This window comes from Lagenorhynchus albirostris, chromosome 20 (genome assembly GCF_949774975.1).
Source record: "Lagenorhynchus albirostris chromosome 20, mLagAlb1.1, whole genome shotgun sequence".
Lineage (NCBI taxonomy): Eukaryota > Metazoa > Chordata > Mammalia > Artiodactyla > Delphinidae > Lagenorhynchus > Lagenorhynchus albirostris.
This window is the reverse complement of record NC_083114.1, coordinates 38,526,724-38,787,570: the sequence shown is the minus strand read 5'-3', so window position 1 is coordinate 38,787,570 and position 260,847 is coordinate 38,526,724. Positions and strand designations below refer to the sequence as shown.

The window sequence follows — 260,847 nt, the reverse complement described above, 5'->3', positions numbered from 1 at the left end:
CCCACTTCTCTGAGCCTCTGTGAAATCAGGGGGTGGAGGACTTATTGATCTAAGGAGGGGATGTTTTCCTCTCCTTAGCAAATACGCTCATCTGTTTCTGTTTTGTTTGGTTTTTTCTAGTTCACAAGCAGCTCAGATGGAAGCATCCCTTTCGCTTCCATTATCTTGGTGAAGTGATCAACTTTGTTTGCCCGGGACTTCCCTGGCTCTAACACTGAGAGCCCTGTGTCCCAGGAAACCCCTTAGTCGAGAGCCCGCTGGGACAATTGGTTAGTCTATCCTTGGAGTCTATCCCGACCCCATTGGCTGAAGAGATGTTAACAAGCTCAAGTACTTGTAGAGCATCAGAGTCTTGGACTTACCTATTCAAAGTGTGGTCCACACAGGAATCCCCTGGGGGTCAGCTGGAAATGCAGAACTCAGGCCCACCCAACCCAGACCTACTGAGTCAGAATCTGCATTTGAGCAACTCCCCAGGTGACTGAAGTGAAATGCATGAACATTTGAGAAGCATTTCTAGGCAACAATTTTACTGACATGATCACAGCCTGTCAGGTGTGGGGGGGGCAGAATTATTCCCCCATTTCTCAGATGAGGAAACTGAGGCTCAGGTGGTTTACTTATTTATTTATTCATTTGATCAATACTCATTAAGCACACACTGTGTGCCAGGCATCATTAAGTGACTTGCCCAAGGTCACACGGCTAGTGAGTAGCTGAGACAGTCCCCAAACCCAGGACTTTGGATTCCCATCCGGGGTTGTTCCCCGGGTACTGTGGGGTGACGCCAGAACCACGTGGCCGCAGTGTAACAGGGAAGCTGATTGTAGATTAAACAGAGCCCTTCCAGGCCTGTAGAGAGTCTCAAGAAGATGTAGAACAACGACGTCAAATACATACTCTAGGGACTTTCTTGGCGGTCAAGTGGTTAAGACTTGGCGCTTCCAAAGCAGTGGACACGGGTTCGATCCCTGGTTGGGGAATTAAGATCCTGCATGCCATATGGCACAGTATGTACTTTTGGGTCCTGAAACCATGAGCTTATCATCTATTTATTTACACAGCCCAAGAGCTTAAAAATATCCTCATTTTTACTGCTTCCTTCTCACCCAGATCCCCCACTCCAGTGACCCTCCGACGTGAACATTTGGAAACACTCTCCGTAAGGCTTTACAGAACACCAAGGCACCCCTCGGTGCTTATTTTCTTGAATGGACGGCAACTGATTACTTCATTTTTCCCATGGGGCTGGAGAGAAGGGAGATGGGGAGGGGAGGGAGAATCCTTACTTGAACTGCTAACACCAAAGAGAAATTCTTCTGGGGATGATTTTTCTGATGTTCATAAAACATTTTTACATTTGGTCCCTAGAGATAGCTAAATCATACCCACAGTTTTCCACAAAGCTAAAAGCATGGAAAAAGAAACATCTAAATATAAGCCAATAAAATCTCATCATACACTCCCAGGCTTGGGTGAGAACCTTTCCTTCCAGCTTCAGTGTTTCCTCTTCAAATTTTTCTATTCAGAAACTGACTGTCACCACCGGGGGTTCAGATGGAGTAGCCAAAATGTATGTCTCATCGTGTCCAGCTGAGAAAGTCTGAAAAGCCTCAAAAAATAACAGATCCCCCCAAAATAAATAAATAAAAATAACTGATCCCATCTCTTCTCCACAGATCCGCCTTACATTCCCCTCAGTTTAGACCCCATTTTGAATACACAGTTTTGCTGCTCTCAACAAACTTGGACGCAGTGGGTCCAGTGCCTAATGGTGATTGTTTTGCCTTTACTCCCCTCTCCCAAGGAACAGTAAGTAATTCCAAGAGCCTCCTTCAAGGTCAAAAGGGCAGCCTGCTCCAGGGCCCACAGTCTCCAGTGGCCAGAGCTGCAGACACCCCTCTCTGTTCCTTGGGTTTGGTTGGGTTGCACCCCACAGGCCTACAAGGCGTGTGCTTGCCCAGATTCAAGACCAAAGAAAGAGCCCGGAGTCAGCAACAGAGCCATCAATGGTTTAATGGATGGGGGAGCTTACACATCTGAAGCAGGGTCCTGGAGCGACACCCCACCACGTGCAGCAGACGGGCAGGCCATGGTGGCAGTTTTTGCTCCCAGGGGGAAGGAGTTGCCAGTTACAGGGAAATTGACATCAGGTGGGCTCATTAGTCACCAGGGAAACCAGTAGAAGGGCACGCCCCTCACTGCCCCTTTAACTAGAACAATCACTAGCTGGGGCCTGGGCCAAGTACCTAGGAAGGTCAGTCATGCGTGTAAGATATAGGCGAAGCAGAGGCACTGGTCGGGCTGGGGATGTACAGAGAGCAAGAGAACAGCCATCTTAAGTGGTCCAACCATACAGGGCCCTTCTCCCCCAAGGCCTCTGTGCTCACAACTTTGGGCATTAGCAATGCTTACTTACAAAGGCCCCGATCTACTTATTTTTGTCCTCTGACATGATGATGATGGGGGCGTGGCAGCTTACATTTGCTAAGTGCTGACTGTGTTCCAGGCACTGTTTTATGAGAGTTATTTGTATTATCACCTATGGGGCAGATGCTACTGTTATCTCTTTTACAGAGGAGGCTGCTGAGGCTCAGAGCGAGAGGGAATTTGCTCAAGGTGACCAGCAAGGTCACTCAGGAAATGTAACTAGAACTTGGCAAAGGTAACTAGAAGTCAGATGGACTTTGGCCCTCAGCTTTGGTTCCTGAGGCCAAAGCGTGCCCACTCTCCTACCCTCAACACCTCAACCCGTCTTCTGTCAAAGGCACTATGGACCCTGTCCTCCGTGGAAGACTCACTTCCCAGCCAGGAAGTGAAATTGGGTGGGAAGAGGCATCACTGACCTAGTTTCAAGTAGAAGTTTTAAATCTCTGAGGCCCCACAGATGGGGTGACCTCCAGTTCACTAGGCTTTAGCCCTGTAGGAATGAACCTTCTTGGGGGTGCTCCTCCCATCCTTTGGGCCACACATCTTAAGAGACTCTTACCGGATGTTTTCTCATCTGTAAGAGCCCAGTTTATAAGAATGGCTCTCTTGGGACTTCCCTGGTGGTCAGTGGGTAAGACTCCACGCTCCCTCTTGCTTGCTTCCTCTCCTTCACGAGGGGAGACTGTTGAAGTTCCTGGCAACCCCAGAAGCAGGACAATGGGTCATTGGACATGGAAGCATTTCCCACTCACACAGGCCCCAGGGCTGGGTCTGCCAGTTTCTGGTTATTTGGGGGGAAAAGGCACACATTAACTCTCAGACCTCAGCACCCAAATATATGACTCATAGGCAGCCTGCTGCATAAAGAAAGGACACAAAATGAGGAAATGCAAAGTGTCAGAGACGTTTCTGGAACAAACTCCTTCCTGCCCAGGTCTTCCTAATCCAGATTTTCAATTTCTGGGAAAATCGCTTTCTGCAGTGGAAACCCCCAGCAGAGTGGGAGGCATGGAAGGGTTCATGGCCCCGGGCGGGTCAGAATCAAGTACCAAAGGGCTACAAAGGAATATCCCCTTTTCTGTGTTTATGAAGATTTACTGAAAAGTCCCTTTGAGGAAGTCATTCTGCCTCTCAGAGCTCAGAGAAGCAGAAAAGCTCCCATGGGCCTTCTATAAGTTTTCTCCTAGTTCTTCTACTTGGAAGTGATGGTTGAAGATATATCCACCACAGTGATTTCTGTTAGTTCCATGAGTTCCTTCTTTTCAGGCTGTAGATTTGACAACCAGCAATTACAAGAACCTAAATGAGTACAGCTCTCACAGCACTTGTATTTCCCTATGCTCTAATAAAAGAAAGTTCCTCACCAGTTTGACATACAAGGGGCTCCCTCTCCCGCCTCCACTCTCACTCGTAATGAAAGGATCGCTCCTTTAGGGCTTTACAGCTCTCAAAACACTTTCACTTGTTCAAGTCATGCCACGGGGGGCGTCGGGACCTCCTGATGCCATTCCTACCCCCAGCCCAATGCCAAACAAGATGCCGAGTTCAGTACTAGAATAACCATACTTTATATTAATAGATCTTCTTAGTGTTCAAAACACTTTCTCAATATGGTATCTCATCTGAGCATACTAGTTCTCCTTTGAGATTAACAGGGTGGAAACCTACATCTCATACTAAGGATAAAGGAAACTGAAGCTCAGAGCACTGAATGATTTTCCCAGGCCCCACTGCCTCGGACCAGGAGATCACATCAGAACTTCAACTCCACCCACCACTAATAATATACCAGTGACAGCTGAAGTTTATGGAGCATCTTTCGTAGTCCAAGCAGTACTAAGCATCTCATAGGCATTTCAGCCAGAAAGTGGAAAGGAAGGCAGTGACCTTCACTCACTGCTGGATTCCCAAGGACATCAATCAAAATGCACTTTTTAGGCATCAACCTGGGCCCAGCAAAGCAGGAGCTTTAGAAATACAGAATATAGGGAATTCCCTGGAGGTCCAGTTGTTAGGACTCGGTGCTCTCACTGCCAGGGGCCGGGGTTCAATACCTAGTCAGGGAGCTAAGATCCCACAAGCTGTGTGGTGCAGCCACAAAAAAAAAACCAGAACATAGGAGATAGTTGCCTTTATGGTACTCATGGTAGAGTCAGTGAGACAAGATAAGATCCTTCCAGACAGAAAGCAATACAATCTAATCCATATTTATGGCCTAAATTGGTAAGCTGACTAAACTCTCAAAGTTACAGTAGCTCAAAGGAGAACTAAGATGGAAGATTTAGAGCTGCACTGTTCAGTCTGGTAGCCACTAGCTACATGCTACTATTGAGCACTTAAAATGTAGCTGGTCCAAACTGAGATGTACTATAAATTCAATCTGCACTCTGGATTTTAAAAATTTAGTACCAAAAAAATTATTGTAAATATATCACATTAATAATTTTTAGGATTACACATTAACATTATAATGTTTTGTGTATGTTGGGTTAAATAAATTAGTAAAATTAATTTCACTTTTTAAATGTGACTACTAGAAAATTTTAAATTACATATGAGACATGCATTATATTCTCTTTTTTTAATTCAAGTATAGTTGATTTACAGCATTCTGTTAGTTTCTGGTGTACAGCAAAGTGATTCAGTTATACATTATATATACATATTCTTTTCCATTATAGGTTATTACAAGATATTGAATATAATGCTGTATAGTAAGGCCCTGTTTATCTATTTTATATATAGTAGTTTGTATCTGCTAATCCCAAACTCCAAATTTATCCCTCCCATAAGTTTGTTTTCTAGTCTGTGAGTCTGTTTCTGTTCTGTAACATTGTGTCATATTTTAGATTCCATATATAAGAGATATCATATGATATTTGTCTTTCTCTCTGACTTACTTCACTTAGTATGATCATCTCTAGGTCTATCCATGTTGCTGCAAACGGCATTATTTTATTCTTTTTATGGCTGAGTAGTATTCCATTGTGTGTGTATATCTATATACATACACACACACACACACACGATGGAATATATATATATATATATATATACCACATCTTCTTTATCCACTTATCTAAATGTCAATGACACTTAGGTTCCGTGTCTTGGCTATTGTAAACAATGCTGCTATAAACATTGAGGTGCCTGTATCTTTTTTTAAAATTAATTTATTTATCTTTTATTTATTTATTTTTGGCTGCATTGGGTCTTTGTTGCTGTGTGTGGGCTTTCTCTAGTTGCAGCTAGCAGGGGCTACTCTTCATTGTGATGCGTGTGCTTCTCATTGAGGTAGGTTCTCTTGTTACAGAGCACAGGTTTTAGGCACTTGGGCTTCAGTAGTTGTGGCACGTGGGCTCAGTAGTTGTGGCTCACAGGCTCTAGTGCAGGCTCAGTAGTTGTGGCGCACGGACTTAGTTGCTCCGCAGCATGTGGGATCTTCCCGGACTAGGGATCAAACCCGTGTCCCTTACATTGGCAGGTGGATCCTTAACCACTGTGCCACCACGGAAGTCCTGCCTCTATCTTTTTTTTTTTTAATTTAATTAATTAATTTATTTATTTTTGGCTGTGTTGGGTCTTCGTTTCTGTGCGAGGGCTTTCTCTAGTTGTGGCGAGCGGGAGCCACTCTTCATCGCGGTGCGCGGGCCTCTCACTGACGCGGCCTCTCTTGTTGCGGAGCACAAGCTCCTGATGTGCAGGCTCAGTAGTTGTGGCTCACGGGCCTAGTTGCTCCGTAGCATGTGGGACCTTCCCAGACCAGGGCTCGAACCCGTGTCCCCTGCATTAGCAGGCAGATTCTCAACCACTGCGCCACCAGGGAAGCCCCTGCCTGTATCTTTTTGAATTAGAGTTTTCTCTGGATATATGCCCAGGTCCCATTTGTTTATTTTTGCTTTTATTTCTATTGCCTTGGGAGACTGACCTAAGAAAACATTGCTACAATTTATGTCAGAGAGTGTTTTGCCTGTGTTCTCTTCCAGGAGTTTTATGGTGTTCTGTCTATATTTAAGTCTTTAAGCCATTTTGAGTTTATTTTTGTGTATGGTGTGAGGGAGTGTTTTAACTTCATTGGTTTACATGAGGCTGTCCAGATTTCCCAACACCCCTTGCCAAAGAGACTGTTTTTTCTCCATTGTATTGAATATATTCTTGCCTCCTTTGTTGAAAGTTAATTGACTGTAGGTGTGTGGGTTTACTTCCAAGCTCTCTCTTCTGATCCTTATGTCTGTTTTTGTGCCAATACCACACTGCTTTGATTACTATAGTTTTGTAGTATTGTCTGAAGTCTGGGAGTGTTATGCCTCCAGCTTTGGTTTTTTTTCCTCAGGATCGCTTTGGCAATTCTAGGTCTTTTTTGGTTCCATATACATTTTAGGATTATTTGTTCTAGTTCTGTTGAAAATGTCATGGGTAATTTGATAGGGATCACATTAAATCTGTAGATTGCTTTGGGTAGTATGGCCATTTTAACGATATTAATTCTTCCAATCCAAGAGCATGGTATATCTTTCCATTTCTTTAAATCATCTTCAATTTCCGTTATCAATGTTTTATAGTTCTCAGCATATAAGTCTTTCACCTCCTTGGTCAGGCTTATTCCTAAGTATTGTATCCTTTTTGATGTGATTTAAAAAAGGATTGTTTTTATACTTTCCGTTTCTGATATTTCATTGTTAGTATAAAGAAATGCAACAGATTTCTGTATGCTAATCTTGTATTCTGCTACCTTACTGAATTCGTTTATCAGTTCTACTAGTTTTTGTGTGGAGCTTCACATTATATTCTATGGGACAGTGCTGGTTTCAAATAATGATTAGTCCTCATGTTTTAGATGCCTAACCAAATGCTAAGCACTTTATGTGCATTCCTTATTTAATCTTTTCATCATCTCCACAATTTCATTGTTATTCTATTGAATATTTTACAGATGAGGAAGCCATGGCTTAAAGGAGTTAAGTATATAACTATGAAAAAGGGTAAGTTAAAACTAAATGTGGGACTTCCCTGCTGGTCCAGTGGCTAAGACTCTGTGCTCCCAAAGCAGGGGGCCCAACTTCAATCCCTGGTCAAGAAATTAGATCCCGAAAAAAAAAAAAAGAAATTAGATCCCGCATGCCGCAACTGCTGCAACTAAAGATCCCACATGCCGCAACGAAGATCCTGCGTGCCACAACGAAGACCCAGTGCAGCCAAATAAATAAATTAAATAAATAAATATTAAAAACAACAAAACAAAACAAATAAACTAAATGTATTTCAATGGAAAGTGTCCACAATAAATTGTGTTTGTTTTTTTTTAAACAGTGATCAACCATGATCAGAAAAATAAAATATGCTTATATCATTTATTTTAAATAAGACATTAAGTGACTTGCCCATGGCCATCTAATTGCAGGGCCAGGACTTGAATCCTGGGCCTGGGATGACTCCAAGTTTATGCTCTTATCCCCATGAGAACTCATAGAGGTTAAAAAGGCTTTGGAGGGCAAAGTAGCTAAACTCCCACCCATGACAGGTCTTCTCTCTGTAATATTCCTGGAAAGCAGCTAAGTAGCGCCTGCTTGAATACCTATAGTAATGGGGAGTTCATTACCTTGCTAGGCAGCATGCCCCATTGTTGGCTACATGGTTATTAAGATTTTCCTCCATTAAATGAGGAGGAATCTGTTCATCCTAAGTTCTGTCCTTGAGTTTGGGATCCTCTTAGTGGAGGTGGCCTCCTTGAGCTAGGCTGAAAGGATGGGCTGGTTTGCACTGGTCTCTAAGGAGAGACCTCAGGAAAGGGTCCAGCAGGTTACCCACTGCTTCACAGGGAAGGGAGCCCAAACCTGGCTACACCCCTCCTCGCACCTCCGAGGCCCAGCACTTCCTGCAGACTGACCCAGGTAAAACTTGCCTGCTTGGTGTGCACCGCCTCCCTGATGTGGGACCACAGATGCAGCGAACACCTGAATGTCCATTCACGGTAGAGCCTCCCTCCGCTGAAAGGACAATCATCTGCCTGCTGCTCTGACAGGTTCTCATCGGGTGAGGGCTGAATGCTGGGTCTTTAGAAAAGACACAAGAAACGGCAAGCTCCTGTCCTGGCTTTGGCAGCTTCCCTCAGCTACTCTAAAGGGAAGAAAAGAAATTGCTGGGGTTGTTGGGGGTGGGAGTAGGCACAGAGAGGGAAGAAGAAGAAGAATTTGGGATGCTAATGAATTCCTTGTGATCTCACTTTTCTTCTTCCAGCGCAGGTCCCTCTGCAAAAATTGATGGGGCTGCTTTGCCAGCCAGAGCCTGAAAATGTGCCCAGGTAGAGAGAACCCCAAGTCCCAGGACAGCCTGTGAAATGCTGGCTGCCTACAAACATATAAAAGGGCAGGACAGGGCTTCCCTGGTGGCGCAGTGGTTGAGAGTCCGCCTGCCGATGCAGGGGACACGGGTTCGTGCCCCGGTCCGGGAAGATCCCACATGCCACGGAGCAACTGGGCCCGTGAGCCATGGCCGCTGAGCCTGCGCGTCCGGAGCCTGTGCTCCGCAACGGGAGAGGCCACAACAGTGAGAGGCCTGCATACCGCAAAAAAAAAAAAAAAAAAAAATCCGCCTGCCAATTCAGGATACACGTGTTCAAGCCCTTGGGAAGATCCCACATGCCGCGGAGCAACTAAGGCTGCGAGCCACAACTACTGAGCCCGCATGCCACAACTACTGAAGCCCGCACACCTAGAGCCCATGCTCCGCAACAAGAGAAGCTACCACAATGCAAAGCCCGGGTACCGCAACGAAGAGTAGCCCTAGCTTGCCGCAACTAGAGAAAGCCTGTGTGCAGCAATGAAGACCCAACGCAGCCAAAAATCAATAAATTTATATTTAAAAAAGAGAAAATTTAGCAAGCAAGTGTATTAGAAACAAAATCAATAAATGAAAATCAAGCGCATTTCTATACACCAGCTACTAATAGATTAAAAATATGAAATACCCAGGAATAAATCTAGCAAAGGGTGCACCAGATCTCTATCGGGAAAAATTATAAAGCTTTATTAAGAGATATTAAAGAATACCAAAATAAACAGAGGGCTTTGCTATGTTCATAGACTGTAAGATTTGCATTAATAAAAACGTCAGATGTCCTCAAATAGATCTATAGATTCAATGCAATCCCATTCCACAGATGAATTTAAACCTTTTTTTAAGAGGAAGGAAATTGTAACATATGTTACAACATGGATGAAGCTCAAAGACTTTATGTTAAATTAAATAAGCCAGACACAAAAGGACAAATAATGTATGATTCCACTTACATAAGGCACTAGAGTAGTAAAATTCTCAGAGGAAGTGGAATCATGGCTTCCAGGATCTGCGGGGGAGGAGGGAATGAAGAGTTAGTATTAATGAGTACAGAGTTTCAGTTGGAAGATAAAAAAGTTCTGGAGATGGATGGTGGTGATGTTGCACAACAACATTAACGCACTTGATGCCACTGCACCGTACACATAAAGATAGTTAAAATGGTACATATCGTGTGTATTTTACCACAACAAAAAATGGTTAATCTAAAATTCAGATAATATTCATCTCTGGGAGGAAGAGAGGAGATGCAGTTGGAGAGAAGTAGGCATGGGTCTTGACAGTGTTCTATCTTGGCCTGCTAATAGATTCACAGGTATTCATTGTTGTTGTTTAAACTAAACATATATATTTTCACACCTGATTTTGTATGCATGCCATATTTCTCTTAAAATTTGAAGCACATATATACATATAAATATGAGGAAAATAAATGTATGTGGTAAACCTGTAATGAAAAGCAAGGGAATTTATAAACACCAATTCAAGACAATGGTTCCCTCTGAGGGAGAGGGAAGGACAGGGATCTGGGAGGGGACCCTAGGGGACTTCAGAGGTCATGATGATGTTTTGTTTTGTTTCCTAAAACTGAGTGGTGAGGTATACACAGGAGTCTGTTGCATCACGATTCTTCTATCCTCACACATATTTTTCAAATATTCTTTTAAATTTATTCAGTGTTTAATAAATGTAATTTTTACTGAGATCCCTAACAATATATATTTTAGAGTTTTGGCTTTATTTGTAAGTTTGGCACAGTGTCAAACACTGAGGCCAGCTACTTAACTAGATTTGTCTAGGCTACTTCTTTCCCAATACGTTTGTGGTTCCGTGGTCTAAAGAAGTACTTGTGATGTGATGAACAGACAACTTTAGTATATAATAAACCATAACTCTCCTTTATGCAAGTGGTTAAAAGGAGAACATGCCCTCCTTTGGGGTATATTAAAGTTTTGCTGCAGCTCCTCCAGTTCCTTGCAGGGTAGAAATTGGGCCACTATGTCCCTTGGCTGCATTCATCCCATTAGCTTTCTCTGCCTTTTCCCCAACATCAACAAAGGAATAATACATAAAATACAACCACATAAAAGATCCTGTCATTTTTGACAAAGGAAACATTTTTCCAGGATAAAGTACCAAGCATCTCTACTATTATATTAGAAAGTGAGTAAGGCTAATTATGGGGGTGCAGAGGGCTGTTTGGCAGAGCCCTCATAGCCACAAAGAACCCCAAATTTAGATCTTTGACCTCATCTCCAAATGAGATTACAATACAGTCACAAAGGCACAAAAAAAGATTTTTTAAAGACATTTATTATGTAGTTTGAAGTGCATGTCCCAATATCAGACCATGATTCCTGTAGTGCCCTGTGAGTTGATATTTATTATAAGTCCCACCATTATCTTCTGACTAGCAGTTATATTGCAATATATTTCTTGGTTTGGCATTCTAACTTATTAAATGTAAATATGTTAAAATTTACCACTAATTGTATAACACTGCTTTGGTGTTTCTTCATTTTGTAATAAATCAGGAGCCTTTAAAAATTAGGGCTGCCAGGTTTAGCAAAGAAAAATACAGGATACCCAGTTTAATTTTAATTTCAGATAAACAACAAGTAATTTTTAGTATGAGTATGTCACATGCAAAAACGAACACTTTTTTAGTGTATGTACGTCCCAGATTTTGCATGGGACATACACATACTAAAAAATTACTTGTCATTTACCTGAAATTAAAATTTAACTGGGTGTCCTGTATTTTACCTGGCAGCCCCGTTAATGGAAGTACCCAGCTTCTCCACCTCTGAGTGCCCTGGAGTGGGTAGAAAAAGGAGGTAATATTTACTGAGTGTCATATGTTATGAGCCAAGCGCATTGCAAGTGTGATCTCATTTAAACCTTGCAACAACCCTATGGGATACTTATTATCACTCCATTTAAAAGTGAACAGTATAGCACAGGGAACTATACTCAATATTTTGTAATAACCTAGAAGGGAAAAGAATCTGAAGAAAAGTAGATATATATGTAGGTATAACTGAATCACTTTGCTGTACACCTGCAACTAATACAACATTGTAAATCAACTATACTTCAATTAAAAATTTGTTTAAATATACAAAATAATTTTTTAAAGGAAATTTTAAAAAAGTGAACACAAAGTTTGAATAATTTATTCAAAGTGAGACACGAAATGAGATGGATGAAGAATCAAATTCAGGTTTGCTTCCCAAATCTGTACTTTTTCCCTGTCAGTGCACCTCCCATCAGAAAGCTTTCAGATTGCCCCTCTTTTTTTTTTAAGGTTTAATCAAAAAGGGAAATACTCCAAAAGCTTTTCTATCACACCTTAATATTTCACGTGAAATATTATATTTTTCATATCTAATTAAATTTGTTTGCTTTGAGTATAATGTAATTATAAGTGAAATTTGCATAGCCTGATGTGTTTCGAGGAATTTATGTTAGCGAAGAGTTTTGCCTTAGGAAGGTCAGGTAATCTTTTGTAGCTCAGTTTCTTCATCTATAAACTGAAGGTGTTCTGTGACAACTAAAGCTCTTTCTAATTCCCCACCTTGAGGATTTCCACTCCTCATTTAAGAAAACATTAAATTTTACACAGCTCTCTGCTGTCACCTGCTGGAAAATTACAGAACCTATTTCTACTTGAAATGCACTCTATTCAGTAGCCAGTGAGCTCTCTAGATCCTGTGGCTTGTTCACTTAGTAATTTCAGTCATTAATGAGAATTATAGATTTCTGAGTTTCCCCAATTTCAGTGTTTTCAATTTCTAAAACATTCCAAATGAATCAAGCCATCTGAGTTGACCATCTTGAAATTAATTTTTTAGCAGTATTTTTTCCCCACAGGGGAGTATTTTCCATACTTGTCCCATGTTTGTAATGACTTTCCCCCCAAAACTACGCACACAAAATTTGCTTTAATAATCGCTGTTAGTGTCGCATTCATGAGATCTGATACGAAGTACTTAATAGAACAGAAAAAAAATTTTTTCTTAAAGTATCTTTTAAAGATTTCTGGAACATTTAATTTTTGTCTTCTAAAAGACAAGGGTACAAATGCTCATCTACTTTCACACCCTCACACACAACCTGGAATGCATGTATATATTTTTTTTACCTGACTGCTTTATATCTGGAAAGTCTAGTTTTTTAACTGGGAAAGTGTTCCTGAATTAAAGACTAAGTGCTGGCCTTAACTTTTTAATTTGTTTAGAGCAGTTTTAGGTTCACAGTAAAATTGAATGGAAGGTACAGAGATTTTCCATCTGCCCCCACACCAACTCCCAGCATCAACATCCTGCACCAGAATGTTGCATTTGTTAAACTTGATAGACACAGTATTGTCACCCAAAGTCCAAAGTACATTAGGTTTCACTTTTGGTGTTGTACATTCTAAGGGTTTTGACAACATATAATGACATGTATCCAGTATTACGGTATCATACAGAATAGTTTCCCTGCCCTAAAAATCCTCTGTGCTCTGCCCGTCCATTCCTCCCTCCTCTCTAGCCCCTGGCAACCATTGCTCTTTTTACTGTCCCCATAGTTTTGCCTTTTCCACATGTCATATAGTTGGAATTACACAGTATGTAGCCTTTTCAGATTGGCTTCTTTCACGTAGCAATATGCGTTTAAGGTTCCTCCATGTCTTTTTGTAGCTTGATAGCTCATTTCTTTTTAACACTGAATATTCCATTGTCTGGATATACCACAGTTTATTTATCTATCACCTACTGAAGGACTTGGTTGCTTCCAAGTTTTGGCAGTTATGAATAAAGCTGCTATAAACATCCATGTGCAGGTTTTTGTGTGGACATAAGTTTTCAACTCCTTTGGGTAAATACCAAGAAGCATGATTGCTGGATCATATGGTAAGAATATGTTCAGTTTTGTAAGGAATTGCCAAACTGTCTCCCAAAGTGGCTGTACCATTTTGTGTTCCCACCAGCAATAAATGACAGTCCCTATTACTCCACATCCTCCCCAGCATGTGGTGTTGTCAGTGTTTTGGAATTTGGCCATTCTGATAGGTGTGTAACGGGATCTGAATGTTGTTTAAATTTGCAGTTCCCTGAAGACATATGATGCATGGCATCTTTCATATGTTTATTTTCCATTTGTGTATCTTCTTGGGTATCTGTTCAGCTCGTTGTTTAATTGGGTTGTTCATTTTCTTACAATTTTAAGAGTTTTTCGTATATTTGGGGTAACAATCCTTTATCAGACATGTCTTTTGCAAATATCTGCTCCCAGTTTGTGACTTATTGGCCTTAATTTTTTTTTTTTGCGGTACGCGGGCCTCTCACTGTTGTGGCCTCTTCCGTTGCGGAGCGCAGGCTCAGCGGCCATAGCTCATGGGCCCAGCCGCTCCGCGGCATGTGGGATCCTCCTGGACCGGGGCACGAACCCGTGTCCCCTGCCTCGGCAGGCGGACTCTCAACCACTGCGCCACCAGGGAAGCCCGGCCTTAATTTTTAAAACAAAACCATTTTCCAGAATTCTCAACACAATGCTAAAAGTACAGCCCAAATAATTCAATTATAAAATATAAAATATGGGATTAAATTTATTGCCAGTTGGACATGAAAAGATGCTCAACATTGCTAATTATTAGAGAAACACAAGTCAAAATCACAGTGAGATATCACTTCACACAGAATGGCTTCACACAGATAGCCAGAATGGCTATCATCAGAAAGTCTACAAATAATAAATGCTGGAGAGGGTGTGGAGAAAAGGGAACCCTCCTACACTGTTGGTGGGAATGTAAATTGGTGCAGCCACTATGGAGAACAGTATGGAGGTTCCTCAAAAAACTTAAAAATATAGCTACCATATGATCCAGCGATCCTTCTCCTGGGCATATATCTGGAAAAGATGAAAACTCTAATTCAGGGAATTCCCTGCCTGTCCAGTGGTTAGGACTCCATTCTTCCACTGCAGGGGACACGGGTTTGAGATCTCTGGTCCGGGAATTAAGATCCCACAAGTCATGCGGCCAAACAACGACAAAAAAACAACCTCTAATTCAAAAAGATACATGCACCCCAATGTTTACAGTAGCACTATTTACAATAGCCAAGACATGAAAGCAACCTAAGTGTCCATCAACAGATAAATGGATAAGAAGATGTGCTTCATATACACAATGGAATATTAGCCATAAAAAGAATGAAATAATGCCATTTGCAGCAACATGGATGGATCTAGAGATTATCATACTAAGTGAAGTCAGACAGAGAAAGACAAATATTATATGTCATTTATATGTGGAATCTAAAAAATAATACAAATGAATTTATTTACAAAACGGAAACAGATTCACAGACATAGAGAACAAACTTATGGTTACCAAAGGGGAAAGCCGGGGGAGGGATAAATTAGGAGTATGGGATTAACAGATACACACCACTATATATAAAATAGATAAGCAACAAGGATTTACTGTATAGCACAGCGAGCTATATTCAATATCTTTTAATAACATATAATGGAAAATAATCTGAAAAAAATATATAATTGAATCACTTAGCTGTACACCTGAAACTAACACAATATTGTAAATCAACTATACTTCAATTTTTTAAAAATGTATTGCCATTGGGGTTGAGTTGGTTTCTGAGAGTGGGAGCCAATAGCTAGTCCCTTCCTATCTGAATTCTCACTATCTCAGGGTTTTTTTTGTATAGCTGCCTGGAGCTTGATGCAATCTAAGGGGTAATAAAATCAGAGTCCTGGGGAATTCCCTGGTGGTCCAGTGTTTAGGACTCCGTGCTCTCACTGCCCAGACTAATATCCCACCAGCCATTAGGCCAAAAAAAAAAAAAAATTCAGAATCCTACACCTTTCTAAAAACTAATCTTGAGGGAGGGCTCCTTTTGAAAGGAGATCAGAAAAAGATTTTGGGAAAAGGGCATAGTGCCCACTAACTGCTATGCTATTTGTTCCTCGGCCTCATAATTTCCCAGACAGAGCTATCAACTGGCTTAAATATTTGAGTACATTTATTTATTGCTATAGTTCAGTTTATGACAATACTCGTTTAAAAATATCCAAAACACCTTTTCAACCCTTCTCCATCTCTTCCATTTGTGCTACAGTAATATACAACAGTGTACATTTTAAATATTTTTTCTAATAATGCAAATAATATGGACTCAATACAGAGAACTTGGAAAACCCCGAAATGCACAAAACAAAAAAGAACTTACTTAAATCTCCCTTCATATTGCCATGCAAAAATAACTACTGCTGGGCTTCCCTGGTGGCGCAGTGGTTGGGAGTCCGCCTGCCGATGCAGGGGACACGGGTTCGTGCTCCGGTCCCGGAAGATCCCACGTGCCGCGGAGCGGCTGGGCCTGTGAGCCATGGCCGTGGAGCCTGTGAGTCCGGAGCCTGTGTTCCGCAACGGGAGAGGCCACGGCAGTGAGAGGCCTGTGTACCGCAAAAAAAACCAAAAAACTACTGCAGACATATTACTAGTGTCATTCCTCCTGTTACCTGAAAACTGGGTTCGCCTCTTAGTGGGTGTTGAGCCAAAAGACACACCCAGGCCAAAGATAGGGAGAAAGAGGGATTTATTACTTGCAGCAAGTGGAGAGCACTAGGGATCTTTCCCAAAGCAGTATCTCCCCAAACAGCAAAATTGGGTAAGAGTTTAAGCTAAGGGTACATGCATATTCATGAAGGGGTCTGAGCAGAGAAGTCAGCATAGAATTGGGACAAAGGTCAACAGAGTTCAAGCTTTAGTTGATTAAAGCCAAGAGGGTCAGAAGATGTCAACATCATCATCCCTTAAGATTCCAGTTGATCTGATGAGCGCTTGATGGGGGAGGGTGGGGGTGGTGGGCGTGGTTTGAATTCTGCAAAACAGCTCAAGAAAGTGCTTCAGGCCAATCTTTACCTTTGAAACAGAACCTGGAGTATTTACAACTGATTTATTATCTTTAATATTGCTACTTATCTTGCCTGATAACAGTTTGTTCTTTTGTTCCCTTAAGATCATTATTACCGAGACCTGTTCAAGGGCAAGCACTGTGACCAGACTTAGATCGCAAAATGACTTAAGCCTCAAATGGCTTCTCATGTCAAAAGGCTGTATCTGGTTCTCTTTCTCTGGGGACCCCCCTACCCTATCAGCTTACACTTTCAGTATTTTATATACTTATATATACGTTTTTTTCATTTTAAAATAGTATAATACCACACACATTACTTTAAAATAGACTTTTCCTCTCTCTCTTTTTTTTTCCTTCTTTTTATATAGTGGACTTTTTAACATAGCATTTTTCCAGGCAAAATTATACATGACCCAAACGTAATCACTAAAACTGGCTTCATGCCGGGAAGGACACTGGAGTTGAAAATCTTGGGAAAGACACAACTTGTTGGGCCTTGGTGTCCTTGTCTGAAAAGTGAAGAATTTCTTGCTATTCTCCTGTCAAAGCCTTTTATTGGATGAAATGTTGTCACCATGTTATATCCTAAGGACTCTATGTAACAGTCCCTGGTTCCACATGCCCTTAGCTTATACATCTTTTTATTCTCGTTTGTATATTTTTCTCTGACTGCCCTATACAATCACTTGAATCTGCCTTATTATTTTTGCTTGCAATTTTTGTGATTCAGCTGACTAGTCTTTAAACATGAAGAGTCAAAAAAGAAAATACCCATCTTTTCCATAAAAAAAAAAATGAGGACAAAAGAGAAGATAAAAAGTCCTCAGTCTGTGGGCTTTACTCTTAGTATTTAAAGAAATAAATGCACAAAAGTAAAGGACAAATAACTGTTTCAATTCAATTCAACCAATTATGATTTAGTCAGAAGAAAAGGTAACAGACTTAGGGACCAAAATAAAGCAACATCAAGAGAAGATGAGAAATATATCAGAAGGATGGAATAGGATTTGGAAATGCCAAGGAAATCAAATTAGAAAGGAAATTACTTTGTCTAAAGAAGGGAATTTAGAAGTAGCTTTAGTTATTTTCAATTATATAAAAGATATAAGCCAACTATGTGTTTTCTCTGTCAAGAACCAACAGGAAATTGATTTAGCCTCTTAGATTCATTTGGACATTAAAAAACCGTTCACTAAGGGTTGGGAAATCAGAAAGTAAAATGTGGAAAATGTGCTTACTTTTTGTACAGGGACTGCTGTTTTACTCTGATATCTGCTCTTCCCTTCTTATATAGTAATAGAATCCCCTATTTTTAAGCTGGGCACAGGGCCCTCCAAAATATTTCTCAGTTAGGACTGACTATGTTACTAAATTCTGGCCAAATCCATGTCAATGGAAGAGTCTTTGAAGTGTCAGGGAGAAGTCCCTTCTTCCCCCTTTCCTCCTTCCTGCTGACTGGAATGTGAATATGATAGCTTGAACTCAAGCAGCCATCTTGGGCCATGAGGTGGGAGCCACAGGTTGAGGATGTGGAGCAACAAGATAGAAGGAGCCTGGGTTCCAGATGATTGTGGAGCTGCCACACCAGTCCTGATTACTTATCTCAAAACGTTGTTTATATAAGAAAAATAAACTTCTATCTTGTTTAAGCTACTGTAGTTTGGAGTTTTCTATCACTTGAAGCTTATCCTAATTTTAAGTGCTATCTTCTTAAAACCAGAATTTGAGAAAGTTTATCCTCAGATGAATATACAAAGTGCTCCTTGCAGCACTGTTTAATATTAAAAAATTGGAAACAAACTAGTGATGCTGAACCAATTAAACAAATGTACGATATATCTTTATAGTGAAATACCATGTAACTAGTAAAAGGGGTGATATAGATCTATACTTATTGGCCAGGAAAGATTCCAACAGGAAGGAGATGTACCAAAGTGATATCAGTGGTTATCTCCAGGTAGAAAGGTTAGGTTGATTTTTGGGGGGTGGGGGGGAAATATGTATATTTTTACATTTTTCTGCAATAAACATTGATTTCTTGTAGGAATTTAAAATTAATATTTTTAAGGAAAAGAAACATGTATATTGTTTTAATCAAAGAAATTTGTGGAATTTCGTTACCTAAAATTTTTGTGTAATGTTACAAGTAACGAGCTGTTTTTGAATAATTTATATCAGCTCTCCTCCTACTCTGGAATTCAGGGATTAAGATATAATTTGATCACTCAGCAGCAGTCAAAGGTAAAGGGAATGATATTTTAGGCTTTCATAACATAAAATAATAGTTAAATGCTCATTTTATTAAGTAAAAATAATTGCAACAGATTTTCCCTCCCACACATGGCACATTTGAGAGTCAATTTACATATGGATCCTTGCAAAATTCTGAGAAACAACTAAAACAGCACTAGCACCACCTAGGCTTGGGTAGGTTTACACGTGTATATGGGGATGTAGAAGGGCAGCGAGAGAAAGACCAAGTCAACTAACTCATCCCTAAATTGAGTTCCACTGTTACAGCCTTCAGAGAGCTCACAATCTAACAGGAAAACTAAGAGTTGTACATAATTAACCATGATTCAAGGCCGAATGAAGTGACCATAGAGAAGTACCAGCAAAGAATGAAGAAGGTTCAAAAGAGGAAAAACATTTCTCACTTTAGGGATTTTAAAGGGTTGAAAAGGAGGAGGTGGCCTTCGAAATGGCCTAAGTCGGTATATCTCAACCTTGACTGTGGATTTTGTTAAAATACAGTTTCTGATTCAGTAGGTCTGGGGCTGCATTTGAGTTTCTGCATTTCTAACAAGCTCTCGGGTCACTTGGTTCATCTAGGGACCTCTCTTCCAGGGGCAAGGGCCTAAAGGCTATCTTAGGAAGTCAAAAGGTAGAGTTGGAAGAGACCTTTCCGAGCAGAGAAATCAGTATGAAAAACAATACCAAGGTGACAGCGAGGGGTTCAGTTTGGGGGAAATAAGGCTGGAGACATAGAATTTGGCCACATGTAAGCAGTCCTTGAAGGCCAGGTTGGGAAACTTTGATTTAATTAAAGGCAGTAAGGAGCCACTGAAGGCTTTTGTGCAAGGGAATTCTATAAGCAGTAACTACAATTCTCATATAGAGTCCTATAAATAAAACAAGCTTAATAAATCAACAAATATTTGAAGTTAGTAAATTCAGAGACCATCAGCAAATATGTCTTCAATTTTCACCTACTGTTTATGAATACAAAATTAAGTATGGGGCCTTGGAAGGGACCTATGCAAGTAGGAGGCTCTGAAGCTTAATTTTCCAAAGGCCCGTGGTAGCTCCATCTCTGTGTCTGTTGTTCTTTCATCTGTGAAGGATACAAAAGAGATACACGGCATCTCAAGAAGTTTACAGCCTGGTTTAGGAGAGAAAGCATACTTATTGAAGAAACAAGCTTTATGCAGGGTGTCAATCTTAAAGTGGGTCCTGGAGGAAGATTTAGAAAGAAAGGAAGTCATTTTTGATGGAAGGTTCAGCACAAAGAGTGGGGGTGAATCTGCTGAAGAAGAGACACCTCCTCCCATCCCTCTCCCCCTTCCCCCCCCATCCTCGCTGAAATAGCAGATTTGATTCCTGCTACATGTTACTCCAGGATGGGTGCTTGTGACCATGAGCCACAAGAAGACAGAATCCATACTTACCCTGCAATTAACACGGGGCTTGGCAGAAAATGAGCATGGATCATAAATAATGAATGAACCAATAGAGGAGGAATAGATTATAGAGGACATTGAAGAAATGGCAGAGGGATTTGAGTTTGATGTGGCTGACAAGGCAAAGTCACCATAGGTTCCTGAGATGGGGAATGACAAGGTGGACACACAGTACTTCTACTAAATTAGATTGCTAATCCAGCGGACACCTGGCTGAAATCAGCAGCACTGGGCCCAGCTGACCACTCTCGTTCTTGAAGCATTCCCTTTCAAGCCTTCTCTGTGACTACGTTCTCTCCTGGTTTTTCCAGTTTACTCCACTAGATACTCCTTTTCAATCTCCTTGGAGAACTTGTCTTCCTTTTCCCAATCTCTGAAGGTCACTATTCTTCTATTGCAGAAAACTCTTAAATTTATATATCCAGCCCAGATTTTTTTCCTCCAACCTCCAGATGTAGTTCAACTGCCTCCTTGACATCTCGCTTGGATGTCTCATAGACATATCAAATTTACCATCTGCAAAATTAAACTTTTAATTTTCGGCTAGAAAATCTCCTCCCCACTGGCATATCACAGTAAATGAGATTACCATCCACTCACTTATTAAAGTTAGAAGCCTGGGAATCATCCCTATCTCCTTCCTTCCCCTCCCTCCCATATCCAATACATCAGCAAATTCAGTTAGTTTTATCCCCAAAATATATCTCAAACCTGTCTCTCCAAGGCCACCACTCCAGCCCTGCACAACATCCTAACATATCTTACCTCTTCTGCTCTCACCCACCTCGTTCATTCTCCACATAAAAGCCAGAGCAATCTTTAAGTGATGTAAATCAGATTGTATCACTGCTTAAAACTCCTCCATGACTTTCCATGACACTTTGAATAAAATCCAAACTTCTCATCACTCTGTACCTTGGTATCCACTAGGCACTCATAGCCCACAGCATAGGGGCTGAGACCTTGTCACAGACCTAATAAAAAATGCTTGAGACGGGAGAAAAAAAGGAATTGGCTCCAAAAAAACTTTGTAAGTCAAAATTAATGAATATTTGTAACTGCATGATATATGTCAATTGATCCTAAATTTCATCTCAACCTTTATGAAGTTATTTATATATTTTATTTTACTGAGGGATGTGGGTACATATTAATTTCTTGGATACAATGTGGAGTGGGTCCCCAAAAGCAGGAGTATAGAGAGCCTTCCAGAGGTCGAAAATGGCCCTCATTTAAGGTCCTGCACATCCCCGTCTATGCTGCCTTCTCCACGGTCCCCATGAGGCCACTCCTAATTGCTCACTAAACTCAACCAGCCAGTCTTGCAAATGCCTAGAACATACCAAGATCTTTCCTGCTGTTCCATTTTCTCCCAGCCCTTCTCCTGACTGGCTCCTTCTCCTCCATTAGTTCTCAAATTAAATGTAACCTCCTGAAAGGGACTTTTCTGACCAGTCCATCTAACATAGGTGCACACTCCCTACCCCCAACCTTCTCATTTTCTGTTGCCTTATTTCCTCCAAAACACTGCTCTCCATCTGCAGTTTATTTTGCCTGTTTATTCTATATTTCCCATTAGATTAATGAGCTCCATCAAGGCAGGAAACTTATATATCTTGTTCTCTGTTGTATCTTTAGGGCCTACTCCAGTGACTGACCCAGAGCAGGTTTCAACAAATAGCTACTGAATAAATAAATGATTGAGAACTTAATCTTTAAGGGAGGAGGACCATGGGAGGAAGATTTGTCTTGGACCCCATCTTGAGATGCCAGAGGCACTCACCCTCCTTTGATTCTAGGCACCCAGATAGGTTTAAAAAGGAACGTTTGGAGGTTTTCCCAACAGAAGTTTTCATGAAAGCTCTTGTAACCTACCCTCTTCTGGGTCGGGCGGGTCGGGGTGGGGGGAGGAATTAAATACCGGCGAAAAACTAGGTTAAAGGGAAAGGAAGTGGTTTGGAGCAGATGTGTGCTGCGCCAGGTTGGGGCTCTTCGTTTTGCACCCTCCCCTCCGCGTCTCTAACGGCACCAACCCTTACTCTCATCAGCCTGAAGCAAAGGGTGGCTTTGGGCTAAGCTCAGGCTCCCAAGGCCTCGTTCTCGTTAATTATTCATGGTGTAGGCGGGCACTGTGGGCGGTGTTCTTTTAAATATTCATGAGAGGCGGGGCCTCCCTGCCGCTGTGGCTCCTGGGAGGGTTCTAAAATATCCCTGAGGAAGGAGGGTACTATGGGAGCCGAGGTTCTTGCTATTCATGAGGGGGCGGGGCCTCCTTCCCGAAGGGGCTCCTGGGAGGATTCTAAAATATTCTCGAGGCCAAGGGGGCGCCTGAGAGGCTGGAGCTGACACGAGCCGGAACTTCCCTCTTCACGGCGGCAAAACCTTGAGGAAATATTTTTTTTAAACATTAAGAAATTTGAGGATGGTAGGGCAAAACGATTAAGTCCCATTTTCCTGTGACCCTTTAGCCGGAAAACTGTCAAAATCTGTAGTAAAAAGAGATTTTTTTCCCCCAATGCTTTCTGGAGATAGTTTCATCTTTACATGGGCTGAAGAGGGTCAAAAATGCACCACAGTGTGGTTTGACTCTTATATTGACCAGTTTCTCTTTTATGGCCTCCCTAGTTTACCTCTTTGGAGATGTTTTGGGCTACTTCCCGAGCAGATGGGGGTGGGTCTCTTCAAAGGATTTTCTTAGGTTAAAACAAAGTAGAAATCCTAGTGAATTGCTGTTGGACGGTTTTCTCTGGAAAAGGGGGGGAAAAGTTCATCCAAGAGGGCCCTCAAAGCCTTTCATACGTGGACAAGAGTGAGTGGCGTGGAGTAGAAACATCATCTTTTTTTTTTTTTTTTAAAGCAGAGGTCTTAGAATCCCATATGATTTAAATTTACTTACTTATGGCTGTGTTGGGTCTTCGTTTCTGTGCGAGGGCTTTCTCTAGTTGTGGTGAGCGGGGGCCACTCTTAATCGCGGTGCGGGTGCCTCTCTCTATCGCGGCCTCTCGTTGCGGAGCACAGGCTCCAGACGCGCGGGCTCAGCGGCCATGGCTCTCAGGGCCCAGTTGCTCCACGGCATGTGGGATACCCCCAGACCAAGGCTCGAACCCGTGTCGCCTGCACTGGCAGGCAGATTCTCAACCACTGCGCCACCGGGGAAACCTGGAACATCATCTTATTAGGATTATTTGGGCTCGTGATTCTCATTCTCTAGAGGGCTGAGAGGAAACCAGAAATAATTTGGAATTACACCTTTAGGGTTTTCAGAAAAGCCTGCTATCTCCCCCAAAACGTTCAGATCTGAGGAAAATAAAGAATTGTAAGAGGAGAGTTCAGTTTTAGAAGAATTTGGGTTTTGTGTTTTAATCCTCTCAGAGGTTTAAAAATATATATAGTGTGTAGTTGACACACTAAAGTCCCCTGGGTATTGGATGTCAGTGAGTCTCTGAAGAGCCCACAGGCCACCACCCAAGTCCCAGGTTACCTGGTCCTCAGAGAAACAGAACAAATCCTAGGCCAGATGTATATTTTCCTATAATGAAAATGATTTAAAATGCCTACTGTGAAAAGTTAAAAACAATCTTATGGATTAAATAAATTAAAATTCTTCCATTTGATGGAATCCCATGCAGTTCTTAAAATATCAGTACATGTACTTGCAGAAGTGTATCTATTGGCATGGAAGGAAATTACAATTCTAATTACAGTTAAAACTGAAAAAGCAGATTACAAAATAGTGTGAACAGAGATTCCCTCTTTTTTTGTAAAAATGAAATGTATATGTAAAATTCTGAATGATAAACCAAAGTGCTTAATTTTAAATGTTAAAAACCAAATGAATTTAATTTTCTTCTTTTTGTTTTGCTGTATTTTGTAAAATTTTGACAATGCACATGTTACTTGTGTAATTTTAATGATTATTTTAAAATATCTGCTAAATTCAATGCTCATTGAATGCTGAAGCAGAGTGCTATGTATAGTATGGTTTTAAAGGAGGTTCACAGTATGCTTTTCACTAAGCACTAAGTTTCTTGGCCACATTTTCAAATATATAGCTGATTTTAAATTGATATAAGTTGACAGGTAACCTTTTAGATGAATAAGTAACAATGTGATTTTTAGAAATTTTCTGACAAAAGGAGAAAATGCATTTTCATCAGATATATTGTAACTCTTTGATGAGCTGTCTTAGTGGTTCCTTCAGAAACAAGGAGCCTTAGATTGGAGTTGTACTTATGCATATGTACCTATACATGTATATATACAAAGGACAGTGTTTTCCGAATTGTAGGAGGAGTGACACAAAGTCACTGTGTGTGATGAATAACATTTTTTAAAAGAATTATTGTTTCGTGTAAGTAAATTATCAGTAATTTTAACAAAGTTCCTTCTAGGAAATATTCATTTTGAAATAAGTCGTGTAGGCCCTTCCTAAGACTTATTTAGTATCTACTATTAACCAAAAGTGGAATTGAAGGAGCAATTATTAATTTATTCTAGTCTTATTAGTTTTACAAAACTTTGATTTCATTGCACATAATTGGTAATCATAATGCAATCATCTTAATCTGTTAGAGCTAGTAAATTTTAAAAGCTGTAAACTAAAATCTCTATTTTTTAATCTCTTTTGTCTTTATTGTTTTAACAAAACATGTCAGTACTCAGTTTTAAAGAAATAGAGAAACATTACTACAAATTTTTAATATTACAGTAATACTTAGATTTTTTTAAGAATGTAAAGATTGTAAAAGCAACATACTAATTGACAAATATTGAATATTAAATTTGTTATTTTTTTGTGTTAAATCTTTTACTTTTTAAAAATATCACATTTCTATTTTTTAATTTAATTTAATTTTATTTATTTATTTATTTTTGGCTGCATTGGATCCTCGTTGCTGCGCGCGGGCTTTCTCTAGTTGCGGCGAGCTGGGGCTACTCTTTGTTGCGGTGCTCGGTCTTCTCATTGCGGTGGCTTCTCTTGTTGCAGAACAAGGGCTCTAGGCGCGTGGGCTTCAGTAGTTGTAGCATGCAGGCTCAGTAGTTGTGGCACACGGGCTTAGTTGCTCTGGGCATAGGGGGTCCTCCCAGACCAGGGCTCAAACCCATGTCCCCTGCATTGGAAGGCGGATTCTTAACCACTGTGCCACCAGGGAAGCCCCTTTAAAAATGTCACATAAAAATGTCACATTTCTTTTCTTAGAATATATCTCATCCAAATACACATCTCATTTTCTGCTAAAGCTCTATCTAAAATATTTGGCTAAGAGGGAAAAGATTTTTAAGTATTTCATATCATGCTGAGATGAATAAATAGACTCTACTGGTTGGAACTCCATAAATTGGACATCACATTAAAAGTTTTGTAAATACAAAGAGACAGCTGTTGCCCTTCAATGTATGAACCTCTCCATTTTAAAAAACAACAGCTCTTCACCGTTTTGATTTCCTTTCTTCGTTGTCTCTTTTACTTTGTTTTTCTAATCAGGATAAATTCATGAGATAAGAAAAAAAATGGCATCTAGAGTAAATACCAGTTTCACTTTGATTCCCAACCAGAAATACAGACGTCGTAATCATCGATCCAACCGTTTTTCCAACATCCTTGACCCAGATTCTCAGCCCTTATCAACGCTTGGAAATTTTAAAGCCTTGCCATTGGAAATATTCCAAATAATCTTAAGATGTTTGTCAGGTGAGGTTTGGGGACTATGAGTAGGCCACATGGACAATTGAATGTTTTATTTTCCCCAAGAACTAGTTTGTCATCTTAGGCCCTGCTAGAATGTTAATGGTGTTCACATTGTTTATTTTTAAAATTTCATCAGTGTTAGGTAAGTGCTACTTAAAAAAAATATGATACTCAAATGCTTTAAAACATGCTTCTAATTATAATGACATGGTAATTTGACTGTTACATCCCCAATGTTTCTAATTCATTGAGAACTAGATTTAAAACAATTTTAAGATTTTCCTTTTCCCCCACTTTTATTATTTATTTATTATTTATTATTAATATTATTGTTATTAATCTATTATAAATTAATAGATTGTGCTAATAGTGATGTTCTTGTATTTAAGCCGTTCATATATGTGTGTGTGTGTGTGTGTATATATATATATACATATATATATATATATATATGTTTCTTTTGATAGTGAAGGATATCAGCGTGCTAAGCATGGTGTCCAAAACAGTCAGCCAGCACATTATTAGTTATATCTCAACCTCATCAGGAAGCAAAAGACTTTTACTACAGGACTTTCATAACCTTGAGCTGCCTGACAGGAGACAAAACTCCACTATATTGGAACACTACAGATCTCTAGGTAATTTATGTAATGTAATGAGAATTGTAACAAGTAAAGAGCTATACTTAATTAAGGGGATTTTATTGTACAATTCTGTAAGGCCTGTGCGAAATGGAATACTTCCTATTTCTATGATGCTTTTACTCTTCAGTGTAAGGACTTTCCCTTAATAACAGTCCCTTACACTTATATTTAAAGATGAGAGAATGCACTTTAAAGTGTCAGTCCTTGTGATTTCATGTGGATACAATGTCACCTGTGCTTATTGTCTAGGTGGCTTGCCAGTTTAGGAAATTGATGTATTTTCTATGCTTTACTTCCTGTGAATCTAATGAGTTTTATCTCTGTACTGCTTTTCCCTTTCAACCATAATCTAGTTCTTAAAATAGAAATTTAAGCATATTATTGTGAAAAATCACTTATTCTCTTATCAGAAACAGTGGTTTTCTTTTTTTTTTAAAGCACTGTGCATATTTACTAATAAATCATAATGCTATTATTAAATTAACCTTATCAAAAGAAATTCTGGACAATTTCTTCCCTTGATTTGTAATCATTTATGTCTTTTACCCCATTCATTGATTTCATTCTCCCTAAGAGTGCTGAAAATAAATTCTAATTTTGACTTGACTAATGACACCAGTTTAATTATGAAGCTACTTATAATTAACCAAAACATGGCAATAAAATTAAATATCAGAGTGATGTTGAGATGTAAATAAAGGCATAAGAGTAAGTTACCTTTTAGTAGCCCAAGGATGCCTAGCTTTAAGATAATAAAATAAGACTATATAGATATGTAAATACACCAAAGTGTATTTGACAGGTATACTTAGTAAGGCTAAATGAAAGGTCTGTAATCTGGTTACAATGTTATTGGTTTCAGTATTTATGATTAGGCTTTGTGAAGCCTGTAACAGAATACGGCAATTACTTTTTGCTTCTTGTTATTATGAATATCTTTTTTTCCAATATCATCGGATGCTGAGGAAGGCTACTTGGGAAAAACTTATTCTTTAGTTTTAATTTGAAAGAATTTTTTCTCCCTGACCAGATTCAATTGCATAAACAAACAAAATAGCATTAAGACAATTATGTGGATAATTCAGTTAAAAATACAAATATGTATTGATCTCAAAAGCTTGCTTTTAAAAATGGTTTTACTCATGTAATGATTTCAACCTTCCATTTAAATTTTGTGCAGACACCTAGCTTATGACTAATTCTTTAGACAAATGTTTGATGTACTTACCATTTCCTCATGTTGCCATTCCTATCTGATCTGTTCTTGTTTTCCGACATTAAAATAACATTTTCAGAATTCTCCATTCTAAGGATTATAAATTTTAATTTGCTTCTTCATACAAAACAGAGCAGATGGCCAGTGTGGAAAGAACATTACATCTGACTCTATTTTAGTGGGAAGAAATTAAAGAAGTTAGTCTCTAAAGGGTATAGCAGAGCACCTGTGTTAAAAGAATAAATAAGTCAGCCAGTATTGTTTTTTGGGGTTTTTTTTTTTGCCGTACACGGGCCTCTCACTTTTGTGGCCTCTCCCGTTTCGGAGCACAGGCTCCGGACACGCAGGCTCATTGGCCATGGCTCATGGGCCTAACTGCTCCGCGGCATGTGAGATCTTTTCGGAGAGATCTTTTCGGACAGGGGCACGAACCTGCATCCCCTGCATCGGCAGGCGGACTCTCAACCACCGTGCCACCAGGGAAGCCCAGCCAGAATTGGTTTTTATGGTAAATTGAAACCCTTAAAAATAGGCGTTCTACATTAGAAAAAGCAACCAACATACAATTATAGCTTACAATTCCCCAGCTATGATATGCCATGGGACTGGATGCCAAAACATGAAAGGAAGAGAACTCAGCCTGAAAACTAAACACTGAAAATGTCTTTTTATGTACAATAATAAGGAGGGCTTATGTTTAAAACTCAATTCTGGTCATGTGTTGCCCAAACATAGCAACTTCTAAAAATAGATTCAATTCCCATAGAGTCTACAGAATTATATATAAAGTAGTTATTATTATATTATGTAAAAAAGTAAATGCAGAGAAGATGAAAACTGAAGAAAGTCATGATATTCAGATATATATTTTCCTACCATGTATCTTATTTTTAGTTTGAGGACATTTGGCCTTATAGGAATGTTAACAATGTATTGCCATTTTAGGAAAACAGAACACTTAGAGGAAATAAATCATAACCATACACTTCCTGTCACTGTAGTTCAAGTTACATATCTCACTGGGAAATTGAAGGTTTTTTTTTCTTTTTTAAATATCTAAACACAAAATTCTATACATTCTTAACATGCAAGCCCCATAAAAGGATATCTCTGAAGGAAGAGATAAATATTTCATCCAAACTGGATACTTTCTGTGAGAGAAAAACCGACTTCTAATCTCTGAAATTTTAAATACTTATGACTTCAAGTTTTTGTATTTGGAGAAAGGAGTACAAAAATCTCTTTTCTCATTCTTTCCATTAGCAACTCTTAAAACATTTTTCATGATGGACATGAGCTTAATTTTAAGAGGTATTGGAATATGTTTTCTATGGAATAAAGACAGCAGAGTTTCCCTGTTTTGTTTTGTGTTTGGTTATTGTATCTTTTAAAATCTGAACACTTTCTCATATCTGTACTATACCATCAATTTCACAATTTTTTTTAAGATTTTATGCCATAGCCTCTTAGGTGGACACCAGAGTCACTTGGTAAACACCATATATGTGTTTTGCACCCTTCCTCCCAAACTTCCTCTTAAAAACTCTATCAGCTCACAATCCACTATCATATACTTGACTTTCAGGAAACATTATGCTGTGAGTTATAGATATTCTTAAGTTAATTACATTGTTGTCATTTTTTCATATGTCTCTTTACTTTCTCAGGTCTACTGTTTAAAAGATGTACATTGCTGCTACCCACAAAGGAAAGACTGAAGTACATTCACAAGATACTCGCAGAAGTAAGATCATACTTCTGAATTAGCTCACAGTCTTGATTTCCAGTAAATATATTTTATTATTAATGTCTTATACTCATTTTAAATCTATCTTTAATTCGTGGAATTTCATGAATTGGTACTAAAAAGTTGGTTGATGATAATCTAATACTTTACCAAGTGCTCAGAGATTATAAAACACCAAAATGTAGTATAGGAGTATTTTACTTATTATAAAATAATTTTTACATATAACTAAGTACATCATTCAAGTTTATTAGGTTTATCGGAGTAATAAAAGTATTTTTACCTCGTGGGAATTCTGAGGTTGTTTTAAAGTGGTGATTTAGATATTTTATTAAAATGAAAATTATTTCCAAATGTTAACATTTTACTATTTAAATATTTGTGTTAAAACTATTTTTAATACATAAAATGACAAACCTTTTATGATAATTTATGACTTGGAAATGTGTATCAATATGTTTGGGCATAATCTCTCTTAGACATTGAGTTTTACTATATAAACCCAATATATATCTAATACTGCTGATTCAGTTTTACACTCAATAGTATGCAAATTGTTTCTGATCCATTGGCTTTTTTCATGTCAGTGTTTGCATTGAGTTCAGCTGTATGTTATTGCAGCAGCTTCCAAGATGACCTTTGTGCCATTCACTTCTTCACTTCCCAAGACATTCTAAATGCTGAATCACTTACATCAAATTAATTTTCTTGCTTTTAAAAATATTTCCGTGGCTACTCAATTTCATCAAGATAAGGTCCAAAGTCCACAGGTGGTATTTAGGGGGTTCCCCATGACAGTGCAGCCTTACTTTCTACTACTTTGAGCCTAATTAAGCTGCTCATATCTTTCTGTCCAAATGAATATTTAAAATTTTTACCTCTATACCATTTTGCCCTATTGTTTCCCTCACCAATACTATCTATTGATTATATTTGAATCCTACTTAAAGACATTGCTTGTTTCACATCCTTCATAAGCTTTTTTAATCATTCTCAAAATTATCCTTTCCCTGCTTTCATTGTATCTGATATGTTTATTTGGTCATTTTAGCATTTATACATACTTTATCCTGAAATATAAAATTAATTTCATGTATGTATATCTTATTGTTCTAAATAAAGTGTGAGCTCCTTGAGGCAAAGACTTTGTTTTATATTTCATAATCCCCACCTATATAACATGTGACTAATCAGTTATTTAGTGTTTTAGTTATTTTCAGTTTAGACTGAAAACAATCCTTGCGTATTTCTATTAAATTTGAATGTCAAATCATTGCACAGTTGCAGTGAAAAGGAGGAATTAACAGTTGTTCTCTTTACAGGTTTCCTGTTTTAAATTTAACGGCTGTGTAACTCCATTGCAATGTTTAGGATTACCATGTTACGGCATGTTTTTACAGGTACATTTTTTTTTTAGTGAAAGAAGAAAAGGAATTCTTTTTGAACTGTTATCAAGTAGAGGATGTAATCTGTCTTTCTATAGGATAATAAAAGTAATAATGATCTAAAAAGAAAACAAAATAACATTGTAAATGTTTGAGAATGTGTTAATCCAATAATATGTTTGCCACCTCAGATTTTCTTCTTGGATTTCTCACTGGTAAGAAATGTTTAACACTTATTTGCTCTATACCCATGTCCTTGAAGTTTGCAGCCAACTGTAATGACTAGAAATATTGTGGGGTAGAGGGTGTGTGTGTGCAATGAGTTTTAAGTCTTGGGCTAGTTATTTAAGATGTGATCTTAGAAATGAACTGTATAAAAAAATAGTAACTATAGGAAATGATAGGGATAACTAACCTTTTTGTGGTAATTATCTTGCTATATATATATAATTACTATGTTATATGTCTTTAACTTATACAATGTTATACATCAGTTATATCTCAGTAAACCTGGGGGGGGGAAGAAATCAACTGCATGATTTGAAGAACATTTTTTACTATTTTATTATAAACATTATAATAATAACATTATTATTAATGCTGTTCAATATATTATTAATATATTGCACTGTTCTAAGCAGTTTACATGTATTAACTTACTTAAATATTACAGCAACCTTATGAGATTTACAACAATCTTACAACAGTCTTGCTTATAACCCATCCTGCCAGCCAGCCACCATCTGCATGTACAGATTCCAGGGGCATAGGCCCTCCTTCTAGCCCTCTTCCAAGATAGATAGATTTCTGCTTTTTCTTTTTCCCTTTGGAACAGGTAATATGAGCCCATGTATTCATATAAAATTCAAAAGGTACAAAATGGTATAAAGTGAATATTAAGTCTCCTCCCAGGCCTGTTCCTTGTTCACAGAGTTCCCTTCAACAGAAGTAACCACTGTTAGCAGTTTCTATTATGTCCTTCCAAAGATAATAAGATTCATTTTTAAACTACTGAAATATAGCTCAACTATTTTAAGAAAAATTGATATGATTAATCAACTTTTTCAAAATCTACATATAGTTGAATACCATTTGAATTTTTCATATATGTTTAACTGTACATTCTGGTCTCCTCAAAGATAATTACTATATTTGGTCCTAATAAAAATTGTTTTTTGTTCACACCCAAATGTCGTAAATAAATGCTCATGATTGTCACATTAAACTGAGGTCATTATCATTTGTAAGCAATATCATAACTGATAGCTAGAGGGGACCAAAAGGGTTCTACTGTAGTCTAAAACTAAGCCACAGTATGGTTGTGAGTCAGATGTCTAAAGTTGTATCTATACTGTCAGAGTTCAGGATTCAGTACCATTTAGTTCCCTGAAAAGATACTCCCTATGCAACCAAAAAGAAACTGGATTTTGGAGCATTTCTATGTTTTGTTTATATAAAATTTCCTACGAATTTGAACAGTTCCATAGTGGATAAAAATTGCACATTGCCTCGATTTTATACTACAGCAGTTATGGTCATAAGGCAATAGTGACTTATGTTTTGATTTGATGGTTTGAACATCTGAAATGTTTCCTTTATCATCCTCAGACCTTAACAGCAGGATGGGATGAACTTGAGTGCCATCGTGTTTATAACTTCTTATGTGAGCTGACTAATCTCTCCCGCAACATGCAGACAGTTGTCTGCAGCAAACCAGGTAAAGAACTAAAATTCAGAGATAACCTTATACAGAGATTAAAATAGAAAAAAAAAAGTAAAGTTCTAAAGTGTATTTCAAAATAAATTGTGGCATTCGCTTGTAGTAAAAAGACAAAGAGATGTAAGGGAATGATAAACACTGAATCAGATAGTGAGGCAGAAGTGGCCTGTGATTAGAGAAAGAGAAGCTCTCAGAGGGCTTCAACCACATTAATAATATTTTATTCCTTAAGCTGGTGGAGGATACAAAGGTGTTCATTATAGTATTTTTTAAACTACTATATATACCTGAAATAGTTCATATTTTAAAAATTATAAGAGGGACTTTCCTGGCAGTCCAGTGGTTAGGACTCCATGCTTCCACTGTGTGTGATCCCTGGTCGGGGAACTAAGATCCTGCATGCCGCACGGTGCAGCCAAAAAAAAAAATTAAAAGAACCCTACAATTTAGCAATTTCACTCTGAGAAACTCCCACAGTATGCACAAGGAGACGTATAAGAATGAGCATTGCAGCATGTAACCAGGGAAAGCTGCAAACAAAGTAATGCCTGTTGTCAGGAGAATGGATAAATGAATTATGGCATATTTATACAATTAAAACCATTAGTAGTGGGCTTCCCTGGTGGTGCAGTGGTTGAGAATCTGCCTGCCAATGCAGGGGACATGGGTTCGAGCCCTGGTCCCGGAAGGTCCCACACGCCACGGAGTAACTAAGCTCGTGTGCCACAACTATTGAGCCTGCGCTCTAGAGCCTGCGAGCCACAACTACTGAGCCCACGTGCCACAACTGCTGAAGCCCACGCGCCTAGAGCCTGTGCTCCGCAACAAGAGAAGCCACCAAAATGAGAAGCCTGCGCACCACAACAAAGGGTAGCCCCCGCTCACTGCAACTAGAGAGAAGCCCATGCACAGCAACGAAGACCCAATGCAGCCAAAAATAAAAATTAAAAAAAAATTTATTTAAAAAAAAAACATTAGTAGTTAAAATGAATTAACTAGAGCCATGTGTCTTACTATGGATAAATCTCAAAATATAATTTGAGAAAAAAAGGTTACCAAACAATGCTTTTAATATGATACCATTTATATACATATTAAAAACATGCAAAACAATTCTATATATTCTTTATGGTTATATACATATGTTAAAAAGTATAAAAACATAGTTGGGAGGTATGATAGTTAATTTTGGGTGTCAACTTGGGTAGGCCACAGTACCCAGATATTTGGTCAAACATTATTCTAGATGTTTCTTTGAAGTTATTTTTTAGATGAGATTAACATTTAACTCAGTAGATTTTGAGTAAAGTAGATTACCCTCCATAATGTGAGTGGGCCTCATCCAATCACTTGAAGGCCTTAACAGAAAAAGACTCCCCTCCCCAAACAAGAAAGAATTCTACCAGCAGACTGCCTTTGGACTTGAACTAGAACTCTTCTCTTGTCTGCAGCCTCCCACCCTACCCTGCAGATTATGGACTTGCCAAGCTTCCAGAATCCTCATGAGCAAATTCCTCAAAATAAATCCTTCTCTATGTATATACACACATCCTGTTAGTTTTGTTTCTCTAGAGAAAGCTGACTAATACAGGAGGGATAAAACCCAATTCAAGATGGTGATTACCTCTGGGGAGGAAGGTGATTGGGACTGATACACAAGAAGTTTTAACTATATCAGAATGTTTTATTTATTTTTAAAAATCTGAAGCAAATATAGCAAAAAAATAAAGATTTGACAAAGCTAACTGATCAGTACACAGTGTTTGTTATAGTATCTCTGCTTTTCTGTCAGCTTGAAATATTTCATTATGAAACAAATCATGGCAGATTTTTATTTTAAAGGCAGACATAGAAGCCCAATGAAACAATAAAAAATTAATTTATCATGTCTCTCTCTTGATCAAAAAGTTTTATTAGCTTCCTTATATCTTCAAAATAAAGCCCAAACTGTTTATATTGGCCTTCATATTCTAATCCTAACTTACTTTTTCAAAATTATTGCCCACTACCTCTGTATCAGTTTGACATAGGCATATTGCTCTACTCACTGTATCTCAGATGTCTTACACATTTCTACCTCATACCTTTTATTCATTCTCTCTTTTTCCTGAAATACCATCTCTCCTTTTTACCCTTTAAGACCCAATTTACCTGACCTCCTCTGTAAAGCCTTTCCTGATGTTCCCAGACCTGCAATAATCTCTCTCCTCTAAACTTCTGTGTTACTTGACTTAACACATCAGGAGACACTTACATATGGCCTTAGTGCATTGGCAGACTTTCCATTTACACTTGTCTTATCTACAAGTAAGTAGAACATAAATGGTATAAAAATATAAAATGTAAAATGGTACCACCACCAGGGAAAACAATTTGGACATTCCTCAAAAAGCTAAAGGTGGAGTTATCATATGACTCAGCAATTGCACTCCTAGGTACATAACTAAGGAAATTGAGAGCAGGAATAAGGACAAATACTTGTACACCAGGGTTCACTGAAGCATTATTTTCAGTAGCCAAAAACTGGAAACAACCCAAGTGTTCATAATAGATGAATGAATAGACAAAATGTGGCATATACATACAATGGAATATTATTCACTCATAAAATGGGGTGAAGTTTTGATACAGGCCACAACATGGATGAACACTGAAAATATATGCTAAGGGGCTTACCTGGTGGCACAGTGGTTAAGAGTACGCCTGCCAGTGCAGGGGACACAGGTTTGAGCCCTGGTCCGGGAAGATCCCACATGCCATGGAACAGCTAAGCCTGTGTCCCACAACTACTGAGCCTGTGCTCTAGATCCTGCGAGCCACAACTGCTGAGCCCAAGTACCACAGCTACTGAAGTCCGTGCGCTTAGAGCCCGTGCTCCACAGCAAGAGAAGCCACTGCAATGAGAAGCCTGCGCACCGCAACGAAGAGTAGCCCCCACTCGCTGCAACTAGAGAAAGCCCATGCGCGGCAACGAAGACCCAACGCAGCCAAAAGTAAAATAAAATACACTAATTAATTTAAAAAAGAAAATATATGCTAAGTGAAATAAGTCAGACACAAAAGACAAATATTGTATGATTCCACTTATGTGAGGTACCTAGAACAGGCAAATTCATAAAAACAGAAAGTAGATTAGAGGTTACCAGGATGTGGGAAGATGGGGAATGCAGAGTTATTGCTTAATGGTTACAGTGTTTCTGTTTGAGATGAAAAATTTTAGTGTAAGACAGTGGTGATGGTTGAACAACACTGTGACTGTAATTGATGCCACTGCATTGTATAGTTTAAAAATGGTTAAAATAGCAAATTTTATATCATATGTATTTACCACAATTTAGGAAAATAATGTAATATATCAAAAACTGTTGAATTATATACATTAAAGGGTAAGGTATACAGTATGTAAATTATATATATTTCAATAAAGCTGTTTAAAAAAAAACGTGAGATACCACTTCATACCCACTAGGATGGCTAGAACCAAAAAGTCAGATAACAAGCGTTGGTGAGAATGTGGGGAATTTGGAGCCCTCATGCATTGCTGGTGGGAATGCAAAATGGTGCAGTCACTTTGGAAACAATCTGGTAGTTATTCAATAATTAAATATAGAGTTACCATATGACCCAACAATCCCATTCCTAGGTATATCCTCAAGAGAAACAAAAACATATGTCCATACAGAAACTTGTACATGAATGTTAATAGCAACATTTTTCATAATAGCCAAAAGGTGAGACTACCCAAATATCCATCGATGGGTGAATCGATAAAAAATGTGGTATATCTATACAATGGAATATTATTTGGCCATAAAAAGGAATGAAGTATTGATACTTGCCATAACATGGATATACCTTGAAAACATACTAAGGGGACTTCCCTGGTGGTCCAGTGGTTAAGAATCCGCCTTCCAATGCAGGCAACGTGGGTTCCATCCCTGGTCGGGGAACTAAGATCTCACATGCCACGGGGCAACTAAGCCCACAACTACTGAACCCACGCACTCTGGAACACACGCACCGCAACTAGAGAAGCTCATGCACTGCAATGAAAAGATCCCGCATGCCACAACTAAGACGCAACACAGCCAAATAAATAAATAGAAAATAAGTATTAAAAAAAAACATGCTAAGGAAAGAAGTCAGTCACAAAAAACCACCTACTACGTGACTTCATTCATATGAAGAATAGGAAAATCTATAGAGACGGCAAGTAGTGCTTAGTGCTGGGTGTGGTAAAGGGCAGAAGGATAGGAGAGTGATAGCTAAAAGAGCAGGGTTTCTTTTTGAGGTAATCAAGATGTTCTAAAATTTACTTGGTAATGGGCGCATATATCTGTAAATATACTAAAAAAAACGTTGAATTGTACACTTTAAATTGGTAAATTTTATGGGGTGTAAATTGTATCCCAATAAAGTTGTTTTAAAAAAAGTAGTTCCTTGATAATCTCAAATTTTTACAGAGTAAAATGAAGTAACACTCTCAGTACAAAGCATTTAATGATGTATGTCTTGACCTATCCAATATGCATATCAATCTTTCTAGGAAGAATTGTTTACAGTGCTTTTGTCTTCATAGGAATTGCCACAAAACTGGAGTTATGGATCAGACTGTTCTGTAGGAACGTTTTTCTTGATCCTTGGACCCGTCGAAGTGATTCTGCATTTTGGTTGACGTGCATATTAAAACCATGGCCAATGGTGAATCAGGCAAGATTACTGTATATCATCTTCGGACCAGTAGCTCCTCAAGATGGTGAGCATCCATTTCTTTGGGATGTATGTTACAAAACTGGTTAATTACTTTCACTTTAGGAAACATATCTTTTTGTACCTGCTTAGTTTCATCATTCCTAATAAGTAAACCATGTTTCATAAATGTATATACTACATTGACTTGTATATAACTTAAGCATCAAGACAGAAATTGTTCTGCTGCAGGCCATTTCCAAATATATTCTCATCATCTCTGATTTACCCAAAATAACTGCATTTCGGGCTTCCTTGGTGGCGCAGTGGTTGAGAGTCCGCCTGCCGATGCAGGGGACTCGGGTTCGTGCCCCGGTCCGGGAAGATCTCACATGCCACGGAGCGGCTAGGCCCATGAGCCATGGCCGCTGAGCCTGCGCGTCTGGAGCCTGTGCTCCACAACGGGAGAGGCCACAACAGTGAGAGGCCCGCGTACCGCAAACAAACAAACAAACATTATTATTATTTTTTAAAATATATTGATTTATTTATTTTGTCTGTGTTGGGTCTTCGTTGATGCACACGGGCTTTCTTTAGTTGCAGTGAGCAGGGGCTACTCTTCCTTGCGGTGCAGGCTTCTCATTGCGGTGGCTTCTCTTGTTGCGGAGCACAGGCTCTAGGCGCACAGGCTTCAGTAGTTGTGGCACGTAGGCTCAGTAGTTGTGGCTCACGGGCTCTAGAGCTCAGGCTCAGTAGTTGTGGTGCATGGGTTTAGTTGCTTTGAGGCATGTGGGATCTTCCTGGGCCAGGGCTCAAACCTGTGTCTTCTGCATTGGCAGGTGGATTCCCAACCACTGTGCCACCAGTGAAACCCTTTAAACATTATCTTAACTCAAGATTATATTTGCTGCTGTAGGGGACTAATAATGCAAGGGAAGCAATGTGGTAGTCAGAATTGATGTTTTACTTAATTTGGGGTGCATCATATTATTTTTTGCAATTTTTTGGCCTTTCTAATTAAGTTTTGCTTGGATGAATGTTAAAATTAGCATGTATTTAGTTCACACTGCCTTATATCAGGAATTAACTAGTTTAAAGTGTGTTGAGTAGCAGCAGGAAGCCAATCTGGGATCAAATTTTGTTTGTGTGTGTAATTCACAAAGAGAAATTGGTCAGAGGTAAATAATAAAAAATTGACTGGATTACTCTGTTTTGATATAAATGTCTGGAAAATTCTTAGATACAGCATGCTCTCTTTTTGGAAGTCTATCACTAGGTTTTATTTCATTTTAGTAAGATTACATCAATTGTTTATTTTAATTTCTGTTATGGGGTAGCATTATCTTTGAACCAGAAACAGTGTTTTGCTTGGTGAAACTACCTTTTCTTTTCCTCATTTAGCTATTGTTGATGTGCTTCATCACATCAGTCAGAGACATTAAAATTTATACTGTTATCAGAATTGATCTTTCATTATGAAAGTTAAAATGAAAGTAGCATATATAAGTAATGGATTCCGTTATGCAATCCAATTTCCTTTTTAAACAATCTGTGTAGTCTTTATCACAAAGCCAACTATTCTGTCATAGCCTAGCTTTTGTTTCAATTATCATTCAGGACAGGTGGTTTGGCAGAAAATGATAGAAGGACCTGCAGATGAACCCAGTCTGAAAGGTTTGGCTGATGCCATTAAATTACTGTATGATACAGGCACCAAAGAATGGACAGCAGATGATGTTATCAGTCTTGTAGATGAACTATCAGGTAAAAGGAATTATTTACCACATACAGTAATAGAAATTTGTTATTAGAATACAGTTATAAAATTGTAAGGACAACTCTATAGGTAACAAAAGAACTGCCTATTAGAAATCACTAAATGCTTTAAAATATTTAAAGTTTGTCTTTATGTTTGAAGAGAATGCATATAATCAACTTACTTTCCTTCCATTTTCCTTGCCAATTTTATAAATATGTATTTATTGCTATTATTTGAAAGCTTCATAATTTAATTAGCTTAATTATTCCCATTTTTAAGTTCTCAGAAACACGTCCGAATGTTGGGTAAGAAGAAGGCCCTTTCCTGTTGGTACTGGCGAGATGAAACAATGTTTCCCATTCCTGCATAATCCTTTAGATTCTAAAGTTTACAAGATTTCTTTCTTTAGCAGGATTACACCACCTTGTCTGTTGACCTATGTGTAGCAGAAATGCGTTGACTGTATTACTAGTATATTTGTGAGAGTCGCTGTGACTTGGCAATAAATAATCTCTGTCCCCGGTTGAATGCTGTAATCGGAAAACTAAAGCATTTTTTCTGAGATTCTCCCTCGGCACTGATTGTATTTCCAATAAAGTAATATAATATTGCATGTATTTAATGATGTTTACTATAGCTGTTGTGTAATTTCTCATTAAATAACTGTTCTTTCTTTAATAAAAGTGGTTCCCCGTGAGTGGCTTCTAGAGAATAATGCACATCTCCTAATCCTAAGTGGGAACAGCGTCTGTTTCACTTTCATGGCTAGTAAAGCTATGAATGGACGGGCCATTGAACTGGCAAGGCTGATAGTCTTTTTGGCTTTGGTAAGTATAAAATAAGTTTTTTCTAGCAAATTGTTTAACATGATAGTTGACCTACTAGGGAGCTGCCCTGAAGGAACTGAAATATGTACGAAACATTTTGAAAGAATAAGTATTTAAGTATATATTTTTATATATACTTTATATATTTAAAAAATTTTTAAATTTATATAATAAACTATTATATCTGGAATCATTCCTTGTGTTAACCTCTCCCCACTTCATATCTGGATTGTCATTATACAGCTCTGCCAAGTTATATTCTTTTTTTTCCCTTAAATTCCATTTAGAAATAAAGCATCCGTTATGATTTGCTCCAGGATAATCCCTGGGCAGCAGGGAGAGAAGGTGTAAGTGAGTGGTGGTAGAAGTGAAACAAGATTAGTAATTGTTGAAGCTAGGGAATGGATACTAGGGGTTCATAATACTACTCTCTTTACTTTTATATAGTTAAAATGTTTTTCAAAATAAAAACATTTAAAAATGTATTTAACACAAATTGAGTGTTTACTATGGGCCATACCTGTGAGAGATTTTAGGACTGTGGAAATTAATAGAACAAATCCCTGACCAAAAGCTGCTTACAGTCTTCTAAGCAATATCAAAGTATATATAAATAAATTCAGTGTGATAAGTGCAAAAATATGTAAAAAAAGATACAAAGGTATCAGAGAGGAGTCAATATTGGGTGGGCATAGAGTACAGAGAGGGCTTCCCCAATTCCAGTAGATATAAGTTTTTTAAATGAATAGGAAGTGTTCACCAGACAGAGGGGTTCAATTATTCAAGCATGTACCTGCATGTGTTGCATAGATATCTCATTTATTTGGCTTCCATCACAGATGCCAGCCCAACCAGTGCTTCAAAAGCAATGGAATAATCTTCAGTTGGCTGTTGTGAGGAATAATTGAATGTAATCCATTTTCTACAAAATGGAGACAGGATCTTCACCAACTCAACTGCTTAAAACATGAATGAAATCTCTGTGGCTCTTTTAAAATGTGAAGAAAGCTACTAAGTTAATTGTATTCTAAATGTAAATGTTTATTTTAATAAGCAGAGGCCCTCAAAACAAAACAAAAAAAAAGGAAAGAGAGAATTGGAACTGCATGACTATATCAGGGAACTATAAGCAGTTCAGTATTATTTCTGAAGGGAAAAATGTGCAGAAGAGGAGGAGATGGTAAGTTTAGATAGGAAGGGAGAGGCTAGGTAAGGCAGGGCCTGGTAGACCATTCTGTGGAGCCTGAACCACAGGAGCCACACTGCTGACAAGTTTTAGGAAGCAGGGAGACATTGTCAGTTTTACGTTTTTGGAAGGTGAGTTTGGCCACACTGTAGTGAAAGGAATGGAGAGGAAACCGCTAGGGGTGGAGAAACCTTCTCCGGAAAGCCTTCTCTGTTTAACATCTCAACTCTGGTCATTAATTTTCTCTAAATGGCCTCAGATTTGTCTTCTCTTTATCTTCATTTACCAGTGGTGTTCTAAGGCCACTGTATGTGTGGGGTAAGTCATCTCCCAAAATAGATTGCAAGCTCTTTGAAATCCAGGACTATGCCACTTATTTCTTTCATAGTGCCTTGTGCAGTGCTTTACACATAATAAGTAGGCAATATATCTTTCTTGTCAGGTTAACATTATTTAGTTACAGTACTATATAGTTTATTTTCATGCTCTATGTTATTTGGCTATGTGAGTTAAATTGACCATTTAAGATATTAGTAAATAAACCTTTTTCCTTTCAGTCAGTTTTACCTATAAACATGTAATTTTCACTTTATCTATCTTTTAAATAATAGAGAAATATTCCCTACTACTCTCAAGATGGAAAGTTGGTGTCACCATAGGGCTCTCTTGCCTGCTGAAATTGTTTGTCTGTCACCCTCATTGGACTCCTTGAAAATAGAGGCCATGTCTTTATGGCTTACCATTGTATCCCCAGCTCTTAGCATGTGCTCAATAAACACTTATTGAATGAATGAGCAGGAGCCTTATTTTTCATATGTTTAACAATTGTTTTCAATATTATTTCTTACATTAATAAACAAATATTCTATGATAATCTTTTTTTCTATGATAATCTTGAACCAGGCTTTTTTTACTTCACACTTTTCCCCACTAAATTTATACCATTTGAAAGCAAAGAAGTATTAGATATAAGAGCATTTCCCATTTATAGACTCAACATGATGTTATATGTATTAAATTCTGTAAAGTTATAAACGGTCATTGTTAATACCATTTTCAAATTCTATCGCTTTCTTCAAATAAAGATTTACCATAATGCTTTGTATGTCTAAATCAGGTATGTGAGAAAGAACTATACTGCATGGATTGGGCAGTTAAAATGATGCAAAAAGTCTGTAAAGTCTTTAGCACTCCAGTGGAAAGAAATAACTTCCTCCAGAGTGTGGCAAATGCATTTGCGTATGTGATAATGGAAATGCTACAATCAGTTCTGTCTGGTGAGTATGCATGTAGATGGTGCTCAGTTGTGAGTAAAGTGCATTCTAGTCTCCCCTTAAGATATAGATAATTCTGTGTAGACTTTTATATCCAAGCTAAAAATAGAAAAATCAGACATTGTTTTTCCATGAGATATATTTAGTTCCTGGTTTCGTCACTTTTTAAATCTGGTATTAGTTTTAATGGAAAATGTAAAGTTGAAGAGTCTGCTCTGAAAGGAACTAATTTCAATTCTGCACACCAAAAAATTTTAACTTGCTTACTTAACCAACTATCATAATCATCATAATATTCTTTATTTGTATAGTTTACACATATAAATTTTTATAGTTTTATTAGGTGCCCAACAGGATAATTAACCCTATTTTACAGATGGGAAAACTAAGGCTTAGAGAAATTACCTGACTTGCCCAAGGTCATGAAGTTAGAAGCAATAAAGCATGGACCAGCATCTTTTTCTTCTGATTTCTAATTCAGAGCTCTAAATATAATTCCATGATTTCAATGGTTAACGTCTGACTTAGGGAAAATCACTAACTAGTCTTCTGTTACATATTATTAGGGAAATTGGAACATCTTATGTTTCAAATAAATCATATATTTAGAAACTTAACTGTCATTTTCTTTTCCCTACTGTCTATTCCTGTGTATGGCATATGGAAGACCATGACGAAGACAACAGAAGCTTTCTGAATTTGTTCCATCTTGTGCATGCTCAGGCTAACTTCCATAAGGAGGTCCTGTGTTTGACCATGAATACTCTCTCTACCTAAATACTCAGAAAGCCTTGCATTTAGAGAATAACTCAGTGAACTAACTATTAGAAGAGTGCTAATTTTCCACACTCAGAGAATAGCATCCATGGGACTTTTTATCACCTAAGTAACCTAAGAATTCAAAAGCTGCATAAAAATTTAGAAGCAACTGCTTATACCATTATTAATATAAAACTTTCAGGCAAACCCAAGAATGTATTAAGATTTCTCTAGAAAACAAGCTGCTCTAGATTTTGGTAAACCTAACACCAAGCTAAAATGGAACATTAGTGTTCAAGAATCTGGGGTCAGCCAACCTGTATGTGTGGGTCTTCAAAGCAAGAGAAAATTCTGATGCATAGTTAGAACAGACCCAAATTCACTAAATGGTGTGTATCTGTTCACTTTGCTTAGGTTGTGTAAACATAGCTTAGAATGTTTTGTGAAGATTTGCAGTATGATGTTTTGGAATGTGCAGATATAAATCACATTTTTTTTACCACCTTCTTGTCATATGATTACAAAGAACATTTTATTTGCTTCATGTTTTGCAGATCAAAAACGAAAGGAAGTATGTGTGTGTGTACGTATATATCCATACGTGTATATATATATATATATATATACACACACATACATGCACACACACATATATTTCCTTCTCTAAGACAATCTAAAAAGTATATAAATAGAGGAAGGCATATATTGTCTTAATACAATCAAATCATCTTTTATTCTTTCCTGGGGATTAGAGTAAAATGTTGCAAGTAAGGAGAAATATAAAATGAAAGAAAGTAGCTATTCTGCTCCTAAAGCTTTTCTCCCTATCCTAAAAAATAGGACTTGAAGGAAACTGAAAGCACGGATGGTTCGAGCAGCCCATGAGAGAATGGGGTTTATCTTCCTTCAAGTAAATGGATTCCAAGAAGCTCCAGGACTATTTCAGTTTGACTAGCTTCTGCCACTGCCACTCTTACTATTAAAATAGAAAAAATAGTGCCTAACAAGCTGAAATAATGCTGGAGCCCTCCTGGATCTCCTATTTTCTTCTCCTTGGGTTTAATCACTTTACTTCTGCTGAAGACACACCCCTTCCCACTGGACTTCTCAGAGGCTGACTTTTTGTTTTCCTAAGCCCTTGACTTAACTCACCTCTGTAATTGAGGAAGGGAAGAAGAACTAGAAGATATAGAAATTACCCACAGGAGTAGGGTACAAATTGTGGGAAATTCTCAAGTTTGGCAAAAAGATGATTTTTACTTCCACTAATAACAATCTAATGACACACCTTAATAGGATTGAGAAAGAGTAAAAATTATGGAGAAGATATGAATTGTAATAACAAGGTTTTACTATATTTTACTAGCAAAAGGACTTACCTCTATTTTTGGAGGGTCAGAAATTAACTGTCTTTCTTTGATGGATTGTCCAACTGTAATTCCATCAGTGGCAGGAATTTTTTCTCCAGAGTTTAGTATTTACATATTTATGTACAAAATTCTTGCTTTTATCCTAGTTTCATTTTCTTCTTTTCAATTTAAGGATTCACCCACAACTAAATTATAAAGATTAAAAGTTGGCAGATACCAGAATACAAAAATAACACTTTAATTAGCTTTTTCTTTTCCCTCTTTCACCTTTTTTCCATATGTGCTTTGGAAAGCCTAATCCATTTCTTTGTCAAAACACTGGTGACTCCAAATTGAGAATATTATATGGGGGAGAATAGAAAAATAAAGGAAAGAAGTAAAAATTTTCATATAAATAGTGAATATTTAAAATATTTTGCTAAATAAATGTTAAGTTTCATTCCCTTAGAGAAAGAAATTTGGCATTGTGAAATCTCCTTGAACCTTGAACTACCCAAGTCTCCACACCAGTTATTTTCAGCAGGTTTACAAAAGAAGCATGGTTTAAATTTAAAACATTGATTTAAAACATTGATTATCTGGATTGATTATCTGGATTGTGAATCACATCACACACTTCAATTGACATGACTGCTGCTGTAAATTTTTTTAAAACTCGCCTTATTTCATTATTCTTAATAATTGTGAGATTATTATCTCACCCTCCCCAGAAATTTGGAACATAAGAAAATCTGATTCATTCTTTGGGTACAGTAGATAAATGATATCATCTTGCTACCACTAAAAACTAAACTGACAAATTCTTCATTCAATTATTAATAGATAAAATAACCTTGGAGACCAAATTGGAAGTTTCCTCAGTTTGGCAGTTTTTTGCTGAATACATTTGTCATCAGGAACAAAGTGTGAATCAATTTTTAAGGTGGGAAATTAACTTGCACAAGTATATACTATCATTAGTATTGATGTTTAAGTGATGGTAGAGGCAGTCATATTGCCACAAAAAAGGGAGCGTTTGCAAAATAAATAGGCTAAAAACACTGGGAGACTGTCCACTTCTAATTCATTCTAGAACAGTCATAAAATAACGATGTAAACTACCAACAGGTCAGATAATTTATCTCACCTGTACGTCTTTCTAAACTAGGAGATTAACCTGAGCTTCTAGCTTTTCTCCCCTTTTGATAATGATATCATCAGTCTCTTTTGACCTTGATTTGTAGGATGATTTTTACTTCCACTAGAAGCAAGCTCAACAGCACATCATAATATTTATTTTTACTATTGTTTCGAAATACACACACCACACCACAACAGCACTAATAACAATCTAATGACACGCCTTAGAAACTGAAGTTTATATATTGTGATAAATACTCTATACCTTATGAAACTACAGAATGTGTATCGTTAATACTTTTTTGGATAATTCCTTCTCATGCCCTGCTGACCCCTCAACTATATCATCTTCATGATGCAGGCAGTACATTACTGTACTTGGGAAGCCATTCAAGCATTCAGGAGGCTCAAGCAGTTGTTTATCAGGCCCGCTTCCCATAGCATTAACAATAGGCACCTTATTTCACTTTTATCCATCCCTTCATGGCTTAGTTGGTGCTTCCAGTTCTTCTGTTAATAACAAAGATTTTATTGCCAGGATAATTATTCACCTTTGCAGATTAGAGCAAGCATGAGGAATCCATCAAAAAAGTGCAACGGAAGAACCACCTTATATCAGTAAAAAGCAAACGTGAGCCTCTTTGTGTGATGATTCCTCAAGAGTTAACCCCTTTAAGTGAATAGTACTCAATTATATGATTACAGATTTTCATGTCAATAAATATTGTGAAGGGTAAGAACACAAGGCTACCACAAAAACCTCTTTGGTTATTGGACACCTTACTAGCAATGTGACTTCTTTACCAATTCCACTAGCAGGTAGCTCTGAAACCTGTAAGAAATCAGGCGATGGAAATATGCTCCTTGGCTTATTGAGACATCACTAAGGTAGGAAAGATGACCTGAAAGACAGCTGTATTGGACAGTCTTCTCTAGGTTAAAAAAAAAAAAATGCCAAAGGACTAAGAACATATATATTTTTTCATCAAGAAAGCAAATACAACTCCAGAAAATTCCTCAAGTAACTAGACTTAAAAACAAAAACTTAAGTTAGCCCTTGAAAGGCTTTTAAATTTTTAAAAATTAATAATTGTACAATTCTAAGATCACTGCTTTCTTAAAGGTGCACAAAACTGAAAAGTATTCATTGTTATTTTTAAAGAATTGTATTTCTGGTGAACTGTCTTTGATACCTAAATATTTAAAATATTTGCTAATTTTATTTGTTATTTATTCATATTAATAAAATAAAATTAAAATTGGAAACATTGCTAACTTGTTCAGAGCTTGTCATGATGCAAATCATTGAGCATGTAATTCTTTTAAATTTTTTTGTATTTTTAAAAATTAAATGTTTAAAATTGAAGTATAGTTGATGTATAATATTATATAAATTACAGATTCACAATTTTTAAAGGTTATACTCCATTTATAGTTATTATAAAATATTTGCTATGTAATTCCTTTAAATTATTTCTTGTGGAAGAACTTATTTTTATTTAAGCTGTTAATTATAGCCCTACCATGATCAAAAAACTAAATGTCTTAATACAAAATAATGTTTCAATTAGCTATATATTTATGTATATTTTTATGCTTAATATTTTAGTGTATAAATAAATAATTTCATTTACTAGCAACAACTGTTAAATTGAACAATAAATCTATAAGCAGAACAGTATTCTATACTATTCTGTTATTTAATTCAGAGACCAAACTCCCAAGCAATTAATATTCCGATTGCTGCTAATATACTACAATTGTCATAGTTTAACACCAGTTTCAAAAAACAAAATATGTGATTAAGTATTGTGGATTACCTGCAATTTCCCATGACTACAAGATCTTACAGTGTAGTTCTATGAACAGAGTTCTTAAATATTTCTAAAAAATGTCTGCCTTAGCAGATTTTTTTTTTAGTTTATAATGGAAGTTGTGTCAGTGATTTTTTCTGTTTCCCCCTTTATATATGACTTTGCTTTTATTTTTACTTAAAATAGATGGAAGCAAAACTAACTTAGAAGAAGCCGTTCTGGGCTTAGTAAGCATTTGGTCTGTGATAAAGCCAAAGCATGTAATTTACAAAGACAATTTTCCCACTTCAACTATGTTTAAGTCCTTTATTAAGGGACATTTGCATTATTTTTTAATAATTTAAAATTAAAATGATACTGTTAAGGGATTTTGAAGTTTGAACAATGCTAATTTTAAGCCTTTTAAAAGAAAAGAAATTTTCGGAAATTTAATAAATCACGTCATGCCAAGTTTCAAACTCAAAGTTTGGATTTGATTCCATATAAAGTACCCAAACAATGAGTTTTAGGTGGCTCCAACTTAGTAACATTTATCTTCCCATTATTTAACTGTTTCCCAAAATATATTCTTTTTCTCCTAACATAAAATACATCCTTGGGGCTTCCCTGGTGACGCAGTGGTTGAGAGTCTGCCTGCCGATGCAGGGGACACGGGTTCGTGCCCCAGTCCGGGAGGATCCCACATGTGGAGCTGCTGGGCCGCTAAGCCTGCACGTCCGGAGCCTGTGCTCCGCAATGGGAGAGGCCACAACTGTGAGAGGCCCGCATAACGCAAAAAAAAAAAAAAAAAATCCTTTTTCCACCCAAACCCCTTATTTTTTTTAACCAAGAAAGCAGGTATTAATATAATGATTCTTAGCATTATGCCACATTAATTTTTTTCTAAGTAATCTGCAATTATTTAGAGATGTTTTTACTACATTGATGTGGGCCAAGTACAATCCTCATTTTTATAGGACATGATTGCCCTATGACACAGATTTATAAAATTTACACAAAACTATAATATTGATACAAATATTGATATTGTGTGATGGCAATACACAAATAGTTTAAATGTGAAATTTAGAAAATTTTATCGAAATGAACCCAGTAAAACTCTGTTATAAACTGGCATATTGGGACTTCCCTGGTGGTCCAGTGGCTAAGACCCCCATGCTCCCAACGCAGGGGGTCTGGGTTCCCTGGTCGGGGAGCTAGATCCCACGTACCACAACTAAAGATCCTACATTCCGCAACCAAAAGATCCCATAAAAGCAACTAAAAGATTCCGCACGCCACAACTAAAAAAAAAAAAAGAGATCCTGCATGCCGCAGCTAAGACCCAATGCAGCCAAATAAATAAATATTAAAAAAAATTAAAAATAAACTGGCATATTATAGCATGGATAGAGGTACAAAGTCATAAAGTTTCTTCCAAAATGTAACTTTATTTTTTAAAACCATAATATTTCACAAGTAATTGAAAATAAGGGTATCTGTCTTTATATTGTGCCCAGTACCAGTGGTACATATCACTGGTGGATAACTGAAATTGGCTGATTGTTTTCACTGAATTGATTAGTTGTTTCAACTTTGTATGGATACAGACTGAAGAGCCTTGACCTCATAAAAGACTTCAGAGGGAGCTCGGTTAGAGACTATACCACAAAGATCTACACCACCATAATTAACTGTGTAACTTGGATCCCTCCAAAATACTGACACTTGCCCTAATTACCTAGGTAAGGACATAGAGCTGCTCTCTTGACCTGAAGTACAAAATTTTAGTTTGAAACACAAGTTATACCAAAGAGTTAAGAGGACTGTTTCAGTGGGAACTGTTACATCACGGACTCCACAGAAAACAGAAGATCATCCCTGAATGTATTAATGTTCAGAGCCATGCTTCTTGCATTAGTGTATCTGTCAGATTACCCCTTTTTGTTATATACCACCATGTAGTATTGTACTTGTTAATATTCCCTAAGCAGCTTAGACAAATGATCACTGATATATGTTTGGGGTAAATAAATATTTTCATTTTCTCCTCACAATGTGGCGGTTGGTACCCAAAAAGACTTTGAAGTTGAGTTTTCATTATACAGTGTCATTTGGGGAGAGCAGAAAAGGGGACTACTGGTAAACTGTTAAAGAGTTTGTTCCTGGGAATTCTGTTTTCAAAGATGTAGTTTTCATCCTAGAATTATAGAATTTTGAAATGGAAAGAGACATTAACAATTTTCTAGTCCAACCATTACATTTGTCAGAATAAACTGAAGCCCTGAATGTTAAATCACTTATTGAAGGCCACATAATTTGTTGCCTAGACAAGCTCCTAGAACAGTATTTTTTCTTGGCCAGTATTTTAAAATGAAAGTTTTCCATCTTAAGTTTGACATATACTGCCTCAATTTTCTTTCTTTTTAAAACATGGAAATTGCACACAATGTTATAAATAAAAACTATTAAGTTAATCTTTATTTTTAAGCTAGAAATAAAAATCAATGTAGAACAATCAAGACAGACTTTTCAAAGGAATAGATACCACAGATTTGGGGCCCAAGTCTACTCTGGACCCTCAAATATATGGTTTCTTCAACCTACTTGGAGAGAGAAATATGTTGAAAGTTTTTTGTTTTGTTTTGCTTTTAAGAAAAGGAACATATGACCATATAAAAAACATTTATTTGAGGGTAAGAGAGAGATTTTTCCCAAATAACTAGGAAGATAAGTGTAGCCATCTTATTTCAATAATTTATAATTCAGCTATTCAGAAAGAATGAGGACTATATAACTGTTTCTTTCTTTAAATGAGAAGCTGGAGCACAAGGGGTATGGAGTGGGGAACATATGATAAATCTTAAAAACTCAAATGACAACTTCCTTCTAGAGAGTGAGACATGGGAAATCACACAACCCCAGATTGTGCAATCTCTAAAGACAGTGATAAAGTGACTACTTCATAGATGAAGACAGACAACATGCTCTTGGACCTACAAGGGAACCCCCTCATGTGAGAAAGGAAAGAACATACTTTAGCATAATATGCAGTTGCATTTAGACCTAAGGAAAGGCTATCAAATAAATTTTTGAGCAGTTCTCCATAGTAACTTTAATGAGTCTACATTTCAGCTCTCTGTGTTCTCAACACCTCTGTCTACAGCTCAAACGCACGCAGCAGCTGACAGCCATGCCCATGAATTCCTGATGTCCCAGCTGAGTGCCTCTGCCTCTGAGCTCAAAAAGCCCCTTGCTTGACAGGGGTTAACCATATCCGGAAGGCTCTGGAAGAAGTCTGCTGGGCAGCAGGACTGCTGTTGATGAGAGGCTTCTTGTTGGACTTGAGTCCAGGAGCTGTGGGAAACCCAGAAACAGCAAGGCTCAGATGGGAATAGCAGCAAAGGTATCAGCTTCCGATACTGGTCATGGACTAAGACAAGAATTAGGAGTTCTCGCCACTCCGCCAAGCCCCACAGTTGGGAAAGAATTGACATCTCCCGCAAAACCCCACTCCCAAGTAAATTTGATTTGCTATATCATCCTCAAGTTAGAATGAGTCACTAGTTAATTAATTTATGCAAGCATAATTGTAAGCCACCCTGCTGACATATAAAGATGTTTTTTACCTTTAATTACCAGGAGAAAATGGACAAATTGGAGTTTGAGCACCTAACTTGAAGAAAAAACTAGGAAATATAGTCTCTCCCACCATGCACACCACTCCCAACACATTCTACTTAAGAATCCTTCACATTGTGGGCTTTACTTTTCATTTTTAAAATTGTTACTTTAAACTAGGTCTCAAAGAAAGAAGTTGGCATTTCTTATTCTTTTCAGAGTGGTCTGGGAAATGCTACATCAGTGCACCTGAGAAAAAAATAGGAAAACAAGATCTCTTGTAATTTTGTTTTTGAATCAATACCCGGAATAATGGCCAGAAGCAAAAATCCACCGGTGCGTCAGCAAGCAGGATGCTCGGCCAGTCAGCTTCATCCTTCCCCCCTGAGCTGTAGGCTCCACGCCGCCGCTGCGGGCCCCTAGAGCAGATAGATAATGTAGGACAGAATGACCAGACCTATGATGGCAAAGAACATCAGGATGAAAATATCCAGCATTGTGGAGTCCTTGGCCGAGGAGGCCTCTGGGTCCCGGGGAAATGTGAGCTGTGAGCACGGAGGTTGCAGTCAGTGGAGAGAAATGGCTCCCTCTTCCCTCCACTGCTCAGCCCTCCTTTCCCCTCCCCCTCCCAGGGCCTGAGACTAAGGGATGCTGCATCTCCATCAGCAGCTTACTCTCCCCCCTCACCCCACAGCCAACCAATCACAAAGCCCGGGAGCGGGTAACCAAGGAACTGCTCGATTTCGACCAGGCAGAAGTGAAGAGGCTCAATTTCTCCCCAGGAACCCAATCCTACCCCTTTGTATCTAAATGGAGTCTGAATGTTATGGAAGTAGGAAGAGATCTGATCTGTGTCCAGGTGCCCAAGGAATGAATACTCCTGAGTGCCTTTCTTCTCCTTTTTCCCTCCCATCATCCTTGGCAAATAAGCTCAGAAAATAATGGTTGGGAGCTGGGTGGGCCACTGGCACATTGTAAAGTCACGTTATGGAGGGACATGGATGAAGTTCTCATGTGAGTCTCAGATGACATGTCTGGGGATGGAGCTAACACTTATGGGATTTCTATACTGTGTCAGATACTGCACACGTGGTGTAATTTCAACCTCCCTACAAGTCTTTTATAGATGAGGCTCAGAGATGGTCAGGAACTTGCCTAATGTTTCACTGGAAAGGGTAGAGACCAAGATTCAAAACTAGGCTTGTCCACTCCGGAGTCCACGTTCTTCTCTCGCTCCAGACTGGCCCACCCTGTTAGTCTGAAATGCCCCCTCAGCCCCACCTGCACTTCTCAGTTTGCGATGCGTGTTGCTCAGATCCCTCCGATTACAGTGTGAGCCCCAGAGGTCTCTCCTCCATTGATTCCTTATCTCTTCGTGGTCATTTCCCACATCCTTGTCCCTCTTATAACCTCTTCAGAACTCATTGCAGTGTTATACCCAGAGAGGGCACTAAAGAACTCTCGGTTAGGCCCATCCCTCTGCAGTAGGTGTCTAGAAATGCAACTCAAGTGACTTTTTTTTAATTGAAGTATAGTTGATTCACTATGTTGTGTTAATTTCTGCTGTACAGCAATGTGACTCAGTTATACATATATATATATTCTTTTTCCTATTCTTCAAGTGGCTTCTTCTGAGGGGAAAGGAGAATTGGTGTTTTATAGTTTAAGCTGGGTGGCGGGTAGTCAGTTATGTCTTATGTAATTTTTATGCCTTTTGTCTTATTTCCTACTAAAAAAAAAAACAAAACAAAACCTCCCTGTGTCACCTCTGAGGCCTAGTGTCCTTGGCTCCACCCCAGCTAGTTCTTTTGAAGGACCCAGGACGAGGGCATTAGCAACCCCTTCATCGTGCTAAGCCTCAGGAACTTAGGCCATTTCTAGAAGGGGGTTCAGAAACGCCCCGCATGGGTTCCAGCGGGCAGGGAACAGAGCTGTTAGGGAGTGGAGACTTGGCGCTGGTTCCCTCCCAAGCAGACCAGCCCTGAAATCACTCTGGAGGTGATTGAAGCTTCTGGGAAGAAGAGGCTCCACAGACAACAGGGTGCAGGCCAACGGAGGCAAGAGTTGCCAACTCATTCCCCGCTATTGGGGCAATATTAGGCAGCCTGCGCCTTCGGAAGGGGAGCAGGTGTCAGTACTGACTTTAATTATCCTACCCAGTACTGCCTCACCACTCACTACACCGCTGCAGCCTGGCAGCCGCCTCATCCCCTAATTACAAAGGCTTACTCTGGGGAAAGGCCTTTCCTCTCCAGCCTGCTGCTATCCGGAAGCCAGGGAAAGCCTTAATTCTGAGCCCGAGTGGGCAATGCTCCTCTCCACAAAGCCTGACTGGTGGGCCCGCGCTGGGGCTGAAGGATCTGGATTCCTTCTCTACCACTGTCCCTTTCCCAACCCTGCAGAAGAGGGGAAGCTGGCTGCCGTGCCTGGTCAGAGGTCAGACCCAGGTCACCTGGAGCAAAGAATGGAGCAAGGGAGATACTGCCGGGAGAGGGGCAAAGGGCATGTGGCAAGGTCATAGCGGGAGGCTGGGAGCATCACACTGGGGTCCTAACACCTCCAGCCCTGCCACCAGCTGTGTGACTCCCACCAAACATTTCTGCATTTCTGGGCTTCAGTGAACCCCATCTGTAAGATGGACATCACAGTAACTACTTCTCTCACAGAGCTGGTAATAATGTCAAAGGGAAAAAATGTGTGTTTAAGATCCATTCATCAGACATCATGAGTCCTGCTTCGGGTTGCCAGAGCACCTTGTGGACAGCTTCACCCATGTCATCCCACTGCAGACTGTCCCAGGCCATCTGTCATTTCATTCCTCAAACACGTGCTGAGTTCCTCCTTTGTGTCAGGCAGAGGCAAAATTGCCCCCACCTCCAAGCTGAGCTCATTCAATAATTCAGCAAACATTTGCTGAGCAGCTATGTGCCCAGCCCTGGGCAGGCAGCGGGGTTGGAAAGATGCATTAGCCCCATTACCTGCCCTGACAGTGCACTGGCTAGTGGGGAGACAGGTGCGGAACAAAGGAAGTAAGACAGTTAAGACGAGAATATGGGAGCTCAAAGAAACTTCTGGGAGTGTCACCAAGCTGGGCAGAGGGATGTAGCCAGGGGCTAGCCGGTGAGGAGTTCTCCACAAGGAGGAAGTAGGTGCCCAGGCCCCCATCAGAGCAGACACACCACTGCTCCCTTCCTCCCAGGGTGACAGCTTCCAGGCTGGTCATTCTCCCCCTGAAGGGCAGCAGAGCTCCCAGGAGGGTGATGGGCCAATGCCCCCCCAAGCAGACGGGACACACAGACACAGCAGCACCTCAGAGCCAGAGAGATAACCAAGTCTGCAGGTAAAAATTATACTTTTATTTGAGTCACCAGGAGAAAGAGTCACTTGTGGTCCAAGTCAAATGTTCAAAATCATAACAGCCCAGAAAGATTTGATCCCAAGCACAAGCCCACGAGGGAGGGGACCAAAACAGACCAAGGAAAGACAACCACCCCATATAAAAAGATGAACGACGGCTTCACACTCACTCACACACACACACACACACACACACACACACACGGATGAAATGTTTGGACAGAGGCAAATTTCACATGGTCATTTCTGTTTCTTTTTAAATACAGGTCTGTGGGGTGGTATTTTTTTTTTCCAGCTATTAAAAAAAAAAAAGGCCCAGAAGTGCATATGTGAGGGGGAAAAGGCGGAAATTAAGCAACAATTTTCCCTGGAGGGACATGAGAAAGAAAACAGGAAGCAATATTGAGAGAATTCACTTTTCTCACCATTGGGCTTCTTGCATTTCATTATTGGTCCACTAAAGTTATATTCACATTCTAGTTTTGCTTTCCTGGGATTAGATCAGCTAAAAAACCTGTGAAATGTAAAAAAAGACCAGGACTTGGCCCAGCCCTCAGGTTCTGTGCTCTTCTAGGGATGGATGGTTCTGGAAAGGAATAAGGACTCCCAGCAGCCCCTGGGTCCCTCAGCACCAGTGTGACAGTCCCTCCTCTCTCTGGGGGTGTGTAAGAAAAGGTCCCCTATTTTTAGGATGGGAGGAGCAGAGGGCTGGCAGCAAGATTCCAGCGGCTGGCTTGCCTTGTTTTGGAAGGAAATTTAAGCTGAGTGAAAAGAGGCTACTTCTTGCTCCCCCAGGTCCTCCTCCCACCCTCTCACCACCCTGCCAACCGCAGGCTCTCCAACAGGATGTGTCTCTGACCTTTGGTCCCAGAATCCACATTGTGCTTTGAGATCAAGAGGAAACAAAATGGGCCAGCGCCTGCCTCAAGGCTCCCAAAATTGTTCCCTCTCTGCCTCCCTCATCCCCCAAATGGCCCAACATAAGACACTCCACCTGCCTTCACCTTGGTTCTGGCCAAGGGGGAAAGGGATTGGTCAGGCAGGGGCTCAAGCCTCTGATTTGGGGTAAATATTCCCAAGTCAACTCACAAGCAGTGAGGACTTGATGCTAAATATGCCTGCAGGGCACAAGGATGCAAGGATGTCAACCTGTGGCGCCTGAGTCAGCGGACTCGGGGTGAAGATGGGAGGGGTGACCCAGAAGGGTGACAAGAAAGCCCAGAGATGAATAAAGCCAGGCAAGGGTCGTCACAGCCACCAACGAGCAAGAGAAGGGACTTGGAGATAGCACCATCTTTCCCTTCCTCATCCTGGGTCTGTGCTTCCAGTTTTGTAGCCCTGGGACCCTCCCCTCTGCTTCAAGAAGGCTTTAAGTAAATGGGGAGCTAGCCTGGGCAGGGTGGTGGGGGAGACAGTGCGGGTGACACAGGGTCCCCTGGCCCCCTATTCTGCGGCCCAGGACACAGAGATGGGGGAGAGAATATGCCTGGGGCCACAAAGCCTTCCCCCCACCCCTCCCCCACGAAGCACCCCCCCCCCTTACTTCCGCCTGGCACATTGGAAAGGGGGTGGGTGGGCTTCCTCCATTCGGGGATAAAAGGAGGGATTTTTCACTCCAAAGAAAACATAAGGAATTTCTCTCCCCCAGCGTCCGCCCCTCTCACTGTGGGTTTTGAGGAAAATATCAGGGAGGACAGCTCTGCACACACAGCCCGCACCCCGCCCGCTTCTCTCACGCTCACACTCACCCTCGCCTGTCACGGACACCTGCAGACACTCGCTCCTTCCCCTGCAACAAAGTCCTGGAGATACAGAGGGTCCTGTGGTTTCGCACAGTCCACCTGGGGTCGGGCGGGAAGTGGGGAGCGGGGAGGCCATGGAAGGCCTGGAGACACCTTGCCAGGAGGCGCGGCGAGGAGCGGCCTAACTAGATCTCGCGAGAGGCTGGGCTGCATGGGCGAGAGGCCCGAGGCTTCCCTGGTGCACCCTTCACAAGGAGGCAAGCCAGGGACCCTGGAGACCGGGGTGGGAGTGAGGGAAAAGGGCTGCAGAGAGAACACCCCGTTCCCCTCCTTCCTGCAGCTGTCCCTAAAGTAAAGGCGAGAACCGGACCCAAGCCGAGCTTCCTGGGGAGCTGCTCACCCACACCAGGCTCGGGTGGGCAGCTGAGCAAAATCACAGTGTGAAAAGGAACCGTCTCCGGAGGGAAGAATGAATCCCAAAGCAGGAACTTCACCCTCCTCTGTTGCCCTTGAGCTGGGGAGAGAAGGGTGAGGGAGCCCCTTGGAGGGCTGGCAGCCCCATCTTTGAGAAGCAGAGGCAAAGCCCATCTCACTGCACGACGGCAGCACCCCTGTCCCCATCCCAGGGGCAAGGGCGGTGGGTCCCACTCCCGGGAGTGTGTGAAGCAACTCCCAGCCGCCCTGGGAGTCCTGGGGGTCTGGGGCTCACCCCAGCCTGGAATGTTTGGGTGTGTGAGGAGGTGGGCAGGAGGGGCTGAGGGGGAAGAAAAGAGAGAAGGCAGAGGCCTGGGAGCTGACGGGTCGCCCCCCCAGACCAGCCCCACGGGCCTCGGCTTCCCTCAGAAAGGTCCACACCTGTTCCATCCAGAGAGAAAATCAAGGAGTTGGTCAAGGGGAAAACCTGCCAGAGGAAGGAGCCGCGAAAGTGGCAGAACAAGGCTTCGGTTGGCAAAAGAAGCTGGAAGAGGGGGAGAATAAACAAGCTGTTGCAGATTTTAAAAAACAGAGACACCAAAGGGTGGACAGGTCACGCCCAGGACGGATGCGATGCTGTGGAATGCACTGAAGACGGATGGGGCGGGCGGCGCCCGGCGGGCTCAGATGGCCTCCACGTAGTTGGCCGGCAGCATCCCCGTGTCGCCGGTGCGCTCCACGGTCCCGTACATCCAGCCGTCGTCGATCTGCTGCACGTTGACGATGGTGTCCCCGTCCTGGAAGGAGACCTCGTCCTCGTCGGCGGCACTGTAGTCATACACGGCGCGGTACCGCTTCTGCAGGGGTCGGGGCGCGGTTAGTCAGGGGTGCCTAACTCTCTGGGACCCCAGAGCAGAGTGGACCAGGAGCTGGGAGACACGGAAGGGCTGGGCTCTGCCATGAATTTTCTCACCTCTGTGTCTCATTTTCTGAGAGCAACCACCTTTTTAATAATGCATCTGGCGTCTAACAAGGGCCAGGCATAAACAGGGATGGAGGTTACAATAGTTCTGCCCTGTCTCTCGGAACAGGAACGCAGTAATGTCCGGTGGACACCATGCCGGGTAGAGGTTAAAAATATGACATGTGTTCTATTATCTGCATTTTTTTTTTCTTTTGGCCGCCCCGCGTGGCATGCGGCATCTTAGTTCCCCGACTAGAGATCGAACCCGTGTCCCCTGCAGTGGAAGCTCGGAATCTTAACCACTGGACTGCCGGGGAAGTCCCTATCTGTGTTATTATAAGCACCAGTCTTTCTTCTTTTTTTGAAGCTGTTGATGAATCTGGTTCCCAAATTCAGGACAAAGACCAATTCCTGTGAGAAAAACCTCCAGGTGACACAAGACATATCTGTCAGGTCCCACCTTCCAACCTCAGCCAAAGTCTTGTGCTTAAACCCCAGCTCTAGGAAATGTCCAGTAAAAACACATGAACTCTAGCTGTGATCTTGGAAGTAGGCAAGATTCTAACGTCCTCTGACCCTCACTGCCCTTGACATCGACTTGTCTCCGGGGGTCAGCTCAGGCTTTACGGTGCCCCAGGCCAGGCTCTGGGACCAGTGTGGGTCCGGGACGAGCCCATTAGAAACCTCCGGGATCTGCCCCCGCTGCCCCGCCCCACCACCAGGACCCCTGCTCAGACCTTCTGTTTGCAGCCTCTGGTCTGCCTCCTCCAACTGTTCATCCATTGTGATCTTGGGGGAACTTTCCAAAATGCAAACCTGAGGATGTTCCTCCCTGGCTTTAAATCCTTCAGAGGCCCCCTATCCTCTTCAGCATGAAATTTCAAAACCCGCCCCCACCCCCGCAGCAGAAACCAGCTTCATCAGCCCCGAAGGCTATGGAATAAGAGGTCACAACCCTCAAGAAATGACGGAAGTGACCTCGGTCTCTTATCACCAACTCTGCCTTTAATCTCTTGGGCCAAGTCACCACATCTAAGCCCGCATCCTGCAATAGCCGCCTAACTCATCTCCCTGCTTCCGCCCTCAATCTTCTGTTGCTGCTTCTCAACGCAGCTGCTAGAGCCACGTTTTAAAAACACAAGTCAAACCCCTTACTCTGCACAGCTCACCAGTCACAAAGGCCTTCCTATGGCCTACAAGTCCCTGCATGATCAGACCTCATTCCCTGCCCTCTTCCCCTCTCTGGTCACCTTGGCCTTCCCGCTGATCCTTGAACTTTCCTAGAACATTCCTGCCTCAGGACCTTTGCAATTGCTGTTCTCCTCCACCACTCATTCCTTTACTTTACTGAGAATTTTGCTGTTCTCTCCCCTTCTCATTCGGCTGTCTTTTTCTTCACAGCTTCTCTCTGACCTTTCATTACTTACCTACTTATCTCTTGGCTTTCGTGTTTGTCTCCCGACTGGAATGTAAGCTTCAAGAGGGCAGGAAGGTGGACTTTTATTCAGAGCCAAATCCCTTCAGTCCAGAACAGGCTTAGTGAGTATTGGAAGGACTGGCTGGTCTATCTGGAACCTTATCCTTCACACGACCTCTCCGGCCCACCTGACACCCCAGATAGCGCTGACAATCACTCCCTCGTTTGTGTGGCCAGAGCCTGAGGCCCGAGCAAGCCACTTATCTCAAGCTACTTTATTTCTCGGAGTATTGTCCCTCCTGCTTCTACACGAGCTACTTTGAATTCCAAGGCACCCGGCACAGAGGAGCTGAGCTTGGCTGCTCCGTCACTGGGATAAGTAGCAGGACTTACAGACCAAACCTCTAGTCTGAGGGCTGGTAAGCCTGATCCCACCCCACCTCCCACTTTGCTCGTTAATTTATTCACTAAATTGATGACTTCCCGCTTTGAGCCTGGCTCAGAGTAGGTGAACCAAAGAGACACTGCCCTGCCCACATGGAGCATCAAGTCCAGTGGGGGTCACAGTCAGAAGATGACAAACCCAGAGAACTGTTTCAAGGTGGAAAAAGTGCTCTGAAGGAAACCAGTGGGGCGGAAGGACAGACACGTCAGGGAAGACCCACTCGCCACAGGGTGGTTTGGGAGGGTGCCTCAGAGGCAGGGGCAAACTGAGATCTGAAGGACCTGGCAGGTCGTCGTCATGGAGACTGGGGAGCAGGGCGCAGTCTGGAGGGTCCCAAGCAGAAAGGTGCTTTGTGTGCTCCCAGGTAGCTGGAGTAAGGAAACGTGGGCTGGGAGCTGGGTGGACGAGACTCACCCAATGTACAGCTATGGCTGGAACACAGGGTCCCAATCTGCCCCCTACACCACACTTGCTTTCTTCTCGAGAGGCTGAGACCCCTATTATCTGCAGGTGGCAAGGGAGCTGGGGTCAAAGGTCAGGGGAGGCCAGGCCTCCTGGGTGGGTTTTCTAAGGAAAGTGCAAGAATTACATCCAGGACGTCTCCCCGAGGCCCACTCACCTCCCACACCTCCTCTCCCCGCAGCCAGGGCTACTCACCCCGCCCCCGCCTGGGGCACTGCGCTGTATGGAGACCGGGGCTGCAGGCTCCTTGTAGCCACCGTAGGACTGGGCTGCCTGCTGCTGCTGGGGCTGCTGGTAAACTGGAAGCCGGCAGGAGACGGGCTCAGAAACTGTCTTGCCAAAGCCAGCCTGCTCCCTTCTTCCACGAAGCCCATACCAGGTATTTCCACCGCCCATCGCCTCACTCAACCGCCACGCTGCTCAAAGGCTTCTGTCTCTGTGTGCACATTTGCCGGTGCCGCGAATTCTGCAGCAGGGGCTGCATCTCCCCCCATGGCGCTGGGAGCCCAGAACGGGCCCTGACCCTGGTGCTTATGCCCTCGGTAGGGATGAGACCTGGGTGTGTGTGTGTACACGAGGCTTCCTTCTCACCTCCTCCCAACCCTGTAGCCGGTCTGGCCTCAGGTCCTCTGCCCGCACAGGCCTCATGCTCACCTGGGGCGCTGGTTGGGATGTGGTGAGGCTGCTGCTCCTGGGGCCGCCGATAGCCAGTGTCCTGGGGATCTCGGCGCTCTGGCTCCAGGCCCTCACCCCCGCTGGGGCCCATGCGGCTCTTCTCAAACTCTTCGTGGTATTTTATCTGCGGGGGCAGAAAGTGCTGGGTGAAGGACCCACAGCAAACCAGCCAAAGCTCCCCTTCCGCTGCCACTCAAGATCCTGGGACGGGAGAGACTCCTGGAGGTCTCCAGGCAAAGAGAGCTGGGTTCTTGTTGGGGAGGTACCAGCTATGTGCCCCTGAACAAGCACTTAACCTTGCTACACCTCCATTTCCACTTTACAGGGGTTGCTGAAGGATGCAATGAGATAATGGATGTAAAAGGGCCACGTAAACTAAAGCACGAGACAAATGTAAGTGGTCATTTTTCTGTGCCTGTGGCAGGGGCTAGGGCTACCCTGCTTTCACACTGGTCCACAGCAGCAAAAGCAGCAACTCCTGTTTATTGAGCACCTACTAGGTGCCAGGCACTGTGCTAGGTGTTCTGCATCACATGCTCGTTTTACCTTGACAGCACCTACAAGGGGGTACAGTATAGTCACCATTTAACAGACAAGAAGGAAACTAAGGCACCGACAAGCAGCATGAGTTACCCATGCTCACGGAGACTCCAGAGACTGTGCTCTTAACCAGCAGGCGACTCTGCCTCTTGCGGGCATGACCTCGCAGAGTTCTGCTGAGGACCCTAGCCTGCAGGGCAAAGAAATGCCAGGCCCTCCCTTGAGGGTGGGTTGGTATCTAGAAGACGAGTTCCTTCTCTCCGCACGTTCCAAAAATGGACAAAAAGAGGCCTAGAGAAGCCACACACCCCAGGGTCCTCAGCAAGAGCTGGCTGAACTGAACATACCGGGACCCAGAGCTGCGTTCTTAAGATCTGGTCTTCAGACTGTCTGCTCCCAACCAACCTGAGCTGCTTGTTAGAATGCAGGTTCCAGGACCTTCCATAGAATCTACAAAATCAGGGCTAGGGTTTTGGAATATGCACTTTTTTTCTTTCTTTCTCTCTCTCTCCTTCTTTCTTTTTTTTTTTTTTGTGGGGGGGACTATGCATTTTATTTATTTATTTTTTTTTTTGCGGTTCGCGGGCCTCTCACTGCTGTGGCCTCTCCCGTTGCGGAGCACAGGCTCCGGACGCGCAGGCTCAGCGGCCATGGCTCATGGGCCCAGCCGCTCCGCAGCATGTGGGATCTTCCCGGACTGGGGCACGAACCCATGTCCCCTGCATTGGCAGGCGGACTCTCAACCACTGCGCCACCAGGGAAGCCCGGGACTATGCACTTTTAAAAGATTCCCCCAGGTGAGTCTGAAGCAGGCTCAAGTTTGAGAACCAGTGATCTAGAGCAGAGGTTGGCAAACTCTGGTCCACGGGCCTGCTTGCTCACAGCCTGCGAGCTAAGAACGGTTTCTACATTTTGTAATGTTTGGAGGATGGGGATGGGGGAGTGGGGGGAGAATTAAGAGGAATAAGATTGGTAACATGTGAAATTTCTATGACATTCAAATTTCAGTGTCCAGAAATAAAGTTTTACTGGAACACAGTCTCACCATTCATTTCCCATTACCTATGGTTGCTTTCATTGCAGAGCTGAGTAGCTTCGACAGAGGCCCTTCGGCCCATAAAGCCTAAAATATTTACTATCTGGCCCTTTACAGGAAAAATTTGCTGATCCCTGCTTGCCCAAATATGTCGAATGCATATTCCTGTTGGTAAAATCTGTTTTAGCACAATCCTCCCAAACTGCATCTATTTTATCAATTACACACAAGCATCACTTTACAAATATGGAATGTCTCCTGTAAAACTCACACCAAAAATATGAATAAAACAAAGGATGAGATGAAGAAGAACCACCTCCAGGAGTTCTAGGGTTTTCTCCCTGTACTCTCACTGGTATGTAGCCCACACCCCACCTTGAGGACCCCTAGTGGGGTCTATTCACTTTTCAGAGAGGACGCTGGTGGGGAGGAAGCAACCGAGGAGGTGGAAAGCCCGTGGTTTGTGTGTTCCGGGATCGCTGGGCTGGGCTGGGGCTCGGGGAGGAAGTGGGACAGAGAGTGACAGAATAGCTCCCCCTCACCCCCCAGAGGAAACCTGGAAAGCAGGACACAGAAAACTCGTCCTGTCCTGAGCAGACCCGGGCCTGAATTCTCTCCAGGCCTGGGACCAGAAGCCGGTTTTCACTTCCTGTTCACCAGGATCCTGCCCCATGCTTCTCCCAGTGAAAAAGGGGGTGGGGTGAGGGGACAGGGAACGGATGGGGGCAAAGCCTGCCCTGTTTCCCAGAGCAGAAGCAACGAGCGATCCTGTGCCCCGGAAGCCCCTACCAAGGCCTGATCCAGCTGTCCCAGCCGGGACCTCCCGTGGGCCACCCCCTCCCACTTTCTTTGCTGCCTTCTCGTATCCGCTTTGCAAGGAGGGCAAGAGTTAACACTCGGCCAGGCAGGCCTTACACAGGAGTAGCTGGGCTAAAGGTCTGCAGGGGTGGTGGGCTGGGACCACCCACATCGTTCTACCCACGTCGTTCAGCTGCTCTTCCAGCTGTTAACTGACGGTGACCCACTGCAGCCCAGGCTGGGAGAACAGGTGGGGCAGCAGCAAAGCCCAGGATGGGCCCTGTCTGGAGGCAGGGAGGACCAGCCCCCTCCTCCCCCTGCCCCTTCCCTTCACGCCCAAGTAGGGACCCACAACCAAATGGTGAAATAAACTGAGCCCATTCCTGAAGGGGAGGCAGCTGATCCTGGTCAGACTGAAAACTCATCGAATCCCTGAACTCCCAAAAGGAAGAGCACCCAGGGGTGAAGTTCAAAGACACAGGGCCAGGGCCCTGCTCTCAAATTCCTAAGACAAGGGCAAAAGGTGAGTGTCCCTTAGCCCCACTCCCTTGGTGACCCCGTCCTCTGGTGAGCAGTCGGGGGTGGGGACAAGGAGAGGCCTCTAGGCTCCCAAGGCAACTGGCCGTCTGACTTTTGTCCTGGGGGGTGGGAAAGGTCAGCTTCCCTTGTTTACTGTCTGTTAATGAAAAGAGGCCTGACTCTGGGAGCCGATGACTAGGGGAGGGAAAGTGTACATGTGGAGGCCGACAGAGGCCTGCACCGGGCCCTGAGGGAGCCAGGGGGTGGGCTGAGGGGCAGGTGTGTCCCGGCTGACGGCCCACTTCTCTGGGTACGGCTCTGTCTGTATTAGTGAAGGGGTGACTCTCTGAGGAAGGAGGCATGTCTGGGTCCCAGGCCTGGCACCCATCTCCCCTTTTGTGTCCCACAGACTTAGTCCTTCATCGAGAGCTGCAGTGTCCCTCCCACGTCTCATCCCCGGAGTCATGAGCCCTTCACTTGCTCAGTGAGCTTGGAAGAGTCCCGTCCCCTCTGAGCCTGAGTTTCCTCATCTTAAAAAGAGGTTACGGCACCACCTGCTCCCACGTGGTCTGGAGGCTCCCGACTACCTCTAGGAACCTAGCCAAACTCTAGAGCTGAAAGCAAGTATGGACGTGTGTGCGTTTCCACAAGTGGCTGATGGGATCCATCTTGCTCCTTAAAAAGCCACCGCACATGCGTAAATATCTATAAAATTAGGCCCAGCTGATTCAGGCGGACAGAGTCGTGGCAGCCTCCCCACCATCGATGCAGGAACCACCTGTTAATCTAATAGTAATAACCTTGACCTTCGCTCAGCTTTTCACATTGAGTTCTCTGCACATAATCTCCCTTGGCCCTGACAATAATCACCCTTAAAAAATAAGTCAGATAGGTACACTTTAATTCCGATTTTACAGAAGTAAATGAGGCTCAGAAGTTAAATGACTTTCATTAGTCAGGGCTGAGGCTGGGGACACAAGGACAAAGCCACAGCTGGATGGGCCCTTTCCTGGGTCAGGGTGACCACATGCCCAAGTCTGCCCCTAGTACCAGTTCATGTCTTCTGGAATAGATATGAATAGCACTGCCTTTCACTCTCAAAAGGGACGATAATCACAAGGTCACCCTAACTGAGAGAAGGGGTGCCTGGCACTTAAGTCAGGAGTTGCAGCACAGAGGGGAAATGGACTGCAAAAAGTGAGGTTGCAGTTCCCTTCTGCCCAGCCCCACCTGATAAAATTTCAATCCTCTCAACTTCCTCTCCCTCCCCTGCCCAACAAGCGGGGAAACTGTTATTACTATGCTGATCAACCTAATGGTTTGAGAAGCAAAGAGGCACCTTAAAGGGTGTTAGCACATTCAAAAGGAAAATGAACATTTTTCAGAGGCCAAGGCCCTGTCTGATCCCTCCCTGTTCCAAGCTCAGCAAAGTTCTAATCGTCTAAATGCCCTGAAAAGGTGTCACCATAAGCTCAGAAATGTCAGCAGAGCCCTGGTCTAAAAACTGTCCTGGGATCCCATGGAAGGATGCCAGGCTGTAACTGTGCCCATGAGATCCAAGTGCACATGGGTAGAGGGACCCAGGCCTAAGGACCCTCCTCACCCATCCAAGGACCCTGCCAGCCAGGACTCCAGGATGACTAGTGGAGGGTCCATTCCAAACCTAAGAAAAATGCATTTTTTCTGCTAGCTGATGTTCCGTTTTCTGAACCCCTGCTCTCCTGATTGTGGTGGAAAACAAAGGTCTGACTCCACACTTGCTTCCACATGATTCTACATCACGACCAAGAAGGGAACATCAGGCTTTGAATGGAATAGTCAACTCACCAGCCAGGGGCTGTTTTTTTCTAACAGTGTTTCCGTTTGTTGCAGTCCTCTGTGGTGCCCTTATATGTATAACCCATTTCCTTTTCTCAGCCAGTCCAAGAACAATGTATCACTGTCATCCCCATTTTACAGATGGGGAAACCAATGCTCAGGAGGTAGGTAAGGGGTGGGTGAGTCCTAACGTCAGCTCCTAGTTCTCAACCACCAGGTTACGCTGTGCTCCCTGTGAGAGACTAACACGATTTTGTTTTTAAAACAAATGTAAATCTGTGCTGGATTTCATTAGGAATCAGAGAAATGCAAGTTAAAACCATGAGATACCACTACACACAATCAAAATGGCTAAAAGGAACAAGTCTAAGGATGTACAGCCACGGAAACTCTCATCACTGCCGGCGAGAGGGTAAATCAATACCACCGCTCGAAAAGTAGTTCGGTGTTATCTGGTAAGGCTGAAGGAACATACGCTCTGAGATCTGGCAATTCCACTCCACATTATCGACACTAGGAAATATGTATGAAGCTGTCCACAGCCATAGAAGCACTCCAAATGACCATCAACACCAGCATCAATATAAGCATCTTAAATGGAATGCTATACAACAACAAAAAAGAACAAACTGCAGCTGCATGCAAACACGTACATGATTCTTTAAACCCAACGTTGCCCAAAGGAGGCAAGACGCAAAAGAACAGATATGTTCAAAATTGGGAAAAATAAAACTATAGTATTCAGAAATGCATAGTTGCGGGGGAGGGATAAATTAAGAGTCTGAGATACATAGACACACTACTAAATATAAAAGAGATAATCAACAAGGACGTACTGTATAGCACAGGGAAGTATACTCAATATCTTGTAATAAACTATAAGGGAAAAGAATCTGGGGGAAAAATATGTATATATAAAACTGAATCACTTCTCTGTACACCTGAAACTAACACAACATTGTAAACCAAGTATACTTCAATTTAAAAACAAGAAAAAAAATTACATAGTGAAAAAAAGAAAGCATAGCTACATTTTAAAATTGTAAAGAAAAGAACAGCACACGCTTTCAAAAATTAAACTACAGGGTTGTCCAACAAGCCCACCTCTGGGGCATTTGACTCTGGGGCTAGAATTTTCTTTGACTTTACTATTTACTACTGATTAGGCCTGGACTATAAGGAATGAAGCTTATTTAAGGAATATAAGCTACTAATTATTTCTGACCGAAAGAAACGCAAAGGATTTCTGCCTGTAGCAAGGCTATCTCCAAAGCTTATGGTTTTGGGTTTTTATATAAATTAATTAATTAATTAGTCTGTTTTGGCTGTGTTGGGTCTTCGTTGCTGCTCACGGGCTTTCTCTAGTTGAGAAGCGGGGGGCTAACTCTTCGTTGCGGTGCGCAGGCTTCTCATTGTGGCTTCTCTTGCTGTGGAGCACGGGCTCTAGGCGCCCAGGCTTCAGTAGTCGTGGCACGTGGGCTCAGTAGTTGTGGCTTGCGGGCTTAGTTGCCCCGCAGTATGTGGGATCTTCCCGGACCAGGGTTCGAACCCGTGTCCCTTGCATTGGCAGGCAGATTCTTAACCACTGCGCCACCAGGGAAGCCCAAAGCTTATGGTTTTATAGTCCTGGAGGACATTAACTAGTTCTGCAGCTAATGGCAGAACACTAACTAGTTCTGTATCTAATTATATCCAGTGCTTTCTTTCACAGACTAGGCATCACCTCTGCCTGTCAGATGCTCCAGCTGGTTCCTCATAATTAAGGTAATTATATGATAGGTATTCACTGCATGAGAGTTACGTTTTTTGTTGTTGTTTTTTTTAATACTTTGAAAACTCTATTTTGACAGGGGTGCTGTCACGCTCTGCTTCTTGACTTGCATGGTGAGTACACACACAGGTGTTTATGTGTTACACTTCACAGAAAAAGGAAAAGTTAAAAGACCCAAAATTGTACACAGAAAGTCAGTATATAAGTAGATATGTAGATAAATAAAAGCTTTTCTGCTTGAAGGCTGTGGTTCCCATATAGGGACCTCAGCAATTAAAGACTCCCGTCCATTACAGCCATCACAGCTGGTGACCAAAGGCCAGGATAAATTTCAGCTCACAGCCTGCGGTCCTGGCCTCTCACCCCTTCAGGTGCCTTTAATGAAGACACAATTACTAAACAAGGTCCTACTGTATAGCATAAAGAACTATATTCAATACCCTATGATAAATCACAGTGGAAAAGAATATAAAAAAAAGAACGTAGATATATATATATATATGTATAACTGAATCACTTTGCTGTTCAGCAGTAATTAACACAACATTGTAAATCAACTAGACTTCAATTAAAAAAAAAAAGACACAAATACTCACCACAGATGTCTAACTAGCACCTTGCCCCCTCAGTTTTCCAGACATTCTCAGTACTAGACAATGGCCTAACTTTTCAGCCAAACTTTAGTCCATGTCCCTTCTTTAGCCACAGTATAGAAAGCAGAGGAGTCTGCCTTTAAATTAATAGCAACTGACAATATTTATCACATGCTAAGTGCTTGACATTTTCCTCGCAAATGAGGAGCCACCTGACGTTAACCTGGGAAGTGAGTGACAGGCTACATACAGGAACACTATTTTGGATACAAAACAAAAGGTGTGGCTCTAAACACCATCTTTCCCAAAACTCTTCTGGAGGAGGGACAAGTTAACAACATGGTTTAAAGTTCCCGGGGGGGGTTCTGGGATGTGGCCAGGCCTGGCACCTCTGGTGAAACTTTTTCAGGCTCTTGGTGACGATTCTCAAACTTCAGGTAACCCAGGGGATGTGTTAAAAATGCTGGTTCCTGAAAAAGAAATTTTATTTTCTATCTCTTTAATTTTGTATCTCTATGAGATGATGGCCGTCCCCTAAACTTACTGCGACAATCATTTCATGATGTAAGTAAGGCAAATCATCATGTTGGAAAGCTTAAAGGTATACAGTGCAGTATGCCAATTATAGCTCAATAAAAATAAAAAGGAACAACAAAAATAATTTTAAAAATAAAATGCTGGTTCCTAAAAAAGAGAGAAAATGTTGGTTCCTGGGTTCTGCTCCCAGGTGGCCTGGGGAGGAGGCCTGTGAGCCTGCATTTTCAATCAACCTTTGCAAGTGATTCTCGTCCAGCTGTTTGGAGGCCCACAGTTGACAGACTAACTGTACTTGCTAAAACCAAGAGTCTTCCAGCATTGTGGTCACAAGTCACAGGTTCCAGCTAAGGCTGCAAAAGCAGAACCAGGTCAGGCTCGAGTCACCTCCCCCACCTCAGAGCAGAGGACAATCAGCTAATTGCAGCCCTGTGGTTAATGATAAGATGTTATCTCCTCAGGTGTGAGTGTCTTGGCCAGGGTGAGCTCTGTTACCAGGGCTCCTCAGACATTAACACCTCCAATAACCAGTTTGGGGGGAGGGCAGGGGGGAGGGGTGCGTGCAGGTGCAATAGGCTGCGTGTGAAGTATTCTGGAAGGCTCTCCGAAAGGGAGGCAGGGATGACTGGGCTTGTCTCCCTTCTTCTAAAAGCCCCAGGCTGGAAGCAATGCGTGAATGTGCTGGGGATTGGGTTGTAGGCGGGGGTGGGGTGGGGGGGAACAGGTATCCAAGATAAGACAGTCTTCACAGTGAAAAGCCACAGAGGCTAAAGACTCAAGATTCCAGCTTTGGGAGCCCGCTGGGTCTTCCGTCCCTTCCCGTGGCTTCCCCTCCCTCCCGTTTTCCATGTGGAGAGCTGAGACCCACACCTTCTTTCCTCCCGTTTTCCATGTGGAGAGCTGAGGCCCACACCTTCTTTCCTCCGGCTTTACCCTTTGGAGGTCCGGCCACCGATTGGCAGGGAAGCTCTAGGGTGTGAGGTCTGGCCCTGGCTTATGAAGAAGCAACTGAGACAGGCTTTTTTTTCTGGCGGGGGTGGGAGGCAGAGGAGCAGGGGAGCAGGTAGGGATTACAGCCCTCAGAGGCATCCTAGCCCAAGGGAAGCACTCCATTTCCTCAAGCCATGAATTTCAAGCTGCTGGTCAACAACCTAGTTGCGAAACCCATTTAGTTAAGTTGGCAACCAGCGTCTTTCACAAACTAAAATAGAACAGAAGATATCCGAATGCCCTTTAAGCGGTAAAGCCCTCTTTCCTGGAAGCTTTGATTCTGTTTCCCTTAAATAAATCAGCAGGCCTGTTGGGTGGGTCACGATGTGACATGTATTGCATACTGCAGGTTGCTGTCAAAGCTTAAAAGCCATGGTCTGGGGCATGGCAGGTTCTGACGGCTTGGGCCCTGGCTTCTGACATCCACCTGAACCACTGCCGGAGTCCACCCTAAGCACGGTCCAGCCAACTTCTAGAAGGAGTGCCCGACCAAGGAGGCCGGGTGGAGGGCTGAGGGCTGGATGCCGGGTGGACCAGCTAACACCCAGGCCCCCTGCAGCCTCTATCTCCAGTCCCTCAGCCCAGTGACATGGGCAACTTGTCAACCTCTTCCTGTTCCAGACATGAAGACAACCGCTCGCCCGGTCCTTTGTAGGGCCCTGTTCGACACGGGTCTGCGGCCCACGTCCTGTGCTTGGGGCTCACAGTGGTGCTCCCATGACCTCACATTGCCCAAAGCCCCTTAGGCAGCCTTCCCGCAGCCCAGAGCCACTCAGGCTGCTGGCCCATGGCTCCACCAAGCAGGGAACCGAGGCCTGTTCCCTGGCCACAGGCGCCATGGGGCGCATCGATCCACTGCCCACGCTCCACACCCAGCCCTGCCATGGCCAGACGCTGGTCACCGCCCTGGGCCCAGGAGTGCCAGGCCGGGGCCAGCAGGCAAAACCGGCTGGGGTTTTTACACAGGAAGGAAGAGCAAGCCGAGGTGGGGGAGGAGGCAGAGGAGGGGCGGAAATGACTGCAGTATCAGCACCCAGAGGCAGACGAGGGGGAGGCCGGCTCCTCCCCCACCTCTGCCACCCAGTTTTGACCTTTGTGCTCAGACGAAACAGCCAGTCTGGACCCTGGCACTCACCACAGACGGGGGGGGGCGGATTTTCAGAGAGAGTAAGGGGTACGGGGGTGATTTAGCATAAAGGTCCTCCCTGTACACCCCCCAAAAGTCCAGTCCTTTTAAGGCGGAAATACTATGTGGGCAGAGGGTATCAAAGGGGGAATCTGGGGGTGCACAGAGGAAAGGCATCTGGGAACTCCAAACCCTTCCCTTCCCTCTGCTCAAGCAGCCGCCAGCCAGGCCCGCCTAAGAGAGCAGAAGCAGCGGAGAACTGGCCTCATGCATGTCTGCCAGACGGGCGGGGAGGGGACGAGAAGAGAGCGCAGGGCATCAGTATGGTACCCCAGGGAGCAGGGAAGCTTACGTTACTGATCTGGTCCTGGGTCTTCTTGATCCTCTGGAGTTCGGGTGTGTCTGCCACCACACTGAAGCCTTTGCCCTTGTTCTTCTCAAACTCCTCCTTGTAACGCACCTAGAGGACCAAAGGGTGGAGAGGGATTGGAGTCGAGGCACGGGGAGCAGAGAGGGCCCCAGCCTGCAGCCATCTCTAAGGCAGCAACCAGCCAGGAGAGAGACCCTGACCAGAAACCCCCCTGCAGTGACATCCACCTCCACGCCCCAACTCAAAGCACAAGCCTTGGCCAAAAAGTATTAGACTCGTGATAATAAACCATTAATATGTATTCAGTCTATCCTGAGTGCCAAGCGCTCTTCATGAACTATCTCATCTAAGACTTGCTGTATACTATCATTAGCTCCATTTTACAGACAAGGAAACTGAGCCGCAGAGAGGCAAAGTCCCACGCCCAAGGTCATGCAGCTTAGGAGCTCATGTCCAGAGCCACCAGGATGAACCCTCATCTGCCTGACTCCTGCTCCTTCACCACTGGCCCATCTTGCCTGAAAGCTAGAGGAAGAAGGTTCTTTCCAGAGCTCCAATGACGGGCCCAGCCCTCACCCTAGCCAGGATGTGGCTCTACCCGCCGAAAGCCCGAGGGAGTTTCTTTTTTTTTTTTTTTTTTGCCGTACGCGGGCCTCTCACTGTTGTGGCCTCTCCCGTTGCGGAGCACAGGCTCCGGACGCGCAGGCTCAGCGGCCATGGCTTACGGGCCCAGCCGCTCCGCAGCATGTGGGATCTTCCCGGACCGGGGCACGAACCCGTGTCCCCTGCGTCGGCAGGCGGACTCTCAACCACTGCGCCACCAGGGAAGCCCCCGAGGGAGTTTCTAAGTGACCAGCTGAGTGAGGGCTGTACCAAGGGACAAAGTTGGTGCCCAGAAAGGGGGGAGGTAAGACAGCAGCTCGGAAAACTCAATCAATGAGCCTTTGACAGGCCCCGGCGGCTGCCAGGCTGGCTTCTGAGGTCAACGCCACAGGAGGGGATGAAACTGGCGGGGGACAGAGAGCACTTCGGAACGGGTTTCCAAGCGCCGGGGAAGTCCCCTACCACACCTCCACTGCCCCCCTCTTTTCTGAGAATTCCATGGAAACCTGAGTACCAGAGGGACTTGAGTCAGACGTCAGAAAGGACTTCCCAAGCACTAAAAGAATTGAAATATGAAAACTATCCTGTCCTGCCCTGGGGTTTTGAGGAACAGAACGGAGGCTGGAAATGTCCCTGGGGCAGAGAACTGCTCCTTGGCTTTCTGAGTCTTCACCATCCACCTCGGCGCCAGCTGTTCCAAACCCCACCAGCTGCCTGGATTCCCTCCATGGGAGCTGTACTGCCCTAGAGGCAGGTCAGCCCAGGACATGAGGTCCAGGACCTTGGGAATCTCCAGGCAGCTCCCAGGCGTGGAGTCATCTGGCCACAGGGCCAAGCTGCACCCGTGTGACCCGACTGACAATACATACCTGTCAGGTCCTCTGCACATCCCCCAGGGGCTGGGGTCCCTGTTTGTCTCCCGAGCCCCAGCTTACCCATCCATGGGGTTCTTGTGCCTAAAAGGTTTCAGAACCTCTTTTGTTCTGATCCAGACTAAAAACAAAGGCCTGGATGCGCTAGTTCCCATCAGACTGGAAGTTAACACAGTGGGTACAGGTACCAACCCACCCCAAGGGCCCAGAATTGCCCAGCATCAGCTCCTCCAGGAAGGCCTGGGCCAGCACAGCAACTCTTAGTGTTGGGGGTAGCGGGGTGGAGAGAACCCTCTGGGAAGGGGGCATCAGGAAAGGTAAGAAACTTAGAGTCAGAAATGTATAGCTCCATACACTAATATGTATAAAATGGATAACTAGTAAGAACTTGCTGTATAGAAAAATAAATAAAATAAAATTCAAAAATTCCAAAAAAAAAAAATGTGTAGCTCCAGATGCAGAAGCCCAGATCCACAGCCTCTGGCCTTGGTTTCCTCCCCTATAAGAGGACTGTCATAGGAATCAGTTAAAATATGGGGAGGGGGCTTCCTATCACCAAGCATAGGCAAAGAGCCAGGGGGAGCTGGTATGAACATAGGCTGTCTCCCACCTGCTGAGTGATCTTGGGCAACTGACTGAACCTCTCGGGCCTCAGTTTCCACATCTGTAAAATGCGGATCACGATGGACCCAGTCCAATGAACGGTGCGGATTACAGACAGTGGCTCTAAAGCAGCAAACACACTGTGGAGCACACAGCAGGGATCAATGCGTACTGATAAGGGTAGGTGTGAAAGTGCTTTGTCAACCTTAAAGTGCTGAACAAATGCCAGTTCCCCCACTCCTCCTCTACTTCCTGGCCTCGGGAGCTGTCAGGCCCCTAATCCAGGGGAATAATTGTCATGGCAACACTACAATGACATCAGCTGGTTCCCAGGCTCAGGAACTGCCTCTCCCTCCCTGCTGGGGAGGGTAATTCATTTCACTCCTGGCACAGGCGGCCCAGAGAGGGCAGGGCTGGGCGGAGTGGGGGCAAGAAAGGATGGAGGACTGGGCTCACCACTACTTTGCTGTATGTTCCTGGGCTAGTCAGTCCCCCTGTCTGGGTCCCAGCTGATCTCTAAAAGCCCTCCCAGCTCTGGAGTGTGTGACCATATCTATTAAGCACCTGCAGGCCCTGACTATGGAGAATCAAGGGGGGGAAGATTCTCCAGGAGGCTGTTTGGAGGTGGAGTGTGTGGTAGAGGTAAAAGGTGGGGTACCAAGAGCGCGGGGAGGCCCCTGCCTAGAGCCTCGCTCAGCACCGAAGCAGGAGTGTTTGCCCTCATCTGGGATGGCTCACCAGGACAGGACAGGAGGCTCTAGGAGGGAAGTTACCTGCCCAAGGTCACTCAACCTGCTTTGTTGGTAGATTCAGGATACAACTCAGCACTGCAGCTAGATAACTGAAGCCTGGATGCTGCCTGGGCCTCCCATCTTGGAAACTCCCAAGGCAGGGCTGGGAATGATGCCTGAGGCCCCTCAGGCCTGAACAACCACAGCCCCAAGAAACTCTACTTTTTAATATGTAAATTTATTAATTATTCTCTCAGGATCTATCTTGTTCACCACTATTGTAGCAAACAGTAGGTATAAACATGTGTTTGTCGGGTAAATGATGAATGAATTGAATGCAGACGTGAAATCTCCAAACAGGCAGCATAATTTGAAAAATAAAGCAGAAACTAACACACCATTGTAAAGCGATTATACTCCAATAAAGATGTTTAAAAAAAAAAAAAACTGCCCTGCTGACCCAACATAAGAGAAAAGATCACAACTTTAAAAACTTTTATTGAAAAAAACATACCAACAATTTCCAATTATGTGCCTACTGTGAGCTGGACCCACATACTGTGTAACCCATCCCCTTCTAACAAAAAAGAAATCGTTTTAAAATTAAACACACACAGGAACTTCCCTGGTGGTGCAGTGGTTGAGAATCCACCTGCCAGCTCAGGGGACACAGGTTCAGTCCCTGGTCTGGGAAGATCCCACATGCCGCGGAGCAACTAAGCCCGTGCGCCACAACTACTGAGCCCACAAGCCACAACTACTGAGCCCGCAAGCCACAACTACTGAAGCCCGCGCGCACTAGGGCCCATGCTCCTCAACAAGAGAAGCCACCGCGGTGAGAAGCCCGCGCACTGCAACCAAGAGTAGCCCCTGCCCGCCACAACTAGAGAAAGCCCGCGCGCAGCAACAAAGACCCAATGCAGCCAGAAAAGATAATAAATAAAGAAATAAAATACACAACATTAAAAAAAGAGGGATTGTGATGAGTTCATAACATAAATGGAAAAAAACCCCAAAATGTTCCCAGTTCTGGAATGTCAGTTCTGGAAGCAATCATCAGAAGGTCTAGAATTCCTCAGCTTTATCATACCCAAGTTCCATCTCCTCTCCTTTCCAGGAGAATAGTAACAGCGAACATTTATTGAGTGCTGACTGTATGCCAGGAACTCTTTTAAATGCCTAATATATACTAACATCCTCACAATAACCTTTGGAGAGAGGTAGTCCACACTTTACAGATGAAGGCACTAGGGCTCAGAGAGGTAAATAACTTGCCCAAGGGCACACAGCTCGTGATGGCAGATCCAGCATTTGACCCTCAGCCAGCTCAAGTAAGAGTGACACAGGTATGCTGCCTGCCTTGCTGGTCACAAGATTCAAGATAAGAGAGTGGGAACCCTGCCAAGAGCAGGGCAGAGCATGAGGCTCTGCTACACTCTCCTGTGCCCTGCGGCATGTGCCCTGTGGCATATCCCACGCGCAGCACCATGGATGATGTGGGAAAAATGAAAGACCTTTTTCTTGCACTTCTGCCTGGGCTCAGGGGCCCACACCGCCCCAGCTCAGCCCCACCCCAAGGCTGCTGCCTCTCAGCGCAGGGATAGCAGTGGGAGAGCTACCAGGCCCAGCCACCAGTGCCCTGCCTCAGCCAGGCCTGGGCAGGACCACCCAGAAGGTCATTTCTGGTCAGCTCTGTGGCCGCTGCCCCCACAGGGGAGGCTCCAGGTGTCCCAGACACCCAAAGCACCGCTTTGGGAACCAATCTAGAGACAGGAAAACAAAGTTGAAATAGCATGGGCAACTTCCCAGAGACTGAGAAGAGACACACCAACGCAGGCCCAGCAAGGGGCCTGGAAAGAGACCAGCTGACACCCGGGTGAGGTGGGGCAGACGAGGTAGAAGAGGCTCCCACTTCCCTTCCCGTCAGCCACAGGCCACGCCAGCCGGCCCTGCCTCCACAGTGGCCAAGGGAACCAGAACCCATCACCACCCCCAGCCAGGCCTGCTCAGCCCTTCAAGCCTCAGAGCATCGGGCCCAGCCCCCAACCTCTAGGTAACTGGGTTTGCTGTCCCTATTTTACCGGGAAGGAAAAAAAAAAAACAACTGAGAGGCAAGGGGCCAGACTCAGACCACACAGCTGGGGGGAGGTAGGAGACAGAACCAGGCTTGCAAAGAGGGCAGGACCGGGGTCTCCACCCTCCGCCTATCCCAGCCCCAGCCCCCAGGAGCCCAACTGCAGATTGCAGCAGCGGCCTCAATGCAAAGCCCTAACTCACACCCCTCCCAGCAGCTCCTTAGCTCCCTCCCTACCCCACAGCCTGGCTCAGCCTCTCAGAGCATGTCTATGGGACCAAAAGCCCTCATCAGAATCACCAGGGCCGCCAAAATGCAGATTCCTGGACCCGCCCAGAACTGCCAAACAGAAACCCCTTGGGCGGGGCCTAGGACTCTGCATTCTAAAAGGCCCCCTGTCCCCACGGGTGACTGGAGCATCCTGGGCGTTAGCGCACAGGTGCCACAGCAGGCTGCAGAGGGGCTTGACTTCTGCCTCCATCACGGGGCTCTGGCAAGGGGCATGGCCTCTCTCACCTGTGTCCCCATCTGCACCACAGGGACAAGAGTTCCTCGTCATCAGGTGGTTGTGAGGATTAAACGAGGTCCTATGAAGGACGCAGTGAGAACCTATGAAGAGTGACTGCCTTTCTCATGATGTCCCCAGTCGGCCCCAGAGCCAGGAGCCCAGGACCCAGGAGGCGAGCAGTGGGGCCAGGCCCCTGGGGGACAGCGGGGGGACGGGTACAGGTCAGAAGAGCCTTCAGACCCTGGGGTTGAAGGAAGCAGGGGTTGCTTCCTCCCACAGACCCCGCCCCGCAGGGATCAAGTTCCAGGGGCAAAAAGAGCTGCAGCCCAGCTTTTGTGGGACCAACAAAGGCTGAGGGAATTAACAGGGTTTGAATTTCTCCTTCTGAGAGTAGGGGTGTGTGTGTGTGTGTGTGTGTGTGTGTGTCCCTTGCTTCTGCCTGAGTGTGTACACACACTCCCACACTCCTCTCAAGCTGTGGGGTGACTACAGGTCACCCCATGGTGCTCTGGTCTGCCTGCCCCACGTAGCCCCTTCCACCTCTGGCCCCAGTAGGCTCCAGACAGGATGGGGAGTCCAGGGCGGTGGTCAGGGCCTGGCTAGGGTCTTCCCTGTGCAGATCGGGCCCAGGCCCCAGCGCTGTCTCAAGCCTACTTCCTGCCAGCTGGGCTACTCAGCCCTCCTCAGTTGGCAAGGCTCTGGTATCCACACCGGCTCCCCCAGTGACTGTGGCTTTCACACCATAGCGGGGGCAGGGTCTGGGCTGGCAGATGTGAGCTGCTGCTGACATCAGCTTCCCCTACTTGCTCCCCATCACCGTGGGACACACGGGAGGCCTGAACCTCTTCCATAAAGTGAGACCGATTCTGCCAACTGCACAGGGCTCTTGTGAGGATTGAACATTAATACGCCCAGAGCACTGAGCACTCCATACATTAACTATTAATACATTTATTACCTCTATTGCTACATATATGATCTTAGCAAGTCCCTTACTGTCTCTGAGCCTCAGTTTCCTCATCTGTACAATGGGAAAACAGCACCTTCCTCGCAGGACTGCTCGGAAGATTCAACGAGAGAATGCGTGTAGATGGCCCAGGGCTGATTCTCCTTCATGTGACCACAGACGTCACATCGAGATCTGGCAGCAGGAGCCCCACTCTGGAGGGATCAGGAGAGATCCCCCTCCGAGGCCCTGGTGGGTCCTGCAAGACATTTTCCTGGCCCTGGGCACCCTGCCCACTTGGTTACGTTCCCCAAGGGGTCTCTGATGAAGCCCCGCTCTGCCCCGCTCCACCCCACAGTCCAGGCCAGGTTTGTCCCAGAAGCCCTCCCAGACCCCCAGGCAGGGTTAGTCGTTCTGGCCTAAAGGTTCTGGACCTTTTGCTTATTCCTCAGTGTCCCCTGAAGACCGGGTTCTCCCTGGCGCAGGAAGCCCGTCTCCTCCCCTGCTGCGGTGACACGCAGGGCGGCTCCCCACCCAGCAGGCGCTCAGGAAAATCAGGCCCAAGGAGACACAGGCAGGACAGGCCCCCTTCGCAGCCTGCCCTCTGAGGGTGGGTGTGAGTGGAGAGGAGGGGGAGGGGACCAGCTTCCTGGAGGAGGTGGGCTCTAGGGGTCCCCCACAAAATTCCTGAAGCAGAAAAAATCCGACGCCCACACCCCTCCCACCCACTTTAGGTAGGAAGCGGGGTACGCTCTCGCCCACTTCTCTGATCAAGTCAGGAAATGTGAAGTAACTGGGGGCGGGGTGGGGGCAGGGAAATTGGTAACTGCTAGGATTTCAGCGCCTTGGCCTTGCTGAGTAACCACAGAAGGAAGGAGCCCTTGCCAAATCCAGGGGTTGCCCCGCCCCCAAGGGGCAGGCCCCGCCCCCTCACCTGACTCTGGAGCTCACTCTGTTGCTTGAGGCGGAGGTTTTCCGGGGTGTCGGCCACCATGGTGAAGGACTGCTTGGGGTAGTGTCTGCAGGACAGAAAAAAAAAGGGGGGGGTCATTCTGGGGGAAGGGGCGGGAACCTCTGGGCTTCCATTCTCTTATCCTTGGGCAGCCCCTGCCCCTGTCCCAGCATCAGAACCACAATGCCCATTGCCCATGGCCAAGGGGAGGCAAGCGTTTCTCAGACTCAGCCTGGGCTGAACTGGGAAGACACATCAGGCCTGAGTGGCTGGCTGGCCACCAAGAACTCCAAAGGGAGGACATGGGGACACTCTCTAAGGGTTTCAGATCACCCAAGTAATCCATGTCTATTGCACAGGAAGGTCAAGGGGGCCAGGCACCCAGGAGGGCCTAGCCAGGCCGGGAGGAAGATGCTCATGGGGTTAGGACAAAGTTTTCAGCTGAGACCAGAAGTGGAGACCAATGTAGCAGAGGAAGGGCAGGAGGGATACAGAGACAGAAGTAAAGGGGAAAGGGATACACATATCCAGGGGGTCTTCCAGGAAAAGGCAGTGAGACAGAAAAAACACACACATCCAGAGTGGTGTTTCAAACAGCTAACAAGGTCCAACATAATTGGAGGGTAGATGAGAGATCAGCTTGAGGCCGAGAAGAGGTCACCACGGGTGACAGATAAGAACACTGTAACAACAGCTGATGTTTCCCTGTGCTAAGGTTGTACATGCCTTAGTTCATCAACTTCTTAAAACCGCCCTATTTTCCCTCTTTGACAGACTGGAGAACAGCGGCTTGGTAAGGTTAAACAACGTGGCTAAGGCACACGGCCAGTAACTGGAGGCATCCAGATTTGTACCCAAACGGTCTCCCAGGACCCAACACCCTGAACCAAATCCTCTCATCTCCAGACACAGGACAGACCACGGTCCTGTCCCCCAGAAAGAGGGCTGGCTTGGAGGTAGCAGGAACCAGTTCAGCCCTCAGAGCCAAGCCTGCGGGGACCTCCAGGACCATCCGGTCCACCCCTCTCCTTTCTCCCAGAGGAGGAAGTCGTGTGCTGGTGCCAGGCACTTAGCTGACTTCATAATTATTTATCACATCGGTTTACTGTCTTCTCTCTCCACTGGGTCTCTATGAGGTGAGGGGATTCTTGGTCTTTCCTTCATTGGTTTATTCCAAGCTCCCCAAATAATACCCGGTGTTCAATAAATGTTTGTTGAATAAACGAATGTCCTACCAGGTGTTGAAGCTGAGCCAGGACTAGAACTCGGGTCTCCTCCGTTCCCCTGGGTCATCACAAAGGCCCCCAGCAAACCAGCTAGAGGAGAGGCAGCCCTGAGTCACTGTGGTCTGTGTGTAGATGCTGGTGTGTGAAAGGGCTGGGGGGCTACATAGGCCCCAGTGACTTCAGGGACTGGTAGGGGGCTTCTCTGAGCAGAAGCCAGCCATTCTGAGCTCTGGCTGGCCACACCCCACCACAACCATGACCACTAGCCGATGCCAGACGCACAGCCTGTCCCCAGGTAAGAGCTGGATCGCCATCTTCCAGCCAGCCAGGTCGGCTGATGTGCCCCAGAACTGGATACCAGCAGCCCTCCACCTCTGTGTCTCACCAAGTCTGGCGTGTTCTCCAGCTGCCCGGCCCATCCTGAGCGAGAGCTATTGGTAATCACACATAGACTTCCCCGTGTCAAGGGCAGGACTCGGGGGCTGGAGAACTCAACTAAATGGTGGGGGGGGAGGGTGGGGGTGGCTAGAAGGAGCACAGTGCTGGGTGCTGGCCCTGCCACTGTCTCACAGGGTGATTGGCAAATCGTTTTTCCCTCTGAGCTAACTTCATCATCTTGGACCTAGAAGCACAAAAGGTGATTCTAGCTGTGTCCCAACTCGTAGCCTGCACTGCCCCACCCGAGTCCTGCCTCCCAGATCAGTCCAGGCCCACGGCTCCCCGAGCAGAGGGAAGAGCAAGGCAAGAGACTAAAAAGCAAATACAGGGCTTCCCTGGTGGCGCAGTGGTTGGGAGTCTGCCTGCCGATGCAGGGGATGCGGATTTGTGCCCCGGTCCGGGAAGATCCCACGTGCCGTGGAGCGACTGGGCCTGTGAGCCGTGGCCGCTGGGCCTGCGCGTCTGGAGCCTGTGCTCCGCAGCGGGAGAGGCCATGGCGGTGAGAGGCCCGCATACCGCAAAAAAAAAAAAAAAAAAAAAAAAAGCAAATACAGGTGCCTGCGGCCGTCAACAGAAATGTCCCATAGATGAACGTGGGGCTAAGGCTGTGGGTCCAGTCCCAGGCTTGGCCCAGCTCCGCAAAGCCAGGGCCACCTATAGCTGAGGTGCGCCATTCAAAATCCCTGAGCAGTTAAAGGAAAAGGGAGGATCAACTGGGAGTCTGTTCCTGGAGACTAGAAAGAGAACAGCAGGAGGGATCTAAGTAAGATCTCTAGAAGAACTGGCGGGCCCTGAGGTCCTAGGAGGGAGGGCTTTGGAGATGACCCTCCCACCGAATCAGAGCCATTATGAAGGTGTCAAGGGGTGGGCAGTGTGGTGAGGAGAGCGTCTGTAAGTAGGGGCTCATGAGCACAGGAGGGAGGTTAGGTTCTGAAGCAGGGGGATGGAGAAGACCTTCAGGGCAGCTCTGACCCAGAGCCTGAAGGGTCAGTTCTGAGATGGTGGCTCTGGTTAGCACTTGGTGGGGAAGGGTGCCTGGCAGGCTCGGAAAACACATATGCACAGGAGCCAGTCTGCAAACCCGTGGTTTCCCATTTGCCTGAATGTACAGGGTTAAAACGGAATGCCAGGTCCCGTGGCCCAAGGTCAGCCAGACGCAACCCCACTCTGCAATTCCGAGGCTCCTGTGCACTCTGCGTTATTCCTCACACACGATGAATATCTAGACGAGCCCTCTGCAGCAATGCACTTCTCCGAGACACTGACGCCAGCAGGTCCACGTTCACATACCTCCTACACGCCACCAGAAGGGTCTCAGGAGACCCCCCCCCAACATGCAGTGGGTGCCTCTGGATGGGGCTGGCGGGTCTTTCATCCTCTCTTTGGAGCCATCATGACCCCCAGATCTCAGTCCCCCACAGCCAGAACACTAATTCCATCAGAAGGGAAGGGGGGGACCAGCCTAGATGTCGTCGACTCAGATTAATCTGGTGGGAGGAGGAGGGGGATTTTAAGCCTGCATCAGATTAAGACAGATTAAAGAGGGGCTCTGAAGCCTCCAGTCTCTTACCCTTGCCTCCTAACCCCCAACCCCAGGCCAAAAAAGGCAGGCAGCCATGAGCACGGGCTATATTCCTCCTGCTGGGTCAACCTTGTCCCCTACCCACAGCCCCCAGCCCTGGTGAGACAACTCTGCCTTTCCCGTCCCCTGCTCACTGCGCTTCGAGTTCCCATGGCAACCTCATCCTCGGCTCAAGGCAGGAGAGCTGTGAGAGCAGGCAGAGAGAGTCTATGGGGGTGGGGGAAGAGACACAGACAGCCAGGGTCCTCAACCTCAGAGGAACCCACGAAGGCAAAACTAGGAGGCTGTGTCTGCAGGATCCTTGTAGACAATTTAGTTGAGGAAGACAGGTGCCACGGGTTTGTTTTTAGAAGGGAGGATATGCCAGAACGCCAGTGCTGTGCCCCTCCCCCATCCACATGACTGCCTTCCAAGAGGGCTACAATCGATTTGACCTCCTTCCAGAAACAACTGCTGGGAATTCTACCTTTTCCCTCCCTCTCTATCCTCAGGTTGAAGTGCCCCCGCAACCCATTACCCTCAGATCCCAGTTGAGATGAATGGATATATGCGTATCCCAGTGCAGGCGCAAAGGCAGAAGAGGGGTCCCCCCGCCCCCAGCTAGTGACCCCACTGGAACCCCAGCCCCACCAACAGACTGGGCCATGGTGAGGGAACGAGGGACCAGGGTGGGGAGAACTGGGTGTCCCAACCCTGGGCTGGAGCCGCGTCCAGAGCACAGCTCTTCTTTGTCCCTTCTGTGGGCCAGCCTGCACCCGGCCCCTTGTTAATCATTCCAAGCGGTGGGCCCTCTGCCGATGCCCCTCCCCACCCTCGATGGCAGTATCAGCTGCTCTGGGAAAGAGAGAGGCATGGAGAGAGCCCACTAGGACAGGAAGTCTGGGGGACAGGACAATCAGGCAGCTGCTGGCAGCAGCCCAGGCCTCTAGGAAAACTGAGGGTCACATAAAGTGACGTCTGGATACACCGTATCCTGTGCACATTCTCTCCTGAAACCTGCCACAAGGCTTTGGGCTAAAAAAGGCAGGCGTTATCACTGTGCCCATTTTACAGATAAAGAAACTGAGGCTCAGTGTCAAGGACAGAGATCTGGCCCAATGCACTCTCCCCTATACCACACCTGCCCAGCCAGCTAAGCGCAGGCTGACATCCCTCCCCCACCAGGTGAACGCCTGCCCACTCCCAGCTCTGCGGAAAGATATGCTTGGTTGGGTCAGTAGAGAACTTCCTCTTCTAAACCCAACCAGTTTCCAAGCTTGGCTATTATGAGAGAACCCTCTGGGGTCTCTCAGCCACCCCCAGTCAGAAGCCACCTACTCCTTAAGACATTTCTAACGCAGGTGTCTCAAGAGTCCAGACATGACCTGCGGGAATGCAGGAGAAGGGGGGCTTGCCCCAGAGGGCCTCTGAGTCACCTTCCTGCTTGGAGGGGCAATGAGGACAGGGAGGATGCTGAGAAGCTGCAGGGCTCCTGCTATGGGCTTACTGGGGACAGAGATCACTTGTAGGAAGCCCCACTCCCAGTCCCGCCATCAGCTGTGTTCCAGAGGCAGAACAAGAACAGACCAGATACCCTGGAAGCCCAGCTCCCCCTTTCTACAGGCAACCTCGCCTCTTCCAGCCCTGGATCCCTTCAAAAACCACAGCTTTTTGTTCAAGGAGGAACAAAAATACATCAACAAAAGCAACAAGGAGCCTTTGGTTTCACCAAAAGGGGGAGGAAAAAAACCCACAGCCCCTACATCCTGCCTCTGGAAGGAGCTGCTGATTCCCCTGCTGGGAACACTGCCCACGGGCAGGCGGGCAGAGAGGGCTCCCTTCTCACCCAGTTTCTCACCAGTTCCCCAGGCCAAAGGGGCTGAAATGGTGGGGATAGGAAGCAACAAGGAGGCATTGTTTGACCAGAGGGAAAAAAATGAGCAGCCAAAAAGATCAAGGCTAGACATGAAGAAGAACTTACCAGCCCTCAGTGGTCGTAGACAAAATGAAAAAGGGCAATACACAAACAGAAATGATTCTGCCAAGTCAGGAAACGCATGGAAACACTGCGCCTCAGTTTCCTCATCTATAAAATGGGCTGTTAGGAAGCAAAGTGATCCCTGAAGTTCCTTGAGGCCCTGACATCTGAGTATAAGGATCTGGGGGTGAGAGAGAGGTAGGGGCTGCCCAGAGGCCACACTGCTCACTGTGGATACCCCTTTGGACTCCCCGCTCCCAAACACAGCACACACACCCATCCCACGCCCTCTCCTGGTGCCACCCCCAGCTCCCCAAGACATCTGATCCCATTTTTCCCAGTCAGAGGCAGAGAACTCTGTGGAGGTGGGAAAGCCCCAGTCCCTATTCCTGGATTTGCCCACTGCTGCCCCATCCCCTAAGAGCAGCTGGGATTCAAGAGAGTTTGCTAGAACCCAGAGATACTTCAAGCCCCACCAGCACAGGCCCCACTCCACTCTCTGAGGCCTGGGGAAGGAGTAGGACCCCAGTCCCTTGTTCCCCAGAACCAGGGACACCTCCACCCTCCTCAGCCCCTAAACCCACAGCTCAAGGCAACTGAAGGACAGACCCCTACCACTGCAGTCAGTGAGGAGGAGAAAGCTACAATTGAGCATCCCCCACTTTCTTCCCCAGCGCATGTCCACCCACTACTTGACACCCTAAAAGCTGGTTCCCCTGGCCTGCAACTCTGCCTCAGGTCTGCAGCCGCTACAGACTCATGGCCCCCAAGGAGAAAGGAACAGGCACGTGTCCCCCTGACCCCCACCCCCACCCCCCTGTCCTCCAGGCTCCTCAACTGTTTGCATGCAGACGAAGGACCAGGTTTGTTCGTGGACCCATCTGCCCCACTTTCAGAAAGAATAGTTTACAAAACAGATCATCGAGGGCATAAATATTCCTATAACAACTGGAATAGGCTCACCCCACCTACCCAGAAGCTTCAAGGGAGAATTCGATTAACAGTGGGCTCTTCCCCCACTGGCTATTATGCAAAAGCAGGCATGCTCCCCTCTACCTTGTCATAGCAAGGCTGAGTGCCTATGGCCTGGGAAGTGTGAACACAAACACAGCCTATACAAGTCCGACACCCTGGCGTTTCTCCCTGGCCCCACAGCTGGCGGCAGCGTGTGTGTCTGGATATGCACAGGCACGTGTGTAAATGTACGTCCTTGGGGGTCCACTACCACCCAGAAGGCCGGCTGTGGGCTCTGGCCTATGTTCTCTCCCCGGCCTCACCCCAGATAAGTCTGGTGCAAAGAGAGAAATAGAAGAGGCCTTTTTTGCTGCTTTCAGTCACTTTCCAGAACTTAAATCTCAATCTTGGGAAGCCACTGGAGAGAGACAGACAGCTTTCTTCTTTCTCTTGCCCACCCTTCCTGCAAGACTCTGGCTCAGGGACTAACCAGAGATCGGCAGAACGTAGAGGTCCCCCTGCACACCAAACCTGCACACTCCCGCCCTGGGTGGGCTCAACTCCCTGGCAAAGGGCCGGGGGCCGGGGGCCGGGAGCGATCACCTGTCCCTCTGGGTCCTGAGCGGGACGTGCTGAAAAGCCAGGCCTGAGCTTCACAAAGGAAGGCCAGGCTGGCCTTATCCTGGAAACTCCAGGATTCAGGAACTGGAATGTCACTGGGGGATGGAGCCAAAGGCAGGAAGAAAACAGGAAGGGATGAGAGTGAACACTCAACTCCCGTGCCTGGCACATCGCAGGTGCACAAAACTTTTTGGTCTAGGCTCCAGCATCGCTGGGTAGGAATTTTTAACCACGGGAAAACTGAGGCCCGGACAGGTCCGCAGGGCGCCCCGAGCAAGCCGGGCCTGCCTCTGGGTTATCCCGGAATCCCCACGTCTGGCTCGCTGGCAAGGACCTGCAGCTCAGCAGACTCCAGCTGAGGGAGTGTGGCTGCCTCGGGCCAGGTGCTACCACAGCGCGAGTGAAACACAGCTGGGCCACAAATCCCCCAAGTGTTTGGCCCCTCAACCAGGGTCCTTCCCAGGTAACATCCCAGCTGGGCCAAAGGTCAGCTAGGCGGGGAAGAATAAGGACTGTAAAGGCTCAGGGAACAGAGAGGGGTCAACCTGCTTCTCTGGCTGGAGGCCAGGAGAGAGACGGGGGCATCTCACCCTCGGCAGGTTGGAAGCAGCATCCCGGGAGGGGTGTTTCACCTTCTGCCTTCCCTGGAGCCCCCCCACCCCCTGCAGGAGCTACCCACCCCTACTTGCTGCAGCCTCCCTAGAAGAGGGTGAGAAAAGTAAGCTGGGACTTTGGCACTAGACTGAGAACAGGCAGAGAAAACAAGGACAAGCCTCCGATTTCTTTCTTCCAACTCCCAGTGCTTGCTGCATTCTAGGCTACCGGAGTCTTAGGAAGAGACGTGAAGAAGCCTTAGTCCCTGCCATCCACTGGGCTCCAGGCTCAGCCAGACTTCTGCCTGGAGGGCCCGAGGCGCAGAAGCTGCCCCCAAAGGAGCCTAGGTGCCCAGAATCTAGCCTGAAGTGGGCCGGCAATCAAGGGGTTAACTGCCCCAGCCTCTGGCTTTGCTGAACCCCACCCTACTCCCCAACAGAGGGAGGAAGTTGCAGAGAATCAGGGCTTGTGTGAGCCTTTAAGAATTTGAAGAATGTCCCATTTCCCTTGGGGGGGGGTGGGAGGGGTCGGTAGGGGGAAGGAGACCAGTGGAAGCTAATAGAGGAGAAGGGGCAGCTGAAGGAGAAGCCAGGACAGAGCTGTGACCCTCCCTCTACCCCAGGCAGTCTTCCCAGTGTCCCAATCCCTCCCAGAAGGGAGGTGATGATTCATGGTGCTTCTTGGGCTTGAGATTTTATCAGAAAATCTGTTTTCCCAGCACCTGGCACAGGTTGGCATCTAGCAGGCGGCAGGGCAGGCAGTAAGCGCCAGCCCCAAGGAGATGAGGCTGTGGTATGTGCAGGGGAGGGGAGGGCAGCAAGGGGGAAGACAGCCTTTCACAGGGGTTTAAAGCCCCAACTCCTTTTAGACAGGTCCCAACGTTCCCCTCCCAGGTGAACTTCAGCTGCAGAAAACCTCCTGACTGAGAATTTAAAAAGAAAAAGAAAAAGGACTCAAGTCAGATCTTGAATCTTTCTGAACACTGATCTTGCCGCCTACTTGCAGTGACTTGACCTTCTGAAGCCCCGCCTAGTAGCGTGGCTGTGAGGTCCTACGTGAGCCCTGAGCTTAACGCAATCAACCTGAAACTGCACGGGATGGGATGGGGGTGTCCCCCTGGAATGGGGGAACCCACCTCTACCCACCTCCGCGCAGTAGACCAGAGCAAACTCCACTGGAAAAGACATGAAGGTCTCCACCTCCCACCAGGCAGGGAATAGATCTGCCTGGGGCCAGGCCGCTCCCTTCATGCTGCCCCCACTTCTCAAGAAATGACTACTGGGAAGGGCCGTGGCCAGGAACCCCCAGGCCTAGTGCCCAGACCGGCTGGTAGGGGGCAGGGGAGAGGAAACAGTCAGGTGCTGTCATGGGGAAAGAAATGTGGAAGGCGAAGTAGAGAACACAACTGGGCAGAAACAGGACTTTTTCTTGAAAGACCATGCTGGATCCCTCTCTCACAGCAGAGTGCGGTGGAAGGAACAAGCTTGCTCTACGGGGTTTGAACTGGCCTGTCACTAGTCATTCATCTTGGGAAAGCCCCTTCCCTTCCTGAAGCTTCAGTTTCCTTCGCTGTAAAATGGGCATATTAACAGCCCTAACTTCATCCAGCTGTGGTGAGGAGGACTCAACATGGTTAAAACATATGGAGCAGAGTGTGGAAATGCTGGGCCATGTCAAGGAAGCACTAGGAGGGAGCCCAATGCCCGCCCAGGCCCCGCCCAAGGCAGGACTCACGCGTTGCAGTAGGGCTTCTTCTCATAGCCCTTGTAGTTCTTCATGTTGAGTGTCATCTTGCAGGTCTCGCAGTGGAAGCATGCTTTATGCCAGAACTGGGGACAGAGGCAGAGGGAGGACACCCGTCAGACACCAGGATTCAGGAAAGGGGCTCAGGCCCCAGGAAGGAGCACTCCATCCACGGACTGGAACACACCCACACCCCAGGTGAGCTGGGGCCATCTCAGGTCACAGGCTCTGGCCGCTGATGACACCACCCTCCCCTGTCCCATTGGAGCTATCCGGAGGGGGACAAGGGCACACGCAAGGTTGAGTGGGGAAGAAGCCAGTTATAATAGTGGCGAGCAGCCCCCAGAAGGTCTGCGCCACTTCCCCCAGACCACTCCCTCTGACCAAGCAGGAGAAGCCTCATTGCTTATGCAAAGCTGCGCCAGGGTTGCTAAGAAGCCGGTGCTGAACGTGAGGGGCAGCTCCTCAGCCTTGACAGAGGAGGAGGGCCCAGCCCCCATGCACCCAGTCCCTCCTAGCTCCCACACCAGGGCCTCCAGACACACCTGGGCCTCCAGACACACCTGGACCTGGGCAATGCGCCAGCCCCAATGCCTCCCCGCTTCCTGAGCGACCCCTGCCCAGACTGGGTGTGGGTGCCCCAGGCTGTAGCCACCACACCCACACCCTTCCCCCATCCCTCAGCTGGTCTTCCTCTGAGGCACCGCCCTCCTCTGCTTGGAGGTGGACACCCCCCACCCCGCAATAGTGGACATCAAAGCCCCACCCTGACTAGCTGTGAGACCTTGGTCAGGACCTACTCTGAGCCATTTCTGCGTCTGTAGAATGGAAATCATAATACCCATCTCTCTTGGGATTGTTGAGGTTTAAAGGAGAAATCACCTACAGAGCCCTCAGCGTAGCACGTGGCATCCCTACTTACTCGGGTGTCAGGTGCTGGGCGGGGCGTGGCAGCTTGGCGGGAGATGGGTGTGTCTTGGGGTACAGGTGGGGCTCTGCCGTGCCCAACCACAGCTACAATGCGTGTGAGTGAGAATGCGTGACAGGGAAGACTCCAGTGAAGCCCAGGGACCCAGAACAGAACAAGGATCCAACCAGGGTGGCTGAGGGAGGGGAAGAGAGTCAAAGACTGTAAGGGCAGGGGAACTGATGCAACAGAGGTGAGCCCACCCTGAGAAACACTGATGCTCACGCGAACCCAAGCAAATGAGAGAAATCTGCCCCTGGCAGCCCAGGACGAGGCCCCCGGATCAGCACCCACCAGGAGTCCCGCTTCCAGGACCCCAGAATCCGGGCTGCTGGGGTGACCCAGCTGGCCCGTCCCTGCCCCACTTCCCAGCAGCCAAGGGAGACACTCCTGACCCCTCAAAGAAAGAGGCCAGAAGCCAGGGAAGGGCACAGGGAGACTTTCAAGGTGCCCAGCACACGCCCAGTTCTTGGCCACCTGTCAGGAAATTCCCCCAAGGAGGTGCTTTTCAAAATGTGTTTCCCAACCAAGGGGTGCTTCTAGGACACTTCGGAGAAGGGGACAGAAAAAAGGAAGCTGAGACGTTGGCATACTACCTCCCTCACCCTGGCCCACTTCAACCAGAGACGACGGGGTAATTTGGGGGATAATCACCTTCTAACAGGGTACTTTCCCCATCAAGGAGGCCCAAAGGACTCTCCAGTGGTGGAACAGTAAACAAAGTGACAGGAGAACTGCTCTTTGGGAAGAAGGTCAGCAGGAAATCTGGAAGCAAGGGATGGCTGGTGTAAGCTGGACCTCCACCCCAACCGGGGCCTATCCCTGAGTCCAGCCCACACTCCTCCCGGTGCAAAACCCCAGCACAGACGACCCACCTGAAAGCTAGAATGGGGTAGTCCCTGCCCCCACCAGCCCGCGAAGCGAAAGCCCCTCTCCCTCCCCAATGCCTGGGAGGCACTGGCAGAGTGCCCCAGCCCTGTCACCACCCAGTCTGCTGGCCTCTGCCTGCTTAGCTGCACATGTCCCTGCCTGGGCCCCTACCCCTGCAGGGGCCTGCCAGGAAAAACATTCTCTGGAATCCAGACCATGACCCACTTTCACACACACGTAGGCAGGAATCCGCACTGTCCTAGGCCTGGGGACCTCCGAAGCTGTCCCCTGATTGACTTGGGGGAGAGAAGGAGAGAGACACAGACACTTCCACCCTAGCCGACAGCCAGGTCCCCCCCTCCGGAGCCAAGTCCCTTTGGAAGGGGGCAGAGTATACTGGCCAGGCTGGGGTACAGGGCCAACAGCCAATTCCGGGGGTTCCACAAGACACACACACACACACACACACACACACACACACACACACACACACACACACACACACACACACACACACACACACACACACACGCCAGCTGCCACTGGGAGGAAGGGGAGCCCCCGTACAAGGGAACGGTGCCCATTTCCATCGGTAGCTCCTCCCCACCTCACCCCCACCCGCCTTGCTCTCAGCTACACATATTAGAGGCTGAGGCAGTGGTCCTCTGTTCTCTTACAGGGGGTCCAAGAACAGAAAAATGAAAACAAGAGTGGACTGAGTACCTTCAGGGTAACTACAAGAGTGGACTGAGTACCTTCAGGGTAACTACGGAACTCGGTCTCTGCAACTGTAAAGAGGAACTAAAACTCCTGGTCCCAAAGAGGTGCTGGGAGATGACACAGGCTCCAAGCCTGGCACACTAGCTGCTTCTCATCACTTCCCTCCCCTCTCTGGAGGAGGGCTCCAAGGTTCAAGAAAGTCCAGCAGCTCCTGCCACTGTGTCCTTTTGGGGTAGGAAAGCGAGGGGAGCAGGGGCAGAAAATGACAAGTCATTCAACAGCCCCTTTGGGCCAAGCCTGGGCTGGGAACTCTGAGGGGACCCCAAATGAAAAAAACCCATCCCTGTCTCAGTTGGGTCTAGGGAAATAAGTCAATACAACCCCACAATGAGCCTCTGTCTGCCTCTTTCCCCGGCCCCACGAGCCCTGTCTCAGAGCAAGAGTCCCCTCTTTCTTTTCAATTTTTTTTAAAAAATCTTTTTTGTATTTTTTGGCTGCACCATGCGGCATGTGGGAATCTTAGTTCCCTGACCAGGGATCGAACCCCCGCCCCCTGCCTTGGAAGCACAGAGGCTTAATCACTGGACCACCAGGGAAGTTCAAGAGTCCCCTCTTTCTTGGAGGCCACAGGTAAGAAGATTTCAGAGAAGCATCCCGGGACTCAGGGAGCAAAGTTACCTCTAGGCATGCAACTTGAATCCTCCCTGCTGCCCCAGAAGTCCACTGTTTCCCTATTCACCAAAAACCAGACCTCTGGTGCCTGTGAGAAGCCTCTCAGCCCATCTCCTAGGCTCCAGCATCGCCCTCAACTCTCCCTTGCCTGCAGCTCCAAAGCTGCCACCAACTCCACAGAAAGGCAAACAAAGGCTGATGGGACAGAAGCAAGATCCCCTGCACTTGGGTGAGGCCAGCCCTGTCTCTCTGGAATCGCCATGGAGGTGCGGAAGCGGCTGCTCACAGCTCTGGGTGAGGGGGATGCGTGAAGTTCGGGTCGCTGTGCCTGCAGCCTGGTACCTTGCCCTCTGCACCCGGGCTGCCTATGACTCAGGGTTGGAGTATGAGACCTCTCCCTCCCTTCCTGTCACCCAGGGTTACAGTTTCTCACTCCTCCAGGGGCAACCCTAGCCCCACCCTGGCCAGGTCACCAGCCTAGCTCAGTTGGCCACCTGGGAGGCTGGCTCAAAGGCATAGACCGTGGCTGCACCACCCCAGATTCCTGGTTCAAGAGCCCAGGCCCAGAGCATTCCTCAGGCCAGGGTCAGGAAGGGGAGGGACCACTATTAATGAGATAGTGTAAATAAAAGTACTTTTTGCAAACACAACAGGCAGAAGAGCTGAGCACGAAGAACTTTAGATTTGAATTCCAGCTCTGGCAGAAAGGGGAGTGAGCTGCATGACCTGTCTGAGCCTCTGATTATGGGGTTCTTAATTTACAGGAGCGATCACATCTGCTTGGTAAGGCTCCAGCGAAGACTGAGCCGGGCACATTCCAATGAGTCGTAGCTATTATGAATGGATGGTCACGGGATGATCGTGGGGTGCTCTCAGCTAGGAAATGAGGCACCAGGGCTGCAAGGCCTTTTCTCCTTTTTTGTGTCCAGCCCAGCTTCCCTCTACCTTGCTGCCACCTGTGGGGGCTGAGAGGAGGGTGGTTCAGACAGCCAGAGGCAGAGAACTCTCCCAATGGGGGAGTCCGGGGAACTAGCAGCTCACCAATCCTCAACCCTTCCCAAATGCCTCCACCTGTGTTCAGGAGCCCGGCGAAAGCAAGCCAGGGCAGACGGACATGGCAAGACTCTTGACAATGCAGGTCCCCAGATACGACTGCTTCCTCACAGGGTCTAGGACAAAACTCCATCTCCCTCAAAATGTAGAGGACGTTGTGAGACACAGCCCCTCTCCCTCCCCAAAGGCCCTGCAGCAGCCCCTGAGAGTGCCTGGCACAAAGTAAATGCTCAATAAATATTTGTTGAATGAATGAGTGATGTCACCCTGTTTCTCCCCCAACTCTGATCCCATAAGTCCTCTGGGGAAGCAAATCTCGACCTCAAACACCAGCAATACATATTTATTCAGCACACAGAGCACACTAGGTATGGCAGGTTGAGGGCAGGGTGGCCATCAGAGGTGACATAGCTTTTAACCCAGCTAAGTCTTTCAGGGAGGAGAAAAGGCTAACACCAAGGACGTAGCTTGTACTCTGGGTCATGTCGTGTCGTAGGGAAATTGCAGTGAAACAGGCAAGTCTAATTTGACTCTCTCCTGTTGTAAAGGGGAAGCCTTGCGAAGTTGGTTAGCAACTGTATCTATGGGACCGAAGGTTCCCCCTCAGGTCTCAGTCCTCCAGGCACCAGGTCCCCATTCCAAGTGCCTGCCCTTACTACCTGAAGGGGGTTGGGAGGAATAGGTCTGATACCTGGATATTCCAGGCCTCCTGCTCAGTGCAGGGGTGAGGTGTCCCCACGGCCACCTCCTGTAAGGAGAGTTCTAAAAAGAGAGAGGAATCACGAACTCTCACTTCCCAGGGCAACCTCCACCTGAATGTCCTCTTTCTGCGAGGGCAAGAGAACAGCTGGGGAGGGCACCTTGAAGGATCCCTGCACCACTCCGCTCTGACTCCAAAGGTGTGGGGCTGGAGAGAGTACCCTAGCAAGGTAGGCAGGGTACAGCCTATACCACATCCCCTTCCGGGCACTTTAGTGCACTTCCCCACCTTCAAGGAAAAGACATTACCATACCCATTTGATAGATGGTGAACACTGAGGCCTAGAGCCATTCGTAGAGCTGGCAGGAGCAGACCTGGAACCAGGACCAAGTCTCCCAACTCCCAGGCTAGCAATCCCTCCATCATATATTGCTTCTGCCTTATGTGGGTGGAAAGTGGTCATAGCCTCTTCCCAGTTCATAACCGTGCAGAAGAAGGAGCGCACAGGGAACTCAAGATGCAGAGACCAAAATCCCTATCACCGGGGAAGGGCAAAAACCCCAGTGTGCAAGGACAGAGAGCTCTCAGGTCCTGCCTGCAAGCTCAAATCCTGCCTTCCGGCATGGTCATTGGGAGCAAGGTCAGTACCCACATCCCTTGTACCCATAACATGGCCTTCCTCTCCACCTGCCCAGCCAGGCCCAGGACTGTGAAACAGCAGCAGCCCCATATGCCCCTTTCCTCCAAGAGCAATTTCAAATGCATCTCAGAACCTTAGAACCCCACCCCCTCACCCTGACTCAGAGACCAAAGGTCACTGAGGAAGCACCAACCCCAAGGTGGAGGGGAAAGACAAAAGTATCCAACGAACTACCCTTTCCCAAACAAAACCTGGCTCCAGGTGGGCTCTGCACCCCTCTTCCATCCCATGCCCCCCAGCCCCTGCCGGTCCAGACAGGAAGGAGGGAATCTTTGGACTTGGAACAGGCTTTAGGAGGTGGATGACAGGCACGATGAGGAGGGGGACAAAATCACACAGGCTTCTCCTCCAGACTGGGGAGGGGATGCAGAGAGGAGGTGGATTTGGCCTTAGGGTCTTCGGGAGACTAAAAGAGGCCAGGATCCTACCCCAAACTGCCGGAAATACCCAGTTCTACTCTCCGCCCCCCTCCAAAAGTATAATGGCAACCAGATGAACGAGTCCAGCATGATTGGGGCGGGGGGAGGAGGAAGACGCGTAAGGGCCCCCAGGGGACAGTGAATTTCCAGAAGGCCACCTTCCCATCCCCCTAACACCTCCCCCTTTTCTTGGCTTCCCCTGAACTCAGCCAACCCCACCCTCCACTGGGGAAACCTGCTTTGAAAAGTTAGCTCTTTGTTCTACAAGCTGGACTCAGCCTCTGAGCACAATTTCAGGAGATTTCTGTGAAGCGACCCCCACCCACCCTACTCCAGCACGCGACCCCTCCCCGGTCCGGCTGGGCGGACCAGCACTGGGAGTTGGCTTCCAATTTGAGGTGGGGGCTGGGAAGGTACGGAGGACGTCTGCTAGTCCATTAACCGCTCACCCACCAAGAGAACTGCAGGTCGTGCAAAAAAGGGGTCTCGCAGTGGGGCTTGGGGCCTTATCCGAACGCCAGTTCACCAGATGCAACACTCGCCGGCTGATAGCCCCCGCCCTCCAGTCTCCAGGCCAGGAAGCCCGGCCATTCGCCGCCGGAGCGGACGGTTTCGCTGGGGCCCCCAACCTCTGCCCCGCCCCCCCGCCGCCCCCTCCCCCAGCGCCCAGCGCTTCCGCCTACTTGGCGCTAGGCGAGGCGAGGAGAGGGAGCGGCCGTCTCCTCTCACTCTCCCGGCCCTAGGGGGCGGGACTGCACCCCTAACCTTCCCTCACTCCCCACCCCCACTCCGGGGCCTGGCTTCCCTACTCCACTCGCGTCCTCCCAACCCCTGGGCACAGAGCCCACTCTTCTCCAGTAGTGGCTGCCCGCCACGCGTGGACTCCTTGCCTTGCCCCGATCTCCTGGTTTCCAGACTGGGGTCTGTCCCCACACCCCACGACACCGCCCTCCCTCCCTCCCTCCTCCCAGGATCGCGGGGATGAGGCGGCATAGACCCAGCCCCGCTCTCCTCCCCCGATCTGGAGCACTGTTCGGGGATTGCAAAGACGCGCCTCCGGGTCCCGCGTCTCACCTTATCCAGACAGTTCACCTTCTCCGTAGGGTACACGATCTTGCCGCACCGGGCGCAGTTGGGATTCATGGCTCCGGGAAAGGCTAGGGCGGGGACGCCGGAGCTCGCGCACGTTCTTTCCCTGGAGCGAGCTGGCGGGAGACGGCTGCGGCTGCAACTGCACAGGAGACGGCGACGGCGGCTGGAGCTAGGGAACTGGCCTCCGCCTCCGCCCTCCTTCCCCTAATAAACACAGCGGGGAGGAGGGGCTGTACCGGGGCGGGGACGCGCCGCGGGCGCGGGCAGGGGCGCGCGCGGCGAGGCGCGCTCCCCGGGCGACCCGGGGCTGCGCGGGGGCGGGTTCCGGGGACGACTGCGGGCCCGGGGGTACGCGCCTAGGTGAGCTCCCAAGCAGAAGGAGCCCTGGAGAGATAGGCCCGGAGGCTAGGCGCGGACAGACGACCTTGCCCAGGGTACTTCCGGCGGGGCGGAGCCGATCTGGCTGCACATCTGGGCGTCTGGGCTGCAGGGGGCGGGCAAACCCCTCGCACCCCTCCAGGGTGGGGTTTGAGCCCACCCGAACACCAAATCAGATTCTCCAGATTTGGAGACTTCCTTTGTACCCGTTGGTACCCGGCGAGAACCTGCGGACCGAACGGGAAGCCCCTGCTCCGCCCCCATTAGCCTTCCCCTGCAACATCCTTTCCCACATTTGTAGGGCGGAACCAGTCTCTCCCGCCGGGACTCAGCGCCTCGCAGCTTGAGTTAGGTTTTCCTTCCCCGCGCCTCTGCCGTGCAGCTTTCCTGTGGTTCCCCGGATCCGGGGGCCTTCTGCTTTCTGCTTGGCCCGTTTTCCTCTTTCGTTCCTTTCTCTATATCCTTACTCTCCACCTTTGGTGTAGCGTTCACTTAACGCCCAAAAGAGCAGTATCCAAGCCCAGGGACGGTGTGGGGGTATAGCTCAGTGGTAGAGCATTTGACTGCAGATCAAGAGGTCCCTGGTTCAAATCCGGGTGCCCCCTCGTAGTTTTTTCCTAAACTTATGTAACTAATATAATTCATTCTTGACTCATATTTTAACCTTGGGTTCTAGGTTAAAGAAAGCACTGAAAAGCTATTTAAAAAATCCTTCCTCATTTTCCAGCCGTAACGGAAAGCTTTCGGCTTTATTTCGTACTCCGCAGGAGGAGGGGGTGGGTACAGGCACAAATCAGGTACAAAAGCTGCAGGTCGCCACTACCCACGCCAGCGGTATCAGGATTTCTGCGGTCACCGCTGGCAGCCTCAGGGGTGTCAGGCAGTTCCAGGAGCTGGTTCAAGAGACAAGACTCCCCCAAATTCGTGTTCAGTTTTGGATGGGGCTGGGTCAAGGGAAGGAAACCCACAGACACAGACTTTCTCCAACTTAAACTTTCTTTATTACAGGTGACAGGCGCATGCCGTGTTCACCTTTCCCTATTGCTCATGCCACCGGCAGAGTGAAAGCACTTCGAGAACGTGGAAATGGCCAATGCCGACCCAAAAGTTCATTTACAAAAATAAAGTTACATCCGGATGTAAACTGATATAAACTAATGTAGTGGTTCTCAAACTTGAGCTTGCATCAGAATTACCTGGAGAGTTTGTTAAAGCACCTCCCGGTTTCTGATTCGCTTGGCCTGGAGTGGGACCCCGAGAATGTGCATTTTTAACAAGTTCCCAGGGAATGCTGATGCTGCTGGACCACACTTTGAGAACCACTGAACAAATAATAAAAGGCCATCAAGTTTCATAACCTAAAGACGGGGACAGATATCTATTGGCCGCGTGACTGACAGTATCACTGTTGGATCCGAGGAAAACGAGAAGGGAGCAAGGCCTCTCGACTAGGTTTTGCCCAAAAAAAGGAAAAAGAAAGGATAGTGGGAGAGGCATGCTTCTTCAGACAGGGGGCAGTTGTGATATTTTAAACTCGGAATTTGGTTGTGTCAGCCCTCGGGGCCCCGGGGGAATACTACTCGAATGCATTTTTTCCCCACGGCTCCCATTACTGTGCGATGCGTCGCGAAGCTGGACATGGCGATTAAACAGATCTGCTGTGCGGTGCAAAGCCCAGACCCGAGAAATAACTAATTTTCACCCCTTTCCTGGACACCAGGCCTCAATCTCACCACCTGTAGGTGTAACGGGCCAAAGCCCTGCCTTTGAACTCATATAAAGAAGGAGAAAGCTGTCCACTTTTCACCCTCCTTCTTACATCTATGCTGTGTCCCGTTAAACTTCGCCACTATATAAACCTTCTGAACTTGGATTCTCTTCTAATCTGCCTGGTCAGAGTATGAACTAGGCAAAATAATATTGCCCCGCCCCAACATTCCATCACCCACCCACCCCGCAAAGAAACTGTAATTAACATTAAACCAATAAGTCTTGAAGGGTCTCAGGGACTGGAATGGTCTCAGCCTTCTTTCTGCCTGCTCAGGCTTCTTGCCACTGAGTGGGGGTATTCAGTTGAAACATGGTAGAGTCACCCCGTGCGACTCCCGTGCGACTTCTGGGGAGAGAAAATATTCACCAGGTGCAAGAGGATCTCCAGGATCCTTTTTGGATCCTGGATTCAGAAACCTCAGACTCCTGCGTTATTCGGGGTTAACCTGAGTGGCTGTGAAAAACAGACAGGTAGACAAGGGGGCACCCGGATTTGAACCGGGGACCTCTTGATCTGCAGTCAAATGCTCTACCACTGAGCTATACCCCCTCTACAGACAGAATGTTGGTAAATTCTTTTTAAATCCATTCCAAATTTTTCCTTCTGAAAACATCCAAAATTAGTTTCTTCTTGTTACATGATACTGAATTTAGTAATAACGAGTTTAAAAAGACTAACTAAAAACATGGAATTTTGAAAACATGTGAACTTAGGTACCAATCAGCCTTTTCTAGGTTCAATTCTTTATCCACAATCCCACTCATCTCTTCACCCTAAGAAGTCAGAGAAGAGCTTCTTGCAAAACTGAATAGAGAATCCTTTCCCCTGGTCTCTCTAAACAGAATGCAAACACCAGCTGAACAGACATCTCCACTGAGAGGCTTTCCCGGGCTGTATTCTCTAGTGGTCCCTCTCTCTTTTTATGGAGCAACTGCTATGTGCCCCACTCTAAGTGCAGAACATACTTTCAAATAGAAAGACACACAGGTTCTCAGTCTCACTGAGTTTAAAATCTAGTGGAGTCAGAATAGAAACAAATGAACAAACAAGGAAATGCCCAGTAGTAATAAGGGAAGTGACTAAAATGAAAAACAAGACGGTGTCTTAGGGAGGTCCAGGGGGGTATTTCAAGGTGGATAGTCATGGAAAACTTTTCTTTGCAGGTGAGTTTGGAGTTAAGATGTGAATGATATGAAAGTGACAGCCATTTGCCCAGCCCATCTGTCAGGGGCAGGCATTCCAGCTAAAGGAAATGGCCACTGCAAAGGCCCTAGGGCCAGAGTAGCTGGAGGAACAGGAAACAGGGGAGAGTGATTCAAGAGAGCTGGAGAAGTAGCCAGAGAGCCTTATAGGCCCAAGTAAGGAGTTTGGATTTTATTCCAAATGGATGAAAAGCCAGCCGTTGGACAGTTTTGAGCAGAGGGACTGGAAATCATCATTCACGCTATTGTGGGGGAGATTTACAGGGAATGAAGAATAGAAACAGAGAATACATACAATGGAATACTATTCAGCCTTAAAAAGAAGGAAATTTTGCAATATGCAACAACAGGGGACATTATGCTAAGTGAAATAAGCCAATCATAGAAGGGCAAATACTGCATGATTCTACTTACATGAGGTACCTAAAACAATCAAACTTATAGAAGCAGAGAGTAGAATGGTGGTTGCCAGGGATGAGGAGAGAGAAATTGGGAGTTGCTAATCAATGCGTACACAGTTTCAGTTATACAACATGAATACGTCTTAGAGAGCTGCTGTTGAACATTGTGCCTATAGTTAACAGCATTGTATTGTGCACTTAAAAATCTGTTAAGAGGGTAGATCTCATGTTAAGTGTTCTTACCACAATAAAGGAAAAGAAGAAAAGTGGACACAATAAAATTTTTAAAAAGAGAGAGAGAGAGGTTAGGTAGGATTCTATTGCAACAGTGCAAGTGAGAGATGGTAGCGATGTCTGAGACGACAGTGACGTATTAGTTTCCTGTTGCTGCTGTAACAAATCACCACATACTTATTTGCTTAAAACAACACAAATGTATTATTACCTTACGGTTCCGGAGGTCAGAATTCCAAAATCAATTTTACTGGACTAAAATTGAGGTGCTGGTATGCCCGCATTTCTTCTGGAGGCTTTAGAGTAGAAACAGTTTCCTTGACTTTTGTAGGTTGGAGAGTCTGCCAGCATTTCTTGGCTCATGGCCCCTTCCTCCATCTTCATAGCCAGGGTTGCATCTCCTTACCTTCTGATCTCTGCTCCTGTCCTCACGTCTCTCCCTCTCTGACTCTGATCCTCCTGCCTCCCTCTTATAAGGACTCTTCTGATTACTCAGATAATCCAGGATAATGTCCCCACCCCAAGACCCTTAATCACATCTAGAAAGTCCCTTTTATTATGTAAGGTAACATATTCACAAGGGCCTTGGGATGTGGACATATTTGGAGGCCCATTTTTTAGCTTATCACAGGGGTAACAGCAGAACTAGAGAGGACAGCAGGCATCCAGATTGACCATGGCAGGGGAGCCATGTCCTTCCTGTACACTGGATGGCTTGAGAAAGATGAGGGAAAGAGAAGAATCAAGAATGACTCTACTTTAGAGTCACTGTTGGTGGGAAAGTAAATTGCTGCAGCCACTATGAAAAACAGTATGGAGGTGCCTCAAAAAACTAAAAATAGAGTTGCCATATGATCCAGCAATCCCACTCCTAGGCATATATCTGGACAAAGCTATAATCCAAAAAGATACATGCACCCCCGCGTTCATAGCAGCACTATTCACAATAGCCAAGACATGGAAACAACCTAAATGTCCATCGACAGATGACTGGATAAAGAAGATGTGGTACATATATACGATGGAATACTACTCAGCCATAAAAAAGAATGAAATAATGCCATTTACAGCAACATGGATGGACCTAGAGATTACCATACTAAGTAAAATCAGAAACAGAAAGACAAATACCATATGATATCACTTATTTGTGGAATCTAAAATATGACACAAATGAACTTACCTAGGAAACAGAAGCAGACTCACAGACATAGAGAACAGACTTGTGGTTGCCCAAGGGGCGGGGGAGGGATGGCTTGGGAGTTTAGGATTAGCAGATGCAAACTATTATATATAGAATGGATAAACAACAAGGTCCTACTGTATAGCACAGGGAACTATAGTCAGTATCCTGTAATAAACCATAATGGAAAAGAATATGAAAAAATATATGTATAACTGGATCACTTTGCTGTACACCTGAAACTAACACAAAATTGTACATCAACTATATTTATTTATTTATTGATTGATCAATATATAGTTTTACCAAGTGAATCTCTATGTTGAAGGTATCTAGTCAAATCTTGCCAATAGTAGACATTATTTTAAAGAAATACACTAATACGCTGGCCCCCCAAAAAAACATGTTGTTATTTTACTTATTAGACATTACAATGTCTTCCTTTGTTATATTACAAAGCTCTTAGGCTCTAAATTAATTAAAGTATGAGATGGGCAGAAAAATAATTGGAATGGGTAAAAAAATTTAATGTAGCATATTACAGACATGGCATTTCAAGTCATTTATGAGGAGAATTTTTCCAATGGTTTTCAAAGTACTCCCTGGAGCCTCTCCTGTAGGGAGGGGGAGAATGGGGGTAGGGAGTGTTGCCAGGTTGGAATAACTCTCATCCTTCCCCATTTGAACCAAATTTAACTGTTTTACATAGTGAACTTATTGGTAAGCTGATCTGAAGGGTTCTGGACCTAGGATCCTGTGCTGCCAGCAGACTGGTCACTAAGCCCTTCCTCTCCCTAGACATTCCAGAGCTGTCACTGCTGCTCTCTGGAAAGAGTCACGCTGTCATCAGGATAGAAAGACTCTGAGGAGTCCTTCTTCACCGAGAGCCTTTCATTCCCCTTCCCTTCTAGGAGTCGTGAACTTCAGAACCTCTGCCTCCGACACCCACTCCCTTTAATTCTCCAACTATATTTTAATAAAATAAATTTTTTTAAAAAGAATAACTCTTCTTTTTTGTCTTCACTATCTGGGTGGATGTGGTTTCCTGAGATAAAGAACTGAGAAAGGAGTAAGTTTAGGAAAAACAAAAACTAAAACAAAAAAACCCCTCAAGAGTTTCTTTTTAAAGCTCTGAAACAGAATGTAATAAAGTACAACCTCCTATCCTCATAGACTTCACATTCTAGTATGAGGTCAATATGCTAAGTTTGAGGTGCCCTGTAGACATTTAAGTGGAGATGTTAAGTGTGCAGGTGGAGATCCAGTTAATTCTGAAGTTCAGGGAAATGTCTAGGTTGGAAACATAATTTGGGGAGTTGTCAGTGTATAATTGGTAGCTGGTGAAAGGGAGTCAATCCCAAAAGCGTGCTAGATTCGACTCATACTGCCTTGTGAGAACCAATTGTTAAATTTTCAGGAATTTTTAAAGCCAGTTAACTTCGCTGGAAATTGACAGGTGGGCGAATTTGCACTATGGGAATTGGCAAATGCTAAAAATCAGGTCCCCTGGAGCCAGTCGTCAGCCATTTATCAGCACAACCCTGCTCCTGACAGCTTCTGACTTTCTCCAGAAAGGAAGAGGCCAGCTCTTCAGCACTCTCTGAGGAGGAAAGATAAGGTGTAGAAGGTTTGAGACTGGAGAACGTATGTGAAATAGTCATTTTAGAGAGTGAGAAAGTGAAACTAGTCAGTCAGTGGTGGAAGAGTAATAAACGGGGAGACTGTCTGAGATTGGCGGAGCGACCCAGACTTCTGAGCTCTCCCCTAACAACATTTTGCTGCTTGGGTGCAAGCTGGGTAGAATGCCACAGTTGAGTTTAATTAGGTTTGGCTGATAGGTACCACCCAGGGCTTATAGTGAACCAGGCACTGTGCCACTGTGGGGAATACAAAAAGAAATGCAGCATGATCCCTGCCCTCAAGGAACTTACAGTCTAGTTGGAGAAACAAGATACATACTCCAAGGGGAAAAAAATACCTGACAGTCGAGAGAGTAAATGTAGAGAGTAACAGAACTATGGAGACAGGTTATTGATAAATGAAGTCACAGACTTTCTTAAAAATTGGTAGTGAGAAAGAAGAAATGGACAGGCGATAACAGCTAAAGGGAAGATTTTCCAGTCTAGGGAAAGCCTGTTGATGTTTGAAGGAGCCAAGCGAGTGGAAGAGACTGAAGATACTGGAGAGAATGGAGATACTGCGGGCACGTCTGGTACAAAAGCAGGGGTGTCTTGGGAAGGACAAGGGAAGCACTTCCTCTCCTGTGCAAAGCACAGGCTGGGGATCCAGTGCAGCTCGGGGTGCAGGCAGGGAGTATGGAAATTAGACTTAAAGAATTCCAAGATGCCAGAGGTACAAGAGGTGGTTGTTGCTGAAGGAGAGAAATCCCATCGCACACCCCACAGGACCTTCAAGCCCAGCTCAGACTGGACTTCGCCCTCCCCTTCTACCACCTGGGTGCGAATTGCCTTTTCTCTTCGTTCTTTAGCATCACCCCAGGAAACCTGAAGCAATTGGTCACACATATCAAACTACTGTTAATCACCAATGCACTGTCTGGTCAGTAAACACTACAAATAAGCTGTAATCTCCTATTTGCCAGTAGAGGGGGTATAGCTCAGGGGTAGAGCATTTGACTGCAGATCAAGAGGTCCCCGGTTCAAATCCGGGTGCCCCCTTGTGCTTCCCTTTTAAACCTTAAATCATCCCAAAGATGGTACAAAAGAAAGGTGGTACTAACCAAGCGAATATTTGGTCATTCTTGAGTGTTTTCTGGGAATACAAAAAGTAATAAACGACAGCATCGTAGATTTTATATTCCAATGAGGTCAACGCGCAAAGGAATTTTCTGTGTTCTCTATCTCTACGTCAATGGTTCCCAGTCTGTGGTTTGGGAGTTGAATTCTTGGAGGTCTGCCTGTGAGACACTTTCTACATAGGAAAAAAGAATTTATTTCATACTTGGTTACTTACCTGTTTCATTCTTATCCATTCATGAGTACAGTACAGGAGCTTTCCAGAGGCTACATGATGTCACAACAGACTAAATGTGGAAACATGAAAATCCAGCTGTCTTTCATTAAGCCAGATATTAAAGGGATTTCTAAAAGAACGTAAAGCAAAGCTACTCTTCTCATTATTTTTAAAATTTAAATACAGTTCTTTTTCATTTTAAAATGTTATGTCTTTTAACAGGCAGTGGATTCATTACCTTAAACATTTCACAATTTAAATTTCTAATCTGGTAAATGTCAATAGATATAACTGTATAAACAAAACCTCTTTGGAGTTCTCAATAACTTAAGAATGTAAAGAATATTCAGACAAAGATATTTGAGAATGACTGCTCTAAGTAAAGAGGTGGTTTGGGGAAGAGCATGCTGGGGTTGTGAAATGGCACAGGGAAGAGATGGCTTGTTCAAAAATACATGACATCGAAAAGAGTTTTGAAGAACATGTAGTGGGTAAAGCAAGAAAGAGTCCTGAAATCCTAAGCAGTTTGGTGTTTCTGGAGTGTGAAGTGTAAGAGGCGAGGTGATGGGAGATAAGTCCAGGGAGAAGGTAAGCCATTTCGGGAAGAGATTCCAATGCCATGCTAAGGAGCTTGGACTTTATTCCATAGGCACTAGAGGGCCAGTACAGGCTTTTAAGCAACCAGAGGTTATGGTCAGACCATTTGGAGGCTGTTGCAATAGCTTTGAACCAAGGGCAGACTTTTAGATGCGCGGACAGAAAAATTAGTAGCACCAACCAAGACAACTAATATAGGCAGAAAAGCAAAATTTCTGGGAAAATCATGATTTTGGCTTTGGACGTCAGGTTGGAAGTGCCTGTGGGGTGGAGGTGTCCCAGTCATTGGTTCCATACATTGGCTAGAGCTAAGCAGAAATGTCTGGGCTGGAGATACAGACTTGGGAGTTCTCAGCATATTGATGGTAATGGAAGCTACTGGGTGGTGTGATCACTCAGGGAAATACACTGAGAAGGGACAATGAGTAAGGAGGAGAGAGCAATACAACAGAGTGGCTTAGAGTCTGTGCTTTGGAATCAGCCAGACTCAGGGTGCCATTCCATCTCTACCTTTCATGATCTGTGTGATCTTGGACACATGGCTTAACTTTTCTATTTCTCAGTTTTCTCATCTGAAAAATGAGAAGAATAATACCTAAATCACAGGGTTGTGGGGAGGATTCAAAAAGCCACATTCCTGTAAAATGCTTAACTCAATGACTGGTACTTAGTAGCACTCCAAAAACAGTAATTTCTGGGCTTCCCTGGTGGCGCAGTGGTTGAGAGTCCGCCTGCCAATGCAGGGGACACGGGTTCGTGCCTCGGTCCGGGAAGATCCCACATGCTGCGGAGCCTGCACGTCTGGAGCCTGATCCCACATGCTGCGGAGCCTGCACGTCTGGAGCTTGTGCTCCGCATACGGGAGAGGCCAAAACAGTGAGAGGCCCGCGTACTACAAAAAAAAAAAAAAAAAAAGTAATTTCTATTATTATTAGCATCATGGAAACCATGGGTGAAGAGTGTCAAGAAGATGGGAAGGGCCCCAGTGTGAAACGTGAGGTCAAGTAAGATGAAGACTGAGGAGGGTCCTTGGATTTTGGAAAAAGTAGGTCATGGTGACCTTTCTAGTATAATTTTTCAGTATATATAATTTCTAGTATAATTTCAGTCATGTAGTGAGGACACAAACTACACTACAGGGGTTCAAGGAACATGTGCATGCAGGAAGTAAGGAGATAGAGACAGATCATTCCCAGACCTTTGGTTTTCACGGACCACTGAAATTACAAAGAGAAAATAAAGGGCAGTGTTGGGATGGTAGAAAGTTGACAGTTGACATAGGAACATTTTTTAATTTTTTTTTTTTGCGGTACGCAGGCCTCTCACTGTTGTGGCCTCTCCCGTTGCGGAGCACAGGCTCCGGACGCGCAGGCTCAGCGGCCATGGCTCATGGGCCCAGCCGCTCCGCGGCACGTGGGATCTTCCCGGACCGGGGCACAAATCCGTGTCCCCTACATCGGAAGGTGGACCCTCAACCACTGCGCCACCAGGGAAGCCCGAAAGGAACATTTTTAACAAGAAAGATGAAAGAAGATAATCCCAGAATAATAGGCAGTCCTTTAAATTGAGCAAACGGAGCTTTATAAGAAACACTGTGTTTTCCAAATATTTCTAATTTTGCCATAGATGAATAAAAATTCCTTCACACAAGGATGCTGACGTATGGAGACCATAGAGGTAGACTTCTTCATTTGTTCAGCAATCATTCAGCATGTATTTACTGAGCCAGGCCCTATGCTGAATGCTGGGGATATACCACTGAACACAAAGGAGAACATGGACTCAGCCTTTCATGGAGCATATAGACTAGTTGGGGGAGATCGTTATTCAACAAAGTCATCAAATATATATTGAAGAATTGAAATAAATAGTAAGAAGGAAAAATACTATGTAAGAGAGGTCAGGGTAGAATTTCCCTAAGGAAAAGATATTTAAGCTGAGATCTGAAAAATCAGTACACGTGAAATACATGATACAGGTGGGCAGGGTAGAGTGTTCCAAGCATGTGTGAGGCCTATGGGTATTCAGGAGCATGGATGGTATCTGGCACCAAAACATCAACCCTGCAGAGCAAGACAGAGCACAGTGCAAGATGAAGTTAAGAGGATCAGGGCCTAGTAGGATCATTGGATCAGGGCCTAGTAGGCTGTGATATGGATTTTAACTTTGATTCTAAGAGTACAGAAACCATTGGAGGATTTTCAGGAGAGTGACATAGTAATGTTTATGTTTCTGAAAAATTATTTCTGGCCATTGCATGAAGAGTGAGTGGATGGAGGGGGGAGAAATAGAGGTCAAGAGACATGTTAGGAAGCTTCAGAAATAGTTTAGGCAAGAGATGGAGGTGACTAGGTCCAGAGCATTAGCAGAGGAGATGGAGAGAAGTGGATATATTTGAGAGACATTGAGAAGGCAGACTGAAGAGAAATGAACAGGAATCCCAGAGGGACACCTGGATGGATGCTAGTTTCATTTATCAACAGAGACAAATATGATAATGAAATCATATATTCAGAAACACATGGAATTTGGCTGAGAAGTGAAGGAGAGAGAAAAACTGGTAACTAGAGAAACTGGCAGGAGCAAGTGAAGGATTTAAGAGTGATAAGAGAAATTTATAAATGTATAGATTTATAGACCTCTTAACGTTGAAGTACCCCAGAGCTTAGCCCATGGTCTTTTTAATTTACCCTTGCTTCTTTGTGAACTCATCCACTATCATGTCTTTAAATATACTTATATGCTGACGACTGCCAAATTTATATCTCCCTCTTTCTGGAACTCCAGGCTAATACGTCCAACTTGCTATTTAAATCTCTTTTGGTTGTCTAACAGACATCTAACTCAACATATCCAAAACTGAACTCATACTCTTACCACCAAACCTGTTCCTCCCATTGCTTTCCCCATCTCAGTTGATGGCAATGCCATCTTCCACTTGCTCAGAACTAAAGCCTTGGAAACATTTTCTTCTCTTTCTTTTGCACCCCACATTTTGTTGGCTCTACCTCCAAAACATATCCAGAATCTGATCACATCACATTACTTCTATTGCTACCTCTTTAGTCTAAACCACCATCATTTCTCTCCTGAGTTACTGCAAGAGATTCCCAATAGATCGCCTTATTGTATCTTTGTGTTCCCTCCCACAGCCTAGTCTCAAATAGAGTGATCCTTCTGACACGTCAGATCATGTCCCTCCTCTGCTTATGGCTCATTGTTTTCCTATTTCAGTCTGTAAATGTCAAAGTCCATAGCAGTGTACAAAGCTCTAATGATCCAATTCCATTACTTCTGACCTTCTGTCCTACTACTCTTCCCTTCACTTACTCTGTCCAGTCACTCCTGGCTTCCTTGCTGGTCCTCACATTGTTCAGGCACAATCCCACCTTAGGGTCTTAAAATGGTTGATGACTCTATCTGGACTGCTCTTCCCTAGACAGTCATATTGCTAGCTCCCTCACCTTAAAAATCTTTGCACTAATGTCAACTTCTTCCATGAGGCCCACACTGATCATTCTATTTTGAAATGCAATCTGCCTCTCCTCCCACTTCCAGATCCCTCTTACTTTTTTCTACTTTTGTTTTCATAGTACTTATCACCATCTAACATACTATATACTGCAATTACTATGTCTATGGCTTAGCATCTAATACCCACCTTCACCACCACCCTGGCTGAATGTAAGCTCCACAGGGCATGAATGTTGATCTGTTTTGTTCTCTCATGTAGTCTAGCGTATGCCCAGAACAGGATCTGGCATAAAGTGGTCGTTTAATAAATATCTGAATGAATATATCGACAGAAAGAAGTCCGAAGAATGGGAGAAGTTGAAGCAGTGAAAGGAGTAATGAATAAAGATATCTAAAATACAGATGGGTATGGGACCAAGCACACACATATGGAATTATCTGTAGCGCTATAATGGTACTTCTCAGTTATATCACAACCTAATGAAACCGTTTCGAACTCTTTCCCTCTAGCCCCCGACGCCGTGTGTTCTTTGGAGGCCCCTATACAGCACAGACCGTTTAATCATTTCTGAACCTCTAGCGTCCATCCAAGTCCCTGGCACATACTTATTGCTCAGAGAGGTTTTCCGATAAATTAAACCAATGTTTCTGTGTCCCAAACAACTACTTTCGAGTTCGTATTCGGCGTACTGGGTACTACGGACACTCCTGCAGCCCTCAACCACTCCTCCGCCCACTTCACAGCAAGAGTTCTACGCTATGTCCAGGATTTGTGACGTAATAAGACCGCGCCCTGGGGAAGAGAGGCGGATTGAACGAGCACCGGGTCACGTGACCATGTTGGGCGGGGCGTTGGGTTGAGATCTCTGTGGCCTTTATCCCCACTTCCTTTTTGTCACTTTCCGGCGTTCAAGATGTCGAAGCGAGGTAATTTTTGGCCTTGGGAGATCCTTCGCCATCTGTCGCGAGGTGGCTGCTGGCCTCGCCGGGAACGGCGGCCATGGACAGCTGGGACGTTTTGCTCTGCTCCGGGCCGGAGAGGGAGGGGAGGGACACCGCGAGAGCACCGGGAGAGCCCCCGAAAGTGACGGGAGGGCCTGGAGGGTTGAGTTCGCAGGATCCAGTCGTGATTCTTGGCTGAATCCCGCGGGTTCACTCCGCGCCTAGCGCTTCAGTAATGGGGTTGGAGTTAGACTGGCTTAATCCCCAGAGTGGGCGATTTGTGCGGTCTCCCGCCTTGTAGGAAGAACTACGTGGTGCAAAAGTTGGATCGAGAATTGAGTCGTCCAGGTCCCTTAATCTCAATGTAACGTGCTAAGAGTGAGGAATTGGCTATTTGCCTTGAGAACTGGGTGGCACATGGGGAGCGGATAAGGAGTCCTAGAAAGAGCGAAACTACGGTGTACCGCTCCCCGAAGCACATGCGAATGATTATATAGCTTAAGAATGTGAAGGGACCTCTCCTGATTCCCTTCTTACTTACAGGACGTGGTGGGTCCTCTGGTGCGAAATTCCGGATTTCCTTGGGTCTTCCGGTTGGAGCCGTGATCAACTGTGCTGACAACACAGGTGAAACCTTCGGCTGCACTCTGCCAAACTGCCCCTTTTAAAAGCACTCAGTGGGCCTTTTGCTAATGACCCACTGAGCCGTCAAGAAAGGGCAGAGTGAAAACACCGCTTTTGGGTGAAGCGGCAGCGTGTTGTGTTGTTTTGCTTCAATCGGTGGTGTGACAAGGTGTTCCACCTGGGGGAGGACTAACTTCTTGGGAGTGTGTGTGGAGGGGGAGGCCTTGGAGGTGTTGGAGAAATGCAGAACTGCCTAACAGGCTCTCAAGAAAAACGTTTTGTTGTTGTTTACTTCCTTGTATAGGAGCCAAAAATCTGTATATCATCTCTGTGAAGGGGATCAAGGGACGACTGAATAGACTTCCTGCTGCTGGTGTGGGTGACATGGTGATGGCCACAGTCAAGAAAGGCAAACCAGAGCTCAGAAAGAAGGGTCAGTAGAGAGACCAAATCCTCCTTTTGGTCTGTGGACAGTTGAAGGACTTCTCCCTCTATTGGAAAATAGAACAGTAGTTTTACCATTCTCAGGGCCTCTTAAAGCTTGATTTTCTTTGAGAGGCAGTGTGAGTTAATCTGCAGTTGAAGTTCTATTCTTGCTGTCTTAAAGACCATTCTTTTATTTTTATTGGCATATAGTTGCTTTATTTACAATGTTGTGTTAGTTTTTACTGCACAGCAAAGTGAATCAGCTATACGTATACATATATCCCCTCTTTTTTGGATTTCCTTCCAATTTAGGTCACCGCAGAGCATTGAGTGGAGTTCCCTGTGCTGTACAGTTCATTAGTTATTCTCATTAGTTATATATTTTTCACATAGTATTGATAGTATATGTATGTCAATCCCCATGTCCCAATTCATCCACCACCACCACCCCACCCCCAGTTAAGTTCTTAGTTGGCTTCCATCGTAAGCTAGGGTCTTTTCATATTTACCCTGCCATTTCTCCCAGCAAGTTCAGCCAATAGTTAACAGACCACCTCACATATTTATACCTATAGAAACAAAAGCTCTGTCCTTCTGGGATTTACAGTCCATCCATGTAGTTCTTTCCCCAGCTCTCCTTTTAGTTCTTGGTTTTTTTGTTCCAACTTAAATCCCTTCCTTTGTGCCTCAGATTTTTGCTGTGCCCCCTACTAGGGTTGTCTCTTCTATGAGAGCAGGTCTTTAATTAATTGCTGACTCCTTGGCTACAAATGAACATGGTGGTTCCAGGTGAGATCACAGCCTTAAGACTTAAGTCACCTCAGGCAAGTTTCCTTTTCAGGAACTACTAATTTGAAAAGGAATAATTATACATAGATGAGATTAACTCAGGGTTGTGACTTGTCAAAAGTTTGGCATGGTTGCTTCTAAATGTCTTCTGGTAGAAAGTAAAACAGGGAGCTGCTCATTGCTTAATCGTGGACAACCCCCGAAAGTTTTCCTACTAGATGTATGGGTTAGAGGGGGGGCCTCAGACACTTCTGACTTGACTGACTTTAGAGCTTCTGATACTCAGTGTACTTGAGTTTCCAGCTCCTGAACTTTTCTCCTGTGCCTGCTTAGTTTGTCTCTGGCCTGGGATGTTTTGCTTTTCCTGAGAAGTCCTCTTAATGCACAGTACACGTGTGACAGGTCTCAGCCATGTATCACAGTTACTCTTTGAAGGTCTGTATCCTACTCTATCCCCAGGTGTTTAGCCTTTGGGTCAGAAATCGTACTTTGTTGACCTCTAATATTCACTTGGCTTGGTAGGCAAGGAATAAGCATTGTGCCTAAGCATTGATAAATCAATGTGTTGATTGGGATCAGCATGCAACTAGACAGGCTTTCCTCTTAGAACACTTGCTGGGTCTGGTGTGTGGCCTGGGGAGCTGTCAGGGAAGGGCAGAACAATTGTCCATCACTATGGGTGAGGTGGCAGCAGGGTGTGCTGTCTCTCTCAGTCAGTTGTGGGACAGACCAGAGGACACTCATGGTTTTAAAAATAGTTCTGACTTTCCAACTCTTAATTTTTTCTTTGGTCCTTGTTTCTTCTAAATGAATACAGTTGACCCTTGAACAACGAGCAACGTGAGTTTGGACTGCATGCGTCCATTTACAGATTTTTTTTTCCCCCCACAATATATTACTGTACTACGCTATCCGAGATTGGTTGAATCAGTGGATACAGAGGGTCAACTATAAGTTACACATGGATCTTAGACTGCACAGGGCTGGCACCCCTAACCCTTCATTTTTCAAGGATCAGCTACATCTCCTGGCCTTAGACTTAATTATAACATACAGAAATGTGGAAAGGAGTAGGACTGCAGGACTGGAAATCCAGAGTCCTGTATTTGTGTGGCCTTATTTGCTGGATGCATTTGTGAGAATTTAACTAAGTAGATGAGAATCCAACGGAGGAGGGTCTCAGCCAATATTATCTGTCCCTCAGTGTGTTTCCCATTGTTAAAAAACTCAGAGACCATCTATGTACATAGATAGTACTTGCTTCAAGGATAGCCAGGATCTCTGTCCTTAGAAGATCCTGCATTTCTAGTGTCTGATATTAAATATGGAAATGTAACTATTATCCCTACTTTAGAAGAGGAAAACTTGAACTCCAGAAGATTAAGTAACTTGTTCAAGGTCTCCAGGTTACTGTCAGTCAGGATTTGAATCCATGTTTTCTTTTAAGTGCAGTAGATGCTTTGAATGTCTGGAAAAATGTTCACTTTAGGAGCAGGTAGCGTTTTTTGTTTGTTTGGTTTTTAAAATTTATTTTATTTTTACTTATTTATTTTTGGCTGTGTTGGGTCTTTGTCACTGCGCGCAGGCTTTCTCTAGTTGCGGCGAGCGGGGGGGGGGGGGGCTGCTCATTGTGGTGGCTTACTTTGTTGCGGAGCACGGGCTCTGGAGCGCATGGGCTCAGTAGTTGTGGCGCACGGGCTTAGTTGCTCCACAGCATGTGGGATCTTCCCGGACCAGAACCCATGTCGCCTGCATTGGCAGGCGGATTCTTAACCACTGTACCACCAGGGAAGCCCTGGAGCAGGTAGGATTTAAAAGTTACTTATGACCCTGGAAAACATTTCCTCAAAAAGTTAAACCTAGAGTTAATTAAATAAGAAATAGAAGTTGAATTTCAGTTACCCAGCTCTTAGACCTCCAGGGGATGATCGTTTTTAATATTTTATGTCCTACTTTCCAATGTAAATGGGACCATTACCTTCCCATAACCCATTTTTGCTTCACAAATGATTGTCTTGCATATTAAAAAATTACAGAAGTACATAATCATTTAAAATGGTTCTGTTCTGTGCATGTGTCCTGAGATATTTAGGTTAATTCCAGGTTTTGCTCTTAAAACAACATGTGCCCTGCAGTTAGGCATAAACTGCTAATTTTTAGGTTAAGGTTTGTTCTTGGAAGTTTTGATATAAATTGGGATGGAATATTGCATAATGAGTTAATAGCTTGGCCTCTCCACTCATTCAGTGTGAGGAGGGTCCCATTCCCAATTCTATGGCATTAGGATCTTTTAAAAATTTATTTGGCTGTGCCCGGTCTTAATTGTGGCACATGGGATCTCTATTTGCGGCATGCAGGATCTAGGTCCCTGACCAGGGATCGAACCCAGTCCCCCTGCATTGGGAGCAGAGTCTTAACCACTGGACCACCAGGGAAGTCCTGACATTAGGATCTTAAACAGTACCCACCTCTTGGGTGAAGTGAGGAAAAGTATAGAAAGTGCTTAGCAAGTTTCCTGCTGGTGTGTTGCTAATCATCCTCCCAAAGTACAGATTCACACCTGCAAGGAAATGCAGGCAGTTTGGACTTGAAATGAGTAAGGTCTTTCCTTAAGGGGTGATTGGTGTTTGCACTGTCTTTCACACTTGATTTTAGGAAATGAAAAGCTAATGAGTATACATTCTGTCCAAATGGGAAATGTTGGAGAGCTAGCCAAGGTGTAAGTTGCTTTCTCGTGGTGGCACTGGAACTTGGCAGGTTAAATGACAGCTGCTTCTTTTCCCCCCCTCAGTACATCCAGCGGTGGTAATTCGACAACGAAAGTCATACCGGAGAAAAGATGGTGTGTTTCTTTATTTTGAAGATAACGCAGGGGTCATAGTAAACAATAAAGGCGAGATGAAAGGTAATAAAGAATGCACAGCATTGTTAGGCTTTTGAGATTGGATGATTTAACTTGAGTACAAGGAAAGGGCCCTTTGAGCTTATGTGTCACATCATTCTTTTATGCAGGTTCTGCCATCACAGGACCAGTTGCAAAGGAATGTGCAGACTTGTGGCCCAGGATTGCATCCAATGCTGGCAGCATTGCATGATTCTTCGGTGTATTTGTAAAAGAAAACAATGATAATAAAAATTATTTGCTCCATGTCACTCTTCTTGACACCACCTAACCCTTACCCCCTCTGTAAAATAAAACTACCCAGTGCAGACTTTCTGTGGGCATGTGTAAAAAAAGATAAACAGTCTTTGCACTTCTGTCAGCGTGCAGACTTTGGGGACTTTGCAATTTCTGCTGTAAAAACTTGAGTTTTTTAGTTCTTAAAATAAATTTCAGGTGGTAGATACCGCTTGGTGACAGGTTATCCCAGGTGACTGCTTACAGTTAGAAAGGTGTTTGAGATAAGGTAGCGTATGGTCAGATCCTGAACACTTATGGAGTTCAAGGAGTGATGTGAGTAGGAACCAGGTATACGCGTATATATGTGCACTTCTGCAGTTAACAGGTTTCCTTTGGGTAAGTTGGCACATAAATGAGTTTATATTTATAAAACCTGCCACATAATAATTGCTCTCATGGAAGATGACTAAGTTGTTAATATCTGCAAGTTTTTTGCTATCAAAAGTATTTTGACACGATGGTCTTATATCTGCCAAACCCTAGCTTGAGAATAAAAGATAATAGAATGCCAGCACGACAGGCATGAGCCCTGGCAAATTCTGCCTGAAGGTATTGAGCATTGTAGCTTTTTTTCTTCCAATCCATGACAGTTGATTTAGGTGACATTCAGGGTCTGGGGAAAATGAGCACTCCAGTCTGGCCTAAAGATGTTGGAAGAGGATTTTTACGCTAAGTTTGTGTCCACGTATCTAGTATCTGGAAATTGTTTTATCTGTAAGACTGGGTACGATGAAAGGCTGAGGATTAGAGTGTATGTGAAGACCCTAGCACAGAGTCACTTGGTGAGATGACTTCTCTTGTACTTCAGATTGATGTCCTTCAGATGTACCAGAACTAGAAAGCAGTGATATAAATTTATTCATTTATTTTATTAATTTTTGGCTGCATTGGGTCTTTGTTGCTGCGCGCAGGCTCTCTGTTGCGGGGAGCGGGGGCCACTCGTTGCAGTGCGCGGGCCTCTCACTGTGGCTTCTCTGGTTGCGGAGCTTGGGCTCTAGGCGTGTGGGCTCCAGAGCACAGGTCCAGCAGCTATGGCGCACACAGCATGTGGGATCCCCCCAGACCAGGGCTCGAACCCATGTCCCCTGCATCGGCAGGTGGACTCCTAACCACTGCGCCACCAGGGAAGCTTGGTATCAAGACTTTTTAAAGGTCCCTAAGAGATTCTGAAGTGCAGCCAAGATTAAGGACCAGTCCTCTGTCTAGACTGAGTCAGTCTTGGTTTTAGGAATATTAAATTCCAAAGTCTAAAATAGACCGGTCTTCCTCCCCTACCCCATCCTCCAGGCAGGTGAATTTCAAGTCTTTAATGTGACATAAAGTCCCCAGGTACTCCATTTAAAATGAATCTTTTTTTATCCCATTGCATAATATGAAATTTCTCACCTGCCTTCCTCAAATGTGAGGTGAGAGTTGGGCCTGTCATTTTTTCCCCCTCGTCCTCTCATGTTCTTTCCAGGTTCTCTTCACGTTTTAATAGAATGGGCTCAAATTATAGACTTCCTATAATTTCAAATTTGATTGCTAGGAGCTCGCCTGTCATAGTGTAGAAAAATTACATATGCTGAGTATTGAGATGCTGGGATTGGTGATTATTACGTGTAGGTATAATGCAACCTTTTTCTAATTAATACATGTGCCTTTGTATTATATATAATGTTTATGTTACTAGTATTATAATAACATAAAAGAATTCCTGGATTTATTGCTTCATCTGTAAAATGATAATAGCACCTCAGAGTTGGTGTGAGGAGCAGAATAATTTGTATAAGCCACTTTGATATGTAAAGCATCCATGAGTTTATTCAAGGGGGAAATTTGGGAAGTAAAAAATATAAAGGAAGGAAAAATCACTTGTAACAACAATAGGGAAGATCACCGTTCATGTTTTGCTGTATCCTGTCATACATACATAATATTAGAGGGAAGTATGGTACTTACTGTTTTATTGATAAGTATACAACTTTTACTGTTGGTTTTTTAAATTTTAACGGGTGGAGGAATAGCTGATGAAAAGAATTGGGTGGGGAGGGGAGAAGTGCTTTAAGTGGGTTTACTGGAAATCAGGAGATCTGAATTCTGGTTCTGGATCTGCCACTAAATGGATTTAGGGAATATTCCAACATTCTGAGCTTCAACTTCCAGTTCTGTACAACGAGAGTTGGACGTAGATGCTCTCTGAGCTCTTTCTGATCCTTTGTGGGTACAAGCTTTTCAAGGGAACTGGGTTTGGGAAATGTATATAATAAAGTGGGAGCAGAGAACCTTGCTCTTAAAAAGGAAAACAGGGAGCTGGGCCCGACTGCGTTAACACTGCGCACATTCAGTAACCCACCTTCTCTTCAATCTCTTGATTCCTCTTGCATGGTTCCCTCCTAGACATCCCTCACCTCTGGACCATTTAAGCAACTTCCCCCGTAGCCCCGAGAGCCTACCTCGTAGGATGGGGACAGTACGGTTTGTGTCACAGGGGTCTTTGACATAACGTAACAATGCGCAGGGGAGCCCCCACCTAGGACCCTCCGCTCCCTCTAGAAAAGTCCTCGGAGGCTGCGGTGGTTAGGATGGGGCATTTTTGCGCGTGTCCCCTGTGGCTGGAGAAGCGCTTCATCTTGGATGGAGTGGCCGTGAGCACCATGGCCCGCACCTATGAGCACTTGAGGCCTAAGCTCTGGTCGGCGATTCCACCCTACAACGCGCAGCAGGACTACCACGCCCACCGGTACTTCCGGAGCCGCGTGGTTCCGCCCATCTTGCGGAAAACCGATCAGGTACAGGAGCGCCGTGGAGGACCCCAGCGTTTGTGCCCGCAGAGCTTGGCCCTCGTGGCGGGGCCGACTTCCCAGATCCGGGCGTCTCATGGCAGCGCCCTAACCACCAGGGAGGCTCCCCGACTCGCACCCTCTCAGTTTTCTTAATGAAACCCGGGAACTGGCGGAGGCGGGAGACAGGTGTTGAGCGCGAGCTCACTGAGCTCACAGAACCACCTTCCACGCCTGAACTTGAGAATGATTTCATTTTGGATTTCTGCAAGCCTCTGCCAAACAAATGGGTTTCGTTGTCGTTTTTGGCATCACGGATCCACCCTTTGGGGTGACCTCCCGCCGCAAATTCTCAAAAAGCCCGACAATCGGTAAAAAGACAAAGAACTGCCTAGGTGAGGCGCCCTCGGTCCGGTGACGTCATAGTTCAAGAGGGCTCGCTCGCTGCGACCTTCTGTGAGCTGACTGGAAGGAAACCTCCCGAAGTTCTGCAGCCCTCGCTTCTCCCCAGGCCTTTTCCCTCGTGGATGTTGCCCCTCCCCCGCAGAGTACTTCCCCTGGATCAAAGATTCTGAGGCTATTATAGGCTCAGCTCCAATGTTTTTCAACACTTTTGCTTCCAATATTTGTGTCTATAATACATGTCAGTGACTTAGGGAGAGGAGGACTTAATGCGGGTTATTCTATGAACAAATCTTGGGAGTTTTTGTGGTCCCGGGTGTTCGTGTGTGCACATGTGTGTTCAGTACATGCATATGGACACACACATCTGTGTGTGCCATGTTTGTGTTTGCTGTCTACTCGTGATTTTTATAGCAGAAGGAGCCAGAATCTTGGGGAAAACTCGAGAGTTTAAAAGCTTGAAAAATAATATGGTGTACACACTTGAATTTTTCTATGTTCCATTTTGTAAGTATTCTTTAATTGTCACAGACACCATTTGTGGTAGGTATTATTTTCATTTAAATGAAGATCATGTTTATTGAAACTTTAATATGCCAGGCCCTTTATTTGAAGGCCCTTTATATCTCACTTAAATTTCAAAGCAACCCACCATTTTACTGATGAGGAAATTGAGGTCCAAAAAAGCTGTGTCATTGTCCTAAGGTCACACAGCTTGTTAGGGGTAGAGCTGGAATTAGAACCAGTCTCTCTGGTGTTAGACATTGAGCCCTTAACTGCCAAGCTACACTGCCTCTCCCTGAAAGGCAATAAGTCACTAAGTATATTTAATCTGTCTGGCCCTGTTACCCCTGGCTGTGACCTCTCCCTCCCTCCAGCAAGCCCAGAGGCAGGGGTTGGACTGTGCATCTCTCTGCATCATGACTGATATAGTCTGCATTTTCTCCCTCATTCTCAGGATCATGGCGGTACAGGAAGGGATGGCTGGATAGTGGATTATTTCCATATCTTCGGGCAAGGACAGAGATACCTCAACAGGAGAAACTGGTCAGGGGCAGGCAAGTGCGACACCTCCCTTTCCAGTCTCACCATGGTCCCACCTAGGAAGAGTGGTGTGCATTCCATAGAGAGAGAAACTGGGCCATAAAGAGACCTGGTTGGGGGAAGAGACCCAGGGTCTGACTGCATCCTCTAGCTCTTCTTCTCATACATGAGCAGATGGTGTCACAGTGCTCCCTATTAGTTATGGAACATCCGCTGTATGTCAGGTGCTTTTTACCCTCAGAGTATCCCCAGGTTACAGCCAGGGAAATTGAGGTTTAGGGAGTTAAAATGATTTGCTAAGAAGGGCTGAGCTGGGGTTGGAATTCTCCTCTTTCCAACGAAAGCCTGTGTTCTTCTCACTGCTCCCAGGGCAGGCTGTGTCCTGCTCACTCTCTAGGCCCCATTTAGCAGCAACAGGAAAAGGGAGAGTTGAGACCTGTTTTTCTGGCAGGGTGAACCCTCCTCCCACCCCAACTCCACCACCCTTTGGCCACATTCTAGTCACATGTCCCCTGGCACCATTGGCCAAATTGAGCTCATCCATTTTCTCCAGCTGGGTCAGATGCAAGGGGGAAATTTTCTCTGTTCTCCTGGCAGCAAAGCAAGTTCAGCCAAGCCCAGAAGTTTCTGGCCCTTCCTGTCCCAGCATGTACCATTCACGCTCCCCTGCATGCTAGTCCTAGGATGAGGCTTGGTTTCTAGGATGCCATCTGCCTCCTCCACCTCACCAACCCTTGGCTTTTCAGGATTGAGGGTTCAGCTGGGACATGGGAGCACAGTGACTACACCTGGATTGGCCTCCTATACCAGCCCAATGGGAGTGGGGAAAGCAAGAGGGGGCTGAATACAGGCTCAGGCCTCTCTCTCTGTCCCGCAAGGGCATTCCCTCCAGCAGGTGACCGGACATGACAACTATAATGCCAATCTGAATGCGACCCAGGGGTTCAATGGTCGGTTTGGCTATCGCCGGAACACCCCAGCCCTCCGCCAGCGCCCATCTGTCTTTGGAGAGGTCACCCAATTCCCTCTCTTCTAACAGCAGCTCTTCTCTTCACACTCCTCGACCTGAATTTCTGAGATGTGTATATGAACTCTCAGTGTTATTTGATATTAAAACTTTTGTGTGTGTGTCTCCAAGTGTGCCGTTTCTTCTTTGAGGCTGGTGGAGGGGGCAAGCTAGTTTCTCCATCCTCGGCTTCCCTACCCTATGGAGGAGGTGAGAGGAGAAAGGGCATCTCAGGCTGTGCCTTAAACTCCATGCAAACGGAGTGCCAGGCTTGAAAGGAGAGGCCTCAGGTCTCCCCTGCCGCTGCGATAAGGAGGAACGACACTACTTAAGCCCACATCCAAGCTCTTCCCCAGGCATCGGGACGGCCCAGGTCAGAAGCTGGCTACCGTTTCCATCAAGAACGGAGCAGGCAGTGCGGCCACAGGGATTGGCGTTGGTTGCCCTGAGAAGGAGTTCCTGATTTTCCTGAGTCATCCCATCCGAAAGAACTGACATCTTCCTTCTCCTTCCCACCCTCAACTCATCAAGAGGCAGGGGACGACCAGAGTGTATCTGGGGCCGAGGATTCTGACACAGTAATACCGTGTATACGGACGCTTTCTCTACTAATGCTATGTCAGCTTCCTTTTCAGCTAGTTTCCAGCATGTCATTTTTCAAGTGCCCCACCCAGTTTATTGGTTGCCAAGAGGAAAACCAGAGCAGATGATGGATAGAAAAGGAGGTGGAGCTTTAGAATACAAAGCTTGCCGGAATTCCAGAGTGGGTGGAACCTGTTCGTATTGAATCACCATAAGTGGACAAGAAAGAGAGTCCCAGGAGGCCATGGGGTTATAGCTCAGAGATAGAGCATTTGACTGCAAATCAAGAGGTCTCTGGTTCAATCCTGGTTGCCCCCTTCCTCCTTTATCCTTTTACTTCCATTAAGTGGAAGTGAGTAAATATTTCTTCACTCCCAGCCACAGGGTCACTAGAGGAGGAAGACAAGAATTCTCAATGGATTCTTGTTCAGAATTACTAGTTACTCTCACATTCTAAATGACCACTGAGAACAGATCCCTGGAGGACTCCGTTGGGCTTCAGTTAAGACAAAGTCCATGAGGAAATTCTTAGTCTGAGATTAGATCTGAGCGTGGTGAACACAATTTAGCAATATGATGTATGACAGAGTAAAGATAAAGACATTTGTACAACATGTATTGTTGAGAGCTTACTACACACAAGGCTGCAGTGAATTAAAAGATGAAAGAGGGCAGCTGTCCTCAGGGAGCTTTCAGTCTAGTGGAAGTTGACACATTCACACACAGCCATCAGAGGAAGAGCACTCTGTAGCTCAAGAAAGAGATACCTTTTAAAAAGACCTATTCAGGGACTCTCACCTTTTAAAAAGGCCTATTCAGGGACTCTCCTGGTGGTTCAGTGGTTAAGGCTCAGTGCTTCCAATGCAGGGAGTGTGTGTTCAATCTCTAGTCGGGGGAACTAAGACCCCACAGGTGCTGTGTGGCTAAGAAACTTTAAAAAAGACCTACCCACTTTTTCTAGATATAATTTAGAGATCCAGCTCAGTCTTGTCCCTGGAAGTGTCCACTGCTTGTGCCAAGAACCCTAGGCACATATTCAGGACGATACCTCAAGTTTGAAAATGCCAAGTGGAAGCATTTGATTGGCCGAGCCGTGGTCAGACATGCATGTCGTTTTCCTCCAGGAAGGGGACAAGGTTGGCCTTGCCTCACCAGGTTTGACAACACGAGATATTACCCCAGAATTGGAGGGGTGGGTGTTTGGATGTAAAAATGAATGCATCACCACTACACCTTTTTTCCTCCTTGAAGAAACTACTGTAAGGAGAGAGCATGATAAGTTATAAATTTCAGTCCTGGCAGTCAAAGGTTTGCTTTCTCATACCCCTTTATTTCCCATTTGCTAAAATTAATTAAATCAAAAGTTTGTATTAAATCGTGTTCACATTTTATCATGATCATGTAAATACTATTTATTATTGAGTCTATCCATATATACTGTGATAGTATTTCCTTTCTTGAAAACTTTTCTGAAGAAAATTACCTCATTTTCTATTTGTGTATTTTTCTTTGTGCCTATTGGTAATTTGAACTTCAACAGCCTCACAGTACAATTATTCACCTACTCCAAACCTACCAAATTAATTTTTCAAGGCAGTCCTCCTGACACCCTCTATCCTTCTGTTTCAGGCTGTTTAGACCCGCCACCCAGTTTGGGGTGCCTTGGGAATTCCCATTCTGTCTCCTCTGTGTTGGATTCTCTCTGTTTCCTGGGCAATGTCTTCCTTTTTCTTAGTTTCCTTCTTTATATGGTGGAGAATAATCCGCAGGAGCTTCTTGAGAAAGAATATATGGGCGGCAAAATTCTTGAGTCCTGGCATGTCTGAGAATATTTTTATTTTACCCAAACACTTGAGAGATAGTTTGTCTGGGAATAAAATTATTGTTGAGAATTTTTTTTTCAGAAGTTTGAAAATCATTGTCTTCTAGCTTCTCTTGGTAGGTTTGATGTCATTCTTATTTCCATATGTGACCTGCTTCTCTCTGTAAAATCTTAGAATCTTTGTTCCTGATGTTCTGAAGTTTTTCAATGATGTACATGGTGATCCTTTTCAATCTAGAGATTCAAATCCTATCTTAAGTTTTATTTTTCTTTTATACTTTGTTCTCCATTGTTTGCTCTTCTGGGGACTTACCTTTTCTCCCCTACTGTTCCTTTGTCTTTTTGTTCCCCCCTACTCTTCATTTGTCTTTTTGTCGTACTTTCTAGGAGATTTGCTCATTTGATCTTCCGACTTCTTTGTTAGCTTTTTGATTTCAGTTTTCTCATAGTTCCAACTGCTCCTTTGCTATTACATTCTGTTCTAGTTTTATGGATACAGGTTATTCTCTGGTTTCTTTAAAATTATGGTTGTTTCTGAAGTATTCTTCTCCAAGTACTGTCTGTTTTTCCTCAGTGTCCTTTTTGCTGCTGTTTCCTTTGGTTTTAGATTCTTGTGTTGAGAGCATTCACCAAATAACTGGCACTCCATAGGGTAAAGGCCATTGGAAGCTCTATAGTCTTCAGTAGGCTTGCTGACTGATGGATTTCCTTGTGGGGAGTCCAACGGTGAGCCAGCCTTTTCATTTGGGAACTTCCAAATGTCTGTATCTGTGGACCACCATGCCCCTATTCCTTGGGTCATTTAGTTTCTCCATAGAAAAATTCTGAGATCTCCTGCCTGGGGAGTAGAACAAGGAGGAGGAAGGGAATTAGTGATGCCATTTTTTAATAAGCAGACTTTCGCTTAATCCCTACAGCCATTCTGAAAGCCCTTGGCCATGCAGTTGGAAGTGGAGGGGTCTCACAGGTTCAGTCTCCCCAACAGATCTTTCACCCTTGGGACTGGGGAGGGAGATTAAGGATCTTAACTGCTCCTTATATAGACTTTCACCAAAATTCCCTATTTGCAGCCCACCTGGCGGTGCCAAGTTCCCAGCTTTTCTGGAATTCCTCACGTATCAATCAGTTCTCTTCTCTATTCCTCTCCACAGTTCTCACTCTTGGAAAGCACCATTCCATTTTCTGTCTGTATGAATTTGACTACTGTAGTACCTCATATAAGTGCAATCACACCGTGTTTGTCTTTTGTGTCTGGTTTATTTTACTTAGCATGAAGTCTTCAAGATTCCTCCATGTTGTAGCAGGTGTCAGAATTTCATTCCTTTCTAAGGCTGCATTTTATATATATACAAACATATATATATAAACACTTTGTTTATCCATTCGTCAGTGGACACTTGCATTGCTTCCATCTTTTGCTTACTGTGTATAATGCTACTATGAACAGTATGAACAGAATATACAAATATCTGTTTGAGTGCCTACTTCAGATTCTTTGGAGTGTGTACTCAGAAGCGGAATTGTTGGATCATACAGTAATTCTATGTTTGATTTTTTGAGGAACTGCCATATACCCAGAGATATTTTAAAATTTGATGCCTAGTGGGACCCAGGTCTCCAGATTTGTTTCTTTATCTCCCAGGTCCTTTTAATGTGCACTCAAGATGAAGAACCACTGTCAGCGCCAATACTTAGGTTTCAGCTTCCTCTTCTCAGCTAAATCACACCCCCCCACACTGCTTTCCACCTTCAAAAACTGTTTGACACAGCTCTTCTGTTCCCTCTCCAGTTCTCTTTGTCCTTGTCAAGTTATATATGCTATTGTTTTAGAAGAGTTTTGGGAGGGGATGGAGCTATTGATAAATACACGTTCCATGTTTTTTTCTCTATGATAATTATTTTTATATGGATTTTAAAGTGTGCATACATGTGGCCTATCTCTTGAGTTGGAATTCCTTAAGAGCGACTGCTTTGCTGTGCTTGCTCTTTCTTTACAGTGGCCAGGAAACAGTTTTCTTGCATTCTCCCATTCATTCATTCACTCATTTGTTCATGTAGCCACAGTACAGAACACCTACCACGTGCTGGGCACACAGCGTATGCCCCACATAGGGGCAGTTTTTGGCCAAACAACAGATATAACTCTACCAACATACACATTTGGTCAAATGAAAGCTGTCTTCAGTTCCTTGCCCTTTTTGTTGTGTCTTTGTTTTGATAGACACATGCCAGGATGATATTTGAAGTTGCTTTCAACACACTGAGCCACGTCCACCTTTTAACCCTAGTAATTAAAAGGTCACCTTTCTGTTTATTTATTTTTAATTAATTAATTTATTTTTTGGCTGCACTGGGTCCTCGTTGCTGTGCGCGGGCTTTCTCTAGTTGTGGCGAGCAGGGGCTGTATCAGTTGCAGGGTGCGGGCTTCTCATTTCGGTGGCTTGTTCCCAAGCACAAGCTCTAGGTGTGTGGGCTTAGTTGCTCCGTGGCATGTGGGATCTTCCCGGACCAGGGCTCGAACCTGTGTCCCCTGCATTGGCAGGCGGATTCTTAACCACTGTGCCACCAGGGGAGTCCCCCACCCTTTTAATTAAGTGTTGCAACACTTAACAGAATTTGGGCTTATTACAGCAGGACTAGAATCTTTCATTATCCAGCAGGAGTCCCAACCTCAAGTCCTACTGTTCCCTTTGCAATCACTACACCTTTTCTGTCTCTTAGTAGTTTCCAAGAAACCTGGGGGCTTTGGGTCCAATTCTACCCAGTGTTGCTGAGAAAGTGTTTGAGAAAGGTCAGCTGAAACTGCCTTCATTAATTAATTAATCATCAAAGTGTGGAAGAAGGGACTTGCTGTCCCTTCCTTTTGCTCTCACAGGGCCCCAGCTGGGGAGAGAGTACTTCCTTACAGTATTCAGAAGGAATGTCTATTACTGGATGATGGCAATGCGCTGGTGGAGGTCAGAACTCTGTGGTGGAATAGTTCATCGCAAGGCAGCTGGTCCCTATTTCAATTCAGTTTTCTTTCCCAGAAATTCCCCCTCTATTTCTAAGAGACAGCTTAAACCCAATTGGCATCACTTTTAGAAGCCTGTTTGTACATTGATAGCTGAAATGCTTTTATGTCCCTTCCTTTGCCATTTAGTAAGAATTGCTTAAGTGGATGGAGTACATGCCACACACTCGGTGCTGTACTTTGGCTTCACATCTTGTACCTCAGTCTGTCCCAAGGGTGGGATGGGTATGCAGCTACGTGCAATTTGACAGCAGCTAGCCAACAGGTCACAAAAAACACTGAACCACAGAGTGAAAAAATGATTCTTTTTTCAATTCTTTTTTGTTCCTGAGTAACTTAAGGGAAAGTTTTCTTTGGTGTCAACTGTCTAACACTTCTGAATCCTCTCTTTTTTTAAATCAGAGAGTAAATGTAACTATCTTGCTAGTGTTTTTTTTTTTTTTGCGGTACGCAGGCCTCTCACCGCTGTGGCCTCTCCCGCTGCGGAGCACAGGCTCCAGACCCGCAGGCCCAGCCGCTCTGCGGTATGTGGGATCCTCCCGGACCGGGGCATGAACCCGCGTTGCCTGCATCGGCAGACGGACTGCCAACTACTGCGCCACCAGGGTAGCCCGCTAGTGCTTTTTATTTGTTTGTTTTTGCTGTGTCACGCAGCGGGCCCTGGGCAGTGAAAGCATGACGTCCTAACCACTGGACCGCCATGGAATTCCCTAGCTAGTGTTTAATAATTTGTATTTGATTTTCCATTCTATTTATGGCAAGTGATACTGGTTTTCCTTTTTCAATGACAACTTTATTGATATAATTCGTATTTGATAAATTTACCTATCAAACATGTACAATTCAATTGTTTTTAGTATATTTACAGAGTTGTGAAATGGTCACCACAATCAATTGTAGAACACTTTCATCAACCCCAAAAGAAACCCCATACCCATTGGCAATTACTCCCCATTCCCTCCAACCTATCCATCTCTAGGCAACCACTAATCTACTTTTTGTCTCTATAGATTTGCCTATTCTAGACATTTCATATACATTGAATCATATAACATGTGGTCTTTTGTGACTGGCTTCTTTCACTCAGCATACTGGTTTTCAAAGTTCATCCATGTTGTAGCATGTATCAGGACTTCGCTCCTTTTTATGGCCATATAATATTCCATTGTGTGGATATACCACTTTTATCTGGCCATTCATCAGTCGATGGGTATTTGAGCTGTTTCCATGTGTTGGCTCTTATGCTGCTATCATCAAAGAAAAACAATAGTTGATCTAAGAAAGAAATGGAAAATTTTATTCAAGCCAAATGGAGAATTATAACCCAGGAACAGTCTCTCAGAAAGCTCTGAGAACTGTTCTGCCCATTAGAGGTCAAAGCACAGTTATATATGGTTTTGAGGACTGTACATTAAATGACAGTTTACACAATCCAGGTCTACAGGTACAAAGCAAGTAGTGGGTGGGTCACGGGTCACAAGATTAAGAAGGAAGGTTATCTCCTAAGGAGTTCTGACCCTTGATGAGATTAAGAAGGAATGTTATCTCTAAAGAGATCTGGTTAATGCAGATGCACACTAAAGGGGAGGGGGAGGAGGCTCAAATGGGCAAAGACAAATTTTCTGTTTAAATTTTTCTTGCTATAAAATATGAGTTTCATTTCATCACTATGGATATTCATGTACAAGTTTTTGTATGGATATATGTTATCATTTAGCCTACATATATACTGAGGAGTGGACTTGCTGGGTCATTTGGTAATGTTACTGAAAGTGGGGTCCGGCTGCTCACCGCTCAAAAGACAATAAAGAGGCAAGGTTGGTGGAAAGGAAAATTTGCTTTATTTTGAATGCTGGCAACCGGGGGGAGGGCAGACTCCTGTCCAAAGGCTGACTCCCCACCACTGACAATCAGTGGGCAAGAGCCTTTATAGATGGAGGGAGGGGGCTACATGCAGAAAGCTCTGACAGTTATCTTAAAATTGGTCATGCGGTGGTCTGACCAGCATCATCTTGATTGTTGTAAGTACAGTTAATCTTCAGTTCCAGGGTCAATTTGTTCCCATTTCCTTGAAGCCGGTTCTCGGAATTGTAGCAGCTTATGTCATGGCTACAGTCTGGTCATCACGTAGTTAACTTCTTGTGGGGGGGGTCCTGTATCTACAAGACAGCTCACAGGACATGGCTCAGAATATTATCTATAGCCCTTGAGAAGGAACTAAAGGTCCTTGACTATGCTTAATGACTAAACTATCTTATTTCTCTGATTAAACTTATTCTTTGGCTAAAGCTTTTTCACAGACAAAAGGCAGGAGGAGGTTATGGCGGGGAAGGACCACAGGGTCCTGCTCTGCTTCAGTAATTATGTTTAACCTTTTGAGGAACTGCTAGACTTTTTTCCAAAGGGTTGCTTTTCTGTTAAAGTTTCTTTTTCAAATAAATTTAAGTAAATATTGACTCCGTATACAACAGCTACAAGAACTAATTAGTGGGGAATTCCCTGGTAGTCCAGTGGTTAGGACTCAGCACTTTCACTACCAGGGCCCAGGTTTGATCCCAGGTGGGGGAATTAAATTCCATGAGCGTGTGGTGCGGACAAAAGAAATAATAATAAAATAGCTTCACAGTGGTGATCATTTTGAAATGTATAGAAATATTGAATCACTATATTGTGCACCAGCAAATTACATAGTGTTGTAGGTCAATTATTCTTCAAAAACAAACAGGGACTTCCCTGGTGGTGCAGTGGTTAAGAATCCACCTGCCAATGCAGGAGACGCGGGTTTGAGCCCTGGTCCGGGAAGATCCCACATGCCGTGGAGCAACTAAGTCCATGCACCACAACTGCTGAGCCTGCGCTCTAGAGCCCACAAGCCACAACTACTGAGCCCGTGTACCACAACTACTGAAGCCCGTGCACCTAGAGCCCGTGCTCTGCAGCAAGAGAAGCCGCTGCAATGAGAAACCTGCACACTGCAACGAAGAGTAGCCCCCGCTCGCCGCAAATAGAGAAAGCCCGTGCGCAGCAACAAAGACCCAATGCAGCCAAAAATAAATATTTTTAAAAAGCTGCTGGATTCTGAAAAATAATGTAGTTATTAAAAACAAACAAACTCATAAAGAAGGAGATCAAATTTGGGGTTACCACAGGCGGGGTGTGGGGAGAATTGGACAAAGGTAGTCAAAGGTACAATCTTCCCGTTATAAGATAAATAAGTCCTAGGGATGTAATGTACAACATGAGTAATATAATTAACACTGTTGTGTATTGTATATGAAATTCGTTAAAAGTGTAAATCCTAAGAGTTCTCATCATAGGGAAAAATTCTTCTATTTCTTTTATTTTGTATCTATATAAGACGATGGATGTTTGCAAGAAAAGAATATAGGTGAAAGAATACATCCATGAGAAGGCAAATTCTGCTCAGGGAAGGAAGGATATAGAGACAAATACATCGAATAAATATTTGTTGTGTGTTTACTACATGCCTGCAGTGAGATCACACCCTAGTTGGGGAGACAGAAAATAAACAAATGCATAAATAATCCAATGTTAGGTACTGATATGGGCATAACCCAGGCAAAGGCATCCCCAAGCAAACAGCTGCATTTAGTGCTCAGCCACAGCAACAGAGAGGTTCTCATTCAAGTTCTGTGCCAGGTTTGGGAAGCATGCTTGGACCTACAGCCCCAACCCTGCTTCTTGAGCACTTAGGGGTGACATTTTGCCTTACCGAGTAGCTCTGTGTTGATTTCTTTTTGTGTGACTTTCGTTGATGCATACACAGAAAAGAGCACATATCAAGCGTGCAACTCAATGAACATCCCACCCCAAGCACACCTGGGTAACCAGCATGCAGCATCCCTCACCAGGTGCCCTTGCAGTCCCTCTGCCACTAACGGTTACCAGTGTCTTGACACGAACACCATAGATCTGTTTTGCATGGTTCTGAACTTTATATAAGTGGAATTAACAGCACATGCTCAGTGCATACTCTCTGGTTCTTTAACTCAAGATTAGGTCTGTGAGATATATTCATGTTGTTGTCTCTATCAGTGGTTTGTTTTTTTCATTGTCATCTTTCATTGTCTGACTCTCACAGTTTACTTACACATTCTATTAATGGACATATGAGTCACTTCCACTATTCTCTCTCTCTTAAAATTTTATTGGAGTATAGTTGATTTACAATGTTGTATTCGTTTCAGATGTACAGCAAAGTGACTCAGTTTTATATATGTATATATATATATTCATTCTTTTTTTGATTCTTTTCTCATATAGGTTATCACAGAATATTGAGTAGAGTTCCCTGTGCTATACAGTAGGTTCTTATTAGTTATGTATTTTATATATAGTAGTGTGTATATGTTAATCTCAATCTCCCAGTTTATCCCTTCCCCCCACGTTTCCCCTTTAGTGTCCATAAGTTTATTTTCAATATCTGTAAGTTTTCCACTATTCTTTTTTTTTTTTTTTTTTTTTGGCCAAGCCACGCCAAGTCCTAACCACTGGACCGCCAGGGAATTCCTTCACTATTCTTTTAATAATTTTTTTTCTTGCTAAAAAAAATCTATCAAAAATAAAATAGCGTCACACACACACACACACACAGATACTGGGACTTCCCTGGTGGTCCAGTGGCCAAGACTGCGCTCCCAATGCAGGGGGCCCAGGTTCGATCCCTGGTCAGGGAACTAGATCCCACATGCACACTGCAACCAAGAGCCTGCATGCCGCAACTAAAAGATCCCTCATGGACTTCCCTGGTGGCCAATGCAGGGCACACAGGTTCGAGCCCTGGTCCGGGAAGATCCCACATGCCGCAGAGCAAATAAGCCCGTGCACCACAGCTACTGAGCCTGCACACTAGAGCCCGCGAACTACAACTACTGAGCCCAAGTGCCACAATTACGGAAGCCCGCGTGCCTAGAGTCGGTGCACCACAACAAAGAGTAGCCCCTGCTCGCTGGTACTAGAGAAAGCCTGTGCGCAGCAACGAAGACCCAGTGCAGCCAAAAATAAATAAATTAAATAAACTAAAAAAAGAAGATTCCCTCATGCCGCAGCGAAGATTCCACGTGCCGCAACCAAGACCCGGTGCAACCAAATAAATAAATAAATATTTAAAAAATACTTAGGGGGGGCTTCCCTGGTGGCGCAGTGGTTGAGAGTCCACCTGCCGATGCAGGGGACACGGGTTCGTGCCCCGGTCTGGGAAGATCCCACATGCCGTGGAGCGGCTGGGCCCGTGAGCCATGGCCACTGAGCCTGCGCGTCCGGAGCCTGTGCTCCGCAGCGGGAGAGGCCACAACAGTGAGGCCCGCGTACCGCACAAAAACAAAACAACAACAACAAAAACTTAGGAATGAACTTAACAAAAGATGGGCAAGACCTCTATTCTGAAAATTACAAAACACTGCTGAAATTAAAGAACACTCAAATAAATAAAAGAATATACCATGTTCACATATAGAAGACTCAGCAATGATAGGGGATGTCAGTTCTCCAGACCCATAGAAACAGCACAATCCCAATCAAATTCCAGCATTTTTAAGTTGTCAAGCTGATTCTCAAATTTATACGGAAATACAAAACTCCTAGAATATCCAAAGTCATCCTCAAAGAAAGGAACAAAATTGAGCGACTTAACACTGCCTGTTCTCCATACTTTATATAAAGCTATGGTAATCAAGACAGATGGTACTGGCATAAGGATCGACAAATAGATCAGTGGTGGAGAATTGAAAGCCCAGAAATAGATCCCACTTATGTGGTCATTTGATTTTTAACAAGGCACCAAAATAATTCAATGGGGATAAGAAGTCTTTTCAAAAATTGGTGCTAGAATAACTGGATATCCATATGGAAGAAGATGAATCTCATACCATACACAAAAATAAATTCCAGAGATGGCTCATCACTACCTAGGGTAGACCCAAAATGTAGTGATGTGAGCTAGTTAAGCCTAGAGTTGACTATGATTTCAGTGACATCCAGAAGTGTGTACTCTTCAAGGCTCTCTAGAATACAGGAAGTCTCCTTCTTAATAACCACAACACCAGGCAAATGCTATGGGCTAATGACCCAGCCACAGAAAATGCAGATTGGTGAACTGGAGACTATTATTATGCTCTGTGACTCCTATTAAAAAGCAAAATTCAACTGAATAAATTAGAAGATCTAGTTGGTTTTATATAACAGTTCATAAGGAGCTCTGAGGAGCTGTACAAAAATGGAAAACTTTTATCAGCGGAAGGGGGCAGAGCAAGGAAGTTATTCTAGCAAAGAATGGATTGTTTCAGGCAAGGTCACCTTTCTTTGGGGATAGTTGGGGGGGGGTCTATCAAGTAGATTACCTCGCTAGTGTTGACCAGGTAATTCCAGATTGGTCACATTCCTGGGAGAAGCTGAAACTGCAGTTACGTTAGGTATTAAGTCTTGGTTTGCTGATGTGAGACTTAGCACAAGTGACTCCATTTGGGGGCCTGTTGTTTACTTTTTTTTTTTTTTTTTGCGGTACGCGGGCCTCTCACTGTTGTGGCCTCTCCCGTTGTGGAGCACAGGCTCCAGATGTGCAGGCTCAGCGGCCATGGCTCACAGGCCCAGCCTCTCCATGGCATGTGGGATCTTCCCGGACCGGGGCACGAACCCGTGTGCCCTGCATCGGCAGGCGGACTCTCAACCACTGCGCCACCAGGGAAGCCCTGTTGTTTACTTTTTTAACACTCTCTAATAGTTTCCTAAGCATTGTGGCTTGGTTTTGAGGGCATGTCAATACCTTCCTGGTTGTATGTGGCCTCTTTCCATTGGAGTTGTGAGCATTGATGCTTGCAACCCCAGGCTGAACACATTTTTATGATGTCCCCCTGTTTAAATGACCTTGTCCTGTGTAATAAATAAATGATTGTCTCCAAAAAAATTAATTCTAGAAGAATCATAGACCTAAAGATGTTAAAGGAAAACATAGGAAAATATCTCTCTGACTTTAGGCTAGGCAAAGGTTTCTTAGTGCATGACTAGGAGTCTCTCCATGAGCAAACTTAGGCATGCACACTCTTCTGAGTTCTCTCCAAACTAAGCCTTGACTTTTGGACTTCCGTGTTCCTCTCTGCATTGTCCAATTTTAGCAAGAATCTTGCAAAGTCAGTTTAGTTAGAATCAGAATCCTCCCTCCGCCATATCTGACCTGGTCCTTCATCCCCCATCATCCTGCAGGTGATGTGTGATCATTCTGGCCTGCCTTTAGTTTGGTTTAGCCAGAATTCTATCCCTACCCCTGATGTTTTTTCTTAGTGATTTTTCATCCACTAACCCCTGCACTGCTGCTTGGCTGTAAATTCCCACTTGTCCATGTTTCATTCAGAGTCGAGCCCAATCTCTTTCCCACTACAAGACCCCATTGCAGTGGTCTCTATTGGCCCTAATCTTAAATAACATTATTCTTTAACAAGTGTCATGAATAATTTTTCCTTTACCAAGAGGACACAAGAAGCATAAAAGAAAATATTGATAAATTAGACTTCATCAAAATTTAAAGTGTCTGCCTATCAAAAGAAAATGAATGGGCAAGTCTAGACTAGGAGAAATTATGTGCAAAATATATATCTGACAAAGAACTAGCATCCAGCATGTGTAAAGAACTCTTACTACCTGAAAGTAAAAAGATTGTAAGCAATCCAATTAAGAAATAGAGAAAAGATTTGAAGAGACATTTCACAAAGGAGGAGATACAAATAAATGGCCAATAAACCCACGAAAAAATATTTAATATCATTAGTTACCAGAAAAATGCAAATTAAAATCACATTGTGACACTCCACATGTATCAGAATGTCTAAAATTAAAAAGACTGACAATATCAGATACCAACTCTCAAGCAAATTGGTGGGAATGTAAAATGGTATATACCATTCGGGGAAAAGGTCTGGCAGTTCATATAAAATAAAATATATTGACCTACCTCTCAGCAATCCCATTCTTAGGATTTTACTCAAGATAAATGAAAACATATGCTCACAAAAGACCTATACAGAAACATTCATAGCAGGAATTCTCTGGTTGTCCAGTGGTTAGGACTCTGCACTCTCACTGCCAAGGGCCTCGGTTTGATCCCTGGTCGAGGAACTAGATCCCTCATGCATGCCACAACTAAGGAGTCCACATGCCGCAACTAAAGATCCCGCATGCCACAACTAAGACCCAGCACAGCCAAAATAGATAAATAAATATTAAAAAAAAAAAGTGGTTGCCTGTTGGGGGGAGGGACAAAGATTAACTGGGAAGGGGAATGAGGGATGATGTCAATGTTCCATTTCTTGCTGGAAGTTTGGGTTACACAGAGTTAGTGAACATACACCTAAGATTTATGCATTTCATTTAATGTAACTTTAACATAAACACTGTAAAAACTGAGTATCTAATTATAGTTAATGATATGTATGCTGAAGTATTCAGGAGGAAGTGTACTGTTTGTCTGCAACTTACTTCAAAATGTACTTAAAGGGACTTCCCTGGTGGCGTAGTGGTTAAGAATCCGCCTGCCAATGCAGGGGACATGGGTTCGAGCCCTGGTCCGGGAAGATCCCACATGCCGCGGAACAACTAAGCCCGTGTGCCACAACTACTAGGCCTGCGCTCTAGAGCCCACGAGCCACAACTACTGAAGCCCACCCGTCTAGAGCCCGTGCTCCGCAACAAGAGAAGCCACCGCAATGAGAAGCCCGTGCACCGCAAAGAAGAGTAGCCCCCGCTTGCCGCAACTAGAGAAAGCCCACGCGCAGCAACGAAGACCCAATGCAGCCAAATATAAATAAATAAAATAAATAATTTTTTTAAAAAATGTACTTGGGCTTCCCTGGTGGCGCAGTGGTTGAGAGTCCGCCTGCCGATGCAGGGGACACGGGTTCATGCCCCGGTCCGGGAAGATCCCACATGCCACAGAGCGGCTGGGCCCATGAGCCATGGCTGCTGAGCCTGCGCGTCCGTAGCCTGTGCTCCACAACGGGAGAGGCCACAACAGTGAGAGGCCCGCGTACCGCAAAAAAAAAAAAAAGTACTAAAAATAGGAGGACTTACTGGATGGAGAGAGGGATAGATATATGTATAGAAATGTAATAAAGCAAGTAGAATAAAATGTTAACTGTAGAATCCAGTTGGTAGTTATATGGGTGTGTCATGTAAAATTCTTTCACCTGTGTTGAATGAAAAATTTTGTAATAAAATGTTGGGGACTTTTTTTAAAAAGGTGAATCAATGTAAGTAAAAGTATTAAATATCATGCTTTATGAATGTGACAAAAATTTTGAGAGCAGTACTTGAATGACTGAAGTGGAGAATTAGAACATTACTTCATTGAATCTGCACAGCAACTTTATGAGGTCGGTTAGGTACTAATAAAATCATTGTTTTAGTAATGGGGGAACTAAGGCACAGAAAGGTTAACTGACCTGCAATGTGGCATGCCAGGATATTAACCCAGGTATGTTTTGACTCCAGCACACACTATGCTTCACTGTTTGTGCAAAAAATCTTCATTTCCCTGGGTTAATATATTACTTTGTATGTTTCTCAGTTATGGCCTTTGCTACACTATAGTGATGTCAGGTATTTAGGCATCCGCCTCCTCCTTTATACCATAAAGGGGTATAAAGGCCAGGGGAAAGTTTCCATCTTTGTAGCCTCCATACTTAGCATTGTTCTTAGTATAGTGCTAACTAGCACATAATAATCTTTCCCTTACGTTGCTGAATCGATGCAGGAGGGAAGAAAGGAATGCTCTCTAACTTGGATGATGCTTTCTGGCTTAACCTATCTCAACAGCGTACTCTTCCACCACTTTCTGCAGGATTCATGCCTAACCAGACCGTTTGATCAGGGCCTATAGTTGTTAACCTGACTTAACAGCTGTGGGGCTATTTATGGTTACTTGACTGTAGGGCTGGCTTGTACAAGCTCCAAAGCAGCAGAATTTGGGAAAACCATCTCTGGAGTAGCTGAGGAGTAGCAAAGACCTGACTCTACCTTGGGAAGAGCATTTATCAGTTTACAGACTATGGCTATAGTACAATTTGTCCAGAGCCTGACATCCACTGAATGGACAAATGAATGAATAAATGATGATGAAAGGCAACACAGATCAGTCATGGCAATTAATTCCTTGATTTGCCTGTCATAACGCCTCTCTCTGCATTGGGAAAACAGCTCTGTATTACAGTGTTTGTAAATAACCTTTAGGTTTCCTGGCTTAAGACAAGACCATTTCATTTATTTATTTATCTTTGAAAACTAACTTTATTCTAAAGCAGTAGTTTTCAAACTCTAGTGTGCACATGAATCACATGAAGAACTTTCTAGAATCTGAGAATCTCACCCCTGGAAAGTCTATTCAGTGGTTCACGGGTAGGGTCCAGGAACATGTCATGTTTAAGAAGACCTTCAAGGGCTTCCCTGGTGGCGCAGTGGTTGAGAGTCCGCCTGCCGATGCAGGGGACGCGGGTTCGAGCCCTGGTCCAGGAAGATCCCACATGCTGCGGAGCAATTAAGCCCGTGTGCCACAACTACTGAGCCTGCGCTCTTGAGCCCACGTGCCACAACTACTGAAGCCCGTGTGCCACAACCACTGAAGCCTGCGTGCCTAGAGCCTGTGCTCCACAACAAGAGAAGCCACTGCAATGAAAAGCCCTTGCACCGCAACGAAGAGTAGCCCCCGCTCGCTGCAACTAGAGAAAGCCAGCGCACAGCAATGGAAGACCCAACACAGCCAATAAAATAAAAAAAAAAAAAAAAAAGAAGACCTTCAAGGTATTCTATTATAGGTAGTCCCCAGGTCACACTTTGAGAAACATTAGTGAAAAGAAATTGGCTCATGTAGTTTCTGCAATTTCAGTTATCTCTGCCTCAAAAATAGCCCTGTCTTGTTTTCAAGTACTTTCCACCACAAAACTATGGCACCACTGACTTTTAGAACCATCTCCTTCCTCCTAACCTTTAGTGTCAATCAGCCCTAGAAGAGAAGTTACTATGGATATTGGTAACTTTGTGGATAGAATTGTTATCATTTATTGAGCATCTACTATCTACCAGAGACTATGTGAAATGCTTTACAAATGTAATTGCACCTAATTCTTACAACTTTGCAGGGTAGGTGGTATTGCTCTTATTTTAAGGATGAGGAAAAACTCTCAGAGAGGTTATGTAACTTGTCCAAGGTCACGTAACATAGCTGACAGACTTGTGATTCAAATGCAAGTCAAAGCCATTGCTTTTTCAAACATATAACCCCCATTATTATTGTATGAAATTATTAATATTAATGGTTATTATTATTTCTATGAAGTCATGCCCTAAGCAAAACACTTTGGTCAATGGTGACTTCAGAACACAGGGCCTTTAAGGCTCATCCATCCATTCATGTATTCACTTAACAATAATTAAGCAACTACTATGTGCTAGAAACTGTGCCAAGCACAAGGGACACAAAGGTGGAGGTCTCTAGCATTATGGAACTTACATAGGCAATTATAATACAGAGTAAGTGCTATAATATAATTCACCTAATTAATCTACAAATTTAATATATCTCTCAATAATTACATAAAAAACACTGTCTCTGGAACTGGACAAGCTGAACTGAAAGTTCATTTGGAAAAATAAAATTGTAAACAGAACCAGGAAACTCCAGAAAAAGAAGAGTAGTGAGGGAGAAGTAGGCCTACATCATTAAAATAAAGCTATTAGGGCAGTTTGATAAGACCACATGAATAGATGGATTAATGGAATGGAATAGAGAATCCAGAAACAGACTCAGATACAAATGGGAATATAGTATATGTATATATGTATGTATTTCACACCAGGGAAAATATAAGATTATTCTGTAGAGGTGTTGAGGTGAATGTGTATCAACTAGAAAGACCAAAAAAAAAAAAATCCAAATGGATCAAAGACTTAAATATGTAATATAAAATTATAAAGGAAACATGGGATAAATGAACGCTGATTGAGGAGGGTATAAGGATGGTGGGAGGCTTCTACTGCATTGACTTTTTTTTGGCCTCACCACACAGCAGCAGGATCTTAGTTTCCTGATTGGGTATCAAACCAAGGACCCCTGCAGTGGAAGCGTGGATTCTTAACCACTGGACTGCCAGGGAACTCCCTACTGTGTTGACTTCCGTATCTTTTAAAACATATTTACAATGTATTACCCACTAAAAAATGTTTTTTTGTTGTTGTTAAGAGTGTTTGGCTAGGGAAATAAAAGTTTAGCTCTAGCATAGTGAGTGAGAGGTAGGGAGTCTTAATGAAGCTGGAGAGGTAAGAAGAGTCCGATCATGAAAGAACTCAACATGGCCGCACAGCCCAGCTTATGGGATATTAGTTCCCCAACCAGGGATTGAACCCGAGCCCTCAGCAGTGAAAGTGCAGAGTCCTAACCACTGGACCGCCAGGGAATTCCCAGGACTTCACATTTTTTAAACGCGGGCTCTATAGTATGAATAATGGGGAGCTATGAAACGTTTTAAAGCGGTGGGTTGATACAATCATATCTGCATTTTAGAGAGATCACTCTTAGCTATAAAAAGAGTGCATAGATCTATAAGGGATAAAACTGAAAACGGGGAAGTGGACTTCTACTGGGTGAGGGATGATGATGGCCTGAACCAGGCAGGTGGTGAATGTCATGGTGAGGTGGACAGATTTGAGAGATGTTGAGCAGTTAGAATCTTGTTGATTGGATGTTGGAGATGAGGGAGAGATCTAAGAATGACGTCCGGATGGAGAAGTGGTGGTAGTAGGGGACTGGGGGAGTAAGTATAGGTGAGATAACACATTTAGTTTAAGTGACTTTCAGATGTCCAGTTGGAAATGACTAATAGCCAGGCTTAAAACCCTGGAGCTTGAAAGAGAGCTATGAGTGGAGATAATGAATTTGGGATTCATTAGCATATAGATGGTAACTGAAACCCTGTGAGTAGATGAGATCACCCAAGGAGAGCACCTACTGTGAAAGGACCTAAGACAGAACGGATGAGGAAGAAAAAAAGAAAATGTTCCCTGACAAGGATCTAGAGAAGGAAAATTTGGAGAGTGATGGGAAGAAGTCAAGTGAAAAGTGTTTCGATAAAGAGAGAGTGGTCCTCAATACCAAAGGCTAGGGGTAGTCCAGATGAGGATGAAATGTGTTATTTTATTTAAATACAGGGGTATTACTGAAGATCACGGGAAGAGTAGTTGAGCGGAGGGTTTAGGTTAAGCAGAAGATGAAGCGGAAACATCTTGTCTCCGAAGTGCAAGCATCTTGTCTCCGAAGTGGAGACAACTTGTTTCAAGTTCGCTAAAGACGGAGAGGAGAGTGCAGCAGCTGGGGGAAAGACATGAGATTTTTTCTTTTTTAAGGATCAACTGAGCGTATCTAAAATGATGATGACAAAGAACCAATACTTAGGGAGATAGAGGAGAGAGGGAGGAATTGAGTAATACCAGATGCGAGGGGTGGGATCTGAGCAGATGAACCGCCGTGCCTTAGATTAGGAGGGATGCTTCTTGCATCGTAAACGAAGGGAAAGGAAAGGGGAAAGCTGGCAGATTCTAAAGGTTTGGTGCAGGGAAGCTGATGGAATTTCGGTTCGATGGTTTCTATTTAACTCCGTAAAATACGCCTGGAGTAAGGGGGTTGGCTGTAAGTCGAGGTTTGAGGAGACTGCGGATTTGAAAGGCCGTTTAGAAATTCCGGGCGGCCCAGGCTGATCCACGCTGGGGCTTCGCTAGGGAGGCCCCGAGTGGAGCTCCGAGGGGGACGCCGCGGTGCGTCGCCATGGCAACCGAACCGCCGGGCTAGGCCCAGGACCAATTGTAACTCGAAACAGCCGCAGCTTTTTAACTCACTACTCCAGAAATCAGGGGAGGAGCCAACCCGAGGCGACCAAAGTGAAACCACAGATCCCGCGATATCACGGCCGCAACCTGCGAAGCTGCACGTGACGCTACCGCCACGCAGCGCGACAGCGTGTATTAAACGTCATGGTACCGCGACGCAGTCGCTCTAATACAACGCTCTCCCGGAAGTGGTCTCCGGATCGGGCAGTGAAAGTGGTAGCCAGTCGTCCCCGGGATCAGATCTCCGGAGGTCGTAGCTGAACTCTTTCTCTGCGTTTCGCCTCGATCCTTCCTGAGTCTTCCAGGTTCTCCACCATCATGGGGGGCGGAGACCTGGTAAGTGAGGGAGCCCAGGGCTGGGGCAAGACTGAGGCCGGAGACCGACTGAGGCTGGGGACGGAAATTGGTGGGGGTGGCAGTGGGTATTCTTGCAACGCAGCCGTTGGGGACGGGGAGCTGTAGCCCTGGACAGGGGACGGATAACTAAGGCCATGAGGGACCGGGCGGAGACTTGGGAAGATATGTGAGGTGGGTCGCCAAGGAGGGGAGATGGTGTTTGTTGACAGGGAACTCTTCTGGCTGGAAATTCTGGGAAGACTCGGGGGCGGTTGGAACCATGGCTAGGAAAGGAGGCAGGTATGGAGGACGTGTCACTTTGTTTTGTATATCTTGTCTTGGGATACATCTCCTTTCCTCAGCTAGGAGTTCAGTCATGTCCTGGGCTGTAGTAGGGGTGATTTGTGCCCCCGTTCTCCTCGTGCCTGAGCCATGTCCTGGGGTCACGGAAGATCTTCCTCATGTTCACTTTTCTGACTTCCACTCCTTCTTCAGTGCTGCATTCTGATCTGTAGTGGCAGAGCTTTCTTCTGAATTCATAGCACTTAATATAAGTTATGTGGCTATTTCTCTTAAACTGTATAGTTCATTTGTAGGGGGCTAAGCCTCCGAATTGGGCAAATGTACCCATAAGAGCATGGTGCAAGATCAGAAAAATGCTAATCTCCTGAAAGTGTAGCTAATTGAATCAGCAAATAGATTCGTTTAGCCACCTGTCCAGTAGCTATATTAGAGTTTGTCAGGTGTTGTCAGTTAGAATGAGTTCCAAGATACCATCAAGGTTCTTCTGACTTAGTGTCTTCAAGTAGCTGCATTTAGGGATAGGAAAGCTCTAATCCAGAGTTTCTCAACCTCAGTGCTATTGACATTTGGGGCTGGAGATAATTCTTTGTTGTGTGTGTGGTCCTGTGCATGTAGCAGCATCCCTGGCCTCTAGCCAGTAGCACCTTTCTCCTTCAGTTGTGACAACCAAAACTGTCTACAGACATTGCCAAATGTTCCCTGGGAGGCAAAATCACCCAGATTGAAGGCGAGAGACGAGGACCATTAGGACAAGGTGGAGGGTTGGGGAGGAAGGGAGGAAGGGCTGAACAACCTGATGAGGGGAAAGGGAGTACAAGAAGAGAGAGAGAAAAGGAAGCCCTCATTTAAAAAAAAAAATTATTTTGGCCACACTGAGCAGCATGTAGGATCTTAGTTCCCTGACCAGGCATTGAACCCTGCCCCCTACAGTGGGAGCACGGAGTCCTAACCACTGGACCACCAGGCAATTCCCTCATTTAGGTTTCTTAACTGGTCTCCTGGTTTTCAATCCTGATCCTCTCCAATCCATTCTTTACATGCTAGGCTGGTCATGCCTCCCACCTGCATATGAATGTTTAGTGTTTTCTGCTGTCAACAGGATAAAATCCAATCCCTTAACATGGCTTATAAGGCCCTTAATCTGTTGCTTTCTTAGTTGGCTTCATCTTGAGCCCCTTCCCATCAGCTTGCTCTCCTATCTCCAGCCATGCTGAATTATTTGTTCTTTCTCACCACTGGGCCGGCAGTTGTGTGTGCTGTTACCTCTGTGTGGAAAGCTACCCCACTCCTTCCCACTTCCTGCATCACTGGGCTAATTTATAATTATCCTTGGATGTCACTTCCTCCAGGAAACCTTTCCTGGTTGGGAAGCTGAACCAAAGCAGTGGCTCATGGGGAGGAGGGAGAGGAGAAGCATTCCTTGAGGGTGAGGAGGAAGATCAGAACCAGGGGGAGATTCTTGGGAAGGAAGGTTGAAAGAGGTACTAGGTGGGGTTGTAAACCATGCAAGTTTAAGGCACGTTAAGTGGACTCAAGGAAAAGAAGGCTGTGTTCATAAGAATGAACGTCCAGTGCCAAAGGCACTTGAATTCTTTTGCCTTTCAGAGTCTATACTTTCCTGCTTCTCTACCCCATTCCTCCTGTATTGTCATCACCAACCCTCACTTCAGGCATGGCCAGTGGAAGTCAGACTCACACATTTCAGGATAGAAGTATTTGAAGGGAATCTCGGAGGGGCCTGTTTCATCCTGAAGCTTTATGTACTTGAACAACTTCTCTCCCGCCCCGCCATGTGTGAGATTTTTGGGTGCCAACCTTGCCATTGTTAAAGACGTCTTGCCCTTACATGCCTGCCTTGGCATGAATATAGGGGTGGGAAAGGGAGGGCCAGTTATACTCACCACCCACCCACTGCCCGCATTGTTTTCTCCCTCCTTTCATTTACCTCAGAATCTGAAGAAGAGCTGGCACCCGCAGACCCTCCGCAATGTGGAGAAAGTGTGGAAAGCTGAGCAGAAGCATGAGGCTGAGCGGAAAAAGATTGAGGAGCTTCAGCGCGAGCTGCGGGAGGAGAGGGCCCGGGAGGAGATGCAGCGCTACGCGGAGGACGTTGGAGCTGTCAAGTACGTGAGGAGCTGGAGCGATTTGGCCTGGGGGTGTCTTGGTGTGTGGGAATTGCAGAACTGCCTGCAGGTGCATCGTCCAGTTGTTGCATAATAGCTGGTTAAGAGCGTGAGTTTGGAATCAGACTGGCCTGGGTTCTGAGGCTGGCATGGCATGGACTAGCCTAGCTGTGTAACTGGGAGCAAGTTTGGGAGTCTTGGTTACCTTGGTAGAACCGGAGGAATGAGAGTACCCAACTCCTAAGGTTTGTTGAGGATCAAATGAGATGACATATAAAGGGCTTAGTGTAGACCAAGTTCATGGTAGATGATTGCCAAACAGCTGTGGCTGAGGATGATTGCCTGTACCCTGCTTCTCAGTATGTGTTGAGGCCTCTGTCCTGCTTTTGTTTATTTATGGATTGCAGGCTCATTTTAGGGAGGCAGAGAGGTCCCGTGGAAGGAGGTAGATGGTGTGTCTGTCAGTAAAAGCTGTGTGAATGTGGACAGTCTCATTCGATATTCCCTGACTTCAGTTTCCTCTTGTATAATATAGGATAGGAGTAACAGACAATAATTACTCTACCCATCTCATAAGAGGGGATGGGAATAAATGTGTTCTGAGAAAAATTAAAAGCATAAAATATGCAGTGCAGGTTTCCCGGAACCTGGGATTCTAATCTGGGGTGTGAGGATAGACAGTGGGAATGTTCTTTACTGATTTCTGTAATTTAATAAAGCGAGATCAGCTCCGGGTCCAGCCGGGGCTCTTGACCGGGAAGTGGCCGCGCAGTGGGGAGGGTGCTCTCAAGTGGAGGTTCCGCGGCCCAGGGAGGGCAAAAGCAAAGTCTAACTTATTCTCAGAGGGAGGTTTCTTGAGCCAGGGAGGTGGTCTATGGTGGCGCTAATGGAGTTAGCACTGGATAGAAGCTAGGTGTTGTGAGAGCGCCCCAATTTTTTTTGTTTTAAAGCCGATCCAAATTTCCATCTCTATTTTCTTTACTCTTTCTTGTTTCTAAATGTTCAGTGTACTTTTTCTGCAGCTAATGAAAAGTGAAGGTCTTCAAATGTCATGTTTGAGAGTACAGGTAGTATTCAGTGGAAATTGGGAGTCGTCAATATGTTTTTTTTTATCCCAAGAACATAAAACAATCTGTACATACATATTTTTTGTAAATCTTAAATGTAAGAAAATATAGTTAAAAATCACCTGCTTTAAAATCAAATGTAAAATTATTCTTTGGGAATTGTTTTTTTAAAACAGTGAAAAGCAATGAGTAGTGAATGTACTAAAGATATTTATAATCTCGGACTTATTTTAATATACTTGAAATTTTGTTTCTGGTAAGAGCTATTGCTTTCTTGTTTGACTTCCTGATTAAGTTTCAGTAAAATGTGCATATAATAACAACAAACTGTATTCTGTATGAAAAAAACAAATCCGAGAAAACCCACGTCTTCACTGCAACGATCACCAATAAATCGGTATTTTTTAATTAAAAAAAAATATGCAGTGCATTCCTAAATCAGAATTGAATAAAAACTCCAGATAGACTAAAATTGACTTATCTGTACTATCCCTTGTTCATATCCTAGTGGGCAAGTCTGCAGGGTGACATGTGACATACTTCCCCTGTTGGATATACAGGGCTTTTCCTTAGTAATTTCATGACAGGAGGATTTGTGACATTCAGAGGCATGTGTGTGTGAGAGAGAGAGAGAGACTTAGTTTCAGTTCGTGGAAATGGCATTATGGAATTTAGGCAGGATAACAATTACATTCTTTCTTTTTGTTTGTTTATTTTATTTATTTTTTATATAGCATGTTCTTATTAGTTACCTATTTTATACATATTAGTGTATACATGTCAATCCTGATCTCCCAGTTCACCCCCCCGCCATTTCCCCCGCTTGGTGTCCTTACATTTGTTTTCTAAATCTGTGTCTCTATTTCTGCCTTGCAAACCGGTTCAACTGTACCATGTTTCTAGATTCCATATATATGTGTTAATATACGATATTTGTTTTTCTCTTTCTGATTTACTTTTACTTCACTCTGTATGACAGTCTCTAGATCCATCCATATCTCTACAAATGACCCATTTTCGTTCCTTTTTATGGCTGAGTAATATTCCATTGTATATATGTATACATTCTTTCAGGATTGGCAGAAGGCCATTCTGACTTAAGTATAAAATTTGAAATGTTTTAAAATAAATGGAGTCTTGGAGTTTTTAAAGTACAGCACAATATATTTAGGGCATTAATATATAAAATGAGGTAAAATAATGAAATTTTATAAATTTTTTTTAACCATAGATACACATTAAATTATTTTACTTTATACACTTTGTATAAATTATATTCTTTATAATTTAAACTAAATAAATTTTACACATTTGAATTAATTCCTGGGCAGCTTATATGACATTTTTATATGTGAGGTTTGAGATTTTTTGAACCCTTGATTTTAAAACAAATGTCAATTTTAGACGGAATACCCATTAGTTATAAGAGTTTACTTTCCCACTAACCAAAAGTAAAAAATTATTTTGAAATTTTTATTCAGCCAAGCATTACATATTCTGTGCCTGATACGTCAGAAATTTGGGCTTTGCAGAGTCTACTTAATGAGGTCAGAGTTATAGATGAGCAGCTTCAGAGCCGGGAGTCAGTGTATATCCTGTTGCTGACCCTCATGCCCTCTTGTCTGTTGGGAATGGGAAGAAGGTGATTTTATATTCTTTTGATTTTTTTGCCCCCTCACATATTCTCCAATGTTATGAAACTCAAAGGTTAGCACGTAGGTCCCTTTTTTTTGGTCTTTACTTGCAGATGTATTTAGACGATCTGCTTGTCCAGCTGACTGGTTTGTGTAGTTCTTTGCATAGTGTCGTGCTTTTCATTTATCCAGTACAACCCTTTGCTATTTAACAATTCACTTGTATGGTTCAGATAATCTTTTCTGTGTTTATTATACAGCTCTCTTAGAACAAAGAAGAAACCTCAATATGCATGTTATCCTTGATCTCCATCCAAATCCCTCTTTGCAATAGAATGTTGTTTAAGTATTTACTGATAATATTAGAAAATTGTGTTTTCTTTACCAGCATTTTTCAACGCTTGCACTTTAGGGTGTCCTTGGAAGATTAGATAAATGAAGATGGGAGTGATTCCCACCCAAGCAGACTCTCTAAGATTAGCAGCGGGGGTCTGGGGCGAGGGCATCTGGATACTTTAAGAGCTCCCCGGGTGATCCTCATGGGCAGCCTCAATTGAGAACCTGTTCTATATCCTTAGTGATAGCAACAGCAAAAATCTATACACCATTTCGTTTTTATATGACTTTTACCCCAAATGTTCTCTCATTTAAAAACTCAGAGAGAGGGTCTCACTTTAAAAATGATGAGAAATGGCAGTTACTAGCTCCATTTTAGACGTGAGGATATGGAAGTGCACAGAAGTAATTTGCATGTTTACCCACCTGGGTAGTGGCGGAACCAGGTCAAGTCCAGTGGCACTGGATCTCAGCGATACAACATGTTCTCTTACTGGAGGGCCTGAGCAGGACTGATATTAGTTGAGTCCTTTTAAGACTAGCTGTAGCCCTGAAAATACTACTTTATAGAAGTATCTGTCTTCATTTTATCTATCCTTTCTTCTGGATATGTCTTGCTCCTTTACCTGCATATTCCTGGCCCTCCTACCTCTTCATACTGTCTCTTCTCTTTTATTCACTTGCTTAGCTTCTTTTCCCTCATCCAGTAACTGCTCCTGCTTCCCAAGGCTCAGTGCTCTTCTCCCTTCACTCCTGTGGTACCAGTGTCTGCTGCATGCTGACGACTCCCACGTTTATCCCACACAAACTCTTGTACCTCTGTATATTCAGGCAGTTCTTTTTTTTTTTGTTTTGTTTAATTCAGGCAGTTCTGCTTCAAGTGTCCCACAGTTACCCATCACATACTTAGCTCTCAGCAGCACTGTTCAGTAATTAGTTGACCTCTGTGCCTCATCTGGTAGCCTGTAGCAACTCAGCTGCCTGAATCTTTGTCATCTTTCTGACCTTCTTCCTCTGCCTGGCACATAGGAAATGTGCCGAGTCATTGTTTACAAATGAATAAACAAATATTTATTTCCAGTTTCCCCATCTGCATTCGTGTCAGGCATGCATAGACATGATCCCTTGAGCCATCTTTGACAAGTCCTTTTAGGATCCCCCCCTACTCGATCACTGAGACCTGCTTTTCATTCAAAAAGTACTGCCAGTTCCAGACCCATTGCCCATGAATTGTCAAACACTGAACATATTAGGCAACTGTCTGGGATTAATTCCAGCCATCTAGGAGTTTAAAAAAACCTGGTGGGAGATACAAAACACATACATAGAGAATAAAAAGACTAGCTAGTGGGAACATCAGTGATTATCCCCAGGGTAAGAAGACATGACAGAACTACAGGGTAGGTTATGGGATAGGAGGGGCAAAGAAATTATGAAGTACATATTTTATCTCAATACATTTATGTTTCTTCTGCCTGTTGATGAGTTGCCCTTGAAGTAAAACAAAGACAAAACAAAACAGACTAGCTAGTGTTTATTTAGTACTTACTTTGTGCCATGCACTCTTCTGAACACCTTCAAAATTCATTGACTTATTTAATCCCCAACAACCCTACAAGGCAGGTACTCTTTTATCCCCATTTTACAGGTGAGGACACCAGTGCTCAGATGAGTTGCTTGGCTTTAGAGCCGGGATTCAAATCCATGTTGCCTGACTCCAGAGCTTGTGCTCTTAACCATTATGTTATACTGCCTTTCAGGAAAATGAGCTTGCCAGAATATTCTAGTCACCACTGATCTTCTTGCTTAGACCTCTTTAAGCTCTTATGTAGTCTGCCTTTCACAGTCAGTTCCCTCCAACCCCCAGGAGTTTTTTTATTGTTTGAATAACAGAACACACAAAACCAGGCAGAGAAGTCTCCTAGGAAATGATGGTTGTGTTTCACTGTTATTTGTCCCTTGGTTCTTCATCTTCTAAGCACTTATTACAGTTTCTTTTAAGGCTGTTAGACATGTATTTTGATTATAAATACAGTCCAACTGTGAATAAATAACTGTATTGTCTTTTTACACCCATCCCCCATGTTCCTTTAAATAGAAAAACGTGCTCAATATCTCTTAATAGCCTATTTGGCCATGGTTGTCTCACCTGTGATTTAAAAATACATTGTATCTTGATCTTCCAAAATCCTTCTTGAATTACAGCTTATTCTGTTAAAGAAATTCTGGGAAAGAAGTCATTGATATTGTTGATAGTCTCCAAAAGGTGAGGGTGGTAACTGAGTTGAAGGCACCTGGGAGGGATCTTCAGCAAACCGAGGACCATTGGGAAACTACACAGAGGCAGATCTTGTCAGTAAGATACCAGCTCCTCCAATTAACCCTAGGAGAATGCCACCAGTCACAGCTGACCCAACAACTGTGGCCACTGGTCCCTTTTGGCTGCCAGTGTGACTCCTGTGAAGGCTGCACTTGTGACAGAATTCCAGAGGTCTTTCTAACATGCACCATCCAGCCGAGAATCATGGAAAACAGACCTCCCCAAACTGCAAAGCCACCTCCCAACTGTGGAGGCCTGTTTTTGTTTTTTTTTTTTTTTTGGCGGTACGCAGACCTCTCACTGTTGTGGCCTCTCCCGTTGCGGAGCACAGGCTCCAGACGTGCAAGCTCAGTGGCCATGGCTCACGGGCCTAGCCGCTCCACGGCATGTGGGATCTTCCCAGACTGGGGCACGAACCCGTGTCCCCTGCATCGGCAGGCGGACTCTCAACCACTGCGCCACTAGGGAAGCCCGGAGGCCTGGTTTTAATAGCTGTCAAACTCCCACATAGTCTCTGGTTTACTCCCACTGGAGAATGGTGAAAACCTTTAATTGCATAAAAGACACTACTACCTGTGGTACCCATCATAAAGGCCGCACCACAGTCTTCCACATAGTTCTCCGGGGCACGGCTCTCACTCTTGCTCCTCCATCTTGACCCCAGTGGTGTGAGTGAGGTTGGGTAAGCTGGGTGGAGCCTGACCCCTGTGGCCCACAATCAATTCTTTTTTTTTTTTTTAATAAATTTATTTATTTATAGCTGCATTGAGTCTTTGTTGCTGCACTCAGGCTTTCTCCAGTTGCGTTGAGCAGGGGTTACTCTTCGTTGTGGTGCACGGGCCTCTCATTGTGGAGGCTTCTCCCGTTGGGAAGCACAGGCTCCAGGCACGCGGGCTTCAGCAGTTGTGGCACATGGGCTCAGTTGCTCCGCAGCATGTGGGATCTTCCTGGACCCAGGGCTCAAACCCGTGTCCCCTGGATTGGCAGGCGGATTCTTAACCACTGCACCACCAGGGAAGCCCCACAATCAATTCTTAATCATAGACTATAGTGTTTCTCAAGCCAATCCTTATAATAGGAAAAGAAATCTGAAGGGTTAGACCCTCTATTATTGGTTTAAATTATTTTTATTAAAAATATATGCAAAGATATAACTAGGAAGGTATTATTTATGCTCATAGTTGTTATATAATCTTAAGCAAAAATAAATATACAAAATTTAAAAGTCATAGTCAAAAACCATTGCACCTAATGTTATAGATAATATTGTTTCGATGAACCTACTTTGCTACTTGTAGTGTGAATGTGATATTGGCTGCTCCAACACATGCTCTTATGAATGAATTCAGCACACCTTTACTGTCTGTTGTGTGAGGGCTCAATTTTCTCACCACTTTTTTTCTCTCAGAACCACAGGAAAATATTTGGCATGATTTGGCTTCCCTCTTTTGGCTTGAAAGCATAACTTGTTATTGCTGGTCTTTTCTCATTATCCCCTCAAATGTAGTATATTACCACTGGTGCCAAGGTGACAATAAGCACCAAAACACACAGTAAACACAACTGCATATGTGGTCACTGCAATTGTTTTGGTGATGAGCTGATCCAGAACATGCATTTTAGCTCTTTCAGATTATCCTCGAAATGAAAGCACAACATAAAGACTTTGTAAAGGAGACTTGAGAAACCCTGAGCAGAAGATCCATGCCCCAGGCTGAGGAACTTTTTTTTCCTCATAAATTGCTTTAGGTGTGTGGAAATGATCTCTCTCCTAAAATGTAAACTCCATGACAGCAAGTACCGTTTCTTCCCAAGTGCCCCATGGAGTGTGGTGTTTAGTCCTTGCTAAGGGGCCTGTAGAATGAGTCCGGTTCTGACCAGCTGTGCCTTTTTTTTTTTTAAAGTTTGGCCACGCCTTGAGGCCTGCAGGATCCTTGTTCCCTGACCAGCAATGATCAAACCTGCACCCTTGGCAGTGAGAGCATGGAGTCCTAACCACTGGGCCGCCAGGGGATTCCCCCAGCTGTGCTTATCTATCCCTCATGTTCAGGTTTTGTGTGTAGGTTTGAGAAGTCTACATTTTCTTTGACTGTATTTTTTTTTTCTTCAACCAGGAAAAAGGAAGAAAAATTGGACTGGATGTACCAGGGTCCTGGTGGGATGGTGAACCGTGATGAGTACTTGCTGGGGCGTCCCATTGACAAATACGTTTTTGAGAAGATGGAGGAGAAGGAGGCAGGCTGTTCTTCTGAGACAGGACTCCTCCCAGGCTCTATCTTTGCCCCATCAGGTGCCAATTCCCTTCTTGACATGGCCAGCAAAATCCGGGAGGATCCGCTCTTCATCATCAGGTACTGATGAGTGGCTGAGAAGGGGATTTTTATTACAGAGATGCTTAGCAGAGATGTTATCTCACCTCTTGCTTTGCAGTTGGTTTCCTGTTGGCTTTTGTCTGCCATGTAAAAGAATTTGTCTCCATTTGGGCTTCTGATGTTGAAAAGGAGGCTCTATTAAGGGTGCCTGAACTAGGCTGTTTGGGAAGAGATTGGTAAATGTACCAGGCCAGACCAAATTTATTCACTTACCTTTGGCCCTTAAACAAAAATAAGAGGTAGAAGCAAGGTGAGAAAGACTGGCAGCTTCTTAGAAATTGGGGGATATGTGTAGAACTGGCTGGGGGGTTGAATAGGCCTTTTCCCCTCCCCTCTACCCCTCCCTTTTGTTTGTTTTTTGCAGCAGAACCCTTTGAAAAGAAACTTTAGAATTTTATTTGATCAAAGTAGAGCTGCATTTTGGGTGTTAAATGAAATCATGTGGTGCATTTTTTTTGTTTTTGTTTTTAATTTTCAGTATTTTATTTCAAGTGTGTAAGGTTGAACATTAAAAAATGTTTATTTCTTATTTACATTTCTTTTGAAAATTTTAAAGTTATCTATATATTACAGATATATATTTATATGTAAATATTTTCTCCCATTTTGTTAGCGTCTTAATTAATTAATTGTAGTAAAATATACATAACATAAAATTTACCATCTTAACTTTTTTTTTCTTTTTTTTTCAAGTTCCTTAAACTCACCAGCGTACAAATGTGAGCAGGCACTCTTCCCACACTCACATTGTATCATGAGTACATATTTCGGTTTTTTTAAATAAATTTATTTATTTTTGGCTGCATTGGGTCTTCACTGCTGCACACAGGCTTTCTCTAGTTGTGGCGAGCGGGGGCTACTCTTCATTGCGGTGTGCGTGCTTCTCATTGCGGTGGCTTCTTTTGTTTCGAAGCACAGGCCCTAGAGCGCATGGGCTTCAGTAGTTGTGCCGCGTGGGCTCAGTAGTTGTGGCTCGTGGGGTCTAGAGCACAGGCTCAGTAGTTGTGGTGCACAGGCTTAGTTGCTCCGTGGCATGTGGCATCTTCCTGGACCAGGGCTCGAACCCATGTCACCTGCATTGGCAGGCAGATTCTTAACCACTGCGCCGCCATGGAAGTCCCATTTTAACTATTTTTAAGTGTACATTTCAGTGGCAGTAAGTATATTCACAGCGTTGTGCAACCATCACCACTACCTATCCTTCTCCAGAACTTTTTCATCTTCGCAACTGAAACCTTATACTCATTAAACAGTAAGTCCCCATTCTCTCCTCTTCCCAGCTCCTGGCAGCCACTTCTACTTTCTGTCCCTATGAATGTAACTACTGTAGTTACCCATATAAGTGGAATCATATGGTATTTGTCCTTTTGTTACTGACCTATTTCACTCAGCATAATGTCATCAAGGTTCATTTGTGTTACAGCATGTGTCAGAATTTCCTTCTTTTTAAAAATTGTGGTAAAATACACATGACATAAAATTTACCATTTTAACCATTTTAAGTATATATATAGTTCAGTAGTAAGGGTATCCAAATTGTTGTGCAACCAACCTCCAGAAGTTTTTCATCTTGCGTAACTGAAAATCTGTATCCATTAAGCAACAACTCTTCATTTCCTTTTCCCCCCAGCCCCTGGGAACAACTATTGTACTTTACATTTCTATGAGTCGGACTATTCTGAACCTCATAAAAGTTGAAATCATTCAATATTTGTTTTTTTGTGACTGGCTTATTTTACTTAGCATAATGTCCTCAAGGTTCATGCATGTTGTAGCATGTATCAAAATTTCCTTCCTTTTTAAGGCTGAATAATATTCCGTTGCGTGTGTATACCACATTTTTTAATCCATTCATCTGTCGTGCACATTTGGGTTATTTCCACCTTTTGGTTATTGTGAATAATGCTACTATGAACATTGGTGTACAAATATTGTGCATATTATTTTATAAACTCCTTTTTATCACCTAGTCATATATATGGCACATTTTTCTGTGTTGCTGACTATACTTCTGTCACATCATTTTTAATATCTATATTGTATGGATATACCATAATTTATTTTAAAACATTTTTTTTGACACCTTCCCTTTCTTTTGTTTTGTTTTGTTTTTTAAAATTTTTATTTATTTATTTTTGGTTGCATCAGGTCTTAGTTGCGACACGCAGGATCTTTCATTGTGGTACGTGGGCTCTCTAGCTGTGGTGTGTGGGCTTAGTTGCCCCAGCATGTGGGATCTTAGTTCCCTGACCAGTGATTGAACCTGCATCCCCTGCATTGGAAGGCGGATTCTTAACCACTGGCCCACCAGGGAAGTCTCTACCATAATTTATTAATATTCTCCTGTTAGATCCCTAACTTGTTTCCAAGTTTTCATTGTTATAACATGAATACCTTTTTAGTGACCCTCCTTGATTATATCCTTTCAGTAACAAATTCTTGTGGAAGCATTTGTAAGATTAAAGAGTTTGTGAGTATGTACAGGCTGTGATAAATGTTGCCGAATTGTCCTCTGGGAAGGTTGACCAGTTTACCCTCCTATGAACCCTATGTGAGAGTAAGACTTCTTGAAAGAGGTATCCATTCTGTTTATTTCCCAGGGGTTATCATGCTAAACAGTGGAGGTAGTATTGAAATGTTGCATACGTTTGATACACAAGATGACATACATTTACTTGACCAGTTGGGAAGCCCTGAGCATGAAGCTTAATAAGCAACAGACCAAACTCACTTTCTTGCACAACAGGGAACCAGTGTGAACTTTCCCCACAATAGTCAATCCCTTATGCAGATTTGGGAAAGATTTCTGGCTTCCACACAATCATGCAGATTGCACCATGGGGCCTGTCTGCCTGCACTGAGAAAAAAGATTGCTGTATAGAATTATGGAGAGTAGAATGAATGGTTTAATCCCCTTTTGCGAAAGAAAGAATCATGATTTTTATAACTTCTCTTTAGGAAGAAAGAAGAAGAGAAAAAAAGAGAGGTATTGAATAATCCTGTGAAAATGAAGAAAATCAAAGAATTGGTAAGTAGTACATCAAATAAGCATCAAGAGCTACTTAACATGAAAACTCCTCTCCATTTACTCTTACAAGAGGGAAAGCAGCATGGCTTTAAACATTTTTGTCTTTTAGAGACCTTCTCCTGGTGATTTTGTGCAATCTTAACATATAAAGCTTAATTATGCTTGATTTTTCTCTTTTATGTCTTTTGGTTGGAAAAACAGCATGTTATATCATTCTTCCAGAAAAAGAGGGGTATTGGGATATGCCTGTAGAAAGCATGATCATGCAGTGTGTTCAGGAGATCAGGTGGTATCAAGCCTTTAGGGCCCATTCATCACTCATGTGACATATTATGTGATTGTTCCTTGGATTAGTTGGTAAGGAAAATTTAAAGATTGATCTTGTGGTCCCTGATTACTGTCAGCAGAGTTGCAGTCTTTTGACAAATGGGAATTCCTAAGCAGTGGTTCTGGGGACTGTTTGAAAACACAGATTCCCAGCCCCACTCACCAGAGAGTCTGTTCAGTAGTCTAGGGGTGTTTGTGCACAACCAGGGTCCAGACCCTCCACTCTTGTCGACAGGGGACGTCTGATCATGTCCTGGACCCCTGTAGACCCTGAGACCTGGAGGCAGGTAGTTTACACATGACCCTGTCCCCTCAGAGGGACTGACAGGGGTCCCAGTAATCTTGCGCGGTTATGTTCTGGGCATTTTCTAGTTGCAAATGAGTCTGGAAAAAAAGGAGAAGAAGAAAAAGAAGGAGAAGAAAAAGAAGCACAAGAAACATAAGCACAGAAGCTCAGGCAGCGATCGTTGCAGCAGCGAGGATGAGCACGGCCGGGAGAGGTGAGTGTGTGGAACGGCGTCCTGCACCTGGATTCACTCACTCATTCATTCCACAGATACGAACTGAATACTTGCTCCGGGCCAGGAGCCACCAGGTTTGGGGGTTCAGTGGAGAACACTTGCACACCGGCCCTCTGCCCCCAGAGCTGGCCAGCTAGCACTTGAGTTCCCGGAGGAGTTGGCGAAACCCCCAGGGGAGCTGGCTGTAGCTGTGTCAGTCTTAGGTCAGACGTCCTGGATATGACTTTCATCTCAGCTCTTGATTCCTGCAAGACTTACGTGGGTTTTATGGAGGCTTTTTTTTTTTTTTTTCCAAATGCATTAATGGGCCCATCTGGACCTGTTCTGTGTGTCTCCGTTGCGGGAGCCGCCAATGCTGTCTCTGCTGACTCACTCGTAGTCCCTAGAATAGCAGCACGAGGTGAGAGGAGAATGTGCTCGGGCGCTGGGGCTGAAAAGCAAGGCCCACGGTTTTTCTCAGTAAAAACATGACTGTGCTGATGCATCTTCCCGCAAAGCTAGAGAAACACACTCCCATGTGAGAGCCGGGAGGTGGGAGAGGTCACGTTTGAAACAGGAAGCACGTCTCAGCACAAGAGCTGTAAACTGGACCTTTAGGCATTTTCTTTTTCAATGAATATGTGTTTTAATCTCTTAGATCTCAAAAGAAGATGGCAAATTCTTCCCCTGTTTTGTCCAAAGTCCCTGGATATGGCTTACAGGTAAGGATATGGGCTTCTCAAAGGGAGTGACTGTGGGACTGGAACGTGCCAACCTGGGTACCTTTTTGGACACAGAGCATATTTAGCAGCCAATCAGACGTGCGGAAAGAAGGGAGTTTGGGCAGCACAGACTGGAGAACAGGCCCATTCCTTATCCCTGAGCCTCTGACTATGGCTGAGGGCCCTCTGAGCAGAGAGGCTAAACTACCAGTGGGCATTTAGGCATTCCGTCCATCCCTCTGCATATAACTTACATGAAATGCGTACATGTTAAGGGTTGATGACTTTTTGATTAATGTACATCCCTCTGGATTCCTTTTTTCCCCTGAGTATGTTTAACCTGAGGTCCTGTCCTCCGTATTCTGCCTCCTGCTCCTCCTTCGGCTGTAGCAAAGAGCCAAGCCAATTTAGGTGGTTGGGTGATACATCCTTTTAGGGCGTTCTGAGGATAACTTTCCTCAGTTTATACAGCTCTCAGTGATAACTGTGTGATGGGATCGGTATACCCAGTTGGCTCCTTACAGAACCTCAGTGCTTACTCATTTTCTTGTTTCACTGCATCTTCTCCTGAGCTGCTAGATTTTCCTATGAATAACTTTTCTTCCTTTCCTTGATGATATAGGTCAGGAACTCTGACCATAGCCAGGGACTGCAGGGTCCTCTGACAGCTGAGCAAAAGCGAGTGCGTGGGTTGAAGAATTACTCCAGGTCCAGAAGCTCCTCTCCCTCACCTCCCAGACATGGCAGCAAGAAGAGCACCAGAGAAGCAGGGTCTCGGGACAGGAGGTCTCGATCCCCGGGCAGAAGGTCACGGTCCCCAAGGCCAAGCAAACCGTGAGTATGGGAATTCAGCGGGAAATAACCTGTGTATGTGGGGGCCTGGTTACAGCTGGTATTTGCTTTTAGCGATGTCTGTTCATCAACTCTTCCAAAGTCTTTGCTTTGTTATTATCTTTACTTTTTTTTTTTAATGTAAAGCTCAGACCCCTAGAACTACATATTTATATATGTGGAATCTCTAGAGTGAGATTAATATCAAATCTTATGTATCCTTATGCCTTTGTTTTTCTTCCACTTCTTCCCTCTATTTCCTTCAATTTGGATTATAGTTCTAAAACTGTTAGCTTTTCTTCCATCATTTGAGGGACATGATACAAGCCACTGTATTGAAGGAGCTCTTCTTCTCTCTGCCCTCTGTGTCTGTTACAGGCACAACTCTAAGGTAAATAGGAGAGACAGAGGCCGAAGTAAGAGCCTATCACCTAAAAAAGACATCTACCAAAGGCGGCATGGTCATGGGTACACCAGGTGAGTCAAGAGCCCAGTAGGTTAACTTCAGACTTTCAGGCCTGAGTCTTGGAATGGCTCAGACCAGGGCAAGTGGATAATCTATATCACCTTTTTTGCCCACCCCTCTTCTATTCATCTTGGTCAACTTTTAACCATCTGCCCTGCCCCCAACCCCATGCGAGTCACATTGAAAGGACAAAGTAAATAGTTTTTTTTTTGTTTTTTTTTTTTGCGGTACGCGGGCCTCTCACTGTTGTGGCCTCTCCCGTTGCGGAGCACAGGCTCTGGACGCGCAGGCTCAGCAGCCATGGCTCACGGGCCCAGCCGCTCCGCGGCATGTGGGATCCTCCCAGACCGGGGCACGAACCCGTGCATCGGCAGGCGGACCCTCAACCACTGAGCCGCCAGGGAAGCCCCAAAGTAAATAGTTTTGAACTATTGAACTAATGACCAATTCACTAAGTGATTGTCTCTCAACACCTGTAAACATGTTATTCTCACAGAGATTTCTACAGGAAGCTTTTCTTAAGAGTGTGCTCCTTTCTTGAGGCATCAGCTGAAAGGGAAGCAGGAAGGTGGTCTCCTTGAGGGCAGACACCCTAAGATAAACTCTGTGTTTGAGTTGGGTGTGGTGTGGGTCAGACAGAACATGGGTGTGCAGTCATGGGACCTGAGGGGAGTTGGCTGTGCCCATGAAAGGCTGTCCCTAGGGGTCTCGATTGCTCTTAGATTTTAGATGAGGGAATTCCCTCGCTGTCCAGTGGTTACAACTCGGCGCTTTCACTGCCGTGGGCTCCAGTTCAATCCCTGGTCAAGGAATGAAGATCTCATAAAAAAAAAAGTTTAGTTGACTTGGGCAACTTTTGTGTACTTCCTTTAACTGCCTCCCCCAGTTGGCTGCACATTAGAATCACCTGGAAAGCTTAAAGAAAAACCAAAATCCTAATCAATCCCTTGTTGCACCCCAGCCCTATTACATCACAATCTCTGGGGATGGGCCCAGACATCAGTATTTTTAAAGCATCCCAGTAGTTCCAGTGCACAACCAGCACTGAGAACCACTGAGAGTTCCTAACAACCTCTTTTATTCAGTATGCTGTTAGAAGAGAGGCAAACCCTAAAGTCCCTTTTAACTTTTAATTGCCTGATTCCCTAAGTTTAAGGTTTCATTTTCACTGGCAACTTTCCAAAATACCCATGTACCTATTTCCCTGCCTTCCCAGAGAGGGAGGGTATATTATGCATAATTTAATCTTCTATTGGTGACACTGGGTCAGTTCTTCTGCTGTGCTGTCATTCATGCTGTTCTTAGGGATGGATGCTCATGAGTGTATTTTTTTTGATGTATTTTAAGGCTCTTGGTCAGCGCAAGGTCTGCTTTTTCAGATCCCGCTTTGTTTTTCTGTCTCTTTTGCCATCTGCCATCACTTAAATTTGTCTCACTTTGTCAGCCTTTCTTATCGCCCTTAGAATCTTTGTTGAATTTTGTGATTTAAAATGAGTTAGAATAAACAACAAGGTCCTACTGTATAGGACCAATAGACCAATACTTCAATAAAGTTTTTTTTAAAATAAATTTATTTATTATTTTTGGCTACGTTGAGTCTTCGATGCTGTGTGCGGGCTTTCTCTAGTTGCAGCTAGTAGGGGCTACTCTTCGTTGCGGTGTGCGGACTTCTCATTGCGGTGGCTTCTCTTGTTGCGGAGCACGGGCTTTAGGCATGTGGGCTTCAGTAGTTGTGGCACTTGGGCTCGGTAGTTGTGGCTCACGGGCTCCAGAGCTCAGGCTCAGTAGTTGTGGCACATGGGCTTAGTTGCTCCGCGGCATGTGGGATCTTCCCGGACCAAGGCTTGAACCTATGTCCCCTACATTGGCAGGCAGATTCCTAACCACCGTGCCACCAGGGAAGTCCCAGTAAAATTTTAATAAATACATAAAGTGAGTTAGAGCCCTCAAGACTTGTCTTCCAGGAATGGAAACACAGAAACTTGAAAGCATGGATTCTACGATATCTCTTTGTTTTGGTTTGGTGTTCCAGGGAGTTGAACACCAAAGATGTAACCAAGATGGTGCTGAATTAAGACAAAAGAAAAGTTATGGCTGTAAAACCTTTCTTAGCACTAGTTCCACTGTTTCTCAGATTGAGAGTCACTGGATATTTCCTCAAGGGCCTGAGAGTTCTGTAAGGATTTAAAATTTTTTGAGTTATCTTTTGTATGTATGTTTTGTTTTAATCAGTGATCTAAAACAACTTTTTTGTCAGCTGAAGGATGAAGCTTTTCTTTAGCAGTGAGGCTCTCAATTTAAAGCGATTTTTACAGACTAAGACTTTTTTTTTTCTCTTAAGTTTTTTTTGGGGGACTGAGGGATTCCACATTATTTTTCCATTGCTTTCAGTGCTTCCTAAATTTCTTACAGTCAACACAGCACTTTTAAAAAAAAATTATTCAAGTATAGTTGATTTGCAATGTTGTATTAATTTCTGCTGTACAGCAAAGTGATTCAGTTACACACACACACACACACACACACACACACACATATGCACATTCTTCTTCATATTCTTTTCCATTATGGTTTATCACAGGATATTGAATACAGTTCCCTGTGTTATACAGTAGGACCTTGTTTATGCATTCTATATGTGATAGATATCATGATATCACAACACTTTTTTAAAAAAGTTATTTAATTAATTTATTTTTGACTGTGTTGAGTCTTCCATGCTGTGCGTGGGCTTTCTCCAGTTGCAGCGAGAGGGGGCCACTCTTCATTGTGGTGTGCAGGCTTCTCATTATGGTGACCTATCTTGTTGCAGAGCACAGGCTCTAGGTGCGCGGGCTTCAGTAGTTGTGGCATGCAGGCTCAGTAGTGTGGCTCGCAGGCTCCAGAGCACAGGCTCACTAGTTGTGGTACACGAGCTTAGCTGCTCTGTGGCATGCGGAATCTTCCTGGACCAGGGCTCAAACCCACGTCCCCTGCATTGGCAGGCAGATTCTCAGCCACTGCGCCACCAGGGAAGCCCCACAACACTTATAATTTAAAAAAATGTGTATGCTCAAAACAAACTAACAAAGATCACTACTATAAGGTCACACCCCAGAAGTGGCTAAAATTCCTTCTGTTGGGCTTGTAAATTGCCCAGAACAAAGGTGGCAATAGGAAATAGAAAATGGAGTTACTATTCTTGCATTAATTACTATTATTAAGGCACAATTTCTTTAATTGTTTTGATCAAATAATAGACACCATTTTTTTTTTTTTTTTTGCGGTATGCGGGCCTCTCCCGTTGTGGAGCACAGGCTCCGGACACGCAGGCCCAGCGGCCATAGCTCACAGGCCCAGCCGCTCCACGGCATGTGGGATCTTTCCGGACCGGCGCACGAACCCGTGTTCCCTGCATTGGCAGGCGGACTCTCAACCACTGCGCCACGAGGGAAGCCCCAATAGACACCTTTTTTTAAAGTGTAGTTTATTTATAATATTACATCAGTTTCAGGTGTACAACATAGTGATTCAATATTTTTATAGATTATACTCCATTTAAAGTTATTATAAAATATTGGCTATATTCCCTGTGCAGTATAATATATCCTTGTATCATTTATTTTATACATAGTAGTTTGTACCTCTTAGTCCCCTACTCTTACCTTGTTCCTCCTCCATCCCCCTCCCCACTGTTTACCACTAGTTTGTTCTCTACATCTGTGTGTCTGTTTTCTATTTTGTTATAGTCATTCATTTGTATCATTTTTTAGATTCCACATATAAGTAATAACATACAGTCTTTCTCTGTCTGAGTTATTTTACTAAGGATAATGTCCTCCAAGTCCATCCATGTTGTTGCAAATGGCAAAATTTTCATTCTTCTTTATGGCTGAGTAATATTCCATTATATACCACATCTTCTTTATCCAGTCTTCTGTTGATGGACACTTAGGTTGCTTCATATCTTGGCTATTATAAATAATGCTGCTATGAACATTGGGGTACATGTATCTCTTCAAATTAGTGTTTTTATTTTCTCTGGATATATACTCAAGAGTGGAATTGCTGGGAATTCCCTGGCAGTCCAGTGGTTAGGACTCTGTGCTTCCACTGCAGGGGGCACGGGTTCGATCCCTGGTCAGGGAACAAAGATCTTGCATGGCATGGCAGAAAAAAAGAGTGGAATTGCTGGTTCATATGGTAGTTCTATGTTTACTTTTTTGAAGAACCTCCATACTGCTTTCCATAGTGGCTGCACTAATCTACATTCCCACCAGCAGGGTAAGTAGGGTTCCCTTTTCTCCACATCCTCACTGACCTTTGTTATTTGTGGTCTTTTTGACACCAGCCATTCTTCAGGTGTGAGGTGATATCTCATTGTGGTTTTGGTTTCATTTCCCTGATGATTAGCAGTGTTGAGCATCTTTTCATGTACATGTTGACTATAAGAAGACTAGCCAACATGCACAAGAAGATATAGAAGACTATATCTTCTTTGGAAAAATGTCTATTCAGGTCTCTTGCTCATTTTTTAATTGGGTTGTTTGTTCTGATATTGAGTTGTTTGAGCTGCTTATGTAATTTGGATATTAACTCTTTGTCAGTCATATCATTTGCAAATATATTTTTCCCATTCAGTAGGTTTTTTTAAAAATCAGTTGTATTTCTTTTTTTTTTTAAGTTAATTAATTAATTTATTTTTGGTTGCATTGGGTCTCCATAGCTGCGCACGGGCTTTCTCTAGTTGCGGCGAGCGGGGGCTACTCTCCATTGCGGTGTGCAGGCTTCTCACTGCAGTGGCTTCTCTTGCTGCGGAGCATGGGCTCTAGGCGTGTGGGCTCAGTACTTGTGGCATGCGGGCTCAGTAGTTGTGGCTTATGGGCTCTAGAGCGGAGGCTCAGTAGTTGTGGCACACGGGCTTAGATGCTGTGTGGCATGTGGGATCTTCCTGGACCAGGGTTCAAACCCATGTCCCCTGCATTGGCAGGTGGATTCTTAACCATTGCGCTACCAGGGAAGTCTCGTTTTTTTTGTTTTGTTGATAGTTTCCTTTGCTGTGCAAAAGCTTTCAAGTTTAATCAGGTCCCATTTGTTTATTTTGGCTTTTGTTTCCTTTGTCTGAGGAGACAAATCTAAAAAAGTAATTGCTGTGACTTATGTCAAAGAATGTTCTGCCTATGTTTCTTTTTTTATGTATTATTTTTAAAAATATCTTTATTGGATTATAATTGCTTTACAATGTTGTGTTAGTTTCTGTTGTACAACAAAGTGAATCAGCTGTAAGAGTACACATATTCCCATATCCCCTCCCTCTTGAGGCTTCCTCCCATCCTCCCTATCCCACCCCTCTAGGTCACCACAAAGCATCGAACTGATCTCCCTGTGCTGTGGAGCAGCTTCCCACTAGTCATCCATTTTACATTTGGTAGTGTATGTATGTCAGTGCTACTCTCTCACTTTGTCCCAGTTTCCCCTTCCCGCTCTGTGTCCTCAAGTCTGTTCTCTACATCTGCGTCTTTACTCCTGCCCTGCCACTAGGTTCATCAGTACCGGTTTTTTAGATTCCATATATGTGCGTTAGCATACAGTATTTGTTTTTCTCTTTCTGACTTACTTCACTTTGTATGGTAGACTCTGGGTCCATCCACCTCATTACAAATAACTCAATTTCATTCCTTTTTATGGCTGAGTAATATTCCATTGTATATAAATGCCACACCTTCTTTATCCATTCATCTGTCGATGGATGTTTAGGTTGCTTCCATGTCTTGGCAATTGTAAATAGAGCTGCAATGAACATTGTGGTACATGACTCTTTTTGAATTATGGTTTTCTCAGGGTATTTGCCCAGGAGTGGGATTGCTGGGTCATATGGTAGTTCTATTTTTAGTTTTTTATAAAACCTCCATACTGTTCTCCACAGTGGCTGTATCCATTTACATTCCCACCAACAGTGCAGGAGGGTTCCCTTTTCTCCACCCCCTCTTCAGCATTTATTGTTTGTAGATTTTTTGATGATGGCCATTCTGACTGGTGTGAGGTGATACCTCATTGTGGTTTTTTTTTTTTTTTTTTTGCCATACGCAGTCCTCTCACTGTAGTGGCCTCTCCCATTGCGGAGCACAGGCTCCGGATGCGCAGGCTCAGTGGCCATGGCTCATGGGCCCAGCCACTTCGCAGCATGTGGGATCTTCCGAGACCAGGGATCGAACCCATGTCCCCTGCATTGGCAGGCAGATTCTTATCCACTGCGCCACCAGGGAAGCCCCTGTTGGAAGGTTTTTAATCACAGTCTCAATTTCAGTGCTTGTGATTGGTCTGTTCATGTTTTCTGTTTCTTCCTGGTTCAGTCTTGGAAGGTTGTACTTTTCTAAGAATTTGTCCATTTCTTCCAGGATGTCCATTTTATTGGCATATAATTGCTTGTAGTAGTCTTTCATGATCCTTTGTATTTCTGCCGTGTCATTTGTTATTTTTCATTTCTAATTCTGTTGATTTGAGTCTTCTCCCTATTTTTCCTGATGAGTCTGGCTAATGGTTTATCAATTTTGTTTATCTTCTCAAAGAACCAGCTTTTAGTTTTATTGATCTTTGCTATTGTTTCCCTCATTTCATTTTCATTTATTTCTTATCTGATCTTTATGATTTTTTTCCTTCTGCTAACTTCGGAGGTTTTTTGTTCTTCTTTCTCTAATTGCTTTAGTTGTAAGCTTAGGTTGTTTATTTGAGATGTTTCTTGTTTCTTGAGGTAGGATTGTATTGCTATAAACTTCCCTCTTAGAACTGCTTTTGCTGCAGCCCATAGGCTTTGGGTTGTTTTGTTTTCATTGTCATTTGTTTGTAGGTATTTTTTGATTTCCTCTTTGATTTCTTCAGTGATCTCTTGGTTGCTTAGTAGCATATTGTTTAATCTCCATGTGTTTGTATTTTTTACAGGTTTTTTTCCTGTAATTGATAGCTAGTCTCATAGCATTGTGGTCGGAAAAGATGCTTGATACGATTTCAGTTTTCTTAAATTTACCGAGGCTTGATTTGTGACCCAAGATGTGATCTGTCCTGGAGAATGTTATGTGTGCCCTTGAGAAGAAAGTGTATTCTGTTGTTTTTGGATGGAATGTCCTATAAATATCAATTAAGTCCATCTGGTCTATTGTGTCATTTAAAGCTTGTGTTTCCTTATTTATTTTCTGTTTGGATTATCTGTCCTTTGGTGTAAGTGGGGTGTTAAAGTCACCTACTATTATTGTGTTGCTGTTGAGTTCCCCTTTTATGGCTGTTAGCATTTGCCTTATTTATTGATGTGCTCCTATGTTGGGTTCATAGATATTTACAATTGTTATATCTTCTTTTTGGAGTAATCCCTTGATGATTATATAGTGTCCTTCCTTGTCTCTTGTAATAGTCTTTATTTTAAAGTCTATTTTGTCTTATATGAGTATTGCTACTCCAGCTTTCTTTTGATTTCCATTTGCATGCAATATCTTTCTCCATCCCCTCACTTTCGGTCTGTATGTGTCCCTAGGTCTGAAGTGGGTCTCTTGTAGACAGCATATATATGGGTCTTGTTTTTGTATCCATTCAGCCTGTCTATGTCTTTTGGTTGGAGCATTTAATCCATTTACATTTAAGCCAGTTATCGATATGTATGTTCCTATTACCATTTTCTTAACTGTTTGGGTTTGTTATTGTAGGTCTTTTCCTTCTCTTGTGTTTCCTGCCTAGAGAAGTTCCTTTAGCATTTGTTGTAAAGCTGGTTTGGTGGTGCTGAATTCTCTCAACTCTTGCTTCTCTGTAAAGCTTTTGATTTCTCCGTCAAATCTGAATGAGATCCTTGCTGGGTAGAGTAATCTTGGTTGTGGGTTTTGCCCTTTCATCACTTTAAATATATCTTGCCACTCCCTTCTGGCCTGTAGAGTTTCTGCTGAAAGATCAGCTGTTAACCTTATGGGGATTCCCTTGTATGTTATTTGTTGCTTTTCCCTTGCTGCTTTTAATATTTTTTCTTTGTGCTTTTAGTTTTTGTTAGTTTGATTAATCTGTGTCTTGGCGTGTTTCTCCTTGGCTTTAATCTTTGTGGGACTCTGTGCTTCCTGGACTTGATTGGCTATTTCCTTTCCCATGTTGGGGAAGTTTTTAACCATAATCTCTTAAAATATTTTCTCAGACCCTTTCTTTTTTTCTTCTTTTTCTGGGATGCTTATAATTCGAATGTTGGTGCACTTAATGTTGTCCCAGAGGTCTCTGAGACTGGCCTCCATTCTTTTCATTATTTCTTTATTCTGCTGTGCAGCAGTTATTTCCACCATTCTGTCTTCCAGCTCACATATCCGTTCTTCTGCCTCAGTTATTTTGCTATTGATTCCTTCTGCAGTATTTTTAATTTCAGTTATTGTGTTGTTCATGACTGTTTGTTTGCTCTTTAGTTCTTTTAGGTCCTTGTTAAAGGTTTCTTGTATTTTCTCCATTCTATTTCCAAGATTTTGGATCATCTCTACTATCATTACTCTGAATTCTTTTTCAGGTAGTTTGCCTATTTCCCCCTCATTTATTTGATCCTGTGGGTTTTTATCTTGCTTCTTTGTCTGTACGATATTTCTCTGTCTTCTCATTTTGTCCAATTTACAGTATTTGATGTCTCCTTTCCCTAGGGTGCAGGGTTGTAGTTCCTCTTGCTCCTGTTCTCTGCCCCCGGTTGTGGGGTTGGTCCAGTGTCTTGTGTAGGCCTCCTAATGGGAGGGCCTGGTGCCTGCGTTCTGGTGGGTGGAGCTGAGTCTTTTCCCTCTGCTGCGTAGGGCCGTGTCAGGTGGTGTGTTTTGGGGTGTCTGTGAGCTTAGTATGACTTTAGGTAGTCTCTGTGCTAATGGGTGGGTTTTTGTTCCTGTCTTGTTTGTTGTTTGGTGTGATGCATCCAGCACTGGGAGCAGCTGGTAGTTGGGTGGAGCCAGGTCTTGGATTCATATAGAGGCCTCCGTGAGAGCTCTCGGGAGCTCTCAGCGATTAATCTCCCCTGGGGCCAGGAATTCTCTACTGGTCCAGCATCCTGGACTTGGTGCTCCCACTCCAGAATCCCAGGCCCGACTTGTGGTTGAAGGACCAAGACCCCGCAAGTCGCTCATCCCAGCAATAAAGGGGATTAAAAAATAGACTAACAAAACCCCAGACAAATGGTAAACAGTAAAATCAAACAAACAGAAACAAGGAAACACACACAGACACAAAAGAAACCAGAACAGAACTAAATAAATCAAATAGCAAGGTAACAACCAGACAAACAAAAGAACCCAAGAACGAAATCAAACAATTAAGAAGAAATCTGACAGAAGCCCCGAAACAAAACCAAAGCAGATCACCAACCGAAGAACGAAGCAAAGAAACGAAACAAATCGACAAACAGTGATATAAAAAAAGAAGAGAGAGAAAGGGGAAAGAAGACAGAACAAAGAAAAGCAGCGTAGAAACAGAAATATAAAACAATAAAATAGAAAATACATTAAAGAAAAAGACAAAACCCTGGAGAAATGGTAAAAACAAAATCAAACAAAAGCAGAAACTCTCATGTAAAAGAAACAAAAACAGAGCCCAATAAAACAAAAAGCAGGAGAACCAGACAAAGAGAAGAACTCAAAAATGAAATCAAACAATTAGGATTAAAACTAGCAAAAACACGTGATCTAAAAACAAAACCAAAGCAGTGTGCCAGCTGAGGAGTAAAGCAAGGAAACAGAACAAACCGATAAAAGCGATTAAAAGTAATAATGAAAGAAAATAAAAAGGGAAAAAACACAGGACGACAGAAAAGCAAAGTAGAAATGAAAAGATTCAAAAAAGAAAAAGAAAATGAGGAAGGAAAAAATAAGGGGAAAGAACACAGAACAGCAGAAGAGCAAAGTAAAAATAAAATTGGATAAAAAATAAACAATAAAAATATGTAATAAAACATGGAGATCCCAAAAGACTGAAAAAAAACTAAAGCAACAACAAACAAAAAAAGAAAAGAAAAAGAAACCAAAAAAAAAGCTAGAACCAACAACAGAATGAATCAAAACATAATAAAATTAATAGTAATAATTATGTTTCCCTGGGGTCTCTGCTGTAAGTGTCCTTGCACATGTCATGAGCCACAGCCCACCTCTGCCTCCCCAAGAGGCTCCTCTGCCTCTGGGCTGGTCTCTGGACCTGCTGTGGGCCCTGTGAGCACCACTCAGACTCTGATCTGGCCCAGTTCCTGTGTGTGCTTGCCCCCAAAGTCCATAGCTGCCAGAGCTAGACCGTTTTCATTTATGGGAAACACTCATTGTCTACTCAGATATTCCATAGATGCAGGGTCTACCTAGCTGATCCTGGGGATTTAATCTGCAGCTTGTATGCTGATGGAAAGATTTTCAATCTTCTTCCTTAGTTACCCTGTCCCTGGGGTTCAGCTTTGGTTTTATCCCCACCTCTGTGTGTGGTCCACCCACAGGAGTCTGGTCCTGAGGCTGCCTTGGAGCTCTTGGGTCTGCCCCTGTGAGGATGGGGTACAGAGGTGGTCTGACTGCTTGGATCGCAGGAGCCCGGACCGTGCCAAATGCGCAGGGAAGCCGGCGGCCACGAGCGCAAGAGATATGGCCCTAGTGAGGGCCTTTTCTGGCGCCCAGCATAAGGCACGTGAAGGCCAGCCCCGGCCGGGGTTTTTCTGGCATCCGGCAGTAGGCGTGTGAGGGCCAGCCCTGAGCGGGCTTCTTTTATTGTCGTTGGCAGGCGCCGGCCGTGTTGGGAGAGAGAGGTTACAGTAGTGGCTCCTCCCCATGCATGTGACTCAGCAGTAGCGCCTGCTTTCATGGCAGTCCAGTCTTCCTGCATAGGCATTTCCTGCTGCAGATTTCCTCCCTCTCGTCCCCTCAGTTCATCTTCCCACATCCAGCAGCGGTTCTCACTCTGGGCCCATTCTCCAATCCCCATGCACCAGCTCCCAGCCCCCTTGCACACCTGTGAACACACGTCCCAGTCTGGGGCACGCAGGCCCGTGGTATGGACCATCTGTGTATTTCTCACTCTGTCCCGTCTGCCACAGATTGGCCACTTCACCCTCTTCCAACAGCCTCAAATGCTTCCCTTCTGTCCCAATCGATTTTCCCGTCGGAGAGGGGGTTTCCCCGAATTCAGGACTATCTCCTCTGCTTCAGCTCCCCCTCCCCAGAGTGCAGGTCTCCATCCGCTTCCTCTCCTCCTCCTTCTCCCTTCTTTTTTTTCCATCCTGCCCAGTTATGCAGGGATCTTTATAGTCCTTTCTGGCGTCCAAGGTCTTCTGCTAGTTTTCAGCCAGTGTTCTGTGAGAATTGTTGTATTTATAGATGTATTCCTCATGTATCCGTGGAGAGAGATGAACTCCACGTCCATAAAACTAGGAGTTTTATGGTTTCCTGTCTTACATTTAGGTCTTTAATCCATTTTGAGTTTATTTTTGTTATGTGATGTGAGAAAATGTTCTAATTTCATTCTTTTACATGTACCTGTCTGGTGTCATTCTCCTGTGTGGTTCAATTTCTCAGAAACTACTGGAGGGTCTACGTTCTAGAGGGTCTGCTGTAGATGTTTGGGAGAGTAGTCACAGGCTTCCCCGAGTCAGGCATGAGGACCCCAGAATGTCTTAATTGCTCCTTATACAGACCTTAAATTAGTCCCTTTGTTTTCAACCCTGTGCACCACCCTCCAAAGTGCTTGGTTCCTGCAGTCCCTGAACCTTTCCTGGGTTTTGCATTGTGAATATCTTGCTTCTGATCAGTATCAGGCACTTAGGATTCAGTTTCCTCTAATCTGTTAAAGTGGTTACTACTCCTTCATCCACTTCCATCTTCTGACAATTTGTTCACATCTCTTATTTAGTGTTATTTCCTCTTCCATCTTCTTGTGCTTTTATGTATTTTAGTTAGTGGGGTTTTTGAAGGGGAGGCTTTTCATTTCGCTATAGATAACTAAATGTCAAATTTTAGTATCTTAATTTTCTCAAAATTGGGCTCCCACTCCCTTATGGGACTCCGATAATTATTTTTCCTTTTAAAGGGGGATCAGTACATCACACAAATTTGAGAAGCAATGGATTTGGATGTCTGACATTGGTAGTGATCGAGCTGGTTCATCACCTCCTCTTCTTGCTCTTCATTTGCAGTGAGTGCCAGGAAAGACCTACCTATTACTGTCCGAGGCTAAATTGAATTCTTCAGGCATCTTGCTTCTAGCTTAGTCCTAAAGTGGTATACTCATGCACTACGTCCATGAATTTCTAAGCACCTCTAGTGGGTAGGTGGTAGATGTTAACCGTTACATGGATGAGCTTAGTCCCCTGTTTTATAAGTTGTTGAGCAAACAACTGGAATATAATTGCCATAGCCTGAGGCTCCTGATTAGTTCTCAGTTTATTTTTTGTATTTATTATTTCAGAGTAATTACTCCAGAGATTATTGAGTGAGAGTATGGAATCCTTCACTAAAAGTCTTTGAAATTTGAGTGCAACCACCTGAATAAGATATTAGGAAGGAAGGAAACTCATGCTGAGTGTGGCACTGGGCTGGGCATTTCCGAGAGAAGAGAGCCATGGGCTGGAGAACCTGGGGTCCTACTTGGTTTCTCTTCTCCCTGTGGTGTTTCTCTATTTGTTGTTGTTGTTGCTGGGAGAGAAGTAGACCTTAGGGTGATTTTTGTGTTCAACAGAAAGCTCTCATCAGAGGAGCTAGAGCGAAAACGGCAAGAGATGATGGAAAACGCCAAGTGGCGGGAGGAAGAGAGGCTGAACATCCTCAAGAGGCACGCTAAGGACGATGAACGGGAGCAGAGGCTGGAAAAGCTAGACTCCCGGGATGGGAAGTTTATCCAGTGAGTGCATCATTTTCCTGCCTATCAGCTTTTGTGGTGATGGTCCCAAGGAGGCAGTTGGGCAACTGGTTCATTCATTGTGTTCCCAGTGTTTCTGTGTCGGTGCGGAGCTCAGCCCCCAGACACCATTGTTACTACTCCCAGCTTCTGGCCAGACAGTGGGACGTTTTTCATCTGAGGGGAGGAGAAGTGAGTTAGTATTTTCACTGAATCTCCTTGGCCTTCTCCTAAGAATTCATGGCTCAGGAAGCCTTTTTCAAATGAAGCTTGGACTTACTTTCCAAAACAGATTCATTTCCCTTATAAATTTATAAAAAATTGAGTTCCAGATGGAGTCACTCAAAAGTTATCTACATGGGCTTAAGAGAGCTTGTGCTTCTGCAGCTGCTTTATGGCTAGCAACCTGTTTCTTCTTACTCTGCCAGATAGTTGACCAGTTGATAAATGCATGTTACTTAACTTTCACCTGTCTTCTCTTCCCAGCCGCATGAAGCTAGAGAGTGCATCTACCTCCTCTCTGGAAGATCGGGTGAAGCGGAATATCTACTCTCTACAGAGAACCTCAGTAGCTCTGGAGAAGAACTTTATGAAAAGATGAAAGCCATCCCCTCTCTGGCTGGTTTTCCTGAAATTTCCAGGGAGGCTTCTGATCCCTTAAAAATTCTCTTTATAAGAGTTCAAATGGCTTCTTCCACAGATGTCAAACCACCACTGTTCAAAGTGACTCTCCTCCATGGATTCCAAAAACAGCCCACTTCTTTTGAGAACTAGTGTGACTTGCTCTATGGGACCCTCAGTAACTTGCTGGGTGCAGAGCAGGTCTTAACTGTTGTTAAATGGGTGGGCACTGGAACATCAAGGTGTGAGCACTCATCTTGCTCTGGAAGGAGGCTCCCTTATGCCTCTTCCCTCCACCTGTGTGAACAAACCTATTCTGCCACCTCAGAATAGACTGGACCTTTCAGAAACCTCTCTCCCCAGAGTCACCCAGATAGTTTGTGCTTACCAGGGTAAACGAACATTTACTTGATTTAGTAGATAATGTGACAGATGATGTCAGATTAGGGCAGAGCCAAGGGAGTAACAAAGAATCTGGAAGGGAAAACAATGCAAAAAAACCCCTAAATGAACTGTTGAACTATTTGGACTATCTTTCAAACTGTAAAGTATATTGTGTATATGTAGAAATGTGTAATTTTTACATGCTTTAAAAAAAAGTAGTTAGCTTTGTTAGAATATCTTGTTTGGTAAGTGACTTTACTATGTAATAGAACCACATTGTATCTTGTTATCCAGTAACACAGTAAGGCAGGTCAGCTTTTCTTTCCTCTTGGAATCTGGCTGGTTGTGGAGGGGCCTGGGTTTATTGATAGGATCTAGGGTATCTCTCCATTTACACTGCTTACAGTCTCTGATGTGGGCAGTGCAGTGTTGAAGTCAAATGATTTTAGTAGTCAGGACCAAACTACCAGTATGCTCCCTGGCTCTTAAAAGAAAATATAATGGAAGCTGTTTATTTCATGGCTTCCCTTTTATCATGTAGTAATCTTATTACAATTCTAGATTTTCAGGAGTTGTTTGCTATTATTTTTTAGTCAGGTATTAAACAAAACAAAACAAAACAAAAAACCCAGACTCATGGGATCCATCTCCTTGTCTTTACCCCTTTCCCTTCTCTTTTATCAGAAGCCCTCATTTGACCCAGGAAGTCCTAGGCACTCTTGACCCACACATTAGCCGGGCCAGTTCCTTGTTCTGCTAATTCCTAACTCTGCTTAAAATGAATTTGGATTTATATTTTTGAGCACTTATGATGCCAGACACTGTTATGCTTAAAACCCAGTCTTTCCCCAGAGAGAAAGTAACATACACTTGTTATGCATTTAATCACCTTATCCTGCTTCCCTATACTAGGGTTAATTATGTCTTTTATTTTATTAATCGGTAATAAAGGCTACATTTATTTTTGTAACTGTGCAAAAAGCCACCTGTGCTGAGTAACGAATTCCCATACAGAACAATATTGATCCGCAATTTGTGTCCAGTATAAAATGGAGAGCCTTAGTCTGAGAGGAATTATGTAACAAACCGTGGACAGTTTACTCAAAGATTTCATCGAGTGAGCCAGAGAGTAAGATGATTATAATTCTCTACCGAAGGATAGGTGGCTTACGGTGCCGGCCTGTCCCTTAACTGGACCCTTTGGCGGGAGGAGGTCGGCAGCCAGTGGGTGGGAGCGGGACCCATTCATAAAACCCAGGGCTCCCGGCTGGCTCCTCTCATTGGCCCTGGGGGGAGGAGGCGTGTCCTGCGGGTGGAGCGAGCCCCGGGGCCCAGGGGAGTGGGAAGATCCACGCCTGGGTGCAGCGAGGGGGCGTTTCTTTCCTTTCCCGGCAGGACTTTACCCCTCGCTGTGGTCCTCCTCTCTCCCCCGGGGTGGGGATGGTACGTCCCACCCTCCTCGCATTCCCGCCCCTCCGCCCCTCCTCCCCTCCGGAGCAGTGGCGCCGCCGCCATCTTGGCACGTCAGGTTGAGGAAAGAGCCAAACGCTAAATTTTGGGGCCCCGAACAGGGAGACCCTCCCGCGGTAGACAGCGAGACCTACCCAGCCCTCCTCCCCTCCCCGCTCGGCCGCGGGGCTCTGAGGCGCGCGGAGGCCGGCTCAGTTCCTGTCAGGCCCGGGAAGGAGGAGCGGGCCTGGCGGCCGCTGCCTCCCCAAAACGGGCGATACCACCCAGGCGGGGAGGAAAGGGCCTGGTGACTGCGGGGCTGCTGCACCGCCCGGGGGCGGGGTGCGGAGTGCGGAGCGGGCCTGCCGGCTCCCTGGGGCGGGACGGGAAGGGCGGAGCGTGGGGCGGACGGAACCACCGGGGCGGGGTGGGGAGGTAACGGGACGGGCGCGACCATGGCGCGGTGAGGGAGCGGGGGTGGGGATCGGTCCGGGGGAGGCCTGGGACCGCTGGCTTGTGTGCCGTCTCGGACGCCCCCCCTTTCGCTGCCGCCGCCGCCGCCCCGGGCATGTCGTCCAACTGCACCAGCACCACGGCGGTGGCGGTGGCGCCGCTCAGCGCCAGCAAGACCAAGACCAAGAAGAAGCATTTCGTGTGCCAGAAAGTGAAGCTATTTCGGGCCAGCGAGCCGATCCTCAGCGTCCTGATGTGGGGGGTGAACCACACGGTAACCAGCTCCCCGGCGCGCGCCCCTCCGAGCGCGGCCCCGCGCGTGCTCACGCCCCCCGCAGTCCCGGGCCTTTGCCCGGCGGGCCCCGCCAGTGACGCCTGCAACCCCTTGGCAAGCCAGTTGCACGCCCACCCCACCCTTGCACGCCGTCCCGGCCGGGTGTGCCTCCCCGCGCGCCACGCGAGGCCTGGTGTCACCGTCGGTGGTATGCCGTCGCGTCCTTCCCTCCTCTCCAGTCCCTCAAGCTTCCTCCGTCTGGCTTCGAGCAGCTCCTGGAGCGCAGAGGGAAGGCCTGGGTGGGGTGGAATGGCTTTCATCCCTTCTTCCTCTCTTCTCGCCTCACCCCGTTTGTTGCATTTGTTTTCCCCCATGTTTCTTATAATTGGCTGCCTAGCTCACTGTCCAGTTGACAGGGCAGGTGGCACTGGCCTGCCTGAGTATTCCTCTATTTCTGGTCGTTTGGTTGGTGTGACTGCTCAGAGTTTCCCCATCCTCCAGACCTCCTGGCCACTGACTGGGAATCCTCCTTGGGTTTCCTTTTTTTCTTCTTGAAGAGATGTATCAACTGAAGAAGCACAGGCTTCCTTGGACCACAGACACTTTATCAGGGTCTTCCTGGGTTAGGGAGAAGGGAGAATGTAACCATTTGAGAGAAGGTGAGGCCTGCTTATGAGGACCACTCATAGTAGAAATGATGTGTCTTCCTGAATACTGTGGTGTTCTTGTCAAAGATGTTGACTTCTCAGTTACTGAGCTTTCTACTGTATGGTCATGAGGATGTGATAATGGACAGTCATTAAGGTGAGAGAGAGGTTTCCTGGATCCTTGGGGTGTTTTGAGATTGGCCAACAGCTCCTGTTAGGAAGTTGGAGCCCCGCACAGTGTTTGATCTGGAGGACTTCGTTTGTGTCCTGTTTGTTTGGGATCTTCTTTCTCTTCCAGCCACTTGCTCCTTGCGTTCTGACCATTTCATTGAGTCCCTACACCGGAAATGAGAAGAGGAAGTAAGAGGACCTGAAATGCCAGCTTCACCAACTAAAAGTTTGGAATGAGAAAAATGAAGCTAATGGCTTGAGTTTCCCGTGAATATCAGTTCTTTAGGCTCCCTGACTTTTGAGCACTTGAAATTGCCCACAAGACCAAATGATGACAAAGGGGCGCAGGGCCAGCAGGACTTTTTGCTTTTCTTTTCTAGAAGAGCCTCTGGCTGGAGATTGATGAACCATAGTCTGAGCCGGGGTTTTAGATCCTTACTGCTAATACAGAAGTGCACATGGGGGTCTTGGGCAGGTTACTGTTTTCAATAACCCCACTGAGGTGGACATCCTGGCCAGGGTAGGGAGAACCGCTGGTTTAATGCCTAGACTTCTGGGAGCTGCTTTGATTCAGTAGTCCAGCAGCATTTGTTGCCACTGCTTCCTGCTGCCTCAGGGGTCATCTGACAACATTGCAAGGGAAACTGGGTCATCAAAATGTGAACCCTTGTCCCTGCCTTGAAATCAATCCTTGATTTTGTTGTGTAGCTTGTTTCTCACTAGAAAGCATCCTGTCTGTATGGAGAATTGGTAGAGGTCTGAGAGTCAGGAATGTTACAGCTAGTCGTAAGGGACTTCGGGCCCCTTATTTTGTACATGAAGAAATGGAGGCCCTGGATGGAGGATTAGGTCGCCTGTGGTTACAACAAAAGACGCAGCTCGTTGTCCAGTACTGTGGGCTGTGTTGGCCGATGGTGATGCTTGAATAGGAGGTCTCGTTTTCTTTGCCTCCTTTTCCTTGTCCTGCCTCTCATCCAAGTGCCAGGACAGATGGGAATTATGGTCTTGTTAGAGAACCTGAATGTTACGGTCAGGAGTGTGTGCCTGTGCCTGCCAGTTCCCAGGAGTGTATGTGGTGCTTGGTTTTCTGATAGGCAGGCAATGAGTCTCTGGCAGATGAAGAGGCATCTGTGATTCCTAGTCACCCTCTAGTTTTGCTAACTTTAAGAAAGTTTGAGAGCTAGCTGGGAAGGCATTGACTTTAAGCAAGACCCAAGCCTCTGGACATAATGAGCGAACACCTCAGGGGGAAATGCACTGGGCACCACTGCCCTGGACAGGCCGAGCTTTGGAGCTCAGTTAGTCAAAAGTTTTCTTGCTTTCGCTTAGCCTGCAATAAGGTCTAGGACTTCGTGGGTCCCCTTGGGAAATGGAGCATCTCCCCAGAAGACTATAAAATCTTGCAGTTCTCAAGGGGGTCAGGACCACATTGTTTTGGTGGATTGATGGCCTTTCTTGGAGGTCACCTTCCTTCAGAAGCCCATCGTTGCAACTTTTTGCAGTCTAAGTTTTCAGATACCACCTTTTCTTTGATTCTTTAGTTTCTCACCCATTTAAGCATTTAGGCTGTGACGGTCTATGGTTGATGGTGTATGAGACATGAAGGATGGATATGTCTTTATCTGTAGTACAAGTCAGTTACATACTCTCTCATGAGGTGGTTGGTTTACTTCTGGGTGGAAAAAGAGGCCTTTGAACCCAGTGTTGTAACAGGAGCTCCTCTTGTGGACAAGAGATGCAGCCCCTGGACTTTGCGGAGGAAGACTGTGTAGGAAACAGGGAGAAAAAAATCGGAAGACTTTGGATCTGTCCGGGGAGAACTAATAGAGAGAGAAAACCAGAGTTTTAGTGAATGAAATACAGCCCAGAGGGTCTGGAGTTAGGGAAGAGGTGGCTTGGGAGAGGGGTGTGGAGACCGGACGAGGCAGGCCTGGCTTGATAACCTGTTGGCCATTTTAGGAACCAGGTATGTATGAAGCTTCATCCCAGTGATTAGAAGGAATAGGGGAAGTTGATGGTAACTATGTTTAACTATTTGGAAAGCTGCCTGACTGGTTCTTCAAAGTGACTGCACCATTTTACATTTCCACCCGCAGTGTGTGTAGGTTCCAATTTCTCCACATCCTGTCAACACTTGTTATTGTCTGTCTTTTTCATTATAGCCACCCTAGTGGACTTGAAATGGTATCTCATTGTGATTTTGATTTGCATTTCCCAGATAGCTAACAACATTGAACATCTTTTCATGTGCTTATTGGACAGTTGTATATTTTCACTGGAGACATATCTATTAAGATCCTTTGCCAATTACTTTTTGCCCATTTTTAAATTGGGCTATTTGTCTTTTTATTATTAACTTGTAAGAGTTCTTTATATATTGTAGATACAAGTCCCTTAGCAGATACATGATTTGCAAATATTTTATCCCATTCTTTGGGTTATCTTTTTTACTTTCTTTTTAAATTAATTAATTCATTTTTGGCTGTGTTGGGTCTTTGTTGCTGTGCGCGGGCTTTCTCTAGTTGCAGCGAGCAGGAGCTACTCTTCGTTGCAGTGCATGGGCTTCTCATTGCAGTGGCTTCTCTTGCTGTGGAGCATGGGCTCTAGGCACGTGGGCTTCAGTAGTTGCAGTGTGCGGGCTCAGTAGCTGTGGCTCGTGGGCTCTAGAGCACAGGCTCAGTAGTTGTGGCGCACGGGCTTAGTTGCTCCGCGGCATGTGGGATCCTCCCGGACCAGGGCTTGAACCTGTGTTGCCTGCATTGGCAGGCGGATTCTTAACCACTGCGCCACCAGGGAAGCCCTTTTTTACTTTCTTGATGGTATCTTTTGAAGCTCAAGTTTTTAATTTTGATAAAGTCCAATTTATCTATTTTCCTCTGGTTGTTTGTACTTTTGGTGTCATATCTAAGAAGGGTTTGCTTAACCCAAGATCGTGAAGATTTACTCCTATATTTTCTTCTAAGAAAAACTCAGCGTTTTCTAAGAAAAACTCTTTTAGTTTTAGCTCTTACATTTAGATCTGTAATCCATTTTGAGTTAATTTTTGTGAATGGTGTGAGGAACAGATTTATTCTTAAGTCTGCTCAGTTCTCTCCCACATTCTACCCCCATTCTGTCCACACATTTTCTTTGCCTAATGCAGACCCAGAACCTCCTTTCCCTGCCTTTTTCTCTTTTCCTGCTACTTTAAAAATCTTTAGTAAATAGGGACTTCCCTGGCAGTCCAGTGGTTAAGACTCCGCGCTTCCAATGCAGGGGGCATGGGTTTGATCCCTGGGAGCTAAGATCCCATGTGCCGTGCAGCGTGGCCAAAAAAAAATCTTTAGTAAATATTCCTGCTCTAGTGAAGCCTTTGGATGAATTTGTCCTTCAGCACACCTTCCCACCTCACAGAGAACACTGGGGACTCAAACAGGAAAAGAAAAACCAAGGTGTAAAAAGGAGGAATAAGCCCAGGGGTGGATTTGTTGGCACCTGTGGCTCTCTGTTCTTGCCCCTTTCCTTTCTGGAGTTTCACATCTCGCTTGGACCTCCTTGGTCTCGGGAATGTGTTCCCCAACACGTCATGTTTTCTGATGGTGGCAGGTAACAAATGATTGTCAGTGGTGGCCAGCCCATTGATGAGCCACCCACAGAACCCTGGGACATGTCAGGAAGCCTGCATGCCCAACGCGCGCCTCCTGGGTAGCAATCCCTATGAAGGTCGCAGAGGGAAGTGGAGGCTTCTGGAATCAGAAGTTCACCGGACTAGAACTAGTGACTGAATTCTCATGTCCAGTAGGATCAGCACAGGGTAAACCCTCTGCTTCTAAGTTGTTTCTCACTCAGCTTGTTTAGCCTCCTCATTATTTATGCTGATGGCTCATAGAGTTAATCTTGTGGATAATCCAAAAACCACTTACATGATGTGAGATACAACACATTTACCATCCTAGTATGTTCTGTTTATCGTGCTACTCCAATGAGTTTGCATTCCGCAAGTGCACTTCTGCTGAAGGTGAAGGCGGTTGGCCGAGAAATGTGCTAGATAGTAAAGGAAAGGCACGTCTTCCTGAAACATTGCTTTAGTCACAACCTTTCATGCTTCAAAGCTTTTGGTCACTCTCCTTTATTCTCCTCTCCCTGGCATTTAAGACTCTTCACATTCTGGTCATAGCCTCAGTAGCTAACCTTAATCATCTTTCCCATCTTCCAGGCCATGAACCTTAGGCATGGTCACAGCAGCTTTGCTATCTCTTTTTCTTTTTATCCTAGTGTTAGCCATCTTTCAGTCCCCCTTTTCTAGCCATCCATCCCTCCAACCAACATTTATTGTATAACTAATTGTGCCAGCCATTCTGCTAGGGACATAAAAATGGGTAAGGTAGTCTCTTCCTTCTAGGGGCTCACAGTCTAGTGGAGAAATGAAACATGTAAGCAAACAGTAACCCAGGCGAATGTGATATTTACGATATAAAGATGCACATGGGAATGAGTAACTAGTTCAACCTGGGGAAGACAGGGAAGCTTTCACAGAAGTGTTATTTAGTGAGATCTTGGCTGATTCTGTTAGCATTATTCAAGCTTCTTCTAGTCTTGCTGCCGTAGTCTACTACCTGAACTATTGTAATAGCCCCGTAAATGGTCTTGCTGCTTCTTACCTTTGCCCTGTCCAATCCTTACTTGATTTTGATTTCAGAATTACCTTCCTGTATCACCCATCTGATCATGTGAATTCCCAGACTTAAACCTGAGAGGACTTAAACCTGAGAGGACTTCCCATTGCCTGCAGAGTTAAGTCCAAATTTATCATATAGTGGACAAACTAAGTTCAAATTCAGGCTATGTCCCTTAGTATAGCTTTGGAGTAGTAATTTTTCTCTCTGAGATTCATTTTCCTTTTCTATAAAATGAGCATAACACTTTCCTTGCAGATTATTAGGACAGAGGAAAGGAATGGAAAACACTACCTTAGCCAGGGTAGCTGCCCATAAGAAGGATTGCACAGCACAGTGTAACAGAGCCCAGGTTTTGGCACCAGCAGACCTGGGAGCAAATCCTGACTCTACACATATTGTCTGTGTGACCTTGAGCGAGGTGCCTTGAACCTTTTGCAAAAGGCAAAATCAGATTAATAATAATTAATGTGACCATTAAATATTAGAAATATAGAATAGGATATATATGTGAGATATATGATACATATAATAATATAAAGCACTGGCCACTTACAGACATTCCATAAATAGAAGCAGCTGTTATTTACTAATATTGATAATATGTGAGGCTGCTCACCTGTCTTTCCTGTACTGTCTCCCTCCACTACTTATTACCTCTGTCCTACCCTGCCACTCTCCCCCCGCCCGCCTACCTAAAACGGGCAGTATACTTTTACAGCTCTGAGGCTTGTTTCTGACTGTTCCCACAGCTGGAATTCCCTTCCTCGGGTTTTGTGTTTTGTTCCTTTTTTTTTTGGAGAACTACCCTCGTAGGCCTTTCTCACGGGTATTTCTCTATAGCTTCCTCTAGCCACCAGCTCTCCCATGCCCAGGCAGAATCAGTCATTTCTTAAGCTACTTTTCCGTCTACCTTTATTCATAACTCTATAGCACTCATCACGTTGTATTTGTTATTTGTTATCTGTCTTCCCAGGTAAACAGAGACCATATCTTTTCATTTTTGTATCCCCAGCTTCTGGCACATAGTAAGGCTACACTGAGTAGAAGTTAACTGAATAGAAGTTTGGCAGAGTCTGAGCCAGATCAGGAAAGACCTTAATTGCTAGGCTGAAGGAGTTAAAACTTTACCCTGAGGTTGGTGAGGAGCCGTGGAAGATTTTTAGGCAGGGTGTAACGTGATCTTGTTGTGGGTTCTTCCAGTGTCAAGTGCTCTTGGCAATACCAGGAGGGGCATTAGGTTCCGTTTCTAGCCTGAGGTGTAAGGGCTGGGAGTCTGACTCTGACCATATTAACCTCACCCTCCTCTGACATGGCTGTTCTGTTCACCGTCCCTGTGTTCTCACTTACTTAAATGCTCCTTGACTTCCAGATTTACTGTATCATAGGTTTGTGTCATCTCCCGGATAAAAGGATAAGCCTCCCACTTTTGTGTGCACAGTGCACACAACGCTTCCCTTGCTGCACACCCCCTTCTCCCTAACATAAAATGAAGCATGTAGTAGGTATTTCAGTAAGTGCTTGTTCAACTGAAATTGAATAGAACTCTCTGGGGATGTAAAATTTAGCACAACTAAAAAAAAGAAAAAATAGTACAGCTGATCCCTAGAGTGAATCATCGGCATGTGGCCCAGTGGAAATGAGGGTGCGTCTACGTAGTTCAGCTTATGGATTGTTCAGCAATATATTATCTGCTAGAAATTCCTATAGTCAAGAATAGAGGTGAATTGAGAACTAAAAACTGACCAGCTTACAACTATTCAAACTATGCTGCACTTAGAATTACACAGAGAATTAACGAATGGAACATCCCTGAATAGCTCTTATTAGAATAATTCATCCTGGCTAAGGGGCAATTGACCCCTCGCAAGCAAGTGTTTTAGTCTTTCCTAGTTCTCCCAGTAACAAGCCCTGGCCATGGCATAGAGTCTGGATTTTAGACTAACCCAAATCAGTAGCAGATACTAGAACCTTTTGGTATAAAACTATATTCTTTGAGCCAGTGATATGTTCTTTCTAGCATGGTGGAATAAGCTAGAAAAGGCAGAACTTAACTTTTTTAAACTCTCAGAGCCAGACTTAATATGCCAGGAAAAAGGAAGTGGGACAGCTACAATGAATTGTTTCTATTGGCAGAAAAATGATGCGAAATGGTTTCCTCTCTAGTCGCTCACTAAACAACCAGCTTGCCCTGTGAGCACCCCCTGGAATGGTAACTGGCAGAACTTTTTTTCTGTGGCTGTTGAGCCAGTGGTGGGCATCTCAGACCTGGATGCTGGGAATTTTAAGTGTACGATTTGAGGACTTTAGACAAAATGATGTACTCATGTAGTCATCATCCTAAACAACATATAGAACGTTTCTAATAGCCTAGAATTGCGCCTCTTACGTCCCTTTATAATCATCCACACCCCTCACAACCCAGGCAGCCTCTTACTGGATTTCTGTCACTATAGATTCTAGAATTTCATATAAATGGAATCATACACGCTGTACTTTTACGTTTATGCCAGTCAGTTATGCCAGCAGTTTATTGTCTCTGCCCCACTGCCAACTTACACTGCTACCCTACGGCCCCTCCCCATACACATACACTCCTATGCCTTCCTTCATTTCCCTGTGAGTAAATTGAGTTTTTCACCAGTTCTAGGAAGGTGTGGTTTCCCCAGCCCAGTTACTACATTAACTTGAACTTCCTCCATCCTCTGACATTTCTAAATAAAAAAGGTTTGGAACATGAAAGGAGCAGCAAATTACATGGTATTTCCCCCCATTTATGCTCCTGGAGGAGTCCTAATGACTAGGTTATTCCCTCACTGCCACATGGGGCCTCATTGAGATAATAGGATTTGCAACGAAAGTATCCAGGAGACACAAGACTGTGCTCCCCTTGCCCCCTATCCATTAAGTCGGGACTAAGGTTTCCTCTCTAAATCCTGAATGCATTAGTGGCAACTGGGTTGAGGGTCAAATGTCAAATACTCTGCTGTGATGGGAGAGGACATCTGCGGCTAATTAGACCACTAATTGGCTAAACTGGGGATGGGGAAGGGCAGGAGCTGCCCTCTCAGCTCTGCACCAATGGGAAGCCAGTTCCCTGTGCAGCCTCCAGCTCCCTGAAGGGGGGATGAAGGACAATGAGAAGGTTTGTTTGCAGTGGGGGCAAGGCACCCTCCCGCATCTCCCCCAGTTCAGCACAAGAGAGGACATGGCTTTAGGGCCTGGCCCTGCTTTAATTAGGAGAGTAAGAACGAGCCAGTGGCCAGATGTCTACCTCTTCTGCTCACTTTAAATTTAATCCTTTACTTTGGAGATAAGAGTTACATACCCACATAAACCCATCCAGCTTTTTTCTTGCCCCAGGCTGATTTCTTGAGTGATCCCCAATTGTAATGAAGATGTTCAAAGCCCTCAATTAATACTCACATAGGTTGGGTGATATTTATTCATAGATCCATGTATTATTGCATTTGATAAATACATATATAGTACGTGCCATATGCAAATCGTGGTGCCAAGTACCATGTGTGGAGCCTACAAGGTCAGTTAGATGATCTTTGCTTGCAAAGATCAGTGATAGGATCTTGCCTAGCTTATAGTCAAGCAGGCTTGTGAGGTTTGTAAGCATTAACTGCAACGTGAGGGAGGCTGTGAGATGGCCAAAGGATGGATACAAACAATGCTTCAGGAATCCCGAGATAGGAAAGAACATTTATGGTCTAGAGAATCATGGAAAGCTTCATAGGGGAGGTGCCTTTTGAGCTGGACCTTATCAGGTGGAGAGAATTTCAGTAGGTAGAGATGAAGTTGGGAACTTATTTGAAGAAAAGAACAGAAATAAAGACAAGGAGGGGGGCTTCCCTGGTGGCGCAGTGGTTGAGAGTCCGCCTGCCGATGCAGGGGACACGGGTTCATGCCCCGGTCTGGGAAAATCCCACATGCCACGGAGCGGCTGGGCCCGTGAGCCATGGCCGCTGAGCCTGCGCGTCCGGAGCCTGTGCTCCGCAGTGGGAGAGGCCACAACAGTGAGAGGCCCGAGTACCGCCAAAGAAAAAAAAAAAAAAAGACAAGGAGGGAATCCATGGACATGTGTTTGGTGAGATGGTGGCATCCACGGTGTAGCATATTTTCTCTCTGAGGCAGGTGCCTTGGCTGAGAACCTCACTTTCCCCTTGCTTTGCAGATCAATGAGCTGAGCAATGTCCCTGTCCCTGTCATGCTAATGCCAGATGACTTCAAAGCATACAGCAAGATCAAGGTGGACAATCATCTCTTCAATAAGTAAGTTGCCTGCTGAGTGGGCTCAGGTTTTGTGGCAGTTCCTTCCCTCAAGGCAGAGAGCTTCCCAAACCTCACCGTGGTGAGGACAGGCAAGCACCTAGCAGGGTGTGACAGCAACACCTGGCTCACAGAGCTGAAAAACTGGCTGGGAAAATGCATTCATTATGTGCCTCTCCCCCGTGTGCCGTCCTGTCATCTCAGTCCTTTATCAGCCTACCTCCAGTGTCCCTCAGGGCTTGTGGCTCAGCCCAGAGTGATTCATCTAGGGCCAGTTTAGTTAACAGTGAGCTGCTCGGGAGCTGAGGTATCTAGTACGAGGCTGACAGCAGTGGCCCTATCTTGATCTTAGTCTGAGGCAAGAAGCTGCCAGGCATGTTCCTGGCCTGGGATGCAGCCAAGCTTCTTTCTTTCCAACTAGCGTGTGAACAACAGGCTGAGCATGGTGCCCAGGGGCGCTATCTAAAATCATTCTTCCCATTTTTGCTCATTGTGGCTTCTTGGATTAACACTGGTGTCTTTGTCTCGGACTTTGATGGCGCAGCTGCCTCACCTGGCACAGTTTGGGGCTTGCTGTAAGCCCTTTAGAGGCCTTGCTTTTTCATCCTCCTGTGGGTCACCCAAGGAAATATTTGCAGCTCACACTCTCTTCCTTTCTGCATTTGAATCCTGGTTCCACTCTCCATTGTCTCACTGTCTCCACCACCTCACCAGCTGGGCTCTGTCACCCCACCATTCCCAGACTGTTAGCCCAGAGGAGAAGCTTGATTTGAAAAAATCCATTAGTGGCCTCTCTCTGCCATAGTAAGTAATAACATCATATTCTAGAAGCTGTCTGTCTTCATAGCTGCTACTTGCTAAGTGGCCACCTGTATAGAAGAAAAACTGTTTCTCCTCTACTCTCACATCACTACTCACTTCTAATACCAAATGTGTGTGTTTCCCACACATCAAGCAATTCTGTAGGACACTAACTAGGTGTCCTACAATTCAGTTCAGTTCTGACACTCTCGACCTGGAGTTAGCATCAGGTCTCACAGGTTAAGGGCTGAGTCCCACAGGACTGCCCCTCCACCCCGCTTCGGACCCCAGTCTCCAGTCCAGGTTGTCACCTGTGCTTCTGACCAATTTGCTGTAGCTCAGAGGTTCCCATGACCCTCCCCCTTGGGTTGGATTAATTTGCTTGAGTAGCTCACAGAACTCAGGAAGACAGTTTACGTACTAGATTACCGGTTTTTTATAAAAGGATACAACTCAGGAACAGCCAGATGGAAGAGAGGCATAGGGCAAGGTATGTGGGAAGGGGCAGGGAGCTTCCATGCCCTCTCCAGGCACACCACCTGCCCCAAACCTCCACGTGTTCACCAACCTGGAAGCTCTCGAACCCTGTCCTTTTGGATTTTTATGGGGACTTTTTTATGACAGCGTGATTGATTAAGTCGCTGGCCACTGGCGACTGATTCAGCCTCTAGCCCCTCTCCCCTCCCTGGAAGTCAGGGATATGGGACTGAAAGTTCCAACCCTCTAGTCCTGGTTGGCTCCCCTGGCAAAGAGCACCCATCCTTAGAGGCTTAACAAAAGTCACCTCGTTAACATAAATTCAGGTGTGATTGAAGGGGGTTTGTTACAGATAACAAGACACCTTTATTACTCTTACCACTTAGGAAATTCCAAAGATTTTAGGAGCTCTGTGCCAGAAACAAGGACAAAGACTAAATATATATTTGTTATTATATCCAGTGTCATACCACCTAAGGAAAGAGAGGCAGTGCTACCCTGTGAGGCAGGAAAGGGGATTGTTCTGTGCCAGAGGTCCGGGCTCAGGTGTGGCCATTATTGTACCAGGGTCCATGGTGTCCACCACATTGACATCTCGGCCTAGAGTGGACATCCAGTATCTTTATTTGTTTTTTCATCTTTCTTGATTCCTTTTGTCTTTTCAACAACTGTTTACATGCTAGTTATAAGACTGCAGTGCTGTTTACTAGAAGATCAGGCCCCTGCCTTCATGAGAGGCCACTGCTTTTTATTTCCTTGAAGTCTACCATCCTGGAGTAGTCAGAGGGACATATTTCTTTTTTTTTCCCCTCAGTTTTATTGAGATATAATTGACATACAGCACTGTGTAAGTGTAAGGTGTCCAGCATAATGATTTGACTTACATACATCATGAAATGATTGTCACAATAAGTTTAGTGAATAGCCATCCTCTCATATAGACACAGAATTAAAGAAATAGAAAAAAAATTGTTTTCCTTGTGATGAGAACAGAGGGCCATGTTTCTGAAAGGGAGTTCCCAAGCAGGTTGACTGTTGTCAAGATGGAGGATTTGGGGGAGGCATCCCTTCAAGGTGATCTCCTTCCTCCTGGGAGTCTGTGGATTGACTAAGGAGTGGGGAGGACGTAGACTGGTGCCAGCAGCCAGCAAACGAGGCTTCATGGAAAGATGGGATCCCAGTCAGTTGACTGAGGACCTCTTCAATCTAAAGCACCCTCTCCTTCCATCCCAGTGGAAGCCAAGGGCAGGACTTGCTGGGTGTAACCATCTTCAGGATGTATTGATAGGAGCATCTCCAGAGGAGGGGGGTCCTTTGATGAGAAAAGCCTTTCCCTTTAGCAGTCAGACTGACATTTACCTCACAGCAGCTCTTCACATGCGGCCACCTACCTGCAGCAAGTACAGCACTTGTGAAGTAGGGCCAACACTCAGTCTCACTTCTCTGCAGGTAAGGTTTTTTTCCCTTTAATGTAAATTTTATTGAAAGATAGCATGTACTCAGAAAAAGTACACAAATCATAAGAATACAGCTAGATTAATTTTTACAAAGTATATACAAGGAATGTGAAGTTTTTAAACTTTTACATGCTCAGAATCACCTGGAGTGTGTGTTAAAAATGCAGATTTCTAGACTGACCTCGAGAATGCTGAGGGCTTAGCAGCCTACATTTTCAGTGCTGCAGATTGTTCCGATCCAGGTGACCTGTGGACCACACTTTGAGAAGTCCTGGTGTATGAGTTAGAGGAATAAGAAGTTCACAAGAACATGTCTCTGCTTTTCCCCAGAGAGAACCTCCCCAGCCGCTTTAAGTTTAAGGAGTACTGCCCCATGGTGTTCCGAAATCTCCGGGAGAGGTTTGGGATTGATGATCAGGATTACCAGGTATGGGGTGTCTTTGCAAAATCGTAGGGGTTAGGGAGTGGAGGGGGGTCAGGAAGCCACAGGACAAGTAGGGAACCAAACGTGTCTACTGTTCTTGTGCTGCGTCTTCCTGTCATGTCTCACTCCAGCCCAGGCAGTCTTTCTCCAGTGTTGGTGGGCTCTTGGAGGAGTGAGGGCCTTAGAAGTGCTTCTCATGATGCCTCACAGGCTCAGGCTCCTCTCCCTGGGAGGGAGCACAGTGGGAGGGAGAGGGGTCTACGGAAGCTGCTTCATTTTAGTCTGACATTCCCAGTCTAGGCTGAAGAACCCTTCTCCTTCGTAGTTTGACTTAAAAGAGAGAATTATTGCCAGCGGGAGATGAGGCCTCTTAAAGCTGATAAGACAGATTATAAAAGGAAGACTTCAAGGGTAGTGTAACTTCTTGCCAGGTATGAGTGCCACCTCCTAAACTCCCCTGTCCTAACGTTGGGAGGGGGGCTAGGCATGGCAGGGCAGCTGCCCCCTTCGGGTGGTGATCATGTCACAGAGGCCTTTGGCCTATTGGGAGGAATCAGTCCCAATATCAGGGACATTCTAGTCTGACTTATTGTCTGGGGCTTCTGTTACTTCTCCACCCAGCACCTTCCTTGGACTTCCTCCCCTGGCAGACAGCCTGGTGGTGAAGGTGGGAGAATTTTCCACTTCACTTGTGCAGCAGTGAGAAATACAGCTGATTTTCAGTTGTCTGTTGGGGGAAAAAAGGAGAATACAGCCTAGTGAAATCTAAAATGCATGCTCACATCTTGTAAGATGCTGTCATTCCTCCCATCCCGCTCCCAGGAAGTCTTTCACAGAGTAGATCATGAGAAGCAGGGTCTCCTTCTCCTCTGTCCTCCATCCAGGGGGCCTCCTGAAGAGGAGGGTGAGGGAACGTGAGAGGAGGAAGAGATGCCAGAGACTTGCACAGTCAGGGCCAGCCGTGTCCAGGAGGTGCTGGGAGGGCCTCCAGCCCCTCCTATTGGGACCAGACCCTGAACTAAGTCATGCCCTGATTGGAGCATGAGGTTTTTGGAAAACTTCTTGCCATTATTGGCAAGGTTGCTCGGGTATCTTCCTTCCATGGTGGCTCTTTCCCTTCCCCTTGGCCATCTAGCCACATCCTGTATTTTTTCTCTAATAGACTTTTGGGCAAATAATGGTGCTCAAGACTGAAATAGGGGCAGGGAAGATGGTGTTCAGGGAGGGGACTCTCTGCTCTTAGACTACCAGTGACTTAAAGAGACAGGAAATGCTGCCTGGAAATGAGGCAGGGGTAGAATTATGCTTGTCAACCCTCTGTCTTGTGACCTCCCGAAGGTCTTTTCCCAGCATCTGCTCGGTGAACACATCTCTTTGGTTGACTCACACCTTCCCCTACTCCCTCCCCGCTTGAGGCTTCTCCTGCCTTCTGATCCTAATGGGAATGGGCCTCCGAGAAGGAGCAGGGACAGAGCTAGAAAAGCTCCCCGGATCTGCCTCGTAGCTCTGCAAAGACAAACAGGAGTCTGAGGTCAGGGGAGAGGTGTTGGGCAGAGTGGTGAGGACCAGCTTCCTGCTTTGGGAAAGGTTTTCCAGCATGAGGGTACATACAGGAGATAAAGATGACTGTGTCCACTCCTTCTTTATGCTTGACTTCTTGAATATTTCCTAAGCTTTGTCTTCGTCACCCCCAAGAGACTGGGACAATCATCTCATGTTGCAGGTGAGGAAACTCAAGAGTAGAGAAGTTCCGTGGCTCACCCAAGGTCCTATTACACGTGAGCATCAGGATTAGAGCCGAGGCCCCTAACATCTGAGGCCGAGTTTTAGTTTTTAGAGCAAGTTCTCTAGGATCAGAATGAAAAGAAATATTTCAGTCAGTCCTCTTCCCATCCCAGTCAAGGATTAGGAGCAGGTGGTAAGGAACAACCCTTGTCTCTCTTATGGAAGACTTTTTGGGAAAGATGTGAATTTCCCATGAGAAATGGGGTGGGTAAGGTCCCATCTGTCTCAGTGTTGTTAGCCTTAGAGCAGTCTGACCCGTAAGAGAAGACTCAGAATACAAGTCAGAATCTTCATTCCCCTCCCAAGACCAGCTTTTGTCTTGGTCCATCAGAATTCAGTGACGCGCAGCGCCCCCATCAACAGCGACAGCCAGGGCCGGTGCGGCACACGTTTTCTCACCACCTATGACCGGCGCTTTGTGATCAAGACTGTGTCAAGTGAGGATGTGGCTGAGATGCACAACATCTTAAAGAAATACCACCAGGTATGGTGAGTCAAGAGCCTCAACAGCAGAGGATGGGTTGGTGGAAGAGGGAGAGGAGCCCCCGGTAGAGCTTCTTGGGGAGGGCTTGGTCCTCTTTGGTAATGGCAGGTACCTCCTGATAACCAAGCACTTGCCCTCCCCCAGGGCCGTGTTTCTGTGAGGTGAAATGCCTACTTGAGAAAAAGAGAAAAGAAATGACGGCACGTTATGGATGCAGGCCCAGTTGAACAGCTGTGTCTCGTCAGAGTTGGAAAGTTTTCACACTCTGGCACCTGCCTCATTTCTTCTAAAAGAGGTCCTGTCGGCTCAGCAGGGCTGCTGCTTTTCCCGCTCCCATTCTCCTCTCATCTGGAACTTGCCCATGAGAAAGGCAGGGAGTGCCTGTCCGAAGCCTGCCTGGGTCTTCAGGGAAAGCTGGCTTCTCTCTGGCCACCTGAGAGGTGGTGAAAGGGACTTCTGGTGTTTCGGGAGTTACAGCAGAAAACCCTGGGGCCTGGCATGGGCGAGAGCTTTGGGTACGAAGCCATTCAGTTTTCCCAGGAGACCCCATCACAGCCCTGCCTCTGCATCCTCTCTCTGCCCTTTGGCTTTCCCATTTCAGGCTGGCAGAGAAGATGCAAGTCCTAGATCAGTGATTTTCCTGCAGAATCCCAATCGGATGAAACCAAAGGGGCTCTGCACTGCCTGCTCAGCCTCTCCCTCTGCCTTGCCGGTTAGGGGTGGTGGCGGCTGTTACCTGTTGTAAGTCTGAGGAACCCCCATGACTTCACAGAATCCAGTTTGGAAACCACTGGTCTAGAGGCTAGAATCCCAGGGAGCATGTTAGCCCAGGAAGAGCCCCGTCCATCCTGGCACCTTCACCTGTTCCTTCCCTGCCTTCCTTTCTAGTTCATAGTGGAGTGTCACGGCAATACCCTTCTGCCACAGTTCCTGGGCATGTACCGCCTGACTGTGGACGGCGTAGAAACCTACATGGTGGTCACCAGGAATGTGTTCAGCCATCGGCTCACTGTACACCGCAAGTATGACCTCAAGGTAAGGGGCCCTGTGTTTCCCAGCTCTGTGGCCTCCCTCTCCCTGAGGCTTGGAGGGGCCACGACTCCAACTTCCACATAATGGGAAAGCCGGAGTGTATGTTTTCGCATGGGCAAGTGGCTCTGGAGTTGATGTGCCTAATTCTTAGGAGCCAAAGGCTGTCTCAAGTCCAGGTGACAGTGGCAAGAGGTTATTGAAGCCCCCAATGTACCATATTTATGTAACAATTGATGTTTTTCCACCCCTGTCAGGGGGATGTGCACACAGAGGGCAGCAGTACGGGGACAGGCTGTGCAGACGCAGGCACCCTGGCAGCTGTCCAAGCCCCATGGACTGACAGCACAAGCACATTTCTAGACACGGACAGAAACACACGTGTGCCTGTGAACCACAGCACTCCGTTGTTCTTGAACCTGGCTTCCTGACTCCTGTCTCCTCACACCACTCTCCCTCTCTCTGCTGCGGCTGCACTGGTTTCCTTTCCGTTCCTGCAGTGCCCGTGCTCTCCGCCTCCCCAGATCTCACATAGGCTGCCTGTGATCTTTTCTCTCCCTGCCCTTTTCTCCACCTCCACCTTCCCCCACCTAATTACGTCCTACTTAACCTTCCGAGCTCGGCTCAAAATCAGTTCTTCTAGGAAGCAGGCTTTGGCCACCGCCCCTCCCCAGTCTGGACCCTGCCCCTGTACTACATGCTCTCAGAGTCCTGCCTTCTCCACTGTACCACTGAGCACCATTGGAATTAATGGATTAATTAATCGTGTAACTCCTGCTTACTGTCTGTCTCCCCTGTTAGAAGGAGAGTTCCTTAAGGGCAGCGACTGAGTCTCTCCATTCAGCCCGATATTCTGAGCATGTGTCTGGTATATAGTCAGAGCTCTGTAAGCGGTCTGTGACAGAGGAAGTGAACAAGTTGCTGCCTCCTGGCCCCTCTAGGAGTCTAACCAGCCTACTTGAGTTCACCTGCTGCCTCTCCCTAAAGACCGGTGCATGTTTTTTCGATCAACGGAATTTGCCTCAGCTGGACTCCTCCTGATGGCTCTTATCCTTTCAGGGTTCTACTGTTGCCAGAGAAGCGAGTGACAAGGAGAAGGTATGCTGGGGCCTGTGCTGATCACTTGTGGAATGGGTCGCTGGGAATCAAAAACACCTTCTGTTGGCCATCCTGTCCCTTCCTCTGCTGCCGCCCCAGCCTAGTTCGCAGACATGCGGTCTGTTGATGTGAAATGCTGTGTCACTGAGCTTGTGTCTGTCCTCATCCTTGGCCTAGGCCTTGGTCTCCAGCCTTTTCCGTTGCCCTTGCTGGGTTCTTCGTAGTCCTGGAGGGCTAGCAGTTTCCATCTCAGGCCAGCCTGAATCCGTGGGTGGCTGGCTGCTTGAGCTCTGAGGTAGTCTCAGGGCTCAGCAGGAAGTCCTTTGGTCAGTCCTCATTGTCTGACTCGTGCTACATATTTGCCATCCCTGCCTGCCCGAAGCTGGGACTGTAGACCCCTGGACTGAGCTGTTGATTTGGCAGCTTGGCCACCTTTGTGCTGAGGATCCTTTCCTTTCCTGTACCATTGCCCCCAGCAGAGGACTCCTTGGGGTGAACAAATCAGGCCACCAGCCTAACACTGCTATTGCTCTCTCAGGCCAAGGACTTGCCAACCTTCAAAGACAATGACTTCCTCAATGAAGGGCAGAAGTTGCACGTGGGAGAAGAGAGTAAAAAGAACTTCCTGGAAAAACTGAAACGGGATGTAGAGGTATATATTTACCCTCGTTTTTACTTTGGTTAAACAGGACCTCCTCTTGTCCCCAGAGCAGAAACCTCTTTAATCTTAAGAAAAATTGAATTCACCACTTCCCAGGAGTGTAGACAAGAGGAAGGGTGGTGATTTGAGCCATGTAGGTAGTTATTTGCATCTAAAGCTAGTGCAAATGTACATTCCATTTGGGGGGACACAATTTGTGCCAGTAGAACGTGTGTAACTGGGTTTGGAGTGCTTTCCCTCATCTCTTCTCTAGTCTGTTCCAACCCCTCTTCAAGCTTCCTTTCTGGTGGTGTCCCCGTAGTGGAGGGGGCATCCAGCTGTCAGAGTGACAGGAAACCAGCTGTTAAGATCTGCCAACCGTGCCTTTCTCTGGCTCTGATTCTCCACTTACCTAGCAGCATTCTGGTTGGAACAGGACTTCCTGTGGAGAAGTTCCTTTGGGGAGGACAGGTGGTAAATAATGAATGTGATATCTGATAATTCAGTGTCTCCTATTTTTTTTTTTTAATATTTATTTGGCTGTGCCAGGTCTTAGTTGCGGCACGCGGAGCTTCATTGCTGCGTACGGGATCTTTAGTTGCGGCATGTGGGATCTAGTTCCTTGACCGGGGATAGAAACCGGGTCCCCTGCATTGGGAGCACAGAGTCTTAGCCACTGGACTGCCAGGGAAGTCCCAGTGTCTCCTATTTTAATCAGTTGGGAGCCTGTTCATGAAAACCAAATTCTATAAACTTCAGCAAATGTTTTATTTTTTTTATTGTGGTAAAATATGCATAACATAAAATTTACTATCTTAACCATTTTGAAGTTGAGTGGCATTAAGTACATTGACATGGTTGTGCAAGCATCCCCACCATCCATCTCCAGAACTTTTTCATCTTCTCAAACGAGAACTCTGTACCCAAGAAACACTAATTCCCCATTCCCCCTTCTCCCTTGCCCCTGGCAACCACCATTCTACTTTGTGTCTCTGTGAAATTGACGGCTCTAGGAATCTCATATAAGTAGATCATACAGTGTTTGTCCTTTGTGTCTGGCTTATTTTCACTTACCGTAATGTCTTCAAGGATCATCCATGTTGTGCTATGTGTCAGAATGTCCTTCCTTTTTGAGGCTGAGTAATATTCCATTGTATGAATATACTACATTTTGTTTACCTGTTCATCCATTGATGGACACTTGGTCACTAGTTAAGGTTAACTAATTAATCTAGTTTCTAGTCTCCAGAGAAACAGAATAGTGTGTAGAGAGATAGGTAGATGTTTATTGTAAGGAATTGGCTCACATAATTATGGAGGTTGACACGTCCCAAGATCTGCAGTTGACCAGCTAGAGACCCAGGAGACCTGATGGTGTAGCTTTAGTCCAGAGGCCAGCAGGCTTGAGACCCAGGAAGAACTGATGTTTCAGTCTGCATCTGAAGGCAGGAAAAAACTGATGTCCCAGCTCAGAGGCAGTTAGGCAGGAGGAGTTCCCTTTTACTCACAGGAGAGTCAGCCTTTTCGTTCTTCTCAGCCCTTCGACTGATTGGACGAGGCCCACCTACTTTAGGGAGAGCAGTCTGCTTTACTCAATTTACCAATTCAAATGTTAAGCTCATCCATAAACACCCTCACAGACATATCCAGAATAATATTCGACCCAATTTCTGGGCACCCAGTAGCCCAGTCAAGTTGACACATAAAATCAACCCTCACACTTGGATTGCTTCATTGTGAATAATGCTCCTGCGAACATGGGTTTAACAGACTTATTTTTGTTAGTAAGCTTTACCTTAACCACCCCCTACTACGTTTGTGCTTTTATTCTGACATTTGGTTTGTCCAGAGTCTTTCTCCTCCTTTTCCTCCTTTTCTCCCTACTCTGCCTTCAAGAAGAATTTAAGGCAGTTAACATAATTCATTTGTTTTCACTTGCATGTTACTTTATAAATGTTTGCAGATGGACGGGAGGGGGTGCGGCTCACAGAGTCTCTCTTTTCTGGGACACTGGTCCCTTCTCCTTCGGCCTTCAGAGGGCATTGTCCAGAGGTGCTTGCAATGGTGCCCCTCACCTTTCTTTCCTGAGGAGATTCTGCTGATCTCCTACCACTGGGGCTTCTTATGCTTTTAGTTGTCTTCTGGGCCTGTGCATAGAGCCCCTCTGGTCCTATTATGATTCTCCGTCTAGTCAGTCAGACAGTTTCCTGCAGTGCTGCAGGTTCATTTGTGACCATGGCAGGATGCCTGGCACATGGCTGATGGTGGCTGCTGGCTAGTTCACAGAGGACTTGGACCAGTGGCTGTGGCGTCACATTAGTTAAACTGGAATGCCAGTTGGCCATTTCCATCCTGTATCATTCCCACGCTCTTTGTTCTTCTCCAAGTCATTGAGTCCTGGCTCAGGAGACTTAGATACCATCCTGCTCCCAGCACTTGTTATATGGATGAGAAATGCGCAGTGCAGCGTTCCATTATTTCTTTCCTCCACCTCACCTCACCTCACCTCTTGATCCCAGACGGAATCGGCTCTTCCCTCTTCCTGCAGTGCTCCTTCTACTTTTACTCCCACAGCCTCTGCCTGCCTGACTGCTCTTCATTCATTGGGTCAGGCTCAACTCCTTTCCTCAGGGAGGCCCTCTCCCCTCTGCCGTCGACTCCCACAGCTCCTCGCCCTTGTGGAGTGACTGTCTTCTCCATTAGATAGTGAGCTCGTTGAGGGCAGAGGCTCTGATGTCTTATTCTCTGCTGTATTTCAGAATGGGAGAATTAAGTTGAAAGGAATGCCTTTTCTCTCCTTTCCAGATGCCACTTTGCCTCTCCAGATGTCCCTTGTAACCTCTTCCTTCCCTCTCTCCTCCCCCCACGCCCCTAGTTCCTGGCCCAGCTGAAGATCATGGACTACAGCCTGCTGGTGGGCATCCACGATGTGGACCGGGCAGAGCAGGAGGAGATGGAGGTGGAGGAGCGGGCGGAGGATGAGGAGTGTGAGCACGACGGGGCGGGGGGCAGCCTGCTCTGCTCCTACGGCACACCTCCGGACAGCCCTGGCAACCTCCTCAGCTTTCCCCGGTTCTTTGGTCCTGGGGAATTTGATCCCTCTGTTGATGTCTATGCCATGAAAAGCCATGAAAGTAAGTAGGAACCTCTGCCTGCCTGCCCTGCCCCCAGCCCTCATCCTACCCGCCCTCCCCCTCTTCAGTGGGCCTCCATCTTAGTAACTGCTGACTTTGGCCCCTTTCTGCCTCCATCCTGGGTCACCAGCAGTAACGCTGTCTTCTGGGGCGCTGGGGTCCTTCTCTGTCAGGCCTTCCTTCACCTCTTTGCTTGTCCTGGATAGCTGAGGCCTGGTTTGGCTCTGGTTCATGGGATGGACAAAGCCTCCTAAATGGTGTCACGTCAACCCCACAGGGTGGCTGTGAAGATCACATAAGATAAGAGCTATGAAAGCTTCTAAGAAGAACTCCATGGGTCATTCCTTTCCTCACATTCAAAGTGATAGGGATGAATCTGGGTGTCGTATCTGGAGGGTTATGGACCCAGCTGCTTTCTGCTCTTCTCCCTGCTCTTCCTCCTTTCCTGCTTCCCCTCCCGCTTCAGGTGCCCCCAAGAAGGAGGTTTACTTCATGGCCATCATCGATATCCTCACGCCGTACGATGCTAAGAAGAAAGCTGCACATGCTGCCAAAACAGTGAAACACGGGGTGAGTCCTTCGTGTCTCCATCCGGGCCCGGGGGTGGGGCCTCAGACCCCCGGGGTGAGTCCTTCGTGTCTCCATCCGGGCCTGGGGGTGGGGCCTCAGACCCCCAGGGAGGCCTCCTGCTCGAAGGGGATGCTCTCGTGGCCCCTTCTCCCAGGACAGGGACCAGGAAGAGCAGCCCGCCTGGTTGCCTTGTGTTCTTTCTCCGCCATCTACGTCCCATCCCCTCCCTGCAGCTGGCTGATATGCCCAACTTGCTTTGTTCTCTGGCTCCTTCCCCCAGGGCTGCTGGGCATGTCATGCATCTTGTTGACCGCCAGTAATAGCCTTGTTTACATGCCCACACTGCTCGCCAGAGGCCTGTTTCCGCATGGGCTTCAAGCTACTGTTCTCTAAACAGGGGCCCCCCAGAGCTCTGGGGCCCCTCTGCCGTCTCCCCATTGTCTTGTTCCTGCTTCAGTGGGAGCAGCCCTGGGATTGTGAATCAGAGGAGCGGGGCCAGGGCACTTCTGAGACATGGGAACCATTTCTCAAGGTGGCCTGCCCAGTTGGGGGCGGGGGGCAGTATTCAACTCTAACGTGGAGCCAGAGGCTCCTGAATACCCAGGCCCCTCCTAGGTACAGCCTCCTGATTAGGGCCTCTGTGTATTACAGGCGGGAGCGGAGATCTCAACTGTGAACCCTGAGCAGTACTCCAAACGCTTCAACGAGTTCATGTCCAACATCCTGACGTAGTTACCCTCTACCTTCAGCCAGAGCCAGAGTGCTGGATGTGGGGTCGGGGATTGGAAGAGGGAGAGGGTGTTATTTGGGCTGGATGGGAGGGTGGGGAGCAGAGTGGCGGGTAGGGGAGGGCTTTAGCAATGCGACTGCAGCCTGTGACACTGCAAGAGACTAGCTGGAGAGGAGGGGATGTGCTGTGTGTGCGCGTGCTCACAGGATGTAACCTCACCTGCTTACCCTTGATTTCCCCCCCATCTGACCCAGGTTAAAAAGGGGTTTCCTTTTTGTTACCCTGTAACTTTTTAAGATACCTTGGGGCTAGAGATGACTTTGTGGGTTTATTTGGGTTTTGTTTCTGAAATTTCGTTGCTCCAGATTTGCTATTTATAACGATGTATGTCATCACCCTATCCACCCTCCCCATCCCTGACCTGCTCTCACTTCCCTTCGATTAGAGAAGCACCCATAGACCCAGCGAAGGGTCCTCTCAGAGCAAAGCGCTCTGGTGCCACAGGAGAGGCGTTAGACGCCTCTGCCCTCCCTGCTGCATTTGATCTTGTCGAGGTTAACTTTTAACTTCATGGAGTATTGTGCACAGCTTCCTCCACTTTTTCAGCCTCAGCTCCAAGTGAAATGTTACATGATTCCTCCATCTAAGTGCTGTTCTTCCCGAAGGAACACTCCAGATCAACATCAGGCATCTTGGATCAGAATCAAAGATCTCAGAGGGGAGTGAGTTCATCCTCATGGGATGGTAAGGGGTCGGGGGCTGCTGGGCTCTTGGACAGCTGGTTCTCAGAGAACCCCATGATCACCACCCAAGCTCCTGGGCTCTCTCGGCCCCTGGAGTTCAGATGTCTTCTCTGTAAAGCCTCCCACTGAGTCAAGAGGAACTAGAAAGCACCTTTGGCTATAACAGGACCCTCGTGCTTATTAAACGGTTATTTCCCCTTGGGAAAGCCCAGCAAAGCTGATGAGTATCGAATGAGGTCCTATGCCCTCCATCCATTTACTTCCTTCTGACCTTCTCCCAGGCACTCTCATTTGTAGGTGAGCTTTTAGTTGGGGGCAGATCTCCATGTGCCTGGGGTGCTCCTTGCAGAGATACCTCTTCAACCCCCAGGGCTGCCATGTAGGTAATCTGACTCCCTGTGGTTTGTCACCTGGATGGTTGTGGCCAGCAGGGAGTGGTGCCCCCCACCTTGGAGCGTGGCACCCAAGCCTGAGGTTGCTTCTGAGCCACTTGAGGATCTGACCTGGGAAATCCAATTTGGAGGCTTGATGTGCGATTCAACCTGGCCCCAACCTTGGATCTGGTTTTCCTCGATGGCCCCCCAGACTTTTCGCAGATCTGCCACCCGCAAGCCTCCTCAGGAGGGGCATCCTGCAGCTTCCTTCAGGATCTCTACCCACCTTCTGAGCCGGCTACCTAAGCCTCAGAATTGTGTCCTTCTGCGATGCCGTCAGAGCAGTCTGGTCTGGCTAGGAGAGAAGACAGCCCTGTGTTGAGGGAGGTACATTCCTGCGTCTTCTCACCATCTCACCAGGAACTGGGGTCTTGGGATGAGACACGGTAAAACCTGTAGATAACTCCGCAAATGGAAGGAAAGTGTGTGGAACCATTTTGAATGAATGGATTGGTTTCCTTGGCTCCCTGCAAACCTGGCCAAGCTCAGCTTCTGGAGCAGGAACAAGCACCATCTCTGTGCCCAACCCACGGTATTTAGGTCAGGGAGGAATGGAGACCGCATTCTTGGACTCTACTGGGGCTGTTGGAACCCTTCTGGAAGAGGCAGACAGGGGCCAAACAACTGCCCTGGCCCCAGGAAGGGGCTGTAGGTAGCTCTGAACGTCAGCAGCAAGACCGCGAAGTGACCGAAAGAACTTGGAACCAAGTGGCTCGTGGAGAAAACAAATTTGACTTAGGAAGGGATTAGTAGGAATAATGTTTGGACTTGATTTCCCCACCTCCTAATCAAGAATGAAAATTTGGATCTGCTCCTAGGCGAGCCCAGCATCTCCCAAGCTTTTCAGGCTGTCCTCTTGCAGCCTCCACAACCTTGGGCTCCCTCGGCTTCCTGCATTTGGTCTGCTGATCATGTCGCCATCATGTGTACGAAAAGTGTAACCAGTTGTGTTCAGTTGAAGGTGAGCTACCAGGTATCTAACTTCTTTAACATCGAGTTTTTGTGGGCTTTTGTTTTTGTTTTGTATATTGTTTACATTTTGAGAGGTAGCATTCTGTTTTAAATGCTCTTTTTGTTTTTCTAACAGTATTGTTGACTGGGTCAAAACATTTAAGCTGTGGTTTGGTGGATTTTAAATTTTGTTTAAAGCTCATTCTCTGTGCTATCTTCAAAACCTTGGGTTTGGTCCTTTAACTCCTTTGGCATTCAAATGTTTAAAAGCTATTTATCTGGTTTTATACAAGTTTTTTCTCTTCTTTTTGTAACGATGAAGATGTTAAATTTGGTTTGCAGTCTGAATGTAGAGAAAGTGAAGTGATCCCCAAACCTTTGTGTTTTTTCTCCAAGTCCCACCATGCCCTCTCTGGGCAGGTGTCTGAGGGGAAGTGACTACCCTCACCATCACTCTTTGGAGCCATGAAGAAAAACTGAATGGTCTTACGGCATCCCAGAATAATTTGGTCTCCCAAGAACAAAGGCATAAGAATAGAATGTGGCTGACTGGGTGAGGCCTGGATGGGGACAGGGCAGGATTTTTCTCCATTCTCTCCCTCTGCCATTTAACCAGTCACAGCTTCTCCCGCCCTGCCCCTCTTCTGAAAGTCTATGGCTGAGAAAACTCTAGTCTCCCAGGTCTCCCCACCAAAGTAAGGGGTTCTCTGAAAACTCCACCTAGACCACTAGAAGGCGGCCTTTGGCCCTTGTTCCTATTAATGAACCACTGAGTCTTTGTCCCCTAGTGCAAGCTCATTCCCTGTGCCCTGCAGTTTGGGGGTTATGGGGCAGGCTAGGAAGCCAGCAGTTCCAGAAGCACAGCCTGAGGCAATGCTCGATGTCTCCTTATCTAGCTCAGGGGTTACTGGTCTGTGGGATGTGCTATGAGTCGCCCCTGTGGCTGCTCTCAGTGGCACTCCCTAGGTTCCCTCCACAGGCAGCTCGTCATCCCTTCTCCCTCTTCCTACTTCTGTTTCTCTTGCCTGTGCTTTAGGCCTCAAACAGGTACCCTGGTAGCGCTCAGGGCTTGGGACTACATACTCCTGCCCTACTGACTTTCCCCTCTTCACAGTCTGCCAGGGCCTGCCCCAGGGAGGTGGACCAAAGACCCAGGACTTTTCTCAGTAGCCAGTCCCACCCTCCTAATTGTCTTTTTACCAATTCAGGTTGGGAGAGAAGAAATTTCAGCAATCCCCAGCATTTGAGCTACTCAAGTGTTAGGGGCCAGAAGGGACAGTGTGTTTAAAACAACCCTTAGGAAGCTCTGGCCTTAGACCTGTGGCTTCCCCAGTACCAGAGACCTCACTTTTTTCTGGCAGAAATGTGGGGAGGAGGCTCCAGCCTGAGCACAGGAATCAAAGGGAAAACATTCAAACTGCCCCCAAATCTACCAGCCATCTGCAGGCGGCTTTGTGACACAGCCCTGGCCTTCTTCTGAAACGTGCCACTTATGAAGAGTGTCTCCAGAGGGACGAGGAGAATCGGCTGTCCCCGGCAGGCAATCCTTTGGAGGCTGGGGAGGAAACTTCCAGAGGAGCCCCTTCCCCTTACTCAGAGCCATTTTGGGAGGAAGTGGGAACCAACAACCTTTGGGGGAAGGCCTGGTGCGGCTCAGCACACCCAAGCATCAGGTCGGGTCATTGTAATAAAAAAATGTGAATGAAGTTTAGATTCAGCTTTTGGGGGAGCAGGATAAACGACCACCCCACCATATGTGTGTGACTTCTCAATTTCCCACTGCAATTTCCATTTTTTTTAAATAGGAATTTTCAACCCCCTGTGCTTGTCAAATGTCTGCTCGGAACAGTTCGAGACCCTGTTACTGTTTTAAGATGCATGCATGTTAAGGTGAATCTCCAACCCGAGGAAAAAAATAAAATTCAAAAAAGGTTTGTGTACACACCTGTTATGTATGAGTCCTTCGGAAGTAAGCCTTTTATCTATCTTTTTCATAATTAAAAGGTTTTGGTCCCAGTTTTAGGGGCTGCTTGGGCTAAATCAGGGTATGGCTTGAGTTTGGGGAAAGAACAGTCAATGACTTTGGTCACTCACTCTCAGATGCAGTTAATAAGCAATGGTTAAGAGCACAGGCACCGGACCATCTGCCTGTCAGCTGCCATTACCACACTCGCTGAGGAATGGACCAACAGCCCCTCACTTCTCCAGCCGCGTAGAACCAACACTTGCTGGGAGCCACACACCCGACACACCTGTCCTAGCTCTCCCTTGACTAGCTATGTTGCTGACTTAACAAGTCACATCTATGTGCCTCCGGTTCTCCATCTAAACGTTTAGCTTAAAATCTAGTGGTTCTCGGGCTTCCCTGGTGGCGCAGTGGTTGAGAATCTGCCTGCCAATGCAGGGGACACAGGTTCGAGCCCTGGTCTGGGAAGATCCCACATGCCGCGGAGCAACTAGGCCCGTGAGCCACAACTACCGAGCCTATGCGTCTGGAGCCTGTGCTCCGCAACAAGAGAGGCCCGCGCACCACGTTGAGTGACCCCCGCTCGCCGCAACTAGAGAAAGCCCTCGCACAGAAACGAAGACCCAACACAGCCAAAAAAAAAAAAAAAATCTAGTGGTTCTCAAAGTGTGGTCCTGGACCAGCACCTGGGAATCATAAATTCTTAGGGCCTTCTGCAGCTCTGAATCAGAAACTGTGCTTTAACACAGTGACCCCCAACCTTTTTGGCACCAGGGATTAAAGACAATTTTTCCACAGATGGTTGTGGGGGATGGTTCAGGCGGTAACACGAGCGATGGGGAGCGGCAGATGAAGCTTCGCTCGCTCGCCTGCTGGTCCGAGGCCCAGGCACTGGGGACCCCTGCTTTAACAAGCCCCCCAGAGTCTAATGGAGGCTAAAGTTTAGGAACTACTTGCTTATTAGGGCATCTGCTACAGGTTGCAAGCTGGAATCACTTGGGGAACTTTTCGAAAAAAGAGGTGCCCCAGCCCCTTTAAAAGGCCAGATAAATCAGGGATGGGATCAAAATACCTGTGTTTTAGAAGCTCCCTAGGTGACTAATATGCAGCTAAGGTTAAGAAACACTGATGTGGGGACTCCCCTGGTGGCGCAGTGGTTAAGAATCCACCTGCCGATGCAGGGGACACGGGTTCAGGCCCTGGTCCGGGAAGATCCCACATGCCACGGAGCAACTGAGCCCGTGTGCCACAACTACTGAGCCTGTGCTCTAGAGCCCGTGAGCCACAACTACCGAGGCTGTGTGCCACAACTACTGAAGCCCGCGTGCCTAGAGCCCGTGCTCCACAAGAGAAGCCACCGCAATCAGAAGCCTGAGCACCGCAACGAAGAGGAGCCCCCGTTCACCGCAGCTAGAGAAAGCCCGCGCGCAGCAACAAAGACCCAACACAGCCAAAAATAAAAAATAAAAAAAACACACACAAAAAAGAAACACTGATGTGCAAGGATATTACTTATGGACACTTGGCCAAATTTCTACCTGAAACAAAGAAGATATAAGCGTTTTCCGAGAGTTGAGTAAAAAGGATGCTAGGCTTTGGAGTCAAATGGAACATGGGTTGACATCTTTGCCCTATCACAAAGTGGCCCTGGGCAAGTTATTTAACTCGTTAAACAAGGATAATTAATGTATATTACCTTGAGTCAATATGATGATTAAATTTTAGAATGTGTAAAGCACTTTGTGCAGGGCCTAGCACACAGCAGGTACCCAACAAGTGATTTGTAGATACTATCCCCACTGGTGGACCGGTGGAGCACGCTGCAAGTCAAGAAAACCTGAGGGCTGAGCTATACCCCGAGTAGCTATTTGTAACTGCCCAACTGGGGACAGAGATCTGTGGTAAAACACTCAAAGAAGCAGGAGTGAAAGAAAATCTTTTATTTAAAAAAAAGAAAAAAAGTGGGCTCTGGGAAGAACAGAGTTAGTCCATCCGGGCCTTCAGTGTCCTCGTGGTGATTTTGTCCTTCTCACTGCAGAGGGAGAAAGTCACAGAACGTCTACACCCATTCTAGACTGCAGAACAAACTAGAACAGCTGTCCTAACTCTGGGGTTAACTGTTTTGCCCACGTTACACTAATGTTAGCTTGTTTTCCTGGCCTGTGGTGAGGAAGGGGAGAATGGAGAAACTTCCATAGGTGGAGCCGTCAAGAGTTGGGATGATTCAGGGCTGGAGTGTGAAGCGCTCCAAAGCAGGGAAGGAGCTCCCCAGGCCTAGAGAACAAGTAACTTAGGAAGGAGGTGTGAGGTGTTTCACTCCAGTGAAGGGAAAAGATCCTTGGGGTGGTAAATTGTCTGTATTAGCCCCAACCTGTTTTTCACGGTAATTAAGCAGGTTACCCCATAACAAAAGGGTCCAAATGCTTGTTCTGGGAGGTTCCCAAGGAAAGCTGTTGGGAGGATACCAGGTTCCTGGTGACAGCCCCAAATAAGCAAGAGGGAAAGAGGGTGGCAGTTAGGCATCCGGCTGGGGGGTTGGAAAACACTCCCAGGGCTCAGCACACCACACAGTTGTGGGTTCCATGCTGGTGTGAGCTGGGAGAGGACAGGAGCCACCCAGGATTTATTCTGATCAATCTGCAGTAGCTCTGCTGGGGCTCATCCCCACAAAGGTCCCTGAGACTTTGGGGACAGTGCTCAGGAAGGAAAGAAATGTCTATTGTGAGCAAGGGGAGGAGACTCGGGGACACAGAGCCTCACCAGACGGAGGCCAGGGGAATCTGGGTAGGCTCCCACCTTAGCTGCCACCCTTAGGAAGCATGGATTTCTGTTATCCCGGGCCTGCTGCAAGCACCCTTCTTATTTCACACCTGACTAGGGGGCTGGGAAGATGGGGTGTTTGTGCAGGAGGGGAGAGGCACGTGTCTGCAGAGCTTCTAGACTTCTCCCAGTGCACACTTACATGATGTGAACAATGACTCCCATGCCTGACACCGCATCCCTGTCCACAGCATTCAGCATGGCTTGTGAGATGGTTTCAAACAGGTGTTCTGGGTCCTGCCGACAGAGCAGAAACCTTTCAATCCCCAGAGCCTTGGACCCTCACTTGGTCTGGCCCATTAACTCTCTCTTCTCTAGGCTCAAGGTGCCCAGCTCTGGCCCCTCCCGTGTCTGGAGTGAGGGATGGTTCCCTGGATGCGAGAAGCCCCCTCACCTCCTTCTCAGAAGGCAGCAAGGTTACGTAAGATATAGTTCAAGCCCTGCACTTCCCCCGCTAACCAGCATTGTGACCTTGAGCAAGTCAATGTCCCTTCGCTAAGCCTCAATTCCTCTTCTGTAAAATGGGGGAAGAATCCCCGTGGCTCCTATGTGCTTTACCAGCTATCTCATGGACTCTCCTCCTGGGTGGCTCAGAAGTATTGCACAACTCAACCTGTCCAACCATGAACCCATTTCCCCCCAAACCTGTTGCATCCACCACATCCTCTATCTTGGTTGGCTTAGCTAGAAAACTCAAGTGTCCTCAGCATCTCCACCTCGCTCACTTCTGTTTTAAGTGACCAAGTACTCTAGACTCTGGCTGCCCCGCTCCCCCACTGCCACTCTCTTTGCTCAGGACCTCAGTGCCACACCGACCTGCAGGCCTCTGGTGCCTCAGGTCTCTTACTGCCTTTGACACCATGTCAGAAGAAAAAGTTCCAATGAGGTATCACCTCTCACCAGTTAGAATAGGCATCATCAGAAAATCTACAAAAAACAAATGCTGGAGAGGGTGTGGAGAAAAGGGAACCCTCTTGCACTGTTGGTGGGAATGTAAATTAATACAGCCACTATGGAGAACAGTATGGAGGTTCCTTAAAAAACTAAAAATATAACTACCATACGACCCAGCAATCCCACTACTGGGCATCTACCCTGAGAAAACCATAATTCAGAAAGAGTCATGTACCAAAATGTTCGTTGCAGCACTACTTACAATAGCCAGGTAGGTCATGGAAGCAACCTAAATGCCCATCGACAGACGAATGGATAAAGAAGATGTGGTACATATATACAATGGAATATTACTCAGCCATAAAAAGGAACGAAACTGGATCATTTGTAGAGACGTGGATGGATCTAGAGACTGTCACACAGAGTGAAGTCAGAAAGAGAAAAACAAATATCGTATAATAACGCATATATGTGGAACCTAGAAAAATGGTACGGATAAACCAGTTTGCAGGGCAGAAATAAAGACACAGATGCAGAGAACTCAGGTATGGACACCAAGGGGGGAAAGCGGGGTGGGGGGGGCGGGTGGTGGTGGGACGAACTGGGAGATTGGGATTGACATGCATACACTAATATGTATAAAATGGATAACTAATGAGAACCTGCTATATAAAAAATAAAATTCAAAAAAAAAAAAGTTCCAACTGCTTGGCGTGGTATCCAAGGCATTTCCGAGTCTCATCCCGATTTCACTCTCCTCCTTCCTCTCACCCCACATTCTGCCCACACGCCAGCGGCCACAGCAAGCTCTCTCCAGTCACTGAACACACTGGGCCCCTCCTGTACTTCTGACCTTTGCACAGGCTGCTCCTTCTGCCAGCCAGGCCCTTTCTTTCCTCCTGTTCCTGGCAAACTTCATTTCAGCAGGTATCTGTGGGTCTGTCCTATTTCATTAGGCTGCAATAAGCCCTCGAAGACAGACTATCTGGCTTCCCCGGAGCCTGGCAGAGCTGGCATAACAGCCGACCCTGTCAGGTACTGTTCCAATCTTCCCAGGTGATTTCCTCACACCACCACTCATAAAATAGATTCTGTTATTATCCCCATTTTACAGCTAAGGAAGTGGAGGCACAGAGAAGTAAAGTGACTTACCCTGAACATAACTAATGAGATGGTAGGTGGATCTGGGTTTCCAACCCAGACAACCTGACTCCACAGCCCATTCTCCTGAGCTGCCCCTAACCCTATACCTTGTTAAATGTGTGTTCAATGAATGGATATGAGAACCCTGTAAACCCAACGTGGGGAATTATTTGTTGTTGTATCTGACTGAGGTCTCTTCATGGAAGGTGCTCTCCCTGGGAGCCAAGGCCCTGGCAGATGGAGTTTCTGGATGCCCTTCCAAGGCTCAGCAGCTGTGGCTTTCTTTCCTACCTGCACCATTCTTCCCATTACCTGCCAGGTAAACACATTTTCCCCTGATGGCCAAGGGGCGGGCACCTGAGAACCCAGCCCCGCTCCATGCCACCAACTCACCATGTTGGGTTCCCAGAGGGACTCGCACATCCCGTACATTTGTTCAGTGCAGGTACCACTGACTACAAAGTCTTCAGTCACCATGGGGCAGCCGATAAGGTCTAGAGAGCAAATGAAGGGCTTAAAGGTCTTCGGGTCCAATCCAGCAATGACCGGCTCAGTGTAGTAGGGCCCAAACCTGTGGGGGCCAGGAGCAGAGAGAGAAAGTGGAGCTCAAGAACATTCACTTTCCTGTTCAGGCCTGTTCAGACAAGGCCCCGGCCCAGACCCAGGGAGGAAAGTGGAGGGCCCGTTTGGGACAATCCCCTTTCCCCCTCTCCTGGCATCTAGCAATGCTCTAAGACTTTTTCTTCTTTTCTCTGACACTTACCTTCATATCCTCCTCACCCCGACCCTCTCTTCCTCTTCCTTTCTTTGGGAATTCTGTTGTTTTTTTTTTAACCTACTCTCCCTATTCTCATCCAGGTCCTATCACCATTCAATCTTCTATTTATACACCTATACCTTTACTCCTTTCAAAAAAGGATTTGAAGCAGTTTGTAGAAAAAACACTGAAAAATAAAACCAAACAGCTAAAACATAATGCCATTTGCAGCAACATGGATGGACCTAGAGATTACCATACTAAGTGAAGTAAGGCAGAAAAAGAAAGACAAATACCATATGATATCACTTATGTGGAATCTAAAATATGACACAAATGAACTTATTTATGAAACAGAAACAGACTCACAGACATAGAAAACAAACTTATGGTTACCAAAGGGGAAAGGGAGTGGGGAGGGATAAATTAAAGAGTTTAGGATTAGCAGATACACACTACTATATATAAGATAGATAAACAAGGCCCTACTATATAGCACAGGAAACTATATTCAGTATCCTGTAATAAACCATAATGGAAAAAAATATGAAAACAATATGTATATATATGTATAACTGAATCACTTTGCTGTACCAGAAACTAACACAACATTGTAAATCAACTATACTTCAATTAATTTAAAAAAAAAAAGTCCTTCCTATGCACCAACTAAAGAAAAAAACAACCCCAAAATCAAGAATACAAGACACTCAGACAAAACACAAAGTTTTGTTCTGAGTCTCCCAGCAGACAAAGCAAAGAAGGATACTCAGTGAGCTGGGTTATTTTCATTGTTTGCCATTAGGAAATAATAGCTTATCAGAAACTTGTTCTAGACACTGAGCTTTAAGAAGAATCAATCTTAGGGATATTTAAATAGAAAATACTCAAAAAGTAATAGCCACTATCCTCAACAGAAACAGTAAGTAAACAGACATTTTCCATGTCTTATATCAGCTCTCAGTAATTTCTACGGGCATGATCTTAAGTTACAACTCTGTAAAAAAATAATTCTAAATAAAAAAATAATAATTGTAAGGTGGAGGAAGAGGTTGGAGTAGCGTGCTTTGATCTGGCATTTCTCAAACAGATCCCTAGGTATCAAATTTCTCTAACAAATCTTAAATTTTGTATTTTCCTCTCAATAAACTGAAAACAAAGTTAATATAAGAATGTCCTGTATTATCTGGGTAACAACCTTAAAACTAAATACAACATGGCTCAGGGCCTGCGTTTGTACTTCCAGTCGTGTCGATGTCACGGTACCACCTAAAGGTCAGTGTTTCACAGAGGTGCTTGGATGGATTCTCTGGGGTCCATGAGAAGTTATTTACTTTAAAAAGGGTCTGTACATGGCTCAATTTTGCAAATCACTGCATTAGCCTATCCTGCTGGAAAATCAATGATTTCAGTTGGGCTTGTAGAGAAAGCCCCTGGTTACAGTAGCTGAGAATCTAGAATTTTCCAGGTCAGCTTCAATGTCCTGTATTTTTATTATGAGTAAACATGAGCCATTAAATATATACCGAAATGTGAGTTAATCTGTACAACTTTGTAAGACTTCCTCCCTATATCTGAAACTAATATAATATTGTAAATCAATTACACCTAAATTAAAAAAGAAAAAAAGAAAGAAAAATAAAGACCTCTCCCCCCACCCCCATGAACCAGTTTTTTAAAATCTCTTGGGGCTTCCCTGGTGGCGCAGTGGTTGAGAGTCCGCCTACCGATGCAGGGGACACGGGTTCATGCCCCGATCCGGGAAGATCCCACATGCCGCGGAGCGGCTGGGCCCGTGAGCCGTGGCTGCTGAGCCTGCACGTCCGGAGCCTGTGCTCCGCAATGGGAGAGGCCGCAGCAGTGAGAGGCCCGCGTACCACAAAAAAAAAAAAAAAGATCTTTTGTTAAGCCTTTCTCAATTTGGGATTTTGATAAACATGGTTACTACATATGGCAGACAATTCATAGCTGAGGATATTAACATAAACCTAAAAAAAAGGTAACCATTTGTTTTGTTTATTTTTTAATAGTAAAAAGACAGTAATATTGCTCCAGGTATGGAAATGGCAAAAACTTAGTTTTGAAAGCTAAAGAGTACTTTTGCAACTTTTCTATAAAGTCTAAAATTATTTCAAAATAAAAAGTTAAAAAAAAAGGAAAGAAAAAAAGCTTAACCTGTCTTCTTGCCACCCAGTCTTTTTTTTTTTAATGGCCATTTTTTTCTTTTCTTATTGGAGTATAGTTGCTTTACAATGTTGTGTTAGTTTCTGCTGTACAATGAAATGAATCAGCTATATGTATACATATATCCCCTCCTTTTCGGATTTCCTTCCCATTTAGGTCACCACAGAGCATTAAGTAGAGTTCCCTGTGCTATACAGTAGGTTCTCATTAGTTATCTGTTTTATACATAGTAGTATATATATGTCAATCCTAATCTCCCAATTCATCCCACCCCTCCTTTCCCCATTTGGTGTCCATACGTTTGTTCTCTACATCTGTGTCTCTATTTCTGCCTACAAATAGGTTCATCTGTACTATTTTTGTAGATTCCACATATATGCTTTAATATACGATATTTTTTTTTCTCTTTCTGACTTACTTCACTCTGTGTGACAGTCTCTAGGTCCATCCACGTCTCTGCAAATGGCACAGATTTGTTCCTTCTATGGCTGAGTAATATTCCATTTTATATATGTACCACATCTTCTTTATCCATTCCTCTGTTGATGGACATTTAGGTTACTTCCATGTCCTGGCTATTGTAAATAGCACTGTAGTGAACACTGGGGTGCATGTATCTTTTGAATTATGGTTTTCTCCACGTATATGCCCAGGAGTGGGATTGCTGGCTCATATGGTAGTTTTATTTTTAGTTTTTTAAGGAACCTCCATACTGTTCTCCATAGTGGCTGTATCAATTTACATTCCCATTTGCCACCCAGTTCTGCCCAGAGGTGGGTGGGGAAAGTACCTACAGGGTTCTCCCTTCAATTTCATTCCAGCTTCTGCACTGAATTCTACAGTTAGGAGCCCCTTTTTTTCTCATCATAAAGTCCTCAGATGTCAAAAGTTAACATACCCAATTCCTAGGTTCCGTGTATTCCAGAGTATCTAATGACAACAGAATAAGCTCTTGGGTAAGGGTGGCTCCTGGCTGGGAGACGCCAGGGCACACTTTGGTAGCGTTAATTTTGTTTCCTGGGAGCAACTTCACTTGCTGCTTGCATTCCCTGTCTTCTTCTGAAGTAGACCTTTCTTTCCTATTTGGTTGTTAGGTCCACAGAAAAGACTCAGAAAATAAGGATACTATCCAGCAAATAAGAAATGAGTCAAGGAGGAGGAATCTCCTTCCTGGGTGCCCCCCTCCATACTACTTGCCCAATCAAAGGTCTCTGCATTCCCCGAGTCCCAGGCTACATTTCTACTCACCGTTTCTCGTACAAGAGGTTGGCCACCATGCTCATGAGAGTGTAAGGCTTGATCTGCCGACCTTCCTTCAGCTCATACAGGTTCAGCCGGAACTTGAGGCGCTGGGCACTGTGGTAAAAGGAGAAAAGTGAGTTAGTATGTCATTGCTGAATGTCCCCTGGTGTCCGCCTCATGGAGACACACAATCCCAGCCCCTGCCGAGACTCCTCCCCATCTGCCAGATTTTCTTCTGATTTTCTTACCAGAAGTCCAGCCTCACATCCGCTTCTCAGTCTTGTCCAACACTTCTACCCATAAACATGCCACTCTGCTAACCCTTTTTCTCATACTTTTTTTTAGGGTGAGAAAAGGGGAGTTAAGAAGTGGTTTCTCCCCCCACTTTTTTGAGGAATAGCTTATACAGTACACTCTGGGTAGGAGTCTGCCTGCAGACATAATCATGGCGGCTTACAGTAGAAAGAGCAGTGAACTGAGAGAGCTGACCTGGGCTAAGCCTTCACCTTACCACTTAAGTTTTCCATAGGGACACTTAAGATAGGGACAAAATAAGTCACCTTATTTTGTGAGATAATGTATGGGTGTTAATAAGCAGCAGCTGCTGCTAATGGACTGAAAGGCGCCTAAGAAAGTAGGCCGCACCTCCTCCAGTCCCATCTCAGAGCCCAGGGATAGGCCCTGCAGGGAACAGACCAGTGACATACATGCTGGAAGCAGAGCAATGAGTAACAGGACACCAGAACAAAGAGCCTTAGACACAACCTAAGCATCATACAGGTGAGGAAACTGAGGCCCAGCAAAGGTAGCAATTACTGCCCACAAACATGCAAACTCGGTGAGAAGAGGCTCCTGAAGAAAAGGAAATAGTGTGAAGGGAACAGCAGTGACTGGAGAGAGGAAGGCTGATGGGGGCCTTCATACTGACAGGAATGCTAAGCCGTCATTCTCTGATTCCACCAACAATGGAAAAAAAGGGCTGGTTGGGTTAGATTTCAGGAAGAATTTCCAAAATATATGTTCTTGAGACTTTAGAGAGGTTTAAGGGAAATGAGAGAGAAAACTTTCTGACAAGCTCCCACCCACCTTAGTGAACTATCAATCTTCTAAGAACAAAGTCCAGGAACTGCTGCTCCTTAGGCCACCTGTGACCACATCTTCCCTCTTGAAACGGTGACCCTCTTTTCCACTGGCCTCTCTTCTTCCCCAACTGACTGCTGAATATACAGTTCAGCTCTGGAGCTGCAGCTTACTTTTTCCCTCTGTGTATTCTGTCTCTCCAGAATCTGTTCCCATAGATTTAACACATCACCAATGCCTATCCAGCCCTGAGATATAATCTCAAGACCCCAGCTGCTCAGAAGATGTTTCTACTTGGCTTGCCTTGTCCCTTTAAAATTGGTATCAAAATCAAAGTCGTCACCTTTCCCCTAAAACCAGTCTTCCCAATTCCCGTATTTCAGTCAACATGCTCAAAAGAGAAATCACCTTTAAAACACTTCTGGATTGCCTACATGCCAAGTACTAGAATAGATACTAATAACAAATAAAAAAGACACGAACCCCGACTTCAATGGTTAACTCTTTGGCCTCACAATATCCAAGTAGCCACTAAGGTTGGTCAGCAACAACTCTCAGAAATGCCTTCTTTTCCTTTCCCACCTCACCACCCCATCAGAACCACAACCTTCACACCCGGACCATCACAAGAGCCACCTATTTCATCTCCCAGACTCTCCCTTCTCTCACAGAACCACTGTCAACTAGGTAACTGCTCTAGCAGTTAATAAGGGTTAGTTATCTTATTATGGGTTAGTTATCTTTCTGTATGCCTGCCTTTTCTCCCAACTAGACCTGAAGTTCTTTAGGGGCTGAGCATGGGCTTTGGCCTCAGAGATTGGGATCCTGGGGGTCATTCATTAGCTTACATCTTGGGCAATACACTCTCTGTGACCCTCAGTTTCCTCATCTGCAAAATGGGACAACATGGTAACGTGGTTAAGAGGATTAAAGTCCATGGATGTAAGGTGCTTTCCACCGTGTCTGGCACAAAGTAAATGCTGCTAAGTTGGTTAGGATACCACTCTATCGCTTACGGTGTTCGGCAAAGTCTCAGATTCACTGATGTTGTTTAGTAGATGACTAACACCCACGCCACTCGAGCCGCTAGGCAAGAATGGTCCAAGAAGAAGCCTGGGTGTAGGTGGGAACCCCCGACACTTACACTGTCTGGACGTCGGTGGCGAGCCCGGCCAGGCCGATGTACAGCCGGTCGCCCATGGGAAAGATCTTCTGGAAGTCCGTGGTCACCATCTGGGCCTGGATCCCGAAGCGCCTGTCGGCAGCGATGGCCACACAGTTCTTCCCCTTCATGGCCATGACGGCCCCTCCGTTATAGGACATAATAGACTGAAACAGAGCGGAAGGGCTCAGCGCGCGGGGCCAAACGCGGCCCGGCGCAGCTCCTGATTCGGAGGCTCCTGTACGCATCGTCCTCCACTCTGGAGGTGCCTGGATGCCCTGAACTCCAGCTCTGAGATTAACGCTGGGAGGCTGCGAGGAGCCCCATTCCCTGCCTCGGTCCTCACCGCGGTCCGCTCCCCCTTCAAACTGGAGCCGCTTCCTTCAATCGAACACCAGGCCTCTACGCCTCCCAAACTCCCCATGACACCCCTCCCCATTCCTCAATCCCTACCCCGTGTCCCTTCTCCTTGCTCCCCACCTCACCATGATTGCCGCGTATTAGGACCTCCAATAGCCACAATTCCAGCAAACCTGCTAAGGGCCTCACTGCGCAACCACTCTCGCTGCTTTGTCTCTATTGGCTGGGAGGCCGACCCTTCCGGGACAATTTGGCTTCCTATTGGCTCTATATCTTTGTCAGTCATCAGACAGGAGTTTGGTTGAGAAGCCAAAACCAAGGTGAGGAAAGCGCAAAGTGAAAAGTCACTCTCGGTGCGGAAGAGCCCGGCGTCGCGGTGCAAGCTGGTATAGCGGTGGACTCAGTCTCTGGGCGCAGGAGACGCCGGCCGGAGTTTGCGCCCACGTGGGCTAGTGAAACCCGAGATAAGGGCCTTTGGCTCCAGTGAAGGGCCACGGGGTTGGTTAAGAGCACGCTGTGTGGGTCGGGCATATTACTCATGAAGTTTGTTTCATTTATTCATTCCAGAAATCCTTACATCTGTTGTATGCCAGGCACCATGCTAGGCTCTGGACATGCACTGGGCATGTGCCTAGTATTTAAGAGGTGCCCGTAAAGTGCGTATTTACTCTTGCGAGGAGGGAGGGGCACAGGGAGGGTGTCGCGGGTATTCAGCGGCTGCAGGGATTGGGCTGCAAAGGGGACGTTTGGAAGCCGAGGGTGGTTCTGCTTTGGGGGACTCTCAGCAGGTCGACTTCACGTATCCCCAATATCAGATCACCCTAAAGAGGGACATCACGGGCTTCCCCAACTTTAAGATCCAGAGGAGACAGGCGACGATTTCCGCCACCCCCGAGCCAATGGAGGGGAGGCGAGCACGTCCCGCCTGTTCCCCTCCCCAGATCCGGACCCTTCTTTGGGTTTGACTTCTTTAGTCCGGTTATGGAATTTCCGAGTTCTGTGCTGTCGCAGGCTCACTCCCATTGACTCGGCTCACTGCGACACGAGTAGTTACCACCGTCTCTGTGGCGCAATCGGTTAGCGCGTTCGGCTGTTAACCGAAAGGTTGGTGGTTCGAGCCCACCCAGGGACGCTATCCACTTTTTTTCCATCCTGAAAAGGAAAACCTAAATGAATTATTCTCCCAACCGCTGTAAAGCCAAATTTTGTATTGAAATAGCGGACAACGCTTTTTCTATAGCTAATCAGAGGGTCGTTGTGACTGAAAATTCGTTGTTGTTCCGTTAATGACGGGATAATGTCTCCAGCACTTCCCTCCTCCGCCTACCTCCCACCCCGCCCCCAAGCTGGATTGCAGGAAAGGCAAAGACAGGTTTTTGTCTCACCATGCAATACGTTTAACGTTGCATTTTTCGTAGGATTAAAAATGAATTTGCAGTGGAGGTTGAACAGTTTTACATTGTCTGCTTCAATCAATGTTACAATATCGAAATATTACATTTGGAAAGGAATAAAGTAGTGCGAGAGACAAAGGCAGCGACAAATTGAGGGATGAACAGAAAGGTGAGAAAGGAAGAACACAGCTGTGATATACGGAGAGAGACAGAAAGAGGGGACACGACAGAGAAATAGGCGGGTGAGTGGAAGGAAGACCCGGAAAAAATGGAGAGAGGGAAAAGAGAAGCAGTTAATATGAGAAGCATGAGGAAAAATAAATCAACAAAAAAAAAACAGGTTTTTTTCTAGAAATACAGAGACGTGGGGAAGAGGATGGGGAAATAGAAGCAGAATCTGACAAAGGACATTGTTTTGGGGAGAGAGAAGAGTAAAGAACACAGTTAAAGATAGTCATAATATCACTAGAGGAGCTGCCCTCTCCTACCATTGTCATCCTCTTCCAGGAGATCTTATCCTCGCAGTATCTCTTCGTATATGTGCTGGAAATAATTACCTAGATTCCTGAGTTCCTGCCCTCTGGAAACTTCTAGTCTATGACACACACAGTGACTCTTCTGATGAAGAGTTTGTCAGCTAGGTGACCTCCTGAAATACTACAACTAACCCAATGGAGGGGAAGCTTTGGCATCTCACGTCCGCCAGAGGTGCCTCCCTGGGCTGGGAGTGGGAGCCTCCGTTTTTAAGTGGAGCTAAGCTAAGGACTCTCTCAAGCAGTTCCCTTCCACATTTGGTGCCTCCTCAAGACTGGGCTCAGAGGAAGCCTCTCTGAAAGCCTTCCCCAGTGCTCACCCACCCTTACCTCGAGCTTACAGGGGCGGGGGTGGGGGGCGGTAAGTGGCAAACGGAAGGATACACAGTGCCCATGAAAGCTAACGGGACAGGCTGCGTAACCCTCCCGCTTGCCCCCGCCGGCCTGTGAACACCCTGTGGGGCAAAAGCCCGGCTCATCAGCTTTATATTCCCTGCGCTTAGTGTAGTCTTTGACAATGGCACAGGACAGGTACTTCTTTGTCGGGAAACCTGGGAACTTCAGAAGTGAGAAAGGTTTGGTCAGAGGTTCTCCTGATAAAGCCAGAAAGGCCAGGGATATGGGGACTGGAAAGTGATGGAAGTGATTAAAATGAAGCTTTAGTGGGTAGTGGGGTCTTCTGTCTTGTGTTTTTGCTCGTGATTGGCGCTTAATAACTGAGGAACAAATGAACGGATTCCCAGTGAGCACGGTCGTCCCCTTGGGCAGCACTCCAGGATTAAAGGGCTGCAGTGGGGACTCAGAGGGACGTCAGCCTTCTTCCCAGTAGCTGATATCCTCCCACCTTCATCCAAGACAGCCCCTGGGTGCCCTCTGTGGATCATGGGTGAGACCGAGACCTTCGCGAAACCCCTACAGGTTTCTCTTGCCCGGGATCTTCTAGCCCGAAAGGAGTGGCAGACCAGGAGTCCTTGCTGCTGCACTCCCCTCCCCGCAGGGTGACTGGGGGACCGTAGAGGATGCGCTAGCCTTCCCAGGCAGAGTCCAGGATGCCAGCAACACACTTGCCCCAGGGACAGTGGGCGTGTCCACGCCAAGAGCCCCTTTCCGTGAAGGGCGGCGAACTCCGGGTCTCCCCGCACACGGAAGGAAAGGAGAGCAGGTGACCGAATCCTCCCCGGCCCAGCTCCCGCGGGTTCTCAGACCACCCCCTCTGGGCGGAAATCTCTCCAGCCCTTCCTCTTCCTCCCCGCCCCCACTCGGTGGGTGTGCGCCAAAGACTGAAGCTGGGGTCACTTGGCGGCCAGTGTCCGCAGGTCTTCTGGTCGCCAGCCAAAGGGTGAAAGCATTCAGCACGGTGGCCTCAGCTTCGGGTCTGCCTGGGCTGCGAAAGAGGAGGGAAGGAGGAAGAGGAAGGCCGTCGGATGCTTGCTGAAGATTCGTTTCCTAATTTCCTAACTTGAGCCACCCACCGCCAGTGCGCTTAATGGCGCTTCTGGCCGGCTAATCGAGCTCTTTGGAGTGACTGACATAATGATCATCCCTAATCTATACTGAATAACGAATACGCGAATCGACCGTCCTAATCTAATGAGGCGGGCCCACGCTAGTCTCCATAACGTAGTATCGATCGGCTTCCCCGGCGCCGGCCTCAGCTGCTGCTCCAAGGTTTTCCAAGCTCCCTCCTAGTCTTCTCCTCCGGCGGGAGCCACAGGGTACCGGAGCCCGGAGCAACGATCGGAGTAGGAGGGCATCAGCCGCCTTTGCGCTCGCCGGACTCCCGCCGCCTGGGCGAGCGAGGCGCACCAACCTTGCACAGGTCGGGGCGCAATCGGCGCGCGGGCGAAAAATGCGGGAATAAGTGCCCGGCAGGAAAAAAGCGCGGGCCCACTTCCGAGCCCCGGCGCCTTGTTTTCGAGTGCATTCGGGCCTCTCGCGTTAGGCCGGGTTACTGTGTCCCGGGCCCGGAGCCTGAGCTGACGTCTTCAGCTTGCCTCCCGGTCCAGGTTGCGTTCCGATCTTGACCGAGCACACCGGAGGCGCCAGCCTCCACCACAGCAAACCGAGCCCTCGCCGCGAGACGTCCTCCAGGCCTCTGCCTCCGTCCTCCCGGCGGTTTGCTCCCCCGAAGCGCCCGGGCCGGGTCTCGGGCTCAGCGTTTCAGAGCCGCCGATCGGGCCGCCGAGAGGGCAAGGGGAGTGGGGAGGAGACGCTCGCTCTCACCCATGCAGTTATTAATTTCAAGGGAGTGTCACTTAAGTGAATGAAAATAACCCAGACTCGTGGCCAGAAGCGTCGCGTCCCCAGCCTGAGCACATTGCCCTTTGGTCGCGGCCGAGGGGTGGAGGGCTGCAGAGCGAGCCACATTTCAGCCCAGTCCTCATCTCACCATTTTCCAGGCGCTCCAGCTAGGGGCGAGGATCGCAGGGTCAGGGGGCAGGGGCGGCGCACACATATTTTGGGGGCAGGGGTTAGTTGAGGAAGGGTGAGGTCGTGGTCTAGTTTTAGGGGGCCCGGCACCCGGTTGGGGGCGCAGCCTTGTTAGCCTCTCCCCCTCCTCCTCTTCCCCTCTCCGCAAACACCCTGAAGGAATGAGGTCACGTGGGTGAGTGGTGGGCGGGACCTACTCTTGTCTGGAGGAAAAAAGCCATTTTGTCTCCCCCCCGCCTCCGAACTCTGGTCCCTCCCCTCCCCCCTCCGTCCCCTCCCCTCCCCTCCCCTCTCTCCCTCCCACCCCAAACCGCTTTCACAAACTCCTTTCTTACCGTAGGTTTCTCCCCTCTCGCCGCCCGAGCGAGCGACACGGCTGCGGCCCCCCTCCCCTCCCTTCCCTCCCTCCCTCCCATCCCCCCCTCCCCGAGACCCACCGGACCCCGAACCCAGGTAAGCGGACGCGGACTCCCCTCTCCCTCCTTCTCCTACCCCGTAACCATCTGGGGACTGGGACTGGGAGCCGGTACCTCCTTCTTTACAAACCCCTGTGGGGGTAGGTTCTGAGCCGGGCCTTCTCGCGTCTCCGCCCCACCCCCGCCGGCCCCTGTCCTAGCTCGCCCCGTCCGCCTTTCTTTCTCCCTTTTTTCTCTCCTTTTCCTCCCTTCCAAGATGGCCGAAGTGCATTCCCCTTTTAACGATTTGGCGTCTCCCTCGACCACCACCTCTTTGTGCCTCAGCCCCCCTAGACCCTGCTCCCGAGGTAGCGAGGGGGAGGGTCCGAGGCAGCCACAAGGTCTCTGGGGCTCCGCGCTGGGGCGGATCTCTGCCCCACTAGCCCTCCCCACGAGCCAGCTCAGCTCCTGGACCTCTCCCACTACTCCTTTCGGTTTGGGGAGGGGTCGCTCTCGGTTTCTTCGTTGGGCACTGGGGCGTCGTGGACGCGCGAGGACTTGAGGCGGGGAGGAAGGGGACGAGCTTTTCGATTGCTGCGGGGCCGGGGGAGGGCGCTCTTCCCTGCCGGGACCGGTCGTCTCGGGCACCCCCCCCAGTCGGTCCCTTTCACCCCGCCATCCCGGGACTGGGCGCCCCGCCCCCTCCCCTCCCCTCCCCGAGCCACCTCGGCGGAGCCTCTTTCTCCGGAACACCCCTCCTCGGGCCCCGCCGAAAGTTTGGCTCTAGGGAAGGTAGGAGCGGCCACCCGGTGACTGGGGTCTCTGATCTTCTGACCCAGGTTCCTGGGGATGCCGGGGTGGAGGGAGTAGAATGGAGATGGGGAAGATTTATCGCGATATTTCCTATCGCCCGCAGATGCAGGAGGGGGCTGGCGGACTGGCCGGTCTTCCACTGGGGAGCCCGGCTGCCCCCTCCTTTCCTGGGTCCTCCTGCTTCTATTTCTGAGAGGATGGGACCCCTCGGCGAGCAGACACCCCTGCCCCTCCTGTCTCCACGGGGGGCCCAGGCATGCCTCTCTCCCTCCCCCACAGCCCCCGTCTGCCCAGAATTGCTCCGGATGGCTTGAGGTGGGGAAGGAGGAGGCCTGGGGATGGTGAATTTGCCTGTAAATATTGTGGAAGCGTTGCCCCGCGCTTGCCCCTGGTCTTTGTCTCTCAGAGAGCCCCCCCAACCCCCGCCGTGCTGCCTCAGTCTCCAGGGCTCCCTGTCGCTGGGGGCGGGGGGTGGGTCTCCTGGTTGTCTCCCACTCCGTTCTTAAGCTTCCTTCTCTGGGCCTCTTGCAGTTTGCATCTGTTCCTGAAACTCTATAATTTCTCTTCCTCCCCCTCTCCACTCTGTTCCAAGGTGCTAGTACTTGGAGAAGGAGCATAAAGGCAGCTCTGTTATAGCTTTTCGGTGGGGAGGTTTTCCCCGGGGTTTCCTGGTTTGGAGTTGGGGGTTGAGGTCTGAGAGCTGTCTTTGGAATGAGGCAGGAAACAGGCCTGAGGTGAGACTTGGGACTTGGGCTCCAGAGTGTAGCTGGGTGGGGTTCAAGTTGAAGTCTTTGTGGGGGGTGCTCTCTCCTGCTTCTGGTCTTCCCTGGGAGATCTTGTTTGATGGAGCTGTTGCCATGGGAATGGAGAGAGCCTGAACAGGAAGAGGTGACATCTTCGTGCAGGTTGGTTGCCCACCCCACTCCTCCAGCCTCTGGCCCCCAGAGCAAGGCTGGGAGCTGCACTGCCTTTGTTGCTGGAAGACTTATGTTATAATTTACCCTCGGTAGACCGGGGATGCACAGAAGGGTGGTGTGTGTTTGCAGCTCTGGTTTCAGGCAGGGATGTCAGACTCTGTGCTCCTGGGGTGGGTGGGGGCGGCTTGTACATCTGGCAAGCGTGGGCCTGGCTCTGGTCTGGCTCTATGTGTGATGGGGTGTGTCTGTGTGTGTGTCTGGCCAAGCGTCTGGCCTTGTGTGTTGTGAATGTGAGAGAGAAATGGAGGGGGTGTGTCTGGCTGTGTGTGCATATGTGTGTGTGTATCTGGCAGTGTGTATCTGTGTATATTTTGGATTTTTGTCTTTGTTTGATCGTAGGAAGCTGAGAGGTGGGAAAGGGAGGGAAGGTAGGGTGAGCCTGTCTTCAGGAGACTAGAGGACTTTTTTGATGCTGCTGGTGGGAGGTGCAGATCCTCCACCCAAGGTCAAGGATCAGGGAACATTGAGAGTTTGACAGCATCCCAGACAGACCTCCACCCCCTACTCTCCCTACACACACACAAATACACAGGCTTGCACAACTGAACCCGAACTCCTGGGACCCAGTACAGTCTGGCTCACTGAGCTTGCACAGAGCCTGCTTCCATATCTGTATCAGGAAAGTTGGGTGAGGCCATTTGCCTCTGCCCCCTCTTTCTCCTTCAAGGCGAGAATGTGTGCTGTTGGTGATGTTTTGGCCCATATGGCTCACTGAATGGTCTTCTGTGGAACCTGGAGTCCTGCTACCTTCCGCCTGCCTGGATGGAGTCAGGCCAGGCTTACTGGTTCCTTAGATGAGTAGGAAGCCCGGCCTGGGTGCCAGTGTGGAAAGAGCACTGGAACGGGAGTCAGGCTGCGTCTAGTCCTAGAACTGCCACTGAGTGACTGCATGACCTGAGACGAGTCACTTCTTTCTGAGTTTCTTCATCTGTAAAATGAAAGGACTCGACAAGATGCTTTCTAATAAGATTCCTTCCACCTCTGCCATTCTAGATGTCTGGATGTGACCTTCAGTGACTCTTCCCAAGACTTGGAGATTTTCTAGTGAGGGAGTTGGGTGAATTTCATGTGGAGGGAAAGCAGAGCAAAGAATTCTGTAGCTGGGCATCTGAAGGAGCAGAAGGGAACCTCTGGGTTATCAGAGATTGGCTATTTCTGCAGTGGAAAAAGAAAAAAAACTAACGCTGAGAGAAGTCTAAATTACAGGGGAGCTTCCAGAAAAAGACTGGTAAGAATGGAGAGATGGGGGGTGATCTCTATAAGTAGGGGGCTTTGAGAATGGGGAAAGACACAAGCCAGGCTTGGGTGGCAAGGAGGAGTTGGGGTTGGGTGCTGATCAAGCTCCTTTCCTGCCACTATAGCTGAAACCCGGGGCACCAGGGGCCAGGAGCAAGGGCTGTTCCACCATGATGCCCTTGCAAAGACAGTGGTTTGGGGACAGAAGATATTGAAGGACTTGCCCCCCGGTTGGGGGAGGTATTGTGGGTGGGAAACAGTGCTCAGGTCCACTGTGGGGATGTGGTCAGTACTGACCTGTGAAAGCCTCCAGAGCTCCACAGGGCCACTTCCAAATGGCCCTTGGTCTCCCTTTTTCTGCTTCTTGGGACTTGTCTCTCCCTCTCCTTCACCCTCAGGCTCTTCCCTAAGGTGATGGGAGCTGGAGGTCCATCCAGTTGCAGCTGGGGAGGAGCTGAGTGGGGCCCTGGGGCCTCATGGGGGGAGAGAGATGGTGAGTGGGTGAGGGAACAGAGCTCCTGTTTACAGTTGTTCTTGGTACCTGCTGGCAGGGCCCTGCAGGTAACCATGGCAATCAGGTGAGGAACCAATCAGTGCTTCTCCCCACCCCCAGCCCCAGAGGTCTGAGGCCCCTGGGGATGGGGCAGGGGGAGCAGGGAGTGTGGCAAGGGGGCTCATTTCTTAAAGGGAGAAGGAGGAGCATTTCATCCAGTAAGCACCACAGCTCTCGCCTTCACCCGTGCATCCAGAACAGAGCTTGAGGGGTAGTCTTGGTCTGAGCGCTTGCAGAAGTGAGAGGGTGAGGGTCACGGCCATTTGCTTAGGAGCTCTCGCATGTTGAGGCCACGGTTGGCCTGGAAGGAACTGCATGAGAGTTCTTAAAAGCAAGTGTCTGTTTTGAAAACACAGTGAGTATGTGAATGAGGTGGCTAAGGCAGTGTGAAGCGCGCGCGTGTGTGTGTGTGTGTGTGTGTGTGTGTGAGAGAGTGTGTGTGAGAGACAGAAAAGAAGGCATGAGATTTGCCAATAGCAACCAGGACCCTCATACATTATCAGACCCCCAAATGTTTTGTTTCTGGCTGTGCACACACACCCTGAGATTCATCTGGACAAGGCGCACACATGGGGCAAGTAGTCACATGAGGTACCGTTGGGGGTCCAGCAGCATGTACGCATCCGATGGAGATTACACACGCTCAGCGAGTCAGCCACTTGGAGTTTGTTCCCTCCTCTGGATGGTTGTAATAATGTTTGGGCATCTTGCCAGGGGTTACTATGGGAACGACCAAACAGTGTAGTAGCCAGCAAGGCTTCTACATAATTATGAAGAGGGGACCCGTGCAGGGAGAGCTGGCTGAGGGGAGGCGGGAACCCCTTTCCTTCCTCGGGCCATGTCTGCAGGTCTTGGCCACCGCGTCTCCACTGGCTCTGGGTTTGCTTGTTCCTCTCCGTCTGCCCTGCAACTTGGTGTCTCTCTCACATGTGGCCTTTGTGTCTCTCCATCTCTTTCGGTCTCTGGCCAGCCTCTGTTGGCTGTTTGGGTCCTGGCCAAACTCATTCTGGGGTCTCTATAGAAACTGCTGATTCCCAGCTGTGAATTTTGGGTCCTAGAAAACCCAGTGTGTTGGCTTTAGAAATCTTTCTGGAAAGGAGAGAAGGATGTATGTTGTAAAAGAGCTGTCGGGACTTGGCCGCCCTCCCCAGCCCTGCCCCTTGGGCTTCTACTCTGGGAAAGAGGAGGGAGGTACCATTGCTCCTGGGCGCAGGCTGGATTTCTACACCAAGAAGTAAGCACGTCAGCCAGTCCAGACCTGGGCTGTGCCTTTCCTCCCCGGACCCCGCCCGGGCCTGGCTGGGCACTCGGTGGGCTGTGGGGAGAACTTTCTGCATAGCTTTGGCAGGCATCTCTGAGAGCCTGTGGTCTGTCACCGGGCAGCTTGTGGCCGGGTTGCAGACAGGATACGGCGGGTGGGTAGCAGTGCCCACGTGGGGAGATTCCTGCGCGCCTGGGAGGGGCAGCGTGCAGCAGGCTCTTTGTCGGGGCACGTGGTGGCCTTCCTGTGGAAGGGGCAGTAGCAGTCTTTTTGCCCAGACTTTACAGTTAACCTGCAGAGTCCAGGGCTGGGCCAGGCGGCGGGTTGGAGCCGTGTGTTCCCAACTTTGGGCACATAAGGACCATCGTCAGTACTTCCTGCTTGAGCGCCAGGCCTAGAGCCTGCATGGTTGCATATGGTGCATTTCCAGAGAGCTGCTCCGGGGCTGGGGCTGGATGCAGCAGTGCAAGGGTGAGTTATGGGGTGCCCCCTTCAGCCTTAGGGCGGATGTGCCCCCAGTGTTTCCAGGGAACGCGTCCTGGAGAAGGAGTGATGGGATGGAAGGACGGTAGGATGGATTAGAAAGACCCAGTCAGGAGTCTAAGTTTCCTCATAGTTCTTAGTGAGTTCACTTGAGTGAATATGGCTTGGGATCAGGGAGAGTATTTAAAACTCCATTCTCTTCCATTTTCATGCCTCCCCACATCCTCTGGAGAGTTGAGTAGTACTTCCTGTGGTCTAACCTCAGTCTTTCTGCTGTCCTGAGATAGAACCTGACCTTGTTGCTCAAGGTCGTGAGATCTCCAGAGCCCCTGGCACCCAGTGAACACTCACAGGGGGTCAGAAAGAACCATCCCCACATGTGCACCCTGTCCGGCCTTAAAGGGAAAGGAAGGGCCTTGGGCCCAGGAGTGGTGTCGCTTGTGGGGCAGGTGGAGTAGAGTGTGGGAGGGGCTCTTGGCTCTGTGGGTTCCTGATTCCATGTTTGTTTCCCAGGGTGACGCTCCCCAGTCCCCTGCCCCCCACCCCGGCATCATGCATCGGACCACACGGATTAAAATCACGGAGCTGAACCCTCACCTCATGTGTGCCCTCTGCGGGGGGTACTTCATCGATGCCACTACCATCGTGGAGTGCTTGCATTCCTGTGAGTTGAGTTGAGGGGCTGCTCCTCGGGTGGGTGGCCTCTGCCCTGAAGAGCAAATACATCCATGTGTCTGGTGAGGGTCCCAGGTCCCTGAGAGGCTGCCTTGGAGGGGGTACTGGAGGGTTCAGCTCAGAAGTTCATTTGGGGAACTTTTACCTGAAATCTCAGTTCTCTCCTTGAATCTCTGTGGCTGAAACTGCGCTCCCGGAAGGTGCAGGTGCCCTGGTGTGCACCACGGGCTTGTGGCTGGGGGTCGAAGACCCTGGGATAGGGTGTCTAATAGGTTGGCGCGCACACACACACACACACACACACACACACACACACACACACACACACACACACACACACACACACACACACACAATCTGTCCTCCCCCAAGGATGGATGATAAGGGGCACAGTTGCCATCTGTGCGGGAACAAGGTGGAGAAGAGGGGATACCTGAGCCCGAGCAGGGGGCATGGGGGCTGGTCCTGGGGGATGAAGGGGACTCTGACTCTTCCTCCTCTCTCCACACCCTTCTGCCAAGTCTGCAAAACCTGCATTGTGCGCTACCTGGAGACCAACAAGTACTGCCCCATGTGCGACGTACAGGTCCACAAAACCCGGCCGCTGCTGAGCATCAGGTGGGCCCAGCACGTCCTCCTGTCCCCGCCCGTCCTCTGGGGCAGCTGCCCTCTGTCCCCCAGCCCTCCTTGCTTCCTGAAGCCAGGCTGGCAGGTGGAGGAGAAGCGCCAGGCATGGACCGAATCCCCTTCCTTCCCTCAAGGGTGTATCCAGCTGAGAAGTTCTAGAGAGGTAGAGGCAAGGCCTCTAGGGACCCCCATGCCTGGGCCCTGGGTCTCGGGAAGGGAGGTGGGAAGAAGGGGCCCCAGGCTGGAGAGTCGGTGTGACGTGGTTGCCAGCAGGCCCCTGTGTGCTTCTTTCCAGATCTGACAAAACCCTTCAAGACATCGTCTACAAATTGGTCCCTGGGCTTTTTAAAGGTACCTACACCCTTCGTTGTCCTGCCACCCCCCGCCCCCCACTGCCCAAGCGTGTTGCCCCCCGCCTCAGCCTGCTCCCTCTCTTCTAGATGAGATGAAACGGAGGCGGGATTTCTACGCAGCCTACCCCCTGACAGAAGGTGAGTGTGTTCACGTGTGTGTGCGTGGGTGCTGCCCCAGGTATAAGGGCCAGATGCATGGAGGGCCGGTGGGCACCGCACACGGCCTCCCCAGCCCAGGGGTGGCTGGGCTCACCGCACTGAGCTCTGAGATCCCTGGGTCCTTGGTGGGGCTCCTGTCCCCCCCTCCTAGGCCAACGCCTCAGAGCTCTCTCCTTCCGCAGTTCCCAATGGCTCCAACGAGGACCGTGGTGAGGTTCTGGAACAGGAGAAAGGGGCTCTGAGCGACGATGAGATCGTCAGCCTCTCCATCGAGTTCTATGAAGGCGTCAGGCAAGTCTGGCCCGTGCCTGGTCCTTTTGGGGTCCTAGGCTGGGTCCCTTCTCCCATGCCATCCCCATTCCCCTGGGAGGAAAGGGTGCCTCCAGGAGGGCCTTCCGGATGTGTGCAGTTAGATCCTGCCTACACCAGGGTCTCCCTTGCTTCATTCCTTCTCCTTCTGCAGGGACCGGGAAGAGAAGAAGGGCCCCCTGGAAAATGGGGATGGTGACAAGGAGAAGGTGAGTGCTGGGGCCTGCCCAGGAGCGGGGTGTGGGCTGGGAGAGAGTGCCGGGGTGGACCCCAGCCCTTGGGTGCCTCTCCCCCACCAGACAGGGGTGCGCTTCCTGCGGTGCCCAGCAGCCATGACGGTCATGCATCTCGCCAAGTTTCTCCGCAACAAGATGGACGTGCCCAGCAAGTACAAGGTGGGTCCCTGGTCCCTTTTGAAAAACGCGTCCGTGTGTGGATGTATCTGACAATCTGTGCGTCTCAGCCATGGTTCAGGGCTGGCTGGGTGTCACCGAGGGCCTGCACGGTTGTGTAACTGAGCCCGTGTAGAAGGGTAACTGAAAACTAGATTGGGGTGGGGCAGTCTGCGTCTGCTGAAGCCAGTGTGCAGAGGTGCAGGAGACCAAGATGGTGTGTGTGTGTGTGTGTGTACATGCTTGCACGTTTAGAACTATGGCGGAGGCGTGTGTGTAAAAATGCAGGGCCTTACCTGGGCCAGCTGGCTGTGGGAATGCTAGTCTCAAATTGCCAAGGAGCTCGAGGACATCGCTTCTCAAACTTGAACATGTATGTGATCCCCTAGAGAGCTTGTTGAAATGCAGGTGCAGGTTCTTTTTTTTTTTTTGGCTGTGCCTAGAGGCATGCGGAGTCCTAACCACTGGACCGCCAGGGAAGTCCCAAAATGCAGATTCTGATTGAGTAGATTTTGCATTTCTGGCAAGCTCCCAGGTGCTTCCGGTGCTGTTGGTCCATGGACTGTTGAGGCTCTAGGACAGTGGATCCCAAACTTGGCCACATGTCAGAATTACGTGAGGGGTTGCCTATCGAGATTAAAACTCGATTCATGTCATACCAGTTAAAACCATCTCTGGGAGTGAGGTCCAAGCACTGGTGTGATTCCACTGTGCAGCCTGGGTGAGAGTCGTTGCTCCACAAGTTCCTTCTCACCTGGGCCTTTTCTTTGCCTGTTAGCTCCTCTGGAGAACATGCCAGAGATAGAAGGGGACCCAGACCACCGTGTGGATTGCTGGGGCTGGGGCTGTTGATGATGTGGGTATCTTCCCTTCCCACCTGCTGGTCAGGAGTGATGTTGGAACAACTCTGATAGGGAGGTCGAATCCATCATGAAACCCCAGAGTAATGAGGGACCACCTGCTTGGAGCCTCTCTGCCAAACAGCTGGAGGCTTGAGCTGCGTCCTCCCGTTCCTCCTCCAGGTTGAGGTTCTCTATGAGGACGAGCCGCTGAAGGAATACTATACCCTCATGGACATCGCCTACATCTACCCCTGGCGGCGGGTGAGTGGGTGGGGTGGTACCAGCAAGGGGACAGGGCCGAAAGGGGACACTGGGCCATCACGTGGGCCACCCTGCTCTAATCACAGACAGTTTATCCCTCGTCTCATGAGCTGGACATGTCCAGGGTGGCCTGCCACACACCAGGTACGCCTCCGGACGCTCTCTCACTGATGACTTTCCGCACTCAGAAGGAGAAAAGGACCCCGGGGCAGCCCACGTGCCCCAGTTGGGTGTGGAGGAGTGAACTTTGCCTTCTGCTCTTTGGCCTCCCTCTCTCCTTTTTCTGTCTCTGGTCTCACGTGCGCTCTCTTCCTCTCTGGGTCTCTGTGTGCCCCTGTCTCTCCAGCCTTGCTTGGTCAGCCCTACGTCGCGTGTCTCCTCCTCTCTATCCAGTCTTTCTCCTCTCCAAGGCCCGGACCTTCCCTTCTCCCTGTTTGGGTGCCGTGGGGTGAAGGTGGGTGGCTGCCCCATTAGCCTCTTTCTCCTGACACCCTTCCCTCCCCTCTCCCTGCAGAATGGCCCTCTCCCCCTCAAGTATCGCGTCCAGCCAGCCTGCAAGCGGCTCACCTTGCCCACAGCGCCCACCCCCTCCGAGGGCACCAATACCAGCGGGGCGTCTGAGTGTGAGTCAGTCAGCGACAAGGCTCCCAGCCCTGCCACCCTGCCGGCCACCTCCTCCTCCCTGCCCAGCCCAGCCACCCCCTCCCATGGCTCTCCCAGCTCCCATGGCCCCTCGGCCCCCCACCCGACCTCCCCCACGCCCCCCGCCACAGCCAGTGGGGCCACCACAGCTGCCAACGGGGGCACCTCGAACTGCCTGCAGACACCGCCTTCCACCAGCAGGGGGCGCAAGATGACTGTCAACGGAGCTCCCGTGCCCCCCTTAACTTGAGGAAAGGGACCCTCTCCCTCCTTTTCCAGCTATGCCTCTCCACCCCTCCACTTTTTCTGGGCCCCCTTTTCCACCTCTTCTACTTTCCCCAGCTCCCCCCACCTTAGGGGTCGGGGATGGGTTTTATAAATAAATCTATATATATATGTACATAGGAAAAACCAAATATACATACTTATTTTCTATGGACCAACCAGATTAATTTAAATGCCACAGGAAACAAACTTGATGTGTGTGTGTATGCGTGGGGGATGGGGTGCTCAATTTTAGGCGGTCTTGTGTAATTTGCTCTGCTCTTTTTGGGGGTGCCTAGAGGTGGATTGGTGGGGCCACTTGAGGCTCGGTGAAGCCCTGCCCCATCCTCCTTCTGTTTCTCAAGGCATATGCGGTGTTGGAGGGGCCCCCACCAACCCCCAAAGCTTTAGGCACGACTCGAACCGGCTGTGATGAGTGTCCACCCTGCTTCTCTCCCCATCTTGGCTGCTGTCCTGCCCTGACCCTGACCAGTACCCTCCCCCCCACCATTGTTGAATGTCCAGAGAATTGCTAAGACAGTGCCTTTCACAAATGCAGCCTATCCCCTGGTTCTGAGGAGCAGGTGGGCAGTGGAGAGGGCATCTCCCTTCCCTCCTCCTCTTGCAGTAGAAACTTTGTGTAATAGATAGTTCTGCCTTTTTTTTTTTTCCCCTGCGTGTGTGGCCTTTGCATCATTTATCTTGTGGAAAAGAAGACTGAGGCCACAGAAGACCTCAGCCCTTGAACTTCCACTGTGGTGTCAGCATTGTAAACCGCTTCACCCCCTTCTTCCACGCCCCCCACCCAGGAGCCCGCACTAGCAAGGCGGATGGGGAAGTCTCACCTCGGGGCCTGTAGTGGAGAGGTGGAAGGGGGGGTGTTGACCTCAGATAAGCACAGACCCCAGATTTTGCCAAAGGCAAACAGTCCTCCAGTGCCCTCCCCACCCGCAGCTGAGGCCAAGTCAGGAAAGAACAACAGGCATCTAAAAGCACAAGAAGACAGAACCTGTGAGATCTGACCTCAGCTCCATCCCAAGAAGTCAAGTGGTCTGCCCCCTGAGGGGCAGACCCCAACAGACCCCTGCCCACCAGTTTTTCCTCCAATGGACATAGGTCAGATCGGGACGAGGGGAGGAGGCAAGACTATCACAGCCTATGTGTTTGGGGTCAGGTGTCCCCCAGTGGGTTTGTCTGTGTTCACACCTCGTCCTGTGTCTGAGGTGCTACGGCTGTATCCTCCTCCTGGGACATCTGTATCTCCTGGCTTTGTAATAAATGCTGCGTACTCTCCAGAGCCTGTAGTTCTTTGGGACAGAGGGGACAGGGAAAGGGTGGCTGGGTGCCCTGGCCTCCTCCTCTTGTCTCTGGGCTCAGCCTGCCTTGGGGGACCCTATATGGAGTGAACCTCAACTGCCCCCTCCCTGTGGCCAGTCAGGTGTCCCCAGCCCATGTTAAGATCCTGAAGGGGGACCGGTCATGTCCCTCACACCAGTGACCACAAGAACGCCACTCTGGGCCGGCACGCCTATTTAATGCCATCTTTGCCAGCAGGCTTTGGGGCAGGGGCCAGTTCCAGCCACCCCAGACTGGAGACCTCGGGTTACGGGAACAAGTCCTTCACGAGCCAGCTACGGGTACTGGGGTCCCTGGGGTGGTCCCTTCTTGGGCCGGTCAGCAGCCGCCCCCTCAGAGTGGGGAGCCCACTTCTGCCTTCCGCACCCGCTCACTCCTGTGGGTGCCATCGCAGTACGGGGGCTTCTGGGTGGCCTTGCAGGTACAGAGCGCCACCATGCGGGTCTCCCGGGCCTTGAACTTCAGTGGGGATAGGCCAGTGCGTTTGAAGAAGTGGGAGCCATCACAGAAGGGCTGGTGAGGGAAAGAAAGAAAGTTAGAGACCCAACCCCACCTGCTGAGGCCGGGCAGGGCTGGGAGAAGCAGCACACGGGGCTCAGGGCCCAGACTCCTAAGTGATGCTGCCTGTGTTCGCTACCACACCTGTCTCATCTGTAACGTGACAGTAAAAAGAGTAGCGTCATCCCAAGAAAATAAAATACATTATGGTTATCATGCACTTTGCCAGTAGAAAGTGTTCAGTAAGTATGAGTCTTTACAGGAGTAGTTTCTGGGGTCCCCAGAGGACCAGGACACAAGAACAGAATTTTCAAGGCGAAATGGGCCCTTAGGTATCAGCCATGTTTACGCTGATAGGTGTTTTGTTTTTTTTTTTTTAATGGCTCTGAGTCTCCACTGGTTCATGAAATTCATTTCCTTCTCCACATTCTTGGGGTAAAAACTTCTCTGGGTGGGCTTTAAGACTGGGGTATCAATTTTGTTTGGCTCCAGGAAATAACTGGGAAGGGGGGAAGGGGACGTCCCACAGCAAACTGGCTGCCTGGTGTGAGCATCTATGCCCTTCCATCCCGGAAGGTGTTCCTGGGTAATGAAAACAGGCCCAGAGAGGTGGTTAGCTAGTTAGTTAATGGCAGAGCTGGACCCAAGGCCTCTTGGCCTTGGAGTCAGGGTGGGATAGGAGAATGGATGAGAGAAGTGTGCAGATAAAAATAAGCAACCTGTCCCAGAGGGCAAGAGGCAGAGAGGCACAGAGGGCCCTCCTGTGCTAGGCCTCACCCGTGGGCTGCACAGCGCCACCCCCGTGAGGACCTGCTCAAAGTCCACAGCAAATCGGTGGCAAAGCGGGACTCGGGTCCCTGGGCTGCTGACACCACGCCATGCTGCTTGGAGGAACACAGTTCAGAGCCCGCTCAAGAAAAGAAAGGGACCCCGGAGGCTAAGAATATGAGGCAGGTTCCTGCTGGACGAAAGGCTCCTGGAGCAGAAGAGAGAAGGAGTTGGGAGCAGGCCGCCAGGCTGACAAGACAGCAAGAAACCAGGGAAGTCACAGAAACCGAGGAAGGGTTTTCAGAAGCAGATGCCAGGAAGGGGCACACAGGGCCAGAGAGGCTGTGCAAAGTCTGCCCAATGCTGGGGTCCAAGGCCTGGGAACCTTTGACCCAGAGGCTTCCTAGGAGGAAGGAGAGAGGGGAGAGAGAGACAGGGCAGAGCCCGGAGCCTCTGAGAAGGAGGGAGCACCGGAAGAGGAGCACAGAACCCTGGCTCCACCCGACCGGCCCCGGGACTGAGTTTCTGTCTCTCTGGCTGCATCCTGAAGGAGGGATGCAGAGAACGGTGAGCTCAGGGCTGTGAGTGGCGCTGGCCTGAGAGTATCCCTCCCCACCAGTCTCCCTTGTTGTCCCTCAGGTGTGTGTGGGAAAAAGAGGAACGTCTTGGGTGGGAGTTCCTGGGCAACATGTAGCGTCCCCAGCCACAGCTGTCATATATCAACGGGAAGGGGGACACAGGTCTCTCACCTGCTTCTTGCTGTGGCCACACACACACCACCTGTAGGTTTTCCCAGCCACCAGCTCCACCTTGATGGGTGTTTTCAGGGCCACCACGGACTTGGCTGGGGTTTGGGGGAACCATTGGGCCTGTGGCAGAGAAGATGAGGGAGTGAGGGTCAGCTCATGCCCTGGAAGCACTTTCTTGCCTGTGGCCTTGTCCAGTTTCCCAAGAGCCTTGGCTGGTGACAGGCTTCCTCTGCAGGAGGCTGATCTGATGCCACCCTGCAAGGACACTCCCCCCAGGACACCATAAGGCCCCTGAGCTCCAGACAGAGAAGAGATTTCAAGGCCATGCAAGCACATAGGTTTCGGGGTCCAGGCCTTCCTTTCAAACCCTGGCTCTCACCTGGGTGCAAGGGACGGGAGGCTCAGGATCCTGCCAGCCTAGGCGGGGGTAACTGCACCTAGGGCTGGGTTTATCAGGCACCGCTGTTCTCAGGGCAGAAGCCTGCTCCCTGCCCTGTGCCCTCTGGCCACTCTATCTACCCTGAGCCATTGGGAAGGTAGCTATGGACAAGGCAGTCTCAGGCTGAAATCTACAAAGCAGGGCTGACCCATTCTGGTTCCCTCCTCTGGTCTCTACCTTTGGGGTCTCTGGGCCTGGGGGACTAGGGCAGAGAGAAGTGGAAACGGGGTATTGGTGGGTAGTACTTACCAGCCAGGAGGTGATGTCCCGTCTCTGGTTCAGCTTCTGCAAGGCAAGCAGGCATCGCAAGACGGTGGTTTGGAAACAGAAAAATATAAAGTCAACGGAAAGCGGAAGACTTCCAGAGGGAAGTCATCTGGGAGGCAAGAGACGACAGGGCTTAGGCGAGTGGGAGAAATACGAGGGTAAGAATAAGGGGTCCCAAGAGAGGAACGGGAGTTGCTGGGGGAGGTGCTGGCACCCAGCGGGCGCTCAGGGAGGGCTGCGAAGGACCAGGCGACGTAGGGGCTTCAGGGACGCTCAGCCGAGGGGCGGGCGGGGCGGGCTCGGGAGGGGAGTCGGGGGGGGCCGGCCGGCGGGGCCGCGGCTGCTCACCAGGGCCGCCGGCCTCAGGAGCGCCCCCGCGCCGCCCATGTCGGCCCCGCTGCCGCCAGCGCGCCGGCTCCGCCTCGCGCCCCGGTCACCTTCCCGCTTCCCCGCCTCCCACCGGCCCGGCCCCGCCTCGGCCCGGAAGACGCTGCGGGGCTCGCGCGGTGCGGGCCGCGGGCCTGCGCAAGCCGACCAGCCCCAGCCGCCGGAAGTCGGGCCGAGGAGCCGACCCCGCAGCCGCCTAGGGGGCCCCGGGGTGTGGAGGGCTCTCCGGCGCCCCCTTTGGTTCCCGCGTGTCTGCGAATGACCCGCGCGGAGCATCGCCGCTCATTTCCTTGCCTGCGCCTCCCGGGCCCCCCACTTGCGAGCGGGGACCCTGACCGGAACCGTTTTCTCTTGCGGAGCCTTAGGGCAGTGCTTCTAGAAGCGCGGTGCGGACACATCTCGTCGCCTCGGGAGCTTGTTTTATCGGATTCGCGCCTGGCCCAGGCCTACACATTACATTCTTATGGGTGGGGCACAGGTATCTGCGTTTTCAATATGCAGGGTATTTCGGATATGTTGTGCATTTTGGTCTCTGAACTACTATTCCAGGTGCTTAAAGAAATGTTCATTGACCATCCCCCGACCCCCGATCCCTTCCCAAGGCTCCCACGGATGGCACTCCCTCTCCCTTTCCCTTCAGTAAAGCCAGACAAAGCAGGGTCTCTTTGGATTTTTTTTTTTTTTTGTAAAACATTCTTTTATTAAAAGAACAAGTGCTGTTTACGAACTGCCCTTCGTACAAATAACATCCGTTATACAAAGATACAAGATCCGAGTTATGCACAATTCCAGGCTTGGAGGTGACAGGGTAGGGGCATTGCCTTTTGGGTTGAGGATATAAAGGAGGCTTTAGAAAGAATTAAAAAGGAGCCCCTGGGTTTGCAAACTGTAGCTTCCCCTCCCTGCTCCCCTAGGAAGGGTCTACTACATTGAGACAGGCTGGGGCGGAAAGGGGGGGACAGGCGAGGAGCCAGGGTTTGGGTCTCCAGTCCCACCACCTAAGTCCCAAGTTGGGCTGAAGGACATGACCATAGGGCAATGAAGGCACGCCCTCAGTCCCCAACTTTTCAGTAGATCAAGTCAAAGTGGTTGGGAGCCAGACACACTTTTAATCTGGTTTGATGTGACCGGAGGGAGCCAGGGTACTATGCCCCGCTTTCCTGCAAATTCCCAACTGAAGTGACCTTAATCCCTCCAGGCACCTCTCCCCAGGAAATAAATTGGGATAAAGGAGAACTGGAAGCAGGCTGCCTACCCTTAACTCTGGCCCACCACACACCAAGGAAGATGCTGGAAGCTGGCAGGGGGAGCCTGTGCCTTTGAAAACTTGTCTGCATTTCCAGTTTGGGAAAGGGCAGTGTGGAGAAGGTCACCCTTTCTCAGAGCTGGCTCTTTCTCTTTCCCAGGCTCTGGCTCCCTTCCTAGGAGTACTTCCCTAGAAGTCAGGACAGGAGTGGGCAGGGGTGCTCTCATCGGCCTCAAGGGAAGGGCGCCTGGAGGCAGCAAAAGACCTAGGAGTCTGAGGGGAAAAACTCATAAACAAATCGGAAAAACTTAGAGAAGAAAAGGCAACCTTTAAAGTGTCATTGTCTCTGGAGAGGATCCATCAGCTCTGAGCTAAGACAGTCAGTGCTTCACAGATACCCCCCACCCCGGCACAGCCCTGCACTCACACCACGCGTCACACACACAGGGACAGACGGACAGCCACAAGGAGGCAGCGCAGTGGGACAGGAGAGCCGAGGACCGGGAGGCCAAGGTCCTGAGGGCTGGTCCTGGCTCTGCCCCTGAGCCCCTGCCCCGCTAGGCTTGGAGCTATCACCTGTGAAGCAAGGAGCTGGCTCAAAAGACACCTAAAGACAGGTCCCTTCCAGCTCTGACATTCGTGCACTAGTTGTGACCTCAAGGCCAGACAGCGGCTCTGCATGCACACTGCAATCACACCTCTGCGCTGAGGGGGATGACGTACGAAGCGCTACTCTGCATTTTCAAACTCCACTTCCGCCCTGCAAACCACATCCTTCCCCTCCCCTAGACAGAGCCATATATAAATCTGCATCCCTTTCTACTCCCCATCCAAATTCATCCTAGAAAAAGGGACTGAGGCTGGGAGCAGGGGCGCGGGGGCGGGGGGGGGGTCTCGCTAGCCATACCCCTTGCACTGGGACCCTACTCCGTCCTGAAGCGCTCCACACCTTTCCTATTATAAAGCTCCCTCGAAAGAGGAAATGCACCACCGCTCTCATGTCCCCCTGCCCTGAATTGAGGCACAGCACCAATCCATAGCCAGCCTGGGTCCCTCCTTCAAATCTAACCTGCCTACCTGCCACTGCACCCCAGCCTGGGGAAAGTCAGAAAACAGAGACTCTTGGAGATGAGAACCCCAGACTCTCGGGTGCTGGAGGGAAGGGGAGGTCTTGGTTCCAGTGCACTAAGTCATTTGGACCTCTCACTCTCTGCCACAGCGGCCTTGGGGTGGATTGACTTCCCTCACTGTCCAGAACAGAAGCTGACTTTGGCTGTAAGTGGGCCGGCCTTGGGCAACGGTGTGGGTGTGAATGAGCAACTCTTCTAAGAATCTCTGAAGGTTATTTTTCTTTTCAGTGGTTTGGGGGCAGGGAGTTAGACAGCTTAATAGATGAAGATGAATAAAATGCTGAATTCTATCATTTCTTTCTAACTGATATTTAGCGTTAATAAAAAGTGAGTATTTCTGAGGTCATCACAACTGCCTCCCCCCTCCCCCCCCAAGCCCTTGCAAGTGCCTAAGAAATTGCCTCTGAAGGATCCCACCCACCCCCTCCATTATCAGCTCCCTAACATCTTACAAAGTCTTATCAACAGGAATATTAATATTATTTTCAGTATCAGAAAAAAACCAGTTGAGCAGCACAGGCAAAAATATATCTGCACTACGTTTCTGTCATTGCCAAAAATATACACATCTTCTTTTCTTTATTTAAAAAACAAAACAAAACCAACAACAACAAAAACCCAAACAGAAACACACACACACACAAATCCACACATGCAAAGAGACTGACTAGACGTGGTCATCAGGGAAGCTGGCCACGCTCCTCCTGGCTCCGACCCCAGTGCACCCGACACAGACACAGGCTTCAACCTCGCCCCTCTCCTGGCTGTCCCACCGGCCCTCAACCTTGGCCACCAAAAGCTCTGGGCAGGTGGGGACTCTTTAAGGTGAGAATTGCCCACTACACCCTGGGGAAATAGCTGGTGGGTGAAGGGACAGTTGTAGGTCAGCGTAAGCTTAAGTCTCCCCTGGTGGGTGGGGGTGGGGTGCGGGAAGGCAGGCTGGCTAATCCTGGGAGAAAGGTTTCACTAAAAGAAGTGGCACTTTACCCCCCTTGCCTCATCCCCCAATCCCTGGGGCTCCCCTTTGCCAGGGAAGCAGGACCAAGTATCAGTGGGGGAAGGGGAGCGCTGAGGGGGCACTGAGACCATGTAGAGTCTGGGGGAGGAAAGGCAGGATATTACCCTGATTCAAAGCCCCCAGCCCCCAGTTACTCTCCAGTATTGGAGTACGGTTCTGGTTTTTGTTAACCATTCAGGCCCCAGAGAGAGACCAAAGTTGGTGAGGTGAGAGGGTGCAAACAAGAGCTGGGAGCGCCCCTCTGATACGGCCTCGTCAGAGCACTGCTCCTATCCCTGCCCTCAGCTGCCCGGGCTCCAGCGGTAGACAGACAGACAGACGGACGGACAGGCACACGCACACGCATACACGCTCTCTGAGTCAGGCAGCTCCATCTCCCCACCCTCGGCACTCCTAAATCCAATAGTGCAAACAAGGGGCAGGGGATCGAGGGGGCTGGGCCACCCACCCCCTGCCTTCCCCCAGCCCATCACTGGGGCCCACCCCCCAGAGGTAGGGAGGCTTGGGCCAAATTTGATGCCATCCTACCCCCCTTCGGCCCCCCAGTCTGTGGGCTTTTACAAGCTCAGCTTGTGACCCTTGTCGGGGGCAGGGGGAGGGGCCCAGCGAGAAACAGTCCAAGGAAGCCCTCTTGCCATCTGCCCAAGTTGGGAAGAAACTGCAGGTCAAGTAGGGCCACCCCTTCTTCCATAAAAGACTTCCGCACAGGGGCAGGCCCAGGGCCTAGCCCCCCACTTATCCCACTCAAGTGCTAATCCATTTTACGTGGCGGGTTCAACCAACCCCCCACTTATGCCATGGCCCACTTTGCTCTCTGGGGAACCTCAAAACATTCGCTGAGAGTGGGGGCTCCTAGGCGGGCTTGGAGCCTGTCCTCCTTCTGAGCCCCTCACAAAGGGGCCAGTGCAGAGGGGGAGGCGGGCCAGATGGAAGGGGCTCCCCTCTCGGTCTCAGTCCTCGGCACCAGGAGCGCCCCACACTCCCCGGGCCTCAGCACATGCTCTGGGCCGGGGCTCTCCAGTGTCTGGGTGCAGGTGCCTGCTCCAGGCTGGGACCCCTCAGACCAGGATCTGCCCCTCCACTTGGGGGTCAGCAGGAGCCTGGGTGGCTTTAGCCTTTTTCCTGGTTGGCTGAGGCTCCTTTGTCAGCAGTCTGGAAAAAGAGGAAGGAAGACTGGGGCTTTGGGAGGTGTCTGGTCCTAACACCCAGTTGAGAATAGCTTCCTGGGTCAAGAAAGCTGACGTTGGGTGCAGTAAGGGTCTGGGCTTTGGCGGCTGCACACCAGGGTCACCTTGTGTGTGTGTTGGGGGCGTTGCCCTGCATAGGGCACCCAGCTAAGCAGGCGCATGCCAGCTGAGGCCCTTCGCCCTCAGAAGGAGAAGGGAGGCCTTTCTTGAACTGGCCCACCCAGAGCATCATCTTCTTCTAAATGGTCCACTCAAAGAGGAAACAACCTTTCCTAATGGGTCTTCCCAGAGGAACGCCGCTTTCTAATTGGTCCTTTCGCTATTAGCCCATGTACAAAATGTATCTTTCTTAGATCTGCAGGAGGGCACCCATGTGCTGGCAGAGGCCCTGGGGTCTAGAGCAGGGCACTCTGCTGCCCTAGGGGTCGCTTCCTTCCTCCTTCTGATGATGCATCTGATGATGTACCTTCTAATGCTCCCTCAGGAGAAGGGAGACTGGATGGTCCCTCTGCCCCACTCCCCGCCCCTCCCCCAAGAGAAGGGAGAAGGGAGACAGGATGGTCCCTCTGCCCCACTCCCGGCCCCTCCCCCAAGCCGGACCCCTTACTTACCCCTCCTTTGGGGCCACTGCCACTGCCATCCGCCCCCGACAGGCTGAGGAAGGGGTTGGTCTGGGCAGTGAGGACTGGAGGTCCGCCTGCTGCTGCTACTGCTGCGGCCGCAGCTGCTGCGGCCATGAGACTTGTGTTGTTGCCGAGCGAGGGAGCCACCAGGGCTCCGGCGGGCAGCAGAGGTGGGGCAGATGCTGTGGGCAGCAGGCCAGGAGTGCCCGCGGACAGCAGCGGGGTGGAGCTCCCGGCCAGCAGGCTGGCCATGGGCAACTGGGAGCCCCCGGCCATCTGCAGCCGCTGCAGCTCCCGCTTCTGCTGGATCTGCTGGATCATCTGGTAGACAACAGTCTGGTGTTCCTGCAAAGGGCCCAGATTGCTTACTGGCCAGTGGTCCCCAGGGTCATCTTGCCCTCACTGGCCTGGGCACCATCCTATCACACTAGGACCATGAGGCAAAAGATCTGGAGACACTCAAGGTTCTGTCTAACTCCCTCCTCTGGGCCTCAGTGTCCCCACCCAGACCAGAAAGTGGTTGCACACCGTCAGCACTTGGCACAGCCGGGGCCAAGTGCAGGGGGTTTAACATCCCTGCCCCCCCCCAACTAAATCAACTCCTCAGTTGCTATGACAACCACAAATGTCCCCAGGGATGGTATGACCCCAAGTTGAGAAACACTGAATGAGGTCAATAGTTTTCAACTCCCCTCTTTTTCATTTGTTTTTTCCCTTAAGAGTCATTTATTTTTGCTTTGAATAGGCAAAGCATTTTCAGTGTTCCAAAACCCAAAGTGATTTATTAAGGCTTATCTTCAGAAATCTTGCTTTTACCCCTGCTGCCATCTGACCTCTGTAGATAACCAATTGAATTGGTTTCTTATGTATCTTTCTCATATTTCTTTATATGAAAATGAATATTTTTCTATTTTTTCAACTCCCTCCTTTTTAAAAGGAAGAATTCCTTTCCTCCAAAGAAATTTTTAGCAGAACTCAACACACAAGAAAGACCCAAAAGGGGCTGCTCTGGTTGAAGCGGCCACCGCTTCAACTGCTGCTCGGCCACCGCTCTACGCAGACCCCGAAGTTCCCCACTGAAGAGCCTTGGGGATGGAATTGGAAATGCTCAGTAACTGAGGACTCACCACCCTCCAGAACCTCTCGCTAGGATGTGATCTGGGGCCACTACAGCATCCCTTCCCCAGTGCCCAGGGGCCCCCCCGAGATTAACCCTTATGCCCTCTGACCCCACATGACCCTTAGGGGCAACCTCCACCCAGCCTGGGGCTGCCCTCCCTGGGCTGGCCCAGACCCTCTGAGAGGGCCCTTCCAGCAGAGCTGGGGGAGGGGAGGTGGCCCAGGAAGGGAGGGGCATTACCGGGGTCAGCTGTGGGGACGCCAGGAGCTGCTGGAGCTGCTGGAGCTGCTGCTCTTGCTGCTGCAGGAGGTGTCGCTGCTGCTCGGTGAGGCTGAGGCAGGGGGACAAATCACAGACCATGGGAAGGGACAGCGGAACCCTCCTCGCCTGCTCCCCTAACTTCCCAGACTCCCTCAGACCCAGGTGGGGAGAGGCAGGGATGTGAGATATTAGAGGACTAGAGCGAAACGGACTGAGCTCAGAGAGGACAGTGGGAGGGAGGCACATCAGAGGGAAGAACTTTCCCAGAAGGAAAACCTAGGCTAGCTAGGGTACAAGGCATAAACAGACGACTTTGTCCATGGAGAGCTACCATCTGGAGGGCACTCACATCTAACATCTAAGGAGAACCTGGGGTGACTAGATTCTAGACCCTGTAAGATCAGAGGACAGCTTTCCTTCTGAGGAACTGTGGGTGTTTGGGGGGATTCCCTCCCAGAGCCAGCCTCCCCCTTCCCTTCCCCAGACTGAGCTCTCCCTCACCTGTTGAGACAACCTGGCAGCTGCAGCGCAGGGGCCCCGCCAGCCTGGCTCAAGCCCGCGGGGTTGGGGGCGGCAGCCCCATTCAACCCCCCCAGGAGCCCATTGAGGGGCAGGGCCCCGCTGCCCGCCAGCCCCCCCAGCAGCCCCTCAGCCAGGGGCATAGCCCCCAGCCCCGCTGCCCCGGGTGCCCGGCCTAGCCCATTCTGTGGCTGGGGCGGGAGCGGGGCAGGGCCCCCAGGCAGGGCCAGGGGCAGAGTAGCAGGGCTCTGCTGGAGCAGGGGCAGCGGTGGGGGCGTGCTGTGGAAGGACAGCGACGAGCTGCTGCGGCTTGGGCAGCCTGAGTGTGGGTCCTGGGGAGGGAGGGGGAAGGGAGGGGTCAGAGGGGCAGGGGGCCAGCATGACCTTTCTGGCCCCCGGCCCGGCACCCACCAGCATTCTCACAGAGCACAGCCACCACCCCCTTCCCCCAGGCAGAGCCACCCAGGAAGAAGCAAGGCCCGGGATAAAGGATAAGTATCCAAACAGTCTTCACAAGTCACTTCCTAGGGGCCCAGCATCCCTCACGATGCTTGTTTAACACTGAACAGTGATGACGGTAGTGAACACCTGGTGAACCAGACCCAGGGTTCAGTGCCTGACCTGTACTAACTCGTTACTGCCTTTTTATGGGTGAAACCACTGGTTCTTAAACAGGCTAAACAACTCTGCAGGCAGCTGGAGTGAAAGATGCAGGCTCAAATCCCATGTCCACAATTTAATGGCTTGAGTGGCTTCTCTGTTTTAGTTTCCTCACTCATAACACGGGGGTAAGAGGAGAACCTATTCCATAAAACTATTGTGAAGACAAAACACACAAACCCTTTAAAAGTCTCAGCACAAGACGTGACAAAGGGCAAGTATGCAATTAATGTCGGTTACTATTATGACTATTGTTGCCCAAGTCACACATTTAGAAAGTAGCAGGGAGAACAAGAACCCACTTTGTTTGATTTCCAGAAACAACCACAATATAACAATAGCAACGGCTCCCCCAACTGCCAGCAATTACACGGGGATTATTTTGTGTGCAGCTACAACAAACTATAATAAACTCTTCACAAACACTTCTCAAAGAGGCCTTCCCTAGCCACCTTATATTCAGAGAAGAACCCCACCCTCCATTCTTTCTCATAGCCCTCAAATTATTTTCCATCTTAGTACTTTTCCTGATTTGTAATTATTGATTTTCTTGGATTAGCCTGTCTCCAGGAGCAAGACTGTCCGATTTGCTCACTCATTGCTTAGCCAATGCCTGGAGCTAAGTAGGCACCTCATAATTATTACTTATTTAATGAAAGAATGAATGGGTCAGTCAACCAATTACTCAGCCAATCACTCCATTGTCCAGCCTCCAATAGCCGCAAGGTAGAGATGCAACTAGAAGGCCCTTGCACCTCCCCACTCCTGCCCGTCCCTGGTGCCCCTCCCCGTGGCGCCCACCTCGGAAGACGTGGACAGCGAGTTGTCCAGGCCCAGACTGTTCTTCCCCGGAGGGCTCTTGCTGGTGCTCAAGGAATCGCTGCTGCCGGCTGAGGGAGGGAGATCACGGAAGGAGGTCAGGGGCTGGAGTCAGGGCCAGTTCCGACCGCACAGCAGAAGCCCTCATCCCCGGGCTGGGTGGGATTCCCCTTACCTTGGGGAGGCAGGCCATAGGGCCCAGGGACAGGGCCGTTGGTGGCAGGCAGGGCGGCAGGCAGGGCGGCGAAGGGCACAGAGAGTTGCACGTTGAGAATCTGCAGTCGCTCTTTCTTAGCCGTAAGGCTCAGGATCTGCTCCTGAAGCCTCTGGTTTTCCTTCTGCAGTGCATGCAGCGCCTTCAGCATCTCCACGACTGCAGACAGAAGGCGAGAGCGCCTGAGCCCCGCGGGCCTGGAAAGACTGGGGGCGGGGCCAGGTGACCGGGGCGGGGCCTGGAGGGGCGGGGCCTGACAGAGGAAATAGGACTGAGACCTAGCAGAGAAGGCGCCGGCTAGCGAGGGACTCAGGTGAGTCCTGGGGAGCTAGAGTTGTGAGGACCACGGGTGGGGCCTGAGGCTTGGGGTGGAGGCCAAGTGCTTGGGAGGGAAGGGGCGGGTGGAAGTTGGGGCTTAGTAAAATAAGGGCCAGGAGGTCGTGAGCGCCAACAGCCCTGCGAAGAGGGGGCGGGCCCAGGAGCAGGACCCAGCGAGGGTTAAAGGCAAGGCCAGCGGTTGGCCAGAGTTAAGGCAGGGGCGGGGCCGCAGGCGGAACCGCAAAGACGTTTGGGGACCTGGGAGAGAAAGGTGACCGAGTCTGGGGGTGTCCTAGGACAGGTCACCCAGCCCGACGTCACCCCTTCTCACTGTTGACTCCGGCCTCGCCATCGCCCTGCTTCTCCAGCAGCTGCTCCATGTTAGTCGTTCCGGGGGCCGCTGGGTCCAACTGGCCGCCCCCGCAGGGTGCTGTCTGGTCGAAGAGTGCTGGGAGACTGCTGATAGGGGACCTGGGGTCAGAAGGGAAAACCGAGCTCAGGCTTACCTCACTCCCCCACTCCTGTCTCCCTGCCCTCCTCCTCCCGCCTTAGGGGTTTCAGTCGTCCCCTCTGGATCCCAACCTCTTCCCCGCGCCCGCCTCTCCGCTCTCTCCTCCCTGACAGTCCCTCCACCCCGCTCCCAGCCCCTCCCCCAAGCCGCCACTCTCTCCCTCACATGGAAGACAGACTCTCCTGGGGGGAGGTCCCCCGACATCGGAAGCTGCAGTCCTCCAGGTCTGGCTCTTGGAAGGAGAAGGAGGGCAGGGATCAGCGAGGAAGAGGTGCCGTCGGCCTCACAGTCCCCGCCTGGGAAGTGGGTGCGGGATCTGGGACCGTACCGCAGACCCCTTTCCCCAGGATCTCCCAACCCCAGATAGCCAGTTCTAGTTCTTAAGGCGCTGGGAGCCCTGGCTTGGAAACCCAGCGCCGTGGGAGGCAAAGCCATGAGATCTCGTCCCTTCCTCCTTCTCTAGGCAGAAAGGCTCCTGCAGCCTGGCTTTCAGATCCACCTCCTAATTTTTTTCCTGGGAAACTTACAACTTCAGAGTCATAGAAACTTGGGGCCTACACAGTCCTGAGTTGAACTTGGATATGATACTTACTTGCTGTGTGACCGTGGGCTTGAAACTAACCTCTCTGAAGTGATTGTTACGAGGATTAAAATGAGGTAGTAAATGTGAAGCGTTAATCTGAACGGCTTAGCTGGCATGCAGCAAGGCCTTAATTACTGTAGCTATTATAATCGGTTTTATATGACTTTTATATTAATAAACTAAAACATTAGACGTCAAAACCCTCTGTTGGGCCACTGAATTCCACTTTGCGTTTTGGAAAAATACAGTCACCTACTCTGTAGGGTTCTTAATTCTGGAATCAGATTGGCCCCCTTAAGGCTTACCTGAACTGGTAAGCCCCGCCCTCCAGCCGTCCAGGTGGTACCTCTGCACCAATCAGCTCTCTGGGGCTGGGTTGACTCTCCAGGGAGAGGGAGGGGCACTTGTGATCCGCCCCCTTAACTCCTGAATACCCAGAGAGGCTGTTGTCCAGCTGGTGGGATCTCTGTAAACTCTGATCCCAAGAACTCACTAAGAGGCCAGCAGGGAGGTAGGCTACAGCGGTAGGAGAACGAGGCTTGGAGCCAGGGTACCAGAATTTCAGCTGCTGCGCTGCCTTTCCCTACCCCAACTGACTTGAGCAAGTCATTCATCTCTCTGCCTTTTTGTTTTGTGAGATGGAGCAGTATTTATTCTGCCCTGTCCTGTCCTGCCTCCTCACGGGGGTTTTAATGTGAAAGTGTAGGTTTGTTGTGTGTGGAATGTTTTTTTGCAGGGTGGGCAATGGCCAGAGGGTGCGGGCAGCCAGAAAGCCCTTCCATCCTTTCTGGGGTGACAAGCAGGTGACAGGGGCCCCTCAGGCCTTTGGGAAGAAAGGGGAATGGGGTCAGAGACTCACATACCTGTGTGGCTGCTCTCGGCTTGGGTGAGGAGGGGGTTAACGGCACCCATGGGGGTTCCAAAGATGTGGGTAGAAGGGAGACTAAAGGTGGAGCCAGCCAGAGAAAACACCTGAGGGAAAGGAGGTAGAGTCCAGCCTGGTGGTTATTCTTGGATCTAGAGCACAACTGTGTGCACCGGGGTGGAGGGGACCAGGTGTGCTGGGGAGGAGAGAGGACCAGAGAGAGGGAGAAGTTCTGGTGGTGAGCAAGCCCCATCTCTCAAATTCCCATGGGAAGCTGGGGTCCTCAGCAGGCTGTCCCCCACCTGCCCAGGGATGGCGGAACCCAGGAGTAAGGCCTCACCTGAGTGGTGGAGATAGAAGCAGAGGAGGAAGGGAGGGTGCTGGTGAATGGGGAGCGGCTGAGGCGGGGCAAGGCCGAGGTCCCTGGGGGCCCCAGAAGGCTGGAGGAGAGGGGGGTGCTGCAGACAGCCCGCAGCATTCCACCACCGTGGGAGATGGGGTCCTTATTACTGGTGTAGATGCCTACAGGCACAAGACAGACACAGAGGGAAGCTTAGAGTCACCCCTCCCCCACGCCCCACCTTAGTCAGGTGGCTAGAGCAGCCTCTCCCCAAGGAGAACACTCCCCTGGATCTGGCCACACACCAGTCTCACCCTCTTGCTGCAAAGATGTCACTTCTTGCTTGGGTGACATCTGCTTGCCATGCCTGCTTATTCCACTGCCCTGCTAAACCTGGAGAATTCCCAGTTTTTCTAATCCCCCAACCCAAACTTGGTTAAGTCCTGTTGGCAATCTCTCCCGCTACAACCATGCAGAAAATGGGTATGGGGGAGTGTCTCAGAGGTGACTGTCACCTGCATCCTTTGTCTTCTGGAGCAGTTTCTATCGCATTTCCTTCTAACTGCACGTTTGTGCCTCTGTCGCCTCACTAGACTGGCTGGGCCCTGAGATACCCTCCATCCCCAAGGGTCACTAACCTGCCCCCAGCAGTGGGGACTCCAGGCTCAGGCTGGGCAGGCTCCCGGAAGGCCCAAAGGTACGGGAGGCCAGACCACCCAGGCCAGAGCTGACAAGGGAACCTCCGGAGAAGGGTGAGGCAGCAGTGGCGGTAAAGCCAGCCAGCTGGGCACCGGGCAGGGAGGGAAGGGCTGGGCCCCCGGTGCCCTCCTTGTTGCGGCTGCCCTTGGGACGGCCTGGCCCGTGTCGGCTCCTCTTGCTGGCTTTGTGCTTCTTCTCCTTCAGGCCTGTCTCAGGGGCCTCCTCAACAGGCACAGGGGCGGCGCTCAGTGTGGGCATCCGCTTGTGGGTGCCTGCTGAGGTCCCGGACCCCGAGACGTGGGGTGACTTATAGTCCCCAGGGGACGGGGCCCGGGCCCGGCCCGAGCTGGAGGTGGTGGTGGAGAAGCGCATGATGGGCCCAAAGCCAGAGAAGACCACCTTCTGCTCAAAGAGGTCAGCCTTGGGGGGCTCGGGGGCTGAGGGAGAGGGAGGAGCTGAAGGGGGGCGCGCTGCGGGCTTGGAGTACTTGTCCTCCTCTGGCTGCTCCAACTTGGGGAATGCAGAGAAGTCAGGGGAGCTCTGCAGGGACGAAACTGCAGAGGGGGAAACGGAATTACAGCTGGACCCCAGATCCCCTGCCTCCCTCCCACTCAGTGTGCACTAGTAGAGAGAGCTCTGGTCAGGGGATGGGGAAGCTGAGTTTCCTGTCCCAGCTCGGCCACTGTCTCTGTGTCCTGGGACGAGTGTCCCCGCCCTCCAGCTTTCCCACCTGTGATGAAGTAGGAGGAGAATAACTCCCACCCTAGTGAGCTCACTCGATGACTACAGAGATTACAGGAGATTAGAGTTGGTGCTTTAAACGTGGTACCTGACAGCGTAACTGCAGGGGATAATGAATATGGTTATGGGGGTTGGAGAGGTGGGCCCTGAGGGAGACCGGAGGGGAGTTCCACCTCGAGAGGAGAGGGCTGAGGGGAGGGTGTGGACGGGAGTCACTTGGTGGGGATCCCCCCCACCCCAACCACTTTAGGAAGCAAATGAGACGCAAACCAACATAAAAAGGCCCTTGGTAGAAAAGCTCAGGGCCAAAGACTGTCCCGCTCCCAGCCTCCTCCGGGACGCCCACACTCACCTGCAGGCTGGAAGGGCCCCCCAGAGGAGGAGGAAGAAGAGGAGGAAGAAGAGGAGGAGGCGGAGGTAAAGCTGCTCACACCTTTCCCACTGCTCAGCTTCTTCCCCTTGTGACTCAGGCCATGGCTGGAAGACTTTTTCCCCTTTGAGTCCCTGCTGCTTTCAGAAGTCTCCTGAGTGCTGGCCTCGTGGTGGGAGGAGGAGGAAGCTGAGGAGGAGACCTGAGGGAAGGAGGAGAGGAAGGCTCGAGGCCGGCCCCCAGGGTCTGGGCTCTACTGGGGGAGCCCAGAGTTAGCTTCAGGAAGGATTTTCGGGCAAGGGGATAGTGGCAGGAGCTCCTAGACTGGGGAGATGGGGGGCAGCTCTGTAACTTCTGGGTGTGAAGAGTTGGGATCTCTGAATCCAAGAAACTGTCTGTCCTTCACCTCGGGCAGGCGAGAGATGAAAACAGTCTCAGAGCCTGTATTGATGCACGTATCTTCTTAGTCACTCATTTAAGAAATACTTATGGGCTTCCCTGGTGGCGCAGTGGTTGAGAGTCCGCCTGCCGATGCAGGGGACACGGGTTCGTGCCCCGGTCCGGGAAGATCCCACATGCCGCGGAGCGGCTGGGCCCGTAAGCCATGGCCGCTGAGCCTGCGCGTCCAGAGCCTGTGCTCCGCAACGGGAGAGGCCACAACAGTGAGAGGCCCGCGTACCGCAAAAAAAGAAAAAAAAAAAAAGAAATACTTAGGCCTAGAGGGCTGGACTTGTGTTGGGAAGTGGTGTACGCAGGGAAGAGGAACTTCAAGGAGAATGGCCCCATTCCTGGGCCCTCCAGTCCCCACCACTCCCTCCATGCTCACCCCCAGATGCAGCCACCTAGCCGACAGCCTGCTTCCCGGCCACTCCATGCCCTTCCTAGACAACCTGAGCTTCCATGCCCAGCCCTCTGCCCGGAGAGCCTAGCCTTCCTCTTCCCGGGAAACATCTTCTCCTTCCCAATCCAGCTCGAGAGCCCCCTCTTCCGTGAAGTCACCCTATAGCTACCTGGGGTGGAACAAATCTTTCTGTCCTCTTATTTCCGGGTATCGTGTACCCACCCACGTCAGCCATCAGGTGCCACACTGTACTGCAAGATACGGTCCCCCACGTCTGAGGGTGGCAGCAGTGGCTGGAAGAGCGGGGTCTCTGGGGTCTGTTAGCCTGATGGGTTCTGCCGTTTACCACCGTGTTATGTTGTGTGGTCTCTCAACCTCACCGAGCTTCAGTGTCCTTATGGGGCTAATTATGCCTATTTGGAGAATTACGAGGACCACAATGCCAGGTACATAGTATGAGGTCAATAATGATGATGATTCTGATGGCATGGCTGCTAGTGATACACTGCAGAGACAGTGTCCTGTGGTGGTTAAGAGAACAGGCCTTCAAGCCCGACTGCCCAGGTTCAAATCTTGACTCCACCACTCCCTAGCTGTGTGCTTTTAGGCAAATGACTTAACTTCTCTGTGCCTCAGTTTCTTCATTTATTAAATGGGGTTAATAAAATACCTACTTCATTGGATTATTTTGAGGATTAAATGAGCAAATCCCCCAGGCATCCCCTCCATCCCCCTGTTCCAGAAGGGAGCCTGGCATGTGGTGAGTGAGTTAGGGCTTTGTATTACTACCAGGGATGGCTTTTCCTCCTGGTGGAGACCAGGTATTCAGTAAATGAACAAATGCCAGAGGGAGGATGGATAGGAGAATGAGAGCCACCCCGTGCTGCCCCTTCCTGGGCGGAGCCCTGGTCTCTTGTCTTTTTCTTTGTTCTTTTCAACAGCTGGAGTTCTGAAGGGAGCCAGATGTGGTTATGAGAGCAAGGGAGGAGAGGGCCCAGGGGGAGGGGTGGCTGAAATGCTGGGGTGGGTGGAGGGGGATGGGCAGAATGCTCCAACACATCCAAAGGGATGCCCAGCCACTGGGATAACTCCTAGATCTCTAGCCCTCTCTTTCCCCCTGCCTGCAAACCCCAGGGAAAGACCAGAGGGCGCAGACATCAAGCTTTTCCAGGTGAGCCCTGGGCAGCAGGGAGGGGAGAGGGTTACTGGGACAGTTGCCACAGCAACATCACCCTGGAAACCTGATACCTGAGCCTCCTGCTAAGATGCCCAGAGCTCTGCCAACCTCCTGAGGCCAGTGGAGGTGAATGGGGCAGTAATGGTGACAGGAGGAGGCAGCGTCTCCAGGCCCCTGTTCTCCTTCCATGGGGAGGACGGGCTGGAAGGAGGGGCAGGGAGGGCTGCTCTGGCTTGGATTAGCCATTCCCTGGCCTCGGATAGGGCCTGCTGGTTGCTTATCCAGATGTTGCCAGTTTCTGGAGTCAGGCCTGACATGCCATGCCCCTACCGGGAAGGTGGGCTCGGTGAGGGTTTCAGGGTGTGGTCCACAGGCCTGCCCCGCAAGCCATCAGGGGCCACACTTTCAGTCCCTCCGGCCTGCATGGAGTGGGCTTTTGGTTAGGCGACAGGCTCTGGGCAGCCTCCTGATGTGGAGGAGGGATGAGAGTGAAGGGGTCCTCTCTGCCTCTCTTTGGGGAAATGGGCCCCAGAAAATCAGAGAAACACCTGAGTACTGTACCTGCAGACAGGAGCCCAGTGCCGAGGCCCTCTGTCTGGACAGAGGCAGATGTGAACATCTGGCAGCCAGCAGGCAGGGTGGTGCCCCCCACCCCACCCCTACCTCTCCTGGTTGGGCTGAGGAGCAGAGGCCCCTCCTGGGCTAGAAGAGGAGTAGAGCGGGGTGGGGTGGGGAGCAGAGGCATATTAACATGAAGCTGAGGAGGTTCCCAGGGGTGCTCACCCTGACCCCGCACCCCGTGCCTCCCTCCCGCTGCTGTGGCCATCCCTCCTGGGTGTAGGCAGCAGTACCTTGTCAGCAGTGGGGACCACAGGTGGGGTGAGGATGCTGGGGGGTGACTCAGGCCGCTTCTTGTGCTTCTGTTTAAGGCGTTCTTTGTCCTTTCGACTCTGGGGAGGAAGAAGGGACTGGAACTGATGTTGGGGAACAGTCTGGGTCAGGATAAACACAGCACATGCATGTGGGGAGTGGGGTCCTTTCAAGGACAAGGCTTTGTGGGCACCATCTCCCCCTATGGAGGGACTGGGGGACTTTGGCGGGACAGGAGTGGCCCAGGCAGGTTCCTCTGAGAGCCAACAGCCCTTCCCCCTCCTCCTCACTGCCTGCTAAAAATAGCCCGTCCCATTATCATGCCAGCGACACAGAGCACCGCTCATGTGAGCACACACCCGGGACACCGAGCTGTGCGGAGGGACGGGGGCCAGGCACACTGTGACGTGTGGCGGGGACGCACGCGTGTGCACTTACAAACTGGACCGACACATGGCTAGACTGTGGCGTGTGTGCAAATGTTGGGGACTGTCGTGTCATGGGGAGGACACGGAGGAACCACACAGATACAAAGAGCCCCAGGGAAGCCAAGCCTTCACCTCACCCTCCGTGACCCTCACATGTCACTTCCTCAGTCCCCTCTCTGCCCTCAGTGGCCTCAGAGGAAGGAAGGGGGTAAGCCCTATGGCCTTCCGGAGACCTGGGTGGCTTCTTGAAAGAAACAGGTGTTTGTGAGTGGGCAGGAGGGCTAGAGGGAGAAGACTTTTACCTTCTTCTGGCCTCTCTCGTGGTGGGAAGGGTGCTTCTCCTGCTGCGTGGACGGCGAGGCCGACCTGCTCCTCCGGCCAGCGATAAAGCCGCTACCGCCTGCCCCTGTGCCTCCCCCTCCTCCGCTGCCTCCCCCGCTCGCGTGCCGGGATGTCTTCTGGGGAGAGAACCGAGAGGAACTGCCATAACCTCCTCCCACTAGCCTAGGAAAAGGTTCCTGAAGATCAGGGACCCCCCACCCCCACACTGCCCGTCACTAAGAGGACCCTGTGTCCTTAATGATACTCTGCTCAATGGAAGTGCATTCCCTAGACTGGAATCCTGGCTTCCCCGCTGGCTTGTCCAGTGCACAAGATTCAGCAGCAACTGAGGCCCAGACAGGTGGGGCGTCTTGGCCCAGCAAGGCACGGATGGAGGCAGGCCTCTCACTCTCCGCCCACCTCTTCTCACGGTGCCCTCTCGGCCCCTCTCAGGCCCTGGGCCACGGCCCACCACCACCTCCTTCCCTGGGGTGGAGGACATACAGGACAGCCCTCATGGGAGCCCCTGCTCCCCTGTACTCCATACCCCATCCTCTCCTCCAGACACTTTGCTCCAGCCATCACCCCTTCTCCTTTGTTCCTGGCCCTCCACCAAACACAGTGGTTCCTTTTGTCCCAAAGGACCTGCTGCCCTTAAGAAGCGGAGGCAGGGGGGAGTAAACATCCATAAGAAAAACCCAGACAACACTTGTGCTGCCATTCCCCCCCCTCCCCCGGCCAGGGCCTTGGACTCCCCACTGCCTGGGCTGATGGCTTCACCTGTCCTAGACTTATAGCTGTTCCCTCTAAGGCCACCCACTACCTCCCAACCGTCAAATGCAAGCACTAATTTCAGGCCTCGTCTGACCCCATCCCTCCCCAGCGGTGGGCACTGCTTCTACTCTGCTGAGCTCTGAACTCCCCACCTCATGGTTCTCTTCACACTTGAGCCCCCTACCTGATGGGCGCCCGGGGATTCCAGCCCCAGCCTTATACACCTGGGGCTGCCACTACCACCCTGCCCGGGGGCCTCACAGCCACCAAATCTGAACATCCCCACTTGGCACCTCCTATGAACCAAACCGAGCTCCCTACGTTGTCTTAAGTTGATATCAAACCCTGCACCTAGATGACCCTATGACTTATGATCCAAAGTAGGACACTTCTGAAAATGAAAGGGGGAGCTATTAATAATTACACCAGGGCAAAAGGCACAAACTGGGACTCTCCGGGGCAGACCAGGACATACGCTAGCCCTACAGAAGCGTACTGCACCACCTGTTCACAGCGCCCTCAGGTGCTCAAGCCTCATCCACCCAGCACTGAGAGCCTGAATCCTACGTGCCACACTCAACTCCTCCTTCTCAGCTACCCTGACATGTAGGCAAGTCTATCTAGAAATGGTTCTAGAACCCAGCTTCATCCCTCCATCCCCCCTTTCTCACAGCTGTCTCCCAGCCGCCGCCCTGGCCCTTCAAATCTGGCTTCACAGTGGCTGCCAGGGTAATCTTCCTAAAACACAAATCTGATCATGTTACCCTCTTGCTTTCAAGCAGCCTTATAAGCCTGTAGCCTGGGGGTGAGGTCCAAGCTGCCTTCCCAGTCAGGCCACGGCATACCTCTCCAGGACACCCCACAGCTTCTGGAAATGCACGTCTCTCCACAAACATGGGTTAGCACCCCTTCTCCCACCTCTCCTTGGGCCCCTGAACCTGGGGCAGAAGCAAGTCCAGCTCTGGCCCTGCTTGGGCTTTTTCGCCTCATCTCCTGCCTTGTCCCTCCCCCACACCCCGTTCTGCCGCTTATGAATGCTTTCTCATCTCGGGACTTTACCCACGCCAGTCCCTCTGCCTGGGATTCCTTTCTCTCTGTCTTTGCTCAGCAGGCTTCTGAGGAGATTCAGACTGTCTGTTCTGAATCCCACACACCAGCTGGGAGATAAATAACAGAATCTTAGTGGGTCTGAGCTTACTCATCCATAGAAACGGGGAAATGCAGTACACCTAGTTCTTAGGGTTTGGGGGACGATCACACAAAAAAACACACATAAAAAAAAACACACATAAAGAGATTAGTACAGAGGCTGGGACACAGCGAGCCCCACAAATGTTGGCTCAGCTTAAATGCTGCCTCTTCCTTGAAGCCTCCCAGACTGACAGGCAGGGCCTGAGCTCCGTCCTCTGGATGGAGCCTGGTTCGGCTCTGATTCACACCCCTCAACTGTGCTTCAATTATTCCTCATCCAGTGGTGAGCTCCTCAAGGGCAGGGACATAGTTCCTTCCACGTCTGTCCTCCCAGCCCCAGGCACTGGCCTGGCCTGGAGCCCATACCCTCTAAACCATGGCTGACTGACCCATTCATGCCCAGATGAAACTCACCATTTTGCTGAAGTGGTATTTGCAATAACCACAGTACTTGACATTGTCGACCTCCAGCACTTCCTCCTCACACAGCAGGCCTGCCATTTGGGCACTAACCGAGAAAGGTCAGCCTGAGAAGGGTGGCCACAAACCAGACCGGCCACCTCCCCTGCACCCTCCTAGATCCCTGCGGGGGTGAAGCCAAGACCACCCAACGAAAGCACTGCCCTCATCTCCAAAGACACAGCAGCTAGGATGAACCTCTTTAGCAGCCCCCCATGGCAAAGCTCGGAGGGGGTTGGTACAGCTGGCTAGAGAACGTTCAGGGTGGGTGCAGGGCAGGCGGGGCTCTCACCAGGTGACATGGAAAGCTTGTCGACATCCGTGGCGGTTACAGGTCATGCAAGCTCCTGAGGCTGCCTTGCTTTCCCGGCCCTGCTCCTCACAGATGTAACATGTCTGCAGGATACAGTACAATCGTGCCCTCTTCCCTTCCACCTGAGGGATCCTTTGGTCTCCCCCCTCAATTCCATCCTCTCCACGTGATCCTAAGTCAGGGCTATCCAACAGCACTGTTGGCGGTGATGGAACTGTTCTCTACCGCACTGTCTGATGCAGCAGTCGCAGACCACGTAAGGTTACTGAGCACCGGAAATGTGGCTAGTGTGACTGAGGACCTGAATTTTAAATTCTATTTGATTTTAATTAATTTACATAACCACATGTGGCCAGTGGCTACTATACTGGACAGTGCAGTCCTTGGACGGTGAGCCCGATAAGGCCAGGGACTGTGTCTGCCTTCCTCACCGGTGAGCTCATCCCCACCTCTGGGCCTTTGCACATGCTATGCCTTCTGCCTGGTACCTGGAACTCTCCCCCCTCATCAAGGATGGCTCCTTCTCATCCCCCAGGTCTCAACCAAAATGTCTCTTTCCTTGACTACTTTATCTAAAGTAAGCCCCCCCGCCCCCCCGCAAGGTATCCTTTATTTCAGTACCTTGTTTGTTTTCTTTACAGCACTTAACACAAGTTGCATTTACTTTATTTGCCTGTTTATTGATATCTATAGTCTTCCCACCCAGAAGTGTGAGTTCCGTGGGGCAGGGAGCACACCTGTCTTGATCAATCTAAACACTGTGTGTCTAGCATCTTGCCCCAGTTTTGGCACATAGTAGGCACTCAGTAAAATGTGCTCAGTGAATGAATAAGTGAACTGCTCGCTAAGGTCTACCTTCAGGCAGTACTTCTGCAAGGGAGCCTACTATTTCACTTGAGTTCCAGAGCACGAGCGTGAATCTATCAGTGGAAGGTGCCTACCCTCCTCGTGAGTTCCCCGAAAGTGTAGGTTGGACAGAATCAAATTACACTGGATGAAGGAAGGGCTGGAGGGACCCAAGAATGGTTGGCTAGGGAAGGGACTGGTATGGGGCACGGTAGGGGCCGCTGACCTTGTTGAAGCGATCATGAGGCACGTACTGCAGCACGATGGGCTCCATGGTGAGCACGTTGGCAAACTGCACCTCAGGGATGTAGAGGGCACACACCACGTGGGCCCAGCCTGGGGCAGTGTGGGGCTGGCCTCAGCTGCGATGGCGAGCCCAAGACCCCCACCTCTCACAACCCCATACTGCAGATGGTCCCCTCCTCCATGGCCTTCCCATCAGACTCCACTGCCAGCCAGGGAAGGGAAAGGAAACCAGCCTCTGCATTCCACCCCCACCCACAGACCACTCCTGCCTTCCCAGACCCTGCTCAAGGGGCCTTGCTGACCTCAGTAAATGAGCCCTGGGGCTCAGCACCCCCCTCACCTCCATTGTCAGTCCTCTTCAATGCCCCATCTTTGTGTGGGCACAGCTCACACCTCTGCCAATAAAAGGGGGCACAGGGGTTTGGGAGGTGGGCTTTCCCAAAGCGGGTGGGGGATCTGCTGAGCTGGGCCCTCCCTGAACACATTCAGAGGACCCCAGGATGCAATGATAAGATGTCTAAGGAGGAACTGGTGGGGGTACAGAGAAAACAGGATTGACCACGAGTGATCATTGTTGAAGACGGGTGATCCACATCAACGTGAGGTTCATTAGAGCATTCCCTCTACTTCTGTACAGGTTGGAAACTTCCCATAATAAAAAGCTCAAACAAACAAGCAAACAAAAATAAAAGGCCCGGTGCCTGAGGTGACGCAGAGTGAGGGATAAGCTGAGGGACAGATGGGGTTGGTGATAGGTGTGCAGGAAACAGGAAATCCTGTGTGACAGTCCCACCCCAGCCTCAGCCTCAGAGTCCCCTAGCTCGGTGGGGAGTGGGGGGGGGATGCTCAGGTGTACAGAGGGGAGAGAGGAGTCTCAAACTCACCACCCTGGCTGCTCGCTCCTGAGATTCACATTTCCTGCAGAACCAGGGTCCTGTTGGCACCTGGACGATGCCATAGCAAGCTGGGGATGAGGGAGGAGAATCACCAAACAAATCTGTCACCAGGGGCTGTTCCCAGAATAACTGGGGGAAGGGGGTGACTCTAAGGAACTAGGCCAGGGGGCTGTTCCCAGCCTGGGGGGCACTCACTAGACAGCAGGACCACAAGGAATGCCCAACAGCACGCAGCCAGCTTTCAACCACACAACCAAGTCCTCCAAGCAGAGGTGGGAAGTCTGAGTCCTTGACCTTAAACTTCTAGAAGATCCTCCCCTCATGCCCTTTCTGTACCCAGCTTTCTGTTTCCCAGCTCCTGCCAGGACCAGTCCTCATCATCAGGAAGAGAAAATCAGCGGAACAACATTTACGATAGACAAACGCGTTTTGTTGTTATTGGGGGGGGGGCATTTCTTAAAGGGCCAGTAATGTTAGAGGCGGGGAAGTCGGGGGTCTAGGGAGCTCATCTTCTGCCACTAACTATAATAGGTACAGCTCAAAAGTCAAGGCCGAGAGCAGGTGCAGTGCAGGTAACCAATAGGAGAGTGGCGGGAAGACCCGACAGCGACAGGATTAAGGGCTGTCCCAGGAAGGGGGGGGCAGCTGGCTGTGCCAGACAGGCGGGAGATGCCAGTCTGCGCCCTCGGTAAGATTCCTCAAGGAGTTAACTCCCGAACCATGTGCTGCTGGGGGAAACTCCAAACCTCCCTCTTCTCTATTCCCGGCCCCCTGCGCAACCTCTCTCCTATCCGCAACTCTTTCCCGGAGGATTTTAGGAGTCCCCTCTCCCCTGGGACCCTTCTCCTCCCTTCCCAATTCCGCTCCTCCCAGTATCCGGAAGCTGGAGGGGAGGATGACCCCCCCCTTGACCTCTCCCTCCGAGAGCCGGGACCAAAATAACCGGGCGGGAGGGTACACCTCGCAGGTAAACATTCTCCAAGCAGCCCCGACACTGACGGTGTGGGGCGCGTTGAGTGCACTCATTGGCCCCTAGACTGTCCCCAAACTCCCTCAACTTGGGGTGGGGGGCGCGGGACTGGAACAATAGGCAAGAAAACAATGCCTGACCCGGTCCTCCAGGACCGGGCGGGGGCAGCCCCCCGACTCCTCCCTTCTCTTCAGGTGGGGTGGGGGAGGGGCGCCCGAGCCCCGGGAGGTCTCCAGAGGGCGCGGCCGGGGGCTCCCTGCCCACGCCGCCCCCTGGGTCCCTCCGCCCCCCCGCGGGCCACCCCCATACCTTGGTGGACAGCCACGCTGCACGCGTGCCCATCACAGTAGACCAGCGGATTCTCGGCCCAGCCCCTCTCGTCCGAACATACGCAGCAGCCTCCTACCATCTCCTTCATACTCCCATGAGCTCCCTCCGGGGCTGGGGCGGGGGGCCGGCCGGCGGGGGTCGGGGGTCAGGGGGGGAGGGAGGGAGCGGGGGGCCGCGCGCCTCCTCGCTCCCTCCTCCTCCTCCTCCGCCGCCGCCGCTTCTTTTCTTTGCCTCCTCCTTCCTCCTCCTCGGCGTCCTCCTCCTCCTCCTCCTCGCTCGCTCTGTCTGGCCGCCCCCCCCGCCGTGCTCTCGCCCTCATGCCCCGACGGGCCCCCCCCCCCAACAATGAGACCCGCGCGCCGGGCTCGCCCCCTCCGCGCCGCACGCCCAGCTACCAGGGCCGCCCGGCCGCCGCGCAGCCCGGGCCCGGCGGGGGAGGTGCCGAGTGGCACATCGCGGGCGCCCGCCCGCCCCGCGCCGCCCGCTCACGCGCCGCCTCCCCGGCCCCCCTGCCCGGCCGCGGCAGCCATGGCCGCGCGCCTCCGCTCGCTCGCTCCCGGCCCGCCCGCCGCCCGCCGCCGGGTAAAGTCTTAGGTTCAGGGAACAAAGCCTGGCTTGGTAGGGAGCTTTTCTCTCGCTCGCTCCGCGCTCATTCTCCCTCTTCCTTTTTCTTTCTATGGCTCTCGGTTGGCGCTCCTGAGCCCTCCATCTGCTTGCCCTTCGGTCTCGGCCCCGGGTCTCCGATTCGCCAGCCCCTTCCGCCCAGGTCTTCGTCTGCGACTGTTCTTCAACCCCAAGGAAACTTGGAGGTGGAGATCAGGGGAAGGGGAGCTAGAAGCAACGGAGCGACGTGGGCTGCTCACCCCTCGGTGTGCGGGGGTCTTTTTGGGTGGCCGCTCGAGGGCTCTTCCCTCGGAGGCCAGTCTGGAGGGTAGACAGTGTTACACGCAGACATTTGTTCATTCAACAAATATTTATTGAATGCTTACTATGTGCAGTCGTTGAGATAGAGCCGTGAACAAACGGGTGTTCCTGCCCTCGGGGAGCTTCCGGTCCAGCTCACAGGCACGCACGCACGCACAGGGACTCAGACTCCTCAGAAGCACGCCGAGGCACCCACAGACACACAGACTCACTCTTAGCTTCATCCAGCCACACTACCCTACCCTCCCAGAGGGGCACACCCCAGGTCCAGCCATTCAGGCGCCCTTAGAGACCCACGCGAGTTAGAGAGCCACTACTGCGGAAGTGCTCACGAACAACACATTTACACTTGAGCTCGATACATGTACACAAACACAAAACATAGACTCACACACAGCACCCCAAAGTATTAAAGTCCCTGAAATTGGGTCTGGGGAAGAAGTGAGGGGGCGTCGTCAACCCGAAGGCTTCATCCCCAAGGCCGGTGTGGGCAAGGGGGACGAAACCTGACCCCCCTACTTCCTAAAGGGGGGTGGACACCCGCAGGGACCAAAGGTCACACTCCCGCAGAGTAAGACGGGGTGGCGGAGGGGAGAAGCAGCCCTGGGGGCTTCAGCGACACTTCAAAGGCGTCGGGGCCGGGAACGCTTCCTGCGGGGGAGGGGCTGACCGAGAGGAGGGGGGAAAACCGGCCGGAGGACTGAGGCGTGGAAGAGGCTACCCCCACTTCGGCGCAGGCCCCCCTGGCCGACTCTTCCGCCGGGTCCGCCTCCTTTTCACCAGCACCTGTTCAACCGGAACATCAAGGGGCCGGGGCCCGCCACCACCCCTCCCTTCGCGTCTATTTAGTACCTTTCATCCGCGAAGGGGGGTGAATTCCCACCCAGGAGGGGGGAGTAGGGCGGGGGAGAACTTGTCCTTGACCTGGTCTGTGGCATCAGGGATTTACTCCCTTAATCCCGACGAGACTGGAGTTTGGGGAGGTCGGGGAAGCTAAGTTCTAGGCTGCAGTCCCCAACTCCCCTTGCTCCTGTAGGGACACAAGAATCCGGAGGGCCGCCAGGTCGTAGAGGCTCTGTATAAACTGGCTGGGCCGGGGGTGGGGGAGGCCTGTCTCTGCCGCTTCCGTGCCTGGGGTAGGGGGCCGAGAAGCAGGGTATTGCTGGGGGCCGGTCCGAGGGCCAGGATCCCCGTAAGGACTGCCACGCGCCGGCAACTTGGTCTGCTTTGTGAACTTCGCTCATACGAAAAGTTAAACAAGACACAGACGAGAAGTCTCACTTAGGAGTTTCTAACGAATAACCTTTACTGACAAGAGTAAAACATCAAGGAAATTAAACGCAAACATGTCAGCCCTAGCCATGCGCCAGTTTTGGAATATTTGCTTTCGCGACCGACCTTGGCCGAGGTGACCGACCGTAGTTTCGGGTTTCGCTGGACGAGGGTCACTCGAAGACCCGTCCGTCCCTCCGTCCAGGAGTGGGCGACTTGCGGACAAGGGCAGAGGAACTTTTGTTCGGGTTCTCACCGCGTACAGGTGTACCGCCCGAAGCTTCTGGGATGGACGGGTAGCTATACCTGTGCGTTTAGTTAAGTGTACTAGGAACATTGTTTCGTTTAAGCCACCCACAACCCTTTGGGGTGTATGTTAATATCCTCCATTTTATTGATGGAGCAACTCAGGTCCGGGCAAGTGAAGTGACTTGCCCAAACCTACACTGTCTGAAATCGGCAGAGCGGGGATTTGAACCCAGTCTGTCCTCCGCTAGGGCTGGGGCTCCGCCACCACGTGTTCGCTGAATGCCTGCGTCGAACTGGGATGTCCGCCCATCGCAAGTGTTCCCTTCCGAGGTCTGGGGAAACCCGGTGCCCCGCAGGCTGGGCTGGATTCGCAGGGGTACTCCCAGGGCTGGGCTGTCAAGCTCCTTCTCCATCTTCCAACACCTTCCTGAGCACCTACTATGTGCCGATCCACGAAAAACAAGCAAGAGCAGGACTCGGCCAATAAGTGGTTCAAGTTCATCGCGCTCTCCTTGGTGTAACGGAGCACTGATCTGGGGTGTCAGGCTGATCCTGGCTGTGCAGTTTTCGGCGGGTGACTTCACCTCTCAGAGGCTCAGCTTGTCCCTCTTAAATGGGGCGTTAACCCCCTCCAGCAAGGGCTGCAGTGAAGATCTAACGAAAATCCTTTTGTAAAGCACTAGGGCACACAGTAGGCGCTCAACCCCTGCTCGTCCCCTCTCCGCCCCTCTAAGCGTGCCAGGGCAGCGCCTTCCCGCTCCCGCTTCCCGCCTCCGGCACGCTCGCCCGCCTTGCGCGTCCCGCGGCTAAGGGACTGGGGCAGAGAGGACCAAACAGAAAATTATTTCCGCCCGCTCGGCCCGCCCCGCCCCGCCCCGCCCGTCCCCGGAGCCAGAAGGGGATTGTGGGGCCGCCGCGGCCGCCGCCGGAGCGGAGCGGGGCGGAAGCGCGCATCGCGCTGCTGCTCGGGCCCGACCGCGCCGGCCCCCGCACCTCCCGGCCCGGGACTGTGGGCTGTGGTCTGGGTGGTCCCGGGATCCGAGGCGGCTGCCGCCGATCGCATTTCCACGAAACCTTGCTCACTGGTTCCCGGAACTGAGCGGGGGAGGCTGAAGAGTGTTGAGGTTTCGCTTCTGCTAGCTGGCCGGGCGCTTCGCCGGCCCCGGGGGCGCGCCCTCCGCATTAGAAAGCCCCGGGCTCCGGTAAAGGACTACGCCGGCGCCCGCGGGTTTGCATTTTATTTGCGTCTCGTTTGCATATCACTTTCTCCCCCGAAAGCAAAGATTCTGACCTTGGGGGAGTTCAGAGAGGTTAAGTTACTTTTCCGAGGTAGCCCAGCCAGTAAGAGGCTTCAGGTGGTTTACCTGCCGGCTGGGAGAGTCTGGCATGGCCAAATGGAAAGCGCGGGCACTAGAGTTAGAAAGACCTAGGTTTGATACCCAGCCTACTCATTTACTGGCTTTGACCATGGATTAGTAATGCCTTATCAGGGACCCTCAATTTCCCCATCTCAGAATGTGGACGTAGTACCACCTTCAGGGTTGATGTGAGCAGTGACACTGTCAGGTACCTGGTACAGCGGGAGGGGTGGTTTCCCCGTCAAAGGTTATGACTCTGCAGTGGTCTCTACAGTAGGCTTGGTTGGGGTGCGAGGGTGGGTGAACAGGTTCTTTCCTAAGTCAGACATCCTGTGCAAGAGGGATAGAGGCTCGATTTAAAGAGGAACTGGTGGGAGTGAGGGGATTCCCCCAAGCATTAGGAGGCCCGTCGTCATGATTATTGTAAATAGTGACTCTGCCCCGGTGGGATTTTTGGCTTTTCAGGTCCTTCTACAGGAAGAGCACAGTGCTTAGTGTCAAATTAGCTAGCAGTGTAACACAGAGTCTCACTGCCTCTGTTTGCCAATCTGGAGAATGGAGATAATTGGATCCCCTCCTCCATTTGGCAACTCCAGCCAGCCAAGCTCCCAGCAGGTGTTTTAAGAGCTGTGACTGAGCCCACATGGTCCCTTTGACCATGTTAGGACATAAGGGACTTCCTTTAGGGAGTTAAAATGGGTAGGAAGGGAAGAGGTCCATGGGGTGAGGTAGCCATCTGCCCAAACTTTTTCCAGAGCTACTTGGAATCAAGTCCCAGCCCTGCCCCTAACCAGCTGTGTGACCTTGGGCAAAAAAGTTGCCCTCTCTGGCATTTGGTTGGGTGACTGGATCTTGAAAATCCCCTTGGAGTTAACATTCTGTGGTTGATGATTTTGCTCTTGGGGAAATTTCCAGGCTGAGGGATGACAGATGAATAGCACATTCGCCCTGCTGTGTTCTTCTTTTCCACTAGTTCCTCCTGAAGTCTAATCATCCCTCCTGTTATAGTTGCCATCAGGACAGAATTGCAAAAAGCTGTATTATTCCATCTTTCAGCAAACACTTCATTGAATCATCATGGGTAGGCCATAGGAGATACACAGATAGTCCCTGGGATGGTGGGAATGACAGATCTATAGAGAAATGACTTCAAGATCGTAAGGGCTGTGACAGTGCTAAGAAGAGTGCTGACACTGGCAGGAAGGAAGTAACCATGTTTACGGGATCAGGGATAGCCTGAGCTGGGACCAGATGAGTGAAGGAGGGTTTGCAGGCAGATAAGGGGCAGTAGAGCTTTCCAGGCAGGGGGGACAGCTTGTTCAAAGGCACAGAGGTAGGAACCAGCAAAGTGTGTATCGATGTTGTACACTGTGGACACCCCATGATGGTATGTGTAGTAGGAGAACAGGAGGGAGGGTGAGAGGGATGACCAAAAACCAGATTAAGGGGACCTACGATATTTTGCTAAGAAGTTTGGATTTAATCCTGAGGGCAGTGGGGAGCCAGTAAGGGCTTTTAAGTAAGCGGTGCATAGCCTTATTTGCACACTGGTTGTCAAGTCTGGGATTGGTTAGGGTGGGGGGATTCTAGATTAGTAGGACAGCAATTCTCAACCTTTAAAGTGCATGTGAATCCCCTGAGAGTCTTGTTAAAATGCAGGGTGTGATTCAGTAGGTCTGGGATGGCGGTCTGAGACCCAGCATTTTTAGAAACTCCCAGGTGATGCTGTGTTGCTGCTCCAAAGAGCACACTTGAATAGCAAGTGGTAGGAGACTTGTTAGGGCCCAGTTGAGAGATGAGGGTTTGACTCTGGCAGAAGCAGAGGGGATGAGAGAAGGGCAGGGTATGAGGATGTAAAGAAGTGGGATGTTAAGACCACGACAGGGACTGTTTTGTAAGGCAAGATCGGGAGGATGCCTCCCAGAGGTGCAGCCTGGAGGATTTGCTGGTTGGAGTTCATCTCTGCACTCACAGTAGAACTCAGGAGTGAGGGTGGGGTGGTGAAGCTGGCAAGGAGCCGCTTTGGACGTGCCATCGCCATCGACATCGGGTGTCTGTGACACATGGGGTGGTGATGCTCGGCAGGCAGTTGATTGGGTCTGGATCAGCAGTCTGGGCTGGAGAGAACCAGAGTGAGCAGGCCAGAAGGGTGTCCTGAAAAGCAGGGAGTTCATGTCATGGAAGTCAGGGAGGGACATTTAAGAAGGAAGAAGTGATGCCACTGAGAGGTCAAGGGAGGAAAGTGTTCTATGAGGAGGAGGTCCCTCCTTGGTGACTTTCCGCCTGGAAAGTTCCAGGCAGAAGTGGGAGTGGAAGGTGACCACAGTGGGTCAAACATGGACTGGGGGTGGTGAGAAGGGAGGAAATAGTAGAGAACAGCACTAGGGGGATGGGTGGGTCAGGAGGCAAGGATGGACACCTATGGTGATGGTGGTGATGATGATGACAATTGCAATGATAACAGCAGCAGCTCACTTCTGATGAGAGCTGATGTGCCAGGCACTGTGCTAAGCATCTACCATCCTCCTTGCAACAACCCTGAGATAGATTTGACTCCTGTTCTCATTTTATAGGGAAGGAAATAAGCTCAGAGCACAAAGAGCACCACAAGCAGAAGGTGCAGAAGTGGGATCTGAACCCTGCTTTTAACTACGGGGTCGCGGTCCAGATGATCAGTAAGGGGGCTGCTCTGGGGCTAGCTCAGAACTCACTCTCCCCTTCTCACCAAGCCTCTCCCTATCTCCCTAGTAGTAGTCACACTACTACTAATTCACTGTCATTTATTTAATCTACCACCATTTGTTGACCCCTACTATGCGCCAGAAAATGGGCCAGGCACTGATGATGCAGAAGGGATCAAAGCGGGTTGCAGCCCTGCAAGGCGTCCAGGGTGGAGAGGAAAAGCTGGCTGGTGGGGGCAGGCAAACTGCACCATGCAGTGTGATATGTGCTATGATGGAGGGTGGACCATTTACAGAGGGAGCCCTGGAGAAGAAGCCCCAGCGTCTGCCTGGGGAAATCAGGCAAGGCTCCTTGGAGGAGGCAGGGTCTGAGCTGTGACTTGAAGGTGACCAGGAGTTTGCTGGATAGCCAGGCGAGGGAGAGTATCACAGGCCAAGGACGAGCGAATATACCTGCTAGCGTGAGAGCCCTGCTGTGTTCAAGGGGTACAAGTGTTCCATGAAGGAGGAGCGGGAAAGGGAGTGGGAGGGAAGGGATCAAGACACGTTACCTGTGGCCCAGACTTGACCTCAGGAACATGAGGTCCTATGGAAGATGCTGAGCAGATGTACCTATTGCAAAGTTCGGTAGCCACAACAGAATTGGTGGTCAGAGGGGTAAAGGTGGAAAACAGAGTGACTTCTGAAATTATTGCAAGCTCTAGAATATCAGTTCCATGGGGCAGTGATTTTCTTCTGTTAAAGTGAGCTGATTTCCAATATTGTGTTAGTTTCAGGTGTACAGCAAAGTGATATATATTTTTTCAGATTATTTTCCACTATAGTTTATTACATGATAATGAATATAGTTCCCTGTGTTATACAGTAAATCCCTGTTGCTTATCTATTTTATGCATAGTAGTTTATATCTGTTTGTATCATGCTCCTAATTTATCCCTCCCGGGTCCTTTCCCACTTGGTAACCATAAGTTTGTTTTCTATGTCTGTGGGTCTGTTTCTGTTTCGTAAATAAGTTCATTTGTGTCCTATTTTATATTCCACATATAAGTGATATCATATAATATTTGTCTTTCTCTGACTTACTTCATTAAGTGTGGTATTCTCTAGGTCCATCCATGTGGCTGCAAATGGCAATATTTCTTTTTTTATGGCTGAGTAATATCTATATCTATCTATCTATCTATGCCACATCTCCTTAAACCAGTCATCTGTTGATGGGCACTTGGGTTGTTTCCATGTCTTAGCTATTATAAATAGTGCTGCTGTGAACTTTGGGGTGCATGTATCTTTTTGACTTAGAGTTTTCGTCTTTTCTGGATATATGCCCAGGAGTGGGATAGCTGGATCATATAGTAGCTCTATTTTTAGTTTTTTAAGGAACCATCATACTGTTCTCCATAGTGGCTACACCAATTTACATTCCCACTAACAGTGTAGGAGGGTTCCCTTTTCTCCACACCCTCTCCCTCTATAAATTATTTGTAGACTTTTTGATGATAGCCATTCTGACCTGTGTGAGGTGATACCTCATGGTGATTTTGATTTGCATTTCTCTAATAATTAGCATTTTTTCATGTGCCTCTTGGCACATCTGTACATCTTTTTTGGAGAAATGTCTACTTAGGTCTTCTATAGGGCAGTGATTTTTACCTGTTATGTTTACTGATGTAACTCAAGCACCTGGATCGGTGTCTGGCACATAGTAGGTGCTCAGTTAATACTTGTTGAATGAACAAATGAGTGAATGGATGAGTGCTTGAACGTGTCTGAGAGTGAGGAAGAGGTCCTGGATTGGAGTGTTGGTGGGGATGGCGAGAGGGAATGTGTAGGGAGTAAAATTGAGAGAAGCGGGTAATTGACAGTTGGTGATCATGGAGTGGGAGGGTGACTCCCAGGTTTCTGTCTCAAACAACTGGACTCCTGAAGAAGGGAGGAGGAGCAGAATTGGGAGAGAGTTGATGAGTTCAGGTTGAGCTTGCTGAATTTGAGGTCTAGTGGACCATCCCAGAAGAGGGTTGGATACATTTATCACTTTAAAAATTGTAAAATGCTGTTGAAGCATATGTAATATTCTGCCTACCTCTTCTGCCATATCCTTGATACTCTGAAAAAATATTCAGAGATATCTTTGAGCATTGTCAGCAATAGATGGTAACTGAAGCCCTGGCATGGGTGAGATCACGCTGGGAATCTGCGCAGGTACAGAGAGCAGAAAGCCAAAGCCAGAGGTTCAGGGAACGCCTGTATTTAGGAGGGGGTAGATGGGGGGAATCAGGCAAGGAGCATGAGAAGGAATGTCCAGAGATGGAGGAGGACCTCCAGAAAAAGTGGTGTCATAGGAACCAGGGGGGAGAGAGGAAGGAGGGAGGGAGTGGCCCGCAGGGCAGGTATCTCAGAGAGGGGCAACGGGTCCAGCATGGTGGAGGAGGTGTCAGCAGATTGGGTGAGGAGGGAGAGAGAGAGTGTGAGCATAGACATCCTTCCTAGGGGCTGGGCTGGGAGTGAGAGAGAGAGACAGGACAGCAGGGGAGGAGGATGCAAGGTCAGGGAGGGGTGGCCTGCCGCTTACTGGACAGTCTCCAGCACAAGGGCTCAGGTGGACGAGAGGGGGCACATTGCTTCCCCCAGAGAAGGGAGGAAGTGAAGGATGGGGACAGATGAGTGTGTGTGTGTAGGATTTTTCTGCTTGATAGCATGTATTTTTTTCCTTAAAAAATTTTTTTTAGTTTTCTGTTTTTTTAATCAGCTTTTTATGGTATAATTTACATGTAGTCAAATGCACACATCTTAAGTGTGCAAGTGATGACCTTTGACAAATGTATAGAGCCGTGTAACCACCACCCCAATAAAAATATAGAACATTTCCATCTCCCTAGAAAGTTCCTTCATATCCCATGGCAGTCATTCCCCCAGCCCCAGGCGACACTGATCCGATTTCTATCACTAATAGATCTTGATAGATTCATTTTGCGGATTCTAGAACTTCATAAAAGTGGAACCTTAGACTGTGTTCTCTTCTGTGTTCAGCTTCTCTCGATCACCACTGTATTTGCTTTCTGAAACAGGAAGCAAAGCCATTGCTGAGATGGGGGCTCAGGTGGAAAGCAGGAGAGGAGCCCCTTGGGGCTGGGGGATGGAAGGGCTAGGCGGGGAGGGCGCCAGCAAGTGGGCAGTGTCCCCCAAATGTGGCAGAATTGGGGAAAGCAGCCGCGTGTATTTGGGTTCAGCTATGAGGCTATGCTCAGGGCGCTGAGGATTTGGGGATGCAGCAGACCTTGGTCATAGCAGGGGCAGTGTGAGGTCTGGGGGCTGTAGTGGTGTGAAGATGAGGAAGCCTGGACTCAGAGATAGACACGGAAGGCCTTTAGGATGGCGGGAGTTGGGATTCAAAATCCTGGAGTCATGCCTATTGCCGCCTTCTCTCTCATCTACTGTTGGCCGGCCACCTCTTCTTTTGACGTCTCTGGAATCTTCCCTGTTTCCTGACCCTGGTCCAGACCCTTAGCCCCTTGAGCTTGAACCTCTGCTCTCCTTCTTGTAGAGATTCTTTTTTTTTTTTTTTTTGGTTGCACCGGGTCTTAGTTGCGGCAGGCGGGCTCTTTGGTTGGGGCTCACCAGCTCCTTAGTTGTGGCATGCGAACTCTTAGTTGCGGCATGCATGTGAGATCTAGTTTCCTGACCAGGGATCGAACCCAGGCCCCCTGCATTGGGAGAGCTAAGTCTTATCCACTGCACCACCAGGGAAGTCCCTTGTGGAGATTCTTTATCCTGATCTACAAGCTCTCCTTCAGCTGCCTCTTTCCCCTCAGCCTCCAAATGGGCTCAGGCCACCTCCATCCGAAAGGCCACTCCCTTGGCCTTGTCTCTCCATCCCTCTGTCTCCCATCTGTGCTCTGCTTTGTAAATCAGGAGGCCGGACCGAAAGCTCGGTCTCCACGTACACATCTCACATTTACGCTCTGGCTTCCCCTCGCCCCTGCTGACATTGCTCTGCCAAAGGTCACCAGCAACCACCTGTCGCGGATGTTTCCTGGAGGCTGTGGCTGCCCAGTGTCCCCCTGTCTATTTCAGGGGAACGCCCCACTGGGTGATCCACCCTAGACCTCTCCAGCGACCCCACCCATGCCAGCTGCTTCACCCACAGCCTTCTCCATCTCGATTGATGGCAACTCGATCTTTCTAGTTGTTCAGGCCCAAAGCCTGGGGTCGGTTCTGGTTCCTCTCCCACATGCACTCTGTCAGCAGATCCTGATGCTCTACCTTCACAGTACACGCAGAATGCCATGACTTCCCACCACGCCACCATGATTCTCTCCCCGGGATTCTCGTGGTAGCTTCCTAAGCAGTCTCCCTGCCTCCATCCTTGCTCCTGCCATCTGTTCCCTGCACAGTGGCCAGAGTGATCCCCTTAAACTGTACCAGGTCACTCCTGGGCTTCAAGTCCTCCAGGAGTTCCCACTGTGCTCAGAGGGAAGCCGAAGTCCTTACAGGGGCCGACAAGGTCCTAACCGGTCTGTTGCCCCCACGCCTCTGGCCTCATCTCCACTCTTCCTCTGGCTCACGTGCTGAGGCCGCATCGCTTCCTTGCTGGTTCCTGTGCACGCCAGGCATGTCCTGCCTCCTCAGTTAGGCTTTCCGTGGCCACCTTATGTACACTGCGATCCGCACCCTCCCCCACCACTCCCAGTCTTCCTTATACTTTTTCTTTGTCCTTAACCTTCTACATTATTCACATATTTATGTCTGTTGTTGTTGTCAGTCTTTCCCCTCTAATGTCAGTGCTGTGAAGACAAAGATCTTTGTGGATTTTGTTGCTGTATTCAGGGGCCTAGAGCTGGGCCTGGCACATACCAGGCACTCAGTAAATATTTACTGGAGGAACTGAAGGAAGGAATTC

General features: G+C 47.4%; 10 protein-coding genes, 1 long non-coding RNA gene, 5 other non-coding genes and 1 pseudogene across 23 annotated transcripts; 11 read left to right on the top strand and 6 right to left on the bottom strand.

Annotated features, from left to right (window-relative positions):
- The first annotated feature begins 25,882 nt into the window (after positions 1-25,882).
- FBXO47 (F-box protein 47) lies at positions 25,883-43,284 on the top strand. The gene is made up of 10 exons (XM_060134783.1): positions 25,883-26,063; positions 26,528-26,698; positions 29,588-29,664; positions 30,990-31,067; positions 32,661-32,769; positions 37,352-37,528; positions 39,079-39,225; positions 39,905-40,047; positions 42,351-42,522; positions 43,175-43,284. Exons 1-10 carry the CDS (start codon positions 25,883-25,885, stop codon positions 43,282-43,284), a joined length of 1,365 nt encoding a protein of 454 aa, XP_059990766.1.
- Positions 43,285-57,240: 13,956 nt separating this feature from the next.
- Positions 57,241-94,576, bottom strand: LASP1 (LIM and SH3 protein 1). Its single transcript, XM_060135792.1, has 7 exons — positions 94,320-94,576; positions 87,136-87,230; positions 78,012-78,096; positions 70,723-70,830; positions 60,625-60,769; positions 60,166-60,269; positions 57,241-57,539 (listed from the first exon to the last, which is right to left on the bottom strand). Exons 1-7 carry the CDS (start codon positions 94,386-94,388, stop codon positions 57,366-57,368), a joined length of 780 nt encoding a protein of 259 aa, XP_059991775.1. The 5' UTR covers positions 94,389-94,576; the 3' UTR covers positions 57,241-57,365.
- Positions 94,577-95,248: 672 nt separating this feature from the next.
- Positions 95,249-95,320, top strand: TRNAC-GCA (transfer RNA cysteine (anticodon GCA)). Its single transcript has one exon. It is a non-coding gene; the product is annotated as a tRNA-Cys (tRNA).
- Positions 95,321-96,963: 1,643 nt separating this feature from the next.
- Positions 96,964-97,035, bottom strand: TRNAC-GCA (transfer RNA cysteine (anticodon GCA)). The gene has a single exon. It is a non-coding gene; the product is annotated as a tRNA-Cys (tRNA).
- A 5,077-nt stretch (positions 97,036-102,112) lies between these two features.
- On the top strand, positions 102,113-102,184 carry TRNAC-GCA (transfer RNA cysteine (anticodon GCA)). The gene has a single exon. It is a non-coding gene; the product is annotated as a tRNA-Cys (tRNA).
- A 5,265-nt stretch (positions 102,185-107,449) lies between these two features.
- RPL23 (ribosomal protein L23) lies at positions 107,450-112,479 on the top strand. Its single transcript, XM_060133702.1, has 5 exons — positions 107,450-107,477; positions 108,036-108,119; positions 108,421-108,549; positions 112,123-112,236; positions 112,344-112,479. The coding sequence occupies exons 1-5, from the start codon at positions 107,465-107,467 to the stop codon at positions 112,424-112,426; spliced, it is 423 nt and encodes a 140-aa protein (XP_059989685.1). The 5' UTR covers positions 107,450-107,464; the 3' UTR covers positions 112,427-112,479.
- On the top strand, positions 108,151-108,286 carry LOC132512439 (small nucleolar RNA SNORA21). Its single transcript, XR_009538167.1, has one exon. It is a non-coding gene; the product is annotated as a small nucleolar RNA SNORA21 (small nucleolar RNA).
- Positions 112,480-112,629: 150 nt separating the features above from the next.
- On the top strand, positions 112,630-117,852 carry SPMAP1 (sperm microtubule associated protein 1). Of its 3 annotated transcripts, none has more exons than XM_060133705.1 (3): positions 112,630-115,283; positions 116,635-116,723; positions 117,616-117,852. In XM_060133705.1, exons 1-3 carry the CDS (start codon positions 115,077-115,079, stop codon positions 117,617-117,619), a joined length of 300 nt encoding a protein of 99 aa, XP_059989688.1. In that variant the 5' UTR covers positions 112,630-115,076; the 3' UTR covers positions 117,620-117,852. The 3 variants fall into 3 exon arrangements, with proteins under 3 accessions (XP_059989688.1, XP_059989687.1, XP_059989686.1); XM_060133704.1 differs by having other exon boundaries at positions 116,635-116,734; XM_060133703.1 differs by having other exon boundaries at positions 116,635-117,852.
- Positions 117,853-137,194: 19,342 nt separating this feature from the next.
- Positions 137,195-167,852, top strand: CWC25 (CWC25 spliceosome associated protein homolog). Of its 2 annotated transcripts, XM_060134564.1 has the most exons (11): positions 137,195-137,360; positions 139,614-139,786; positions 147,258-147,494; positions 150,474-150,543; positions 151,243-151,370; positions 152,029-152,092; positions 152,715-152,926; positions 153,302-153,400; positions 165,414-165,518; positions 166,062-166,223; positions 166,707-167,852. In XM_060134564.1, the coding sequence occupies exons 1-11, from the start codon at positions 137,343-137,345 to the stop codon at positions 166,819-166,821; spliced, it is 1,383 nt and encodes a 460-aa protein (XP_059990547.1). In that variant the 5' UTR covers positions 137,195-137,342; the 3' UTR covers positions 166,822-167,852. The 2 variants fall into 2 exon arrangements, with proteins under 2 accessions (XP_059990547.1, XP_059990548.1); XM_060134565.1 differs by lacking the exon at positions 165,414-165,518.
- On the bottom strand, positions 145,061-145,796 carry LOC132511612 (mitochondrial import inner membrane translocase subunit Tim17-A-like; annotated as a pseudogene).
- Positions 167,853-169,148: 1,296 nt separating the features above from the next.
- PIP4K2B (phosphatidylinositol-5-phosphate 4-kinase type 2 beta) lies at positions 169,149-191,856 on the top strand. Its single transcript, XM_060133298.1, has 10 exons — positions 169,149-169,401; positions 179,058-179,155; positions 182,218-182,314; positions 184,428-184,580; positions 185,469-185,615; positions 186,669-186,707; positions 187,246-187,359; positions 190,223-190,481; positions 190,948-191,051; positions 191,703-191,856. The coding sequence occupies exons 1-10, from the start codon at positions 169,243-169,245 to the stop codon at positions 191,781-191,783; spliced, it is 1,251 nt and encodes a 416-aa protein (XP_059989281.1). The 5' UTR covers positions 169,149-169,242; the 3' UTR covers positions 191,784-191,856.
- Positions 191,857-191,902: 46 nt separating this feature from the next.
- On the top strand, positions 191,903-195,849 carry LOC132511220 (uncharacterized). Its single transcript, XR_009537553.1, has 2 exons — positions 191,903-193,919; positions 194,306-195,849. It is a non-coding gene; the product is annotated as an uncharacterized LOC132511220 (long non-coding RNA).
- A 1,951-nt stretch (positions 195,850-197,800) lies between these two features.
- PSMB3 (proteasome 20S subunit beta 3) lies at positions 197,801-207,801 on the bottom strand. The gene is made up of 6 exons (XM_060134481.1): positions 207,643-207,801; positions 207,140-207,324; positions 204,922-205,029; positions 201,126-201,303; positions 198,838-198,932; positions 197,801-197,907 (listed from the first exon to the last, which is right to left on the bottom strand). Exons 1-6 carry the CDS (start codon positions 207,643-207,645, stop codon positions 197,859-197,861), a joined length of 618 nt encoding a protein of 205 aa, XP_059990464.1. The 5' UTR covers positions 207,646-207,801; the 3' UTR covers positions 197,801-197,858.
- A 774-nt stretch (positions 207,802-208,575) lies between these two features.
- Positions 208,576-208,649, top strand: TRNAN-GUU (transfer RNA asparagine (anticodon GUU)). Its single transcript has one exon. It is a non-coding gene; the product is annotated as a tRNA-Asn (tRNA).
- Positions 208,650-212,279: 3,630 nt separating this feature from the next.
- Positions 212,280-223,409, top strand: PCGF2 (polycomb group ring finger 2). Of its 4 annotated transcripts, none has more exons than XM_060133636.1 (11): positions 212,280-212,327; positions 215,053-215,287; positions 218,106-218,256; positions 218,789-218,885; positions 219,190-219,245; positions 219,335-219,385; positions 219,589-219,697; positions 219,870-219,924; positions 220,015-220,110; positions 221,130-221,210; positions 221,725-223,409. In XM_060133636.1, exons 2-11 carry the CDS (start codon positions 215,126-215,128, stop codon positions 222,100-222,102), a joined length of 1,236 nt encoding a protein of 411 aa, XP_059989619.1. In that variant the 5' UTR covers positions 212,280-212,327; positions 215,053-215,125; the 3' UTR covers positions 222,103-223,409. The 4 variants fall into 4 exon arrangements, with proteins under 4 accessions (XP_059989619.1, XP_059989618.1, XP_059989622.1 ...); XM_060133639.1 differs by lacking the exon at positions 212,280-212,327 and having other exon boundaries at positions 214,461-215,287; positions 221,725-221,833; positions 222,833-223,409; XM_060133635.1 differs by lacking the exon at positions 212,280-212,327 and having other exon boundaries at positions 214,459-215,287.
- Positions 223,410-223,629: 220 nt separating this feature from the next.
- CISD3 (CDGSH iron sulfur domain 3) lies at positions 223,630-226,734 on the bottom strand. Its single transcript, XM_060135556.1, has 4 exons — positions 226,542-226,734; positions 226,176-226,211; positions 225,488-225,607; positions 223,630-223,985 (listed from the first exon to the last, which is right to left on the bottom strand). Exons 1-4 carry the CDS (start codon positions 226,578-226,580, stop codon positions 223,806-223,808), a joined length of 375 nt encoding a protein of 124 aa, XP_059991539.1. The 5' UTR covers positions 226,581-226,734; the 3' UTR covers positions 223,630-223,805.
- A 615-nt stretch (positions 226,735-227,349) lies between these two features.
- Positions 227,350-249,595, bottom strand: MLLT6 (MLLT6, PHD finger containing). 2 transcript variants are annotated; one of them, XM_060135554.1, is made up of 20 exons: positions 249,446-249,595; positions 248,155-248,234; positions 247,611-247,665; positions 247,251-247,360; positions 246,158-246,261; positions 245,821-245,914; positions 243,423-243,578; positions 242,674-242,772; positions 239,787-240,006; positions 238,633-239,247; positions 237,995-238,176; positions 237,653-237,761; positions 236,372-236,438; positions 236,027-236,166; positions 235,339-235,536; positions 235,146-235,234; positions 233,667-234,016; positions 233,145-233,235; positions 231,773-232,129; positions 227,350-231,126 (listed from the first exon to the last, which is right to left on the bottom strand). In XM_060135554.1, the coding sequence occupies exons 1-20, from the start codon at positions 249,552-249,554 to the stop codon at positions 231,085-231,087; spliced, it is 3,267 nt and encodes a 1,088-aa protein (XP_059991537.1). In that variant the 5' UTR covers positions 249,555-249,595; the 3' UTR covers positions 227,350-231,084. The 2 variants fall into 2 exon arrangements, with proteins under 2 accessions (XP_059991537.1, XP_059991538.1); XM_060135555.1 differs by lacking the exon at positions 233,667-234,016.
- Between the last annotated feature and the right edge of the window lie 11,252 nt (positions 249,596-260,847).

Coding starts and splice junctions, on each gene's coding strand:
- CISD3 (XM_060135556.1), bottom strand. CDS start 226,580: ATGGGCGGCGCGGGGGCGCTCCTGAGGCCGGCGGCCCTG. Junction 225,608..226,175: donor GGGACATCACCTCCTGGCTG/GTAAGTACTACC, acceptor TCTCTGCCACAG/GCCCAATGGTTCCCCCAAAC. Junction 223,986..225,487: donor GTGGCCACAGCAAGAAGCAG/GTGAGAGACCTG, acceptor TTCCCTCACCAG/CCCTTCTGTGATGGCTCCCA.
- PCGF2 (XM_060133636.1), top strand. CDS start 215,126: ATGTGGAGGGAAAGCAGAGCAAAGAATTCTGTAGCTGGGCATCTGAAG. Junction 219,698..219,869: donor GAGTTCTATGAAGGCGTCAG/GCAAGTCTGGCC, acceptor CTCCTTCTGCAG/GGACCGGGAAGAGAAGAAGG. Junction 219,925..220,014: donor GGGATGGTGACAAGGAGAAG/GTGAGTGCTGGG, acceptor CTCCCCCACCAG/ACAGGGGTGCGCTTCCTGCG.
- MLLT6 (XM_060135554.1), bottom strand. CDS start 249,554: ATGAAGGAGATGGTAGGAGGCTGCTGCGTATGTTCGGACGAGAGGGGC. Junction 245,915..246,157: donor CAAGCTTTCCATGTCACCTG/GTGAGAGCCCCG, acceptor TTTCTCGGTTAG/TGCCCAAATGGCAGGCCTGC. Junction 243,579..245,820: donor AATACCACTTCAGCAAAATG/GTGAGTTTCATC, acceptor TTCTCTCCCCAG/AAGACATCCCGGCACGCGAG.
- RPL23 (XM_060133702.1), top strand. Junction 108,120..108,420: donor CAACTGTGCTGACAACACAG/GTGAAACCTTCG, acceptor TTCCTTGTATAG/GAGCCAAAAATCTGTATATC. Junction 108,550..112,122: donor ACCAGAGCTCAGAAAGAAGG/GTCAGTAGAGAG, acceptor TCCCCCCCTCAG/TACATCCAGCGGTGGTAATT.
- LASP1 (XM_060135792.1), bottom strand. CDS start 94,388: ATGAATCCCAACTGCGCCCGGTGCGGCAAGATCGTGTACCCTACGGAG. Junction 70,831..78,011: donor AGAGTGAGCTCCAGAGTCAG/GTGAGGGGGCGG, acceptor TTGGTCCTCTAG/GTGCGTTACAAGGAGGAGTT. Junction 60,270..60,624: donor CATCCCAACCAGCGCCCCAG/GTGAGCATGAGG, acceptor GCCGGCTTCCAG/TTTACCAGCAGCCCCAGCAG.
- SPMAP1 (XM_060133703.1), top strand. CDS start 115,077: ATGGGGCATTTTTGCGCGTGTCCCCTGTGGCTGGAGAAGCGCTTCATC. Junction 115,284..116,634: donor TCTTGCGGAAAACCGATCAG/GTACAGGAGCGC, acceptor CCTCATTCTCAG/GATCATGGCGGTACAGGAAG.
- PSMB3 (XM_060134481.1), bottom strand. Junction 205,030..207,139: donor GCCACCGACGTCCAGACAGT/GTAAGTGTCGGG, acceptor CTTTTACCACAG/TGCCCAGCGCCTCAAGTTCC. Junction 201,304..204,921: donor AACCTCTTGTACGAGAAACG/GTGAGTAGAAAT, acceptor TGGCCCCCACAG/GTTTGGGCCCTACTACACTG.
- FBXO47 (XM_060134783.1), top strand. CDS start 25,883: ATGGCATCTAGAGTAAATACCAGTTTCACTTTGATTCCCAACCAGAAA. Junction 32,770..37,351: donor AGTTGTCTGCAGCAAACCAG/GTAAAGAACTAA, acceptor TTGTCTTCATAG/GAATTGCCACAAAACTGGAG. Junction 37,529..39,078: donor ACCAGTAGCTCCTCAAGATG/GTGAGCATCCAT, acceptor ATTATCATTCAG/GACAGGTGGTTTGGCAGAAA.
- PIP4K2B (XM_060133298.1), top strand. CDS start 169,243: ATGTCGTCCAACTGCACCAGCACCACGGCGGTGGCGGTGGCGCCGCTC. Junction 185,616..186,668: donor ACCGCAAGTATGACCTCAAG/GTAAGGGGCCCT, acceptor TTATCCTTTCAG/GGTTCTACTGTTGCCAGAGA. Junction 191,052..191,702: donor CCAAAACAGTGAAACACGGG/GTGAGTCCTTCG, acceptor TGTGTATTACAG/GCGGGAGCGGAGATCTCAAC.
- CWC25 (XM_060134564.1), top strand. Junction 147,495..150,473: donor GATCCGCTCTTCATCATCAG/GTACTGATGAGT, acceptor ACTTCTCTTTAG/GAAGAAAGAAGAAGAGAAAA. Junction 150,544..151,242: donor TGAAGAAAATCAAAGAATTG/GTAAGTAGTACA, acceptor GGCATTTTCTAG/TTGCAAATGAGTCTGGAAAA.